The sequence below is a fragment of the Drosophila sechellia genome, chromosome 3L (assembly GCF_004382195.2).
Source record: "Drosophila sechellia strain sech25 chromosome 3L, ASM438219v1, whole genome shotgun sequence".
In the NCBI taxonomy this organism is placed as follows: domain Eukaryota; kingdom Metazoa; phylum Arthropoda; class Insecta; order Diptera; family Drosophilidae; genus Drosophila; species Drosophila sechellia.
In genome coordinates this window covers 20,149,521-20,417,814 of record NC_045951.1, presented here as the reverse complement: position 1 = coordinate 20,417,814, position 268,294 = coordinate 20,149,521, and the positions used below count along the sequence as shown (strand labels likewise).

The 268,294-nt window shown below is 42.6% G+C and overlaps 33 protein-coding genes, 2 long non-coding RNA genes and 1 other non-coding gene across 52 annotated transcripts; 19 read left to right on the top strand and 17 right to left on the bottom strand.

The window, feature by feature from the left end:
• Window positions 1–17,969: 17,969 nt before the first annotated feature.
• Window positions 17,970–18,479, bottom strand: LOC6616373 (protein FAM98B). Its single transcript, XM_002040697.2, has one exon. It carries the CDS (start codon window positions 18,438–18,440, stop codon window positions 18,165–18,167), a length of 276 nt encoding a protein of 91 aa, XP_002040733.1. The 5' UTR covers window positions 18,441–18,479; the 3' UTR covers window positions 17,970–18,164.
• Window positions 18,480–26,450: 7,971 nt separating this feature from the next.
• LOC116801090 lies at window positions 26,451–26,850 on the bottom strand. The gene has a single exon (XM_032718680.1). The coding sequence runs from the start codon at window positions 26,797–26,799 to the stop codon at window positions 26,503–26,505; it is 297 nt and encodes a 98-aa protein (XP_032574571.1). The 5' UTR covers window positions 26,800–26,850; the 3' UTR covers window positions 26,451–26,502.
• Window positions 26,851–27,000: 150 nt separating this feature from the next.
• LOC116801091 lies at window positions 27,001–27,462 on the top strand. Its single transcript, XM_032718681.1, has 2 exons — window positions 27,001–27,187; window positions 27,241–27,462. Exons 1-2 carry the CDS (start codon window positions 27,106–27,108, stop codon window positions 27,408–27,410), a joined length of 252 nt encoding a protein of 83 aa, XP_032574572.1. The 5' UTR covers window positions 27,001–27,105; the 3' UTR covers window positions 27,411–27,462.
• An 11,446-nt stretch (window positions 27,463–38,908) lies between these two features.
• Window positions 38,909–80,787, top strand: LOC6616371. Of its 3 annotated transcripts, XM_002040695.2 has the most exons (20): window positions 38,909–39,108; window positions 42,432–42,620; window positions 64,457–65,182; window positions 68,440–68,576; window positions 69,746–69,933; window positions 69,997–70,100; window positions 70,169–70,399; window positions 70,842–70,972; window positions 72,402–72,584; window positions 73,735–73,764; window positions 76,619–76,810; window positions 76,888–77,297; window positions 77,355–77,570; window positions 77,624–77,957; window positions 78,014–78,280; window positions 78,335–78,518; window positions 78,575–78,781; window positions 78,839–79,040; window positions 79,108–79,201; window positions 80,570–80,787. In XM_002040695.2, the coding sequence occupies exons 2-20, from the start codon at window positions 42,617–42,619 to the stop codon at window positions 80,597–80,599; spliced, it is 3,870 nt and encodes a 1,289-aa protein (XP_002040731.1). In that variant the 5' UTR covers window positions 38,909–39,108; window positions 42,432–42,616; the 3' UTR covers window positions 80,600–80,787. The 3 variants fall into 3 exon arrangements, with proteins under 3 accessions (XP_002040731.1, XP_032575246.1, XP_032575247.1); XM_032719355.1 differs by lacking the exons at window positions 38,909–39,108; window positions 42,432–42,620 and adding an exon at window positions 63,466–63,532; XM_032719356.1 differs by lacking the exons at window positions 38,909–39,108; window positions 42,432–42,620; window positions 73,735–73,764 and adding an exon at window positions 63,466–63,532.
• On the bottom strand, window positions 64,087–64,151 carry LOC116801321. The gene has a single exon (XR_004361957.1). It is a non-coding gene; the product is annotated as a U7 small nuclear RNA (small nuclear RNA).
• On the bottom strand, window positions 80,767–83,131 carry LOC6616370 (zinc finger protein 337). The gene is made up of 4 exons (XM_002040694.2): window positions 82,771–83,131; window positions 82,192–82,717; window positions 81,757–82,134; window positions 80,767–81,694 (listed from the first exon to the last, which is right to left on the bottom strand). The coding sequence occupies exons 1-4, from the start codon at window positions 83,073–83,075 to the stop codon at window positions 81,560–81,562; spliced, it is 1,344 nt and encodes a 447-aa protein (XP_002040730.1). The 5' UTR covers window positions 83,076–83,131; the 3' UTR covers window positions 80,767–81,559.
• A 357-nt stretch (window positions 83,132–83,488) lies between these two features.
• LOC6616369 (COP9 signalosome complex subunit 3) lies at window positions 83,489–85,972 on the top strand. Its single transcript, XM_002040693.2, has 9 exons — window positions 83,489–83,650; window positions 83,764–84,012; window positions 84,072–84,334; window positions 84,393–84,587; window positions 84,661–84,837; window positions 85,151–85,282; window positions 85,342–85,524; window positions 85,583–85,650; window positions 85,708–85,972. Exons 1-9 carry the CDS (start codon window positions 83,596–83,598, stop codon window positions 85,721–85,723), a joined length of 1,338 nt encoding a protein of 445 aa, XP_002040729.1. The 5' UTR covers window positions 83,489–83,595; the 3' UTR covers window positions 85,724–85,972.
• Window positions 85,973–86,132: 160 nt separating this feature from the next.
• Window positions 86,133–86,985, bottom strand: LOC6616368. The gene has a single exon (XM_032719364.1). It carries the CDS (start codon window positions 86,669–86,671, stop codon window positions 86,468–86,470), a length of 204 nt encoding a protein of 67 aa, XP_032575255.1. The 5' UTR covers window positions 86,672–86,985; the 3' UTR covers window positions 86,133–86,467.
• Window positions 86,986–87,342: 357 nt separating this feature from the next.
• On the bottom strand, window positions 87,343–89,507 carry LOC6616367. Its single transcript, XM_002040691.2, has 2 exons — window positions 88,371–89,507; window positions 87,343–88,306 (listed from the first exon to the last, which is right to left on the bottom strand). Exons 1-2 carry the CDS (start codon window positions 88,678–88,680, stop codon window positions 87,936–87,938), a joined length of 681 nt encoding a protein of 226 aa, XP_002040727.1. The 5' UTR covers window positions 88,681–89,507; the 3' UTR covers window positions 87,343–87,935.
• A 409-nt stretch (window positions 89,508–89,916) lies between these two features.
• On the bottom strand, window positions 89,917–105,537 carry LOC6616366 (cAMP-dependent protein kinase type I regulatory subunit). 6 transcript variants are annotated; one of them, XM_032719359.1, is made up of 6 exons: window positions 96,638–96,755; window positions 95,510–95,667; window positions 91,684–92,043; window positions 91,232–91,606; window positions 91,019–91,158; window positions 89,917–90,897 (listed from the first exon to the last, which is right to left on the bottom strand). In XM_032719359.1, the coding sequence occupies exons 2-6, from the start codon at window positions 95,516–95,518 to the stop codon at window positions 90,813–90,815; spliced, it is 969 nt and encodes a 322-aa protein (XP_032575250.1). In that variant the 5' UTR covers window positions 95,519–95,667; window positions 96,638–96,755; the 3' UTR covers window positions 89,917–90,812. The 6 variants fall into 6 exon arrangements, with proteins under 6 accessions (XP_032575250.1, XP_002040726.1, XP_032575249.1 ...); XM_002040690.2 differs by having other exon boundaries at window positions 91,019–91,155; XM_032719358.1 differs by lacking the exons at window positions 95,510–95,667; window positions 96,638–96,755 and adding an exon at window positions 104,826–105,537 and having other exon boundaries at window positions 91,019–91,155.
• On the top strand, window positions 97,090–98,955 carry LOC116801210. Its single transcript, XR_004361851.1, has 2 exons — window positions 97,090–98,413; window positions 98,476–98,955. It is a non-coding gene; the product is annotated as an uncharacterized LOC116801210 (long non-coding RNA).
• On the bottom strand, window positions 101,773–103,420 carry LOC6616365. The gene has a single exon (XM_032719363.1). The coding sequence runs from the start codon at window positions 102,526–102,528 to the stop codon at window positions 102,085–102,087; it is 444 nt and encodes a 147-aa protein (XP_032575254.1). The 5' UTR covers window positions 102,529–103,420; the 3' UTR covers window positions 101,773–102,084.
• LOC6616364 (histone-like protein 18C) lies at window positions 103,604–104,770 on the top strand. Its single transcript, XM_002040688.2, has 2 exons — window positions 103,604–104,046; window positions 104,111–104,770. The coding sequence occupies exons 1-2, from the start codon at window positions 103,771–103,773 to the stop codon at window positions 104,477–104,479; spliced, it is 645 nt and encodes a 214-aa protein (XP_002040724.1). The 5' UTR covers window positions 103,604–103,770; the 3' UTR covers window positions 104,480–104,770.
• A 107-nt stretch (window positions 105,538–105,644) lies between the features above and the next one.
• On the top strand, window positions 105,645–108,334 carry LOC6616362. Its single transcript, XM_002040686.2, has 2 exons — window positions 105,645–105,782; window positions 105,881–108,334. The coding sequence occupies exon 2, from the start codon at window positions 105,886–105,888 to the stop codon at window positions 108,163–108,165; it is 2,280 nt and encodes a 759-aa protein (XP_002040722.1). The 5' UTR covers window positions 105,645–105,782; window positions 105,881–105,885; the 3' UTR covers window positions 108,166–108,334.
• LOC6616361 lies at window positions 108,329–112,042 on the bottom strand. 2 transcript variants are annotated; one of them, XM_032718147.1, is made up of 6 exons: window positions 110,791–112,042; window positions 110,269–110,738; window positions 109,517–110,190; window positions 109,247–109,457; window positions 109,042–109,188; window positions 108,329–108,986 (listed from the first exon to the last, which is right to left on the bottom strand). In XM_032718147.1, the coding sequence occupies exons 1-6, from the start codon at window positions 111,914–111,916 to the stop codon at window positions 108,834–108,836; spliced, it is 2,781 nt and encodes a 926-aa protein (XP_032574038.1). In that variant the 5' UTR covers window positions 111,917–112,042; the 3' UTR covers window positions 108,329–108,833. The 2 variants fall into 2 exon arrangements, with proteins under 2 accessions (XP_032574038.1, XP_002040721.1); XM_002040685.2 differs by having other exon boundaries at window positions 109,517–110,196; window positions 110,791–112,041.
• A 413-nt stretch (window positions 112,043–112,455) lies between these two features.
• On the top strand, window positions 112,456–114,856 carry LOC6616360 (protein ST7 homolog). The gene is made up of 3 exons (XM_002040684.2): window positions 112,456–112,474; window positions 112,534–112,879; window positions 112,945–114,856. Exons 2-3 carry the CDS (start codon window positions 112,741–112,743, stop codon window positions 114,417–114,419), a joined length of 1,614 nt encoding a protein of 537 aa, XP_002040720.1. The 5' UTR covers window positions 112,456–112,474; window positions 112,534–112,740; the 3' UTR covers window positions 114,420–114,856.
• Window positions 114,857–114,930: 74 nt separating this feature from the next.
• LOC6616359 lies at window positions 114,931–121,278 on the bottom strand. Its single transcript, XM_032718121.1, has 6 exons — window positions 121,185–121,278; window positions 121,019–121,122; window positions 120,221–120,966; window positions 115,816–120,142; window positions 115,300–115,752; window positions 114,931–115,240 (listed from the first exon to the last, which is right to left on the bottom strand). The coding sequence occupies exons 1-6, from the start codon at window positions 121,209–121,211 to the stop codon at window positions 115,003–115,005; spliced, it is 5,895 nt and encodes a 1,964-aa protein (XP_032574012.1). The 5' UTR covers window positions 121,212–121,278; the 3' UTR covers window positions 114,931–115,002.
• Window positions 121,279–121,644: 366 nt separating this feature from the next.
• LOC6616358 (hydroxyacylglutathione hydrolase, mitochondrial) lies at window positions 121,645–123,085 on the bottom strand. 3 transcript variants are annotated; one of them, XM_032719008.1, is made up of 2 exons: window positions 123,000–123,085; window positions 121,645–122,575 (listed from the first exon to the last, which is right to left on the bottom strand). In XM_032719008.1, exon 2 carries the CDS (start codon window positions 122,541–122,543, stop codon window positions 121,728–121,730), a length of 816 nt encoding a protein of 271 aa, XP_032574899.1. In that variant the 5' UTR covers window positions 122,544–122,575; window positions 123,000–123,085; the 3' UTR covers window positions 121,645–121,727. The 3 variants fall into 3 exon arrangements, with proteins under 3 accessions (XP_032574899.1, XP_002040718.1, XP_032574898.1); XM_002040682.2 differs by having other exon boundaries at window positions 122,730–123,023; XM_032719007.1 differs by lacking the exon at window positions 123,000–123,085 and adding an exon at window positions 122,859–122,989.
• A 260-nt stretch (window positions 123,086–123,345) lies between these two features.
• Window positions 123,346–124,449, top strand: LOC6616357. Its single transcript, XM_002040681.2, has one exon. The coding sequence runs from the start codon at window positions 123,364–123,366 to the stop codon at window positions 124,378–124,380; it is 1,017 nt and encodes a 338-aa protein (XP_002040717.1). The 5' UTR covers window positions 123,346–123,363; the 3' UTR covers window positions 124,381–124,449.
• A 4,446-nt stretch (window positions 124,450–128,895) lies between these two features.
• LOC6616356 (homeobox protein SIX6) lies at window positions 128,896–132,783 on the top strand. The gene is made up of 4 exons (XM_032719428.1): window positions 128,896–129,526; window positions 130,533–130,927; window positions 130,993–131,510; window positions 132,486–132,783. The coding sequence occupies exons 1-4, from the start codon at window positions 129,367–129,369 to the stop codon at window positions 132,589–132,591; spliced, it is 1,179 nt and encodes a 392-aa protein (XP_032575319.1). The 5' UTR covers window positions 128,896–129,366; the 3' UTR covers window positions 132,592–132,783.
• A 787-nt stretch (window positions 132,784–133,570) lies between these two features.
• LOC6616355 (trafficking protein particle complex subunit 12) lies at window positions 133,571–135,267 on the top strand. Its single transcript, XM_002040679.2, has 4 exons — window positions 133,571–133,916; window positions 133,980–134,564; window positions 134,627–134,802; window positions 134,860–135,267. Exons 1-4 carry the CDS (start codon window positions 133,605–133,607, stop codon window positions 135,239–135,241), a joined length of 1,455 nt encoding a protein of 484 aa, XP_002040715.1. The 5' UTR covers window positions 133,571–133,604; the 3' UTR covers window positions 135,242–135,267.
• A 249-nt stretch (window positions 135,268–135,516) lies between these two features.
• On the top strand, window positions 135,517–141,269 carry LOC6616354 (mRNA (2'-O-methyladenosine-N(6)-)-methyltransferase). The gene is made up of 5 exons (XM_002040678.2): window positions 135,517–135,660; window positions 137,035–138,883; window positions 138,947–139,072; window positions 139,143–139,271; window positions 139,334–141,269. The coding sequence occupies exons 2-5, from the start codon at window positions 137,049–137,051 to the stop codon at window positions 140,004–140,006; spliced, it is 2,763 nt and encodes a 920-aa protein (XP_002040714.1). The 5' UTR covers window positions 135,517–135,660; window positions 137,035–137,048; the 3' UTR covers window positions 140,007–141,269.
• Window positions 141,257–142,788, bottom strand: LOC6616353 (peroxisomal membrane protein PEX14). The gene is made up of 3 exons (XM_002040677.2): window positions 142,564–142,788; window positions 142,202–142,504; window positions 141,257–141,930 (listed from the first exon to the last, which is right to left on the bottom strand). Exons 1-3 carry the CDS (start codon window positions 142,672–142,674, stop codon window positions 141,502–141,504), a joined length of 843 nt encoding a protein of 280 aa, XP_002040713.1. The 5' UTR covers window positions 142,675–142,788; the 3' UTR covers window positions 141,257–141,501.
• A 499-nt stretch (window positions 142,789–143,287) lies between these two features.
• LOC6616352 (peroxisomal membrane protein PEX16) lies at window positions 143,288–144,777 on the top strand. The gene is made up of 2 exons (XM_002040676.2): window positions 143,288–143,493; window positions 143,554–144,777. The coding sequence occupies exons 1-2, from the start codon at window positions 143,382–143,384 to the stop codon at window positions 144,471–144,473; spliced, it is 1,032 nt and encodes a 343-aa protein (XP_002040712.1). The 5' UTR covers window positions 143,288–143,381; the 3' UTR covers window positions 144,474–144,777.
• Window positions 144,703–150,087, bottom strand: LOC6616351 (serine/threonine-protein kinase PITSLRE). 3 transcript variants are annotated; one of them, XM_032719307.1, is made up of 4 exons: window positions 149,992–150,087; window positions 149,736–149,932; window positions 145,490–147,749; window positions 144,703–145,369 (listed from the first exon to the last, which is right to left on the bottom strand). In XM_032719307.1, the coding sequence occupies exons 2-4, from the start codon at window positions 149,798–149,800 to the stop codon at window positions 144,836–144,838; spliced, it is 2,859 nt and encodes a 952-aa protein (XP_032575198.1). In that variant the 5' UTR covers window positions 149,801–149,932; window positions 149,992–150,087; the 3' UTR covers window positions 144,703–144,835. The 3 variants fall into 3 exon arrangements, with proteins under 3 accessions (XP_032575198.1, XP_032575199.1, XP_032575200.1); XM_032719308.1 differs by adding an exon at window positions 148,578–148,948 and having other exon boundaries at window positions 149,736–150,065; XM_032719309.1 differs by having other exon boundaries at window positions 144,916–145,138; window positions 145,197–145,369; window positions 149,736–150,069.
• Window positions 150,088–150,397: 310 nt separating this feature from the next.
• Window positions 150,398–151,367, top strand: LOC6616350 (distal membrane-arm assembly complex protein 2). The gene has a single exon (XM_002040674.2). The coding sequence runs from the start codon at window positions 150,453–150,455 to the stop codon at window positions 151,299–151,301; it is 849 nt and encodes a 282-aa protein (XP_002040710.1). The 5' UTR covers window positions 150,398–150,452; the 3' UTR covers window positions 151,302–151,367.
• Window positions 151,368–151,455: 88 nt separating this feature from the next.
• LOC6616349 (coiled-coil-helix-coiled-coil-helix domain-containing protein 7) lies at window positions 151,456–151,963 on the bottom strand. Its single transcript, XM_002040673.2, has 3 exons — window positions 151,835–151,963; window positions 151,683–151,781; window positions 151,456–151,626 (listed from the first exon to the last, which is right to left on the bottom strand). Exons 1-3 carry the CDS (start codon window positions 151,877–151,879, stop codon window positions 151,513–151,515), a joined length of 258 nt encoding a protein of 85 aa, XP_002040709.1. The 5' UTR covers window positions 151,880–151,963; the 3' UTR covers window positions 151,456–151,512.
• A 32-nt stretch (window positions 151,964–151,995) lies between these two features.
• Window positions 151,996–153,323, top strand: LOC6616348 (vacuolar protein sorting-associated protein 26C). Its single transcript, XM_002040672.2, has 3 exons — window positions 151,996–152,101; window positions 152,157–152,925; window positions 152,990–153,323. Exons 1-3 carry the CDS (start codon window positions 152,042–152,044, stop codon window positions 153,109–153,111), a joined length of 951 nt encoding a protein of 316 aa, XP_002040708.2. The 5' UTR covers window positions 151,996–152,041; the 3' UTR covers window positions 153,112–153,323.
• A 7,950-nt stretch (window positions 153,324–161,273) lies between these two features.
• On the top strand, window positions 161,274–161,776 carry LOC116801152. Its single transcript, XR_004361794.1, has 2 exons — window positions 161,274–161,529; window positions 161,594–161,776. It is a non-coding gene; the product is annotated as an uncharacterized LOC116801152 (long non-coding RNA).
• Window positions 161,777–161,898: 122 nt separating this feature from the next.
• Window positions 161,899–162,245, bottom strand: LOC116801151. The gene is made up of 2 exons (XM_032719017.1): window positions 162,166–162,245; window positions 161,899–162,105 (listed from the first exon to the last, which is right to left on the bottom strand). The coding sequence occupies exons 1-2, from the start codon at window positions 162,194–162,196 to the stop codon at window positions 162,017–162,019; spliced, it is 120 nt and encodes a 39-aa protein (XP_032574908.1). The 5' UTR covers window positions 162,197–162,245; the 3' UTR covers window positions 161,899–162,016.
• A 14,402-nt stretch (window positions 162,246–176,647) lies between these two features.
• LOC6616347 lies at window positions 176,648–178,018 on the top strand. The gene is made up of 6 exons (XM_002040671.2): window positions 176,648–176,773; window positions 176,826–176,935; window positions 177,069–177,180; window positions 177,231–177,386; window positions 177,455–177,622; window positions 177,675–178,018. Exons 3-6 carry the CDS (start codon window positions 177,118–177,120, stop codon window positions 177,828–177,830), a joined length of 543 nt encoding a protein of 180 aa, XP_002040707.1. The 5' UTR covers window positions 176,648–176,773; window positions 176,826–176,935; window positions 177,069–177,117; the 3' UTR covers window positions 177,831–178,018.
• Window positions 178,019–188,571: 10,553 nt separating this feature from the next.
• LOC6616345 lies at window positions 188,572–202,155 on the bottom strand. Of its 2 annotated transcripts, none has more exons than XM_002040669.2 (3): window positions 201,886–202,155; window positions 195,620–195,944; window positions 188,572–190,485 (listed from the first exon to the last, which is right to left on the bottom strand). In XM_002040669.2, exons 2-3 carry the CDS (start codon window positions 195,702–195,704, stop codon window positions 189,416–189,418), a joined length of 1,155 nt encoding a protein of 384 aa, XP_002040705.1. In that variant the 5' UTR covers window positions 195,705–195,944; window positions 201,886–202,155; the 3' UTR covers window positions 188,572–189,415. The 2 variants fall into 2 exon arrangements, with proteins under 2 accessions (XP_002040705.1, XP_032574246.1); XM_032718355.1 differs by lacking the exon at window positions 201,886–202,155 and adding an exon at window positions 196,652–196,669.
• Window positions 193,678–195,483, top strand: LOC6616346 (putative gustatory receptor 77a). The gene is made up of 2 exons (XM_032718356.1): window positions 193,678–194,865; window positions 195,322–195,483. Exons 1-2 carry the CDS (start codon window positions 193,678–193,680, stop codon window positions 195,481–195,483), a joined length of 1,350 nt encoding a protein of 449 aa, XP_032574247.1.
• Window positions 202,156–212,876: 10,721 nt separating the features above from the next.
• On the top strand, window positions 212,877–219,010 carry LOC6616344 (cysteine-rich motor neuron 1 protein). Of its 3 annotated transcripts, none has more exons than XM_032718913.1 (6): window positions 212,877–212,988; window positions 214,585–215,095; window positions 216,178–216,308; window positions 217,967–218,163; window positions 218,226–218,353; window positions 218,520–219,010. In XM_032718913.1, the coding sequence occupies exons 2-6, from the start codon at window positions 214,749–214,751 to the stop codon at window positions 218,536–218,538; spliced, it is 822 nt and encodes a 273-aa protein (XP_032574804.1). In that variant the 5' UTR covers window positions 212,877–212,988; window positions 214,585–214,748; the 3' UTR covers window positions 218,539–219,010. The 3 variants fall into 3 exon arrangements, with proteins under 3 accessions (XP_032574804.1, XP_002040704.2, XP_032574805.1); XM_002040668.2 differs by having other exon boundaries at window positions 212,877–213,048; XM_032718914.1 differs by lacking the exon at window positions 212,877–212,988 and adding an exon at window positions 213,058–213,322.
• On the bottom strand, window positions 216,546–217,957 carry LOC116801130. The gene is made up of 3 exons (XM_032718915.1): window positions 217,685–217,957; window positions 217,312–217,632; window positions 216,546–216,885 (listed from the first exon to the last, which is right to left on the bottom strand). The coding sequence occupies exons 1-3, from the start codon at window positions 217,742–217,744 to the stop codon at window positions 216,730–216,732; spliced, it is 537 nt and encodes a 178-aa protein (XP_032574806.1). The 5' UTR covers window positions 217,745–217,957; the 3' UTR covers window positions 216,546–216,729.
• Window positions 219,011–235,890: 16,880 nt separating the features above from the next.
• LOC6616342 (zygotic gap protein knirps) lies at window positions 235,891–238,956 on the top strand. 2 transcript variants are annotated; one of them, XM_032719100.1, is made up of 3 exons: window positions 235,891–236,200; window positions 236,935–237,012; window positions 237,243–238,956. In XM_032719100.1, exons 2-3 carry the CDS (start codon window positions 236,935–236,937, stop codon window positions 238,446–238,448), a joined length of 1,284 nt encoding a protein of 427 aa, XP_032574991.1. In that variant the 5' UTR covers window positions 235,891–236,200; the 3' UTR covers window positions 238,449–238,956. The 2 variants fall into 2 exon arrangements, with proteins under 2 accessions (XP_032574991.1, XP_032574990.1); XM_032719099.1 differs by lacking the exon at window positions 235,891–236,200 and adding an exon at window positions 236,733–236,833.
• The last annotated feature ends 29,338 nt before the right edge of the window (window positions 238,957–268,294 follow it).

Genomic DNA, 268,294 nt, shown 5'->3' with positions numbered 1-268,294 from the left:
ACTGCGTGCCCAGTGTATCTGAACGATTGTTATCGATGGCAAGCCCTGTCAACCTCCGGGTTTGCATTCAATTTTGGCCTGCCAGCGAAATGCCTTAGCTTTGCAGCCACTTCGGAGCTCTGAATCGAATCTCTGCGAGCTCTTATGGAACCGGTAGCAAACCTTTTTTGGCCGCGAAGGCAAGCAAATAATTTGTCCGTCTGTCGCAGCGTCCTTCTGGACTGCCACTCTTTCAGCCTGCCTGCCTGTCAGTCACTCAGCCTAGTCCGCAAACTATAAATTAGTGCAGCAGCAGGAGCTCCCGGAGAGATTTAGATGGAGACGGAGCTCCAGCTCGCCTTCGGAACCCAAGTGTGTCAGCCCCTGAATTTATGTTGTACATGCCAGCGATCGGGGCGTGGATGCGGAATGGGGTTCGCTATTCCAGCACCATCACAAGCATCGCCAGCAGTTTGGCATCAGCAACAGGTGAAACGGGCAACGGAGTAGATCAACTGCCAGTCCGGGGTGAGTGCCAGAGCAAGCCATACCCTGTAGTCCAGGGGTATAATTGGTTTCGTTGTGATTACGTTAAAAATAAAATCGAAGATTACTTTCTTTGAAACCTCATTTTGAAGTCATAAGATAAGTAAGATAACAGTAAAAGATCCATGTAAGCATTTAAATTTGTGTTAACAATAATAGATCCCTCCTCTGCGCTTCTCACTGTTAATAGATAGGTTTCGGTTAAAAATGTCTTTCTATTCTTAAAGTAATCGCATTGTGCGTTAATGGGTATTTTCAATTCTCATATCCAAGTCAGCAAGTGAAATATGCTTCCCTGTCTATAATTGGAAATGTGAGGCAGCGAAATGAACTGCAGTTGCTGCTGCCAACCCGCTCATAATTTAAAGCTGCCGCTGCAGTTTATGGCCCCAACTTGGCTAAATTATGTACAGTCGGGCGGTTCTTTTCCAGGCGCTTTCCACCCGATGCTGGGGGAGGGGAGGCCTGCTTCTCCGATCTCAGATAGCCAACAGATAGTTGCAAGGCACAGCTGCAGGCTATTAGCGTTTGCCAAACATACTTAACGGTCAGCAGAAGTTGCAAGCAGGAAGAGCAAAAACCAAAAGCAAAATCAAATGCAACAGCAACACATGGCTGAACAACTTTATTAGGGCGCATCGGAGGAATCTTCGATCACCGAGCCCTGCGGATTCCGTCAGCGAGTTTACGCCGAATTCGCAACGGACTGCGGACAAGCGGCTCGATGTTGCCGCTTGCCAGTCGTCAAAAGTCGCCGCTGGGCGTTTTGGCTGCTGGTGGCGTTGTTGACGATGCGTTAAAACCTTTTCTTGATGCTTATCGGCCCTATCCTCCTTTCATTCGCTCTCCGTTTGCTTTGTGGGGTAATTGTTTTCGAACGTGGCCGGCGGTAAACAACAACAATGGGTTATTGTTACCATTGCTCATGTTTCACTCAAAATGCGATAAAGATAAAGGGAATTTTCTGTTGTCGGTCCTATGACCTGGAAAATGTTTTGCGCCTGCGCAACGTTTCTTCAGCGCACACATCAGCCACAAAAGCAAATGACGGCCTTATCAGTTCAAATTAATCAGGCGTTGCCTCTTGTCTCTCTGGCACGCACTTGAAACAAGCCCAACCGTAGCCGTAGGAGTGAGAGAGAGGTTTACAGAGTGCGGGGGTGAGAAGGGACTATTGGGTACACCTTTCAGCGCCAGGTTGTGTTTTGTCTCATTTCAATTGTTTGCTCTGTCGAAATTAACATCATTCTGAGTGGCTAAAAAGCAGAAGAAACTCTGAAAAAGTGAATGGAGAAGGGAAGGTGAGGTAAGATCACATTCTTCTTCTTAATTCTATAAAGTACAGTAAAAATATATATACTTAAATTTAATGCTAAAATTAAACAAGTAAAATTCATACATATTCTTATGGTAACAGTGAAAACTGATAGCTTGGACGTAATAGTGCTCTTCTATGCGCTTCTCACTGTTAACAGTTAAGTTATAGAAATTAATTTCATATTCATATTAAGAGGCGACTAACCAAAGCTGCTTAATTTTAAGCTATTAAATATGACGGTCTCGCAATGGAGACCTTACCGTACCAAGTCTCCTTTAGAAGTGTTTTTTGGGTCGTCGGGTTTTATGCTCTTTGTACCCCTTGTTCGTCTTATCAGCTGCTTTTGGCCCATCTGAAGTGGCCCTGAGTAGTTAGTCATTCCCGACCATTCGTCGTAGTTCATTTGCCGTTTTCATGTTTCACTGGAAATCACAAAAACAAAGGCCGCCAGAGTACTTAAAGTTGTTAAGTTTCAGTCGCGGGTAGAAAGGTGGACTATCTCGTCATCCATCTCGTTCTGAAGAGGTGAAGAATTCTTCGCCCCGTGGGCGTTGGCGTTGGTGTGGCCAGCGGCGATTATTGCTAACTCATTCTGGTACGTTCTCCCACAGAATCCGAAGGGGCTGTGGCACACGCCCACTTCGGAAGCCATAACTTCTGACATTCAAACACACAGGCTCACACTCCGCCGACCACTGGCACACGAACAGCGCCTATAATTATGAACCATAATGCAAACATGTGCGAAAACAACGAAAAAGAGTGCCAAATGGGAGAGTCTTGTATGGGGGTCTACTCCATACTCCAAATTCGGAGGTGAGCCAATGGACCTGGTGTCATGCACTTGGAATAAATGTTTATTTCAACTACGAAGCACCCATGTGAGTTTGAAGATAAGTAAGCATGATGACTTAGATACGGGAAGCTTCCAAAACCGATGGTCAACATTTCATGTAACACTTTAATTTAAAATTTAAGCACAGTTGCTATTTCATACAAAGTTATACATTTTTTTTAAGTACATAAGTTTTGTGTCCGGGTATCCTCGCCAAATTTAATGGGTATTAAAAACATGGTACAGCTCCTATTGCGCCTCCACTTGGTCCACGGCCATGTCCATTTCAAGTGTTTAATTACGGAATGCTGCTGAAAATAGCCTCGAGCTATATCGAGAAGCACGTTTGCTGGTCCGATCTGAAGATTGCTTCTGGACCATCTTTTCCCTGTTGCGGCTTGTTCATAATTACAATGTTTTGTTGGATCACTTTGTTAATGAGTTTCGCGTAGATCTCGTTTTGCCGCCTCTTGGATTATTATTATGCCCAAACAAACTCGAAATTGATGTCTTTTTTATGAGGCGGACACTTGAAACAACTCCAGATGTCCGACGCGCCGTTCGGGCATTGGTTTGTTTACAATGCCTGGTCGGTAGTTCATAAACTTCACACATTTTAGACAGAAGTCTGCTGAATCGCTCACATAATCAACCATTTTATAACATTTTTGGCTCGGGTCGCACCCCCTGAAGTTGGTGTCATTATTATGAGCATAAAATGAAATATATTCATTCGTTTCGTTCCGTTTTCATACCCAAACACATTTTTATTCAACGATCCAAAGGGGCTCTCATCGCTGTCTGGCCGATTTCGTCTCGTGTCTGCCACATGTGTGTCTTGCTCTTTTGTATTGTGTATTGTGTAGCTCATAAATTTTCGCAATGTCGCTGTTTTGATCTAACCGCCATTTGAAAAGTGGCTGAATGCGGGGGAGACCCTTCCTCATTCCCAATATTTTGACAGGAAGACAAAGGACTCCGTGTACTTTCATCTGCATAAAGTTCTTCTTATTCAAACTACCATAGAATACACGATGCTCAGCATGTTTTCGCCAACTATTCTGTGCAAGTATGCATGAAAACTCTTCGCCGACCAGTTCAAAATGTTTCGATTACAACCGAAAATTGTTGGCCAAAGTTTAGCGAGTCATGTGGACGAAAGTTGGGATATATTTAGTTTGCGAATCATCGAAACTAAAAGCACAGTCTCTTGTCGACCAAGTTCAGGGCGAGGCTTCATGCCTCATTGCAGAATAACAATAGTCGGTTGGCACAAGCGCACAAGTCGAGAGCATCGTTGTCCAGTTGACGTTAATTAAACGAAATTCGCTGGCAAATTTAAATGCAATTGCTGCACAATAAATTCGAGATGCTGGAGGGGGTATTTGGAATAAAACCCCACGGACAATTGTCACGAGCCATAAAATCAAGCAACTGAAAAAGCGCAAAAAGCCACAGTTAAAGTTGCCTTTTGTCCGGTGGCGTATGCTTAATGCGGTTGACTGTTGGTCAAGGGGGCTGGCCAAGGGGGTGGCAATGGGAAGGAAATGGGGGTATGTGTATGTATGACGTGTGTCAGTCGTGCTGCTGCTGATGCTTTTCAACTGCAGCTGCCCCATCGGAAACAGTTTACGTCACATTCTTCTGCTAATTGAAATAAATTAGCAAACACCAAGTTGAACGAGCAATATGATCCAAAAACGTTAACGGGCACTCACTTAGGGGTGACTGACCACAACAAGGCAGAAAATTTGCTCAAACACTCCATACACTCCACTCCGCCCGAATTTGCATCCCCCATCCTTTCGTGGACCGCACCAAAAACGCTTTTTCTACTTTGGGCTGCTCGACAACTTTTCCTGGTTTCGGTTTAGTTTCTGTTTCAGTTTACGAATAAAAGTCATCTAACCACCGCAGGCAGCAGGAGTTAAGCACCCTGGGTGTACACTGGGCGAAAATAGGGAGCTTTGCATGAAAAGAAAAAGTATTCCATACGGTAATGCATTCCATATGAAGTGTACATCTCAAAATGCTAATATAGTTGAAAATTAGAATTAGAATAAGCTTAACTACTGAACAACATACAGCTAACGACGTCTTTAGATAAGTATCTTTAAAATGATAATGATAATTATTTTAAATTATATATATTATATTTTATATAATTTATTATTATATTATATTACTATTATATATATCCTATATACACTAGGCTTACAATAGTTAAGCAAACAACTCAACTTCACAATATGATGGTATACTTTATAATTTGTTGTATCTTTCAGCTGTTATTTTTGCTCAGTGTAATTGTGCTGCTGACTATTGGGTTAGTTGCAATCCAGTGTCCATTACTGAACAGACAGCTGTTGCTAGGCCCCGAATCGGGGGTTTTCGAGGCGTGCTCGAAGCGCAGAGAATTAATGTAAATATTGACAGGAGTTCGACGCCAGGATGAAACAGGACAGGAGCTCTGTGCGTCCTATTTGATTTTGTGTGTGCTCGGGGACATTGGGGGAAAATAAAGGAGAGAATGGAGGGCAGGTCCTGGACTAATGGCATTGCGGTTAGATTGTAGTTTCCCACCTGTCTCGCCAAACGAATTCCAATTAGAAATAAAATTGACAAAGAACTGATGCGAGGGAGAAATTGGAAATTCGAGCCCAATCAGTGGAAATCGGATGGGTAATAAACCCAAATTGAGAATGCGCGAGGCCAATGTAAAATCGAAACTGAAACAGAAACTGCATTTTGGTGGAAATACGTGGAAGAATAGGCTATGAATTGAGCTCTGAGTATCTGTTGATTGATGTCGCAACATAAGAAAGCAACGGCCAATTAAGCGAAATCTATTAAAAGTGAATGAAGTGTGTGGAGGAATGCCTACCTACTGCGTGTGGCGGACCCAGAAACAGATTCATTTTTATTCGAATTGATAAACGACACTTTTATGGGCCAAATAAACGCTCCTCCCTCCATCGCTAGGGGCTTAAATGCTTGCCTCTGATTAATCAGCCGCAATCATCTGATGTTTTAAGCGGCTTAAAACGGACAGAGATCCAGTTTGGGTTCGAATTCTCGGGACTTTTGGGATGGGATTTTGGTCTTGGCCCGACAGACAGAAACACTCGAGTGCAAATGAATTTTGATGGCCAATACTCGACGTTCACTTCATGGATTTTGAGTTCATTAAATCGCCATTTAAGGTTCTTTATTTGTTCTGCGTTCTGTGTTTGCGTTCTTGTTTTCTTTTCTTGTGTTCTGGGGATTTGAGCGAGAACTCCTAATAAACAGAACATAAAACTCGTTAAAGCAGAAATTTTTATGTAAATTCCACAAATTGCTGGTATTTTGTAGGCGCCTTTGCGGGCTAATAAAGGATCAAGGACTGCTCCGTCCTTGTTTATTGTCTTTTTCGCTCTACCCGCTATTTCGTTTCACTCTTTTTTCGTTTTTAATTTAAAATCGAATAAATTTTCATGAAATTCCAGTTAAAAATGTCAAAAGCTGATTGATAGCTGGCAGACAGAAGCGAGACGCGACGAAGGAGTGTTGAGGAAACAAGATGGTATGTAGGGGATATATGTACATATACATAGGTAAGATGCGAGGTGAGGACCTCGAGAACCCGGTGCGAAGGGGTATCCTGTTTCGGTGTGGTGTCCCTAACTCGTTCCAGCGGCACCTGCACTCGTTTCTTCTCTTTTTTCCATCCTTTGCTCCCCATTTCGGTCCCCCTATAGGCAATCTCTTCAACAATATCCAAAATTAATCACTTTTTCCTTTGCGTTACAGCTACGCACTGGAAGGAAACAAAGAATGAGGAAAGAACGTAAAGGGAATGCAAGTGCATGGGGTGCAGAGGTGGTGAGGAATGGAAGGGAAGAAAGAGGATGGGCGAAAGGGAAGGGGGTCTGCAAGGTGGTTCAGCACTTACTTCGGTAGTTTCTTTGGGGCGTTGAAGGAGGCGTGGCGAAGTCTGATGTGCTACGAAATTGGATTTCTGCTGCTGACTTATCCCCTTCTCAATCTACACGTTAAACAAATCGAAATGCATCTTAAATAATTATTTATTTTAAGAATGCTGTGCTTTCGTAACAGAAATTTAATTCAATCTTTAAAAACTTTTACTGCTTGATCATTCAATCATTTTGGTTTAATGAATAATGTAGCAAAATCCGATTAAAAAATTCGTTCAATTTGAGAACTTAAGATCTATAAAATTTATTTGAGAGCATTTCAGTCTTGGCCAATTTTTTCCAGTATATCAGCAAATCCTTTCTTCCCACTTAAAGAACCCGCTTTCCCTTTTCCGTACAAGCCATCTTGTATCGCATCAAATGTGTTGATAATTAGCAAGTTTTCGGGACTTTGCCTCGAGGGCGTTAAATTGTTTACTTTCCACATCCAGGCGGATGACCTAGTGGCCGTCTCTCTGGGTCACTCCCGGATGATTAATGCCCGGCACCTAATGAGCAATTGTGGGGAATTCAGTGGTACACAGGACAGGGACATCGGGGAATCGGTAACATCAATAAATTATAAATTAAAGAAATCCATTTCTGCCGTCCTTTTTTGTTGCGTTTCGCTGGCCGAGTGGACCACAAGTCAGCTTAAGAATTCCTGGCCGGCAGTCATTAAGCTGCAACTGGGGGATCGACGAGGGGTTCGATCATGGGGATGGGTATCCGTGGAGGATAGCAGTTAACTGGGTGCCCAAAGTGGAGTCGGCGAACAAGAGCTGATGACTTTTGGAATTTTGATTAGGAGCACAGACATGTTCAAAAGGATTTTTGTTAACGCGCCTTGGACTTTGAAAAATGCTCCCGCGGAAGGGGCATCGGATTGGATTGGGCCATTGTATTGATGAGCTGCTGCTGCCCCCCAGCCCCATCAATGTTGTTTTTGGATTTGAAATATCCAAGCAATTCGATGCCAATTAAGCGAGAAACAGAACACAACTGCAGAATTGGAGGTGGACTTTCAAACAGAACTTCTAACTTGCAACTCAAATGCTGTTAGTCACAACCTCACAAAATTTTACCAGACAGCAGGATTTTATATTAAAAAGGATTATACATGCGATATAGCTACAAAAATACTCATACCAATTCAAATGATTTTGCATAAAATCAAGAAAGTAACTATATAGGACTTCCGATAATTAATAATGACTCAATTTTTAACCTTAAAGAACCATTGATTATGTTGATAAAGCTGTTTTAATATTAAATGATAGGCTTAATATGTTATTTGTAAAATGACAAGTAACCATTGCTGCCATCTTTTTTAGGCTAAATCAGTCTCGGGGCTTCTGGGAAATGCATCTGGCCGAACATGATTTGTGGCACTGGAGAGTCTTTCGCCCGCCTGGAATCGTTCGCCATCTAGCACTTTGAATATGTTGCGCATTCTTATGGCGGTTTGCAATTAGCGCAGCTGTCATGGGCGGACCCAGGGCAGATTGTCCGAGACGTCACCTTCCAGTCCGACCATTTTCAACACCTCAAATGGTGGCCACTTCGCCATCTAATTCCACTTTCAGGCAGAACCATTTCCGCTATTTTGCATTTCCCCCTAGTCCGGCAAAGAGGCGGACTGGCCATAAAACTTGCAAGTGGCCCCGCCAGTTTATTGCAGCTGCAACAGCAGCAACTCCGCATCAGGAACGGCAGCAGCAGCAGCAAAGTCGCAGCAAACGCAGCGAAACGAGTTCAAGTTTATGGCCTGGAGGCGAGCCAGTTCGGGCCATTGTCGAAGAAATCGAAGGAACTGGCCAGGAGTCAGAGGTCTTGGAGTCGTCAAACGTCTATTATCCAAAAACGTGTCCCTAGCCGGGAGTTGTGTTCCCGATTCGAGCCGCCGCCACTAATTAAAATTGCTTCAGTCATGGACCTCGTGTTTAAATGGGTTTTGACCCTAAAAGTTCCGTTGGGATTCTTGGCTGATTGATTTCCAATGAACTTGACATTCATTGTAACTGACCGTATATCTAGTACAGGCAGTGATATTATCAAAGGTCACTTATAAATAGGAAGCGATGGTACAATGTATGCTAAATTTGTATTAGAAACTTGACAAAGCTAAATAGACACTGATTTAATAAATTTAGGTTTGCCATTGTTTGCTCTCAAAAAATTTTATTGACTACTTATCCATGTTTGCAGACCATCGTACACAAACATTATTTTCCCTGTTCAGCAAGTAGCTGCATGAGTAATCTTCCCATATTTTCACCACACTTGCCTGCCTGGAAATTCTCCAGCTGGCATTAATCCTCAGGCACTTTGTTGGACACTCGGATGGAAGTCACAACTGCAGCATTTGCAAAAACATGCACATGCACATGAGGACAAATTTGCTATGGCTTAGCAAAAGCTTAGAAGATGATCGCTTGAGGCCATTTCCTGTACTTTCTGTCTTTCCGCTGACCAAAGTTTCCTTTTCCACTCGAATGCCTCCTCCTGACCCACTCGTCCTCATCCTTCGCTCATTTGTGGCCAGTTCCTATGCCTCCAGACCAATAATCACATTTGCTTATATGAGCACATGCAGAGCAGTTGCGCTTTCCAGTTGCTGTTGTGCAGTTGCAGTTGCTGCTGTGCGTGCCGGTGGTCACCGCAACAACTGAAACAGCAGCAACAACTGCCCATATCTGCGGTCGGAATCTAGTGCAGGAGCTAGGAATGCACTGAAAAATTAAATTGCCTATCTTCATAGATAGATTCGCTATGGACACGGACTTACACAATAGTTGTGTATCATAAATACTTAGATTTATGTTTATATATAAAATCTCCAATATATTCGGGTCCAATAGTTCCTTAAGTATTAATGTAAATTTCCTTAATTGCATTGTCTACAAATTGGAAATAAAACCAGATCAAATTTATTTCTGTGAGAATTAACTAGTATTTCTTCCAGTGTTGGCGAGTAGCCAGAGCTGTCCGGTGTGGCGCGCTAATTTGATTTCCTACTGGCAACACTTGCCCCGGCGAAGGCGACGTCGCGGTCGATGTGTGGCCAGTGGACTAAGCCTGGAACTGGACCTCGAGTGGCAAATGGGGATGCGGATGGGGATGGGGCTATGGCGGGATCTGGAGCTGAAGAACCCGGCTGACAGCCGTTGCCTGTCGCTGCATTCGTTGCTCCAGTCGCTCCATTTTGCAATTTGCATAATTACCGTTGTTTGACTTTAATGCAGCTCCGCATCCGCCGAATGCGACGAGTCCGACGATTCCACCGAATCCAGACCGCCGATGCCGTTGATGATGGAGCAGCGGATGACGATGTGGCAATGGTCGACGGGAGGTGGTGGTGCGACTTTTTGTTGCCCTGCGCAACTTTTCATTACTTTTAATTGCCGTGGCCAATGAGGAAGCAATTTGTAGGGCTACACTTTTACATGGGGGAGTTGATGTTGGCTGGTGTTGCAAGTGGCAAGTTGCAAGTTGCAAGTGGGACGTTGTTGGGGGAGAGAGGATTGTAGTACAACAGATGCCAGGTGCTTGGGGTTCCTCCTTCAAGCTCAGCTGTTTTTCGAAAATATGAGAAATGTATTAGGTAACCAAACATGATGCATGGGAGTTTCGTTTGTTCCACGGTTTAGTATCCATGTTGCAGCTTTTGTGGCCACAAGCAACCGCAACAGCGATGGCTGCAAGCCGCAACTACCTAACAGCAACCAGCAGCTGGCAACTAGCAAAATCCAAGCGCAGCTTCATAAAAACTGATAGCTTAAATGCGATATTTGTGTGAGTTGCTTTGGCAGATAAGATACATTCCAGTGGAATGGGCTGGGGGCTGGAAAATCAAAGACCTACTAAACCTTTCGTTGGGTTTGTTGGTTTTGTGACCCAGACCTTTTCTGGTTTGATATTATTGTTTAGAAATATTATATATTCATCATAATCGGTTATTCTCACCTTCAGCTGTTTAGTAGAAAAAGGAAACCAAAGGATAATGGGCACAAAACACAGAATAAATGATTTGAAGTAAGCATATTTTACAAACCATCCCCCTTCCCCGATGCCTCATGCCGAAGTGCACTTCGTCTGGATAAAAATTTGCTGTTGGCGAGCCCGAGAGTTCCATGGTCTGTCAGTTTCCGTTCCCCGGTCCCGGCTCATCCGATGGTCAGTGGACCCAGATGCAGAGACAAATTTATAGGAATCATTCTAAGAATTAATAAATCTCAGGTTTCCAGTCGAGCCGAACCCTTGCGAAGAGAATATTGAGAAGGGTACCGAGAGATTCGCTGATCTGGCTGGCAATTTTGCCTTATTTTTCTCGTTTGCTTATTTATTTTGCCTGGTGTTTGCTATGGTTTTTTCGGTTCTCGGCGATTTTGGCGGAGATGAGGAAACATCCCGGCGGTTGACATTAAATGCTTAGTCGCTGGCCGCCTAATGTTCATGTTGCGGTTCACGTTCGATTTGATTTTCAATTTATTTTAGTAAAAGATTGGGGCACTTGGAACTGGAACACTTTCGGGCTGACCTAATCGGATTTGTCGCTTTAATGAAGCGCACAAAATAAGTTGCAAGAAATGCGCCGAAATTCGCGCTAATGAAACATATTTCTGCGGCTCAACTTTATTTTTTTCGGGCGTGGGCCTAATGATGAGGGGGACTGGGATTTCGCAGCACACCGGTAGCTGTCATGTTCTGATTATTTTAATTTGACACTTTGTGCCGGCAAACAAAAATCCCAAGCAAAGGGAACTTCATTAAAAATATTGTCAACGTAGAAAAGAGAAAACTCATATATGTACATATGCATGCGAAAGGCGATAAAAATGCCAGCCAAAAAGCAAATGAAATGGCGGCTGACAGTGGGCCCACTGCCGATTACGATTCCAAACCAGATCGGGAATGTCAGACCCATCCCGGCCAGCCCACAACATCTGGTTGACAGCCGAAACTTAAATATTTCATGGGACCGCAAGCGCGATGAGTGCGAATTTGATCAAAAACGGCAAATGAAATATATGAAATATCCATTGATGATGAGTGTGCGGGAATATGAAATGGAATTTTAAATATGTCAAAGACCAAGGGTCAACGGGCTGTGCTGTCAACAGGCCATGTCCATGCACCAGGCTACCCAATGAAGTGTTAAATTTGGTAATCTACTTTGGGCCGACTGCCTTTTTTGGGTGCGGAGTGGGTGGGCAGAGAGCCCTGCAACATGGCTAGTTAATCTCTCTTCTGTGTAGGCGTCACTCGATGGTAAATGGACTTTGCATGCTGATCCCCGAACATGTCCTGCCGTTCCTGCCCTTGCTCCTCGGTCGTCTGTGGGCACTGGCCAAGATAATTAGCCAGCCCAGTCAGCCGTAAACCGTTCGAGCACCCAAGGCTTCGGTTTTGAAATTGATTTGATTTTCCGGCAAATCAAATTGTTGTTTCGCCTTCCTACCTCTCCTCCGGCATTTTCCCTCACAGGGACTTTCACACAACAATTCGCCCCTTTGTCTTCCTGACTTCCACATGGACTTCCGCTCTCGGTGCCAACAACATGTCAGAAATCGCCTTAAATTTAAGTTCATAAAACCCATTTTTTGCCAATCATTGAATCTACCAATTAAATAGTGTTTGGACTGCCATCGACAAATCAATCAAAGGGAAACAAATTGTAGGTCTTTTTTCGGGCTCTTAAGGGTATTATGTTTGGACGGAAGGCGACAATAGCGGCAGCCTAGCACGTATTCAATAGATTTATTTTCATTAATCATCATTGCAACATCAAAGCAGGTAAGTCGCCTGAGCTACTTTATTTATATGTCCGGGAACTGATGTGCCGTACGTGATTTGCTGAATGTATACGGGATTAGCCATTGAGCCACATACCGCAAGTAACCGGAAATAAAGCTCTCGTGGGAATTTCATTACTTTAGTCTTGATGAAGCGAGGGGGTTTCAGGTCTTGCCAACTCAGAATATTAAATAATATTAGTCAAATTTTGTATATAACAAATAAAACCCTATATATAAACAAATAATAAAAGAATGTTTGGCAATTAAATGTATTTTTGGTCTAAATCTCTTTTTGAATCTCTGCCCATTTTTTCGGATGGTATTATTATTATCAAAACATCCATTCCAACATCCGCAATATACAATAAAGCGTTATTTGCAGCAAAGTACCACTAACACTAAGCAAATTAAAATTTAAATAGTTAAACCATTAAGCCATATCCGAACCCACACACACATGGGCAGAGTGCAACTTCCGCTTCCGTGGCCCAGGAGCAATTCCCAACTGAACCGGACTGCAGTCCGTCGGGGCTTACGGATTTTCTGACATCCCAGGACCGAGTGCAATGTCCTGTGTGCGATGTCCCGGCTTAAACACGCTTTATTCAATTAGCTGCATCCGGTTATTACCTGCATGGAAGCCACCGAATTCCCCCACCCAGTCGCATTATCCCTTTGCGGGAACACAGGAATGTTCGTCCTGGAATGTTTATTTATGCGCATTTGTGCCATGCGTTCAGCTATTTCCAGATGAGCGCTCCGCTTGTGTGCAATATTACAAAATCATTTTCAAACCGCACTCGGAATCCCGAAAACCCCCGAGCCCAGAAGGGCTTGCAGTCCATAGTTTAGAGTTTAGGGAGTGCAAATTAAATTTCATGCTAAACTCAAAAGCACCAATTCCCCAATCTCCATGTTGGTTCGACTCATTAAAAGTTTGTCTGTGCGGCGTTTAGGAGTACCCATAAACAATATTTACTTGCATTTGTTGGCTTAATTTTGTGAGTTTTTGTATTTCCGTTCTACTTTTTCCATTCTGCTTTCAGAGTTTTAAATTTAGGGGCACTTAACAGCTCTGTTAAATTTGTATTCTATCAAGGCATACTTTTAGGCTGAACTGTCAAGAGCCCGACTTCATCTGATGTTCCCCAAGGAAATATACCATTCGAATGGTATATATGGGAATTCATTCCCGACGCCCAAAAATACTTATAGTTGAGGTAGACACTTGAAACTTAGCACAAAATGTTCTTATTTTTGTAGGAAAATTATATAAAAAAAACCAGCCGGATCGGACCACTATATCATATAGCTGTCATATGAACGACCAGTACGGGACTAGTACGGGACTAGTACGGGACCAGTACGGGACCAGTACGGGATCAGTATGGGACCAGTACGGGACCAGTACGGGACTAGTACGGGATCAGTACGGGACCAGTACGGGACTAGAACGGTACCGAGTACGGGAACAGAGTGTACACCAACCACACGATGTCCTGCCGAGATATTTATAACTGCTATGTTTATAGGAATTGAAATGCCAACTAAATTGATTTGATGTCTAATTTTGCATAGATTATTTGAAAGTTCAATCACATAAAAAATAATATTTTATTAGACTGAGTAACACATAAATATAGAATTATTGCTGTTCCGGTAAATTCTACAATTTTGTAGAAAAGAATCATACTGGTATTATTGAAAAGAATAAATTCCCCCAATAAATAAATTGAATAACAATTTGCTTGTGGGTCGTGTCATATAAAAACATATTTATATGCGACGGCCACCCAAAAAAACTTCATTAAATATATGCATATATCATGTAGGAAATCTCGTTGTAAGCTATTAAAGAAATATTTTGTTTTAAAGAGACGTCAGGCTGTCTGCGGTGCCATATACATATATTTATTGCATTTTTCATCTCGCCATCTCGTTTATTAAATCTGAAATAAAAAAGTGCATAATATATGCAACCTTTGTTGATTTATCTGTGACAAGCAATTTAATTCAGACCAGCTGAAATAGCTGGGTAAAAAAGCGGATCGGAAAGGGACTGCAACCATGAGGCACATGTTGCTAGCGTATCCTGTTACCACATCCTTTTCCAAACGACAATAATCACAGTAATGCGCCAGATAACAGTCAAAATATCGAGATAGAGAAAGAAAAAATGCTCCGGGGACTTCAATGACAAATCCTGAAAGGAAATGCGAAAATAAAGTTGGCAATAAAGTTTATCCAGCCACGATGACAGACCAAGGAGGCAGCTAAGGGGAAAATAAGAAAAGTTTTTGGCCAACTAAGCTGTACTAACTGCTGCTGGTCTCCCAATCGCCACCCACAATTAGCGAAAGCAGCTTACTCAATAATTTAATAGAATTGATTATTATTTAAGTGCGGACAAGCCAATTTCAGGCCAAGGCAAAAAGGGCTGCGAAGTCCCAAAAGGGTCGCAAGATAAATGCCTGGCCATCGTGGGTCATGGGATTGCGAAGCTGTAGCTACATATATATATATTTATATATTTTTTTATGGCTGGAACTGAAGCTGGCTGTCTGTTTGTGGCGGCCCTGGCACAACGGATGCGAGAAATCAATTTAAAAACCATCGGCCAAAGGGAGTTCCTGGCTCAGTAACCGCCCACCGGACAATGCCGGCAATATAATACCATAAATATTTATAACGCCCCCTCCCACCCATCGACTGCTTGTCTGCGAAGAATTCAATAAAAACATGTGCAATAAATAAAGGGCCAGCAAACTGTAAATACCCGGAACGTAGGCGTATACGCAATATGCGATCTTCTTCGATTCTTCAATTTCCAGCTGGGCATTCTGCATTTGCAATTCCGCAACACTACGCCCACCTATCAGAAATGAGTTCACACAATTAAGAAACGCATTTATCGCACACAACCCCAAACACACACAACACACAAAATGGTGTGGGCTCTGAGAGGCGGAAAAAGTAATTCCGAGTGGGCGTGGCAGCCTGTTCAAGTTGCCAGCTCCTTAAAATTCATGAGGCGTCGCCTGCAACTGTAAATTGCATTTATACGCAAGTCAAACAGCACTCAACCCAGCTGATGTTGCAGGAGGGAAGAATGCAAGGCGACACATCCGGTGCTCTGTTATTTTTCACCGTGCAACATTTGGCCCAAACCCATTTTCCCTCCAAATCCTCCAGCCCTATTGAAGCTGCTGTAGCTAACGAGGCGACCGACCGACCAAAAACATTAGAACTGGAGTCATCAGTGCACTGGAATAAAACATTAGACAAGTTTTTCCTCAAGACATGTCACTTCTATATAAGTTCTATATATGTCTTTAAAGATCATCCTTAGTAACTATGTGATATTGCAACAATAAATATCAAGAGTGGGAGTTTGGAAAAAGAGTTTTTAATTTTTGCAGTATACTATTACATACATATGTACCTTGGAAGAGCACAATGAAGAATTGATAAGTTATCCATTCTTTAAAATTCATATACTTATTTTATTTTGCAGTGCTGCCCTGGTCAGCAGTTGAAAAATGCAATTGGCGTGGCCACACAGAAAAACTGGAGGCGGTAGCCGCAGGACGACGTCGGGTACATGTGTAAAGCCGATCCAGTCAGACAGCCAGCTAGCCAGCTGGGCAGTCGAATGGCAGAAGGAGTCTGCTCCGGATGCAGCAACATTTGTTTTGTCTCGGGCAAATGGCCAAAAGCCCAAGAAATGGTCAACAAGCGTGGCCAGGATGTGAATGAGCTGACCAAGCATCCTATCATTTATTTCCAAGAGCAGGGCAAAGTCAACAGCAAAACTCTGTGGCATAATTAGCAAAAGGACTTTGGGGTTCTTACTCCCATGCAGACACACAAAAATAATCATTCAAGCCATGGCACAAAAAATATCACAACTGGACTTTCGCTTCCAATTCTTTTGCCCTAGGAAATGGTAGTGCAATTTAGGGTAGCCCGGACGAAATTTAATTATAGTTAAATCAAATTATTTATAAAAGAAGTAAAGCATTTGATATGATTAATGTTTTTCAACAAGTTGCATAAAATATTTAAACGTTTTCTGAAACAAATACAACATACAAATCGCATCTATTCATCAAATCCAATACAGGCCAACTTTCATCTGCTGCTGACGGCTTACAGCACCAATCGATGGGTCTTATACACACAGCTTATTTCAACCATTGGTCACGATAATTGACGTATCCTTCGAGGTATACAATTCTTTGGACCACAACGCCCACCCTGCGTATACGTGTTTTTATATGCTCCCTCCGCAAACCGAAATCGGACACGAGTCGCGCCCGAAATTCCTTGAGGATTGCGATAGGGCGAGATAGCGAGTAGACGGCGTGGCAAAGTCGATTATTTTCGTCTCGAGTGACAGCAAACAAGTCTCAAATTACGGAGTAGTTAACTGCCAAGGACGATGGGCAGCGGGGATCTGGGTGGTTGGCCCTGAATGAATGAATAAAATGAATGGCTTATCTCTTGTTGACATTCGTCTGTGACAACATTGACCAGATGACGACTAGCACACGCAAAGGCCACCACACATATCCCTGCCATTGTGGATTCGCAATCTTCTTCCGTTCTTACACAGAAACTGATTTTACACACTGTCGTTCAATAACTTTATGTAAATGTGCACTCTAGCAAAGTTCATTAAGAACCTTAAAAAAATTAAAAAATAAAATAAAAAACCCTTAGAGTAACTTATATCCCAGTTTATTATTATTACGAATATCTCATCCTTGATATATGAATATGTTTTCAAACTAAAGCATTTTGGTAATTTTTTGTCAGTGCCGAAAAAAGAAAAAACTTCTCGTAGCTGACTCAGCATCCGAACACCAAAGGGACTTTTCTTCGCCTGGCCAGCCTCATAATTTGTGTGCATCTGTGGTTTGGGGTTGGTTTTTGGCTTGGGGTTGGGTTCGTGTTTATTGTGCAATAAGCTGCTCTCACTTCCCGTCTCGTTCCTGCGTCCTGCGTCCTGTGTCTTTCTCCACCTTTTCCCCACTTTGTGTGTGTGCGTAAATCCGCTTTTAATGAAAAGAAAACCCATCCGAGTTTTATGTGCTGGCTCCTTCGGAACACACACATGAATACAAAGTCGTTATAGAAGAGTTCCCGTCGGTTAAGGAAGGGGCATCTTGGCCATAACAAAGGGCAACAGTTAATGCCGAAACAACTAAATAAATCTTGTTTTATTTTCCGAGGCATGTGAAGCTGGAAACAGCTGTGAGCTGCCCAGACAATCCTCTTTCAGTGCTTTTACCCTATTTTTTCCCTGAGCCTTTCCCCTGGCAATCTTTAGAAATCCCTCGAAATCACTAAATAATCGAATTGCTCGAGTTTCTCCACGAAATTATCGCATAAACAAGTCAATTTGTGCAGCTTTATGCAGGTTCTCTTGAGTGGCACGCCAAAGTCCCGAAAATGGATTTTATTTGCAGCAGGAAGCTAAGGTTGCGAGTACTTGTGAGCTTCAGTGTGGAACACCCCCAGTAAAATATGTTGGCTTTTTGTATTGCAGGAAAATAGGTTTATTTTTAAATTAAACAAGGAAGTAATGAAAACACATTGTTAAATCAATTGAGTATAGAAAAGAGGCGATACAGGTTTTGTTTTTAGTAGGACAACGTTGCCAAAAAAATCACTTTGTATCGGGTGGTTGCAGGATTATTCTCTGTGGTTCGCTTGGGGATCTTTGGTATTTACCAGCCGCCGCCTCCATGCTTTCCACCACCTCCACCGCCACCACCGCCGCCGCCGTGCTTGCCACCACCGCCGTTTCCACCGCCATGCTTGCCACCTCCTCCTCCACCGCCACCCTTTTGCCAGCCTCCTTGGGCACCACCACCTCCTCCTCCGCCATTCTTCTGCCAACTTCCTTGGCCACCTCCGCCACCTCCGCCACCACCGCCTCCGCCGGCGGAGACAAAGGCAAAGATCACTCCTATGAGGAGAACGGCAAGTAGAGCGAAGCGCATGATGAACTGGATATCCGTAGCTGGTAGTGACTTCCAAGTAACTGATGCCTTAAACCCAACCGAAGCCCAGCTTATATAGTAGCTAGATTGGGTTTAGCCAAGTCATGTTGCAGCCATGGCAGAGGAACAGATGATCTTGATCTTGAGCTTGCAACCCACAAGCGAAATAGATAGACTAAAATACCATTAATCATGTCATATGCAGCGGGTGTGAACAGTCTCATTTAATCTGCATTTGTTGGCACAGAACTTGTTTGCAAATTTCAAAGTATTTTCCAAAAGGTAAAAATGAACTTGCTCATATTGAGGAAGACAGAAAATTAAGCTTTACAACCACTAAAACAATTAGAACGTTAATGCTTGCTACGTTAAATTGACCTTAAAATCTGAAGTTTAAACGTATAAGTTAGTAATAATCGTTAATCAACTTGAAAAAATGGATTTAATTATAACAGTGACTCATTTAGTAAAAGGGTATACTAGATTCGTTGAGAAATGTGTAACATGAGGAAGAAAGCGTTTCCGAAACAATAGAGAAAATTCTTGATCAGGATACGGATGAACTTGTCCGTCTGTCCGTATGAACGAAGTGATCTCGGGAACTAAAAAATAGCGTTGAGATTAAGCGAGATTGATATTTTTCACATTTTGATTAGTTTTGTAACCCGCCGACTGCCCCGCCGACGTGACCCACCTAGATATTTTTTCATAATTTTATTAGTCGTGTAAATTTCTGTCGATTTCCAGGTCACGCCCACACTTTTGAAAAATTCTAAAATTTGTTCTCATTTTATTTCCTAACATATATCGATATCCCAGAAAAATTCTCCAATTTCGCGTTCGCATTCGCACTATCTGAGTAACGAATATCTGATCGTTGGGGAACTCGACTATAGCATTCTCTCTGTTTTTATTGTTAAATTTTGAAAATCTTGAAATGTGCAACCCGGCTTAAACATATCTTTAAATTTATACCTTAGCCCCATAATTTAATTAATTTAACCTTTTATTTGCAATCTTCATATTTTTACTTTCTCCGTTGGAGTAAAGCAATTTTCACTTTTAATTTTCGGCAACTTTCGCTGTGATTTATGCGTCCTTTCATCGTGGGCTCCTCCACGTCTGGTCCATTTGCCTTTGACCCAAAAAGTGAAAACCAAAAAAGCGAGCAGCGCATCCTGCTGCTTTGGAGCGCTTGTTTTGGCCAGAAGTCAGCGAGCCTTTCAATTGAGCAGCTGGCCCACAGTGGAGTTTTACTTCCGCCCAGTTCCCAATTTTATTCGCACGACTTTCAGCATTATCAGCTGCAGTGCAGAATCTGATTTATGGGCGGCAACTGCGGCCAGTATGCCGGCCATTCAAATGAGTTTTGACGTGGTTGTAATAAATTGTCGGTCAACCGCGTGCCTCGGTCCCTTCCACTTCTACTGACCACTAACTCCAGCTCTCAAATTTATATTTTTCACAACTTTCCATAAAAGGCAGCTTGTATAAGCGGGGCAAACTTCACCTACGAAATGCAAATAAAGTAGCAAAAATAAGAATGAGATTTGTATGTTAAGCCAACGACTTTCTTTTAGCACTTTCTTGGGAAAATTATACACTCAAATAAAATTAAAAATGTTTCCCTTGGAAACAGTGTTATTAAAGAAGGCCATTTAAGTATTGTTTAATTAGCTTAGCGGTTGATCTGGCCCGCATTAATTACACGCCACGTTTCAGTATGTGTGCACAAATTAAAAATCCTCTGGTCATTAGCCCAGGTCCTGGACAAAGTTCTAAGGCCTAAGCAAACAGGTTGATTAGCAACTTGTACAAAAAAGTTGAGACCGCAGCAGAAAGCATGTTTGCCTTTCTAGCAGCAAATGTGACTAAAAGGAAAGGGAAGAGCCCTTTAGGAACGGAAGCAGGAACTGGATAAATGTGGAAATAGTAATTTGCATAAAAAGGTTAGAGCATTAAACGTATCCCAATTTTCAGGGACAGCAACTCCTGGATGCTGACTAGCAGTTGGTCGTTAAGTGCGCTCGCAAATGACAAACTAGTCAACAGGACGACACCGTCAAGTATCCTTTGTCTGCTGAGTCAGCTGAAAAAGAATTTCACTTAAATTTTTGGCACACTCTCTCTCTCTTTTTGCTTTCCCCAGAAATCCTCTTTCCCTTCTTGGCAGTTATTCAAAAGTTAAATCACAAAGTTTTGCTGGCCAAAAAACAATTCGCGCGCATTTAACCTGAACGAAACAAAAAGTTGTTTCAGCCAGAACGGGGAAAAATGGAAAATGAAAAAATGAAGAATGGCGATGGCGAACGGAGAAAGAAGCGGAAAGGGAGTGGATTCGACTTCAAAATATTTTGCAACATTTCTATTTCGCAAAGTTTTCCCATTGTGGTTGCAGTTTTGCAGTCTGCCACTGACATGGATCCCCTTTAACGAAGAACCACCCCTAAATGAGATGCTGCTCCAACCCCAGGACATGGCTCTAATTAGTAGGAGGGCCAGAGACAATCCATGCTCATAAAAGTCAACGGAGCTTGTCAAATGCAATTTATGTGTGTGGCTGCCACAGCATATATGACTTGAACTGCAGAACTCCGAGTGCTCAGTACAAATGCTCAAAAGGCATAAATAACTGGTTTAACTGTGGGTGAATTGGGGGGTAGTGGCCCAAGTTTGTCACTTTGACAGTTGCAAATCCTGGCGAGACATCCTGTGGGTGCAGCCCCGACAATTAAATTGTAATTCGATGTATTGACGGTTGTTGGTTGGGAAAACCACAATTGGCACGACAGCTGCTCCCTGTCAGTTAATCAGCTTTAATCGACACCTGGGGCCGGTTAAACCTCGCCCGCAAAACGGAGTCTAAAAATAATAAGCATAATAATCATGGCAACAGCTCAGAGTATGCTAATGCCACCCCAAACTGAAATTAAATTTCCATTAGCCTTTACAACGCCGAGGAGGCCAATGCTCACCAAAATAAAAGCACCTCCACTTACTATATATATTTATTTGCATATATATCTGTAATATATAAGCCAAACTGCTTACACGTGACGCACACACATACACTGAGCCACGCGCTCTCCAGCTTTACAGGGAATGCAAAAGCCTCCTCAAGGTCACTGCTGTGTCAGTCTGTATTGAGCATGTGTATGTATGTGTGTGTGTAAATTTGTGCCCATAACACAGATGTTTGGTGGAACGCCCCAGTGCTTGGGGGTCACAGCCCCTCGACGACGTGCGACCAACGCCTAAAAAAGCCCCCTGAATGCCATTCCCAAGCTGAGTTCTCAAGCTCCGAGTTTTTGGCCCCTTATGCATTGCGGAGGCTGGCAAATATTTATTTTTGTTTATCAATCATACGCACCGTGAGCCAAATACTGGGAACAGCTGCGAGCGCAGAGAGTGCGGACAGTGCACTGCACTGCGCAGAATCGCCAACTTGCAGGAAAGCACGTGGTTAATAACAGCGTTCTGTTAGCCATGGCTTATTCGGGGGGCCAAGGCTAAGGCTGGTCCTGCAGGGTCCTTGTTTGGCCGAATGCGGCCAGAATGCGCACAATGGGTCGAAAAGTTCGTTGGTGACAAGGAAATGCTTTTCGGAAACTTCAAGCCGAGAGTTTGCTCGATTTCAATGCACTTCTGTTGTTGCTGGTGTGCAAACTTAATCGGATGGCCAATGTCCAAAAGAGGGCTTAGGGCCAATGTTCCACATCGTATGCAAACACCCACTTACATACACGAACATGCTGCACTGGCTTGGCCATCAATGGAGTCAAGTCGAGTTCAAAATTCTTGTCTCTGACCCAAAAGATGTCTGCAAGTTGTAAAGTTTCTATTGCTTTTGATGGGTTTTGCTCGGGGCCATAAAAGAAGGCGATTGGTCAGCAGACAGCTGAAATAAGATGATATATCGCTTATTTTGGTATTAGTAATAATATTAGCCAGGGATATTCGCCTGGTTGATTGCCCTGCAGTCAAGCCCACGCCAATTACATGGCCAGCTGTTTTTGTTGTCCCATCGTCTAGCCGAAGATTGCCTTAAATTCGCCTGTGTAGACCCGGCCTTGACCTCCAGCCACCTTTGACCTGCGAACTAGGCGTTGTCTGGGCGGAATATTTGCCAGTTGACTGACTGTTTGCCCACCTGTCTGGCTGTAGATGACATTTTTCACAGTGCAGACTGCTTAACGGCCCATTACGAAGGGCTCAACAAATTGGTGCACATTTAGTTTGGCAGCTTAGATGCTTTGTTTAAATCTACTTTTTTGGCAGTATTAACTATGGCTTACTTATTTATTTATTAAAAACTTGGAACAATTTCTAACTATACATTGATTAACATTACCACATTGTGATAAATTGTATTTTGAAATTTTATTATAAAGTTAAAGTATTCCTGCGTTGATCCTATTCACTAGTAAATATTTTGGTAAGACCTTTTATATGCAAGATAATAATTTAAGCTTTCAAAAGTTGCTACCAATGAAATGCAAAGTGTGGAACGCGAATACTCAAGCCATACTTAAGATTGTTCTTAAGTTTCTGGCACAAGTCGTTTTCCCAAGGTAAACACATTTTGAAATTGCCACAGAGCGCGGCTTCAAATTAAAAGTTAAATAACACAGCTGGCAAAAGGCGGAGTGGAAAATGCGAGGGGGGAGGGGGAATACGAGCTGCGTTTAATGAAAAGCAATTAATCGCTTTATGTTAAACACACACTGAATCTGTAGGCGAAGCGGGCGGGCGGGTGAGTGGGAGCCCGGCTGCTATGCAAACAGATAAAAGCGCAAAACTGTTGACATTGCCAAGAGCTCGAATAATAACAAAAATAATAACAAAATGTCGCTTTGTTGTCGTGTGCTTGTCAAACAGAATTTCCAACAGATCGTTCGCCAGCATATAAGTATTTTTTTCAATCAGCATACCCAGGAGAGTGCAATTATTCACTGAAATTAATCGCTTTTCATAATCAGATCTGCCATTCGAAAAGTGACAAAAGCACTGACTTATATCTCCATTTAAAACTCTTTCCCGCCGCTCGTCTGATTCGGTGACATTTACGCAAAAAGTTGATGAATGTCACGAACGAGAACCAAAAAGTTGGCATCAAGTCAAAGCCAAAAGTCGCAAGGACAAAGTTTCGCAAGCCATAAATAATACATATAACAAGGACAACATCGGCGCGTACAAACAACATTGCAGACAGCGCGTAATTTTAATTATTATGAACTCCAAAATGCGCCAAATTAGAGATTCATTGGGCCCGACAGGGGGGGCGGGGTCACAGCCAATTAGGAGGGAGGGGCCGAGAATCACAAATGCCAAAACTTTTCCCCTCGCAATGAACTTTTGCAACAGTTCATTTGTGTCAGTACGTTGTCTCATTTTCATACTTTTCTACATGTGTAGCACAGCTGAGGTCAACGATATTGGATCCACATAATGCCAAATGAAATAACTTGAATATCTTTTTCGGTTTCCTAGCTACATATATCAATTAAACAATAACCAAAACTAACGATATGCAATGCTTTTTATTTATTTATTATTTTATTTATTATTATTATTATAGTATTTATTACATTATACATTATATTATTCTATTAGAAGAATACATTTGGCAAGATAGATTATATTTTGGTGCGGTTTTTTTGAACATTGGTAAATTAAGACAAATATCCAAATGAATGGTAGCTTTCTGCAACGTACAACATTTAAAATTTAATTATAGTTGCCTGTAAGTCCTCACATGCTTAGTGCGAGGTTTGTTTTATCATTTATCTGTTAATTGCGCTGTTATGTTCCTATTACTGCATTGTATGGATTCATCACTTCTAAATAAATAAATAAATAAAAAAAAAAAAAAAATTATAGTTGCCTGTAAATTTTAAGCCTGTCAGTGCTATTAACCTGACCCGAACTGTAACAGAGCTGCGCCTTCAGATGCTAGAGTTCTATTCCAAGCGCTCGAAAGCAGGCAACAGAAATTCAAGCTTCCTGCTTTCTGCGCCGGCAAGTAGGCAATGTTAATTGCAGGCCGCGCAATTCACCCACGCCACTATGGTGTGTGTGAGCTGTGTGCTCAATATCAAATTCATGTAAATTTAATTACGCATGCCTGCGTCTTGTTTAGATATGTATGCAGATATTGGGCGTGTGCTTTTGGGATTCGGAGGCAGAGGCGCCACAATCTTGTAGCTGATGTTTACGCATATTTGATTTCACTCGCAGACACACATGGCCAAAACAATGCCGCCTAATTAAATTGTTTATTTCCCTCAGCAGAGCTACTTAACAGCTGAAGGATTATGCAAAGGGGGGCGTGGCCCGGGGGCGGAACGAATTGAAGTTGCAGCAGCATCAAAGTTGCATGTTAATTTCCAACAGTGTTCCGTCATTAGCGAACTTTCAATAGCGAAACTACTATTAAATTGCAAATTTCGGAGTTCGCTGCATTTAAGCCGAGAATTTTCCGGTTTCAGACTTGGCCTTAACTTTTAATGCATCGCAAATTGCTTGCAATTAACGGCACACTGCAATTTTTGCCCTTGTGTGTGTCTTGCATTTTGTTCGGAAATCGTAAAAGTAATTTGAAAACTTTTCTCCAGGATTTTTCCAAAACGAAAAGGGGGCGAAAAAAATAAGGCCAAACGCAAACTTTATGCAAAGTTTCCGGCAAAGTGTTGCCAGCTAAACAAACTGCAGACGAGAGCCACGCCTCCCACGCCCCTTTGCAAATCCTCCAAGATTTTACCTTTGTTTATGTCAGCAGCGAAAAAAGTTGGAACTCCACTCCAGTTGCAACTTTCGCGAAAGGCAAATGAAATGGAATTCGGGAAAATATGGATTTGCTGCATGGTATTTCAATACAATGCATATATACATATATCTGTGGGTAGAAGTTGGCCTTTAAGATGTTGGCATAAATTGCTGCAGACGTTTTAATTTCGTCTTGTTTTCCTTTCCAAAGCAACTCATACATATAAATATATATATATTCGGATTCTCCTTTTGTCTACCCCAAAGTCGCGAAAGTTAACGCATAAACCAAACCAGGAGCCGTGGTGGCTCTTTGGTTCTCCAGTGCTCCTGTTCCTTGCTCTTGGCTCTTGGCTCTTCTGGAGTTGGCAGCCGGCAACCCTTCTCTTGCTTTTAGTTTCAAAATGAAGCGATGGAAGCCAAAACTCGTTATCGTTTAATTCAGGCGAACGGCGAGCAGAAGAATCAGTGGAAATGAATCCCGTTGAGTCGAACTATTGGCAGCTGACTTGAATTTTTTCTTTTCCCGTACCTTTCCGAACTTCCTTTATATTTTCTATACTTGAAAAATGTTAACATTTCCGCAAATCTTCAAAAATGCTAGTGAAATGAATTAAGTTCAAGTAAACTGAATTCTTTCTATTTTATTTAATGATTAAGATTAGATATATGTACATATGTGTTTCCATGGACGAAGAGTTGGAAAAAAAAATAATGGTAAGTGTTACTACATAAACATATGTAAATAATAGAAATAAGGCTTTAACAACTACACGTTTTCCAAAACATGAGCCTTTTAAGAGACTATAGGCGTTCTTTTTTCTCAGTGTAACTGATGAACCTTCGTCTTGTTGTCTCAGTAATGCAACTGACAGCAGCGATGGATGATGGGATATGGGAGGCGGTGAAACGGATAGCAACTGCTTTTTGACGTCTGACAGGCTGCTCTCCAATCTCGAGCACCCGAAAAACCCAAACCCGAACCGAAACCCAAACCCAAACCCATTTCCGATTTCCCATTTGTCGTCTTTCACTTCTCCCCAGCTCGATGCGCTTTTGTTGCAACTTTCGAGCGAATATTTGCATAATGCAGCTTGATTGATGTTTGCAATTGGGAACAGGGGAGGGGCAGCAGGGGATTTCCAGCTATTGGTAATGAAAAGCGGGCTGAGACTGAGCACCCAAGTGCTGGCCAAGATCGGGGGGAGCCGCAGAGTCAGTTGAAGCCCGACCAGATGACGACAATGACAACAATTCACAAACTTGTAAACACATCACCAGGCGCCTCCATATTTGCTCAGCACGGCGAGGAATACTTTGGCTTGGAATCCTGGCGAGGATGCTGAGTGTTGGGGCAAAAACACCGACATCGGCTTCGACATCCACATCGCCATAAAATGGCAGCCGTAAGTAGCACAAGGCAACACCGCAGCAACATTTGTTGCCGCCGTTGAGTGCAAATAGTTTTGGGTTTTTGCTGCTGCTCCAGATGCTCCGTCGCCGTTGCCTTCGTCACTTCCTCGTGGTTCCGGTGCTGGTCTGGACCTGGTTTATTGTGAATTCCAACCCATCCAAACGAGCAGCTGGCATCCATCCAGAGCAGTTGGAAGAGCTAAAAGGGCCGGGCTTAGCAGTTGGCAGTGGGTTTCCTTTGTTTACCAGCACTGGCAAACAGCATTTTTCTTTGTATTCCATTCGCACTTGCTCAGAAAGTAAACTGTGCAGGAATCCAATAAATTGCACAACAAATCGAAGGGCATATAAATTATGAAGCTCTGGAAAATGCCTTGCATAAGCTGGCACATTCAACCAGAACGAAGTCTATTTCATTTGCACCGCTTCGGTAATTAAGATATTCAGTAGTTCCGAGAGTATACTATCATCATTTTGTCCCCTCACTATGATGACAAAGGTCGTGTTGATTTGCTTACTAGCGACACTTAGCATCGGATTTGTACAGGGTCACATATACAAGCCACTTCGTAAGCATGTCATCTTAATTCTTGACAATTCATAAATATATAATACTTTTCAGTTTGTGAGGAAACAAATGCTAACATAACCAGATCTTCGCTTCTTGCACAATGTGTGAACCAGGACGATTGTTTCATAAACAGACCAGTAGGTCTGTGCCCCAAATTTGAAGTTTGCTGCGTAAAAAAACAAGATTTTAACATTGACGAAGTTGAATATATGGAAGATTAAATTAGCTGGAAGGTATTAAACCTGGAATAAAGCTGACTTGGAAATGCTATTACTTTTTGGGATGAAGTACGTCTGCATCAAAAATAGTTTTTTGAGAAGCACTTGACTAACTACTGTTAGTGTATATTACCATCTGCAGGCCAGAAATCCGTGATCGCAGAATTCCCTAAGGCTTCCTCATTGACTTGGAATCAAAGGACCCCGCCACTCCCTCCTCCCCTTTGGCGTTCCGGCAGCTTATTAAATGCAACCGAGCGAGACATCAAAAGCTCCTCCGACCACAGCCAAAATGAGTGGAGAAACTGCGGGCTGCCAGAAGGAGGAGATGGAGGATGTGGCGGAGGAGGATGAAGAATGGAGCCTCCATTCCCTGCTGATGTTTATTAAATAGTTGCACGACGTCGTGTGTTGGACATGCCCATTTTGCACTTGCAGCTGGAAAGTTGGAAGTGGGTGGCTGGTGGTTACTTCATGGCTTAGTGCATTCCTGCAATTCATGCCATATTTCAATTTTGCATTCACCATTTGCGACGACAGCAAAGTGTTATGGTCCACCCAGAACACTTCATCGGCCGTAGGGTTTGGTTTGGGGAATTGCAAAGCGGGAGTCTGGCAGCCATGGCAACCTTTGAACCGAAATTAAAACCAAACAAATGTCACACCAGCAGCGCTTCTCCCGGGTTTTCCCACTCAGCTTTCCCTCAGGCAATCCCGCCCCATGGAAAACACTCATTCGCCCTGTTGACTTAATGCAGAAATTGCAAATTTCGCGCTACAGGACCTGCTGCGTAGGCAGCCAATTCGAAGCCAGTAAACTTATTTTTACCCAGCATTTATATGCAAGTCAAGGGTGTTGGCATTAAATTGTAAGCCGACAGCCTTCGCCGGAAATGGATGTTGTTTTCGCTCGAGCAATTTATTGGCATAAATTAAATATAGCTGTAAGAAAAGAGGCAAATTTATTCCAGGCGTATATATGTAGACTTTGTAGCACAATGGTATTTGATGAATTTGGATTAAAGTCGACTTATTAATATTTCTTAAATAAAAGTAAGTAACCAAGGAGTTTTATTGGCAAGAAAATAATAAAATAAAAAGATCTAAATATTTTTAAAATGTGTGGACGCTAATGTTTTGGGCGTTCATAGGGACAAGCGGACACTATATCGACCAGCCTAATTATACGGATCTAGAATATATAACCTTTATAGTGTTTTATTTTGAATTTCAACGACAGTCAAACGTTTATAACTTGACTCGAGCATTATGAGTGAATATTGCATTAAATATATAACTCAGATACCAAAGGTATCATTAACCTTAAAGGGGCTTGTGTGATCCTTTTAAAGGACAGTAAGATTCCGCTTGTAGAACCACGGTAACACCTTAGTAATATTTTCACTAACTGAAAGAAAATTCGAATCGTATTCTTTTTACCAGTAAGTTTAAGTATATATACCTATTTTATCTAACTCAAAGAAAATTCGAATCGTATTCTTTTTACCAGTAAGTTTAAATATAATTAGAGCTCGATTTTTATTCCCAATGGCAATACATAAAAAAAGGTTTTTTGGACAGACCTTGACCTAGGTATAGATGTTTATGAGAACGAGAACAAGAGGTTTGGTAGATTTTATAAAATATGTCAATAATATGTACATTAATGCACAAATGCTTATGTCTTTACCTATTCTAGATCTAAGCTGCATCTCTTTATATATTTGTGAGCAACTTTTTAAATTCAGTTCGTACATAGTAAATAAATCTGTTTTATATTTTTGCATGCCCAATGCATATTTGTAAATTCGTTTTCAGCTTGTATTTAAGTTAAGTTTTAAAATCCCCAACCAAAAAAAAAACTTGTCTATAAACACGTTTAATTCTGGGCCCTTAATAAAATGCCTTGTTATTCTCTCTCTCATCGTAGTGTTTACTGTTTGCCTTGTGCATAATTTTGTATGTCTGCCGGGGCTTTTCTTGAGTTTTCCGCATTTTCTCCGGCGCCTTCGCTGAAAACACATTAACGGAACTCACTTTCGCATAATGAAATTTTGCCCGTAGAGCGGGTCGTAAATTTATGATGCCTTGCCACGTGAAACAGGCCACAAAGGCCAAAAATCATTTTTCATTCGGGAGCAAACATTAAAATTGTTTACTTGATGGCTGTTAATTATGGTGTAGGCTATTAACTAAACGCACCCCAAGGACACAGGACGTTGGCTAATATGTGCTCCCATAGCCGAGTGTCCTTCGAATGTGCGCCTGACTTGGGGCCCAATTGCATTTGACACTTTTGGCGCAACAATTCCTGCCACAAATTGCTGCAGTTTCGAGTCAACATTTGCAGAGCGTTTTCATCGGTCTGGGGTACTGGGGAACTACTAACCGCTCACATTCCGTTGCCCATCTGGCGCCATTTACAAGTCGCATTAATCAATTTCCCCGGCGCATGTCAGCAGCAGCAGCCTCGAAATACGGCCCTTCCCCTCCCATGCTCGGAATAGATTCCGCCAGGCCAAGCGAAACCGAAAGTTGAAAGCGGCCTTATGGGCGAGATTTCGGTTTCCATTGTGTACAGGCTTATACACTAAAAATAAAATGAATTACCAGGATCAACAAAGAAAGCTAGCATCTCAAAAATAAAGCTGTACACTTGTGGTTATAACAAGTGATGTATACGCTATAGGAATACGATGCAAGACAACGATATTATTAGCAATTAACTTTCGAACTGTTTCCGTGCCACCTACATATGATACAATATGAATTATATATTGGCAAAATTAAATTTTCTTGCATTCATATTCAATTACTCCTACGGCAGCTATATATTATAGGTGTCCAAACTGGTCCGTTCCGACGTAGATACCACCTTTAGGAGGAAAAAGACTTTAAAAAAAGTGTATATAGTACACACAACTTTAAAACTTCTGAATTAAATGAAATATATTGTGAGCATGAGATAAAATTTAGTAAAATATACTATCATTATAAAATTATACATTAAAAGAATATTTTCGAGAACAATATATATCCGCGAACATGATAGAACATTTACATATATATTTATATATATATTTACATTTATAGAAATATGATATATATATACATATATAGAGTTTAAAATACGTATAATATATAATAAAATATGTAATAAATTGAGAAAGTTTTAACTATTATTTTTTATTTTGCGAAAAGACAGTCTAATAATTTATAATCATAAAAAAGAAATGTTTCTCTATGTGCTGTTGGTAAATTATAACAACTCCCAAAGCTTGAGCTCAGAACTGGTGTGGTGCATTTTTGGTCTGGAGCCAGTTAAAACTTAATTAAAACCATAACAAAACAAGATCCATATATAAAAAAGGAAATAGAGGCTGCAAAGAGGAAAGCATTTTACTAGGAACCCCCGGAATAAAGTTTATGGGCAGAAACTTGGCGTTGGTCCGACTAAATCTTTGCCGCTGAACTTGCCACACATCCCCTTGTTGTTGCAACTCGGGATTCTTAAATGCAAAAATACCAAAACAGAGGGACTAGATGGAAATATGAGGAAAAGCACACAGCAAACATTTTCATTTACACACATGGATGCAATAAAAGCGAGAATGGGTTTGGCATTATTCGACCGCCATTCATTCCCCTTCCCTTCCGAAGAGCTCCTCTCATCGTGTCGTTAGTTCTTTTGTGCATTTGAAATTTAATTAACACGCACACACAAAAAAACACCCATACACATGCAGGGGAAGAACGAAGAGAAAGATAGGAAACAACAAGTGACAGCAAAAAATGGGAGCAACAAAAACTAATAAAAACTCATTTCAAACAGTTTTTGATGAGCCAGGGGCAACAAAGGGGGAGGAGGAGGAGGAGTTCCAGGATCGGACAGGACACTCCCTACTCCTCATACTACGACCCACTGCTAATTCAGCGCCTGTTGCCATTGTCCCTCGATGAAATGGCGGAAATGGAAGAAGAAAATGGCGAGCCAAGCAGCTTCCGCTTTTGTCTCCCTCTCTCCCTTTTTGCCGGCCATAATGAATGTCAACTTTGCTGTCAGCTATGTACCATCGAGCAGCTAAGAAAACTGGCACTAAGTTGCTCTTAGCTTTAAACTTGAAAACGAACCACTTACCTTTTTACGACCAAGTTTTATTACCAATTAAGGCGGCCCTAAATACGGCATTAAATCATATTTTTTACCAGTTCAGATGAATCCTGTGATTCAATCAACTAGTACAGTATAATTATAACAAAATACAAAAGATGATATTAAAAGATGATTCTGTAGAGCAGCTGCTTTCAACATAAAATGACAAACAGTTTTATATAAAAGTGAGGCTTTAATTAAAAAAAAATTTGATTTATTAATAATTTTCATTCATCTCTCTTCAATTAAAATTTAAGAAAAAAAAAGTATTGGTTTTTATATACTGAGCATTTGTTTTTACAAAAATAGTTACATTCATTGAAAAGAAAAAAGAAAGTTAGTAAGCTTATGTATCGCATAATCGTCAAACGAATAAAAAGCTCGCCGCTTATAATAATATTTTGTAACAACAATATCTATTTAAAATACTTATAGGAGTGCAGTAAAGAGAGCCGAGAATTATGTGGTAATCCTAAAATGATCTTGAATAATGCTGTCTTAATAATATCTTAATTTACCTAATGATAATGGAGTTATATATTGTTACTTTAAGCTTCATAAACGAATATATCCTCATACAAATGTTCACTATACCAAAAAATCAATGAAGCCCCACACCTTTGATCTTCCGACCACAAACCGCAACCACCTGTGCATATCCATAATTGATGGCCCAAATTTCATCAGCGAAACCCCTACAAATCCCTTCAAATCCCAGCTATGGTTGCAAGTCGTGCCCAAATGAAGTGTGAAATTTGAGCATTTAAGTCGTTCCACTATGGTTAGTTCCTATACAGGAGGATGGGAGCGATGATCAGCATGCGACAACAGGAGGAAAATCAAGTCGGGTCCAGCACGCGATGCCCATCCACACTCTCTATTCCCCAACACACAAACTGCAGCTGTTAAAAATTAAATCGCTTTTCATTATTTATACGCTGTGATTTTCAGCAAGCTGAAGTTAGAATGAAAGAGGGAGCTGCTGGTCAAAGTTGCCATGGTCATGCACATCCGCAGGACGCAGTCGAAAAATCCTGAATCCTGAATCCCGAATCGTGAAACGAGCTCGGGGATGTGCAGGATGTGGAGTCATGTCTGCTCACAGAGCCAAATATTTGCTGCGCTGAACGGTTTCCATTCGACTTTTATGAACATTTTGACGATTTCGATTTTCAAAAGTCAATATTTACACAACGTCATCGTCTCTCCTCCGCTTTTCCCCCGATTAACCCCATACATGTTCCGTTTTTCTGTAGTTTATTGGATGTGCAGTTAACCAAAATAAATCGTATATCGGATTTTACATTGAACCCCAGTCGCTCGTCCTGAAAATACTACAGAGTGGACCGTGCACTGTAAACCGCTTAGAGAAAATTACTCATACGCCGAGTGGTCCGCTGAAAATTGAGATTTACCAATATACATTTTCGTTTGTTTATTTTTCGTATTTTTTTGCACACTCCCCTCTTATGCGCCCTTATTGGCAGTAACTCGGTAAACAGTTGACCCACATCCTGGTGGATTCCTCCCCCAGACCTCCACTGCATCCCAGACCTCCACTGCATCATCTTCAGCAGAATAAGCTGCTCCCTGGCCCAGTTTCTGGAGCTTCTTGTTCGCCTCCAGCTTGTCATTTTCAATTTGGCTAATCGACACACTCGCCCCACATTGTTGCCGTGGTTTTGGACAGTGTTTTCCCCCTGCAATTGCTCCAAATAGTCCCGTGGCTTGGCAGCCTCTCTGAGCGCCAGCCAAATTCCGCACTGACCCACAAAAAAAAGGCAGAGCCAAAAAAAGGCGGGGCAGAAGAGTTGTTTTGGGACCAGGAAAGTGCTGAACAGGTAACATCCCGGGAAGATGGCACGGAATCATATATACGAACTTGCAATAAATACGATAAATAGTTTTTTAAGGAATCTTATTCAATATTCTATTTACTGCAAATATCTATGTATTATAAAAATTGGCTTGCACTCAATAGTTTCTTATTTTGTAAAACTTTATTTAAATGAATCGATATTAATTGCATTTAAATTTGCAAAATTAAATTAGGTTCCCATTGGATTGTCCAATGGAATATCCTAAAATACTAACCAATTTCCACACATTCCGGTCAAACTCACCAACCCGTTTGCTCAACCACAGAGCATGGAAATGCTAACCAGGGAGCGCTTATATAAAATACCACAACTCGGCCGCCACAAGAATTAATTGAAAAGTGAAAGCCGAACGCCGAGAGTCCAATTCAGATGGTTTGAGTTCTGTTGAGGCAGGCCGCCAAATTGAAAAGCGCTTTTCACTGGGGCGAGCAACGGAGCTACAGTTTCACTTTTTCCCTGACGCCGCCTTTCAATCCTGCTCGTCAGGATAAAGGACTACGCTGAAATGAACAGCCAGGCAAAAGGAGGAGCAGCTGCACAGGCATCTGCATAATTCATCCGGCAAACTAAAGGAGAGGTGTACGTATGTATGTATGTAGAGTGCACGGGTATAGGGAAAACGTAATTATATCTGTGGGAGCAGATCCCTGGCAGTTGCTCCTGCAGCTATTCGCATTCAATTATGAACCACTTGCTGCTGAAATCTAGCGCAAGGCTGAGTCCTGATTTGAACCCTCCCCCATTTCAGACTTCGCCCCTAATTCAACAAGCCAATTTGTAGCCAATTGCGAGTGCAACATCAACGGCAATGGCGAAAAGCTGGTTCAAAAAAAAAATCAAACTTTCAACAACTCGACAACTCTGTAAGTGACTGGCCAACAGCAGCCGGCAACAACACCGAAAATTGCTTCACATTGCCATTGAATTATTCGTCGGTGGCGACTGAAATTGCATGCACGACCTTACGTGTACCAGAAAAAATTTATCTGCTAGTTGCAATATAAAATATTTGAACGATTAGATAATTTTAGAAACGAACATCGAAACCAGTCCCTTGGTTTTACTTTGAATAAACATTATTCGATTCCAAGAATTAGTAAAACAACTCTACTAAGTAAAGCCATTTTTAACTGAAAACGAGTCCTTAAGTATAAAATGTATTTAATTTATTTGGACACTACAAATTGTTTAAACTTATAACAGTTTTTATAATTGAAAAAAGAGCTTTGTGCTAATCGCATAAAATGTTTGTCAAGAAGTTTCTCAGAATGTATAGGCTTGAAGTATTTGTTTCAGTGTAGGTCATGGGTGATGGAAATACAGCTGCACCAGCAAAGAGCACTTCAAAAGCTTTTGTTAGGCTCCATGCGTGTGAGTGGGTGGGAGTGGGTGGCTATTGGGTGGCTGTGAGGGTGAGGGTCGTGCATATTTCAAAACTAACAATTGCTACTGTTGTTGTTACTTTTGCAAACTACCGCCTTTGTTGGACCGCTACTAGAAGGCTAAAAACTATTTTTTCCGTCGATGGTCCACTGAAATTGATTACCGATAACGCCGAAAAGGATAATGGACTTTTGTTGCCGCTGCAGCTGGCGGAAAACAGAAAGGGTGAAAAAAAATGGGAGAAGCGAAAAACTGAAACCCAACTAAATGTGTGAAAAGCAAAAAGGGAAATTCGGCAGAGAGCGCCTGCAAAGGGCAAACGGATTGGTGAATCGGTATCCAGTTTGCTGGTCCTGCGACCAAACCAGACAGCCAGGATATCCAGCTAACGATGGGCATATGCCGGCCACTGGCAAGAAAAGGCGATTATGGTCAGAATTGGGGAAGGAATGGGTGGGTTGGCAGTGTGGGAAAGAGTGTGGAAAAGGAAATCCACTACCACATGCCTGTTAATCTCCATAGATATTGCAGCGGAAGATGAAACGCCGGGCGAAGGCTTCCACTCCCCCTTTTCCTGACCAAACACAATTCACTTGAAAAACATTTGCGGAACAAAGCGAATAATTTGCTCGTGTTGTTTGTGCATAAATTAAACGTAGGTAAGACTGTGGCCCGGCCATTCCATGCATAGCTCATAATTATCCTGCGGGAAAGAGGAGTTGAGCCCACACATTTGGGTGGTCAGTGACCAGAGTGAACAAGATTTTCCCGTGCATTATCTGCACAACCAAACAGGGTAACAAAAAACCGCTGGGAACAAAGAAAAGCCCGGGATATGAAGGGAGCTAACGCTAAAGCGGACTTTTGGCAATTTATAACATTTTCCTCATTTGCTCATTGCTCATTTTGCCACACATTCTATAGCTGTGTGTGTGTCTTTCTCTGTGCGTGTGGCAACTTCCGGAGACATGAAAACGGCGCCAGCTAGCGAAAAAATGTAATAAAACATGTTTAAAAAACGAGCAAACACAAGTGAAGTGGCATTAAGCAGGAGGACAAAAACGAATGCTCGGAGATGGGATACCATCCCATTGCTGAATTTAAACTAATACACTAGTAAAAACGGGTAAAAAAAACTTATACACATAATAATAATCGTAATAACAATGCGTGGTATTACGATTTAATTATTTATAAATTAGTTGGGAAATGGACTGTTATACATAAAGCAAAAAGTAAAATTACTGTGTTCATTTAGAGTTCTATACTACCTTTTCACAGAACTAACTCATCCAAATATGAAACTTGTTAACTATATAAGCTAAGCTAAAAGTAAAATAACCAAGCAAATAAAATTGGATTTCTATATCCCAAAAATGTTTATGTAAAACATTTCTGCGACAGTTTATAAGTGAGAAAATAGCTTTGTTCGCGTGGAAAAGACATTAAAACAAAATTGCAGAAAAATGTCCCAAATATATTAAAAATGTTTTCCGAGTGCATTTAGAGAGGAGGGTAAAGAGCAACAAAAACACAGCGTGTTTAACGAGCCATTTGCCGCTTTGGCGCTGAACTTGCTAATTGAATTAGAGCCGCTCGCTTCCTCGTTCAGTGGCTCGTTCTTCCATGGTTCACAGGCTGACTATGCCGATGAGGACGAGGATGAAGATGAGGATGAGGATGTGCATGTGAATGTCGATGGGAACGGTATGATGGAGATGGAGATGAGGATGCGCCGGCGGCAGGATGTGAGCTCTAGCAACAACAAAGACTTGGACAAGTCCGAGGGGCAGGGGGAAAATCGGGAGCAAAGCGTATTTGGTTGCTAAACGCTTTGGCATGCCGCATGCCTCAAGGGCTCACCACCACTCACCCGACCACCCAACCACCATTCCGCCCATCGACTGGAATCCTTACACTACGCCCGCAGGATTCAATTAAGTGTAAGTGCGCCGGGCACACTCACACAAACACACACACACAACCCCGCCATAAAGAGCAAGTTCGCCAGGACCAAAAGTCTTGCAACAGTATCGCCCTAATGAGCAGCAAACGCTCGTCACCCGCCAAAAAATCGAAGAAAAAAACTTGCTAACTGCCGGATAGATAGTTGAATGCACGAAAATCCGCCTCTCGGCCATTATCGGTTATGATTAGCCGGGTGCTCGCTGCTGATGTCGTAAAAGTTCGAACATTGCCAGTCTCTTCTGGCTATTGGATTGGCCCCGAAATGAGGACGATATGACCGGCAACTGAGTGGCAGGCAGGCAGACCGGCCTCCCCTGAAAAGAGGACGAATTTTTAAGCCACAGATGGCTCACTGAATGAAATTCCATCCTCGATTTCGAGTCAAAGTCTTTGAAACCCTTAAGTAAGCCCCAATTGATGTAGGACTTGCGAAGCAACTGTCCGGAAAACGGGCTTTCTTGTTATGGTCACTTTCCGCACTCTTCAATGCAATATTTTTTAATGACATTTAACAAAGAAGCTATGTCTATATGTACAATAGTTTGTAAATATATATTTGAACCTTTAAATATATTATATTTTCTATATAACTACAACTTCACCATAGCCATTAAAAATAGTGGGGCTTAATGTAGGGATTAAGTAATGTAATCTTTCAAAGTATAAACTGCTTTGGTTAAATTTGTTACAAGAAATATGTGGTTACAAGAAAACCAGTGTACAGAAGTGCCTCAATAACATGTTCTAAGAGTATTCAATCTTTCTCGACTCTCAACTTTGGGAACGGCAACCAATATCCTTAGCCAAATGACACGCATCACATCGAAAGTAGCAACAATCTTCCCACGCAAGGACGAAAAGGACAGGCCGCCCACTGATTTCGCATAATATCTCGGTGCCATCGTTCATTGATAAAAATCCTAATCGGACCCCATATTCTTAGCCTGCTTGTCTCAAACATTTCTTTACTTGTAGCCTTAGAAAAAAAAGTTAGCAATGAAATGAAATTATCCGCAGTGGGTAAACTTTTAATTAGTTATTGCTAATGATTATTCGATGCAGTAATTGCAACTGCGTAGGATACGTGGTATAAATAAAGTTTGACCTCTTTTGATTTCGATGGGAAATTTATCAAACGCATTTTCGCCCGAAGGCCAAAAGCCGAAAGTGGAAAATTGGAAATTGAAAATTGTTCGCAGGTCAAGGACGGGGCTATTTCATTAATAAATTCCGAAGGACCAACAAGGGATAAAGGGGCGAAAGTTCGACGAAGGGTGGTTGACATTTGGCTTGGCTCTTTTACTTTTTCTGCTTGGCCCAAGAACTAAATAAATGAAGGGCGAAGGCAACAACGAAAAATGACTGGAAACCAATCAGCGTGAAAATTGCTTACCCAAAAAAACACACACACACACTTACTAACAATAGAAAACGTGTTCGAGTTATTCTTTGGGGCGTTTGTGGCCTTCAAATTGAGTTGTAGAAAGTAATTTGTTCGACACGTGGTCAACTAATAATTTGGCGTTCTCCTTTTGGGAAATAAAAATAATAATAATAAATATATGGAGCTTCTGGCCAAAAACTACAAAAAGAAGAGAATTCCTTCACTACCAAGGATAATGCATATCCTGTTTTATGTACATTTTTATCGATATGTCAATTGCGTTTTACGCGACAATGTAAACAGAACTAGAGCTCTGCAAATAATGGATGATTTGGATAAAGTTCAAGTTAACACCTAAAATAGATATCCACCATCAATCACGCTATTAATGGCTTCTCACCTCGCTGGGGCCCACGTGGCGTATGCGTAACTTTATTTATAGATGCCAGCACGAAAATGGGAAAATACCCCAACACTCAAACAATGTAAACAAAGCTGCCAAGAGAGTGAAAAACAGGACGCAACAGTGTGATGCGAACAGTGACGTAAAAAGGGGGGAAAATCGGCAGGGAAAACTGAAGGCAGGTAACGCGCCTGCGCCGCCAACTGCCATACTGTTACCAGTATTTCGCAGCCAGTTTTCAGCAGCGAAGTCGCTGAAGTGCTGCTGCTTCCACTTCGGTCATGGCAACGCTTTTGGCAGAAGCACGGTTTCAGTTCAGTTTTGGCAGCGAGCGCAGTTCGACGTTGAAAATTGCGGGCTGCCTGTTCAGCGGACCGATGATGCCACGCGACCGAGAGAAATCCAGAGAAAGTGTTCAGTAAAAAATAAATTTATCCATAAGTTAAAATAAATATTTCCCGCGAAAAGTTGGCCAATAAATCTCGCGAGGTGCAAGGGTGCAAATTGTGTCTTAATCGGTGGAATATCCAGTGAGTTGTGTTTTAGTGTGGTGACCAGCATTTGCTGCGATGCTTGAAAATCAATGAAAGTGAAAGTGAACACAGCACGCACACACATACACACACACACACAACCCGAGCTGCTGCTAGCACGCACACACAAATGCTGACCGAGGAGCGAGAGCGAAAGAGAGCGAGAGTTGTATTTTTGACGTCATTAATTTGCAAGTGTGTGTGCTCGCCGAGGTGTCAAATTTAGCAAATTAGCCTGACAAATTGCCAGCAATTAAAGCCAGAGTTTGGAACAACTCAAAGGCAGTAGCGCACACACACACACGCGCGTAGTGAAAGGCGAAATAGCAAACACAAAAGTGTTGCATAACCTGCAGGCGCCACTTTGAAAGGCTCGCACCAACACACACGTCGCTGCAGCGGTGTCCTTGAACGTTTGCATAAGCTGCGCTATCTGCTTGTGGTTATGTCGTTGTCAGTCGTCAGTCGGCAGCCCACGTTATCCTTTGGCATTGGCACATATTACGCGGTCCATGTGTGTGTTTCATAGCGAGAGTGTGCGGGTGTGTGCGAGTGTGTTTATCTTCTGCCCGCAAGCATAAACAAAAATTCATGGCACGCTAGCTTTGTGCAGAAAGGATACCCCTATGCTGATGTGAGAGCGGGCAAACACACATTTCTAGGTCGGGTCGCATTTTTAGGGTTAAAGGTTGCCAGGGCAGGTTGGATGCCATTTATTTTACCGTACGAACGTACACAGGGGAAAACCCATTGGTATTAGCCCATGTGGCCTCATCCCAACCAATTAAGAAATATATAAATTTGAAAGTAATCGATATACTGTTAAGTATTAAAAAAATTTTAACTTTCATAAAACAGTTTTCATTAAAATGAGTACAATTAAAAATGTACTTAATTTAAATCTTCTTGTAAATATGAAACTGAAACTAAAGAAGCCCTGCATTTTCTCTGTGTACCGGTGATTCGTTCGGTAGTGAGCTTTTGTACTTTTTTGCGTAATTGGGTTGGAGCGAATTGGACAAGTCCTTGAACTAGTGCGCCACATAAACGAGCGTTGCAAGGACTTACGTCACATGTTCTTAAAGCTGCTGGACCTTTAAAGTAGATTTTAGGTTTTTCTTGGCCTTTTTATCCCCTATTGCCGGATTTCTCAGATAGCGCACATTAGGCAGCTGATACATCCCAATCGTTATCGTTTGCTTGCCGTTATTTACGAGCTCGTTTGGGGACTTGAGACTTCGAACCCTTTGGCCGGCACAGGCCATTAACCAAATTGCCCCAAAATGCTCGAATGTTTTAAATTATTTAACTGCCACAACCCGAGGATGAGAACAAATGCTCTGAGGGGGTTGGGGCTGCCCGAAAAGAGCAAGGCCAGTTGAAAACTTTTCGGAGGCCGCAAAAGATGGCAAACAAACGGAAAGACCTTGGCAAATACAAAATGCCAAAAAAGAAATACAGTAAATAACCAGTGCAAAGGCTACGGCCATGCCAATGGCACGTCCCCTCAAGCGGCTCATAAATCTTGCTTAGCAACGCTCAAGTGCTCCAAAATTTTGGGAATGAGTAGGACCCCCTGAAAATCAGTTAGGGATGAGGGGCACATTATAATATTTGCGGTTCAGAAAAGGTTCGGCAGCTCGAAAAGGATTAAGGCAAATGCTTATATGCGGCATTTTAATTATTTTAAATTAAACAAAACTGAAACTGGACATTCGTCCGGTGAAACGTGAAACTAACTGAAAAAACCGCAACTCGACCTTAATATAATTACGCCAGCTGCCAATTTGGTTAAAAAATAAGGGGTTATCGAAGCGGTCGTTTTTATTTTAATTAAATAACATTGCAACTTATCAGGGTAAAATAGAACAAAGGGTATATTAGTTCCACGAAGGTGATAACAAACTTTAGTCTTATTTTATCGCTTAATGTAAAGTTATTCAAATTATATAGTATTTAATTATTTAATTAATATAGTTTAATTAATTATTAAATTACAAAATTGCCCAGTAATGAACTTGGAATTCATATTTCCTATGAAATATTATTATTATTGTTTGATTTTTTTGTCTTTGCTTGAAAATACGAGTAGAAATATTTGTTAGTAAGAGCTACATAATTACTTGTGATTTGCAAGGACTAAAAAAAATATTAAGAACAGAACCTGACAAAACAAAATGTTTCCTGTTTGTAAAACTATTTCCGAAGTTTGACGAAGGAAAGAGGATAATTAAAAGTTGTTAAAAGTCGTGTCATGCTAACTTGCACTTTAATTGGCAATTTGCCTTCACAAGTTCTGTTAACTAACTAGTGGTGAACTATATTGTTACAACAGTGAATAAATAAGCTGCACTCATAAAAATTTAATCAACCGTTCTGTTTAATCTCTCTGTTGGCAGCAAAACGGCAATTACACGCTCAAGCGTTAATATTAATTTTGTGCGTTGCATAAAATCCGCAAGAAGCGAGCCAACAATTTATTAATTGCACGCAAATTCCATTCACAAAATTAAAAGGGACGGGGAAATCCTTTGGCTCAAAGGCAGATTAAGGGAATGCAAGAATTATGATGCAGAAAACTGGCGGATATCTGCTAAGTCAGGCGATAATTTAAATGTTCAAGGGAATATAAGTTCAGTGGAAGCGTTGTTGTGATTTCGAGCTTAAATAGTATGTGAGATTAATTAAAAGCACTTGTTGTTTGTTGATGCTAATTTTAATTATTATTTCCAATCCATAAATCCACTTAAATACTTCAATCGATGTAACTTTTAGGCAACACGAATTATCATCGAAATTTAAATCAATTTCTGTCGATTCATCTGAGTTCAGTCAAAGTTTATCCATTCGACACAACTTCTACCAATCAATAATGAATTATTGAAGCGGCAGCCATATGGAAAAGTCGACTGAGAAATGCCCCACTGAGCTGGCTTGGAGAATTCGAAAATAATTAGCATAAATTATCGCACAAAAGCCCAAATGCCGTCCAAATAAAATGGCGTTCTTGCGTTCTTGCAAATATTTTTGCAAGAATTTAAATAAATGGCCATAAATAAATTAAAATGAAAGCCTAAATTGCATTTCAGCTGCGTGCTTTTCTCCTCTTAAGGCCTCGCTCCGATAAATAAACAAATTAAATATGCACATTTAAATGGCAATCAAAAGCAGTGACAAATTTGTAGGACTAGCGTGGGAATACAAAAACACATCGACATCTAAAACAGCAGCTGGCATTTATCTTAATGTGTGCGTGCTCGTCTGTTATAACGAATTCGTATTTTATTTTGTTCATTTTGTCTGTTTTGTGTGTAATTCAGCATTGGAATCGCGAATCGAAGCGCAAACTTCAAATTTAACTGTGAATTATATTGCTATTAAGTTCATCCACTCTACATTGGTGCTACCCAACTATGCGCACCTAGGCGTATACGTGATAAAATCTAACCAAAGCCATTACGTAAAGGCTACCAGTTCGAAAGCCGGAATTGTTGCGTCTGACGATATGAGTAAGTAATTTGTACCATTGCATTTAAAATTAAAGTATTTATGAACTTATGGGCTATGTAGGATTTCAATATTTCAAGAGTTCAACATAAATCTTCTAGTTAACATTTAAGAAACCTTAATTGCAGCCCTTTGTTTACCAAAGTGTTCATCTGCGTCAATTGCCATCGATCACAATGAGAAGAGTGAGCTATGGAACTTAGATATCTCATTATTGAGTCAATTTCCAGCTAAATCAGCATTTTGAACGACTTAAGATAGCCATTTAATTATGCCCGAATGGGATTGTACTACCATTCACATTGCGCACATTTCAAGCGTCAGGGGTTCGACCACACAGACTCAATTAGGAGGCAACAATTTTTGCTAAATTTACCAAAATACATTGTAATTCAATTTTCCTAAATGTTACACAATGCCCAACACTGCTGCTCGCATTCGGTGAAACAAAGTAAGACAGAGCGGATCCAGGCCAGGAACAGAAACAGAAACGCAGATGGAGTCAGAACAACTAAGCGCATTAAACTTGAATGCCTGACAGGCAGGGCAAGGCGGTGAAGAGGGAAACGGGGGAAGAAGACAGAGCGGAAACGGAAATGGGAGCGTCGGAAAGGAAACAAAATAGAAGCTGAGACAGACAGAGTCCTGCCCGGATTTACTTGTCGGAGTTGTGCCAGCTTTTGTCTGTCAGTCAAGCATCCAGCTCCTCCATCGATCCGACTGCCTGCTATTTCGCCTGCCGTTCGGTGGCCAATGTTTATTGCATATCAATTAAGAGCCTGCCCAGGAGCAGCAGTCTGCTCTGCCACTTGCTCGTTAGACACTTATTGCTACACAGAGAAAAAACTGTGGTTTCCTTTAACCATTATTATTGTGATTTAAAGACAGTGCCTTCATTTTACTTTTACATCTTACGAGTCTTAAATAGTTGATTGGTAACTAAGATGAAATTTACTCGAATTTTCTACTCTCCATCGCTTTAAACGACTAAAAAAACTAGATAAGTAAGAACTAATTTCTTTAAATGCCTCACTGAATTACTTCACTGTTCTAAGTAAAAAGCAAAATCAAGTCCAATAAACAGTTTACAAGCCCTCAATTTGTACACAGAATTTCATTCCGTGATTGGTTGAATTTGGTTTTAAATAAATATTATTATCATACTTACCATTAAATAGTTTATTTAAAAGTCAAACAAATTCTGCAAAAACCTTAAAGGGGATTTTCAAAATTGTCCCTGTGTCGAACCTTTTCGCAAAAGTTTTCTAGGATTCAAGGATGCATACCACAGTGTGCGTGTGAGTGTGCGTTTGAGTTCTGTGCTGGGAATCCTTGCGCCTGCTGCCTGTCAAAATAAACTTGAGCGTGCCATAATTTCCACGCCGAATGAGTTCAAGTAGAGCTGCCACATCCTCCGGGCGGCTTTTCCAGCTGCTCCTCCTAGACCCCCAACATCCCAGCCTACCATCCCTGCTCAGTTTTCCCGAGGCTGCTGCTTCGCACGTGTGCGCAATTAAAAATGCAGCTTGCGGTTGTCGGGCAAATACCCCGCCCGCTTCTGGGGGTTCCCGAAACCCCCGTTTAGCCAGCTGCCAACTGACTGCTCCAGTGACACACAAAGCATAAAGAGACTTGAATATGTGACGCACTCATTTGGCCGGCTTTTCAGTTCAATTTGTTGTTTGTCGTCTGTTGGCTGTAATTAAATTAATGCTTGCATCGGGACCACCGCGGCGTATACGTAATTTCCATATTACTTTTTTGCCAGGACGACTTAAAAAATCCAAATAAAAAGTATTCGGCGAAAGCCAAAAGAAAGCGAAACAAAGCAACACTAAAAATGGAAGGAAAAGTGCAGAGAGAAGCATTCTGAAACCAAATCCCTGACCTGATTTCGTTTTTGCAGCATTGGCTTATGCTTTCCGTTTAGTTACCTTCACCGCCACTTCCCCTCGAACAGTCTGCTGTTTACTTTTTATGCCAACTTTCGATTTTTATTTCGCCCCGAAAAAACTGTCGCCCGTCTGTCTGCCAGCTGAAAAGCCAGAGCATCCAGCCTGTGAAAATGCCCCCACTCTCACAGTTTTCCCATCCGCTCCACTTGCAAATGGCATTAGGAGCATTTCATTGCTCGGCAGCGCAAGGGAAACGTGCCCAAGTCCAGGTCCTGCCTTCCTTCATCCTGTAAAATGCCAAGCAAAATCTATTTTTAACAGTTTGCAGCATCTCGTGAAAATCGCTGCGACGTCATGTGCGAACGATTAGGGTCAGCGGCCGAACTACCCCAATGTCAAAGGGTATTACCTTTTTATCTTTCGTTTCGAAAGGATTATGCAGCTAATTGCTGTAAGAAATCCTCTGATCTGAAATATAAGCATATCTACTATCTTCTATCTTCTAGGTTTTTATGATATATTTTTTGGAAATAAAAAGGCTTAGGTTTGGCACATTAGCGAATTAATGAATATTTTTATGCATAAAGGGTATTAATTGAATTCCTTTATTAAGAGAAAACATTCTCAATCTAAGGGTAAAACAGCTATCGCTCTAAAAAAAAAAAAAAACGAATAGCCTTTGGCCCATTTATTGTTTTTCGCCCAGCTTTGTGCTTTGTGTGCTTTCCGCTTAGTCGAGTGCAAGATCAGCTAACTTCAATGGCCACAGTCAGGGGCTGCTCCAGCTGGGAGCCCTTCGGAGCAGGGCCATAAACATAAACTTGCATTATGGCCAAGCAAATAAAACTGCAGCCAAATGACACGTACAACTGCCACAGATTCGAGGGAAATGTAGGAAAGTGCGGAGGGTGGCGAATTCTGTGCGATTTACTGCGACTTTGCTTTCGCTTTTTATTTTGTTTTATTCTCGCCCCGACTTTTTCAGGCCATCGATTTTGCTATTCTACGTTTTCCGTTGTTTTTCCGCCGGAGACGAAATGCGGAAAAGTGTGTCAATGAAATTGTTGTTGCACCGCTGCTGTCTCAGCACTTTCAACAGTTTTCTTTAAAGTTCCGCAAGCTAATCATAATTTATGGCTTCCAAAATGGAAAACATTTCGATCCAAAACCCAAATGAAATCCCGCTGGAAACTGACATATGTGATATATATATCATATACATAATTGAACAACCTGATCAGGCGAGTGCAGGCTTTGTCTTAGCAACAATATTTGGTCAATTTCTCGAACTGATTGCATTGATTTGCCATTTGCCACGTTGCGTATACGCAACGTGCCATAAGGGCGCACATTACGTATGCCGAACGCACACATATGCAAATATTATGACTCACAGGACGGGCCAATAAAATGCAATAGCAAATTTATACAAATGTCTTCGAATTATTATTGTGGCATAAACGAGTTCTGGAAACGATTCCATGTCGTTCGTCTCATTGTCGTTTTCTAAGCGTGTGCCATGTCTGCCTACCAATTTCCATTTAATTGTTCTATCAAAGTCTGCATGATTTTCGTGTTGGGGTGCACTGGGAAAATTTGGAAATTATTTAGTAGTATTAGTATTATTATTATTTAGTATTTATTTAGCAGCATTTTCCAGTGTACCCGTGTGTGTTTTTCTATTTGTTTTGGACTGTTGGGTATGAATTATGGCTGGCATAAACAAATGCCGTCGTTGCCAGCTTCATCGGCTTCCTTTGTCCTTTGTCCTCTGTTTATGTGCTGTGTTTATTTTTATTCTCCGGAGGATTTGCCTCTAAAGACGTTGTGTTAATGGCGAGCGTATCCTTATTACATATATCCTGTCGGATTCCGCCAGCACGTTCCGCAGCAAGTTGGCTCTAATAAAGCTCCGGGACCTGCTCCATCCACAAATCCCCAGCACCAGCTGCCCCATTACGCACCACAAAGAGGCGAAAAACAACAAACTGGCAATGGGAGAAATTTTCTTTTAAACACAAAACAAACTCACACACACATACACAGAGGTCCTGCAAATAAACAAGTTTTTCGCCGGCAGAGATCTGCCAGAGTTTTTACGGCCACAAAACAATTTGCCTTTTATTTATGATTACACGAAACCCACCCAACAGAAACAGAAATATGTATTTATTCTGTTATAAAATAAGCTCTACTGAATTTACAATTGAATACCGGACATTTTTGCGAAATAAAATTCAATAAAAAAGCACAACAGCATTTAAATCGAAATCAGCAAGCGGAAATATGTGTTATGCAAAGTAATGCTCGAGGTATGCACAAGTCTGTGAGTTCGATGCATTTGCCTGCGTTTTCCACTTGTTTATTTGTGTGTGTTTATTTGTGTATCTGTGTGTTTATATTTTTCCTCGGCCAGAGTACCTTTGTGCAAACATCATTGCCTCAACATGATCCTCTTTCCTCCTGTTGAACCTGTTTCGAAGTCATAAAGTTGGTCACATTCAACTTCGCACGCCTCGAGTGGCAGCAGATGCACTGCAGCCGGTTGGGGGGAAAAAGCGGAAATAAAGGACTAGGTGGGTGGCTAATGTGCTAATGAAGCAGCTGCACTGCCGGGAACTGGACAGTGGATGCTGGGTGTGACTACCGTGCTGATTTCCTTACCGTGCTGGCTATAATACTTAACTTAGAGTTGGAACCTGGGGTATTCTTAATGTCTTAATTAACCGGCTTTTTGTGAAATGTATGGTATGGGATTCCACACTATTGAATTCCCTTAGCATGTTTAATCGACCTATTTATTTAACCCCAAAAGCATTTACTATAATTTCGATTCTATCGTGCTTAAACGCTGTAATAATGCTGCACCATTATCACCCAAGCCGGCAGAAGCACTTAACCACCTATAAGTCGCATCGGCTTGGGTGGCCCCCTTTCGATGCACCCCATCCATGGACGCCTACCCAAATAAGCGCCCTCGAGTGTGGCCTATGCAATATGCGCCGTAATAGCCTATCCAAAATCGATTTGGGGCAGCACTCGGATCGTCTAAAAGGCGCCTCTTGAAATGAATCTAAAGGCGCACCCCCTCGCAGCCGCCCCTGAGCCAGCCTGCCACGCCCACAATTTCATTTAATGCATGCTTAAAAGTGTGCAACGCTTATTTATGGCCACATTTTTGCATATGCGTGCGAATGGGAACATGTGTGTGTGTCTTTGCGAGCTTAAATCTGTGTCAACGGCAGCTGCAAACTACTGCACTAGTGCCATGTACTAGCGCAAGTACCAGAGGGCCACGCCCACAACTGCCGCCCACCTGCCTTTCCTTCTACCAGTTGCATATTTCGCCCCATTGTTGCCGCACTCAGTTCAGTTGTTGCGGTCCATGTTGTTGCATGTCGCGTTGACATTTTTGCGCGCCTGACATTTTCCTCTTTTTTCCAGTAATTTATATCCACACCCACCTCACCGTCATCCGGCTATATCAAATGCAGTCACCCGTCACGACAACAATAAAAAATACAAATTATGCGCAATTAAATTAAATACAACTTGCGTAGCTGCCACTAAGGATGGGTGAAATGAAACACGACTGCCAATGCATTATAATAATTTTTTCCATTTTCCACAATTTTTCATTCGCATTACTGAAGCTACAGGAGCGGAAAAACGAATGATCTCGCAAGTATTTTCCATACCTATGAGCTTTAAACAACAATTCAGACAAGTTCAAAAAGGGCAATCATATGTCGTTGACTTTTAAAGTGCTTGTCATTTGAAGCAAATCGATAAATGACATGAATATTTCTCATTTGTCAGTGTTCGTTAAGCCTAATTGAATAGTTTTCCTTTTGCTGGTTGGAAATATTTAATTTTGATTATATTATATAAATGATATTTCCATATTCTAGAATAAACAATTTCTGTTTGATGCACACTTCTGATATCCATAATAACTAATTCACTTTAAAGTGGGATTAAAGTGGAGTTTGAATTGGTGGCATGCGAGCGAACTAACTTTATTTGGCCTTTGAAGAGCACTTCCAAAAGTTTCCATTCCATTTGTGGGAAATATTAGCAGAGCCAGCCCAAATCGATGGCATAATTCGCAGTGCGGGAGTGCGGCTAAAAAGAGCCGAACCAAACGTGAATGGAGCAAAATAGCAATCAGCATATGCAGAATGAATGGAACATAAATCCACCGCCTCCACATTCCTGGCCAGACGCTCGGTCGCTACCTTTTGAATTTATCCTGCTCCTGGCATGCCTCGGCACCTTCCCAATCTTGCGAGGAGAAAACAAAAGGACCTGAAAAGAACTCAAGGATACGCTCTCATCAGATCGCAGAAAAAAAGGAAGTAGTAAAGTGGCGAAGTACTTGAGCAGAAGCCTCACATCGAAATGCAGTGTATGAGCTTTTACAGCAGCGGACGCAAAAGTGGCACCGCATGTCGAAAAATATTTTAATATTTTCATATATTTAATTTTTAATGTTTTAAAAATGAATATTTAATGGATGTAATGAATGACATAAATCAGGCTTGTGAAATTCAAAGGCATTTTGTGCCTACTAGCTTAGCCAAAGGTGTAGGAGGATGTGAAGATAGGATGCGAAGGATGCAGGACCACAAAGCAAACATATTTTCATTTTAAGCGCTTCGGCATAAGGGAAAACTCATTAGAGCGCTGCAAAAATACCAAAGAACCCAAGACGCCGACTAAAAGACTGAAAGGCAGCAAGTCAAGAGCAAGGATATGAAATTGAAAATTTATAATATCCGCTCACTGGCGAGCGGAAAGGGGAAAGCTTCAATTGCTGTTGATGTTTTCATGCGGCAAGTTATCTATGGCTAGATGAAGTGCAGCCACTCGAAGCTTCGCCAAGGAAAAGGGAATGGGGAAATGAGGAATCTCTTATTTTATTAAAAACTTAACAAGCAAAAAAGTTGCCAAGTGCCAAGAGGCAAGGAGTCAGCCATTAGCCCGTTCGTTAAGTGTATGTGCGATTTGTCTCGTCGGCAGTTTCCGTTTCCCCCGCCATTGCAGTGCGGCATTAGCAGCACTCAAGGACACTTTTGCCAAGCGGAAGCAGACAAGCAAACTTACCAGGATGCGTCCCGTTCCCGCCACCTCTCGCACCCGAAGGAAATCCAGCATTAAGTTAATTTGCAACGTGCGCAGCTGAGGGCCCAGAAAAGTATGCTATAGTCATCTTGTCGTCCGATTCGCCCTTCTTTCTTTCCCATCGATGAGGATATTCCGCGCTGATTTGCTGCAATTGGCAGTGCAGTCACGGTACACCCGACGGCAGATGGCTCCTCCAGCGAGCTGTCCTTGATTAGGCCATCACACACATTGAGCATCCTGCGAGGCGCCTTCATTGTGACATTATGTTGCAAATTGCATTGCCACTTTGTCACCCGAAGGTCGTGCATAGACTCTCAGCTTTAGTTTCTCGAAGATACCCTAAACTACATAATCATGGAATAAGAAAACTTAAAGCTATTCTAAAGGATAAGATTTAGCTCACTGTTTCTACTGTCACAACTTCTCTCGAAACAAAAATGTAATTTCGTGTCATAATGCTGTATGCAGCTTTCTCGTTTTGGTTGCATTTCTTTTACCTTAACTAAGCCATTAATAATTCACAACACAAAACAAAATCCCTTTCTGAAAGACAAAGAAGCACATACCATTTGCAGATTGATGGCAATAAATAAGAGCTGCACTGCAAGGACCTCTTTTCTCTGCTCAAGATTCGTTCCGCTGACTTTCGGTAATGCTCGTTGACAGTAATGAGTGGCAGTTGCATTTGCCGTTGCACAATTATAACTTCCGCTGGTTATTATCCATTAGGTTGATTACAGCGATTACCGGGCGTCATCATGTTTCGCTGGCTGAGCCAATTGGGAAACGGGGCTGGTGGCCAAATTGGGACAAGACGGTCCTGGTCAGGACTCGCTGGAATAGGAGCCACAACAACGGCGCTCGTGATGCGGAAGTGGCAACGCAAACGAACTAACCAAGAGCCACTTACTTACGGCCATAAGCCACAGGAGTGGGTGGAAGTGGGTGGAGTGGGACGTCCTCGGCAGCGGATCCTTACGCGCCTTTTGCTATTTACTCAGTGGGAAAAAAGGGGGTTAAAGGAACTCGTGGAGAGACAAATGGCAGCCCGCGGGGCAAAATGCAACTTCGCTGCTGCTCCCAAAACAGCAGCCAGCACCAACACACACACACACACAGCCAGACTTGGAGGCTGCTCCATTTTGTTATGCACGCCGCTTCACACTTCCTGCTCGACAGGATGACTCCTCCGTGCCGCGTCTTGCGTCCTGCGCCCTGCTGCCACACCCCCGGGCACCTTATCAAGTGCCATTTTTCATGCAATGCTGACGCTAACGCCAACGCCGTCGTCGTCGCTTTGTCAAACCACGAAGTTATCCATGGAGCCCTGAGCATATTGTCTTGGCTTTGGCAGCGGATGGCGTCCTGGTGTTGGGGTGTTGGGGTGATTGTGGAGTTTTCGGGGGCGCTGGAGTGGGCGTGCTAAAGTTCCCTCTTATCCTTTTTTATCACACATGCAGTGCTGGGATCCTGGACCGCACAAAAGCCAGTCGGAACAGCGGGCGGCTCCCAGCTGGATGGGGGATTCGGAATCTCCCGCTGCGTTGGCTTTGTCTTTGTCTTGGGCGCACGCAAAAGTGGTTTTGTCCCGTCCTTGCACAGTAAAAATTAAAATATTACTTCTACCTAGGATAGAATTATACCAAAAATTATAAATATTTAAACAAACTTATAAAAAAAGGTTAGAAGATTAAATTTAGTCAAAGATATTTATTATTACTTTAATTTTTGATTTTTGAATTTTCTTAAATAGAGATTTAAACATCTGTACAACATTTTGTACCTATTATCCAATAGTTTTATTGACAATAAAGTTCTTTAATTTTTCCCCGTGCCTTACAGTTTGCATCCTTTGCGCTCCCTGACAATTCCGTTTGCCAACGGGAGTTAGCAAAAATCGATGAAATAATCTCTGGCTAATTGGTTGAATGGGAAACTTTTGCTGGTGACTCTCGTTCCGTCGCTTCCTGGCCAGAAACCGAATGCCCAGTTGGGTCCGTTTCGAGCATTGTTCAGCCCGTTCAGCAGGCTGACCTCTTTAAACCTGTCGGACCAGAGCAATAGCCATTCCGTTCGCTCCCCGGAGAACCATTGCATCCACTCGGATGTGCTTTGCATGCTCCAGTTACTCCAGTGGCTCCTCCAGCTCCAGCTCCACTACTCCTGCTCCTGCTCCTCATGGAACTCAATGGAACTTTTTCTGCAACTCGAATGAGTCCTATCAGCACCTGCTGGCCTGGCCCACTTGGCAGTTCAACTGGCAGCATTAAATATGTGGCCAGGACTCCCAACTCCTCGGTTTATGGAAAAATATTACACGGAGATTTAAGTTTTTGAGTTCCTGGTGCTTAGCCACCATTTACCTGGCCACCAGGGGTTGAAGTGGGTTGCGAGTTGAGGGGGCGTGACACGGGGCATGCCCCTCTTCAAACCATTGTTGTTGCCGTTCCCGCTGTTGTTGTTTTGTTGTGGCTGACACAGATATTATTGTCTGAAATAAAATCGTGTGGTTGTGCCTTCCAGACGGGGACTTCCTCTGAATTATTTTTCCGCCATTTTCGCTTCTAATTTAAGTGAAATGTTGTTTTGCCATTGTGGTTTTGTTTGTTTATACATGTTTATGTGTGCTTTGCGGTCGGCGCATCTACATATATTTTCATATTGTAATGCTCTCTTTTTGGTTTTTTGCGCTTCGTTTCGGATGGCTTCCCATATTGTAATATGTGCTGCCCTCCTGTGCATTGTAATTATTTGAAGTGGTTTTATCTTACTCTCACGTTAAAGCGCCAAAAGGTATTTACATAAAATCGTACGAACAATTCTGAAGTATGTTCGCCAACTTTTAATTAAAATATGAAATTACCGATGGGCATACAAATTAAATCAGATACATAAGTAGTCAAACTGAACCATTATCGATTGTGTTGTTATCCCCTTGCAAAGAGTATATTAAATTCAGAAATATTAGTATATTATATATGTATATTTGATAGAATCCATATAGCCATGTCCAGCTGTTCTTTTGTCCATCCGCATGATTCTACACAAACTAGACCCTCAGTTTAAAAGCTATCTGCATAATTCATTTACAGGTAGATGGATAGAATCCTTAAATAATATTGCTCAATTGATCAAAAGTGTTCTTATAGGAAGGTTTTTTAAAAGTATAATTACTGCAAGGGTATATAAGATTCGGCTTGACGAAGCTATCTTCCTTTCTTCGTTTCAAATTGAATTTCCATATCTGAGAAGCAATATTATATTTTTCCCAGCTATATTGTGAAAATATATTTATTCTATACGATATTTCAGGGTTTATTGGGCTTAGAACATTTGTGTTGAAATTCCTGACGGAAAATTCGCAAGATGCAGTTTACCTGAAATCCCAAGAGACATCCTGCGTGGGAAGTCTCACAGGTGATGTCGAAGAAAAACTCTTTGGGATTTATTTAGCTCACACGTCTCGTTTATTTGGCAGAACGAGTTCCGGAAATTGTTTGCTACTCCGGGGCAAATTGAATTTACTTGACATCTTATTTGACACATTTCTGTCTTACGGATGGGAAGTGAGACAGTGACATTATATTTAATATCTAAAAAGAGTTTTTTTTTTACTTTTAGCATCTTTGAGCAAGTAGGACATAGAATACATTTTGTAAGTTTTCAAATCGAATCTTATACATTTTATTTTGACACACTACATTTTCATAATTGTCTTCTGCTCTTTTAAACTAAATTGTATTTTTTTGGGAGCGATTTATAAGCAAGAATTAAGATTTATATGCCATTTAATAAGAAATATATTCACACACAGTACTTTTTGCTCAGATGTTTTAGCTGATACGAATCGATTTATTGCTTGTCATTAAAGCAATTGTGAATGTGACTTGACTTTTATAATGGCATCTTGATCTTAAAACTAATTTTAAACTTTCAATTCGACACTTCACTTCCATTCAAGTTGCACACACCATTAATCTAAAGAGAGTGAAATTTAGTGATAGTTTCAATATCAATGGCACGACCATTTTATTGTTGAGAAACTGCAATTTTCTGCCAAAAAATTTCCATTCAGTTGCTCCAAAGAAATTCATGGTTTGGCATTTCCGCAATTTTGAATGCCATTTTATGGCCATAACTCAAGCGGCAGAAACTGCAGTTTTGGCTTTGCTGTTGACCACAAACTGCCAGAGAGCGTCAAGCTGAGTTATGGTCAACGATCGCATCTGGAAAGCCCCAGGAAAGCGCCGGAAACCCCCACTCCCTCTCTTTAAATCACAATGATTGCATGCGTGCGAGCGTGCGTGAGTGAGTGTGTTTTCCTGATTGATGGCTCTACTTGGCGCTAACTAAACGGATTTGAGCCACCCTTCCTCCTCCTTTCGCAAACGTCCTGTAATTCCCATTACCCATTTTACCACTTGGCCCAAAGAAGATGCCGCACTGCCATTGGTAAATTGCTTTAGCCATTCTGCTCATGCTTTTCCGGATGCCTCTTTTTACTCGTCCATTTCGGTGCTTAAATTTAATTTCCCCTGCGTTTCTTGGGGCCAGGGCTTTTGAATTTCGGTATTTGCATTTTCCGGTGCGAGACGAGGCCCAGTTTCCTTTTCTGGCTCAGTTAATGAGCTGAGTGAGTACTTACACAAAATTAAGTGTTGTCCCACTTCAGTCTTCGGCCGACTTGACGGGGGAAACTCACACACACTCGGCATAAAGGAAATGAAAATGGAAAAGCTGCGCACAACACAAACAAGAAGTCGCAGCGACAACTTGAAGAAGGAAAACTTGCTCCCGTCCCGAATCTCATTCTCGTTCTCATTCTCATTCTCTTTCTCAATCTCAAGCTCCAACTTGAAGTCTTTTTTCCTGCCCTCCTCCTCGGTTGTCTCTTTGTGCAAATCATCATAAAGTTGGAGATAAGTTTTCTCTTTCTATTAAAAAAAAGGAAAACATAATGCAAGCTTTTCCTCAGAAGGATACCCTCTACTTCATGCAGCAATATACATATGTAAATACTTTAGTTCAATTTCTTATAACCTTATATTTAATTTGTTGAAATTTGATAGATTACCAAAATGTTGATAATACAATCAAAAACATTTAATCACGTATATTGATAAACGTAAGTTTTTAAGCACATTAAAGAGGTCTATATATTTTTATAAAATGATCAATGATTAATTTATATATTTTTGGATGTGAGAAAAACATAGCTTTTGGTATGACGAACGAGGAAATATTAGTTAATATATGACACAAGCTTCCCCCACAACCAATATACCTTCGGTACTAAAAAAAAGTCACAGGGTATGCAAGGAAAATACGGGGAAAATGGGCAGTGGTTGGTCACAGGAGAGGAGCACGGGAGTGGGGGATGGGGTCGTAACGCGACAGGAAACAGGCTTCAGCGACAGGCGACATCGGCAACAACAAATGAGAATGTTTGTTGTCCTGCATGCGTGTGTGGGTGGGTGTTGCTTGGGTGGGCAAATGGTAAATGGTAGGTGGGTGGGTGGCAAGGAGGCGCCTTTCTGAGTAGGGCACAAACAACTTTTCGTTGTTTGCCTGACAGTTGGGCCCGTGTTCTCTACTTATTTCTACCTCCGCCTCCCGCAGTGGCACCATCACCCGAGTTTCCCGGTGTCGGAACAAGCTGATGCCCGAAAAATTTACAACATTTTAGGGCAGTTTACAACGGTGGCTGGCAGGCGGCTCACCGACACACAGACTAATTCAATAAATGCACGTGGCCAGGATGCAGGACACGTAGCCCGAAAAAGTTGACATAAATCTGCATAAAATATTCGCATATGCGAAAACTTCCATCACCATCGGCAAAGGAGAAGCTTAACTGGCATGTTTGCCAACTCGTGAAAGGGGGGAGGGGGTGGTGGCTTAGGTGGCTAACCAAGGATCTCTGGCTCCAGGACCTGTGCTATCATTGCAACTGCTGCTGTGGCAGGTCCTTTGCCGAGCATTATGCATGACAGCCAGTGAGAAATCTGTAAAAATTATGCAAATACATTTCACCAATCACTTAACTGCGGAATGCGGGGGACGCAGAAAGAAGCAATGAGTTGAAGGATCCTGGATGACGAAGTGGCAACCTGTGTGTGGGTCTGCTCTCTAAGGACATGCAGTGAACATTTCACCAGGACGAAAAACGCGTGTACTCACCTGAGGATGCAGACATCGCCAAAATAGACGAAAAGCATCGTGACCCTGATTATGTTGTTGAACTGTAACGTCGCTCACTCGTTAGCCTGAGTAATGTTTGCACTCCCTTTGGCCATTAGTTGTGTATCGGAAAAGGGAGTTGGTTGGAATCTTCTTTCATATAGCTTACTCTAAGAAAATTTGAAAGAAACGTCGTCAATGAATAGCAGTAAATAGAGGAAGATTTCTTTAAAACCAAAAGCGCTGGGGATGCAGTTTATTCACAAGGGGTAAGTTAGTGAGTTTTATTGACTTATACAGTATACAGAAATGAAGATTCTTCAGAAATGCATTTGATTTAGCTATGTAGCTTACGGTGATTGTTTTCCTTTATAATATAAAAGGGGTTATAGTTAGGGTTAAATCTTAATTAAAACGAAAAATACTTATATTCCAGTTGAATTTCCTTCGAAAATACCTTTTCCTTTCCCATCTGATAACATCCTAATTAGAGGTAGAAAAGCATATTTCCCTCCCTGTGCCACAAAACGGTTCTTCCTCAAATTACGGCAAATATCCACCTCATCTCTGCTCATTTTCCTGGTTTTCCTCGATTTCCCAGCACTCGGCAGGAATGACAGTCACCAGGCCAAGCGGGTAAACAAATTCAAGGCGAAATTGATGACATGGCATGCCAAGCAAACAGCACACACACATACTCACCCACATACATCTAGCTTCACACACACACGTCAGCTGGTTGACATTGCCGTCCTTATCGCCGGGAAAGTCAACGTCGTTGAAGGAAAAGCAGCTCCCCATTTCCCAGCGCTGACAATTTTTACAGAATTTGGATTAAGTGGACTTTGCTGTCGACATGCTAGCGCAGTTTTGACGAGCAGGCGGCTGCCAGTTTTCCGGGGGAAAGTTCTTCGGAGTTTTCCCACTGCTTTGCATGCCGACGTGTTTGCCAGCTGGAAAGGTGGTAAGGCCGAGAAGAGGTGGGTGTGGAAACTCGGTCGATAGGAACAAGTTGACATTTCCTTGGTGGCTGCAAATATTTGCTTACGTGTCAATAACCCGTCCAGTGATTTATTTCATATTTGGCCTGGGTGCTGGTCGTCCTGCGGAATAGTTTCCACGCTGCGGCTGTCATTGACATTTCATATTCATTGTCAGTTGTGTGTGTAGTTTTCCAAAGGGTTTTCCTTTATGCACGCTTTTTTATGCACGCCGCCATACATTTTTCATGGCATACTTATGAGGGCAAAGGCCCATCGGCAGACGCTTTTGTCCTTAAAGCCACATAAATTTTCCTCGATGAGGGCGGGGAAACAAGGTTTCGGGGATACGGAAAGGTACTTTGCAGCTGCTCTGGGTGAAAAATGCTCAATCAAGCGTTAGGGACCTTATCGCATACACAGTGAAAATTACCCTAATTTAACAGTTATTGTTTATAAGGCATAACTCAAAATATTTAAGGTCCTTTCGAACACATTACTTTGCCATGCTTTGGTAAAGATATTCAGTAAAACGTTTTCATATTTTTTTTTAACTTTTAAAATGAATTCCTTCATACAAATCCCAAGGTCCTTTTCTCTCCGTCTGAGCTTAAGGATAAATATGTGGGCATCATCATAACCTCTGCTGTCTGCAGCTTTCAGTGGGATAAAAAACATTCCTTGCCTGATTTGATTTAAGCGTTTTACTTCCACAGACAGTGGAAATGAAAAGGGGCAAGCCGGAAAACGGGGGAAAAGTGGGAAGGCGGGGGCCGGAGTGGAAACTCCGCGAATTGGGAGAGCCTGGTTCGACATGGTTTATTCATGCAGCAGTCGCATTATGCAAATAGCTCTCGACTAGCACTTGAAATTTGATTTTTTATTCTTCTCTCAATTTCTACTTCGATTTCTCTTTGCCATTTGTTGCAAAATTCAGAACGCAAGCCACTTTGCGTCGAAAAAAAAAAAACGGCTCTGTGGGTGGGCCATTCATCTGCCTTTTGGCCAAAAGTGGCTAACGCTCAGCGGCTTCTTTTCGGCATTGATTTTCGCCACTTAAACCGAATTACAGAAAACCCGAGCCCCTTAAATCCCACCTTCATCCTCTCAAGACAGCAAATTTGAGGCATTTTTCTGATGTAAATTTAAATGGAAAACAAATTACTGTGCGGAAAAACAATTTTCCCTTTAAATAACACGAGGCGTAACATTATTTCGCACCACGCACTCAAGCTCGTGAGGAATTATGCCCCATTGCCAAGTGGTTGGGAAAATCTTTTCCTTCCCATTTCCCAACAACGGCAGATGTGAGCAGACATTGTGAAGGATGTTTAGCAGCTACAAAATACAAAATACGACAACGCCTCGGTCTCCATCCTGATTTGAATATTTAGCATTGGGAGAATTCTTTCAGCCACCATCGCCATTTGCTAGGCCTTGTCTTTAATGTTTTGCGAATGCACAGGAAGAAAATATGCCCTCGAGCTGACATAGGTTGTACTTTTCCCTACGTTAATAGCAATGCAATTAAATCTATAAAAATTTTGTCATAAATCCTTGGATGCATAGTAATTATGTGCTGGTCAATCCATTCAAAATATAACATTTTTAGGAAAAAACATTGTTAAAAATGTATTATTTTTAATAAATATTAAATAATAACTTAGTTCCTTATTTAGTTTACTTAACATTTCTTTCATTCATTAAGCAAATAATGCTGTCGTTTGGAATTCTTAGAAATATATCCTTCACAATCATGTTTATAAATATTTTGGAAGTATCCGAAATATTAACTGGTAGTTTGTATCCGACTCTCCATTTTTTATTCTCCGTGCGCATTTCATACATGTGGGTCGCGCATCCTTGAATGTTTCACAGCTTACAAATCCTTGGCACGCACACCAGCAGGAGCGTAGGGCTCCCGTCATCAGCTTAGGCATTGTGTTTGCTCCAACAAAGGCAAAAGTAATTCATGCAATGCGCCCGAAGAAGAATCAACGCACACATTCTGAATATTTGCTAAGCGAAATAATAATAACAAAAACTTTGGTGGCATGAAGCGGAATCAGGCGGAGATGTGACGACGATGAATGGTTGATGGTTCACGAAGGAGGACGAAAGGACGAAAGAGGACGAAGGACGCGCCGATGACAGGCCTGACAGTTATGTCGAGGGCTGTCCTTTGTCCGTGTGCATGCATAGCTGGGCATTAAAATTAATGACATATGCACAAGATTCAGTGCCAAACTCCAATCGATTTAAACGCATATCAATCAAAGGCTTTCCAAATTTGCCGAGGGCTGTACCAATATTTACTCGTCATGCTTGGAATACACATATATGGGAAATCATTCAAAAGTAATCAATGCATTCGAGTGGAACAGCACGGCGTATGCTTGATATTTCACATATAAACTAGCCCACATCACGCTCTCTAAATTTTTAATTAAAAGGCCAGCGGGCTAGTGGTCGTATTTTTCGTTTATTAAGATTTTATTTGAACGCGTATGGGCTGTGAATTTTTTGTACACAGATTTACAAACTGTTGGACATATTGGTCATGCATTATTGAATTGAATGCGGTGATTTTGTGGGTTCAAATGAAATATGAATTGGATCTTTTTTGGCTTCTCTTTTTCGTTCGTAAATACCGACCGAACCTCGAGTGCCTTTAATTATTCATTCCCTGTGTGACCCATTAGCTAGGTTCTGTCCCAAAATCTCATTGAAGCTCTCCATTGAAAATCAAATTTCCCGCTTTCTGTCCTGCGTCTGTCACATTAATTAGCCATTCCACATCGAATGGCAGTCCGCCCCTAAACTAAAAACTAATTAAAAAGCCGTGTCATTGGAAAGGACCGACGTCGGGGGCATCAAGCTATCCAAAAAATCGGTGCTAATCGAATTGTTGAAACGCAATGAAACGAATGTCATTGAAGACCGAAAGAGTCCAAAACGGCCACCCAAAACCCACTTCCATCGCAGCCAATTCAATTCATATTCATTCCGGCCATCAAATGACGGCAAATGACAGCGAACAATGAAATCAAATTAAAATACACTTTAACGCCGCGCCGAGTGAATGACAATCAAAGGCTAAACAATGGAATGCCAGCGAATCGATTCGAAAACATTCGACCCGGATGACTGAAACGATTTTGAATGCTCGCAGTTTTTATTGCCGAGTGACAGCCGTAAGGAAAATGCCATCAATTTTCACCGAAAATCCCACCATGAAGGCTTCAAGTGTTGCGTGCTGTTCGAGTAATTAAATTCTGACATCTCGAATGGCCATTTAAGTAAGCTTAATTTGCTCATGTGCCAGCTTTATGACTTCCTGGAGTAGCGAAATATGATGGGGAAATGAAAGGGATAAATCCGGTTAAGTCCAGTGTAATGTTCAGCATATTTCTGGAAAAAATGTGGGAATGAAAAAAGTAGATTTTGCTGACAATTATGTATTAACATTTATATTGATTTTTATTGAGTTCAAAGTGCGTGTGTAAATGAGTGCATCATCTTTACTCAGTGCACTAAAAACAAACATATCCTGCTCCCCTTTACCAATCGAATTTTTTCAACTTAAAACGAACAGCTCTGCCAAAAGAAATCAAGTCTTCCAGCTCTCTCCAGTTTCATAAGCCATGTTAAGTAAACAAGCACGCCCGCAAACACAGGCTCTCAGATAGGATTCGGAATCCTGGATTCGGGATCTCCAGCATTCGTGCCACTAAGCGGCTTAGTGAAAGTCCTTTGGAAATGGAAAAAAGCAACGCCAAGGAGTATCTGCATGTGAGAGCCTTTTTGCGAGGGAACTTGAGATGATGAAAGTCACTTTGGTGTTTAAATAACTTTGACGCGCTTTCTGTATGCACACACATACACACACACATAGAAACAAACTCCTGAGTGGCATTTCCGGTCGTAATGGCGAACACATTGCCAGCGAAAACTTTGATGACGTGAGCTTGAGTTTAACGTGCCGAAAAGAAATTTGACTTCATGGAAAAGGGGCAACTTGGGATTTCTGGGCATATGTCTGTGTGCGCTTAGCTCGTTACAATTTAGCCCCATTGCCAACTTTCGCGTAACCCAAAAAGCGAGTCTCCAATTTACGTCGACCAACTTTTCAAGTTGTGCGATACAATTGGTCTCGCCTTATATTTCGGGGCCAAATTGCTGCAATTATCATTTGGCATTTTGGCTTGCGAATCGCAGCGCTAATGAGGCGTCTGGGCCGCCATTGAATGCATTGAACCACAGCAGCCAAAACGCCCTCGCATATGCAACAGAATTTAAAGCCACACGAACACAAATGCAATTTGTGTGCGTGTGCAGCTGCACTTCCCTTTCCGCTGCGCCATCGCAATGCCATTTGGAAAACGCCGTGAAGGGGGAAAATCAAAAGGAACGTATAGAACAAAAAATGAGTGACATGCACAGGGATTAAAATTGTAATCATATATCTCGGGAAATATTCAAAAAGGCTTTTTTACTCAAACGATTTCAAGTTTTTAAATCTTCCTTAGTCACAAAGGCAATTATATTAGATATGGGTATTAGAAATAGGACAAGGATCCCGCTGATTTTTCACTGTGTACCATAAGTCAAGCTCCATTCCGGCTTGCCACAGAAAGTTTCTGCGGATGAGCGAAGGAGCCAGTGGCGGAGCAATGATGATAGACACGATGATGACTACCGACAGTGCCAACACACAGCAGCAACAGTAACGAAAACTGACACCAGCCGTTGGTTGCAAGAATTCTCAAGTCCTGCCACACTTTTTATGTGCAACTATTTTGCATATGTGAAGGTGGAGGGCCCAAAACGTGAGGTTACGAGAGTCACGGTGGGCGGTTAGGCCAAAAGGGGAAGGCAGATTCACACACACATCCCTGTGCCTGACGAAAGTTGATATCGACGCCATCCCTTTGAGATCCATTAAAGCGGCAGCAGGCTCCATATCCATCTTCTGGCTCGTAAACAGATATGGGGATGGCTATATCTGCGTGGTGTGGCTCCCGCCTGATAAGCCACTGCAGTGATGTGATGGATAAAAATGAGGAAAAAACAGCTCCTGTTTACGCTCTCTGCTCGTGCAGAATCGCAGCAAATAGCTTTGACATTGAGTTAAGGCGAAGCCATTTAAACGAAAATGTTTTGCTTTAAGACAGCGCATTTGGCCGGATTGAGCTGCCCACATTAAAACTTATTAGCAATTTAATGCACGACTAGACAACGTCCAGATTTCCCACCCCCGCCAGGGGAATTACTTTAGCACTGCACGATTTTGTGGCGAGTTTCACTGACGCCAGACATTGTAATGGCCAAAATGCAGAGAGAGATTGGCAGGAGTGGCGCAGTGGCCCTCGGCCATAAAATTGTTAAAAACATCCTGCTGACCTCGCTACAATCGCCACAGGCATATTGGTTTCAGCGTAATGTGCTTGAACTTATAGTTACTATAGTAAAAAACTAATAACCTTTGTTAAGACTAAGCTATAAATATTCATGGTTAGTGATATGAGAGATTAAGAATTTATTAAATATTAGAAAAATGAGAAAACAAAAAATAAACATTTTCTTTAGTCCATTTTTTAAGTAACTAGCTTGAAATGTTATGAAAATTTGTAAGAACAGGAGTTGACTGTCAGCTGTAGTCGACATCCTCAACTATCAGATACCCATTACTAGCGGGAAATCTTAAACACTTTTTTTTTGACATATCAATAGAAAATGTAAAGAAAACTTGTATACGCAATAAAAAATATTCCAAAAACATTTAAACATGATTGAAAGAATAATAAATCAGTAATTCGCTTAGGACCACATAAGCCAGCTCATTTATCTTGATATAAAAACACATCCAAAGCCAATTTGTGAAAAAAAGTTTTATTAAAACTGACTTAACTGCACTTGTACGTTGGGGGATTACCAAAAATTGTCCCCTTAACTCCCCGGAAGTAACCATAACCCTCGATTCCAAATAAACCTCTGGTGTTTTCGTGTTCAATGGTGCAACAAGCTGGCTGGAAAAAACATGGGCATCAGTTTCCGTCTGGTTGCCGGCGTCATCTGCTGTCTGCTGACGCCACTGAATCTCTGAACTGAATCTGTCCCCGAGAATTCGTTTCCCCCAGGGAAAGCTCCATTGCACCCCAACCATTGTCACCCCGTCTGCAGCATGTCTGAGCATCTAATTTAAAATTATGCAACTACTTTTATTTTTCCATTTTTTTTTTTTACTGGTTTTTTGCAATTTTTGCTCTCGCTGGCCGAACGTGGCACTCATTTACTAGCTGTTTGGTGGGCAGTGTTTTGGGGTCATGCGTTGCAAGGCCCCCGAACAACATTCATAAATCATTGGCAGGGGTGGGGAAAGAGAGGAGAGCAGTTGTTGTTTTTCTACTCATCATTATCACTGGCAAGCTGCTATCGAAAGCCCCCAGGAAAACCCCTTTTTCGCAGAAAACGCCAGAGCAGCGTTGCACTGAAAACACATTAATCAATTCCGACCGACTTGCGGACCAGCCAGACCGCCATGCATATACATATATTCATTGTGTAGAGTGGATCGTGGAAAGTCGGGAAAACAAGGACAAAATGAAACCGTTACACGCTCAGCGAGCGCAACAACACGGAAAAAAGGAAATCATAAAAACTACTCGTAACTTTCCATAATGTGCAACGCGCGTGAAAATTCGTCCTTAGCCCTGCGCGAAAAAAACGCGAGTAAGTCGCAGTGAAAACCGAAAAACATAACCAAAAAAAAAAGGTTGGCTGTGTAAAAAGGCCAAAAACATGAGGATAAATTGTTTACGCTGCAAATATTTATGATTTCCACTGGTCGAAGGATAGTCCGCATCGCGAGAATTTATTCCAATGTTCGAATACGACGGCTATATAGTATATATATAGTATATACTCGTATACGCAGCGATAAATATTTGCCCATAAATTTGGCGTGTAATCGGGCAGCGAGGCGTGTGGAAATTCGTTTGCCGCAGGCATTTGAATATTTTAAATTATTTCACTGATGCACCTTGATTGTTAATCTCTATGCGGAGAATTAATTAAATATTAAATTGTTCCAAGGCGACTAGATCATGGCAAATAATTTTCAATTTGTGTGCAAATAAGGTGTTAAATAGTGGACACAAGAAAATTAATATGTTGAAGTGTATTCATTTGCTTATATCTAATGACCACTGTACTCCAGTACGGTTATAAAGAATAGCAGTCAAAACATTGTAACACTTGGTTGCAATACGCATATTTTTTATTAAACAGGAACACTCAATGCCTAGACAAAGGGTCCCACCAAGACAAATTTCAAAGAGAATAAAAATAAACGCAGGACTTCAGTTCAAGTGGTATATGATCCTCTATTTATAAAGATGTATTTAATACAGATTCATTCAATATAAAACCAGAGCAAAAAGTAAAGAATCAAAACTTGCAAAAGATCTTTGGATTACAACGATGATTGACTGCATAATACAAAGTAATATGTAATAATTATTACAGAAATAGTATATCCCAAATGTATGTCCCAAAACTGAAAATATTTTTATCGCACTTAACATTTAACTAAAATATAAGGCAATATATATGTACAATACTAAGAAACTCTTGCATTTCTTGAATTTTTTGCAGACACAACAGTAATGACATTGAAATGGCGCCAGAAATACAAAAGCAGAAAAAGGCCAAAGAAACTAAGACAACGAATAATTGCAACAAACACTGCCCCAGCAAAAGCAACAACAACACCAAACCATAAAGCAACAACAAAAGCAACCAGCAGACTGAGAGAAACAAGATGCAAACTGAGGAGGCACAAGAAATGTCTGCCAAGTGAACGACACAGAAATGTAGCTAAAATGCTGCTGAAAGTGTCGACACAATGTCGCGCAATTAAAGCAACCGAAACACCAGCAACATCCACAATGACTTCCAGCTGCAGCGCCCATTGTCAGTCGCAACAGCAGCAGCAGCATCAGCAGTCGCAACATCAACAGCGGCGACATCCACTTCCGGCGACGCTGACGCTGCTCCTCTGCCTGGGAATCAGTTTGGGCATGGCTGCCACAGCAGCAGCCGCCGGCGGAGGCGGGAGTGGTGGCGGAGGAGGTGGCGGAGGCGGAGCTGCACCCGGTTCCGGATCCGGAGCAGCTGTCTTCCCATCCAGCTCTAGCTCCATCTCGAGCTCCTTGGGGCCGGGCAAACCTGCCAATTTGCAACTGGCACCCGGCTCCTCCTCGACGGGCTGTTCCCTCGCCGAATTCAGCTGCTCCAACGGAAGATGCGTGCCACTCAGCAAGTACTGCAACAATCTAAACGACTGCGGCGACGGGAGTGACGAGCCGCGATTTTGTACACGTAAGTAGCGCCAAATCTTTAAACCAAAATTTAAAGGCATAATCGAGGAAATGAACTCCATATAGAAAAAGTATTCTTTTCTTTCAGTGAACTTTTTATTGCAACATATAAAGATTTCATATCATATATTCCTACAAGAAATGTTGAACAAATATTTTCAATATACTTAAGCATATTTTTTTGACAGTGTAGCAGGGGTGAAAGGTTGAGTAATGAAGCGAAGGCACCATAACAATGTGTCGAAGGTAATTATGTAAAGCGGAGCATAATGAGAGGCAACCCGAAACGGCCTGCGAAAGTATTGTTTGTTCAATTTACCAGGCAATCGATGGTTGAAGAGTGAGTAATTGAAAGAGTCGGGTACATCGACTATGGAATGAGGCTTACATACTTTCTTGCTCGATTTAAATTTAAGTTAAATCACAGACATTAAAGTCTTCTACAGTGCTGTCTAGATCTTTTACTTTTAGCAAAGCTATATCTACTTAATTTGGCTTTCGTTTTAATACGTATACGCCATGTCGACCATTTCGTTTTTTATACTCCCGCCTGGCATTTTATTGCGTATACGCACCATTGTCAATTGTTTCCATGCTTCTTTGGAGCCCAAGGCTGAAAGTATCATGAGAATACCCTCATACCGTGCAGTATTAAGCGAATAAGGTCTGAGATCCCCCGCCAAATCGATTGGCGTAGCCCTCAATGGCTTCCGCCCGCTATTCTCGTGGAGGAGAGGCAGGTACGAGCCTGGAAGCATTCAAGCTTGTCAAACCCCATGACCGTCCGGCAATCATCTCCCTCCACTGCATTCATTCACTGGCCGCTCTTGTAAACACGGCCTTCATGTGTAAATGTAATTAAGCACTCCCCACTCGCACATGGAGCACCACACTGATTGGCAACCATCCCGATGAGCCACCCACTCTACTCCCCATTGGCCCTCATAATGGCGGCGAAGTGAACTTCTCACTTTTGCCAATTGGCTGCCAGCAAGCCCCATCATTTTCATCCCACTGCTTCTTCCGGGAAGTCCTGCTCCTACTCCTGCCTGCTGCTGTTCCAGCTGCTGCAGGGCGCGCCATGTCAAGCCTTGATGAATTTAATTAAGTATTTTTCAATGACATTCAATGAGACGGGTGCCCAAAGTGGGCGGCAATCGCTGTGTTGAACAGGGACAGCGACAACTCGTGGCGTTTTTAATTGAACAACGAGCTTATCGACTGGGTCACATATATTTGCACTTGTTTGTTGAAGCCAAATGGGAAAAAGGGAAGTCTCATCTTATATGTGCATATACCCAAATACTCGTGAGACAAGCGTATACTTTGGTTGAAAATTGGTTGAAAAATGTTTCCGATTCTTCAAAAAATTTATATATTCTTTATCACAATCATTAGCGAAATTGACCTGGTCGTGTCCGTTTGTGTGAACTATAAAAACTAGAGTGCATAGACTCTAGTGATGCTTAGAGTGAGACTAAGCATCCATATTTTAGTGACGCAGACCACCATACCCCCTCCTAAAACTGTCACCTGTTTGTCGAGGAACTCCCTTGTTTTATTTAGAAACTGTTCTAAAACTCTCACTAGATCCTTGACTCAAAGTTGCTAAAAACCACTTTCATAAGAAATAAATATTTGTTCAAACCCACAAAGTGCAAGTTAGGTGTCCTTGTAGATCTTTAAATAAATGATTTCTTAGCGAGATTGCTGATTAAATTCGTAATATTTCTTCATTATTGAGAAATTGAATATATAGAATTTATTACCTGATTTATTAAATAATAAATTCTGCTTTCATTTAATTAAGCCAAAATAGTTTTTCCGCAAAGCAAACAAAAACTCCGCGGCTGATTACCAAAAAGCTGAATTAATTGGTGCTGACTCTTATCTGCCACGTAAAAACTATAAATTAATGACTGTTGTCAGTGATTAGTTATCATTGCACCAACAATTATAGACACACCCCCGCCAAATGGAAAATGGCTTTCATGCATGTCAGACAGATTGACAGCATGATAGACTGACAAACTGGCAATCAGGCAGGCAATCAAACTAGAAGCACGCCTACAGCGAGCGAAATTGATTTCCCCAGCAATCCCATAATTATCTAATTGACTATTGATGGCTGAGCGCATAATAAATTTGATTGAATGCCCAGAGAGCAATTAGAGCACAACAACTACAACACTTGAGCAATTTATTCCGAATCGAATTATTTTATCCCGGGGGCTGTCTCTCCGTCCGATTCATATGCATTTTTAATAAAACTAATTGAAACGCCAGAGGAGAAGAGAATCGTACTGAAAGGAACCAAAAGAAATTGCCAATTTCTATGCAAACTACTTTTGCTATGACTCTCAGTTTATTTTCGGAGACAACTACAAAGGGCAGGACTTAATGCCATATATGCAAATCGCACAAGCATAAATCATTCCGGTTTGTGGTTATTCAATTATGAAAAGGATTTCCGAATTCGAATACGTAATCGAGTGAAAGCTGGAAAAAAGTTGCTGTATTTGCCATTCGCAAGGCGTAAACAATTCAATTGAAAAATTCTCTGAAACTTGCACTTGATAACAATTCCAATTCAAATGAAATTTAAGATTGCTTGTTTTGCCAGTCTTTAAGCTCAATCAACTTCATTTGTGCATAGAGTTTTATTATAAACAATATACTGAAGAACAACATTCCAATGGGAAATGGAAGAAAACTTAAGTAAAAAACTAAGTAGATTTATTTAAAAATATTTGAATGTAACATATATGCAATGAAGGAATCCGAAGTTAATGTTCAGTAAACTAAGTACTCAGACAAGAGCAATCTGAAACCAAATCAATGTAGTAAATCACATGTAGTCCTTAAGATAAAGTTGAATAAATTTACCACAAATTGTGAGGCAAACATTTTCAACCCTCCTCCGAAATGTGAATACATTAAAGGCTGAGTACCTTAAATTATTCACGTAAATGGATTAGTTTACTTTGCGTTTCAATCAGTTTGCATATAAAGTTAATGCTATGTTAATTTGATACTTTGTGTTAGCATCTGCCTTGGTCTGCCGATAATTTATGGCGTGACAAATGCCATTCCCCACGGCCAAGTCCTGGGTGATAATCGGGGCATCCCCTGCTCCCCTTTTTGGGGTTTTTGGGGAGGAATGTCAGTTGCGGTTGCCTGGCAGCGCGTGGAGCAAACAAACTAATTGCCGAACCATCGCTAATTGCATTTAATATATATATATATATACACTTGCAGGCTGCAATCGCACCTACTACGGAGACATTGGACAGACCTACTCCCTGGAGCTGCACCGCCCCAAACAGGATCGCGTGCCCTTCGTGTGCGTGCTCACCTTCACGGCGGCAGGTGGACAACACGGCGACGTGGTGCAGGTGAGTCAGATGCCACTATGACTTCAAAGTGACCCATAAATACTTTTAGTCAATAGGTCATATGGAACAATTCTTAAAGCTTTCCTTCACTTAGTACTTAGTTTATACTCTTAGTACTTTAAAATGTATGTAGATTCATGCTTATAGATAAATGCTTATAAATGGAAATACTGAAAATATTTTAATTGTTCGATCAAAAAAGAATCCACACTTTGTCGTAACACATAAACAAAATCGTGATAAATTTTATGGTTTTTGAATTTCTCTCAGTGCACCGAGGGTTGCTGAGGTGAAGGGGGAGGCCCTTCTGCATTCGCCATTGCCTTTCACATTTCATTTTGTAACGGGATAAACTACGCCATTAAAAGATAAGCACTAACAAAGGCGCTTGTAGGAGTGGTGATGGGGGGGGGGGGCTACGATTGGATGGTGGGCAGTGGGTTGCAGAGGCAATATTGATTTCAAAGCCACTCGCCGGAGCGTAGCAAATCCGGCAAAACACCCCTATTTTGGGGCAGGGGGCGGCGATGGAGAGCAAGTGCCGGCGCCTGTTAGTTATTACGCCACTTCACACCTCCAATTGGAATGAAGGATGCTGCAGGAGCCGATGGAGTGGGAGGAGCAGCGGAGGCAGCAAGGAGAAGCACCCGGCATCCAGCCAAAGCCTTCGGCATGCTCGAGTGCGTCCCAAGAGCATTCGGCACTGATATCGACTGAGCTACGAGCACTGACCGAAACTTTATTACTGACACCCTCCCTTCGGCACATCCGGCGAATATTTTATGCCCAGCAGAGCGACTAGACTAGATTCGGACGGCTGTATGCAATAGGGAGTCCTGCGAACGGTTCTCCTTCCAAATCGTTCATATAATAATTTAAAAAGGAACAGAAATTGCACACTAAGTTTTGTTCCTTCACCAGAAAACTTACAAATCCAAATCAATAGTTTGATATTTTATATAAAACCATTCCAAAAAGTATTAATCATATTACATACATAATCATATGTTCCTCATTTGGTGTTGACATTTGACACTTGACATTTACTGTAATTCAATATTATTTTAATTAAGCAAGTCAGGAAGTACCTTTAATCAAATGGTCATTTGGGCACCACAGAGACCCACCCCACAACACGGCTCTTACGTTTATTGTGCGAATCGCCCTAGGTAACCCTGGACAGCTTCACGATTGGCAGGTTCACCTCATACGTACATGAGGGTTGTCCAGATGGATACATGCAGATAGCGGAGTCGGCACGGACGCCCATCGGCGGCATGTGGTGTGGCAGCTCCTGGGGACCAGTGCTCTTCTACAGCGAGACCCGCTCCCTGATATTCACCATCCGGCTGAACAGGTGCGTCCCGAGTCCGGTACATAATTAACTGACCCGATTCATGTCTATAAATACCATCCACAGACTGGCGAGGGATCAGAGTGGCTACAACTTCGACTTTCGCATCAGATACAAGGTTTTGTCCAGGGACAGTTCGGTGACCCGCTACGGGGGCATTAAGCTGGCAGGTGCGTGCGACCGCAGGGATTGGAGTCGATTCCAAGTCCAACCCTAATCCTCCTGTTTCTCTTCCCAGAGCTGGCCCAGTGGCACAACCGCAGTAGCTTTCTCAATCAGCAGCAGCAACAACAAGGCGCTCCCGGAATCCTCGAGGATTTTACCAACTCCAGTGGAGCCCGTTCGGACCGCTATGGCCAGGACTTTAGCCTTTTCAGCGCCTATGCCAACAACAAGACCTTCATGGCCTCACTGGAGAAATCCTTGGCCAAGGACGAGCAGAACTACACGGAGCCCAAGTACTATCTGGGTGAGTTAGGGAGAAAGGCTTAAATGACCTTTGGATTTTTTATTTTAAGACTGATTAAAACGAATGACATTTAGTCAGTGGATGAACCAGTACATACATACGTAGTTGTAAATCTTAACTAAATTTAAAGAAGTTCGCTTTGGAAAGGATATCTCTCCAAGAAACCTGCATCATAAAGTACTACTAATAAATGTTTCGTTTTAAAATCGTTATTAAGTTTCTTTAGAGATGAACAGCTACTTATAATTATTATAATAATAATTTTTATATATTTTTTAATATTATTAAAATAATATATTACACATTTAAGGAGACCAATAGTTAAATTTTAAAATTATTTTCCTCCACATGAGTATGCACTGGACATGTCCCCACAGCCGAATGTCCTTAATGGCTAATTGAATATTATTTCTGGCTGTGACATCTGCCTTCCGCTTTCCAGGTGACCTCATTCCCGGAACGTACTGCTCCAGGATCTTCAGCGACTGCGACAAGAAGCCGTGTCGCCTGCAGTCGCCCAACTTTCCGGGCATCTATCCGCGCAACCTCACCTGCTACTACGCAGTGCGACAGGTGAGCAGAGAATAATTAAAACGAAATTAAACTCCTGCCAGGCAGTCCAATGTTCAGGGGCTACAACCCGTGCCCAGCCATAAAGGTTAGGCACCTCCTACCAACACAGGACTTTACGGACTGGATTCTTCCTCCTGGGTCATAAAAATACACCCTGCCTTATTTTTATTCATGCCACAACAAAGTTCAAAAATCAAGGGGGCAAGGCAAAAAAAAAATTAAATGGCAATTTACATTCCAAAATAGAATGGGCTTTTATTATAATTAACTGGAGGAGCAGAGACTGCCGTCTGAAGCGTTCCCAGCCTCCTTGGCATTTTTAATATGTCTGCTCCTGTTCGTCGGCAATCCTCCTGGCAGGACGACTCGTTGCCATTGGCAATCAACTGTTAAAGGTCTCACATACTGTGGATGTCCTTTTAAAATTACAAATTGTTTACTGGCTCCCCTGCCTTTGTGTCATTGAACTTAATGCGGCTATATTTGGGAGTCACGTAGATCAACGTCATGGGCGAAATTGCGTATACAAAAGTAACTGCTTTTCAGGTTTTATTAAAGTAGCTTATAAATGAGAGTTTATAAACGAAGTATTACAAACAGGTTGCAATATAGTAAAAACAAAATGTTGTTATGCTTTACTGAAAGATTAAATATAAATGTCCGAATTTAAGCAGCTGTAATAAAAATAACTGATTTTTTTGTTATAAAAAATTTGCATAAAATGGATTAAAAAGGTTTCCTACAGTACATGCTAAGCATTTTAGTATTCTGTATTCAGCATTTTAGTATTTTAAATTTCAAACAATAGAAAATTAAAACAGTACCCGTAACTCAGCTAGTGGGATTGCGAACAAGAAATTACACAATATTTGTGAACAATCCATAAAAATGGCGAAAATCCATAAAGGCGAAAAATAGCAAAATTAAGATAAATCACAAACATTTTCAAAAATGCATAGCAGTTTAGGGCGCTAGCGTGGGCGTGTCTCTGGAATCTGCATGCTTAATCTCAAAACTTTAGTTCATACGAACAAACATACGGATGTGCCCAGATGGACTCTTGATTAAAAGTATATTTTGTTATATAATTGATATGGTCGGGAAAGCTGCCTTCTTATCTATCACATACCTTTCCACGAATATAGGATTCCCTTTTACTAACTTTTAACGCGCATAAATACTTTTTTACAATCGTTTTTCGTTCTCCATGCGTCCCATAAATTAGCCATTTGAGTTCAAATCCAATGTAAGGCTCAAGGATCAATCACCATTTACAACACCGACCAGAAAATTGCGCAATTTAAATGCTCCAATTAATCCTCCCATTCCGACTCCTATTCCGATCCCCACAAAAGGAATGGCGCTGTCAAACAAAACATTCTGTGCGCTGCGGCTCATTAATTTGCATTTAATTCTCCTGTCCACACAGCACGACGTGCCCCATGGCAAACACGCCCTGATTCTAGTCAAACAGCCCAAGGGCAATCTGGTCTGGATTTCCACCCAGGAAACGGCCGCGGCGAACAAAATGGCACCGCCACCGAGTGCCAGCGACAAGGATAAGAAATTCGAGCCGAGGCTGAAAACATGGAATGACTGCGACTACATTCAGGTAATTAAATCTGCCTTTAAATGCACTTTGCTCCTCCTTTTCTCTATCTATCTGTATCTGTATCTGGAGCTAAGTATATCTCGCCTTTATCCCGTATCTGTATCTGTATCTGCAAATGTCCCTGCGATGAACTCCTCTGTGTTTGCGTTTGCCAACTTTAACGAGGGAGTCCAGCATAAAAATTACTTCCTCTGTTGGCCAGTGGCCGGCAAACAGGGCCAATGGAAATATTCGGACGGAGTGGATGGGTGGGAAAACTGGTGGAAAAACTGCGCAAAAAACGACAAATTGAAAAAGAAATTAGCAAAAAGCTGAAATCAGTTGTTTGCACTCCCCTTTCCATTGCAACCGCACCCCTGCGGACTTTTCCCCTGATTTTCCACTGTCATAGCCCCGGCATTGTGTCTTCCGATGGCCATGTCCTCATCCGAGTACCAGGACGAAGTCCTCCGTCCGACATTGCCTTGAGCACTCGATAGGCTCCTCTGGCCAGTCGCGGAAGTGTTAATTTCGTGGCGTTTCTTTTTGTTTGTCTTCTAGCAGGCAGAGCGGGATGGAACTCATCCTGGACTTCTGTCCATGGAGCCTACAACTTAAAAGGGGCAACTTTTGCATGAGCTCTTAATGAGCGTTGTGTATGCAAAATGAAGCATTAATGGGGGATAAGCCGGCAAAATGTGAAATATGAAGGATACGAAGTGTGGAGATAAGCTGGCGAAAGGGATATGCTTGAAAAGAACGGCTCCAAGAGTAGATTTTAATAATGGCGCCATAATAATGTTAAAAATAAAGAGGCTTTGAAAAGGAAATACGTTTAACTGTGCCAAGAAACTTCTATGATTGCTATTCCCTTGACCGTTTTCATTTAGCTTAATTATTTTCTTAATACTCAAAGGAAAGCAAATAAAGTTATACTTGAAACTGGAAAAAGTTTTGAAAAATAAAGGAAATTTTAAAATACTACTGAGAGCAGAATTACTTGAATTCTTTCAACATTTTCTTAGGAGGTAGTATCTACTTAAGAAAATCCTTACAAACTTTCCCTTTTTAAAAATCACTTAGTTTCTCAAACTGCACCAAACTAGAAATTGCTATAAAATTCGCTAAATCTGAAGTACCTATAAATGTATGTATGTATTTTCTCCAATAGGAAAATGTAAAGCCCAAATGGAAATCCACGGTAATGCAAAACTAAAGAACATTTCTCGCTCAGTTCAGTTCAATGCGACTCAATTCAAAACTCATGTTGCCACCAATAAATTTTAGTCGTATATGTACATAGTTAGTGAGCACTTGACCTCTGGCACCCTACCACCCACCCACACTCCCTATTTCACTCTCTTTCTCTCTCTATTGATCCATCCCACTTATTAGCAACAATTATTTGCCATCTTTCGCTGTTCAAGAACAATTAATCAAGATAAATGTATGCACTGCCCCCTGGAAGCCCTCAAACCAACAACAAATCAAAATGATCTGGGTAAATCGACATCTATGGAATATCTATAGACTAGATAATATATTCATTAGCACACACGCGAGGGGAGGAATCTGTCATTGGATTTATATTAATGAACACTTGGCACGCACATCATAAATCGCACACAAAGGAGGTTTGCGTTCTGAGGTCTGGGGTCTGAGGACACCGAGACCGAGGACATCAAGGACATTAGTGGACGAACGTGCCTGGGTCCCATGTAAATAATTGCCCCGGGCATTCATCATACAGAAAAGCAGAAGAGCCAAGGATGCCACTCCTGATGGATTTCCCACTTCCGGGCTCCATTCAGAGCGCTTTAAGTTGATCCGCCGCAGCGGTCAAAGACATTCCATCCCCCTACACACCATCTGCCATCCAAAAGTGGCGGATGGGGATGGGGGAATCCCCAGTAAAACGTTTTGACGATTTCCGTGTCGAGGAATTTTGCTTTTAGTTGCCCATTTAGTCATCAGCAACTATTCAATTTAGCTTCGCAACAAAATCCCAGCAGGATAAGGAAGGGGAGGATGACCCCTGTGCTCCAGATCCCCACAGTAATTCCCCCATTAAATGCTCGTTCTGGCAGCAAGCCGTGCCAATGCCTGCCTCCTAACCCGTAGACCAAGAGGGCTAACCCCTTTACTTTTTGCTTATTCAGTTGGAAAGCAATCCGCTCGGACGTTAGCGCCATTTGCAAGGATTGCAGGATCCTGGGCCGGCCTGCACTCTGCCTACACATTGTCCTGCTTCTGCCATTCCCACCTAGTTTTTTTCCAACTTTTTGTCTCGCGCTCTTAAGCCAAAATGTCCAAAAGTGCTGGCCATTTTGGTGCGGCATGTGTGAATAATCGCCGGATGCGAAAGCCTCGCTGCCTGTGATTCACGAAAGGAATGGGACACTGGGCAATAGAACGAAAGTACACACATGAAAAAAATTCCATTCGAATGGAATTAAAAATGTTAAAAATGTTCTGCATTATAGAATTGCATATAAATAATTCAGTCAAATGGTGTCAGTCAAACGGTGCTTGCAGTGTTATTTCAAAATGCATTGGATGCACATAAAATCCCTAATTAAATGAAATCACCCAAAAATGTGTACATCATATTAAAACCGACGATTTTTCTCTGGCCTATATATATAGACCAAAAAGTAAGGAGCACCATAAGGGAAAATACGAGTATGTATCCCCCATATGTGTCTCCACTAATTTGTACAAATGCCGCGCTTTCAATAAATTTGCGGTCACAAATTACCTGGACCACATTCACGGGTGTGCGGACTGTGGTTCTGACCCGGAATCTGGTCTGCGGTCTCGGGCATAGTTTAAATTTTCGGCCAGCTGCACAAACAAGGACGACCCGGAAACAGAAACCTCAGCTAAATTAATGCAAAAAGTCGCCGGCCACAAAACTAATTTGTCATGCGTTGGCCAAAGGTAGGAAACGCCCCGTGGACGAGGACACGGCCCGAATGCCATTATACACCCACTCAGAATCCCCATTGGCAAGGCCAACTCAATTAAAATTCGCACAATTATGCGCCAAATGCCAAAGCGAGCACAAACCGCAAAATGAACAGTTCATGGGAGATGTGAAATCGGATATTACGCTGCTACCTACAGATTCAAAACCTTAATGAAGTAACTACTATATAGTTTCCTGAAGAAAGCGCAGTTCCAAGAACTGACTACTCCATATAACAATTCCTTTCCACAGACTATCTTTAGTAATCCTAAGCCCAAATAACTTTTTAATAATCAAAATTCAGCCCAACAATCTGTCAATTTTAGTAAAAGGGTAAAAAGAGCTCTCCGAACTTGAACCCTCCTCCGGTTAACCGCATAAACATGTTACTTCCATTTAAAGCCAACTTTAAATGGTCTCAAAATGCTCGACATTTAGTGCGCATCAAGTGTCGGACACATCAAAGCCATTGTGCTCAACTACTTAGGCCAGCTCCAAGTCCTTCTTACATTTCCCAGAATTTCCCCAGACTAACATACCGCACCATTACTTGCCATCGTTCCTGGCAAGCGGAATGTAACCAAAAATCACGTATACGTACAGTAGCCATTAAGTAATACGAGAGATGCTGCACTTTGGGTCCACTTCTTTACAGCAATTACCGTCCCTTTGCACTCAGTTCGACCCGATCCCACCCCACCATATCGCCCGCTTTTTGGCCACACTCGGCCTTTAACTTCCATCACTACACTTAGAAAAACAAGTATCACCTTTATGCGTCACACTGATCACCTTTGCAATGTTAAAACAGCTCTTTCTTAGATAAGATTTGCTATTAAGCAAACTTCAACTTAAATAGGATCTGCTGTTCTTAAACAAAACCTTGCAGTTTAATACAATTTAGATAGTGTTCTTCCCTGTGTAGTTAGTTAGTGCCACCCACATGGTGAAATCAACAAGCACCACCCACATTTGTCACCGACTCACTCATTTCGCTCTCTCCTCACCCACTCTGTTCTCCTTCTTTTTCGCCCTGCTCTCTTTCTCGTTCTCCTCTTGTCTCTCGATGTCCTTTCGCTACCCGCAGGACTACGTGACCGTGTACGACGGCTACACCACACGTGACCCCATCATATTGAAGTTCTGCGGCGGTGGTCAGGCGGTGCCGGCGGCCGTTTCCAGCGGCCCGGAGCTTTTGGTCGAGTTCAGCACGTCGCCGTTTGGCACCTTCACCGGCACCTCGTCGCAGGTACTGCCGCTCTACGGATTCCAGCTGGAGGTGAGTGGGTCACCGGTCGCCAAATGGCAAGGCACTCATCTGGGGAAAATGCTTGACTTTGTTTTTCCCCTTGGCAGGTCGAAGTTCAATTCGTGGACCTCCAGAGTCCCACGTACTCGAAAAACAAGAAACCCTGCGAGTTTTGGATTCGCGGTGCAGGTCGTGGCATCCTCGAGAGTCCCAAGCATTCGCTGGCTCCGAATTCCACGTGCCTGTATCACCTCCAAGGACTGGGCGTCTTCAAGACCTTTGACCACCTGAGTTTGTCGCGCAGGACGAGCAGTCAGTCGGGGATGCATCAGCCGCTCTCCCGGTTCAAGGTGTGGATTTCTGTTCTGAAGTTCAACTTGGATCCGGAGTTTGGCCAGATAGATGAGACATCTGTGGGCGCCATTGGTGTGCTGCAGACGCAGGAGGATTGCAGCGGAATGCTGCGCATCTGGGATGGAACTCTAAGGGATGCACCCGTTTGCAAGGACTTTAACTGGTAGGTGGTGATTCATTTTAGACACAAAGGAAACACACTAATTTCAAATTTGTATAGTGCCACCGAGACGAGTAGTTATAACACCTTGGGTCACTACACCCATAACTCCACAAGTGTGATTGCCAGATTTTGTCGGGGCACAATCCCACGCACCTGTGATCGATCCAACATAAACGAGACCTACGCAAGACCCTGCACCATCTCGGAGAGCTATGTGTCCAGCAGCGATGCCATTACGCTCGAGCTACGCAACACGGAATCCACAGTATTAAGGTAGGGTTTCTTTTGAAGTAAATGTCCAAATCAATGGTAACCCTCTTTTTTAGACCACTGGATTTCAAGCTGAAGTACGAGTTCATTGACTTGCACCAGGATGGTTTGCCTTGGGGTGGTGGGGAGCACGATTGCAACCGGAAGTTCCTTAGCAGCATGATGGATCGCAAGGATCCTGCCATCTTCCGCAGTGTGCGCAACATATTCCTATTTGGAAGAGGAGGAACTAGGAACCTGAAGTGCATCTACAAATTCGAGGCACAGCGAGGCGAAAGGGTCAGAATCAAGATGAGAAAAGTAACAACCACCAACAGACCTTGCTATTCACGTGTGGATGAGGACATTAATCGATCTTTTTGCTATGGCGATACCAATGTCCGAATTGAGGTAGGTACAACCCACGTTGTGCTTTCCATCCTAGTTATTAATAACTTTTACTTTAGATCTTTGAGCGACCCTACCACGATTCCATTTTACTTCATCGAGGCTGCATGTGCAACTCCTCTAACCAATCCCACCTGCCGTTGGAGTACACTTCCACAAGTCGCGATGTGGAGGTGCACTTCATCGCCCAAAACATGACCACCTTGGACGATCCAGATACGGTTAACTTCGAGGGAATGTTTGAGTTCGTCAAGGCTCCAACAAGCTGCAAGGATGGACGCAGGAAATTCGGACCAAGTGGCACTATAGATATGACCTTCGGAGACGTATGTAGATCCGTAAGCTTTAGAAGACACAAATAACATTCTTATATATATCAGGTGGAGTGCCGCTCGAGACCCTGGCTCATTGAGCCTTCTAATGGCAATAAGTTTCTGTACGTCCGACTGAAGGCCATATTCTTGAGCAAACACAATCCCACGCAGACACTGAACGCGACCTATGTGCAGACAGATACTTGGAGATGTGAGACCAAGTCCAGAGCTGTGCTAACCACGTCGGAGGGTAGGCTATAAGATGTTCCATTATTCGTCCAGGTCTACAATCCGTACTTCCCTTAGGTCTAACAATTGTGGCTTGTCCACTGAGTCCTGACTCGAATGCCTACGAATTTGTGGAGATCTTTAGTTCCGGTTGGAACGAAAGGCCCAATTTTGCGCTTGTCAATCGATCCCGAGCCATCAGCGTCGAGTTCCTGCGTCCTGGCAACGGGGAGTACTCCTTCAACTGGATGGAACTGATTCCCAGGCCCACACTTAGCATGGCGGGTAAGCTTAATAGATGATCTCGAGTCAAATGGTCTTCTAATGGATCCAATCTCGCAGAGGACTGCCAGTTTAAGTGTGCCGAATTGGGTGCCTGTGTAAATGCCAGTGTTTGGTGTGATGGCGTAGTCCACTGTCCTTCCGGGGACGATGAGACCTTCCTGCAGTGTTCAGCCTTGATGAAACTGCCCGCCGAGATCCTGGCCACGCTCTGCCTGATCTTTGTGCTCTCGTGTTGTGCTTTCGCTGCCTTTGCCTACAAGTATGTGATCTAATACAGTGCATGTCAACTAATTGACAAATTTATTATATTACCACATCCGAAATAGGAAAATCAAACGCAAGCTGCGCGGCTCCTCGGTGCTGCAGACGCGACTCAAATCGCTGAGCTCGATGGACACGGCCGTTCTGGATGAAAAGGAGGTGATTTGCTGACAAAGCGACAATTCTGTACGTTACGTGGAGATCGATCGTGTGACCACGGTCTGATGCTCGACGACCAGTAACGTGCAGAATTGTGCCCCGGAACAGACACCAGTATCGCCACCACAAGTCAACCAAGAAACAGAAACTACAATTTCAACTGACGCGAATGCGAAACGCAACAATGAATCGATGAGAAAGAAAAAGGCAACTCTTTTTCGAAATCAAAACCGAACAACCAGAATCAAAATCGTTCGCCTGTTTTTTAAACTGCATTTATATGAGAGCGTATCCGCTACAGATCGCAGGATTTTGTTGATTCTATTTGTATTAATCTCTATTTTATAGATCGAAAGACTCAGATGACAAAGTGTTCCCCTGGTTTTTAGTGTCGCGCCATTTTATAAGCAATTTTCTAGGCCTAGGGTTTTTCGTATGTATTTTCGATATGATTTCCCAAACTCGACCCACAAAAATCAACACACTGTACATACTAACGATTGCGTAGCACAGGACGACGAGGACCAGAAATCGGACAGATCTGACCAGTTATAACTTCCACTATGTTCGTGTCCTTGGTTCTTACAGAGTACTCATAAACCTATGTAGATACAACTGTTTCCTAATAGCCTTTAAGTGTATCGTACTATGCTAATCGAAACCGACAGACAAGTGATGATCATCATCACGAGTTTAGATGGGGAAGAGTTAGTTTTTTTGGGGATCGTCTGAGAAACTCACACAGCATTTATTATGCGGCGCACAAAACAAAAAAGTAATGAAATCAAAAACAAAACAAAAATAGTAAAAATCCAAAGGAGTAAGCTGACGGAAGGGAGATGATTAATCGACCATTCCCAGAGTAGATCGTAAGTGGAACATGTTTTACATTTTAAGATTGATGGATGCATCGTAAACGTAATTTAGTCGCCAGAGGGACGCAGTGGTTAGTCGAATATGTCAATATACATAGAAGCTAGATGAATTCGTTAGTTGTTTAATAGACGTTGTAGTGATCATGGATAATATCAGCATAATCAAAGCTAAATCAAGCCAACAATTTATAGGTATCTCGTCGTATTCAAAGTACTCAAAAAACTCAGTCGAATCGAAGTCATTCAGAACTCACGCCCATTGTTGTTAATGTTGTTGTCTCCAAAGTGCACAGTTCGCTTCATGCCACATCATCTAGCGCCTGCTCCCTCACCACCAAACCAAACCAAATCAGATCAAAATCAAATCAAATCAAAACCAAACCAATCTTTGCATGGTTATCCTCGTATGTTGGCTCTGGGCTCAATGGCAGCGACTTAATCGAATCCTTTTCTATTTTGTATTCTCTCTTTGAACATCCCTTTTGTGTCGAAGATAAAACCCGTCGTTGAAACCAAGATCTAAGGCTCGGGGATCGAAAGCAAAGCAAAAAGCCCGGCCTGGCCAAAAAGGAGGGAGCAGGGATCAGGGACTCGGAAAATACAACACAGCAGAGTGTGAATGAGTCGAAATGATATTTTTGTTTAAACTCTTCTTCCTTTTTAAGAACTGTAAATAAAACAAATAGAAGCTGTATGATATTAACAATTTTATATTGAGTGTTTTATTTTCCATTTTGCTGTACTACTCAGTTGCACTCTCAAATAGTGAATATGTTTTGATATTCGAATCAAACTCAGACAATAAACGTTAAAATCTATTTTGTAACTCGGTGGTAACTTATTTTCATTACTATAGCGAACAAGAGGACAGGAGGTGCATAACTTTTGGACTCTCCAGATCACTTGGTCTGCGAAGTCCTGCAGCTGATTAAATGCGAGCGTAAATAAATATATTAAACCAAAGTAAAGCTCAACTACTGAACTAATTAAATCAAATTAAATATTAACAACTTACACAAGTTATTAGCGAACTGCCCAAATGAAAACATTTCTGTCGTAAACTAGATTTAAAAGCGCTGATCTTGAAACCGAACTGAAACCGGATGATTATCGCTGGCAGAGTAGATTTTTAAATTTTAACTTAGTTTAAAGTAAAGCGTAACTGATAATTAAACGGAACACGGTAAACCAGCATGACTAAATAATTCGAATGTTGAACAAAAAATCATATCAGATTCTAAAATGATATTAAATTTAAATGGAAAACTGAACAACTTAATAAACAAGCATTTAATTCCCCAAAACAAACTGCATGAGAACATTATTTTATACAAAACTCTTTACAGCGCATTGGACACGCCATATTCAACAAATTGAATTGTACATAAAAACATAGGACATAAAAACAAAGTAATCAATAAAAAATGGGAAGTGAATCAACTCAACGCTTACCCTTAATCTACCAACTTAAAATGTTATAATTTTAGTCCTTTAAATACGTGGGAAATTGAGTATCTTCAGATGGAGGAGCTGGTATGGTTACACCACCCGTATCCAGAGCTGGTTCATGGGGCAATGAATCCACGCTCTCCAACGGCATAAAACAGTCAGCTGAAATCTGCAAAATAAACTGTAGCTTATCCAAATGATAAAAGATGATGAGAAGATGAGGAGCCATACCTCCCCGTTCTTGTCGCCCACTTTTTGAGGATACTTGAAGCCAGCGGCACGCGCATCCATAGAATCCTCACAATTTGTGATCAAGCCCTGTCGATGATCCTGTTTGTGGGCTTGTAGTCGTTCTGCATTAATGGAGGTGAAGCTGCAGATATCACAGCACAAGTCCCGATAGGCTTCGGCGTGATTGAGTCGCATGTGGCGCTTAAGGGCATTGGCTTGGATGCAGAAGTACTCGCACTGACTACATTTCAGGCTGCTCCTTGTGTCTTGGTTATCATGACGCTGCCGATGCTTGTGCAGGACACTGGGATCACGAGTGGAGAACTTGCATTCGCCACATTGCAGCGGCTTCTCGCCCGTGTGCTGACGCATGTGAATCTGGAAAGAGTATTAGGTAGCATGAAGATCGTAAATTGCTATCTAAGCTGAACTCACTATTAAGCTAGCCTTGCGAGCCGTCTTTTTGCCACACACATTGCAGATAAATGGCTTGATTTTGTTGTGAACAGTCTTCACGTGTTTAGAGAGCGTTTTGCCGTTGACGAACTTGCGATTGCAAATCTCGCAGGTCTTCTCGGCATAGTATTTGTTCCTCTTTGACGATGGTGGCAGAGCAGCAGGTTGCGCGGCCATCTCTGCGGACTGTTCCTTGAGCTTCTTTCTCCGCTGAACGGCAGCCAGTGAGCGGAGCACCCTGGGTCGCCACTTTTTGTGAACCTGCATGTGGCGCCACACGAGAGCGGATATGGGCGACTTGTAGTTGCATTCGTTGACGGGACACTCCAGTAGGTCCACATCCAACTGGTGGGCTTTCCACAGGTGGGCGGAGCACCGCCGCCAGTTGGGCAGTTCCATGCCACATTCGCAGCAGGAAAAGCTGCCACCCTTATGGCAACTGGAGTGAAGCTCCATTCTGGTAGCATCTTGGAACTTGAAGGGACATTCCTTTTCAAAGGAGCACCTTTAACAAACGAGTTTGTCAGAAGCATATCCTGATAATATGGACATACTTACGGCTCCAACATGTTGGCCCTTAGCACCAGCCGAAAGTCCTTGAAAGGCATGGGCTGCAGTTGGGGGGGGTTGGCCGGGGGTTCCGAGTCCTCCGATCGCTCTACAACGGTTTCTTTATCCTGGTTCTTCCTACCAGCTGCAGTTTGTTCCTTAGTTGAAGTCTTCGCAGTTTTGTTTTTGACACTGGGCGTTGAGATGGGCTCATAGCCGTGAAAGTAGACGAGATGTCCTCGAAGATCCTCCTGGAGATCATATTGACGAAGGCACAGAATGCACACATATACGATTCGCGCAGAATTTTCCATTTTATATTAGTTACATTTCGTATTAGGATATTAACAGCAATTCAATAACATAGCAACAAAGTATTATCGAAAATAGGGAGCACTATCGCGGCTGTACTATCGAAATTTAAATACGTTGTTTTAGAAAAATTTTCTTAAAATTTCATAAACTAATTTATAAACATGGCAGAACGCTGATTCTTATTGCGAGTGTGCGAATGCAAATATATATATATAAATATAGAGTACAAAGAAAAGCAACAAGTGTCTTAATACTATAATTTGTGTGCCTGTTCTAAATTTTCCAGCTGAGTAGTAGTTCTAAAAGTTATAGATGGCGTGTTTTTACAGAGCCAGTGTAGAACAACGCTGTCTTTAGACCACTAATCGATAGTGCTAAGCTGTACGAAATCGACAGCACCCAATATTCATCGTTTTAGTCCCAGCTCTAATCCGTCGGCAGTCATTTGTTATTTCGCGAAATTATTTTTCGCACTTTTGCAAGTTAATAGGCCAAAAAGTTGTCTCGGAGTTACCTAATATGGGCAGCGCGCTGGAAAACTATGTGAATCAAGTGCGCACACTGAGTGCGTCCGGTAAGTTGACCGACCGGCGGAGCACGATACTCAAGAAACCGGGCTCGTTGCCGCCTTTGTTTTGATATTAAAGCGATTCACAACTGACTTTGCTGGCCGGCTTTTCATCACAGGAAGCTATCGGGAGCTGGCCGAGGAGCTGCCGGAGTCGCTGTCGCTGCTGGCCCGCAACTGGAGCATCCTGGACAACGTGCTGGAGACGCTAGACATGCAGCAGCACTCGCTGGGCGTGCTCTATGTGCTCCTGGCCAAGCTGCACAGTGCGTCCACCGCGAATCCGGAGCCGGTGCAACTTATCCAGCTGATGCGGGACTTTGTGCAGCGCAACAATAACGAGCAGCTCCGCTATGCGGTGTGCGCCTGTGAGACACGACTCTTCTGTTCCAAAAGTACGCTAAGACTAATCACATATCCCATATAGTCTACGAAACATGCCATCTGTTCACCGAGTTTGTGGTGCAAAAGAACCTCAGCATCCTTGGCATACGCATCATTTCGCGCGCCATCGACCAGATTCGACAGTTGGACACCCAGCTAACTCCCATACATGCCGATCTCTGCCTGCTCAGCCTGAAAGCGAAAAACTTCAGTGTGGTGCTGCCGTATCTGGACGCGGACATTACGGACATCTCCACCGTGGCAGCCGAGTGCAAGACGCAGCAGCAGCAGCAGTCCCAGCACGCGGTACTCACGGTTGAAAATGAACTTCTGGACTATTAGAATTCATAGTTTCCTTCTTTAGGATGCCAACAACGATGCCAAGTATTTCTTGCTGTACTTCTACTACGGCGGCATGATCTACACGGCGATTAAGAACTACGAGCGTGCTTTGTACTTCTTCGAGGTCTGCATCACCACTCCGGCAATGGCCATGTCGCACATCATGCTGGAGGCCTACAAGAAGTTTCTCATGGTTTCACTCATCGTCGAGGGCAAGGTGAGCTGGACAACAAATTAGTTCGTTTCATATATATCAGTCTCTCAATCTGGAAATCTTGTGTCACTTACAGATAGCGTATATACCAAAAAACACACAGGTCATTGGCCGTTTTATGAAGCCGATGGCCAATCACTACCACGACCTGGTCAATGTGTACGCGAATTCGTCTAGCGAAGAGCTGCGCATCATCATACTCAAGTACAGTGAAGCATTTACGCGTGATAACAATATGGGACTGGCCAAACAGGCAAGTAGTTCAAAAAGTAGTGTTTATCTTATAGAATTTTTCTTTTCTGATCTCTTGCTTCCGTATGTGAAAAGTAAGCTGTTATTCGAAAAAATTTAAAACACCTAATTCTTTTCAAGGTGTAACAGTGCTACAAATTAAACTTTTAATTACTCACTGTTTCCAATTAAATAAAATAAATAAATTTATGCGGAAATTTATCGAAAGCAAACATAAAATTATTTCCGGTGGCACTGAAATTTATTCTAAGCAAAAGAGTTTTTAAAAAGATAATTGGGTAATAAACTATGACATTTTAATATGTATCCCTTAGGTAGCCACCTCCTTGTATAAGAGAAACATCCAGCGGCTCACTAAAACCTTCTTGACCCTTTCCCTGAGCGATGTGGCCAGCCGTGTCCAACTTGCCAGCGCAGTCGAAGCGGAGCGTTACATTCTCAACATGGTAAAGAAGTGTCTTTGTTTGTATTATTTTGTTTATACCAATTTAATAACTAATTGCAGATCAAATCGGGTGAAATTTATGCCAGCATCAATCAAAAGGACGGTATGGTTTTGTTCAAAGACGACCCAGAGAAATACAACTCACCGGAGATGTTCCTTAACGTGCAAAATAATATAACACATGTTCTGGATCAAGTTAGGCAGATCAACAAAATGGAGGAGGAGATCATTTTAAATCCAATGGTACGTTCGATTGTAAGGTTATTGGTTATATGTTATTGGTTTAAATTCCATTTTGCAGTATGTGAAAAAGGCTCTTGGCAGCCAGGATGATGACCTAACGTCGCAGCACCCAAAGACTTTCTCGGGGTGAGATTTAGAATATAAGCGTACCGAGAATTGTTAGTAATATATTCATTGTTACAGTGATCCCACAGATTGATGATGCCACTGCCACAGAACCACCAGCAGCAGCCTGCTGTTATCATTTCAACGCTCATCCAATCCCCAACACCGTTTACCAGATCTTGTCGAAGCCGCGAGGCCCTGGGCCCGAAAGCTGACGACTCTTGCAGTCCGTACTCATTTAGCTACCACAACAACAAACTGCGCTCTTATTGCTAATTTAAAGATGAACATGCTATTTTAAATAAACTATGTATAAATCTATGACTAAGTCAGTGGATCCTTATCACGCTTTTGATTGACTCACAAATTATACGTCTCGATACTGCAACGATAAGGCTGTTGTGCCTTTTTACGCATCGTTCGATCAGGCGACGTTTTACTGTCGGGACGGATCGGTTAAGTGCTTTGTACTTGCCCCCAATCTACCTTAATTGCAGTTCAGCTATCGTTCACGTTATTTTATTTACAATATCAATGTACATGTAACCTAACCTTAGGGCAAAAACGAACAATTAAGTGACTAGAGGACCAGCGCGTTTAATGTAGTTAATTTCTACTCGTAAGCCTAGTTTCGTGTATTTATTTACGTCTAGACTAATTGCATAGCTTAATATATCAACAGGCGTCTAGGTTGTGTGGTTCGTGCGTGTGGGGGTGGTCAGCAGCTGTCGTTCCTCGTACATCGCTCCAATCGCCCGAATTAAAACCGGAGCTCTGACATCGGAGACTGAGACTTGAGATTCTCGCGCCTCTCATAGCCAGCTGCGCTGCACCCATCCTAACCGGTTTTCATGGCGTCTAGCTCCATGATGGAGGTCTTCAGCTGCTGTGCCGGGGAAACCAGACCCGCTGATACCTCGCCGTTGAGACTGCGATACAGCTTGTGGACCACATTGACCAGTATGAAGCACAGAATGAGCACCAGCAGCGACATAAAGGCGTAGGCCAAGACCAGCGGTGCGTCCGAAATGGGGTCCAGCATGGCGATCGTTGTTTGGATACAGAAATATATATATGTACCGAGAATATATGTCTTGAAAATTTGTTGTGACTTTGTACACTAGCTTCCCGTAAGGAAATGTGAAAGAGTGTAGTCCAGACAGCTCAGGTTCAGGTAAAGAGACGGGACGCAACGCGTATGTAAATTAGCCACTTGAGCATACAAATATATAGCATGTATATGATATTCTGGAATTGTGACCGCGTCGGCGTTTCGTGTGTACGTCGCTTGACACCTGCCCGAGAACTGAAACGAGCCGAGAGCGTTAAATGAATGGAACTTTGCTTGGCATTACGTATACGCTTCGTTGCCAGACCGTTGCCGCTGTAGATCTTGCTATATGTTGTGCGTCCAGTTTTGAGTTTTTGTTTTTGGCTCGGTTTTGATAAGCGCCTTTTGATAAGCGGTTTTGATAAGCAATAGAGTCTGCAACTTGGGCTAAGATTAAAAAATCTGGTTGGGGGTAGTGATTTCGGCAATTAGGCATGATAGCCAGGCTATCGACGCGGCCTGGAAAGCTTTTTATCTACTGATAACGAATTCCACAGTCCAATTATAAGCCCCAAAGAACGCGGACCCCACAAGTTAAGGTTGCGAGCGGTGCCATGGGAGTAGGGAAATCCAATTGTTAGAAATAAAACTTGCAGCTTATATCACCTTATATTATAGTCTTGTAAATATATTTTTGGTTTCGAAGTGAAGACTCTCGACTCAACCTTTTTTTTATATTAAACACCAAACATTTTAATGTAACGTGACAAACTTGTGTATGTGGAAAATTACCTAACGAGCGGTAAACTTTTGATTTGTTCAGCGTTGAAAGAATTCTAAGTATGTTTCTGTTTTCTTGAAGAGGTCATTAAATGCGGAATTCAGTTCATGCAGAGCGAATGGAAAATCAAAATAGTTATTGAATTTATTAATGGAAAAATAGGACTGAGAATTTAAATTTCCTAGAGCGAGTAGCTGGTTAATATATTCACCTAAAAAAAGGAAGTTTAATTAAAACCCCTACTAGAACACACATGTGTACGCCCCTGTTCCGCTGGCTTTCACCTTCGTTGTCACGCGATTATCATAAACTAGCGTGAGCGCAGTGCCCGACCCACTGAACCAGCCGTCGACCCTGGAGCCTCGAGCTCATTGATCTTTGTATACAATTTAATAAAACAAGTTATACAGCAACCAAGCAGCCCAGAACAGACAAAATATACCCCCTATCCAATGGCCACACCCTTTAGTCCCTTTAATCCGGTATCCGGGAGTTCCGTCTTGAGGAACCAGGTCGGCAGGCGGCGGCGTTATCCGTGCACCTGGCATCCTGGTTATCTCTGGCCTCCTGGATCACGTCGTTGAGGGTCAACTGGATACGACTGTCCGGCCTTGGTTCCGGCCGCCTTTGGTTGCACTTGAGCATGACTTTGAGGCGCGGGATCTTGGAGAGGTGGTCATAGAACCGCACTATGTGCAAGGACCCAGAAGGCCTCGGTTCAGAGGCAGCACAGACGGGCTGATCCCGGCAGTTGCACAAGAAACTGATGGCCTTCCGGCTGGAACTCACATCGAACTCGGCGCTGACCAGATAGCAGGGCTCCAGGGAGAGCACTATACGCAGAACTAGAGGAAGAGAGTCCGGGAGGAAGAGTAGGCCGAGCAACTGTCTCACTGGCACTGAGCTTACCCGAAGAGGTCTCCAGGATCTGTGACCGGTTCTGAATCCAAACTGAGCGTAAGCTCGGCTGATTGGACCGTGGACTGCGGAGCGAGCTGTCCAGGTATTCCCGTATGGTCATCGCATGATTGGAGTGACGCAGTCCCAGGAACTGTTGTCGGGAGTTGCCGGGCAAGGCGGCCAGAGGCAGGTTGTCGTAGACGGAGACATAGATCTTGTGGCTGATATAGACCACCACGAAGCACAGGATGACGATGAGCAGTCCGATAAGCAGGTAAGTGAACAGTGTCGGTATAAAGAAGATGGCGTCCAGAAACATGGGGTCGCTGATCCGGAAGTGCTAGCTCACTGACAGGATACGCAAATCTACAGAGAGGGTTACGGGAATCCATGGGAGGAGCTTCGAATCTCTTGGTTTTTGCAACATCTATGTAAATGTATTTATTTCGTAGTTTCTGTATTTTTTTTTGTTTATTTTTTGTTGTTTGTTTGTTGTCAATTTTTTTATGGATTTCTGCCTTGTTTTTTACATACGATTTTACATTGATAATATTATGCTTGTAATTTAATTGTATTCCACTCGGTCTCCTTGCCTCCACTGCCTGCACGTCGGCTTAAAGTTGATTTTTGCGTGACCTCCCAATTTTGCCATTTATTTTCGTTTCTAACCCGCCGGCGGGTTCCATCTACGCCCACATAGGCGTGGCCTGCACACGGCGCAGACCCCTTACAAATGTTCTACATAGGCTCAACCTTTAGCATTTTGCATTTTGCTCATTTTCTAACAGTGTCTCATAGCTGAAATATCAGCACAGATATTTTCGACTTAAGCTTCTGGCTTTTCTGTAAAACTGTCAAAATTTTAGCTTTATCTCAGCATGTGTGCATTTCAAAATCGCATTTTTGAGTTATGACTTCATGTTTGAGAGTGGGTGGATGAGTGTGTGCGCGTGTGATGTAGCAACAGCTGTAGATAATGTTTCATGATCTATCGAGCAGATATAAGCTTTATAAATATATACACACAAATGTTTTTGTTGGCTGCGTTTTTTTCAGAGTGTTGTAAATGCAACTTCTCGTTTGGGTAATATTCAATTGTTCACACAGATACACACGCACACTCACCCAACACACACGCAAAACCCATAGTCTGCGATTTAAATTGTTGTAAAGTTATCTTCTCGTTAGCTGGCAGTTTTGGGAAATGCCTAGTACATTAGTTTTGAAACTTTAGAGGTATTCCAAGAAATATGTATAATCAATCAGTTTTAATTTTAAATTTTCAACTATCATAACTTGATCAAAAAGTATTTTATGGGGTTTTTTAAAGCCCAAAACTCCAAAAATTACAGTCTTACAATATAAGAAAATAAAACAATTTTCTAAACTTGACATATGTACATTTTTTGAAGAACGGAAATACCTCTTTGATAACAGTTTAAACTAGGCATTCGCTGTGCTCAAGCTTAAATTAGTTAATAAAAAATCATAAAACTATGTTAAGATTACGAAACACCTTTCGATGAAGAAACAAGAAACATGTGGGAAAAACATGAAGTTTTCACTGATTTTAATGTTTAATTAAAAAGCTTACGCTCGCTGACTTCATGTGCTACGCGTTTACTTGTAAGAATAATTTACTAAAATTATAATTAAAATGGTTAATTAATTGCTGCCGTTGTGCTTTTGTTCTAGACAAAAAACAACGAATCATACAAGCAAAATACAATTGTTTCATTCATGTCCTCTTAATTCCATGACTTCATGCCTCGTATGAGAGTGTGTGAGTTGGTGTGTTTGTGTTTTGTGCCTGTGTGTTGCCTTTAAGATTTAAGTTATTACACATATATTCATCTTGTTTATTTCTTTTTTAAAAAACATTCAGATGTCTGTTGGATATTTAATGAAACGTTTTCGAGGAGGCAGCATGTCCCATAGATTATACAAATGGGCTCTCTTTTTCGAAAGACCCGGAGAATTTGAAAGAAGTTGATAGAAGTATATATAGATGAATCCGGGGAAAGCTATCTCCGATATCGGGGGTTGCGGGGTATGGAACATGCCGCCGCAACCTTTGCACAGAGACACACACATACACAATTATATAACTTCAGCACAACATACAGAATCGGATAATTAATATTTTTTTAGCCCTCAGCCCCCGTGCACTCTGAATCTGAATCTGAATCTGAATCTCCGACAGAATCGAGAATCAAATGGCTGTGACAATTAATTTTACACACTTATATAATTTACGACTTCATGTTTATGCTGCTGAGCGTTTGTTTTTCTTTTCTATGTATCTATCCAACTAGTTCCCATCATCTTCCTGTTGGTTTCTCACGTTCGCTGCGTTGTTGTTTCTGTTTGTTTTGTCGGTTGTTGTTGCTTTCTTTGCTGCTGCTGCTTTGTTGTTGATCTGCTGTAGTGGTTGTTGTCGTTGTTGCGGCCTTAAACGGACAACGATACGAAACTGTTGTACTGCGTGATGTTGCGTTTGAGTATATCGGCGCAGGGTCCCAAAACGCGTTCAAATCTGCAACAAAGGCCAAAAAATTGGAAGGTTAGCTACTGGAGAAGTTACTGGAGACAATTGATTTTGTAACTTATAACATACACCTGTCTATTTGTCATTGCACTCAAGCCACTGCACTTACCTCGCCCTGTCCAGTTTGACGCACTTTAGCGGCCCACGAGCCACAACAGTCGCCGCACGTGGTCGATCCAAAAGCAGAGCAATCTCGCCAAAGTAATCGCTGCTACCCAGACGGCCCACCTCGGCGGGATCCTCGCCCTGCTGATTAGATAAACCAGTTGATTAGAGTGCCTTTTTTTCAGGTGTCCCATGTTTTTTGATCACGGTCACTCACCTCAGAACGCTGCTGCAGCACAACCGCACAGCCCTCGAGGATGATGTAGAAGTCATCGCCAGCGGCTCCCTGCTTGACAATCGTCTCACCGTCATCGAAGGAGCACGTCTCCAGGGAATCGGCCACTGTTAGGCGCTCCCATTTGTCCAGACTCTCCAGGATGGACACGCGCGACAAAAACTCCTCGTACATCTTGCGCTTGCGGATGGTTGAGCCCATCAGGATGCGGCGGTAGGAGTCGCGGTCGATGCCCCACAGCTTCACATCCGTTTTGGCGCGCACGGTGGCGGCGCGAGGAGTGCCATAGATGAGGGCCAGTTCACCAAAGCTGCCGCCCTCGCTGATGGTGGTCACCAGTTCGGAGTTGACGAAAACCTGGCGGAGATGTGAACATGTTCACAATGATGCAAACCCAATTCAAAGCTCATAACAAGCAAAATAAATATACTTACATCGACCTCTCCCACATCAATCACGTAGAAGTTGTCGCCTTCATCGCCCTGCTGGATGATATTTTCGCCGGCAATGTGATTCACAGGGAACATGGCATCAAATATATCGGATCGCTCGCTCTCGTCCAAGTGGGCGAACAGGACGTTCTTGGCAATCGCCTTGGACAGGGCATTCATCGTCTTGTAGTCCTTGGGCACCACCTTCTTTACATAGTTGGTGGCATCCTCTTCGGTTACGGGTTCGGCGGAGATTCCGCCTCGCCTGCGAACCGGTGGAGCAGCTGTTTGTGGCATCGGGCTGAGATCTTCGCAGTCGTCGGGGCTGATTACCTGTCTACTGGCATCCAGTTTGACTTGTTCCTGCCAAAGATAAAAATAACAATATCGTGAGTATTTTGGGTTTGCTTTATTGCACACAAATCTCGATTCATTATCATATTGGTTGAACATTGATATCAGAGTTTGAATAAAGATAATGGCCAGGCAGGAAATGTTGCACGATTTTGCATATTATCTGGCCAGATTTAAGTTTTATATAAGTATAAGAACGGACTTTGTGATATGTACTATATATGAATATCAAAGCGCAGGTCTAACAATTGCAGATTGAAAAAGTTCGATAGATTCCCTCAAACTCTCTCACTCTATGGAACCTCGGTGGTGCAAACTTAATTATCTGCTGCAGGATTCAACTGCCCCAGTGCGTTAGCGACCAAATGCCAGATTAATGTGCGTCACTCTCGATGGATGTATGGTAACTGCAACCAGTGGTTGTTCTCTGCAGCATTGTGCATATTGTCCGGAGACGCGCCCGGAAAAGCCCCACCCGCCCACATCCGTAACTCATAAGCTCCATCACTGCGTCGGCAGTCAAAAGAGCCAACCGGGGGAGCTGAAGAGCTTTGCATCCTGACTCTTGCTTGCTGCGCATTCCGGTGTCTCGAATCCCTGTCCCTAAACAAATTTTCCAAAGTGCGCCCCAAAGCTGCACGGTCCAATTGCTGTCCGTTTCCCATAGTGACGTCAAACCAGTCAAGCGAAATGGCCAGCTGGCCAAAGATGCTGATTAAGTTGCATTAAATTGTCACTCACTTGTGACTGCAAGTGGCCGCCCCTGGCAGTTATGGCTGCATTTGAAATGCGTTAGGATCGGTTTCCTATAAATAGGCTGGTCCATTACAATATATGCCATGAACAGATGGTATTTTTGTTAGCCAAAGCAGGCATTATATGGATTAAATGTGACATCAAAGATCAGAACTCAAAGCAACGAGGATTGGTAAATGGGCTTAGTTTATAAAATGATTCGCTAACCAACTCATTTTTACAAGCAATACATTTCTTATTTATATTATTCTAGAGATTTAATAAATAAATCTCTGTTCCGGCTAATCCTAAAAATCAACATGTTTTCCTAGCCATATCGAAGTATTTACATCTAACATCCAAGCAATTGCACTTGATTTGATTTCCCCATCCGACCGCAAACTCTTGAACGAAATGGTTTTACGCCGTCCATAAACCCGCGAAAAACTTCAAATGAACGACGCTGCTCATTAATTTTTATTGTCTAAACAAACCAAGCCAAAAATCGCATGAAGTACGCATGAGAAGTGTAAACAAATATTGAAAATAAAAGCAGGGAACCGCAATTAATTGGTGAGCTAAGCAATTTGCAGCCGATCATGGATTGTAGGTGACGATAACGAACTACTCAATGAATCGCCATCCGAATCGAATGTCGCCTCCATAAATTGACGAATGTCTTGGGTGGCTGCCAGTCAGCTGAAGGAACCTGAAGTCAGGTGTCAAAACAGAAGATAAACGAGTGCTGCCGCCCAGAATCATCAACGTTAGGCATACAAATGCCTATTTAATTAGGCGGAGCAACGCTAAAACCAATGCATTAAACCACAAGGAAGTTCGATCAGCTTAGTTTTTATACCTTAACAGTTTAATAAAGATACTCATAATGATTATTATTTTTTATTAATAGCTTTCTCTTTTCTAAACTCATTATATGTAGTATACTATAACATAGTCCATTGACTGAATAGTTGAATGAATTATTCGCGACGCGCTAAAGTTCAGTATGCAAATGGCTCACTCTACTTTATTATGCAGTCAGCTTACTGGGTGGCAGTATCAAAACATTCCCCTCCTTTTTAGCATTCGCCATGGTGCAACTTTGTTTATGGCCATTTGGCCAGGGACAGCGCCCAGAACAGAGAACCCAGAGACCAGAACCCGGCAACTGGAAGACGCGTGTGCCAGCGATATGACCGTGACCTTTGTGCAGACGCGGAGTCGGCGCCCAGCCGACTTGTAGCCCTGGCCCTGGCCATGGCCATGGGGACGTGGCCATGAAGAGCAGAGAACCCAACAAACAGCCCCCACAAGTCAACCCACTGTTCCACCCTTTGACCCTCCGATATTGCTCGCGATTTTCCCGGGGCGGAGCTGCGCTGCTTCAGCTTTCAGCTTTTGGCGTCGTTCCCTGTGACATATTAAACGGAAATCGATTTCGCAAATTGCAAATTGAATCCAATCCCCGCCCGGATGGGTTGACTTTGCGGTCTGGCCCCGCCTGATTGGATGGTGTTCGCTGATTTTCACGTACATAGGCTCTGACTTTAAAGTGGAGTCTTGTCACCAGTCAGCCTTATCAACCAGCTCGCTAATAAAACAGCAAACAACATTTATAAGAATCATGACAAATGCTGCTTTTGATTAGATGACGACAATTGTCGGCGAAAGGGTGGGGCCATGTGTGAAGGGTGGGCCAAGATGCGGTGAAGGTTGGGTAATGCTGACTAATTACCACACATTTTCACCTATTACCAAATCAATTATGTTTAACAATCTTGTACGGCTGCCAGCAGAGCTACAAGAAACATGAGAGAAATGCTTTAGTCAATTTCCTCGACTATCGCATACCCGTTACTTAAATAGTAGAAGTATAAGGGAGAAATTTAAATTTTTTAAAAATATCAACAGGAAAGGGTTGTAGTTTTGAGCGGTCTAAAGGACGTTGGAACTTTAGTTCCCGAGATCACAGTGTTCATACTGACGGACATAGGCAGATGCAAAACGACCCTTTTACCTGTAGAATACTTTTTATAAACCTAATATACACATTTACGCTGCGAGTAACGGGTTTACAACTGATTAACTTAAATAGCTCCTATAATCATAAAGTTACATAATTCCAGATTTTGTAAATTACAAAGAAAAATAGTTGAATTGTGCCGCTTAAGGGGTTGATAAGGGGTACTTTATTTTCCACTTTAATCCCATACTCAATAAAGTACATAAAGCGTAGAAAAATACAGCTTTCTGCTTTAACAAACAGCTCTTAGCCGAAGAAGATACCTTCGAGTGGGAAAAAAGAAGTCGGATTACAACGGCGACAATGAAACACTGATGAGGCGGCAAATGGGTCCACATGCTGTGAGGTAGGACCCAGAACACACAGCCATCGTGCATCATCTACCTACATATATAGTACAATGGTCGCCGCTTGCAATTGTGGACATGGTGGTATTGTTGCAACCTGTGTGTGCATAAATAAAAAACGACGGAGGCGCCGACTTCGGAAGGGGACAGTCCACAGAAAAAACGGGAAAAGCAAAAGTGTAATATGCATACAATTGTGCAACCGAATTCTAAATGTTTTCCTCTATGAGGGTGTATTTTTTGTAATCTTTTTGTTTTGTTACTTTCTGCTTGCGTGAATGAATGAGCGCTTATTGAATACAAGTACAAACTAGACTTATGGTCTACAAACTATGACAGCCACTAACAGACTCATTTATTTATGGCAAACCTTAGGCATTTTTCTGTGCTTGTATACTCCTGTGTGTCGGTGTTGGTGTCGGTGTCGGTGTGATAGTGTGTGCGTGTGTGTGAGTTTTGGTTCTTTAGTTATCCCTGTGTTGGTGCTTGTGCTACTTATGTGCAACAAATTGTGAAAACGCTTCGCTTCTAATATGGACACAGAAAAACAAACAACAAACAGTAGAAGTAGATGTAGTATTCGGAAGACGCACGTCGCGACGTGGGATTTCTGTGGAAAATCTCGGAGATTTTCACTCTCGGATTTGTAAAAACGCTGCTCTGCTGACAAGAAAGTCAAAAGCGCGAAGAGCGGACAGAATTATACAGATATTACGTATACGCGGCGTGGACAGGCGAGCAAAAACAGCCGCCAGCAGCAATGACAAATCCAATGTCAAAGTTTTATAAAAATAAATATTCAAAAATGCCCCGAACAGCTCAGAAACAATTTTCTTTAAATTAAAAATACTTTTGGGTAGCCAAGAAGCGGACTTTCGAATAAGTAAGCAAATTAACGGAATGTAAGAGTTAAGAACACATAATCGGTCCTCGTTGCGTGTGCCTAAACTGTTGGAACTCAAAATATTGTAAAACAATAAAACATAAAGTCATTAAATTGCTCCAGATATTAAGTAAACCCTTAAAAATGCGTGATACAAAGTTGCACAGTAAAGAATCGTTGTCCCCATTGCGTATGATTAATACTGGAATTTATAAAAAAAAAACAAAGATAGCCCTTGAATATCAAAGAATCAATTAATGTTAAGATTGCTCTCCACTGCGTATGATTAATATCATTGGGGCTATTAAAAGAAATCGCCGCGAATTTAATTGGCATAAATGTGCGGGCACGGCAATAAAATATAAAATTATATAAAAAAGAAATCCTAAAAATATATTTATGAGATCGTGCGTCACTAGGCCCCGCGTTCCACACATAAATATTTAATTTAATTTTCCCGCTAGTAGAGCTAGTATCCAATTTAATTTTTCCACTTTGCTGTACTCCTTGCTGTGCTGACTGCGTTTTTTGCTGCTTTCGCTGTTTTTCCTGCCATTTGTAATTGCCTAATTAATTCAATTCTAGTTCATATGGTTCTCGTTTTTGTTTGTCTACCCGCTGTTTCCGTTTTAATTATTTAGTTGCTGTGAGCTCTTCTTGCTATTATTGCTGTTCGACTTGGCGAATGTCTTTTTTTCGCGTATTTACAAAACGGAGGCGCGACACAAACTGAAAACTCAATGCGAAATTCGCGTTCAACTTGCGACAATCGACGTTGGCTGCGCAGTCGACGTCAGCAGAGGCAGCGGCTTCATCTTTCCACACTAGTTGCCTTCACATGTGTGTGTGTGTGAGAGTGTGTTTATCTGTATCTATGTGCGCTGGGTGGGTGGGCGATACCGTTATGCGGCGTAGGGCGGTTGAACTGCCGACCATTTTGCGGTTTGTGGTAGGTTTCAAAGCAGTCGAAAGATCCACGATGTAATGGCCAGTGGATTTGGTGACCAAATACACAGAGAAAAATCATTACATAATTTTGAACACATTTTATAGGTTTTAGTTTTCCAAGAAAACAATCCTAAGACTTTATAGAGTTATATTCCAATAGCTTTAAAATACTCAAAAATATTTTTACTAACTGCAATTTAATATTTCCGAACATTTCTTAATATTTTTTTCTGCATGTATAAAAGGAGGTAAGCCCAAAAAAACAAAGCTAAACCAAGCAAAAATGGAAAGAGGTAGGTGTAATGAGCAACAATAGGAGGATTAATTAAGACCGAAAATGACATTGCACAATTTCAATGCCAATAAAACTTTGAACAGAAAAAAATTAACTTTAAAATTTCGAATTAAAATGTGCACTGAAATTTATGCGTGTGTTTTTATGGACATACCACTAAGTCACCTGAAAATTCCTGTGAGCAAGCTAGTCATGTTATTATAAAAACATTAATTTTTTTACTACATTCTACTTTTTCTTCAATATATCTTTAAAATGTACGACATTTCTCCCAGTGCAGCCACAAAGCTACCAATCACAAGCGACGTAGAGGAAAGTAAAAGTCGCCACAAAACCCACAGAAATAATGAAAAGAACAAACCGCCAAATTGAAATCATACTCGGCAAAAACAAACTACAAGAGAGCAGCTAATGATGGCCACAAGCAAAGTGGCCAAGAGAGATATTGGCCAAAATATTGAGTTAAAAACGGGAGAACTGGAGGGATTTCTCACCCTTCTCTCAGTGTACAAAACAAATCAATTTGAACGCCAGTGCCAAGAAGACAAGCAAAAAACCGAGAAGTGGAAAACAAAGAGAAATCCAAAAGATTGTAGGCGGTTTTATATATTAATGTTATGTGCTCAAGGTAGCAGCCGCAAACAAATTTGATTTGATACGCCAGCGATTTATAGTTTCGCGAGCCCATAAACATGCAAATTCCCTCGCACTCACTTTGATAAATTGTCAATAATAATTACACTAGCAATTATGATGTGGATGAGAGCCTGTTCATTTCTGTAGTCACACATGGCGTATACGCAACGGCCAAAGGGAGGGCACAGATTTAGTCACTTGAAGCCATGGATGCAATGCTCTCGTTAGTGAGAACTCAAGGTGTCCAAAGTGTCCAAGGTGTCCGCGAGAACCCTCGAAGTCGCCTAGTTGGGATTCTCACTGTGGCAGTTGCATTGCGAGTGGGTGGTTCTGGGCGGTGGTCGGAACCTTGAGGCAACGCTGGTGGCACGGAACAGTTTAAGTATGCCAATTTGTGCATCGCCTGGAGGCGAAAAGCCTCTCAAGAGAGTCTAATGCCGACGACAATTGGCTGCATCTGGGAAAGCCGATTCCTACTCTCAGTTCGTGTCATTTCAAATTGCATCTCTCGGGTGAGTCAGAATATATGTATATTCTCCTACTTAGCTGTCTTACAAATTAAAATGTCTTTTAGGAACAACGCTACGTGGCACTTGATTTCCCACTGAGTGCTCTGTGAAGGAATTTCACATTTGTCATTAGCAAACTCATAGATTTCGCATTGAATATACAACTTGTATCTGTCATTAGAAATATTTAGTTAATTAGCACATAAGGATATACCCCACTTCCAGCGCAAAAGAGGTCCTTTCCAAGTTTTTTGTAAATATCACTACAAACTTACTCTTACTTTTTAGTTATTTTAACTACTTTTTCAGTCCTTTTAATTTTAGAATGTGCATGTTCATAAATAAGAGTCACTGTACTTTGCGTAAATATTCGCTCTGAAGAAATTAATTATGTATAATGTGTACATTTAAAATTCTCTCGTTTTCCCTTTCCTTTTGTAGTTGTGGCTCCTTGGCACTTTAAATTCCTTGAAGAGCCCCAAGCACCCAAGAACTCATTAAATGCGGGCCAAACAAAACATTGGCCATAACTTTCTATCGCTTCACACTTGGATTCACTTTGTCAACGTGCAAAGTTTTCATGGACCTGGACCTGGGGCTCCTCCACCATTCTACATGTGAGCAGCAGGATGCGGGTGACTGGGTGCACTAAAATGCGGAAAAGCTTTTTGTCTGCTCGCTTCCTGGCCTCTTTTTTTCCGCAGGTTTTCGTGTTTGTATATGTGACTGCGTTTTATAATCGAATTAATTAAAATTTTGCGCCCTACTTGACGCAGGAGTAATCCTACTCGCTCGCACTCGCGTGTGCTTTTCGCGCTTCAAATTTTCCCACATAGCTGCATCCTGCTTTTTCCCTCAACCTCCGTCGCCACGAAAGTTGCTTCAGTGAAATTTCCAATTCAGTGAACTTTTTGTTTTGGCACGCCCCCTGCAAAATGTTCCCTCTGGTCCTTTACTCTTTCCGAATCCACCAGTTGTGCTGGGAAAACCTTCGTCGGCGTTGGCCTGCATAAACATTATTTTTGGGGACACACAAAAGGCGTATTTATACCCCCATCGATTCTGGGTTATCCAGCTGCCCACTTGATGGCCAGCCAATGTCCTGCGGAAAAGGACACGCCACACTCGTCGTCGTCACAGCTGCCAAGGGAAAGCGAAACGAGCAGCCATCCAGCAAATTGACAGCTGAATCCCCTTCAATATAACCCAGTGACGTCAGGTTTGCAGGTTTGTTTTTGGCTAGGACGAATGAGAAAAGGTGACCGAGAAATTTATAATTTGCAAACTGTTGCGCTTGAGAAGCGTTTTCCTTCTTTATTGGCCAAATTATTCATGGACACTCGGATGGAGCTGCGCTCATAAGCCGCCTAATGGATCGGCACACATACCGACACAAAAAGGTCGCCACATCGGGCAGATACGGATGCGCGTTTGGCCAACCACTTTTCCCCAATCCAAAAGGTATTCTTTATACGTGTAGCATGCCTTGCTTTGTTCGTATTATTTACATACAACTTTTGGATACCCGATAAATGCCGCCCCCAACTCAAGCGTTAAATATACGATAATTTATTTATGCGAAACCAGAGCAGCAGAGGAGTGGGGAGGGGGAGAAAGGTTCCTGGTGGTTATATTACCTTTCCGCTACTCAATTATTCACAAACTTCGATGGCAGTGCCAAAATAAGCAAGGCTTTTGTGCCAAATTTCGATATCCAGAGTATCCACCATAATCCCCTCGGTATCCTAATCATAAATCACTTTCATCGGACCCACTTAAAAATATCACAGCAATCGTTTTTGTGCGATGCGAGTGCATAAAAAGGAAATAAACCCTAGTAAAATAACAATTTAATCAAGTAAACAGAGCATAATTCGAGGACATATTTCGGGGACATTTTTCATTGGAATTGTATACCAGTCAACAACCACTTAAAATCATAATGGTAAATGCTTTTGCGTTCTGGAAGGAAACAAACAGATTGAATAAAAGCTGGGATTCGTTTTACTTATTTGAATTTTACGAGGGTTTTCCTTGATTTTCATTTAAAAAATATTGCAATATTGCAAATTTGTATTTCCTAAAGGAGACATTTATATGATTTTATAATAATAATTATACCTTGACAATAACTTAATAACTTTTAGTTCTAATAAATATCTAAGAATATGAATTGTATACCTTTCAATGGGATATCACAGAAAAATGAAGGAACGGAAGAAGAATGTATACTTGAATGTTAAAGATTAAGGATTCTTAAGCCCTATATCATAAATTTCCAGAACTATAAAAACCCAATTGAAACTAATCCTTCTAGAAATATTTACCAAGTTAACCGCATTTAACACTTTGAATTTTACCCACCATTTCGCTGGTTGAGTTCCTTTCACTTCCGGTTTGGCACTTTTCCAACCTCGTTTGGCCAACACAATTGATTGTTGTTTGTCTTTACTTTATGGCCCAATTCGGCGGACACTGGGGACAAAGTGTCCGGCGTAGTTTTTGGTTTTTGGCACGATTCCGCTGTTAATCAGAAGCCGGCGTAAACAGCGCCGGACGGAGCGATGACAGCCGTAAAAGCGGCATTAACACGGCCGTTAAACCGGACAATTCGATGATCGGAGCAGCGGAATTCGCGTGGCCATCAATCAGGCAAGAAAGTCGAAAAATAACGACCGCAGAAGGTGAATGGTAACTAGCAAATTGAGCAGTTAAATTGGCGAAAGAAACGAAAATTGGGAACGACGATGGGCAACTGACGGTGGCCAAAAAGTGACTGAGACAAGCGAAAGGACGAAAGCAAACTCTAGCTGCCACAGACACAAACACAATCTCGACGACGACAGCATGACCTTCACCAACACGCACAGCGAAGGCAACCGTTCTATATATACACAAATATATACATACAAATACGACTGGCCAAAAAGTAAAGTTTTTCGCACACCCGCCCACCCACTCGCACACATACACTCGCACTTGTGACGCAAGTCCTGGCGAAGGGAAAAGCTTTCACGGGAGAAAAGGGCCAGAAGTGCTGAGGGAAAAGCGAAGGGAGCGCTTTGATTTCGTTAGAATTCGAGTTTCAAGTGCAAACACGACATTTGCTGGCAAAAAGCTGCTCGTGAGGCAGGTAAGCAGGCACTTATGCTTATGAACTGCACTTTCTCTAAATTAAAATAACGTTTAAGTTACTATATTCTACTGTATCCCAAAAACTAACCCTTTTCATTAGCCTTGTTGCAAAAGATAAGAATGTAAAAAAAAAAATGTAAACATTCTCGTTTGTTCTATTTCTTTAGATACAAAAGATATTTTGAAAGGTAAGGACGAAACTTTACAGACATTCGAAAAAAGTTGGCAATAGCATAACAAAGATTGCTCTAAACATAGCATACTTCCTGTGATTTTATTAGATTTCTATATTCAAAGTAGGGTATTAGGTGCTCCCGGAATACGGTAAAAATTTGTGCATGTTTTTATTTGTGTTAGAACTAACGACATCGTGATTTGCAGTCACAAATCGAATCAACAAGACACCAATTCCAAACGATTCAAAGCTTTCTAGTATGCGCACACTCCCACACTTTAAATCTTGTTCCGCCAAAAGCTTTTCAGCACAAATTCCCAGTAATTTCCTACCGTTTTCCGCAATTGGAAACTTTTTCGACTTTTCAACTTACTTCGCGTTCCCGCTGGCGCTCAAGCTCAAGTTCCTGCTCACGTTCGCGGGCCAGAGTGGAGAGATGAATCTGCAGGCTGCGATCGCTGACAGCATCCTCCTCGGGAATTGTGGTGCAGGAGGTGCGAACATGCCGCATGCGATGCACTGCATCCAAGCTCAGCCGGTGTTCGTGACCATCGCGAAGCAGAGCATCGAACATGGCCACCCCGCCATCGATGCTACTTTCGCGCAGGATGCGTCCGCCGCGTCCACTGCAATGGGGACTCTGCTGCTGATTCTGCTGATGCTGATGATGATGGTGGGTGGTGGCCACCACGCCCTCCGAGAACGAACGGATGCGCATGGCGCCGTTGGCATCGGTGGTTAAAGCCACCGAGCGGAAGCGATCGATGACCGCATCCTGGATGCTGTTCACACTCAACTGGTTGCCCATGGCGCGCGGAGGCAAACAAAAAAAACCAAACGAGCGGAGTGAACTAGGTGGAAGCAGGATGCTTCTGCACGGCGTCAGGATGCGAATCCAACTGACAGCGGGTCCGGCATTCAACAGGCAACTTGCCCCAGAGAGTCCGGCGCACACACACAGGCGTACTCAAAATCAAAGTTGGGAGAAAAAGGGGTAAGGAAAGTCGCTTGGCAAGTGAGAGGTGGAACAGGACGATGTGGAAAGGACCTCCACAGGTGCGCTGCTCTATTTACATTGCAGCATTGCAAGCTTTTGCTGCAGCCTGCCTCACAAAATAAACTTTAAAGCTTCACAATGAACGGAGAGAATGCAGTTCTCCGAAACAGGAAGCCGAAAATAAAGCATCCGTGCTGGGAAATCCGCCTATGAACTGTTTTTTTTAACACTGTGTTCGAAAATAGACCGCAAGTTGTATTGATTTTCGTTTAAGGGGCAGCCAAATGGCCAGCAAATTGCCGCCTGTTGCTTACCAAGGGGTTGAAACCCCGGAAAGGAACCTAGTCGCACAGGATAATTTAACACCTTCCCTAAAGTAATTTCTGGATTTCTTACATATTTTGTAAACATTATAATACGATATTTTGCTTTTGTAAATATAGTTGTTCATTTAATGCTATCAAAGCTTTTTAGGCTAATTTTTGTTTTGAAAGTAATCGTTTGAAAACAAGGAATTACGCTACAGTCAAGTTTCTTGACTATCACATATGCGTTACTCAGCTAGTCGGATTGCAAACAGAATATTAAAACATTTTTCAAAAGTGTGGGCGTAAGAGTTTCGCGCGATTTGTGGGACAGATGGACGAATATGGCCAGCTCGAATGATACTGATCAAGAATGTATATACCTTAAAGGAAGAAAACTCTTTTTCCTACAACGAATCTAGTATACAAAAATAACCATGGAAATATGGCGCCGATCTGTGAAATGTACTGCGAAAACAGCCCACTCGGTTTAAAAAAAGTATTTCATTTTTTTGGGAACTTTTTCATGATCATAGTTAGCATTGAGCCTTCATTCAAATCCAATTTCCATGTCCACCCGTTGAAGCTAGCATACAATCAGTTAGTACGATCCCTTTAAACGAGAAACAACTCAAATATTCATATAAAATTGAGTACAGTTTTTTATAGAAATTTTTTTTTTTTTTTGTATAAGTCTGAGTAACAAATTTGTTTGTAAAAATTTTTCTCGATCAAGAATTTACCCAAAATGAGCAATCTGGATAGCGAGCCGGACGTGGCAGTTTCAAAATCAGTAAAAACCTCTAGAAAACCAATTGAATATGATTATTCCGACGCCTCCATCGACATTGAAGAAGATATCAACAAGGCAGGGGGTGATTACGCCTCATCGTCAGGCTTTGTTAACTTTTTTAGGGACTTTAAGAAGCGCTATGGAGAATATTACTCGATTAACCAGATAAGACGGGCAGCTGAAGCCCGATGGAACGAAATGTCATTCCGTCATCGATGCCAGTACTCTGCGGTAAGTTAAAGGTGTCAAATACAGACGAAATGCACGTGTATGCAATCGTAATGCACTTCCGCAGGAACCGTTGGACACTTTTCATCTGGAACCCGATTTGGTAGAGCCGAACAGTGTGAGCAGTTTACATCGCTCTAGTGATGACGAGCACAGAATGCACGCTGAAATAAGTGGCTGCGCAGACACTTTCTTCGGTGCCGGTGGCTCCAATAGCTGCACTATTAGAAAGGAGAGCAAGTGTTCCAAGCCCAGGATGCGAAAGAGTTGCCCCAAACCGCGGGCATCGAGGCAACGTCGCGGTTGCGCCAAACCGAAGCCCAAGTGCGCCCGACCCCGGAAGGCATGTGCCCGCCCCAAGAGGGCGTGCGCCAAGCCGAAGGCAAAGCCAAGGTGTCTTAAGCCCAAGAGGACCAAGCCCAAGTGCTCGATGTAATCCCACACCCTTACCCCCACTACTTTTCGGCCATTTTTATTGATCAGGAACCAGTCAAAATTTCCCAACTGATGTGATTGGGCGTTGCTAGAATCTATGAACTTGAGGAACCTCCAGTGAACCAGGAAATTGAGAAATCGGGAAAGAATGCTAACTGAATTGGCGGTAAAGGGAGCTCTAACAGATCTGATAAACAAAGTACCTAAGACGGGAAGGCACAAGCATTGATCCTCAAGGCAACGACAAGCGATTGTACTATTTAGAAATAAAGGTTTTATGTGTCTGATCAAATTTCTACCTATACTTGTATTTAATCTACCAATAATTATTTGGGTTTTGGACTCACCCTCTCGAGTTTCTGAAAGTACTGTCGCAGGAACTGCACGGGATTCTCGGGCCTGCAGACGCACAGCTGGACGATGCAGTCCTTGAGGACTCGCTGAATCCCATGCGTCTGGATGTAGTGTTCGCACTCCCGCAGGCTCTGCTCCTCCAGCGTTTTGGCCATCATGTAGGACATGTGGTACGGTGGAGATGGGATGGGTTCCAGAGTGGGTTTGCAATGAATGGCGGTGATGATATGGTGATGGGAAACAGCTTTCAAGCGCCGCACTACGCAAAATATACGTATGTACGTATGAATGTATATATTATGTACACAATATGTTTGTGTGGGTGGTTACTGGTTGTTGGTTATTGTTTAGCTGGCAAATCGGTTAAAAGCACCGATAAAATGGCTATATCTTGGGATGCCGCGTTTGTCTAAGCCTGCTGCTTTATCAACCCGTTTGCTGTGCACCGCTTTCGCAGCTTTTCCTTGCGTTTTTGGCACCGTTTTGTTCCTTTTTCCACACACACAGCACAACCCCGTTTTCACTTGGCAAAATTCACGTTAACGGACCTTTTTGCAATGTCCTGATGATTAATGCTCTTAGCCCCGCACTCCCCCGCAGCATATGGATTGCTCGATGGCTGTCAAAAAGTCAGTTAACTAAGTTTTTTTCATAAAAACTTAACCAATTTTCACGCACGTCAAACGTTGTTGTTTTTTTTGGGCTGCATGTAGTGGTGAGCGTCTGATTTAGTCACGCACATATCGATAGGTTTCACTTTTGCGCAACACGGGTTATCGATAACAGCTTTTGTGCATAACAATCGGCCGAATTTAAATTGCGGAAAGAAGAGCTTTTTCGAAGGGTGTTTTCGTTCGTTGGAATTAATGTTTCGCCTAATCCAATAAAGATCAAAAGCAGTAGCTATGTGGATGTTAGATGTCAAAGCGTGTTTGAGCCAATCAACGGAGGTGGGTTTACTTGGGTTTTCCTTCTATTTTGGACTATTTGCCATTGGTTTTGACCGGCTGGTATTGATTTTTCCGGATTTGTTCTCTGTTTTTGACAGCCAAAATGCTGCACTCCGAATTACTGCCCCCCGCTGGCCACCAGGGCATCTATGCTCCACTAAGTCAGGCAATGAGCGATTCTGAATCCGACGAGGAAATTGAGATCCACAACGCCGCCAATCATCGACAGAAATTGCAACAGAAACTTAAGCAAGCTCATCAGCCCAGTCCGCCGGATCAGCTCCAAGCCCAAAGAATACGCATCCCGCCGAACACTCTAGCCCTGAAATCACCACATACGAGAGCATCTCCCACGGCCACTAGGATTGTGACTCGAAATCCTGCCGGGAGTACCCAGAAGTTCCAACTCGAGGGCAGTAGCTACGCTACTAATATGCAGAATACTTTCCGTTCCGTTATGTTGAGCGATAATGGTGGAGTGGGCTCGGAGTTGTCCCACTTCAACAGTGATTTCGATGCGAATGCAGACAATGTAGCCATCTTAGGGGACCATGATCAGACCGGCGAGGATTTGTCCAAACGGACCCCCATGTCACCGGCAAGGAAATGCTGTTTCATAGGCAGCCTACTCCTGTGCTTCCTTGCCGTCGTATCCTTTGTGTGGCTGGTGCCCTGCGGTAATCCCGATGGCACTGGATCCTGTCCAGCCGTCGGAGACAGGATAAAGACCCACAACTGGTTCAATAATTACACAAAAGCGGAACTTAAGGGAGGAGTTAATGTGGTCGGTGGTCTAAGAGCCTGGGAGAACAACCTGATATTCATGTACCGCGGTGATGCCTTTTTCCCGGAATTCCGCCCAGGTAACGAGCGGCGTAATGGCATCATCTGTTTGATTGGCTCCTCGGGAGCTGTGGCTTGGTTTGTGGAGATGGTTGATGAGCCTGTGGCCCTGGACTGCACCCTCATAGATATAGATGGCAATGGGAAACCAGCTTGCTTGGTACTGGATGAGTATGGCGAACTTGGAGCTATTCATCCCGTCTCTGGTGAATGGCTTTGGTGGTTTAAGGAGCGATCAGCCCGAAAGGTGGATGCCTATGACTTCCCAGTCATCCTGCCTGATCTGGATGCAGATGGAGTAGTGGACCTGCTGCTCGTGACCAGTTTGACACTGGTACAGCGCACTAAATCGCTTGCCCAGCTCAAACATGAATCTCCAGAAAAACTAGAGGCTCGCAATGTGCTGCGCATGCTGTCGGGCAGAAGAGGAGCACCTATTGGTGATGGCTTCACCATCCACGACTGCGACACTCTGAGCAACGTGAAGCTTGAGGCGGGCAACGTGAGCTTCACCTGTCAGCGGGCCAATGGCACAGAGCAGCAGCGTTCCAAGAGTCTGGCCGAGCTGTATGCCCTGATCACCAACAAATCCATTGTAAGCCAACGACTAGGCACTTCAAAGATCTCTCAGCATAGAAACCATGGCCAGCGGCGGGAGCTGGATGCCCAGAGGAACATATATTCTCTAAGTGGACGGGAACTCGTGGTGGAGAACCGAGGACGCTGTCCGGAGGATTGCAACGTTACCTTTGTTCTTAGTGAAGTCCGCGATGGCAAACCCCATGTGGTGGAAAACTTCATCACGAGCGGAATGTACGGCATGAAGCCCGCCGAATGGCACTTCAAAAATACCAAGTCGCAAATGTCCGGCTTCGTGATGAAGTTCTGGAAGTGGCATGGGGTGGCTAAGCCTTCCAAACAGACTTCCGCCAGCAGTAACAGCAACAATGTGCAGAAGACTGGCAGCAACAATCACACGAAGAACATAAATGCTATCAAGGATAAAGAAAAGTCTCAGGCTCAGGCAAAGAAACAACAGCAGCACCAACGTCTAAGAAGGAGCACGGAGGCGAAAGATCAAGAGTTTCAACCGCCTCACCAGGAGTTCGATGTCTTCGAGCATGTGAAGCAGAAGAGGGAATCATTTGGACTGCCATCTCCAAATAAGAACCTGACCAAATCGAGTGGAATCTCTCCAGGCGGAAGCTACAAAATGAACATGATTACAGAAACCATGCTACTAGTGGTTTTCGTGGGGGCTGATACCCACATCGAGAACACCTCGCGAAGTAACATCATCCAGTTTTGCCGCCACAACCGCAAGGAGGTGGTGTGCCAACCGGATCTGAACAACCAGGACCACTCGATGCTTGTCGCAGATCTCGACCAGGACGGATCTCAGGAGCTAGTCACATACATGTCCACCTTCGTGCACCCCGAGGATCAGCCGCTGAGCGAATGGAAACTGCTGACCTACGTGCGTTTGTTGCGCCTCCAAGCTGAGCTACCCGCCTACTTCGAGGTCCACAAGGACAACTAGGTGGGGATTCAGTTGGCTATCAGGAACTGAGTTGAGTTATAGTGCATTTAGCCAGCAGAAGCGTGCTGTCGATCATAAATAATGTTTAAACTAGTTGCATGCATTACATTGTACATTATAAAACCTTTACTAGCCTCCCATAATAAATCAGTCGACAAATAGATTTCAATTGATTAGTTCCGTTTATGGGAGCTGTTCATCTTATTTTATTTCATTTTGAGGCTTAACATTTTTTCATATAACACAAGATATATTGCATGGGATCTTAAACTTCATTGTTTTATTGAAAAGTTAACTATTTGGGGATTTCGGATGACGGAAAATAAAATTTCGAATTGAAAACATGTAAGCGATCATTTGATTCGCGAACTTTCCAACCCAAACTTTCCAACTAAACGAGTTACCTTTCAAACCATAATAGAACATAATAGAATAACTCCTGCCTCCGAATTTCTTACAATTTACACAGCGTTCGTACTTTACAATAGGATCAAACATTTTACACGTGTGTTTATGGGAAGGAGTACAAAAAATCTTAGGGCGATAGTCTCATGGTCCAGAATAAAACTCCTAAAAGGACTCAACTAAAAATATCAATTAATCTTTAAATGGTTTGTATGCATGAATGTGAATTCCCAAATGGTATACAGTAACTATAAATCTATGCTCTAGAAATCAACGTCGTTAAGATAGCGTTTAAAATTGGCCAAGCAATTGGCAGTAACCCATTGCTCGCCTATAACTTTTAGTTCCTCATCCAGACGCGGGAATTTCGTGGCATTGATGGCGGAGTGGTTGAGTTTCTTCAGCGTACGATACATCTACGGGATTTTCGAAATTAGTTAACTAATAATACCACTCGATTTTACTTTTTACCTCCGCAGAGCTAGTGGATATCTGTTTGGCTATGGCCAGAGACTCTTCGTTGACATTACGGGCCTTGCAGATCTTGTCAACGAAACTATTCGATTCCAAAAGTTCCGTTGCGAACAGTCTTTCACCCAGAAGAAACAAACGAGAGTGCTGAAGGATACATGGAATGAGCTGTAGATAGGCTTAATAGAGGACTATGAATATTTACCACTTCACTGGAAACTCTTTGGTGACCATGCCACAGAGCAAAGCCCTCGGGCAGCTGACCCAATTTGGCATAGTTAGTCTCGAAACTACAATCATCAGAGGCCACCACGTAGTCAGCAAAGGGAAGCTGCATAACGCCCAAATTAATTTGGCTGCCAACAATGCCCGCCACCAAGGGTTTAGGAAATGTGGCCAGAGTGCGTAGATAGCCTCTAAAATGTAATGGTTTCGTTAATAAGCCTTTTCTCAAAGATCCATTCGAAATACTTACTTTAGGGCCGCAGCCAGTTGACTGGCACTATCCTTTCGCTTCTCCAGGGAACCCTGAATCAGTTCTTGGCAATCGATGCCCTGACAAAACTGTGGACCCTCGACGGTAAGCAACACCGTGTTGAACTCGCCTTTGCGGGCAACACTGGACAGTGTGTCGTTCAACTGCTCCAGCAGCTGCGTGCTGTACGTATGACCAAAGTTTCCTCGTTGCGTGTGGATGACCAGGTGAGCAACTTTGTTAACCTTGTGCAGGCACACCAGTTCGCTACCGTTGTTCGCCTTCATATCGTTAGCCAACGTATGCGAGGAGGTATCTTCTCCGCCCCTTTGGCTCGACTTGCTTACGGGCTTTACAAACTTAAATGACGGGTCTGAGCCCTCGCCTGCATCATCAGACAGATTGGCTGCTCCGGGCCTATTGTCCAGCGAATTTCGACTGACGGAGGCGTTGCTGGAGTACGAGCTGTTGGAGCGCCGACGCATGATCATCGATTCCTCGCTGGCGCGCTGTTTGTAAACATAGTCCCATGAGTCGGAGGCGCGAGGCTTACGGGCAGATGTGTTCGCGGTGGCCTTAGTAAAAACGGAATCAGCTGCTGCAGGCGTTCGTTTGGCGGCCGAATGGGCTGACTCTTTTTTGGGCGGTGTTGGTTCCACTGCAACTCGTGCTGTCTGGTTCTTGTATTGGAAATCATAAATATTCGATAATCGATAATAGGTATAGCGGATTTCTATAGCAGAAGTACTTACCCTTCCGGTTATGGTCATGGCTCGTTTGCGCATCAGCGGCTTATTGGACACCTCACCACCACTCAATTCCCGCTGCTCATGCTCAACTGCATGAATCATATTGGCAGCTCCCTCGTCGCCCATCAGGCGATCGATCTCAGAGACTTTTTTCTTTTTTTGAGTTCCGCCATTGGCTAGACCTGTGTTCGGAGTTTGCGCCCGTCGTTTGACGGGCGAGGGACCCCGCTCTGTTCCCCCGACCGGCGTGCCAGCTTTAGTAGACCGAGCAGTAGGTGTAGCTGACCGTTTTTTGGGCGCCACCTCCTTCTTAGTCGTCGTAGTGGGCGAAATGCTTTTGACATTTGTTTTTGGTGTGGGGGGTGCTGGAGATACTGCCTTTGGGTTGGCATACTGCGCAAACGATTTTTTCGTCTCGGGTACATCGGGGTCCCAGATTATCTTCCTTTTAATTACACGCATGCGCTTGAACCCTGAAAGTTTAGTTTGTTAACAACGATTTAATGAATTCCACCTTTACTGTACCCGTAGTATGCTCTTCGGTGTTCTTGGGAGGTGACACAACGACAGTCGGCTTGGGTTTTTCCGCTGCTGCCCCTGTTGAGGCTGCAAGTTGCTTTTGGCTCACGGTCTTTAACATTACTTTTACTCCGCTGATCTTGTTGTTTAGCAAAATTGCAGAGTTCGGGCTGTGCTTAACTGGGGATGACAACTTTTTCACAGCCAGAGGTGGCTTCTTAGTGACTACGTGTGCTGGAGGCATAGTTATCACTTCTTTCACCAACGCGGAAGCCGGCTTGTCTTCCTCAGAGTCGTAGTCGTCCCAGTCATCGTTCAGCGAGCTGACAATATCTATTGGCTTGACCACAGAAGGCGGAGCAGGCGGCTCCTTACGACGCGACTTTGGCTTTAGACCGGCCATCTGCTCCAGAGCAACAGCTCTGGCTTGTTCCGGGGAAAGCTTATGCTTGGAAATAGAAGGCAAGGAGTTAGTTTTGATGGGCTTGGACGCAGGTACCTTGGGGCTGGCTTTTCGACTCGATGACTCTCCCTCGTCGTCGTCAATTTCCATGATTTCGAACTGTCCTTCGCCCTCGATGGTAACACCTACATCCCCATCTTCTCCAACGCCGTCAAGCTCGGAAAGAGCCTTCTCCAAGGTGCACTTTTCCTGTCCCGTTGGCTGGTCATGGCTGGTATCCGTCCCCTTGAGCAGGGCAATGAGATCTACCTCTTCCAAGGGGGATTCGCTGGACTGGCCGTTGCCTGAGGCAGTGTTGCCTTCTTCGATTATTGGGGATCGACATTTAGGTTCATCTGGGGCCAGGCGGGGCTCTAAGCCACCATTTTCTGATCCGCCACTTGGTGTGACGGAATCCTCAGCTTCGGACGCCGCATCCGGCGGTCGAATGTTATGCAGCTTAGCTATCTCCCGCTCCAGCGTGCTCAGCTCATCCAAGCAGGGACCCTCTTCAGATCCGTTGAGATTGGCCAGCTTATTCTCCAAACCAGTGGGACCCGCACTTTCTGAGAGTGTTTCCAACGCCGTCGTTTTTGGTTCTAGGTTCTCAGATTTTTCGACTCCTAGTGGTGGTTCCTCCGCTTGGGTTGACTCCAGAGTTGTCATTGCAGTATCCGACACCTCCTCCATGATTCCACTGCCCCACTGATGGCTTTCCGTTCAACAGGAGTTCCAAATTAAGGGCTTCGCGTGCTGGTTTCGATCGGATTGGTCTATTATAAAAAAAAGTGCACTTGCAGCACAGCGGCCATTTTTTGTAGTGGTGCGCAGGTGGGTCTATCGATAGGCGTGAAACTATCGGAAAGAGTGGATGGTTCGAGAGTTATATTTTTTATTAAATTTGAACCACAATAAGCATTAAATAGATTCCAGGTAGTTCGCTTAAATATTTTAAAATATATTACCGCTTTTGCTATTATTTGCTATTAGAGTAAGGCCCTAGAATGATCGTAAGAAATAACTGTCGAAATATGATAAGCGAAATAAGTACCAAGCTATTAAAACAAATATAAGAAATAATAGATAACAGTGGGAAATGAGGATATATTCTGGCAATGCAATAGATTTTAGTTACATGCGTGGAATATTTCTGAATGTAGTTGAAAGGTTTTCTCGCAAGAACTTTTCAGAGTGACCATTACATTCAGTGGCATTTCGAAGGCGACGAAGAACGGTAACGTTGCGCTGGTATTTACCCCCCGCTCATCCCCTTTCGAATACTTGATGGAAAAAAGTCTCATCTGCAGCAAGGATTCGCGAAAGGATAGCGCCAAGAAAGGCAACCGTTAATTGATCCAACCCCTCCGCGGTGGTCAGTGCCAGAGCACAGAGTATCCGCGAACCCCCAGACGCAGGCTAATCCCGGCGAGCGGCAGAATCCGGACGGAGCTGGGGTCAAAGCTAAGCGAGCGTCGAATACAGAACTTCGCAGGCAGGGGGCAGCAGGCAGCAGGATGTGGGATTCGTCCATGTTTCTAAGCACTCTGACGCCCAAGTTCTACGTGGCGCTTACAGGGACCTCCAGCCTGATCTCGGGCCTGATCCTGATCTTTGAGTGGTGGTATTTCCGAAAGTATGGCACTTCGTTTATAGGTGAGTAGTGGGGTTCCCCTTCCTCCGCTTACTTCGGCTTCTGTTTCACTGTCCCTGTTCCGCAGAGCAAGTCTCAATCAACCACATTAGCCCCTGGATAAATGGCAGTGATGGCCAATCAGAGTCCAGCAATGGCAGTGGCAGCAGCAGCAGCAGTGGCTCCAGCAGCAGCAGCAATGGCGGAGCAGGCGGTGGAGGATCTGGAGGAGCAGGGGCATCAGGCAGTGGCAGCGCCACCACAAGTACGGGCACCCAAATGCCCGAGTGTAAGGTCTGGCGGAATCCACTTAATCTCTTTCGCGGCGCCGAGTACCAGAGATTTTTTTGGGCTACCAGCAAGGAGCCATTGACCTACTACGACATGAACTTAAGTGCCCAGGATCATCAAACATTTTTCACCTGCGAAGGCGACGCCCGCAAGGAGGAGTATGAGATCATGCAGACGGCCTGGCGCGAACGCAATCCCATGCAGCGCATCAAGTCCGCTCACAGTGCTCTGGAAATCAATGCGGAATGTGCGCCTGCCTATATACTGCTGGCCGAGGAGGAAGCCATGACCATTATGGAGGCGGAGAAGATCCTGAAGACGGCCCTAAAGGTCGCCGAGATCAACTACCGCAAGTCGCAGGCCACCCAACATCAGGGCGCCATTGCGGATGGCATGCATCGGCGCGACACCAATGTGCTGATCTACATCAAGCGAAGGCTTGCCATGTGCGCCCGCAAGCTGGGCAAGCTGAAGGAGGCGGCTAAGATGTTTCGCGATCTCACCAAGGAGATACCCTCGATCATGAGCGTACTGAACATCCACGAGAATCTAATCGAAACGCTTCTGGAGATGCAGGCCTACGCCGATTGCCATGCCATTCTGGCCAAGTACGATGACATCTCGCTGCCGAAATCGGCGACTATCTGCTATACAGCTGCTCTGCTGAAGGCGCGCGCCGTGGCCGATAAGTTTTCGCCAGACATAGCATCCAAGCGAGGTCTAAGTCCAGCAGAAATGAGCGCCGTTGAGGCCATTCATCGGGCGGTGGAGTTCAATCCGCATGTGCCCAAGTATCTGCTGGAGACAAAGCGACTTATTCTACCGCCAGAGCACATTTTGAAGCGCGGCGATTCGGAGGCACTGGCCTACGCGTTCTTCCATCTGAAGCACTGGAAGCAGGTGGAGGGCGCCCTGAATCTGCTGCACTGCACCTGGGAGGGCACGTTTCGCATGCTGCCGTATCCGCTGGAGCGCGGCCACCTCTTCTATCCATATCCAACGTGCACAGAGTGCGCGGATCGCGAACTGCTGCCGGCGTTCCACGAGGTGTCTGTTTATCCCAAGAAGGAGCTGCCCTTCTTCATCCTGTTCACGGCGGGACTGTGCTCCATTACCGCCCTGCTGGCCTTGGCCACCCACCAGTATCCGGAGCCCATGGGTCATTTGGCACAGACCGTACTTACCTGGATTTCGTATCCGTTTCAGCTGCTCAAGGAGCGCATCGAGGCGTTCTGGCCGTGCAATCTGCTGCAGCAGTTGTCTCGCGTCTAAGCCGGAGGTCACACACTCCTCCACTTTCCACCCTCGAATGACGTCACACACACTCACACAAAACAAGGAACACCACACATACTCACACGCATCCATCTCCATGTGGCTGGGAGGCCAGCGGGCAGAAGGCCACGGAACCACTCAAAACACAAACCCTACATACATAACATACATATATATATAAATATATATATATATATAAAACATATATATATTTTGGATCTTAATATGTCTGTGTTGTCTTCGTGAAATAAACATAAACAAAGCAAATGCAAGCAAACACGCACTCAACTAGTTCCAGCTTCCAAGTGATCCGGATGAACGAAACGAATTTTCAGCAGCCACGCAAGAGGAAACTAAATTACTTTTAAGTTTTATTATTATTTTAATTATTGTAAACGAGTACGAGAAGCGAGTAAACTTAAATTCAAACAAAATCCTTCCTTGCTCTTTATTTGTTTTATTTCATTCAATGGAAATCCACTTTTCCCATTTACACTGTCAATGTTGATTCGTTAAAAAACGCAGACGAATGCATTTATTTTAATTTAAAACAATTTAAAAGGTAGTCTAACATACACATTTATTTTCTAAGGTACTGCTCGGGATCGGTGAGAAAGGTTTCCAGGAAAGGAATTCCCTTGGGCAGATACTGAATGTTTTCATTGAAGAGATGCAGTTCGGGGCGTAGGATATCCGTGAAGGAAACGTCCTCAATATTGCCAATTTCAATTAGGAAACTTATCTTCTCGAGACGCACGATGGGTTCCTGATCGATGCACTTTCGCACTATCTTTCTGACAATCGTTCGATTTGCTTCTCTAAAAAGGAAACACTTAAATTAGTAATGTATTGAAATACAACTTGGAGAAGGCCTTACCTTGTTAGCCTCGCTCTCTTTTGCGCTAGAAGAGCTAAAACTTTGTGTAACTTTTGCTTGACCTCTGCAATTCGGCGATCAATGCTGTTGAGAAATTTCAAGAAAGCCGTCTCATCACTGCCCTCGATCTCGTCGCCAGGATTCAGCGGCAGGCGGAGACTTAGGTGGAAGTTTAAAAAGTGTTCACGCGATGACCATTGGTCCTTGGGAGTGGGCACCTCATTGTCTAGTTCAATGGAACACACGCTAATGGTGGACTCGTCCACCAAGTCTTCGATTTGGTAGTTCACCACAATTCGGATCGTGGTCAGCTGTCGGTTGTAAAATATCATTTGCTGGGACACTTTACGCTGGTAGTCGAAGATCCAGTTGGGCTGCTGTTCGGCCAGCAAACGTTTGAGTCTCGAAAAGAAGGATTCCGGGGGCTTGGTTATGGCATTGTCTTCTGTTCGTCTGTTGGGGAAATAGTAAATGTTGAAGAAATGATTCAAAATTCCAAGTATATTCGGTACTCACAGCCTGCACATTTCAAGAAGCGCCGCTTTGTTCCACTTGGTGGCCTCCTCATCCACCTTGGTCTGCTCCATTGAATCGTCGGAGTCCTGGTTCCTGGACAGCCTAGCCTCCTCCTCGATCTCCCAGTAAGTGTTCACTTCCTTCCACGACGGGTTCTGCCTTATCTTGCGCAACCGTTGCTGTAGCCTTAAAAAATCCCACAATTTCCGAGGTGGTAGGACAAAGGAATCGCTACTTAGCCTCGTTTCGCTCAAAGTATGATTGCAATTCCTGCACTTTTTGCAGGAGCCTTCGCTGCCAGCTTTTATCATTGAATTCAGCTGAGCCTCGCAGATTTCAGGTTGTAAGAGATGCTGCTCTTGCTCCTGCTCCTGCTCTTCCTCCTCCTCGTCGCCGTCATCGTCTGTTTCCTCCGCCAGCGTGGAAACCAGACTTAGGTGCTCGTTGTCTATCTGGTGGGGCTGGTCATTCGCCTCACCACCCAAATCTTCTGCGCCTGCAAAGATGGTTGTGTTCCCGGTCAGATTGATGAATTTTGAGTTAGTTGCTGCGTAGCTCTTGAAGGTTCTATCGTTGGAGCTACCGCTCTGTCTTTCGCTAGACTGGCGCTCCTCCTCCTTTTGCCCCTGGAAGTAATTGTTTACATCGGAGATACTGATGGGTTTCTCCTCTAGATCCATGTTATAGGCCGATTTTCGTGGCAGCTCCAGCACATTAAGACCGCCCTGTTTGTTCAGCTCAGTCACTACAGGATTGTAGTCCCTTACTGGCTGCACCGACGCGTCCAACTGCTCTACCGTGTAGGTCCTGCGTGATTTACTTGTCCCTGTGTGCATTTGAATACTTTTCGTCCCCCAAGCACCTTCCTGATCCTCCTCCATTTCGATGTCCATGTTGCTATTCGTAAACAGATGCGTGTGTCGTTTCTTGGACTCCGGAAGGTTGGGCGTGAGGTGCGTGGGTAGACGCTTTAGCTGGACGTGATTTTTTGGAGTTCCAACGCCGGAGGCATCCGCCTCAAGGTCTATCGGCACTGGTTGGTACATGGACAATTTTTTCCGATGGGAAGTCAGGAGAACTTTTTTGTGAATCGGGGTCTTGCACATCTCTTCCTGGTCCACAAATTCAGTCAGGGACATTCCCGGCGTGATTGCATTAAAGTCCGGACCCCTCGGCCTGAACTGCGGGCTTTGGAAGTCCATTGATTCGGACATTGCCATGGATTGCTGGGCCATGGCACTGGGAGAAGTGCCTACCTCTTCGTTGTCCACAGAATTGTTGGGCGAATGAATGTGTCCTTCTGGTTTTTCTAATTTTTCGGAAATTTGTGTGTCTCTTGTGGGGTAGATATGTTCGAAAATACCCACATCATCCTCTTCCATGGGTTCCGATAAAAGTAGTGTATGTCTTCTGGATGACGGAACATCAGGAAACTGGCTCCTTTGGGGTAAAGACGCTTCCGCGGATTGTGAAATCTCTGGTCTTTTGGAATCCAAATCCTCGATGATGGGCTCCGCCGAAACCTTCGAGCCCATTGATTTATTTTTAGAAATTCGAGTATGTTGCGCGGGTACATCATCTTCTATGGACTCAGTCGAAAGCAGTGTAGTTATGCCATTCACCGCCGCTTTGAATTCTCTATGCTGTTGGCCCGGAATAAGATCCTCCTCAATGGGTACCGGTATATGCACGGATTGTCTTGTTTTGGCAGCCATATATCCACCGGACTGTGGACCATTTAAAGAGTCACAGATCCTATTTTGTTTGGTCATATTGTGGCTATTAACATCTTCTTCGATGGGCTCTGCCATGATTAGGGTCTTTCTGCACCTAGATCTCATAGGCTTAACTGATGAGTTTTCCTTTTCGACTTCTAAATCCTCCTGAATAGTTTCATGCGAGGTGAGGGTATTCCGAGGCTTCTGGTGGAGATGGTTTAGGGGTTCCTTGGGAAGAGTTTGAACCGATTCGGAAAATTGCTGTTTAGCTATTTGATCAGTAATTGAAAATAGGGCACTTTCAATGGGCTCGGCGAATGACTGAATAATTCTGGCGGTGAAAGATGACTCCTTTGAATTTTCCAGCGGTTTACGAACATCCAAATCCTCTTCAATGGGTTCGGCTTTAATAAGCGTGTGGCGTCTTGAGGTCTTCCTAGTGATGTTATCCTTAGATACAGAGTGTGGCTTTGGCTGACCATTTGACTGATTGAAGACATCTTCCTCTATAGGCTCGGCTATCAGCAGAGTTTGACGAGGTTTGGAGGTTTGAAATACCACTTCTTCAAAAGATTCTTTAGTAAATTGACCTATTTTTTTAGCGATAAACATATTGCCCTCTTCCTCTATCGGTTCCGCCATCAGAATGGTTCGCCTCGATCTTAAGGTCCTATTGGTGCTGGCATTCGTGCTTTTATCTTCGTTAGTTAGTTCTTCTTCAATTGGTTCAGACATCAGAAGAGTGTGCCTTGGTCTGGAAGTTGACGAACCTGTGATGTTAGTTTGCGTCCTATTCGCATGTGATTTACGTTCCGTCTCTCCAACATCTTCTTCAATGGGTTCTGCCATGATGAGCGTTTGCCTTGGCTTGAATCTTTGCTGTCTAGCCAAATTATACTCCTTTCCAGCTGGCAAATCCTGCTGAATATGTTCCTCTTCAATAGGTTCGGATAATAATAGCGTGTGCCTCGATTTTGATCGCTGCTGCTCGGTTGATTTATCTATTGTTTTATGCGTCACTATTGACTTATTCTTTGGCGGTGGAAGACACATATCCTCCTCTAAAGGTTCTGACATAAGGAGAGTTTGTCTGGGTTTGGCTACCTTGTTTATGTGGTCCTCTCCAGGTTTGGCAGTATTATCTTTATTGTTACAATCCGTGTCCTCCTCCATGGGTTCTTCGACCAGGATGGTTTGTCTAGCTTTGGATCTGCTTTGCGAAGTGAAACTCTTCCCCTGGTTTAATTGACTGTATTCCAGAGGTCCAGTCTTGTTTCTTTTCAAATCACATTCCTGTGGATCTTTCGTATTGTAAAATATTTCCTCCTCCATGGGCTCTGCTAACAGAAGAGTTTGCCTACCCTTGAATTTGTTTTCTTGATGCGCGACTCCTTTCATTGGTATGTGCTTCTCCGAAATGACATCCTCCCCCTCCTCCACCAGAGGTTCCGCTAAGTGGAGAGTCTTTCTTTTGGAATTGTAACCAATGTTACTGCACATTTCCTCTTCCATGGGTTCCTCTAATAGCAGCGTTTTCCTTGATTTAAGTTGTTCTCTAGGGGCAATATTTTTAGTAGGTATCATATTACTTTGGTTTATGTCCACTTCCTCCAGTGGTTCTGCTAGATACAGCGTATGGTTCACTTTGGAATGCCCTGTATTCGCAGGAGCCGCGTTGGGCTTTAATTGTAAGTCCTTGAGGGGACTAATGATGTCCTCCTCCATGCTTTCCTGCATCAAAAGCGTCTCCCTGCGCTTGGTTTTAGTGCAGCCCCATGTGGTGCGATTTTGGTTGCTGTTCTGCTCGTTGGTTGTGGATTTTTCGTATATAGTCTCCTGCGTGGTTACCGAAATCTCCTTCCTAACGTACGTGGACTTTGTTGCTTCATGATCCATGGATTCATTGAGATGCAAGGTAAGTCGCGTGGGAGCAGTTTGCAATGCAGGAATATCAGGGTAATCTGTCTGGCACAGTTGCATTTCCTCAGCTATAAAATCAGTTTTACGAGGCTTGGAACTCGGAATGGGTTGAAAGTCCTGACTTATCGTAGGATATTCCAAATTCAGTTCCGAGGTTTCGCAAGTTGTCTCCCTTCTCGTCGAGTTCTTCGACGTATTTCTCGACTGCGTTTCGTCGCCTAGTCTGGCATGGGCCAAGAAGTTTGTATTGTCCAGCATCATCTCATCCGCCTGGGATAGTCGATACTTTTGCTTCTCATCCGCCGCCTTCAGTTTCTCTTTGCGAACTGGACTTGTTTTCGTAGGCGTCAAGGTCATATTCTCGCTGAAATTTAACGTTCCTCGTGGTACTATGCTTCTTATATCCTTCTTTGGACTACTGTCATCCGTGCCCTCCTCTTCCAGGCCAGACCAAAATCGATTTTTCTTGGCCTTACGATCCGTGGTCGGAGTTTTTGGCCCATTCGGAAATATCTGGATCTTACCCGCCTCCAGGTCTTCGTTGAGTTGACGGAAATTGAGTTTCTTGCTTATGTTTTTCCCCGAAATCATGTCGAATGGTATCAGCATGGACTCATCTCTCGTAAAGTTCATGGTGCTATTAAGGCTCTCAAAGGAGTTCGATGACGAACGATCTCGGTCATTAGAAACTGCAAAATAAAGTGACATAACCGAAAGATTGGTGATTAGGAACTTTTAGGAAGGGATTTAACTAAGATAATACTAACCATTCAATGGGAAGGATACACCTCCAGCTTCCTGTTGGGTTTTATTCTTGGTCTCCTCCATGTCCATGAAAAGCGATTTCTGCGCCGGAGTTTTGGTCTGGTTTTTGGTAGATTCACGCATCTCCCTTACAATGCTGTCCTCTTCCAGCTCCATTAAACTTTGTTGAGTTGGAGGATATACAGTTTCAACTGGAGCTGGAGCAGGAGCAGCAGGAGTGGGATCAGTAAACCCCAATGGCGTGATGTCCATGAAGGAGTCACTCACAGCCTTGACAGCTGGCGTGAATACCACCTTCTCCCGTTCGTTGCTTGCCACTTTGATGGAGGATTCCTCACAAACGCTCGACGCGATTTGGTGGCGGTTGACGAGAGATCCGGACATCAGATCCATGGTCTTGTCTACCAACTGGCGGTCACTGAGACTGCTTTGCAACAGTTTGCGCTCCTCAGAGGATACGCAAAAGGACACAGCGGAGGTTGCGGATGTTTTCCTTGATTTGTCTATCATTTCGCAGGGCAGGAGTGTGAAATCCACGCTGGCGTGCAGATTCACGGTTAGATCGACATGCCCACGCTCGCAGTGGCTGGGCAGGGGAATGTTCTCCTTGTCGGCATGTTCGACAACCCTCGCCACTGATGCTGAACCAGAGCTGCAGCACTTCGATGCCGAGCTGTCCTCAGCATGGTGTTCCGACACCTCGTACGAGTCGTCCCAGTTGTTGGTCTCCTTGGTGTTCACAAATTCCCTGTGTGGAGGGCGGGTGAGTGTTGTACATCGCATATATCTACTGTACGTACCTCACGGACTTCTTGCCACTGAAGCTGATGCGTCGCTTGATTTGTTGTTTGATCGCGGACGCTGTTGCGTTCGTCTCATCTTCCTTGGTCGGGGCCTTGCGCAGCTGCAAGAAGTAGTAGATCTACCATGAGCGCTTCTCAATCAATTAGTTTTCGAAGAACTCACCGAACTTCTGCGTTTGTTTGCGTTCATCGCGCCGTGCTGTTCACTTGTTTTTATTTCAAAATCCCATTGGACAGACGCCGCGATTTTTGTGTTAATGGCAGACGGCGTTGCCAGATCGTTGGCGGTAAGTCGCTAGAAATACCAAAGGTATTTTTGATATGCCCAAAAAGCACTAACGCCTAACCAAAACCGTTGGGATTCAAATTTTACGAAATTTAATAAAATCTTTGGATTTACAAAATGTTCAATTCATTGCTTCTATGAATAAAGTTGGAATCAACGATATAAATCCGAGTACTTTCTTCACTAGAGTATTGCTAGACCAGAATAACAAAAATAAATTCTTTTAAATAAAACTAAATAATTAATTTATAATTTTTCAAAAAAACGAAAAATATTTTAATCTAAAATTCGTCACGACAATTTCCGATAAATTGCGAATTATTAAAAAGCCATTGTCTGCACTTCACACACAGCGTTAATTTTATTAACCATTAAAATCCAATATTAAATCACAAGTTTCGAAAATTTCCAGCAAATAGATCAGGCCTTAAAGGTGTCCTTTTCCTTGCGCAGCTTGCCCATGGTGACGACGGGATCGGTGGCTCCGCCGGCGTGCTTCTGCACGGCGGCCTCGTGGACGCGCATAAAGGGGTTCCAGGACTTCTCCTCGCCAATGGTCGAGGGCACAGTGGGATCCTGGGATGCGCGCCGGTGCTTGGCCCACTCGATCCTCTGCTGGATGACCTCGTTGTCGGGCTCGACGTGACGGGCGAAGCTCATGTTCTGCAGCGTGTACTCGTGGCCACAGAACACCTTTGTGGCGTCTGGCAAGGCGGAGAGCTTTGTGCACAGCGCCTCGTACATTTCCTCGGGAGTGCCCTCGAAGAAGCGGCCGCATCCGCCCTGGAAGAGGGTGTCGCCGGTGAAGACGGCACCCTCGCCGCTGCCATCCTGCGCGGTGACGTGGTAGCAGATGTGGCCGGTGGTGTGGCACGGCGTGGACAAGCACTTGACATGCAGGCCGCCAATGGTGAAGGTGTCGTCCTGCTGAACCTTTTTGTTCAAGGCCCCGATGCGGTCATCGCCGCCATACACGTCCAGCTCCTTCTGCCACAGCTTGAGCAGCTTCTCGTTGCCGCCGGCATGGTCCCAGTGATGGTGCGTGGTCAGCACCTTGCTAAGGGTCAGCTGCTGCTCCTGCACCGTCTTGATGACCAGCTCCGGCTCCACGGGATCCACCACTGCCGCCTCGCGCGTCTTCGTGTCCACAATCAAATACATGTAGTTGTCCTGCAGGGCCGGCAGGATCTTGATCTCCATGCCCTCCAGCTGCACGTCCTCCAATGTGCTGTGCATGCCTCTGAAGCCGACTTTGCGTAGTTTTTGCACTGAAACGAAGCGATGGTTTCACATTTAGCTACATAGATGGCCAACAGATAAACAGACTGACTAGCTACGGACGAACAAAAAGCGTAGATACTGGGAAATGGAAGTGCAGCGCAGGCAGAGATTAGATTAAACACGTATGTACGGATAGATTACGCTTGACGAGACTTGGACAGATGACGGGCACAGCCAGAAAACGCCGCCGAATCGCTCCGAAACCAGGGGCATCCGCTCGAGGAATCGTCCGCCAGGAACGCAGTAGCAGTTTCGGATTGCTGGACGAACCTCGGAAGTAGGTGGCCGTCAACTGGGTCTCCACGGAGGTGGCCACGCTGCGCCAGGCGGAGGCGAACATTCTGTACTTTCGGCTAGCTAAACTGAAAAGCGTGTGCGATTCGAAATGAATTAATTATGGCTCCTAATTACAGTTGTTTTTTTCTCCAAATCTGCTTAGTGTGGACGAGTGAGACCGTTTGCGGGCCGGTAAGGGAAACTACTAATGGGTACACCATCTACCGGGAATATACCGAAACATACCAACAAACGTAGTGGTGGCGCAAACCGGAAATGAAATGTATTACAGCTCGGACAAAAACAAATAATAATAATAGATGTTTAAATTAAATTATATATTCTTGTCTCTAGGCCAATAAGTACATGTCCTTTTCTGTGGTAAAAAGCTAATAAGTTGACTTTTCGGTACGCTAAACTTGAATTTAGATCATATGATCGGAAAAGACGTCAGTTGGCTTTGAAGTAGCACGTAATTAGTTTAGAACATAAAGTCACTATGTCAGAGTCAACCGATCCCCACTGCGCCACCTCCAAGTCCAACCTGATCAAGGTGAACCACGTGGGGGTGACGGCCAAGCTGCAGTCTCCCCTGAAGAGGATCTTCCCACGGCTGAACTCCTCCACCGATTCCGACTCATATCAGCACAGTCAGGCCCAGTACAACATGTTCAAGGATGTGGCGCAAGGGGAGATGACCGCGTCCACGGATGTGGAGAGCTCACCACACACTCTGTACGAGATGCACGCCGAGCCGGAGAAGAGTCTGCTTAGCCTGAGCAAGAACAAGCCACAAAGGATCGAGTTCCAGCGTTACTCCAAGCGGCGTCCCCGAGTGCGCGTCCCAACGAGAACTGCGCCCAAGGTGAAGGGTCGTGCCACAAAGTCCCACAAATCATCGCAGGCGCCGAAGCAGAACGGTGGCTTTCTGACCCGTTTGGTGGAGTCGCTGGACAAGATGTGCAAGTGCCAGCCGCAGAGCCAGAACTCCATCATCGACGATCTGCCGGAGCCGCAGTGGAATCGCAAGGAGGCCAACCGGCACACCTGCATCGGCATCTATCCCTTCGAGCACGGCTGCGCCGACTATCTGAGCACGACGGACTCGCATCCGAAGATCAATGCGATTGTCCTGGCCGACCGCGCCACTACCTATGCCACCCACTTCTGGGCGGAGCTCTTCGGACTGCTGCACATCGCCGTGGCCTTCGTGGTGGCCTTCATCCTGCAGAGCTACCGATTTGTCCTCTACTCCCTGGTGAACACCCTCATCGTTGGACTGCTCCACATGACCTCCGACTACTTGGTCAAGCCCCTCCTGACCATGCTCTTCAACGGCTACCTGCAGCCGCCGCTGATTTTCCTATACAATGTACTGTGCTCCGCCAGGGACATCCTCGATCCGGTGGCCACCACCCTGAACAACTTGATGAAGCCGCTGGCCACGGTGGGCGGCAGTATCCGATTGGTGGACGTCAACTATCGCCAGGTCCATAAGCTGGCCAAGGAGGTTTGAGTTTCGTTTCGTTTTCGCTGTTAAATTGTTATTGTTCGTTTTCGAAGTGTTTTTCTTGTTATATTAAAAAAGTACCAACTTTATATAATGTCTACTTATTTTAAATTAAAGACAGAAAATTACAACTTCTTGTATAAATGTAATATAATATAATATAAAATATATAATATAAATAATATAATATATAATAGTATATAGTACTATAAGTATCAGGTATTAATATTATTAAATAAATTTATATACGTATATAATCAATATTCGTATAAAGTATAAATTTAAAAGGATTCCCGTATTGAGTCAGTTTCATTTCCATTTTATTCCGTCGCCCGTTTCGTTTCGTTTCCACTTGTTCCCGGGGGCGGAGCCATTACAACCCCTAAAACTGAAGAAGTTCTTCCACCCAATTCCCCTTCTCCTCGCAACCCGCACACAATATTACGCACATTCCTAAAAACCTTCTCGGATTACATTGTTTTTCTTGTTTCACAGAAGTGTAGGCATGGTGACCCACCCCTGCCCCTCGGAGAAGGAGAACTTAGGGGTAAGTTCGGGCTCAATTACGTTGAATGAAACATTTATGATTTATTTGCTCATTTTGCGGCCGGGGAAAGCATATGTCCGAAATAAAAAATAAAAAACACGCACTAATTGTGTCCCGCGGGAATTTAATTTCGCAGCGCATAATTAGTTTAAAATTTTCGCTTAATAAAGTCGTTAGAAAACAACGATACACAAGAGAAATTAAAATTCCGTTTAAAGCTGGGCATAAATAATATAGAACTTGAATATAAATAATATAGGGAATATATATACACATTTTTCACTTTGTAATGGTGAGAAACAGACGTCTGGTACTTGGAAAACCAAATTATGAATGGTGCTCTGATTTTATCAAGTTTCTTCCTTCCAATTCATTCATTTTTGGCCAAAATTTCCCAAGAACTCTGCATACCAAATTTAGAAAGAGCAAATCGAAAAAACTGATCTAGATCAGATAGAATGATGGAAATCAGTTGCCAATCTGCTCGGGTTTCCGACTTTCAACAGAATTCCTATCGAGAAGGTAAACTCCAATCAATTATCATATTCAAATCCGGGCAGGTATACAAATAGCTGAAGAGTATTAGGTGGAAAAGTTGTAGTTTTGTTGTTTAGCGGTCGAGTTGAGAAAGGAAACACCAGCGAGCTTTCCTTGATGAGAACAATGAGCTGGTTGCCAACTAAGGATCGTCTTACACCCCCTTCCGAGTTCCCAATGGGAAAGTGCACTGGACCCATGGAACTCGCCTACCCAATTAGGCGTGGAAATTGTTTGGGTGCTCGGGAATCGAGAATCCCAGCATATGTTCGAAATTACCGAAGGAAAGTCGCAGCTGATTGATTTGCGTTACTAAGTGGCGGGGAAAATGGGAACTGTTTTCCTGCTTGTTCTGATTAATTTGAGTGTCTCGTGTTGTCTGTCCCCAAAAATATAAAATCAAAGTATTTTCGGCCTAAAAAGGCATGACTTCTTAAGGTTAAAGATATCACGAATGAGTATCAACAAGTTTTTGTATTATTTTAATTATTTTGTTTCTTATATTTTATTTTATTAATTACACTGGGTTTGCTTAGTTTCCAAATCGTATTAATTGGATTGCCCTGCGATGTGTCTATAAACACCTTTTGTGTGCAGCGCGTAATGCCCAAAATATTTTCCAGCTAAAGGTGCGAAAATCATTTGGCATCGCCAGACGAAACTCCCACACAATGCCCATTATTGGGTGATCGACAGGATAAAGAGATCCTGCGAGTGAATGGGAGCAGACAGGATAGCGGCAAGGTGACACCTTGCAGAACGCATTGTCGGCCGTTTCGGGATTACAGATGGTAAGCTGTTTCTGCTCTATTTTCTGGTCTGAATCTGGAATTTTGGGATTAACCGGGCAGTCTTTCCCTTCTCCTGCCGCAGGACGATGACGTTTGCTAAATATCCTGGAGCGTCCTGTCTCTTTTTGCGAGAAGTTAAGCAATTTGTTGAGCGTCGATGGGGCAAACAATGCCCTACAATGGAAGGCCATTGAGAAACAATTGCAAACGATGGGCTGGCCAGCCACAAATGGTTATGCAAGAAGTTACTGGTGAACACAACGATTTGAGATGAGCTATGGAAAATTGAGTAATAGTCGCAGATTATCGCAAAGTGCCTGGAAATTCCGGGTATCTAGGGGTATTATAATCCTACATGATGCAAAAGTGGGAACTCAGATGAAATGTGAGGAGCTACTCAAAAAGTATTAGCCAGGAAAGCCAGGAAGTAGTTGTGGTTGAAGGAAATGTGGATTACCAAGATTTCAGATGGGTAATATACAATTTATACAAATATTCGCCAGTTTTGCAAATGTTATTAAAGTTTTGAAGATGATAGATATATACCTTCACCTTTACTCATCCATTAATATATGATTTTTAATTGAAAATTTCTTTACTCTTATTTTTTATCCAAGCCCTACTTTATACCAATTTTTATACTTCTAGTCCCAAGTTTTCTATTATTTTTCGCCCAAACTTGTAATACTTTTGAACGGCTTTTGTGCGCTTGCAATATTTTTGAAACAGACACCAGGCGAGCGAGTGAAAAATTCAGCTTGGCTCAGCTAAACCCGATAGTGTGGGAACCAAAAGGGCTTTGAAAACATAAAGTATATAAAATAAAGCTTATTTTGTTTTGCCTAAGTCCTGACACGTGATTTGATAATGGAATTAGCGCGGATGGGGTTACAATCCTTTCACTGCGGTCAATTAAAGGGCACACCTTCGCTAAGGGGAGTTGCTTAGCAACATTTTATATAGCTGATTTTTAACAAGGGAGAGTTTAAACAACAAGATGTAGATACATATATGTGCATAAATAAATCAATTTTAAACATGCCTCACATTAGTTGTTTATTTCAAATGCACCATTGTAATCAGCTGAATATTTTTTCAAATGTCAATAAAGCATTTTGAGGATCTAACAACATATTAAACAAACTGTTTCGAATCTGACGACGGCAAGGACACATGAAATTAAGTAATCCCCGAGTAAGTGCACCTAATCCGCCATCACGCTCGACACCTGTGTGATCCTGCGATGAAAACAGAAGGGATAGGAAGCTGGAGTATTGTTCGAGGGGAGTGCTGATGATGTGCGGTGTGACAAATCTGGGTTTTTGGGACTGCGAGTGTGACGAAACCGTCAACCCTCACGGTTTTTGGTGCTAATGAATTCCCATCCGACAACAATCGGAATCCGAGGAGTGCTCCTGTTTCTATTCCTGCTCCTGCTGCTATTGCAGCTCCTGTTCCCGGGGGCAACGCAATTGTTTGGCCTTTTTGTGGATTGTCACCTTTGTCATGTCACTTTATTTCATTTTATTCCATCACACCATTTTGCGCCGAATGCAGTCGAGAGCAGCGCTTTGTAATTGAAATTTGATCGCCTTGGATGCGCAGCACAAGGAATTTTTCCCAAACTCAGCCTCAGTCGAGCATCAAATTGCATCGCGTCTGACTTTATACCTATGTAAGTACATACATATATGCATACATAGACAAATTCAAGTCTAGAGCTCGACATTTTTATCAATTATTTATGTCTTTATTTGCTAATTAAGAATAATAACCAATGCTTAGCTTATATTTCATTGTAAATAAATATACAAATTATTCATGAACATATCAAAACAATATTACAAACATAAATATACTTTTTGCAAGTTTTATTGGCTTGGTCCCTAACAAATTATGTTTGTTGTTTATTTCTTTAAGTGCTAATAAAATAATGTAACCAAAAGAGCTTGACTTATATTTCATTATAAGTAAATGAAGAAATTATTCATAAACATATCAAACTTCTAAAGTTGAAAAAAGGCTTGATTTAATTTATATTACTGCTTTAATTTAAGATTATTAGAATGTATACCTTCATATTTGGTTGTCTAACAAGTCTGTTGTAAATAGTATTTCAGCACACAGATTATTATATTTTAAGATTTAATCCACATTAAAAGTAAGAATTGATGGAATCTTTAAACATCTTTACATATTTCTGTTTCAGCCGAATCTTAGTAATTTAAGGCATCTAAAGTTCCAATTCGAGAAGGTCATCTGTGCGAGGAGAACGCGTTGCTGCTCGCAAGTGAAGCAATATCACAGAAACCCGATGTAAATTCCGAGAAACAGCACACGGCAATCATCAGACACCCTCGAAATCGCTAATGAGGTCATGATGTTTGCCAATCCAAGACCCATTCTGCCCCTAGATGGCAAAAAAAGAAGATACTCCTCAGTTTCGAGGCAGCGAGACAAAATGGCTGCCGAGTGCCACGCCCACCGCCCGCGGACGGGAAGCGGAAACGGAAACACCCCTAAACTAGCGGTACAGCAGCCAGTGAGCGGCTGCCGTTCCACTTGACCACTCGTTCCGCAGGCCGAGGTGAACGAAGGGAATGGCACGGCACGAAACACACCCTCGGAATGCAGTTTTCGCTGGCTTGCAGTCGAGTTTGAAGAGCGGTCGCGTCCAGTCGCTGGGAAGAATCGGTCCCGGAAAATAACTGAATAAATTCAAAGTTCCTGGCATATTATTAAATAACAAACAAACAGTATATCGAGTCAGCAACAAGTTTAAAATAAGATAAGTTCACAAAATATAGCTAATTAATATTAAGACAAGTGCAGTTCAGTGATTCAACTGATCAAGTCAAAGCAACACAAATTGGGATTAACCGAGTGATTTAAGTCAAGTCAATTTAAGGATAGCTCAATTGGCCGAAAGTTTCAAAGCAATTAAAACAGTTACCAAAGTGAAAAGTAAAATAGTATAAAAAACATTAAAGTTCTATAAAATGTACAATGTGGAACGAAACTAAAATGATAAACTGAAATAAGAATATAAAAACAAAGAAAGAAAAATATAAAAACTAATCCAATTAAAGTTAACAACCAATCTGAACTTTGTTCAGTATGTTTGACAAGAACTTGGACGGCAACAATCTGTCGGTCTCCATCGGTGGAGATTTGGACTCGACGAGTTCCGGCGGCACATCCTCGGATCACTCGGCTGTCCAGCAGGACAATCTCAGCTCGCCGATGGCCTACGGATCTCTCTTCCTGCCAAATGCTGGTGAGTCCGCTATTAGATATATGCATCCATCGGATCCAACTAGGTCTAGTCTTATCGGTGCAAATAGTCAAGAGACCGAAGACCCAGGGTATCAAGTTTCGGGACAGAGGCGTCAATGAGGCGCTGCATAAACAATTAAAGCCTGGGACTTTTATTCTGCTGAGGAGCACACATTTTTGAGGACTGCATGAGTGGCGTGCATGATGTGGGTAATGCAGTTATGGCAGGCAGCTTATTAAGTTTAATATACGAAGTTAAATATTGTATCGTGTGAATTATTCTCTATAATTATTAAAGTCCAGGCGGCTCACCGATTACCGTTTTGTTAACAATTTTTTGATTGCTTCAAACATATTTCAATTCGAATAAATTTAATTAGAATTTCTCTTCTTCATTAATCCTTTACATAGCATTTCTTCAAATCATCCTATTATTTCCAAACTAAAGGGTATTCCACACTATTGAAGGGCAACCGCAGTTCGCCCATCAATTAAATTGTATTAAATTGTATTACGATTTACATATTCACAACTGCATATCCACACACATTTAGCTGTGTAAAGCATATCGCATTTATTTATTTGCCGATGTCTCTTTCGGGCTCAATATGATCCACAGTGGCTGTCCACTTCGTCCGAGGTGTCGAAAGACGGCGATCGTTTTGGTCAAGTCGGGTATTCGATTAGTCACTTCTGAGCTTGGGGCAACCGGGGTAGGTGGGGCTTTCATTGACCATAACTGAAGTGGCACGTGGGAAAGAACGAACCAATAGCTAATCCAAGATGTCAAATATATGTGATCATTACAACTTGATTCTTTGGCCAATCTTCTGGTGCTCATCTGGATGTCCCAGAAACTGAATTACTTGGCAACATAGCAGATTATACGAATCTCTGAATTGGACAGCTTAAAGCTGAGTATTTAAATTATTTTATCATTGAATAACATTTGGTAATACAAATTTAAGATATTTGCTTGACATAAGTTTCCCATTTTCAATCTTCAGGTTATCGTGGCAACCTGTCATGCAAAACGGTCCTGCAGCTGGATAAGTTCGCACCCTACGAGGGCGTGGAGAAGGATCACCTGCTGGAGCGGCGGTTCCAGGACATCACCAACGACTACGACAAGTCGCCGCCACCCACCGCCTCGACCACGCCCACGCACTATCCCAGCCTGAACAGCATAATCTTCGAGAATGGGAGCAGTGGCAACCTGGGCGATCTGAACGGGAACACGAAGACGGATCTATGCGGCGGCCTGCAGAGAAGTGGCGGCGGATTGGGGGGCAATGCCGGGAGTGGTGGTCACCTCATATCCAATCTCACAGCCGCCCACAACATGTCCGCAGTGAGCAGCTTTCCCATCGACGCCAAAATGCTGCAGTTCTCCACGGATCAGGTAGGATACTTCTCACATATCTCCCAGACTTTTCAGACATATAGTGCTATGAACTTCTTCTTCAGATCCAGTGCATGTGCGAGGCACTGCAGCAGAAGGGCGACATCGAGAAGCTGACCACATTCCTCTGCAGCCTGCCGCCCAGCGAGTTCTTCAAGACCAACGAGAGTGTCCTGCGAGCCCGCGCCATGGTGGCCTACAATCTGGGCCAGTTCCACGAGCTGTACAACCTGCTGGAGACGCACTGCTTCTCGATCAAGTACCACGTGGACCTGCAGAACCTCTGGTTCAAGGCCCACTACAAGGAGGCCGAGAAGGTGCGTGGTCGTCCACTGGGCGCCGTGGACAAGTACCGTCTGCGCAAGAAGTATCCCCTGCCCAAGACGATCTGGGATGGCGAGGAGACGGTTTACTGCTTCAAGGAGAAGTCGCGCAACGCCCTCAAGGACTGCTACCTGACCAACCGCTATCCCACGCCCGACGAGAAGAAGACGCTGGCCAAGAAGACCGGCCTCACGCTCACCCAGGTCTCCAACTGGTTCAAGAATCGTCGCCAGCGGGATCGCACGCCTCAGCAGAGACCGTAAGTCGAAGTCATAGAATATCATTTAATGGCATCCAAAAATCCACTATATAACTTAGCCTTCTTACTATGACCCAAATCCTTTCTTGAACACACAAAATAGGATTTTTCCTTATTTCAAGAACTCAAAATTGTCAATCCATTAAAAGAGCAAATAATACTATCGATTTGTTGTAATTAGAGATTCTTAAAATTTCCCTAAACATCAACTTGGAAAAGAGCTAATACCATTTGAAGTGTAGTTACATTTTCTTTTCACATTTCCCCTGAACTTGGGCCAACCAAGTTCGTTAGGAGAGGAATCTAGTGCGGCATGGTAATTTCCACTTCCTCATAACTCGTAAAACAATTCATTCAACACTTGAGCTTGTTGCGCCCCAGAACCGAACTCCGAAATCCGAAATGCGAACGAATATAATCAATTGTTCTGGAATTGGCATTAAAAATCGTTTGTAAGTGACCGTTCCGTGCGGCACTTGTGCCTCCAGGCCGCCCACTTGAGCGTGTTTTATGTCCAATTTCGGCCGGCTCCTTGCACGGTCCTCTGCATATTTATAGAGCCCAGGGACTCGGGACGTGCCCGACTCCTAACGCAGCGCATGCGTGTAGCATGTGCCCCTCATCCTCCTCACCATTCCCATCCTCCTCCTCCGTCCGCATCCCGCTGTTTGATCGCATCGCCTCTCCAGGGCGTCAAATTGCAGCACATACCACACCCGAGCTCACAAGTGGAGTAAATGTGTTCTTTTTAGCTGCTCGAAAACTCACAGTCGCACTTCCATGACTAGAACCATTTGGAAAACGCACAGCGATCTTAAAAAATGGAGTCATGCTTCCCTTACTTTGATAATTGTTAAGGGAATTTTAAGGGACTCATAGTAATGAAGATGCCATAGTTAGTCCCACTTCCTAAAACTAAAATATATTTTAATATATTTATAGATTTTATTTAAAAAACTAATTGTTTGATTTTAGGGACATCATGTCGGTGCTGCCCGTGGGCCAACTGGATGGCAATGGATTCCCGCGCATGTTCAATGCTCCAAGCTATTATCCTGAAACGATTTTCAATGGGCAATAAACTGCGATGGGAGGAGGCTGTTTTCGTGTAAATAAAGTGTAATGCGTTTTTATGTTAGGACACAGGCAACTGGAAAGTGGCCATCAAATGGCCATCTTTGTTAGCTCTAGAATTAACCAATTTTTGCTTTATGTATTGTATAACTCGAATAATAAACAAATGACAGTAGATCAATAAACTCGAACAAATGAATTTGTGCGCATTTTATTTGGGAATTCTGGTTATGTAAAAGGAAAATAATATATATCCACTGACCGTAAAAATCATTGCTCACAATATGAATAATTTCCTTCTTTCTTTCTATAAGCTATAATTTTTATGGGCTAATCAAATGGAAAATGCTGGCTTACGAACAAAAGGGATACAATATAGATATACCAGAGACAATATGTTTATGCGATTATATAATCTTTAGTTAAACGCTGCTTTCTTTCCCTTGGCAAAAAATCCACCCTTTGCTTATAAAATAATTATTTTTGTAAAAACTAATACAAACAAGTGGCCAAACTAGGCATTTGCGCTAACCCAATCCAAAAACTTTTGACTAAAATCATATTTAAAAGTTATTTAGCACGTATTCCAACGCTAAACATATTAATATCCGTTACGCAATGAAATATAGACATTTTTAAAAAGAGGAAATTAAAGAAAATTAAAAATCGTAAGACTTTAAATTATTAGCTTGTCGAACAGCACAAGTTCCAAATATGGTCCAGAAAAAATATATAATATTAGAATGTGAAAACCATGCTTTACGAATACATGATTATTATTGTGGTTAGACTTTTTGTTTATTATTAGAATTTAGGTGTAAAACATAGCAAATGCAAAAATGGTAACGATGGAATAAAAACTTTTAGCAAGCAGAACCTTTTAAAAATCTGGTAAACGTATAAAAATTTGATGTTTTCAAACCACTGAAGTATTGGCGCCATTCGCAGCCGATAGCTTTTCCTGTGGCAGCAGCGATAGTGACATCACTGAAAACCTATCGCAAACCATTAAAGAAAGACATGTCACACAAAATAAGCGAATATTTCGCAAACGATCCGCCCAGTTTCTTTGATGAGCTGGCCACTAAACCCAAGGGCAACAACTTGCCACCAGAAGGGAGTTCCAACAGCGCAGGTAGCACCAGTTCAGCCCCAAACATGATGTCCAACACCTTCGCCGGGTTCTTCCAGCCACCTGAATATGTTGAGACACCTGAGGCAGGAGAGGATTCCGTAAAAGTCGGTGACGACGTAAGAAATCTATGGGAGTTGCCGCGGGAAAACGAGCCTGGCAAACTTATTATGCCGGGCATACACCTGCAAACTGACTTGGTGTGTAGCATTCTATACTAATTTTAAAAGGTAATGACACTTATACTTTGTTGACTGTTTTAGGCAGATCCCATCAGCGTGGCGGTGACTCAACACCTCGGAGAGGCCGAGTTGACCTACCGAAAGATCCTCCGCGTCGATGATGTCACCCAGGACGAGCGCGGCTTGAGAACACTAATCCACGCCGGTTGCTATCGCACTGCCGTGAATCTCACGGGCCGTCTCCTGACCATTTATGGACAGGGTTACGGGCGATCTGGTCAGCCAGCCAAGCACTCGCCTCACTCCCTGCAACTGTGGTTCACGCGCCTCGCGCTGCTTGCCAAGTTGGGCGAGTTTGAGCTGCTGAATGCCGAGGCAGAACCTTTTGGCCAACTTACCAGCCCCGATGTCTTCTACGACTTCTATCCGGAGATGTACAACGGCAAGAGTGGATCAATAGCCTGCTTTTCTTTCCGGCTCTTGCTTGCAGAGCTGCCCATTTATCTGGGCAAACCGCACGTCGCCCTGGACAGACTTTCAGAACTTCATGTGACCACGCGGGAAATCAAGGAGCACTATATAAGTCTGCACAACAAGGCGGCAGAGGAGTTTTGGCAAAGGAGATGCGAACGGGTTTTGCATTCAATCATCAACTGTGGATTGATGGTATGTTAATCAAAAATCTATTTTTTTAATTGGGTGTAACATTACCCATTTAATTTTTGCAGATGAAGAAATTCAGTATGATAGACGACATAATGGAGGGAACGCTTTTAAAACGCTCCAACCTGAGCAAGGAGGATCGGCGATCTTTGTACTCTGCTTGGGGCCGCATTTATCTGCAAATTGGTGACATATTCGGAGCAGAGCAGAAGATTGCTGTCTCGAGGAGATTAAGAGAGATGTAAGGCCCGATTCTAACCAACTCCATTTTCAGTTCAATGATATGCTTTTGTTGTAGAAATTCCGCGCCTGATCTCAGAGACTTGGTCGATAAGGGATTAATAGCTGTGGCCAAGAACGACTTTCCCGAAGCCTATGTGATATTCCAGAAGGCTCTGCACCTGGACACCGGCAACACAATGATCCTGAACAACATGGGAGTGTGCCTTCTGTACGCCGGAAAGCTAAAGGATGCTATAAATCTGTACGAACGCGCTATCAACCTGAATCCCCAGAAGTCCCTCAACGAGAGTTTGCTGGTCAATCTCTCGACGCTGTATGAGCTGGAATCAAACAACTCCAAGGCGAAAAAGTACAACTTACTGCGGCTAATTAACAGATACAAACCGGATCTCAATATAAGCATAGAAATTTGTCTAAAATTGCAGACGATAAATTAAAGTAGAGATATTGTTAGACATTCCAAGCAAGCGGATTTTGGGTCAAATTAGGTGAGCCTCCTTTGAGTCCACTAAAAAAGTATTAGAGAAATAAACTAATGTTATATTTAGTTTTATATCTCTTTAATTTATTTAATTCAAATTTAATAGATTAAAAACAAATACTACAGAACTATCGTACACGAAAAGTTGCGAAAGGCAAACGATAGTACGGATAGAGCAGGCAATCGATATCGTGCTGCCTATCGCAGCAATGCCATCTCGATTCGACTGCTCCGAGTTTCGTCGCTGAAAAAGAATTTGAGAAGAACTTATTTTTCATTTCCAAAGAAAATCGCGGGAATATTTACGCCAATCGCACGCCTAAATGTTTGCAAACACGTAGCGCGTGCTTATCAGACTAGGATAGTTAAAAATAGGTGAGTTTTGTGGCGTTTCAGGGCGTTTCAACGCAGTGCGGCCACACGAAGCCCAGGCAGTACATAAAATGGAAAATATTGATGTGCCTGTGCCTTGGTGGGTGCAAAAAAGAAAGTGTAGAGAAATTTTCGTTGCATCCAGAATGTTGTTTGTTTACACCGTTGAGCAGCGAGTTGCTCGAGTTCGCCTGAAATTGAGCGTTGCAAAGTTCCCCTGATTGATATTTGCATTTTACTTTAATTATAAGCGACTTTTTGTGGGTGCACTGAAAAAGCGCGCCATTATTTTAGTGCTATGACGTAGCCGTCGAGGGCCACGAAACCAAGTGTAATTTTTTTTTGCAATTGTTTATATGGCGTGCATAATGCCTGCAGTTGGTGCGGGTGTGTGTGCCAGCGGAGGTGTGCTGGTGTGTGTGCGTGCGAGTGCAGCAAATTATTTTGTATATTTTTTATTCCGCTTGTGGAGGTGCGCATACGCTTGGTACACGCTCGTCAAAACATATACACATAACCCAGGCAGAAAATCTCTATTCTTTTGCAATTTGTTTTGATTTCTCATTCGTGCGAGAGCAGAGCTGTGTTCGCTCTCTCTGGCTCTCTCGCTCATGCGCGCCTTCTTCGCCTTGTTTGAGTGGGCGTCGTATTAACTGTTTTCTGGTCAAGGGCTCCCTTCTGCATTTATTGGATTTATCATGCCAACATTTAGTGTTAATTTCTACTACTCCCCACGATCCCCACGCATAATTCCGTCCGACTCAAGCGTGCCCCCGATCTCGCTCCGCTGAGTGGCTGTTGTCGACTGGCTGACTAACAGCAGTTATAGCTCTCTGGTGGTGGTTCTGGTTTCTTCGATTCGATTCCGGTGCGCGCTCACTTCATTATCTGCCGTCGTGACAGTGTCGCGTTGGCTATTTTCTAGCCAAAGCGGGACTTGGTGATTTTAATCCTTCATTTGTTCTAAGCAAGAGGTTCAATTAGGCCACTTTGGTCATAGAAGTCTATGTGTTAGACACATAGTTTTTTTTTCCTAAATTAAGGGGTTTTAGATTGATGGTATTAAATAAAAAAAAAACATAAAACTGAACTAAAGAGAAATATAGATGATCAAGACGTGTTGAAAAACTATTATTAGTATTTAGCACTACAACTATAACTATTGTTATATATATATATATTGATTGTTTAATATATAACATCGATTAAGATGTAATATCGATTTGTCATTATAATATATATTAAACAAGAGAATAGCTTTTTTCCGAAAACCCAATTTGTCATCACTGGCCATTGATTATCTTTTCTTTTCACTGCCTTGCTCTCACTCTCATCTCCGATTGAAAACACTTGTTTTTGTTTACCTCGCTCTTGCAGAAATATTTCGCAGCATGGCAGCTAACAACAACAATAGCAACATACACAACCTGGGCGCGGGCACGGAGGGCTTGCTGTCCTCCGTGATTGCGTCGACGGGGACTCCTGGTATGGGATCCTTGCCCGTGCCCTCCAGAGCATCCTCATCGTCCGCCTCCTCCGCTGCACAGAGTGCTTGGGATCAACTGACGGCGAGTGCCTCCAACAACATGTCACCTTCACCCACGGCAGGAGCGCCTACGGTCACGGGACCCCTTCTACCGGACAATCTGGGCGGAGGAGCGGGCAGTTCACCGGTGGCCAGTTGCTCCTCTCCCTCGACGCCCACGAAAACAAATGCGCCCTCACCGCTGGAGAGCATGGCTCATACACCGCAAGGTCCGCCAACCTTGGGACCCGGTGGTTATGGCGAGGAGCTAACCGCTGAGCTGGTAAACCAGGGATGGCGGAAATTCTGGTCCAAGAGGGAAAACCGCCCATACTATTGGAACAAAGTCACCGGAGAATCGCTGTGGGAGATGCCCGGCACCAGACCCTTTGATCCGCTCACCGACCCTTTGGGCATCTGCCATGCGGGCGGTCCGACGCCGATGACCCCCAATATGCACCAACAGCAACAGCACCAGCATCATCACCTAAAGCGGCGGCCGTCGGATGACATGCACATCCATCCTAACCAGCATCACATGGGCGGTGGACCTCCAATGAAGAAGTTTGTTCTGGCCGGTCCCTGGGACCTGGAGGTGTGCACCAATGCCGTGATTGTAGAGCGACCGCCGACTCTTCTGCCGCAACCGCATCCTGAGGTGGAGGCTTTGCGGGCAGCCTTCACCATGAAGCTGCTGAAAACCTACGAAGATTTGTGCATGCGGAGAGAAAATATAAAGGCACCCAGAGATTCCTTCAACCGCTGGCTGATGGAACGCAAGGTGATAGACACCGGCTGCGACCCACTGTTGCCCAGCAGCTGCCTGCCGGAGATCTCCAGCTCCATGTACCGCGAGATCATGTCGGATATACCTATCAAGATAGTGAAGCCCAAGTTCACAGGGGATGCGAGGAAGCAGCTTTCCCGTTACGCAGAGGCCGCTAAGCAAATAATAGAATCCCGATCCGCGCCGGCGGAATCCAAGAAGGTCGTCAAGTGGAATGTGGAGGACACATTCCAATGGCTGAGGCGTACCGTGGGCGCGAGCTACGAGGATTTTCAGGACCGTTTGGCACATCTTAAACGGCAATGTGAGCCACATTTGGTTGAGACCGTCAAGAGTTCCGTGGAAACCTTGTGCGTGAAAATTTATCACCTGTCGGCTGATCATGCCCGCAAGATCCGTGAGCGCCATTCGCAGCTGCTCAAGGAGCACGGAATACCGGAACCCACGCCTCCGCCGCCGCCGCCACATCTAAAGAAAGTGTGGTGCTATCCCATACAGTTTGCCGTCCCATCGCCACGGATGCCGACGATCGAGTACTTACAGGATCGCGACCACATGATCATTAAGTACACGCCTGCCACGATCAACCAGCCGGATGCTCAGTACATCAACCTCACCTATCTGCAGAAGCTGGAACAGCTGTACCGCCACAACTGTTTCGACGACAAGAAGTTCGATCTGTTCATTGGCCGGGTATGGTGTTTGCTCAAGAGGTACCAGACCTTCCTGGGCAATGCCCTGAATTCCTCCCAGGAGGCGGAGCTTACCCAGGCTGCCTTGCCAGTGCCAGTGTTCGAGTGCCTACATAGGCACTTTGGTGTAAGCTTTGAGTGCTTCGCCTCGCCATTCAATTCCTATTTCCGACAGTACTGCTCTGCGTTTGCCGACACGGATGCCTACTTCGGTTCCAGGGGGTATGTAGCCAAATAAGTGCATTTTAATAAGCTGAATCTAAGTGAAATGTGTGACCCTTACAGCCCCTTCCTCGACTTCAAGCCCGTTTCCGGTTCCTTCCAAGTAAACCCTCCTCATTGCGAGGAGCTGATTGAGGCTTCTTTGCTGCACATCGACAAACTGCTCACCGACACCATGGAGCCTCTGAGGTGAGATTAAACTTCAGTTTGATGTTGCTTATGAGTATAATACAATTTATTCTTTTTTTACTCAATCCAGCTTTATAGTGTTTCTGCCGGAGTGGAAGAGCATATCCAAGCTGGACGACAGCATGTACAAGCGCCGTTCAATGGTCGTATTGGGCATGGCCCACGAGTACAGACACGGCTATCAGCACATGTTGCAAAAGTGGGTTAAACTCGACTTTCCCTCTCATTCATACTTATTTAACTCTGCTAATTTCCCCCCAGGTCTGATGTGCTGATCAAGTGCATGCAGGGCACACAGGTGGTGTGGTTGCAAAATAGCGCCGGATACGCGCGATGGGGACCCAATGAAATTCGCGTGGAGGCACTGCGCGAGGCCTTCAGGCCACAACGAGATCGGGAGCGTGAGCGCGCTGCAGTTGCGGCGGCAGCAGCTGGGGTAACCTCCAGCCAGCATTCGCCATCGACTCCCCCATCCGCCGCATCCACGGCTCCAACAACCAACTCCAGTACGATCAGTGGAGTCAATAGCAACAGCTCATCCACAGCCACTACAACGAGCACAAGCAGCAGTCCCTCGCTTACAACAACATCGTCCTCAATGTCGCCACTGTCCCCGCATACGCCAACCGGGAATCCGCCGCCGCAGTTTCCGATGACCATCAGCAACACCAGCAGCAGCAGCAATTTGGTGGCCGCCTCGCCCACAATGAGTGTGCAAAGCGATTGCTCTTCGCCATCCTCGTCGACGATGTCCCTTTCACCGGCACCTGCTTCGGGCGGCTATCCGGATGGAGTGACATCGGCCACAGCGGCAGCGGTGAGCATTACGGCAACGACTAGCACATCGGCTGCTGGAGCGGGATCTGCATTTGGCCAGGCCAATAGCATCAGTAGTTCCGCATCCACGCAAGCGGTCATCAACTCAGCCGTCTAGATTTGATTCTTTTTGGGATCTTGCTATCCACACATGGTTCTATTTTGTCCATACTATCTGTGCACTTTCTGTTAGCATAAATTAGGGTTACATTTGAGGAAGAAACCAATTGGGCCTGAAGCCACACTAGCGGCCATGCTCCCAGTTCCGAGGTTTAGTTTTGTGTAATCGGATGATAATCGCTTTAATTTAATCAAACACGGAAGCCGAAGGAATGGCAACTTCTATTTTTCCGAAAGAGTACAACTATCCAATTCCGTTTTCAAAATGTATCATTGGAACCAGGAAAACGCATATGCATATTACGCAATATTTTGTAGTTTCTTATTTTAAAACTTAATTTTAAACGTTACCCATCGCTCGGTGTTAATCAAATGATGCCTGTCCGAATTGTAAATTACGTTTGGGTCAAACAACAGGCTTTAAAACACTAAATATTTTGTTACACATTTTTGAACTTCTTGTCAAAGCTTTAATTTTCAAATGTACACAGTGCTCGGCCTTCGGCAGCTGGTATTGCCCCCATCGCAAGGTATAATTACTTGTAAATATGTTATATTTAATTTGAAATAGCTGATAAAAATGCCGGCCTGGCCGCTGTTTATCTTATACGATTGTACCCAACAAACAAGGGCCAAGCTACCCAACAAAAGACTCTAATAATGCATACTTAGTATGGGTAGGGGTACTGTTCTCTATCCTTGTTTCAGGGTATTTCGCAATGGCTTGCCCATTCACAAAACGAAATGAGAAATAAAGAACACATTCAAGTGAACTGTGAAGCCCTTAACAATCTTTTGTGAGACTATTAACTTACTAGAATACATTAACTTTAACGAAAATGGCAAACAATTATTTGAATACTAATTTATCGTATGTACAAATCGATAACTAACGTAAGTAGTGAAGGAAATTTAACGAAAGGAATGCGCAGAGAACCAAATTTGTAATTGGAAATAAATCATAACTATGCACCGCACAATAAATAAATAATTTAAATCCGTTTAGGATATGGGGTGAGTCTTCTAGAAAAAACCTCGAGGCGCTCCGCCCGGCATAATCTTAAATCAAACCTAAGGGAATTTAGCCAATTTATAGAAAGTAGCACTCGGCAAAATTTTTAGAAACCAATTATCGTCTAAGTCGAAATTTATTGTCTAAACCGATATGCTATCCCCACCCTGTATGTACCGATAAGCAAAAAAAACAACACAAAGCATTTTTGCGCTTAATTAAACAGTTTCTTTCAATTCAAACCTGTTATTATGTAAACTTTTTATTATTACATTGTATAGACATCGTATCGCATAAGTGTGTATATGTGAGTGTGTGTATGTACTTTTGGATATGGATTAGCTGTTGACTATAAAGAAAACTTAAATGCTATAAACGCAAAGAAAAAAACCAAAAAGTCTTGAAGGCATTTAAGGGGAAAATCAATTTACAGCTTAACTATATACTACGTCTATATAGCCAGCCTCGTATTCTGATTGCATTACATGATCTCCAAGCTGGAGTCACTATTCTTGGTGACCACCTCGGTCTCCGACGAGCCGGACCCGGATCCAGCATCATCGCCCTTCTCGTTGTCGTCCGAACCGCTGTGCCGGTGATGGTGATGCGGGGAGCCGGCCAACTGCCAGGCGGGAATGGATGGCACTGCGATCGTGGCCACAGGGCCGGCGAACTGTTTTCGGTTCAAAAGCAGGCCCTTGATGGCATCCAGATCGCTGCGGAAGTTACTAAATTCGCGGTTCAGCTGCTGAGCGTGTTCCCTTTGCTGTGTGGTGATCAAATCCCTGACCGCCAAAATCTCCTTGTTGAGGTCGTTGGTGCGCGTATCCACCTTCTTGTCTATGTCGTCCAGGACTTCATCGACCGCCTTCTTCTTGGGCTTGCCGAACAGGTAAGGCGCAATGTATTTCTGAAGTTATACAGGTTTTAGAAGTTATTAGCAATCATGAACTTTGAACTGACTTGTGGACCACTTAAAACTTATTTATGGGTCCTAACACTTTTACAAAATGTGTTAAATAATAAGTAAATCCAACGTCGTCTCGTAAAAGTGTCATCAAATATATATGTATCTTAGCTTTAGACAAGATGGTGATCTTTAAATTCGCACTCGGCTTGGTGGAGTAAATATAATAAATCTTTTAAAAAGACCCCGAAATAGAGATCCCATTGCATCTCACCTTCCAGAAGAGGTAGACTGCGTAGACGACTCCGCTGAACAGGGCTGCCGAATGGATGATTTCCCTGATCCGGCCCAAGGCAGTCGGCTGCGGCTGCAGCGCGTGCAACTGGGATCCAATGCTAATGACGGTGTTCGGACTGGAATTGGGATTGTTGGGGTCTTGGGTGAAAACGCCGGCCCGTTCACAGGCCAGCTGGATTTCGTGAGCGGTGAGACCTTTGGACCGTAGGAACTGCTGCTTCTGGATAAGTGTCGTGTGGCGCACCTTGGTGTTTTGTAGAAAACTGACTGCAGTGGTTATCTGCGGCGAATAGTCGGATTATAGATTAGGCAAACTTGAAGGGGTTGAACAAATATTACTAGCGACTCTCGGGGCAATTGCTCATATACGTCGGCCTCGACATCGTGCTGCACCGAGGTAGCCGTTGCCATGACGGTGGTGTCCCCAGTGTCCGTGTTGTTGCTGGACATCTGTATATCGACCCTTAATTCAATCTTGCCTAGCTAATCCACACGAAAATGGAGTGAATCCGAATTCACGAGCAATTCGATTGCAAAGTGCACAAAAACAAAAGTGTGACCAAACACTTTGCTGCTCTCGAAATCACTAATGCATTAGCGTTTCTGCGTTTATTGTGGGAGCATATAAAATTCAGGTAATTTGTGACGTAATAATAATGGGAACTTGAAAAAACCTTTTTTTCAGAAAAATTTGGTTAAATATGTTTCTATTGTTAATACGTCCCAATTAAAATATACTGCAGTACAAAGAATCAGGAAACTTGAATTAAGATGCCGAGACTAAACAAGCATATATTAAAGAATATATTAAAGAATATTAAAAGAAGCTATGAAAGGCATATGTGCCAAACATGATTCTTAATATTTAAAATTGTTAAGGCGATAAGCTCGGGACCCTGGTGAATTGCAGTTAAGCACTGCATTTGGTATTTGTTTTTGTAACAATGTTATTAGTCCAAATCGTTTAATCACGCTCTCTGTGTTTGCATTCATATATGTATTCATATTGCGCCACCTTCTATCTTGTGTTGCATGAAAGCACTAACGCCTTATCCAAAACGCCAAAACACCACAGCTGCACCGATTTGATTACCTGTAGACGGAAACACCTCATTATTTTTATTATTTGAAGGAACAGGCAATATTTTCCGGATATAATGGACAAACTGAAGGACATGCTGAAGGCGTACGAGGCGTGGGTGGGCAAAAACCCCGACGTGGTGGGAGATTTCGAGACCACAGCCAAGTGGGTATCCTACTTTATAGCAGGTAAAGTGAACTCCATGTTTACATAGAGCCTACAGACTCATCTCTTTGGCCGGCTTCCAGGTCGCATTTCCTCATCAAATGTGGTCAGTGAGCTGGTGTACACGCTGTCCAACATGCTGGTGTTCTACAACGATCGGATCATCGAAAAGGCTCGCAATGCCGAGAAAAATTCGGTGATCCAACTGCAATCGAAACTTTGCTACCGTCTAAAGGTCACGTTGACGACACTCGAATATAGCGAGGTTTTCATCGAGATATCAGCCCGCCGGCTTTTCGGTCAATCCGGCAAGTGGCTGGTGATAGCGCTAATACAGGCCTTCAAGGCAGCGGGCCGTTTCTTTATCTTGAAACACTCCACCTCGGATATAATCACCTCACCGCCCATCGCCGCACTGAATCGAAGAGCCATTGGCAAGCAGAGGAAGAATTCGGGGGATGGTGCGGCTTCTTCCACAAACGATTTGCTGCAGTCCCAACACTCCATCACCTTCCAATTGAAGCGATCTGGCCGTGTGATTCGTAAAGTGGAGGGTGCTCCTCCCCTGCAATACCGCGACTTCAAGCTTCATATAGACAACAATGAAGCGGCGAAGACGCAAATTCCTAGGAAACTCCTGCAAGCAGAATACCTGTATATATCGAAGCCACTAATCCACCTGCTCGCCATGGGGCTGTTCGGCCGTAGAAGTTGGAAGCAATATATGGTGGCATTATCCATTGATTTGTATAGCATTCACCTCTACCGTCAGCATCGCGACCTCATGTCCAAGCAACAAAAACTGGAGCTGAGCAGGCGATGCATAAACATCATGTACTTCCTGGTCCGATCGCCGTTCTATGATAGCTTCACCAAATCCAGACTGGAGCGGATCCTCGACTTTGTGGCCACAAGTGTGCCCATTGCTAAGGTGGTGGCCAAACCCCTCAAAGATTACATTCCCACGTGGCAAAGCACTTACTTCTATCTGTGGTCCACTTAGGCATTTCAGGTAGAGCGTTAGTATTCCTCTAGGCTAAGTTTTAAAGTTACAGGTGTGGACGCATTCGAAGTGTTGAGGGTGGGTTGACTTTTGGTCCTGGGAAAGTGGTTTACACAATAAAACGATGGGGCAATCTTCGATATGTTTATAGTCAACTTTCATGTTCCTTGAATTGACCCACCCACATGGGATTGCAGCTCTTGAAGTGAAAAATGATTATACATCGCAATTGTTTTATATGGCTTTTTAAATTATATATGGAACAATATTTATACACATACAATTAAACGAAATTTTTCACTTACATCGCTAACTATACATAACAATTAATCGTAATCGTAATGGGCTAAAAACACACAGAATCAGAACTTCAGACTGAATCCCGGTCCCATGGCCAACTGGCGTTGCGTTAGTCCAGCGTTCAGGACAAATCCCGTGCTAGCCGACGATCCACCAGCTCCGTGGCTCTTCTTGTTGCCAGTGATAATCCCAGATGAGAGCTTGTTTCCCGGTCCCACAATGATGGGCTCGTCGCGGCCTAGCTGCTTGAACTGCGAGCCACCGGACGGCGGTTTGGGGGACGAGGCTTGCGCCTTACGGGCTCCCAACTCGCTCTTGGCCGGCCAAGTGGGAAACATGGAGGGATCGATGGGCAATGGCAGCTCCTGGAAGAAGCCGTGCTTTAGTGCCGCGTCGGCGCTCAGTCTTTGTTTCGGATCGTACATGAGCAGACCCTGCAGCAGCGACAAACCCATTTCAGAGGTCTTCTCCTGGAAGTGCTTGCGCAGTTGCGAGACGGGATACTCGGTGAACTGAGAGTTCTGCGACAACATGTTCTTCACGGCGGGGAGCTCGGTGTATCCGGGCCAGATCTTCTCGTTCGGAGTGCCCAATTCCTAAAACAATAAATCAAAAGTCAATGAGCATTCTCGGAAAATAAATTTCAAAGTTAATACTAACAATTAATCAACAAGCTGCTTTTAATACCTAAACATTAATGGTCAACCATATCTTACCTTAAAGATCCTGTTAAGCTCATCGATTTCAGATTTTCCCGGAAAGAGCGGCAACATCTGCAAGAATTCGGCGAAAATGCAGCCCACCGACCAGACGTCTATGGGCGTGGAGTAAACCGGCGAGCAGAGAAGCAGCTCGGGTGCACGATACCAGAGAGTGACAACAAGTGAGGTATACTTCTTGATCGGCGATCCATACTCCCTGGCCAATCCGAAATCACCCACCTTGAGAATTCCTTTGTGGGACAAGAGGAGATTGGAGGTTTTCAGGTCACGATGCAATATCCAATTGTCATGGAGGTGGGCCACCGCCCGCAGAAGCTGCTGCGTCAGGCATTTCACTTCTCCGGGGAAAAAGCTCTGCTTACGATTCTTCATCGTTTCCATCAGGGATTTCAGGTCGTGTTCTACATAGTCCATCACAATAAATATCTTATCCATGTTGGATCCGACCACGATCTCGCGAACGGTCACGATATTCGGGTGCTGACCCTTGAGAAGAGTGTTGATCTCCCTGAGTGATGTTATGGGAAATCCCTCCTTTTCCTTCTCCATTTTCAGACGTTTAAGAGCCACAATCTCATTGGTTCTTTTGTCCTTGGCTCGGTATACCACTCCATAGGTTCCCTCTTCAATGCGGTTTAGACACTGGAATTCCTCCACAGACCGGCAGCCCTGCACACCGGGGTAATAGTTGGGCAGGGGAACGCCCTTGTCATCGCACGGAATTTGCTCCTCCAAAGACTTTTGTTTCTCTTTGAGTTTCTCCTCGGACTTCTCTTCCGTCTGCTCTTGGGTCATTCCGCGTTCCTCGCTACGCGTGCAGCTGCTGGGTGAGGCAGCTGCCCCCGCGTCTTGCCGATCTACTTCATCCTCCAGGCTGCTTTGACTTCTAGAACGGGATCTGGACCGAGTGCTTCGGCTGGACTGGGAGCTGCTCTTGGAGCTCACAGAGCGAGATCGCTGACGTTGCTTGGGCGACTTGTATAGCTCACCCACGCTAAGTGGACTGTCGGGCAAGGGTAAATCCTCGTCGTCGTCTTCCAATTGAGACTTGGATTTAATCTTGCTCTTCTTTTTGCTAGCATAGCTGTCTTCACTTCCAGATTCTGTTGCGCTTCCTGCGCTGTCCTGCTCAGGAACCTCCTCGTTTGAGTCGCTCTCCTCGCTTTCCTCATCGTCATCATCTCGGATAACCTCGATATCCTCCTCCCGCCGTTTTTTGAGTTTGATTTCCTTCTCATAGTCATCCGGCTTGGACTTCCTCTTCACATGAATGTTCAGACCTGCGGTTACACTTGCAGCCACTGTTGTTGGACTAAGTGCATCACTGTGCTCGTTTCGCTCGCGGAGCAACTCCCGCCGAGCCTCCAGTTCCTCACGAGCCGTCTGTTTTCGCTGGCGGCTTTCCCGTTCAGCGGCAAGAAGTTTTTCCCTGCGAGCCAACAGCTCCAAGTCCTCGGGCACCTTTCGTCTGCTGACCTCAACCTCCTCGCGCCACTTGCTGCGATGCGATTTGTGCTGGTGCTGATGGTGGTGCTCCTGCTCAGGACTGTCCAGCAGCTCAATGACTCGGTCGTGACGGTTTTGCTTGTGGGTACTTCGCCCAGTCCGCTCCCGCTCTTTGCGTCCTCCCTCCCGGCGATCACTTCTCTCGACCCGATGCTCATAGTTCTCCTCCGTTTCATAATCCTTAACGTAGTTATGCCGCTTTTTTAGCAACCTCGATCGCAGATCCTGTTCCAGGCTCTCAGCATCCTTGCTCTCCTCGTATTTACTGCTGCGTCGCGTTGGCTCCTCCATTGGGTACTCGCCGTGTCGACTGCCCGAATGATAGCCCGATGGATGGGAATGGTAATCGCGGGGAGAAGGTCGAGCTCCACTTAAATGTTGGTGATGATGATAATGGTGGGCAGCATAGCTGGGCGCCGGCGGTAGAGGCTGTTGCTGCTGTTGAGGCGGCTGAGGGTAATGGTAGGCATGGCCTAGGTGGTGTTTCGCATAAGCTGCAGCCGCGTTGCTGCTCCGTTCGCGATGGTGGTGGTGGTAGTGCTCCTCCCGGCTCCGATAGTCATATCGATGATCCCGTTCTAGTCCTAGTGCAGCACCGCCCACGTCTTCACGCTCCTTGTGGCGTCGACGCTCGCGGGAATGTTTCTTCTTCTCACGCCTGGAACCGGATCCTGATTCTCGGCTGGCCTGCGGTGGTTGTATGTACAAAGCATCAGCGTCGACCTCGTGCTCATCCTCCTCGCCTCGGCTAAAAGTAAGAGAGAAAGTCCAAAATTATGGTGTCATGCTTTAAGTGGTGTCCGTCCCATCTGCTGATGATTCTGGACCGATGCCTGCCGAAGACCCAGTAGAACAGTCGCTGCTCTGACCGTGTTGCATGTTGCTCGTTGCAGGTTGCGTGTTTTGCTGCAGTCGGTGTTTGGATTACATTTTACTCTAGCCCTTGGAGACCTTAAAAGCTCGAGTCCACGCTAGCTCTGGAATTCTTTCGAGATTAGATACATAAACTTTGGTGCAGTACATAAGCGAATCATTAGTAATTTATTTGAGGCAATCGAATCGGTGTTGCTCAGATAAATGGCGATTTTGTTCCATATTTGAGCAGCAACGGGTGAAATTTGGTGGGTCGATTGAGGGCAAGTAAACAAGGTTGGAAGCTATGGAGACAAGTAATCACGGAGTCGTTTAAGAACAAACGTTCGCATAAGTCTGTGAATCTAGTAATATTATTCTAAGCTTAGTCTTTTATAAATTGTTTTAATAGCAATATATACAAACACAAAACTAAAAATCGACCCACCATTGAGTGCTATCAAATGGAGTACTTACCTGATCCCGGATCCCGTAACTATTCCATGGAGCTCGGAGCTCCAAAGCTTCCAAGGGCTGTAAAATGCAAACACTTACACGACTGACTGCGCAACCTGCTGGGAATGGGAGTAGTTATCTTTTGAGAGACAGAGAGACACGAAAGACATTGAGACAGGACTTGGAAAGAGGCATTAGCAAAGTAGTATAAGTACAATATTGTGTGTGTTTCATTCAATTGAGATTATTACAGAGTATTACAATTTACCGCCAGCAGCACATGAGAGGGATCGAATTGATCGATCCATCGGTTCGGAGCTTATCGGATCTCTATTGCGAATCTCGGGTTTTCTGTATTCGGTTCTCGGAACACAATTAACTTGACAGCGGCGGGTCAAGCGAGATTAATGTAGGTTGGCTTGAGAAGATTGGGTCCCGTCTGCCGTTGACACTGCAGGTGCACAGTTTTAAACTCGAATTTTGCATCTAGCTTGCACTTTTTCGTTCGTTTTTATTTAGCATTTTTGTTTTTTTTTTTTTTTTTGGTTGGTTTTTATTTTTACTTTTATTACGATTATTATTAGGTTTGTTGTTGGCCATCGCGCGCCTCGGTCTTGGGACAAGTACACACTTTTTGGCCTATTTGCAACGAAAAAATTCAAGTCAATTAAACGGTTCAATAAAATCAATAGGTTTTAAATCGTCATAAATTGGTTTTGTTTTCTTTTGATTTTGGTATTTTGGTTATCATTTTCAAGGAGAGCAAACAAGCGCGAAAGGGATGTTGGGGTGATATACATGTATATATTGGGGGCGAATGTTCTTTGTACATACGCAAATTTCGTATCGAGATTAAAGAATTAGCATGTACTATTCATTATAGTCAACTTATAAAGATGGTTGGTGGAAAATTGTCCACTCTCTGCATACACACATGCAACAGTTATTCGTACACGTGTGTTCAAAATAATAGTTGGATTCGCCAATGAAGTCAATGCATTAACATGACTAGTAATTTTCTAAATTAATATCCTAACCATTAATGGTAGATGTAAAGTAAGGAAAATTCAATTTTATAAGTTTCAAACATAAACTTTTTACACAATCGACCTTCGTAGACCTCCAATTATTGATTAAAAAAATGTTTAGGGTATTCTTTTAAAATACCCGTAACCAATTTTAAGCCCCTATTTTAAACACCACTATTATCATGAACACAGCTGTATGAATGGGCGAGATAAGTCAACGGAGGGATGCCACAGGAAATCTGGCTAGAGTTCTAGCGGAATTTTCGCCGCGCCACCAGCACCCGTGTGTATATGTGTACGCCTCTTTATGTATGTATGCAGCAACAATTTTCCATGAATCGCATTTTGAGAACACCGAATATCTGAGTTTTCCCAGGACCCCCGGGGATAATACACACCTGTGATAGTGCACATCGTTGGGGCTCCGCAGCTGGCCATCCTCGCTGCCAGACGAATTGACCATTTTCGGCGCGCCGTTCGCAGCTAAAGTCGCCAATTAAAATGCCAATTGCACGGGTGCCCTTGCGTTGGTTCACGTAATTGTCGGCAGGTTTATGCGGCGTTCGCCTGGCTGCCGTTGCTTTCAATCGTTTGGCTGGCGGTTAATCAGCATTTAAGTGATTTAGCTCGTTTTTTCGGTGGTATCTCACGCACTTCAGCAAAGGTCGTCTGCGTTTCTTTTGTCTCTTCTTTTTTCTTGTGGTGGAAATGTGAAATTCAGCGTGCTAAAGCAAGATGGCGTCGCATCGGGTTCGTGCTGCCAACTCGGCGAGAAATTCAGTGCTACCAGCTGATGCGTCAGCTGCTGAGATTCCATGCGCGCACCTCGTGAGTCAGGCACAATTTAAATATATCAAGCAATTTGTGAAAATATTTACAGATCTGACTGTTAAATCGTAATTTTTGTGATTAAATATTGGCTTAAATATTTTATTTTTATGTATTCGCTTCTTAATTTTACATATAAATCTAACGCAGTTAGAGTAATCAGGTAATTTATTAAGCCACTATCCTAGAGCTTAGATCGCGTCGTGAGTCACGACGCAGTTCACATAACATGCGCATCTCTAATACACTTACCCACTAAATTTATATATTGAAATCACACTCGAAGGATGTTGCACCGCGTGTCGCGTGGACTTCCCTCCTTAAGGCGATGCAGCCTGCGATCGGCATCCACTGTGCCCACAAATCAGGCGCAGCCTGGCGAGGAGGAGGTCAGTGCGACGGTGAAGAGGATCCGCTCGGAATTGGCAGCGGATAAACAGAGACTTAAGTGGCGCACTCCGATTGGCGACCGGCCGGAGGATTGGAACAGCAAGCTGAAACTGTTCTCCAATGCGGAGCAAACCTCAGACTTCATCGTGATGATGCAGAAGCCCATCGATCTAAGTCCGCGGAGCATACGACAGTGGTGGGAAAACCGGGAGGAGCGTATTGAGCGGCACATGCAGCAGTTTGTCCCGGAAAGGCACAAGATTCTAGGCGCCGAACTGGCTGCGGCGCATTTCATACTGTACCGCGGCGGGGCCGTCAAGTTCGTCAACGATACCCACTGGCGCCGGGCCTCAAAGGATGGCGAGTTCAACCTGCCCAATAAGTTCGATCCTCGCTATAAAGTGGAGGCCTTGAGGTGTGATAACATGGAACTCTACTACGAGGGGCTGGAGAACCTGCGCTGCCTGGACTCCCTTAAGTTCCTGTCCTTTCACAACGTGGAAAGCTTTGATGACTGGTGTCTGGATAGGATTTCGGGAGGTGGCTTCCCTAACCTGGAAGTGCTCGACCTCTCGGGCACCCAAATCACCACCAATGGCTTGGCCTGTCTGTATCGTTTTCCTAAGCTTAAATTACTGATCCTGAATGATCCGAAGGAGACTCTAGAATTGGAATTGGCCACGGTCATGTTGGAAGAGTCCATGCCCGCTTTAAAAATTGTTGGCGCCGGTGCTATTCACAGCTAAGGCTAAATATGTGAACTTTGCGATTTTTAAGTTTAGTTAAATACAAATGTTATTCATAACAAAATACCTAGATCTTCATGTAAAAGGGTTGTTGTAAATATAAGATTTGATAGAGCCTTTTAGACAACAAGGAGGTCTAATATGAAAGCATTGGTGCCTGATGTATAGGTAATTTATATACACAAAAGTATTAAAAAGGAAGATGCACATATCAGCTTTGTTGTGGTTTTCCTTTCATGTATTCTGCTTTAATCCCATCGCGTTCTTCCAAGGGCGGCAAATAAGGAGCTATTCCCTTGGCTCTCCTTTCGATTTTTACTTTGTTCTGTAGGAATATTAAAATATAGTCCATAAAACAATCACTTTAATTGAAGAACCCACCCAGAACTCCTTGCAATTGTTATAATTGGCAAAATATATTTCGCACTTGTCGCGATCAAAATTGTTTTGGTTGAGGCATTTGAATGAAAGCTCCTGTTCCTATTTGTAAAGATATAATTAATTATTTAATAACTTTATTATAGCAAACGAACCTTCAGGCAGGGATTATCCCGCTCTGCGTTTTGATTGCGAGGCATTTGTTATTAAATGAAAATGTTTAAATTAAACTTATATAAAAACGAGATTGTTTTCGTTTCCTCGATTTTGGGACTGCCCACTTGCCGGATAGCTTGTGCCAGGGATGCCAGATCGACGTAGGATACAACAGCTGTTATATTTGTTTTCATTTGCTGATTAAAATGAGTTCACTGCTCTTCGATATAAAATTAAAGAGAGAGAATAAGGTTTACCATGAAAATGTAAGTAATTAACGATTACTTAAGGTCTTTGTTTACCGAAACATATATTCCCTAGGAGATGCTATTGGGCTGCGTGCAGTTTCAGTGCGCCCAGGAGACAAAACACGAAGGAATTATATTGTATCTGGAGGGAATCGTTAATCTGCAACTAAGTGCTAAGACCGTTGGGCTTTTCGATGCTTTCTATAACTCGGTGAAACCCATTAATTTGCTGCAGAATAGCCTGGAGTTATCTGCGCCCGGAAAACTGAGCGCCGGCCGTTCGGAGTTCCATTTTGAACTGCCTTTGTTGTGCAAAAAGGAACCGCGAATTCTTTATGAAACATACCACGGAGTTTTCATCAACGTGAATTACCAACTCACTTGCACTGTGAAAAGGAATTTCCTGGGCAAAGCGCTGACCAAAATCCAGCAGTTCTGCGTGCAATACAAACCGGTGCCTCTAAGCGAGGATTCAAAGAAGGTGGTTCCTTTCAGTTTGAGTCCGGACTCGCTGCAGAAGAATGCCAGCGCCAAGGAGAGACTGTCCATGCCGAGATTCCTCATCACAGGGCGTCTAGATCGGAGTGAATTCTGCGTAACAACTCCGATTACCGGCAGCATTACGGTGCAACACACGGAGGCGGCCATTAAGTCCATTGAGATGCAATTGGTTCGTGTGGAAACCTGCGGTTGCGACGAGGGCTACTCCAAGGATGCCACCGAAATCCAGACCATTCAAATTGCCGATGGCAATGTGCTGCCGAAGCTAGAACTACCCATCCATATGGTCCTGCCCAGATTGTTCACCTGCCCCACGTTGCTCACCAAGAACTTCAAAATTGGTGAGGATTGTATTTGTTATTTATTATCACGCGTGGAAATATTTATTATATTTCTTCCTTTCAGAGTTTGAACTTAATCTGATTGTGGTATTTAAAGAGGACTACACGGTTAGCGAGAACTTCAAAATAGCCCTGAAACGTTCGGCGGGTCCTCTGCCCAGCAAAGTAACTACCGCAGGACGCTGAACAAATAAACAAATAAACAAATTCCCATATGGCAGCTATTTTATGAACATAAAGTTCAACAAACTCAAAAGTGTAATAAGAAAAACATACATTTATCTCAAAAATGTAATAATTATAAATTGATTTGGCATAAGAATCTTCCTGAAAATAACTTATGTATTTGATTTGTTTAGTAAAGGAAAGAATACATTTACAACAATATAATAAATGAATATACTTATGGACTCCTCACTCAAATATCCCGCCCTCAGAATCAGCTGATAGTTGGCCAGCTGCCAGGATGCTTTTGCGATTCCAGGTGAATTGCAGTTTAGACTAGTTTATTTCGCATGCGATTTATTTTGCACTCTGAACGAGAATTATTTAGTGTCCGGCTGCTTTATGTTGCGTGAAGCGTTTGATAAGTGTGAAAGTAGTGAAATTGCTTTTTTGATTTGAGGTACTCGTTCAAAAAATAAACTTTGGAAGGCAACTGCAACATCAACTGGTTTAACTGCATTTGGAAATAAATAAAATACGATAGCAGAGACTATATTGATTTCATTCACATTCCCTATAGTATATGTTTATATTATTAACCAATATCAACAGTGGTGTCCATATAGTTATGTCCGTCTGTCCATTCGAATGTTTTTACGCAAACAAGTAACTTAATTTTAAGTCTGTCTGCATCACAATTTTCGAAAAGTCTTCTTTTTATTGAGGGCAGTATATAAGTGAGAACGGTTCAAATCGGGCCAATAACTAATATATCTGACATAGGAATAACTGGAAATGAACTCTCGCTGTAAACCATTTTTTTGACAATGTAAAATTTCGAATTTAAATCGAAGGTCGAAAAATGAAGTGAAAATATTCCATATGAAACCATAGTTTCGTTGTTTTATGATCAAAAAATTTTCCTATTCAGTGTACACAAGTTACCAAAGATATTTCCTTTCTTGTTTATATGTTATGTAATTAAAAACGTCAGAGAGCTCAAGTGAAATATATTAAATGTCGAACGTTAATTTTGTTGTCTTTGAAATTGATTGATTCGGCCGGCACTGGGTAACTCGACAAATTTTAATCGAATGCTCGAAGGAGTAGCGAACAAGGATATCGATTACGCTCTCCCCATCATCATTATATCCATTGTTTACCTGCGATTTGCTTTCAATCAGACTCCATGTGTGATTGATGCGAGGAGGGGGAATTGATTTCCTTTGGCATTCTGGTACATCTTTCTGCTGCGCTTCATTTTTGCCGCTCCGCTCACCTGGTTTCCGTACCCTGTTCCGCCTTCGTTATTATCTTTCAATTTACACGCAGCTGGCTAAACAAAAAAGCAATGGAAAAGATAAAATGAGGAACGGAACTATATTTCCGGTCGGTCCATATAGTCTTCACATTCTACTCGATCCTTCTTTTTTACACCTTCTTACAATTGCATTAAATATTCAATTGGGGCTTAAGACCTTACATTAATTGACCATTTTATTAATTATATGATTTATTTCTTTATATACCACTCGACACTTTTCAAAAAGATGTGGTGGTTTAATTTTATTATAATTATATTTCAAATAATAACATTTCTAATAATATTAATAATATCACTATAATTATTTTCATATTACATGTTCTTGCAGTATTACTAACTAGTTTAGTTGAACTCTTTCTTCCAGTATGATTCTTAGCATACTTTACAGCTGCCCAGCTGCTTTCTCCCCAGAATCGCATTTCTTCCAGCTTCATTCCCATATCCTGCTATCCTTTTACTTTTTACTCTGACTTTCGTGTTGCCGGTAAGTGCATATCAATTTCCTGCTCCCCGATGCGTTTCATGGAATATTTTTTAAATCTTTAATAAGCCGATTCTGCCTTTCTTGGCCATGCTGCGTCATACACACATAATGCATTTTATTTTACGTGTGTTCTTGCCTCATGAACACACGACCACTGTGGCATTTCATAAGATTTTTTATTAATTCAAGCGAAAATATTGTACAATAAACTTGCTTTGTCTCTTTAAAAGTTGCTGTAAAAGCAAAGGGCTTTATATTTTAATACTGTTATAGGCAAAATACATTTTTATTAAAAGAAAGAAAGATTAAGGCATTTTGCAGCTTGAATATTTTGCCATAATTGTGATTTTCCTTCCGGAAAACATAAAATTAAAATCTTATTAAGTGCATAACTTTTTGAACGTCTTCGTGTGCGGGCACTTGCTTAATTTATGAGTAATAGTTGCGGACCTAATTGATTGGAGAGAATTTCATTTAGTGCAAGGACGAAGCAATTAATTTTAATTAAATAAACTAAATGGAGCAAGAATCCCTCGGCCTTCAGATTTTCGGCAACCACTGTACGCGCCGATATAAATTACTTAGCATGAAACATCCCTCAGCTGCCCACTTTACTTCCCTCCTCCATCTGCTTTTATTGAAGGGGCCAGCTCCTTGACATCCGATATACAAATATAAGAGCGTATATGTATGCCGCAGGACGAACAGGAGGCAGGACGAACAGGAGGCAGGACTCCACTCGACTTTTCTTTGACGGCCCGAACTTTTTACCATAAAGAACGTGGCACTGACACCCTCCGCTATATCCACTTGAATGTATTTATTTAAGTCGAATAAAAAGAAAAGGAATGGAAAGTGTCCGGGAAAATGTGGGCCTGTTGAATCGCATATACCTATATGTATATATGCTGTGTATGCTGTGAAAGCGGATGTGAAAACACTCCGAAGAAAATCAATGGAGCAAAAATAGTTTACGAAAGGGTGTATAATTTTATGTTTGACATTATAATAATGCTCTTCCAGCTGATTTCGTTGCTTTTGGAGCATGAGAAAATGCCCATTTGATTTTGTCAATGCGCTGGTCTTTTTCCTTACAACGTTTAGATATATGGACTTCACATTTTTTACGCTGTCTACTTAAATTTCAAGACTTTTTGAGTAGTTCCTGTCTGAAATTTAACCCAATTACCATTGTACTTAATTTTACAATAACATAGATGGATCGGTTTTCTTGAAAAACTATCCCCTTCCCTTCCTTATTTTAGTTTATTTTTTCAGTGCACGAAAAACTGTTGCTCTCCACCAGTCTCAATTTTCCTCAGCCTTCGGGGAAACGTACATACGTGTGCCTGAACTCGTGGAGGCAAGAAGACATGACACTAAGTCCACCTCAACTTGGTGGGAAACCAGCCAGGAGCCACCCGAAACCATCTGAAGCCACTAAACCCACCCAACCACAGGCAGATGGCTTCAATTCGGCAGTTTGCTGTGTCGCCAAATGAAGCACTAGGAAAAGTTTTTCCCCCAGCCTATATATTTACACCCGTTACTCGTAGAATAAATGGGTATGATGCACTTGCTGAAAAGAACGTAACAGGTACTGGGAGGCTCGTAAAGTACCGGGTATCTTTGAGTCGCGTATCTTGAAGCGAAACTTTCTTTCTTGTTCAAGCGTTTTCTTTACCGAAATACATGGATTGCAGAGAGAAAAATAATGTGTAAATAGTTCCTTATATTCCTGTATTAAATATCAATTCAGTGCTGCGAAATAATTTTCCTCGGTGTGTGGAAATTGGTTGCCAATAGAAAATATGCCGTTGCCTGGGGGCTTTGATGTTTTCCCATTCGCATTGGTATTGGTATTGGCTGCAACTTTCTGTCGTAAGTAAATTCACTTTCGACAGGCACAAACTTTTCACACCAACTGTTGCCAAACACTGCTGACTTGTACGCATTTCCAATTGCTATTTGCTCGCCTATTGTTTGTAATTTCACTGCCAGCACTTGAGGATTCTGGCGGGGGGATTTTTGGGCCTTGTTCTTGTAATTTTTGGTGAAAGTGTCGTCGTCACGTTGGGTAATTGATTTTAAGTTAGCACATTGCTTTGAAAATTTAAACTGTTTACTTGTGCCTGGGGACATCTGCTCTGGAAATGCTTTAGTTTCTAAGAGTCCTGCCTACGAGCTCTGTCATTCCCTACACTTTAACTAATTTGTTGTTCTGAGTATATAATCTTAAAAAACAGGTAATTTATAAAAGTTTTTATTGGCAATAAAAGATTACTACAACTAAAAACTGATGCCACAGTATTGATATTAAGTTTCATCTTACTTAACACTCTTATTTTGAAACTTTTCCCTCTGGTCAACCCTAATTAAATAGGGTTTAAATACACTCCTCAGTCATTTTTCCAAGCGTACAGCTTTTCGCTATCTCTATCCCCCAACCATTTCCGTCTCACTTTCTCCGAGTCCGTGTCACTGTGCTTGTGCTTGTGTGAGTGGGTGTGCGCTAGTGTGAGTTTATGCATGTTTAATGAACATGAATCCACGAGCCACCAGGGCACCCCTGTAATCGCATTTCAATATGCTGCACCGCCTGTGCAAAAGGGGAAAAAAACAGGAAAACAAGAAGTGGGTTCAGCGCAGTACTGCCCTAAAAGAAAAAATGTTAAAAATATAAAAAAAAACGAGGAGAAAGAAAGGAAAACTCAAAGCCGGGTACTGCGTCTTCCCTCCGCCGCTTGCAAACGGCAATTTAGTTTGCAGGGCAAACTTTTCATAGCTGCTCTGACCAGTAAACGAGGTCAGCGGAAAAAACATTTTGAAAAATTCATATGCAAACGTATTTTCAGTTGCACCGGCAACTGGCAACTGGCAACACACAGGTGCCAATGGCAGCACCACCAGGATTTGAAACGGAATCGGGAGCAGTATCCAACTATCCACCCAGTAAGTAACAGAAGCAGCTGGAGAGCGGAAAAGCGGGAAAGCGGGGGAATGGTGGTCGAGGTAAAGGACAACTTTTTAATGGCCAGCGCACAAACACACACACCATGCTCACTTAATAGCACTCTTGCTGGCCAGTGTAATTCTTAGTCGCCATGGGGCTCAAAGTCTTCCCCAGTTTCGGCGTAAAGTGAAACGTTTTGCTTTTTATTAGTTGGTAAACATGAATAATAATGCAAAAGAAGTTGCTTTTTACACTAAATTAAATGTGAATCAACATGTCTTTGGGGCAAACCAAATGAACTTTTTTGCCTCTTGCGAGAAAAGGGGTGAAATTTATTACTTTTTGCCACAGTTCTAGGTAAATTAATGTGTCGCCGAGAGAGATATCGCAATTGAATAAGGGTAATTTAGTTAAATAACTAGAAAAGGGAATTTAATATACCACATGCATGCCATTGAAATCTATTCCAGGATTTATCAAAGGATTTTTATATTAAGAACCTAATTACTTACTCTATTTAAGTTACTTACTTACTTACAATTAGTGTAAGTAATCTCATACTCAGGCACTTTTAATCATTTTCCATACTCAGTAAATACAACACACATTTGTAGATTGCAATCGTCATGTAATCAACTTGACTTAAGCATTTCCACTTTTTAATCACTATGCCCGGGCTAATTGCTTGCCCAAAAAACCGAAAAGCGGAAACTCTTCAGTTTAACATAAAGTGAAACATTTTCCGCCTTTCCTTTCCGGCGGATAGGACTTTGCACGGATGTAATTGCTGTACAAGGCTTGTAACCCACGGGCTCTATGAGTAATTAGGGTCGGGGATTAGTTCAGTCGCCTTTTCTTCAATAAATTTTGGCCGTTGGCCGCCCAAAGGCCAAGTGAACCCGGTTCCCGGCACCCGGCACCCAGCTCCCGGCGATGGATATTTAAGGCTCATCCCGGGTCACAAGGTGTTCCGCCTTAAAATGGCCCAAAAACGAGAAAATGTTAGGGGAAAACACTGAGCAAAACTTTAAAGCTGCAATGTAATAATATATACTCATACTATATATAATATATAAATAAGAATAAGAATGAAAATAATATAGAGTGGGCAGGAAATAAAGGTGTTTGTAACAAACTTAAATATATTTTTTAATACTTCTTTAAATTCCTAAAAATAGCGCAATAATAGCGCATATTAATCACCATTTCTAGATACATACAGTTCCTTTCTTTTTAGTTGCATCCAAATATGATTAATATTAACTGGCAACGGATGTCTTAGTGGCTTTTAATATCCCAGCTATTGGTCTTGTTAGAAGCATAGTCCTGGTTTTTGGGAAGTGCACGATCGGAGGAAGTGCCCTCTCACATTATGCCATCTCGCGTCCGCCGACGGTGATGTATGTACGTGTTTCGGCTTTGCTTCCGTGATAATTTTCCAACTTTTTGCACCAATTATGTGCACGGCAGCGCGATATTCTCTTAGCCAACTTGGTGTTAGTGGGCCCTGTTGTGAGTGTGTGGGTGTTGGCCTTTTTGTGCCTTTAGTTTATGCTCATTACGTGAGTGCTGAGCGCAGCAGACTCACAAATTGTTGTACAAGAAATTGCCGCCGTTGGCATTACACGAAAATACAGGGAAAAACACATAGGCGCATATATATACATACATACGCATATACTATATGTACATTAGTACATAGCTATATATAGATTTCTTGCCTGGATGCCAAACCGTCGAAATGAATTTTCAGGTTAATTCGCGGCAATCGAAAAGGAAACTTGTCCACGGGGCGTATGCGCGTTATATTGTTGAACAATTTACAAAGGGGCCTCACTTCACCCACCCACTTGAACTATGAGCTATTGAAGGCTGTTATTTAAATAAATACCGCAAGTGGCATACGGAAGTCATTAAATGCTGGGCCATTTTTAATTAAATTCAGGTTAAGAGGAAATCGTGCTCACGTTTCGTATGCGCGATATTTAATTGACCGATTTGTTGCTCTCAAGCTTGGAGTAATTTTAATCTTAATTAAGAAATAAGTAATTGCATATTGAATATATAATATCGTTAACATTTCAAATAAGTAAACACTCAGGGCGTATGCGTGATATCTTATTGACAATTTTGCTGCTCTAAATGTATGAGAAAAACTAGGCACTTATGAAGCCAGAAAAAGCAATTAAATTGTAAGCAGTTAATTAAATTCAAATAAACTTGGCACACAAATCCAGGCGTCAACCCAGGGCGTGTAAGCGTTTTTCGAATGTCCCAATTGTGAGCAATTTAAATGGCAATTTTAAGTGCCCGATAGCAAAGAATTAATAATTTTAACTATTAGCTAAATCCAGCAATATTTACTCGACGTTCAGTATTCACAAATTCCCTCTTCACAACTCATAAATCAAGGCTAAAATGTGATTTTGAGGACTTAAGAACTTAAGCCTTAAAAACCAATTCCAACTAAAATATGGGATGTCGGCTCTGGCACGCCCACTGAATAAGTATTTCGCACGCAAAGCTTTAGTTTGCCACACAGTTTTCCTATTGTTTGGGCCAATTCAGGAGCAGAATATTAAAGGATAGCAACTGCTGCTTTAAAGCCAAATAAACTTTCGCCAACGCCTCCCACCAGCTGGCTGTTTATTTGGGGAAAGGCGAAAAGTGTAAGAAGAATGGGGCTTTTTATTTCACTCGAGTACCGTGTCGTTGCTTTCACCTGCACTGAGAAAAATGGTATGGTAGGTTAGAGTTACATACAAGCATGCTTGTTTGAATCGTTCACAGACTTCAACCAACCAACTAGTTTAACGTAATCAATAAAAGTGAATTATATTTAATATTTCGGCATATATTTATGAAATAGTTACCTTAATTAGATAAACTCCATTTAGCTATGACTATGATGCATTTCATTCAGGCCAAAGAGACTGGTAGAAAATGCAATTATTTCAACAAAAGTTTTCTTAGCTTTGAGAACTTTGAAAAGAAACACTTGAATTTGCGTAAAATGTACCTTGTTTGCCAAAATAATTGGGCAATACTCACTGTTGATGTTCCCAGTATTTCCCAGTTTTTGTTTTCGAGAACATTTGAAGTATTTTGGTTCGAGTGTGTGAAAAGTAGGCAGGGAAAACTGCATAAACTACCAAGTGAGTCGGCTGGCTGTTGGCAGTCAAGTTTCCGCTGCACTTTCATTGGAAATACCAACGAAAATTCAAACTCAAACCGGGGCTAAATGTCTCGACGAGCTGATGCCGAGCTTCGGATGCCGAGCAGCTCGAGCTGCAGATACATTTTGTTTGTTTACTTTGAAATTGTAAATGGATTAGCCGCACTCCGAGGCGCGCCAGGCCTGACAAATTGAATTTGTTAGACTCGAGAGAAGTTTTTGGCAAACTTTTGCGTGCATGGTTGGATATTGGACGTGGCCGGAGTGTCGGAGTGCCGGAGTCCTGGAAGCCATTGCCCATAAACCGAGAAACAAAACTTTGCCCTGCCGTCGAAGCGGGAGTGTTGAGGAATAAATTGCCATGCCGTAGGTGACGGGCCAAACTAAAGGGTTTTCGCAACAGCTCTCCTCCCGGAAAACTGGGTCATCAATAAGGTGATACTTTCAAGGCGAATATCCCGAAACAAATGCCGGATTAATCTTAAGCTCGAATGGTATCGAAAGTGAGTAAATGATTGGCAACGAAGGCGAGATGGGAATGTTGAAAACTTGTTCGAGGAATTTCAGTCGGAGGGATTTCCTCGATGCCCAGCTATTCCCGACTGATGGTCATCAATAAGGAACTACTTGAAGAATCATCGGAAAAATCAATTTGACATTGTAACAAGCTACAGCTACTTGGTTTCCATTTTGTCGACCGAAAAGCAATGTGCACAAGAAAATGTCATAAAGAGATGAAGAGCAATAAGATTTGATTTCTGTAAATTATTACGGTTGGTAGTCAGACTAGAGATTTCGATTGGATAGAAGAGACAGACGTAATAAGAAAAACTCATTGCCTATCAATATTACCAATAATAATAGCGTAAATTATTCATCTGTTTCCACAGGTATGAATAATGATTTTAAATCCAATATATATTTTATTGCAGTATCCAACATTCATTTAATGCTCCGTTATAGTTTATAGCTTTAAAGATCGCACACAACTTATATCTCAATGACTTCGTAGTCGCCAGCTGATGTATGACACGTTAAAATACATTTTACGGAATTGCACACATCTAGAGCTAAAATTGCTATTGAAAAATAAAATTAATGTATATAACTAGATTATTTATATGAAAGAAGCTAATTACCCAACAGAAGAATAGTTCCGAAGACTCTCATACCGGTGCTAACTTTTTGAATTCTCCAAGTAAACTAAACATTTTTATGACCTGCGTAGTCTTTTAAGTTTGCAACAGCAATTCGTTTTCTTATTTATATCTCATTTCCATGCAAATAGAGGTGATTTCATCACCATAATCTGAATAATTCATTTGAACAACAATTGATTATTCAAAACTAGAGTGGAATTCAACAATATTCACAATATTTAGCTTATAATTTTTCATTTAATTAATTAAAGATATAATTTAGTCTTATTTCAAGTGTTATTACAGTGCAACTTAGTAAACGCTTAACATAACAATAGATATACATATTAGAGTTAGTTGGGCTATTGAAACAAAATTTTCACGTAAATCAGCGAGATTGCACTTTCTAAAAATAAAATAAATTAAGTTTACTTAAGAGGGAGAAAGTGCCATCAATACCAGATATTTTAAATCCACTTTTAAAATGTTCCACTTAAAACTCAGCTGCTGTAATCGATTTATTTTTGCCAATTCTCTTAATGACCACAAGACGTCTGTTTTTGAGAGCTTGACTTTCCTACACAATGAAAAATGTTTCAAATCGGATTGAAAGCAAACAAACAAGACATTTATTTCAAAAACATCACTTCCATTCAATACCATGAAGCGAGTAGAACATTTCTATGTACTTTACTATGAGGCAATCAAAATTCCATTAAGTTCTGCCTGTGGCACATGAGCCAAATACATTTAGTTTTATCCAGGATTACCCGACTTTAATTGTGCAACTTCAACTGTTGCTGCCGGGGCCAAATTCCAATTGAAGTCCAAAGTGGTTAGGATAATTGAATCGCTTCGTCTCCGTTTAGCCAAAGTGAATGGGCCTCATTGCGATATGTAATGTATGTAATCCCGCCTTAAATAGAAAACCCTTTTGGCCAAACTTGTGCTGCGGCCAGGCCAAAATGTTGCTTACCCCATACATTTTCCTCTGTTGGCCCTCTTCGTCATTTACATTATTATGATGAGATGCAAATCTCGTTAAAGGACACTTCAGGCTCCGCCCCTCGCATCCCATATAGACTACACTTCAATATGTGTGCCATATGCCCCTCTATATCTTGGCAGCCACATTCACATGGTTTTCGCCCCGATTCGCCTCCTGTTTTCCCCAATTTCCCCAATTTCCCTACCCCATGCCTGTGTGTTATTCTTATGCAAATTACATTTCCTGTGTTTGAGCTACAGCTTGTAGCTACATGTGTATGCGTGTGCCAAACACGTGCACAGAAAAACGGCAGTACTTCTTCGTATCCTAGATTTTCATAATAATCGTTTTCATAGCAAAAGTATATGTCCTTGAAGATCAAACATATAATATTTAGCTGTTTTAAAGTTATGTATTAAGTGAAAGTTTGCAAACTTTCGGTTAGTTGAATTGCACATAAATAGTCATTAAAATTGTTAACAACGTCTTTTTTTGTTTGGAGAATTAATTTTTTTTTCGGTGCATTTGAATGCCGTGGAATATTTTGCATACCCACATATAGCTAAAAAATATTCTACAATTCTTTTGTAAAAGTCAACAACAGACGGACGAAGCGCTCATAAATGTTTTCGTTTGTCAGCTCGTGCTCTCCCTTTCACTAGCCGTCTATCCGTCTCTTTCCTTTCATTTGCATCTGTCTATCTGCTTCCGCTTCCATCTCAGTCTGTCGCATGTGGCTGTCTCTTTCCCTGGCCTTATGACATATTTGTAGCTGCTGACTTTGCTTAGTATCTTATTTGCATTTGTAAACTTTAGTGTGCCATTTTGTTCATTTGTTTTTGGATTTTTTGGTCTATCCTGTCCTACTGATTTTGCATTTTATATCCTTGCACACGTGCATACATTTATTATATTTATTTGAAACTCATTAGCTTTTAAGGGCATTTTTCCATTTCTGATTTTCCCTCCTTTTCAAGTGGCACAAATCAAGTGCAGCGTCAGCACATTATTTACTGACATGTGAAGCATTTTGAAGGTATAACGAATATTTTACCGGTTTTGATTTGTTAATTTTGCGAATCTCAACACTTTTGTAACTCCCATTCAATCGCATTGAATTTACATATTCGAATTTGGCTTAGAGAGGATTTTGCTATTGATAGATGTGCTGGAATGAAATCAGATATTGATATATATATTGATATTTGGATAATTAAAGCAGTGCTCGTTTAACTACGGTTAAATGGTATTTAAATAGTTAACTGATGCAGAACAATTGGTGGAAATTGTGTTGCATATGTTTGGGGCTAATCCAAATCGAAATGAAATTGAGTAGTTTTGGTTTGCATAATGACTTTTAATGATCGGTGTTAACTATTAAGTAAATATTTATGTTGTGGGAAATCTATTAAGATTCCCCCGGTTACAACCCTAAAGTTGCTATTTTTATTCGTTGAATTAATTTGAGTTCAATTGAATTGAACCGGTATGTAAATACACAAGTATAAAGGTAATTTGAAAAGTCAGTTCTTTAACATTAAAGAAGAATCGGTTTGGAAGATTAATATTTAATGGTTAACTGTATAATCAAGACATAAGAACAAGAAGGAACCGACTATTAGATGCCCTTTACTCAGGGAAAAACACAAAATTTTTATGCCATATCGATTAGAATTGGCCTTAAAAAATTAAATGAAAAATCTCGTCGTGATACTTTCGGCTTGTTTGTGGTCGTTGGAAGTGGGTGTGGTAGCGTTCTGAAACAAACTGAATTTTTTCTCTCGAATGTCTTTGCTTAATATCAAATTTAAAGCTTTTGTAGTTCCCGAGATCTACCTTCATACGGACGGACAAACGGACAAACGTTGCCCGATACTATCGACTAGTAATCCTGATCAAGAATATGCATGCTCTATAGAGCATAGACCTATTGTCTTTGTTTTGTGGTGATTTTTTAATATAATAACCTGTTTATTAAGTTTATCAATTGTGATCGGATGTTTTATATACATATATAAATATATTGTCGAGCCGCCGACAATACCCAGGAAATGCCTTAAACGCTCATTGGCTTACACAAATGAAGATCGTTTTATTCTATAGGGAAATTATACAGTTTAAAGGCATTACAAATTTCAACTTATATCTATTCTGAATCTTACGTACCGCAGTTTCTCTTCCCTCACTATTGGTATCGTCAGACGAACTGATCTGGCGCGCAAAGTAGCTTAATTTTAAGTAAATCGATGTGACCAATTACAATAACTATAAAAATGCATACATTTAGTATTTAATGTGACCGAGTGCCCTTAACCGTTGACAAATAACTGAACTACTTATCGATAGCCAATTATCCGTTCCGCGACATCCCCTCCCCCGTGAAGCAACAGCATTCACCACATCCAGAACGGCTTCGAAGCGGGACGCAGCACTAATTTGGCTCGGTCGCTAGTCCTCACCGAAGCCCGCCGTGGCACTCCATCTTTCCCGGTGAACACCTCTTCAACGACGCCTCTTTTCCACTCCCTGCGTGGTATGGCCGGATCGCAGATGTATACCAGGTCTCCTCGACGCATGGGCTCAACACGCTGGCACCATTTCTCTGTGCGAACAAGTGTGGGCAAGTACTCGTGCACCCATCGTTTCCAGAACCGATCTCTCATCATCCGAGCGATACGCCACTGCTTCCTTGTTGTGCATCTCTCAGATGCCAATTCATCATCTCCAGGAAGATTTGGCACGTCGGACATTCCTTCCAACAGGTCGTTCGGTGTCAGTGGAGCCTCCTGCTCCACTGTGATCGGCAAGTGCGTGAGCGGGCGGGAATTCACTATGTTCTCCGCCTCGATCAGCAAGTTCTCCAGCACGTGCTCCTTGGGTGCAAGTTCCTTCATCGTATGCGCCAAAACCTTCTTCACGCACTGGACCATCCTTTCCCAGACACCTCCCTCAGCTGGGTTTGATGGGCAGTTGAAGATCCATTCGATTCCTTTAGATGACAACTCGCCCTGTATCTTCACTGGGTCAAATACATCGGTGAATCGTCTGGCCTCTTTATCGGCTCCCACGAAGTTCTTGCCATTATCGCTCCTTATCCTAAACACAGGTCCACGGCGGCACATGAAGTTTCTCATAGCGATGATGCATGAATCTGTTGACAAATCATGAGCCATCTCCAAGTGGACGGCTCTCGTAGTTAAGCAGGTGAATAGCGCCACCCACCTCTTCTCTGTTCGGCGCCCAATCGACACAAGCAATGGTCCGAAATAGTCCAGGCCAGTGAACTTAAATGGCCATCCATTTGCCTCAAGCCGATCCTCTGGCAATGGGCCCATTTTCGGTTGTGTCGGTCGTGCCTTCCGCAACTTGCATACGTTACAGTTAGCCACCACCTTCCGTAGAAGCCTCCTCACGTTAGTTATCCAAAACTTTTGGCGAATCTCGCCGATGGTGGCCTCCACGTTTTGGTGGCACATCGTCTCATGGTTGTGACGAACGATCATTTCCGCCAGTGCACTTTTATGGGACAGTATGATCGGACGGCGAGCCCCATATGGTACGCATGCCGCTGCGTCAATCCTTCCATTGGCACGCATGATACCCTCTCTATCCAAATACGGCGAAAGTCCTGATAATTGGCTGCTCTTGCTGACCGTTCCTGTTTGAGCTTCCTCGCCGAACGCTTCTCTCTGCGCCAGCCGGACCAATGCGTGCTCCGCGTCAGCAAGTTCGACAGAGGTAAGCCCGTGCTCTTCTCGCTCGTAGCGTTGCCCGCGACAGCGTCGAATAAATCTTAGGATCCATGCTGTCGTTCTTACCAGTCGGTTGAATCTCGAGAACCTCTGCCAAGATAGAAGGGGCGCGTTTACCATGGCCAATACAAACTCACCTGACATCTCTTCTTCCTCAGCGGCCTGTGGAGCGCGTCCATCGGTTACAGAAAATTTGGGCCAACTTTCTTCAGGTCCCGTTAGGAATGGTGGTCCGCTTAACCACCGCGAACCTTGGCTGAAGTCCACGCGGCGTTGCGACCTGGTCGCGTCGTCTGCCACGTTTTCGGCAGATGGTAGCCATCTCCATTGGGAAACCTCTGTGGATTCTAAGATTTCTGCCACCCGACTTCCAACAAATTGCTTTATCTCCGGTGAGTGCTGGTGATCCAGTACAGCACGGTCTTAGAGTCGGTCCATAGTGTGCAGCTGCTGATCGCTACACCGTGTTCCTGTTTAACGGTTTCCATCAGTCTAGTTCCTAATACAGCTGCTTGAAGTTCCAGTCGTGGGATCGACATCGTCCTCATGGGAGCACATTTCGTTTTGGAACACACAAAATGTGCCTGCACATCGTCGTTTGCGTATGTGGCCCGCCAATAAGCCGCCGCGGCGAACGCAGATTGGCTGGAGTCCACGAAGACGTGCAGCTGCAGTGTCCGTACACATCCAGCGCCGAAGTAGTAGCGTGGACATCGGAATTCTTCAATGTATTTCATTTCTTGCCGCCAGCGCTCAAATGCTGCGGCCAATTCGTCTGGGAGTGGCTCATCCCACTTGACTCTCCTCCGCCAAATCTCTCGCATCAACAGTTTAGCGGTTATCATGTAGCAGCTCAAGAACCCGATCGGATCGAATGTGGACATAACAAGGCTTAGAAACTCCCTCTTGGTAGGGACGCGTTTCCCGTCCATCACACTGCTGGGTACCCGATGGTATTTGATGCTGAACTTGAAGTTATCCGTAGCCGGCTGCCAATACATTCCCAATATTTTCTCCTCAGATTCGCTCCATTTAACATTCGTGTTGGATCCTTGTGGGTTCAGAGCTTTGACCACATCTGCCGAACTGGAGGAAAACCGACACAAATCAAATCCTGCGTTTGCGTGTATTTCTCTCACCCGTGACGAAACGGCGACAGCATCGTCCTTGCTCACGAAACTGTCCACATAGTCGTCCACATAGTGGTACTCCTTTATCGCCAGAACCGCTCGCGGATCCGTACTACTATATTGCGAAGCGTTGACGAGCTTCACATAGTCCGCTGCACAAGGAGAGCAAGCTGCTCCGAATGTCATGACCTGCATCTCGTAGGTGTCCGGGTTCCGACGATCCTCTCCATTTCTCCACAAGAATCGCTGGGCACATCTGTCCTGTGGCTGTACTGATACTTGGTGAAACATCTCCTTAATGTCCGCACATACTCCAACTGCTCCTTCCCGGAAGTGGAAGAGCACTGCTGGTAAGGATTTGTAGCGCTGAGGGCCTTTCATTAGCGCCGAGTTCAGTGATATATCGTTCACTTTGGCTGCGGCATCGAAGACTAGACGGATTTTTCCCGGCTTGTTTGGGTTCTCGACCGCGAAATGCGGAAGGTACCATACCTTGCCGTTGGTGTGGGTTATCCCCTGCGGCTCTAGTCGTCGTGCATATCCCTTCTTGATGTAATCATCCATAATTCCCTTGTATGCCCGCGCGAAGACCTCGTCGCGCTTCATTTTCCGTTCAATGCTGACGAGTCTCTTGAGTGCCATGTTGTAGCTGTCTGGCAGTCTCACCTCGTCGTCTTTCCATAGCAGACCAGTCTGGTATCGTCGGCCTACACGTTTCGTCGTGTCCTCCAAAATGCTTAAGGCTCGCACATCGTCACCAGCTGCGACCGGCGGTGCGGGCTTTACTCCAAAATTCTCAGTTTCGAAGTAATCGCTGACCATCTTCTCTAGATGACTTCTCGATACCGGTGGACTTGCACTCCCTTTTACCGGTCCGTACACCACCCACCCAAGTTTAGTGGCGGCTGCAAATGGTCCTCCTGCTCCAAAGCTTCTGGTCCTCAGTGGAATACCCAAATGAGCGTGATCTAAGCCGATCAAGATCCTTGGCGTTGCATCGAAGTATGTTTTAACGGGTAGGCGTGCATTTTCCTTTCTTGCCTTAACATCCTCCCGACGCAAGCTTTGCATCGGAAGATTTAGATTCGATACAGCGAACACATTTCGTAGGTCATGGCGCATGGATTTGCCCGTGCCACTTATCTGCAGGCTAACTACCGTAGTTTGCTCTCTGACGGATTTGCCACCAAACCACTGCACGTTGAGCTGTCGACTCTCTCCCTTTAGGTTCAGGCTCTGGATAATTTCGTCGTCAATAAGCGTTACGGACGATCCCTCATCGAGCAGCGCGTATGTGTCCACTTGCTTATTCCTCCCATACAACGTCACGGGCAAAATCCGGAATAGCAGGTGATCTCCATGCGGGTCAACGCAGCTAAGGTTTCGGTGTGGCGATTCCTGGCCATCCTCGGCTTGTCCTGCTTTTAGCGTTGCAGTCGTTGACGTAAAGGGATTACGTCGGCGATGGCTGGTGTCCCGTTGCAGCTCCTGATCTCGAGTGCTCGTATGCTCCTTCAAGCGGCCGCCGTTCGACTGGGGTAGCCTGGAATTCCCGATTCTATCGTGGAGCAGGTAGTGATGCCTTCTTTGGCACCCGTTGACACTGCATTTGGTGCCCTTCTTGCAGAACCGGGCCATGTGTCCACTCTCCAAGCACGCGAAGCAGATCCTATGCTTCCTTGCTAACTCGATTCTCGCTGTCGGAAGTGCATGATGAAATTCCTCGCAGTCCTTGATCCCATGCTGCTCCTCACATATTGGACAACATTTGTGAGAGTTAGTATCCTTTCCATCCAGACGACTTGTGCTTGCGTGCAATAGCCTTCGCTTCGGATCTTTACTTGCAGCATCCGTGACAATGCATATCAATCTAGCGAGCTCGTGTAGCCATTCGCTAAAATGCACCACTGTTGGATATGGTTCTATCGTAGCTGCATGCTTCGCCCAGTCCAACCTCTTGCTTATAGGCAACTTAGCTATCAGCTCCTCCATTAGGGTAGGATTTCCTAAATGCTGAATGCCGTTCTTTGTTGACTTCAAAAACGCAGCGAGGTTGCTCACCTTTGTGGCAAACGGCACAATTCTGGCTATGTTCGGTTCTGATATTGGCAGCACATCTCGCACGCTCTCCAGTTGACTTCGAATCAGTTGCTCCGGGCGTCCATATCGAAATCGAAGCTGCTCCATAACTTCTTGCACATTGTTGGGGTGGATGAGCAGCGCCTTTACTGCCGCTCGTGCCTCACCCTTCAAAGCCTTCACTAGCCTTTGATTGTTCTCCAAGGCTGTACATTGATATGCCTCCGTCGTCTCCGTAAACGCGCACTGGAATATTGGCCATTCCTCGGGCTGGCCTTCGAACTCTGGAAGATCCGGTAATCTGCGTGGCGTCCATACATTTGGTATACTTACCGGTGCTGTCCCGTAGGACCCAGGCGCAGTAACCACTAAGTTGCGTTGTGGCTCCCGTAGTGCATCAACATACCCTAGTTCTGGCTGCACCGTGGCCGTAACGTAGCAAGGCGGAGATAGGCTCACTGTTGTACAGTTATTATTCCGTGTGACTTGTTGCCCACTAGTTCCACTCAATTGTGGCTGCAAATTTTCACTCAATTGTGCGAGCAACGGTTCATTCAAAGATGGCGTCACAAATTGTTCCCGTTGCAAATTTTTACTTAACATCTGCGTCGTCGCTTCACTCATAGCTGACGACGTTTCACTCATACTTAGCTGTGTATTCGCCGCACCGTTACCGTTACCGTTACCGCTCAACCCGATTCCAACGGGATTTCTTGCGGTCTCTGCTTGCCCTTCCTTTGCCTTGGCCTTGGATAGTTCCCTTTCTAAGGTTGCGATTCTTTCCAATAGGTTCGCCAAATTGTGGAATTTGTAGTCTGCCCTGCTATGGCAGGCTGCGGAGTACCACTCGGATTCTGACCGAGTAATCCACTTTCCTTGGAACTTTGAGGCTGCTGTATATCACTAGCCACACTCGTCGTGGGCTCTTTGGACTGATCTAGTCTGGGGCTTCGCCTCAGCGCCGGCATGTTGCAAATCACAGGGTGCGAATAAAGAGTGCGAATAAAAGAAATGTCGAGCCGCCGACAATACCCAGGAAATGCCTTAAACGCTCATTGGCTTACACAAATGAAGATCGTTTTATTCTATAGGGAAATTATACAGTTTACAGGCATTACCAATTTCAACTTATATCTATTCTGAATCTTACGTACCGCAGTTTCTCTTCCCTCACTATTGGTATCGTCAGACGAACTGATCTGGCGCGCTTAATTTTAAGTAAATCGATGTGACCAATTACAATAACTATAAAAATGCATACATTTAGTATTTAATGTGACCGAGTGCCCTTAACCTTAGCCGTTTAAGGCAACTCCAAGTGACGCACGACGACAATCTTTTATTCGCAGTCCTAGGGCAACTGCAGGGGCAACTTGCGCTGGAATGACGGTTTAGACGGCCAGCTAGAGAGTTGCCGGAGCTGGAGTGACGGTTTAGACGGCCAGCCAGGATTTGTGTGAGCGCAGCCAAGCATCCGTGGCCGCAGCCAGCGGCACGAGGCGTCAGAGACGCCATTTTGGACGCGCAGAGGCGACGCCATTTTGGACGCGCAGAGGCGACGCCATTTTGGACGCGCAGAGGCGACGCTATTTTGGAACTGGGGAAGATGCAGCATTCCCCCAGGAGGAGTGCCCGGCTGAACGGAGGGGAAGCCACCCCTATAACAACAGTGAGTCAGCAGCCAGCCAGTAATGGAGCAGGAACTCAGACGCGGGTGAACATCACGGCGGCGTCGATTCCTTGCCCAGCCACTACGGTGAGTACTACAGTAGCTTCCCAACCTAGAAGTACTGCTGTCACAGCTGCGAGTTCAGTACCGGAAGTGAATCAGCCCCTCGTGTTGGAACTCATGGAGAGGATCGCAGCGTTGGAGAGGGAGCTGGAGAGGGCTAGATCCCTGGAAAGTGTGAGCACCGCCAATTGCGCGCCGATCGCAGTTGGCCCAAGCGCAGTTGACGCTAACAGTGGAGCGTCGGGGCGGCCGCCATTTTGGAGCGGCCAGACCCACATCTAACGGAGAGGCCTTACATAACGGGGTCGGGTCGGTGCCATACAACGGTGACGGTGCGAGCGGTGCGGCCTGCACGCTGCCGCCATCTTCGAGTGGACCGCCATTGCTAACGACTAGCAACTATTTTGTGGAGCCACTGTGTGCAACAGGCACTGCGCAGCCAGCGCATGGACTCGTGCTACCGGGCGTGAGCATCCACAATGCGGCAACAGCATCGCCACTTGTCGGATCCTACGCCGCGACGACGCCGAGTGGAATCCAGGGAGCATATGGGCCAAGGAAGCTTCCGGACTTGCCTATATTTGGAGGGCAGCCCGAGGAGTGGCCGATCTTCAGCTGTGCGTTCGTGGAGACGACCCGAGCGTACAACTGCACGGACCTGGAGAACAACCAGAGGTTGTTGAAGGCGCTGAAGGATGAAGCGCGCGAGGCAGTGAAGGCGCTATTGATTCACCCAGGGGATGTCAGCGCCGTGATGGAGCAGCTGCGCTTTAGGTTCGGCCGACCGGAGCAGCTTATACGCAGCCAGCTCAACAACGTGCGAGAGGTGCAGCCAATTTCGGAGCACAATTTGGCGAAGATCATTCCCTTCGCAACCCGAGTGAGTAACCTCGCGGCCTTCTTGCAGTCAGCGAAGGCGGAGCAACACCTGGGGAACCCAACCCTCATGGAGGAGCTTGTGGCTAAGCTGCCAACGAGCAAGCGAGTGGACTGGGCCAGGCATGCTGCAACGATTGCGCCCTTTCCCACTGTAGTCCACTTCAGCGCGTGGCTACAGGAGTACGCAAACGTGGTGTGCACGGTTTTGGACGTCGAGGGAAAGGAGCCGAGGCGTCGACTTCTACATGCAAGCGTCGACCATAATGAATGCGATCAACAGGATGATCGGCATGGAGGTTGTCCCATCTGTGGAGGACAGCATGCAATATTGAACTGCAGAAAATTTATTGGAGCTTCGCCACAGGAAAGGTGGAGCAATGTGAAGAGGCATCGGCTCTGCTTCAATTGCCTGCGAAGCGGGCACACGGCTAGATCCTGCTATACGCGAGGTGAGTGCCAGACTAATGGATGCCGAAGGGAGCATCACCGTCTGCTACATGGTGCGGCCGAGGAGCGAAGGCCGCTGCACCGAGGTGGCTTCAGACGCCACGAAGGGAACCAGCAGCCAGCAGTTTCCAGACGCAGCCCGGCCAGGAGGCCTTCGCTACGAGATGGTCACAGGGACCAGGAGAGGAACCGGCAGCCAGCCGTTCCCAGCGACAGCCTGGAGAGAGGAGCTCCGCGTGAAGCGGGAGCGCCCATGCAGAGGAATTTGAGCTGCGTTGACGCCGAAGGAGGCCATCTACTGTTCCGTATACTGCCGGTTACGCTGTACGGAGCGGGGCGAAAGGTGGATACGTATGCGCTCCTAGATGACGGATCCTCCGTCACGATGATCGATGACGAACTACGGAGGGATCTTGGAGTGCAAGGAGAGCGTCGGCAGCTAAATATCCAATGGTTTGGAGGTAAGGCAACCAGAGAGCCTACCAACGTGGTGAGTCTGAAGATAAGTGGAGTTGGAAAGCCCACTCGCCATGTATTGAGAAACGTTTATGCCGTTTCGAGTTTGAGTTTGCCGATGCAGACATTGAGCCGACGAGATGTCCAGGGCGTACACAGGGATGCGCGTCTGCCGATGAAGCCTTACAGCAACGCGGTGCCGAAGCTGCTCATCGGCCTGGATCACGGACATCTGGGGTTGCCACTTAGGACGAGGCGGTTCGCTCGAGAGGGACCGTATGCCGCAACCGAGCTGGGCTGGGTTGTGTTTGGGCCTGTAAGTGGGCAACCGACCACGCCGTCACCGAGGTCCTGCCTACTTGCCGTGTCAGTGGATGACGCGATGGAGAAGATGGTGGAGGACTATTTCGATATGGAAAACTTTGGAGTGAAGACCGCGCCGCCGGTCGCAGCCAACGACGATGTTCGGGCCCAAAGGATACTCGAAGACACCACGGTGAAAGTGGGGCGTCGCTACCAGACGGGATTACTCTGGAAGGACGACCACGTTGTGCTGCCACCGAGCTATGAGATACACAAGGATGCTGGATTCGAATTATGCAAGTTTTCATCCAGCTCACCCACCGTGGAGACGGCTTTAGGACCTGGTCGAGTCAAGAGCGTCGGATGGGGTGAGGCTGAAGAGAAGATCCTCGGAATGCGTTGGCAAGTAGCAACAGATGACTTCAGATTTAACGTGGAGTATCATCGAGTGCCAAGCAGCGTCCTGAGTGGAGATCGAGTTCCTACGAAGAGGGAATATTTGAGCCTGGTGATGTCAACGTTCGATCCCCTGGGATTCCTGTGTTGCCTCATGGTTACAGCGAAGCTGCTGCTGCGAGAGATTTGGAGGCAGAAGATCCAGTGGGACGAACCACTACCGGAAGAGTTAAGCAAAGCCTTTGCGACTTGGCGCAAAGAGATGGACACCGTGGGACAGTTCCGATGTCCGCGCCATTATTTTGGGCGTGGAGCAGTCCGGGCCGTAGAGTTGCACGTCTTCGTGGATGCTAGTCAGGCAGCATTCGCGGCGGTGGCCTATTGGAGGGTCACATATGAGGACGACGACGTGCAGGTGAGCTTCGTGAGCGCGAAGACGAAGTGTGCCCCAATGAGAACGATGACGATCCCACGGCTGGAGCTACAGGCAGCAGTTCTTGGAACCAGGCTGATGAACACTGTCAAGGAGGAGCACAGTGTGGTCATCACGGACCTGGTGTTATGGACGGACTCTAAGACGGTGCTGAGATGGATCGGCAGCACCCACCGCCGGTATAAGCAGTTTGTTGGCAACCGAGTGGCGGAGATTTTGGAGTCGTCGAAGGTTTCCCAATGGAGATGGGTGCCTACAGCCGACAATGTGGCTGATGATGCGACGCGGTCGCAGAAAGGAGTCGACCTTAGCCAGGAATCAAGGTGGCTAAGAGGACCTGCATTTTTGAGGCAGCCAGCAACCAGCTGGCCGGGGCCTGAGGAAAAAACTGAGCGTGTTCCAGATGCCCACAGCCTGGGTCCTACGGTTTGCGCGCTGGTGCCGCAAACAGCGAAACGAGCTCGAGGAATACGGCCTTACTGCAGCAGAATGTAAGGCCGCGGAGAACCTGTTGGTCAGACAGGCACAATTGGAGTCGTTCCCCGACGTCGGTAGATCGAGCGATATTCGAGGGTTGGTGCCCTACCTAGACAAGGACGGGATTCTGCGAGCTTACGGCAGAATTGATGCCGCACTGTGCACGCCGTACAGTGCGAGGAGGCCCGTATTACTGTCACACAGACACAGTCTGACAGAGCTGATTGTGAGAGACTTCCACGCCAGGATGAAGCATCAAAATGTGGATGCTACGATCGCGGAGATCCGGACAAAGTTCTGGGTCACAAAGATGAGGCGTGTGATGCGGAGAGTCATCTCATCGTGCAACGAGTGCAAGTTGCAGCGAGCGCGGCCGATGCCGCCGATAATGGGACCCCATCCGGAAGACAGACTGGATGCGAGTGGATGGCCATTCAAATACACAGGACTGGACTACTTTGGGCCACTGCTGGTGACTGTGTCCCGTCACAAGGAGAAGCGTTGGGTCGCCTTGTTTACGTGTTTGACGACAAGGGCGATTCACCTGGAGCTGGCGCATGACCTGTCGACGGATTCCTGCATAATTGCGATCAGGAACTTCGTCTGCCGTAGAGGGCCAGTATATAGACTGCGCAGCGATAACGGCAAGAACTTCGTGGGAGCTGACAGGGAAGCCAGGCGCTTTGGTGACGTGTTCGAGATGGAGAAGCTCCAGAGTGAGTTGTCAAGCAGAAGCATTGAATGGGTCTTTAATTGTCCAGCGAACCCGTCTGAGGGCGGAGTTTGGGAGCGCATGGTGCAGTGCGTCAAGAGAGTACTGCGTCATACCCTGAAGGAAGTTGCGCCGAGGGACCATGTATTGGAGAGTTTACTGATTGAGGCGGAGAATATTGTAAACTCGCGCCCGCTCACTCACTTGCCTGTGGATGCGGACCAGGAGGCGCCGTTGACGCCAAACGATTTACTCAAGGGAGTAGCCAATCTGCCGGATACGCCTGGATTGGATGCGGAGCTGCCCAAGGAGGGTTCTACGAGGAAGCAGTGGAGGATTGCTCGCATGCTACGAGACCGTTTCTGGAGAAGGTGGGTCATGGAGTACCTGCCTACGCTTGTGCGCCGCGAGAAGTGGTGCCGCCGAACGGAGCCCATACACCAGGGTGATATGGTCTTCGTCTGCGATCCTGCCTTGGCCCGACGAGAGTGGCGCAAGGGCATCGTGGAGGAGGTCTACAGCGGAGCTGATGGAGTCGTCAGACGCGCTAAGGTGCGCGTGAACGACAACGGCCTATCTAGGACAATGATGCGACCCGTCTCTAAACTTGCAGTTTTGGATTTGAGTGAAGCGGTTCTTCACGGGGTCGGGGATGTCGCGGATCGAATATTGTTATCGATAGGCTAGTAAGTATTTTTAAGAAGTCCGAATGTGGAAGGATTTATAAGCCCATATGTGTCTGGGCACATTGTTTTTCGCCATTGTAAAAAGAGCCGGGAAAATTGAGCTTGCATTGTCGTGTAAGAGTTGGAGGACACACTGCGGTGAGCTAATAAGTTAAGTTAGTTTTAATTGTGAAACATCGAATTCTTCCAGAATAAAACGTGTTCTACTACCACGGATTAGTCTGCCCTTTCTTTCGGGAACCAATGTGTGGGGTAGCCGTTTAAGGCAACTCCAAGTGACGCACGACGACAGAATAATAGGTAATTCCCTTGATAAGTCTTATCTTTTTTAATTGATGGGTTCAAACTGCTCATGTAAACGTTTTAATGGATTCATCAATATTTTAAAATCATCAGCGAGCTGTATAATTATAATTGCTTTATATGTTTGTAGATAAAGTGTTGTACAAGTTTATTAGCCAGTTTAATATACACACCAAAAAATGGCAATAAAGCTGAATTGTTTTATTACCATTCTGATGTTCTCTACATATTATTTCACAGAGGTAACAAATTGTTAATACTAAAAAAAACATTTTTAAAAAACTACTTTTAGGTTTATTCCCTAGTGGAATTTACAAACGTTCAGTGCGAGTCTCTGGATAAGAACTTTGCTTTAATTGAATATTGTTATCTGAAATCTGTAAACCGATCTTACAAATATGTTTCGATTAAAGTTAACCTCCTAAAGCTACCCATATACAAAGTCAAGGTATACTGCTTAAAATATGTCTAATTATATTTAAAGCGAATATAATAAGTTATTAATCTTTAACTCAGATTCGGTTTGGTCTCTATAAACGATTGACAGGATATAAGCCTTTTCTCTACAATGCGACTTTGGATGCGTGTAAATTCCTTAAATCGCCGAATTCCAATCCGGTCGCTCTTTTTTTTTATAATTGTTTCAAAGAGTATTCCAACATGAACCACACATGTCCTTTTAAAGTAGGTATACGCAAAGTGTATTAAGTAAATATTCACATTATATTCATTTCAGCATGATATTGTGCTGGATAAGATGCCATATCATAGCATAAATAATAAGTTCACCAAGATACTGCCCTTCCCAGAGGGAAATTATATGATTGAAATACACTGGATAGCCTACGAGATTAATAGAGCTATAACAAAATTGTATTGGACTCTTACTTGATAAGACAAGGAGATCAAAACAGCAATGACCAGACACTGTAAATACTTTAAAAAACTTTCTAAAAGTTTCATATTGCAAAGAAGCCAAAAAAACCAAGAACATGCTATTATCTGTTACATAATTTTCAACGTATCTAGGATAACCTTTTTACTAAACAAGCAACCGGAATAAAGATTTTTATGATTCATAATATTATTATTTTACCTACTTACTCTAAAACTTTGCTCTTCGCATGATCTAACAATTCGCTCTCTATTCGAAAGCACTTTCCACTTTCCTGTGGTTCCTATTTTTGCCCCTTTTGGTCCTGGTTAATGGCCACCAGACTGCATGCCTGACAATTGGAAAATTGGAAGTTAAAACCATTAAATAAATGAGTGTCACACAGCAAGGCTGGTGCCAACAATCGAAGAACGAAGGGGGAACGCGACACAATCACATTTCGGTTGATGCTGGTGCCGAATGCTATTTGGGTATTTTTATCTCTTTCGATTTACCCAGTCATTCAAGGGGCTTCCAAGGGGGGTTAACCACTTTGATTCGCCCTCGATGGAAAGGCAAAACATCAGCAGATCGAGCACACAGAGGGCCCTGTTTGAAAGTCAACAGTTTTAACCTAATCACAGTGGATTTTATTGCCGCCTCACAAATCGATGCGAGCGAATTCGAATGCGGATGCGGACATGGCTGTGTATGCGGATGCGGATGCGAAAGGAAGGGAAACGGAAACGCAACGGAGCCGAAGGTCCTGGGCAACCATTTTGTGGGCGGACCGCAGAAAATGTGGGGGAATCATTAGGTTGCTGCGTAAGAATTTTCCGGGTGCGTTAAGTGCCCCCCAAAAGGACCTTTTGGGCTTTTCGTGTACACTTAAAGAAATATTTGTATGTAATTTCTTACTAATAATGTTCGAACTCATATATATTATTATTGAACTACAAAGGTTGAGTAAAAAATGTATTTAATTATTTAATCGGTAATATTTTTAAAGGCTCTTTAGAAAAAGTTCACGTTTATAAGCCACTATTTAAATATATAAATATTTATGTTTTCATCTCTGGCTTTTGCAAAAATTTACATAATTTTTTCAGAATAAAAATTACTAAAATAATAGAAGCCTTACTGAAATCAACTTTAATGTATTTCCAAAATCTTATGTATATATAAACTTTCTAAGTGCTGATATAGGGTCTCACATTCAGCACGCACTGGCTGTTGAGCCCGGACCTAAATGTTATTTATCTCCAGATTAAATGGATTTGTGTGCAAAATTGTCTATTTAACTGGGGCCAGGCAGAAGCTTTAGCATTCGCATCGTCATCAGCATCAGCGTTGGCCTTAGTATCAGAATCAGCAGCACTTTCGTTTCTCGAAAGTGGCAGGAACTTCATTGTTTGAACTTTTCAACGGATACGTGGGCGTTTGATTGAGTTTCAACAAGGGTCGACTTGTCCTCGTGCCCCGGGCGGAGATTTCTGAAAGGCCCCACCCACTTGGTCACTTTCCCGCTTTCGCCCACTTTCCCTCTATTTCCCTCCATTTCCCTGGCGACCTGTTTCAGTTTCTATTGTCAATTAGAACTGACAAGTGGCTCTCTATATGGGCAAAAGTGTTCGTGTTAATTTCCTTTAACGGCCTTGGTTGACAAACGCATTCAATGGGTTAACCGGATTCCATGTCCCCTCTTCTTTATAGTGTTGGGCAATTGTTTTGTATACCTAAACAATACAGAATGTGTATATCTATTAGGTACATTAATTACAAGCTTATGTTGACCAGCTCAAACATATATATTGAAATATGTAACAAATTAGTAATATATTATTCTATAGGTATTAAGGTAGGGTATCCCACTGAAGCCTCATCTCTGGTATAGAACCACTTGATTTTTATTGGCCCAGAAATTGGAATTCGTTGAACGCTTTCTATTGAATCTATATATTTTCTTTTGAATTGATAGCTTCTTGTTATGCAATTCTTTACCAATGTTCGTTAGTTGAAGAGGGAGACCTAAACAATGCTATACCTTCTTTCAAAAAAAAAATCCAAAACCATTTCCGGCCAAACATGTGTTCACAATTGTGTGAGATTGCAAAGTATTTTGGGTCATTTTTTATATTTCTCAGGTTCAATGGTCTTTTTGGTAATTGGCGCCCAGATTTTCTGTTTTTCAGTTTGTCTGGATTCTTGTGGATTGTCCCACAAAGAGGTCACAAATGTAATAAATTTTTCAGCGTACCCGACATATCCGCCATACGCGGATTTTTTATGGTTCGTGTTCTTCAGAATTTTTTGCTTGGTTTGTCAACACTGGTAATTTTGTGCAGGGAAATTCGTCATTTATGTCTTTATCTTTAGTACATTTGTAAGAAAATTTTAAATTTGATATCATAGCAAGTTATGTTTTGCTACTAATGTTGGTATGTTTTAAAGGTGTTCTTGGTTATTGTATTAGTTGACAAATTAATTAAATTAAATACTAATGTTTTATTTTATTTTTTTTAAATTTAAATAAAGCTTAGCTTAATTATTTAAAAATTATGGTGTTCTATATAATATTGTCTCACCAAACCGAGTTTTTATATTAATTTATTTACCACCAATGGTGCTCAAGTAGATATTTTTCAAATGATGGCTTTTATTGAAGATTTATATCTTTTGCTCTAATTTCGCCGAGCCTTAGTTTCTCCAAAGTGCAATTTTCCCGTTCACTGCTGCAGCCGAACAATGGTGGCCTTAGAATGAAGCTCAGCTTACAGCCAGATGCAGTGAACCAGCAAACAGACAATGGCCCAAAAAATGCGAGAAGAAACCCAATTCAAAATAATAGTCTAATAAACTTACTTAGCGTGCGCACAGCTGATTAGCCCGACCGGCTTTCCACTCTCTTATGGCAACTGCGTTGGAGATTTTCCCACCTCCTCCCCTTTGCCCACCACTCCGCTTCGGTTGTTGGTGCTGGCGTCCGCTTTCCACCGCTCATCTTAAAGCCAATTTCCCGCCCTCGCACTCCAGCTGCGGCAAAATTTTATTATTGCGCTTCTGCAGCTGGCCGACAACAAAAACGCTCGCCGCGGTCGTTTGCTTAATGCGCCGCGTGCCTTTCGCCCCGTTCCGATCCGCCAGATAGCCACGGCTATAGCTATCTAGCCATGGCTATAGCCAAAGCTAAGGACGTGGCGATGGAGATGAGGATGGCCGTGACGATGGCCTTTCGGCGCTTATGGCTGAGAAATGCTTTCTTTATGTATTAATAGTACTTTCACTCCCTTTACCACTCGAAAGTCGGGCTAAGGATGGCAGCGTGATTGGAGCTTAATGTCCAACGCCCCCTGAAGTTTGAGTTAATGCCTGATGGCAACGACTTCAGAAAGTATTAATTTAGTTTGTACATTTTGCAAATTGTCTCTTTATTGGGTCGGAAAAAGTTTAAGTTTTATTTTGGTAGCTTACATGTTTCCGCAAAAAGTTAAATCAGCTTATATGGATGTGTTAATAATTATTAATTAACTATTATTTAAATTGGATTTCAATGAAAGTTCCTATTGGAGCACAAGGCATAGAAAGATGACACTGTCATAATTAAAATGAAATACCTTGTTGCTTTAGTCTCATTTATATAATTTCTAAATGTTTTGTCAACATCAATATGTGTTAAATAAATTTGGAATTTAATTTGGATCTTATTTACGAAGGCAGAGATTTGTGAATAACATCAATCAGCCAAAGCCAAGGAGCTTTTCATTTAGTTGACAGTTAATTTAAAATCGATTTTGGTCTAATTTATAGAATCTCTAAAAGGAGAAATACGATTTAAAGTGCGTTTTCATAAAATTCACACCATACCGGCAAAAAAACGAAATAAAATACGAGTGATTTACCTAATCAAAGTGTCGTTAAAAATATTTGCATAACCAAGAGAGAGTAGTTTTTGGCTCATAAACAATTTATTGCGGCTTGACGTGTTTTATGTGCTTTTATTTTGGTCAGGCAAAAAGCATGTTTTTTGATCGAAGTAGAAAACTATGCAAACCATGTTTAGCTAGAAAAAACAATTAAAATATTTAAGTTTTATTGAAATAAAAATGACACGCAAATTGGGGTTTGAAAATCTTCCCCCTTTCAGTCGGTATCTTTTATCAGTGTCAGTTTCTACGCAATGTAGACTTCCAGTTTTGAAGCTATCTGTATGAAACTTTATTTCAAGTAGTATCTAAGTCAATACTTGAAGAAAAAATATAAAAAAAATTTTAAAATAAAATATATTTTTGTTTTTATTAATTATAAAGAGCAGTAGGAACTGTATTAAAATAAATAGCTAATTAATAATTGCAAGGGTATATAAGCATCACCTAGAAGAGCTATCTACCTTTTTAGTATTTTTGAAATTAAATAATATGCATATTTTGAATAATATAAAATTAAATGCATGTATTTAGCAACATTCCCACTAGCTAATAAGTAACCCAGCTAATGAGTGCAAAATTACATAATTTTGTAATTTCAAAGTGTCCGTAGCTGAGTTGCGTGAATAAATGATGAAAATCCAATCCCCATACCCACACATCATATGCGGCCATCACGCTACCATCACTGGGCTCGATGGGAACCATCGCCGAGAAACCAGTGGCGGGAAACTGAGCACCAGAGCACATTTATCCGGGAATGACTTCAGTGTTGTATCACGTAGTAAATAATTCCTTTGTGGCATTGTCTTGGTTGGCTTTGCAGCATTTGGCGCTCGTCCTTTTGTCCCCCAATCTCTTCGTGAAATCCCAGAACTCCCTGGACTACCATCCCACGGTTGTCTAGTGGGTGTTTTCGTGCTTTGAAGGATGGAATAGAGAAGGGGATGGGGCTTGGACTGCGTGGAAATTGGTCTACGGGAGATTGGGGGTTGAGTCTTTTATTGTTACTTGGCAAATACAACATAAAACGAACGTGTAAATGTTATTTCTTGATTTATTTCCGCGGTGCATGCAGATGCTTACGCCAACCGATTTTAAGGTTTCCACACCCAAGCCGTTCCACCGCCTGAATCCGAATTCCCCATCCAGCAAAGCATCCTCGATAGGTTACGTATACGTACGTATACGTAATGTGGCGGATTTTCATTTCGTTCCCGACTTGGTACGTTGCGAAGCGTCGGCAAATATAAAATATTCCGCTTACCTTGCACAAATATTTATATATGGTTGGTACATAATATAAAATTACTGCATCTCTCTCTTTCTATATATCTATACATGTATGAATATATGTGGATTTGTCAGTGTGTTGGTCTACGTGAAACTGTTAGCGCGTGTGTGAGTGTTTATGTTTGAGATGGCAAATTTTTTGTATCTGTGTCATTTATTTTGTTTTCACTCATGCACCCTGTAAAATGAGACCAGGAATCATTGGGCTCGGGGGAATACTAGAGTTGCATATTGTTGCAACAGAAACATTTTTTAATTATTCGTTTTTAAGTGCAATACTTAATTAAATTTATACGTCGGGGAATGGCAAATTGGTTATTTTCTAGTAAATATTTGATAGGCTTTAAGTATAATGGCTTAGATAATATGTTAATAGTATTATAATATAATCCATTTATTTATGTTTCACGTAGTGACGAAACGCTCCAGGGTAGTGTTGTAAAGTAAAATGGGGATTTTTGCATCTTGTGCATCTACTTTAATAATTGTATTATATAGGGTATTGTATTGTATCTATAGGGTATTTTAGCCACTCACCTGTTATTTCGCGAGGCAGCCCATTCTGTGTTTGTTTCAGTATTTTGTAATTTTTCTCTCCCTTTTGTTCTTCTCGGATTTTCGTTTTATTTTTTCCGCCCTTGTGTGCCGCCTGTTCGGCACAAAAACAAACATTTTCTTGGGTAGGCGACTTTACATAGTCCCCTTTTTCGCCCCCCTTTTGCCCTTTCCCCTTTCCCCATCATAGCCCCTTTATCTGGCCCGTCTAGGCAAAAGCCCCCATGGCTTATATTTACCTCTCGACTGAAGCCAAGGCGAGACGTTTGTCTCTTGGCCGCGAGATCTGTTTTCGGGTTTCGGGGCTTGCTGGAGCACGGAAAAAAATATCAACACCAAAATCTGAAGAGAATCTCCAAAAAGTAATAATAAAAGGCATTTTCAGAAGTAATCTTAAGGTGGCGCAATAGGACAACCCATTGTATTGTACTCCTTTTTGTTATAATTCCAGTTATATTTGTAATTCATTCATATTATTACTTGGGATGGGCAAATACAACTTTATGACCGACAACAATATATATTCATCCAATAAAGCGCGAAACAATTATTGTACTTTTTTCCACTGCATAGGTTGAGCTCGTATTTGGTGTTGTTGGGTGAGGTTTTGGTTCCGTGTTTCGCCTGTTGACGCAAATTGCCAAAATTGCCTGCGGTTGTGTTTACACGGCGAATGTAACAGACAACAGACAAGTGACAGTCGCACGCACTGAATTCAAATAAAAGCCAATGCCAATGCTGTGTCTACAAGTGGGTGGTGGCGGAAGGCCATGGAAAATGCAGGACGAGTCAGCAAACGTGCGGTACATTATTTAATTTTGACATGTGCTTGGGGTTTTGTCATCTGTATGTACAGCTCGCCAAGTAAATACCAATTGCCAATTCAAATTCGTGCTAATGTGCTTTTGATATATGGATTGAGGTTTTCGAACATCCGTCAGCAAACAAGTATACATACACTTAATCTGTATATATATACATATGCATTCAAATAGATCCCTGGCCAGACTCAATTGTGACTATCAACGGCAAGGCGTCTGTGATGATTTTATTAGCTTTCGGTTGCCTTTTTGGATAAATCATTTGCATTTATGGCATGTGACAAGTCCTGCTGCCATCTCTTTCTCTATTCGACTGTGCGTCTCTTTTTAATGACGGCCGGGTTTGATCTGAATTGATGGCACTTCCATTAAACATGGATTCAAATCGACTGCTTCCGTTTCCTGTTCGAATGCAGAACGGATCACTTTAATGCACTAACTATTGGGTTGGATTTGAATTGCCGGATATTTTATTTTGAAGTGGTGCCTGTTTTTGGTTCAGTAGACTAAAACGTTGAGAGATGTCAGTTTCAATGCGATTTAGCCCCGATATGAATTGTTTTATGTCTGGTTAAATCAAATCATGTATTTTACTACGCGAGTACTTAAGTTTTATCAAAATAAAAATTATATTTAATTAATATGTACCAACAATTAATTGTTATGTAATAAATTATGGATAGTTTGGCTTTATTTCAAAGTTAAGCACCAATTAAAGCGTTCCAGGAAACAATAGTACTTTACTGTTTGCTCGATACCGGTTGTGTCGTTGATAGTTTTTGCCATTGCCCTTTGACTGCTGAAAATATTTTCCCATTTCCTTTCAACTTTTCCTCCTGTTGGCTGGCTTTGTTGTCTGCACTTTCCAATCTCCTCTCGGTTTTCCTCTCCCTTCCGCCTTGTTTGTGTGTATTTTTTTGTGCAATGTTTGCCAATGGCTGTTCTCGAGACATGGATTTGATGGCTCCAATGCTTTTCAGTGTCTCTCCAGTTTTAACCGATTTTTTGCACTATGGTCCAGAATTCGTTTTTTTTGGCATAAAGTCTAAATTTTTATGGCAATATATCGTCTTTTAGCAATTATTTTCTAATAGAAAATTGATCATATATATAAAAACCAAAAACAAAATTGCCCGAAAGCTTCACTAAATCTTTTTATGAGCTTTGAAAGGTGCAGTGTTAAACAGCTGATTGAGAGAATGCAATTCCAGCCAAATTATTTGCCTACTTTTGCACGTAGTACGATCGTTAATACGCATCCAAAAATTATAGTAAAATATGGAAAATAAATGCCAAGGTATGAAGTTTTTAACGTATGTAGGTAATATACTTTATGTATAGTTGTACTGTTTTTATGTTGTGTGACATCCAATTTATGTGTATCTTAACAGAAAATTCTAACGTGTCCCCTGTGTTTCGTGGAGTATAACTAATTTTCTGACAATTTCTGACAAAAGTTAAAAACGTCAGTTTGTACCTTTAACTATTGTCTTTGACGGTAAAGTAATATCTTTTGCCCATTTTTGCTCGTTTTCTTAAAAATTTGATTTTATATAGGCAAGTTCGAGTTCAGACATAGCGACCTCCTGGACATTTGGAGGCCTAACAATAGGCAAATAAATTATGTTTCGGATTACGTTTATTCCGCAATCAACAACAATAATCAGGAATCGAAAAAGACAGAGGAGATTGACAAAAAAATAGTACATTTTGAATTATTTATTAAAAGAAAACTGCCCGAGTGTAACAGACAACTAGACCGATTTATTTCCAAACATACCAAGTGGATGGCGTCTAAGATAAGAATTAGAATAGTGATTTTGAAAACACCAAACCACCCCAGCAAATGGGACGCCGAAACTTATCCTACCAAAATGCAGGAGAAAGATTAAAAAGGAAACTGAAAATGCGAGTGAAGCCTGGAATAAACTTTACAAAAGGGACCGACTATCACATGCAAGGAAAAATAGTCGGATCAATAGGATGAGTGATATTTTCCACAGAGCGATTGATTCCTCGGACCCACTATTATCAACAATTTGTTTAAAAGAAAGAGAGAAAAAATAGGAAAAACCACTTCTGAAGGCAGTATATGTCTTTTGGAAATACAGTCTAATTTTAAACCTGATCCATGAGACAAAATATTGGATTCACATTCTGATTCTGATTCGAGTTCAGATTCGGAAATTTATAATGTAGAAATAGAAGAAGAAGAGGGCGATTATTTCTTAAACAACAATATACACACTTTTATTTAAAAAAAAAAACAATGAAATTTCGTTGACTCCTGAGTCATACCAGTAGTTGATATGGGAGGCAAGAGAGGCCGTGGTCGCACAGACTCCAAATTTGGTGTGCAAACTATTTGTGATTGAACAACAAATTGAACAAAGTTTCAAGTCTGTAGCTCAATTTTTAGACTTTATGCCAAAAAAATCGAATTCTGGACCACAGTGCAGTGGGCGAGAATCGACCAGTCAGTGTTCAATTGCATATAAGACAGATGAAAGTGAATCGAGTTTGGTATTTAGTTTTAGTTGCTTATAACAAAAGCTGCAAAACAAATTTCACAACTTTTATAAAGTAAGTGTTGTAAATGACATTAGTAGGAACAGTTTGTTTTCACAAGATCCAACATACGATTTATAATTTAAGAATGATTTACTAGAACTTAAGCCTTAATATTTGAGAGTATCGATGGGTTAAACCAGTTCTCCTCTGGTCTAGATTATTGCTCTGTTGAATGCTGGTGCCGAGATATAAATTTCAACAGTATACTTTTTCACCCACTTTATGCTTTCTATATTTCTTTTTTTTTGCTCTGCGGCTCTAAAGCAAATCTGTGTCGTGGGCGCTTGTCTTTTCGCTTTCGAAGCCTCCTCAGATCCCAGATGCTTTTTACCGCCGTTCCGGCCGAGCTCCAATAAATCTACCCTCCCATATCTTTGGGGCTTGCTTTCGTGCTTTTACAGCATCAACAACATAATAACTCAAAGTGTCATCCAAACTCTTGAAGTCTATTGTGTTGGTCCTTTGTTGTATGTATATTCCCTCCTCCCGCTTCCCCACCGGTTGTCCTTTGCCCGCTGCGTTATCTTTACAAAACGTTTGACGGCTGCAGTTGTTTGGGTTTTACACGTGTTTCCACGGCGGCTCAAGTGGGGGCGTTATTATTTAGCTTTGCTTTTAGATGAATCGAACCAATATGCAATGCGCCACTATCCCTCTTCGAGTGGCATTTTTATTAGGTGTATGCCTCCGTAAATCACTATGCCACCCACTCAACTACATACTTACTCCAATAAATGCCCAAACAAATACATGCTTCACTGTTAACTGAGTTTTTTATTAAGCCCATATATGTCTGGATTATTTGTTTGATCTAAGATAACCGATATTGTGAAATATGCACCCAAAGCTGGTAGCCTTCAGAATCACTTGCCAAAGAGAATACAAATTGTGTCTTTATAAAATAATTTGATTAGCAAAAAGACTAAGGTTTACATATTTTGATTTTTATTTTAATAGAACTGTTTCTTCGAGTGTACGGTTGGGTATGTACCTTGTTCATGGTGTTTTAGTATTTGATAAAAATCTAAACAAAATGTATGACATTGTGGGGCTCCCATTTGCGTGAAGTGGTTCGCCCACGTAACAAAGGCAAAACGGGAAGGCTCAACAAGGCGCCGCCAAAGACCCAATTTCCCATGCATATTCGAATTTTTTTTCCAAGGGTCTATCCGGACTTCCTCCCCAGTCGCGCAACCCCACCTTTGCGTATTTTATGTTACCCACTTCAAGTGGGAACTTATTACATATTATAAATCATATCATGGCCTGACATTATGCTTAGCATACAATTTGCCAAGGAGCGACCTTTTGCCACTCTGTCTTCGTTCGGCTCTGAAGGTCGAATTTAAAATGAGTACAAAACTTTTGCGGCAAGTTGTTGTATACCGTATACAAATAAAGTACTTTTGCGGGCTATATGTTGAAATGATTGGCTTTTACTTTATGACAGCTGAAAAGATTTCGAGAGCTTTTCCCTATATTCAGCATAAAATACCAACCTTTCAATTAATAATTGTGTAGTTAAAGGTTTCTCAGCACACCAGTCATGTAATGAACCCATAAATTACGATCCCTTTTATAATGAACAACATTCAATTTAATTGGTTTCATCGCTTTGCATACCAATTTTGGTTTATTTTTAAACATAAATTTAAATAATGAATTTATAGTATACATTTAAGTGGCAACGTTATGACATTAGCTAAAGTAGAACCTCCTTCAGCGATTGCGATGCGTTACATTTCGTTTAGGGGCTTTCGGGTCTTGTGTTGCAAATACTGTTTTCCATGTTTTTAAACAGCTGCACGCCTTGGTTGACAAATTACATAGGCTAATTAGCATATATATCACATACTTCCTAAATTAGAAGCTAACACTAAAATCTAAGACGTGTCTCGATTAGTTTCAAGTTTTGCTTACTCGCTTTTAAGTGTGATTTGGTATTATATTTCTCTTAAATCAAACTTTAAGCTTAAAAATTCGACTTCCCATGGAAAGAGGAAGGCTCCAGTATGTACATACATCATTTGCGTTTGTTTAGAAATAGTAACTTTTGTTTCGTTTGTAATTAAATATTTTTGCGTAATTTCATAAGAATACTTTGATTTTGTTGCTGCTTAAGTTCGTTGCTTATATTTTCGTGTAGTTTTCATTCGATTAATTTTTGTTTTCGTTGCAAGTAAAAAGTGAAAAGTTTAAATGAGATCAATACCAAACAAATAAAGGCAAAGGCATTAGAAGGCTTGGGTATTTGGTATTCCTATCTACCATATGCGGTTAAACTGATTAATTTAAAGTGACCAGTAAAGCACAGTTACGTTTCCAGCTCACCTGGTCACACTCAAAAAGCTAGCAACGTACAATTGGAAAAGACGGAATACTTAGGACTAAATTAGTTTCAATTTTAGTAGTATTGTTAGCATTTCGAAAGGTCTCTTGCTTAGATGCTGTGGTCCAGAATGGAGACCGGATCGTAGGAACGTTTCTTGGCACGCTGCTGGTAAATATAGAAGCTCATTACCACAATCGCAATTGAGGCTATAACAGAATAGGGCACAAGCCAGTAGAAATAATAGTTGGTTTGGTTTACCACCTCTACGACTTTCGGTTGGTCAAAGCCGTTGTTGCAACTTATGGTGGCGGCCAGTGGAGCAACTGTGGTTGAGGTGGTGCCACCGCTGCTTGTGGTGGTGCTCGTGGCTATTAGCTCGGCACTTTGCTGCGTGGTGAGTGGATCAGGCAGCAGTGGCGGCAAGGATTCCTCCTCCGGCGTCTCGTACTCATCGACATAATCCGCATAGGACCCATCGTCCTGCTTCTCGTGCGGCATGGGCGCACACTTGGGCCAGCAAACCGGACAACAGGTGTCCTTGAGCATCACCTGCTGCTCACTGGGACAGTTGAGGTTGCCGCAGAAGGACATCGTGCACTTCGGCTCCCCCTTCTCGCATTCGCACGTCTTGCAGTTCTCCGTCCAGTTCTCCCCATCCTTGTAGAACATGCCCGAAATCTTCGACTGGCACACACCTTCGGCCCTCTCATCGCAAGTCTTGTGGCATATCTTCAGTCCGGACTCGCACTTGCATCGCCCGCATTGCTTCAGCCAGTGGAAGTCAGTGTCCCGCACCACGGTGCAATTTGGCTCCGCCTGGCACTCGTAGGTGCCGCAACATTCTCCGGGCGTTTGATTATTCTCCGGCACCAGTTCAACCACCACCGCGTCCTCGTCCGCATCCAGGGGACAGTCCGGAATGTAACAGGTCTTGCACACGCACTTCCGGTTCAAGCAGCACTGGACGTAATCCTCATCGGAGATCAGACCTCTATTGTAGGATACCCCGTCGGCGGCTGACGCCATCTCACTCGCGTTGGGCAACTCCACCGCATTCGATTTAATCAGGTCCACCGCAAGTAGGTTATGGCGTATGGAACTGTCCGCCGGGCACTGCATTTCGGCATCCGGAGGGCATTTAACCGACTCACACAAATCCGGCAAGGGCTCCTGGTCAACTGTAACGAAATTATGGGTGGAGAAATTGCAGCCGTTAGTGGTGGTCAATAAAACATGAAGGTCTCAGTTGCAGCTTAGGTGTACTTAAGTAGGAGTGGGCGCAATGCGTGGGTGGGTAATGGAGGTCACCTCAAGCGGTGCTGTCTTATTTATAGCAGAGTGCCGTGCTTAAATTTACCAACTAGAAAATAACAAAGATGTTCGGCTTGTAAGCTGATTTTAAAAGTACAAAAAAGGTAAGCCTGGCCCCAAGGTGTACCTTTTGTAAGTAGCTCAACTTTAAATGAATTATATTTAATTTATTTAGTTTAGTTTAAAGAGAAAACCCAAAGGAGAAAAATCACAAATTGAAAGAACCCCATCCGTATATATTATTCTTCTTTTTTGAAACATTAGCTAAAGGTCTTTGCAACTGAACACTACAAACAACTTATTATCCTCCCAACTTGCAGCATATTTTTCAGAGTTCACCACCCACTTCTGTGTTTTAATTATACACCCTCTTTTTTAAAGGGTCAACAAAAAAAAAAAAAAAAATGAAAATGAAAAGCGTAATGCATTAAGGTCAACTTATCGGATCGAATGTCCAGTGCTTATCTAGCCAGGTGATTCATTGGCCCCGAACTGCCGACTGGCGAAGTAATGTAGTAAACTTATACCAATTAAAGTTTTTCCACTTGCCATTGATTGTTGAGTCCTGCCTGTTTGAGTTCCATTAATTTTGTATTCTATACCTGAGACTAAATCCCAATTTTATTCATTTTGTTCCTTCCTTTGGAGTTTTCTCCTTTCTGCGAAATGTGTTCGCTCATTGTTCAAGTTAATTTGTCATTTTCACTCGGCCATATAATGGGAATTTTCTCTCTGTTCCGTGCCCTTTGACTTTTCGGTCCTCGGCTTTTTCCTTTTCCGGGTAAACAATCAGGATCTGGTCGGGACAAAAGTAAATATCTGGCTGGAAAAATCTACTTGATTTTAAGCACAAGAACCTCCGCAGCCTGTCGAATATTAAAAACTAAACTTTTTCGGTTTTTGTTTGGGACCTGCACTTTGATGTCGGGGAGCAGAATGCTTTTTGGACTGGGGATTGTTTGGTGGGTCGCTGGATTTTCGGTGGGTCGACGGCGGCTGCTTTGAAGGAGCTCAACAAACTTCTTACACTTTATTTAATTAAAGTTTACTTGTTCGTTGTTTTTCGCATTTGTTCGCTGACGCTGTCGTGTTATCAGTGGGACAGCTGGGACAGTTGTCAGCCGCCCTCGTATCCGCAGTTCGACTTTGAAGTTTGGCGGCGGGAGGTTAGATTTAAACGAGGCATGTCCAAAAAATGGAATTAATTTAAATGCGCTGCTCATCTTGATGTCGTTACAAAAATGTGCAAATACTCGGGATTAGGAGGAGGTCTTATGCTCTTTTATGGATGTGATCTTAATTGTTTCCGTATTTATTATGGTCACAATGTCCAAGTTTATCATGTTTAACTTTTGTAACCTAATTCTTTCTTTTTTCAACAAACTACTTAAAACTGTATACCATTTTCCAGAAGCAAAAAGGATTTTATCTCGACTAACTAGAACAACTTCAAATCTGTTGTTTCCTATTAAAGTATAATTTTTCATAAATACTCTATTCTATATGACAGCCAAAATTAATGAAAACAATAAGCTTATGTTATTATTAACTCAAAATACGAAATTGAAACTAGTATAGGAAATATATAATTTCATTAGTATATAATGTTTCGAATTGCTGGTATACCTCTGCGCTGTTGTAGAGAACTCAAAAAAATGTGAATGAATTAGCCGTCAGACGAGGACATTGCACAGCAATTTGCAGCGAGCTGCGGAGCAAACTGTCAGACTAGCCGGTCACCTAACCCAGATAAAACCAAACCGCACACTTGGCTGCCTATTCAGATAAAGTCGGAGCAGGCGACGGAGCCAAAACCAGAAGCTATAGAATCTGCAACCAGGGTTACAGCCATGTACAAGATCCGAGCAGGAGGACAAAAGCGCACACAGACTTTACATACATACATGGTTGGCTATTTTTCTATATATTTTCCCCCACCCCCCGCTCTACTGCTGCCACTTTGGCTCTTCGGTGAGAAACTTATAAACAGCCGTGGAAAGTTTTCATAAAGGATGGAAGTACAAAAACACACTCTCACACTCACACTCTCTCACATATAGACACTCGAGTGTTTTGCATTTTATGTAGCATGAATGCAAAAAAAAAAAATGGGGAAAAAACAGTCAAGAGGGGGAAAAACTCTTTAAAAGCGAAAAACTTTTTTAATAATCCAGCGACAACGTCCTGACTTTGTGGCCTGCAGATACAGATACAAATACGAAGATACGAGATCTTCAGTCGACAGCGAGAAAAAGAGAGAGAGACTGGGGCAACTGTTTCAGGAATTTAAATTGTTAGCTTTATCTGCGTCCGGCACTGATTGCAAATCCAGTTTAACCCCATTTACAGGTGCGAACCGGCAGATGGAAGGTGCAAGCACATGAAGCCACTTGAAAATTGAGTGATTCCGAAGGCTGGCTTCTGTGAGATACATTCTGCATCCATCCAACGGTGGAAAGTGAGCCACAGACCATAAACTCTCAGCTTTTGCCTAATTTCCATCCGAGTATTCCAATGTGATTTTCCCCTGTCTTGTTGGCCAATCAGCCATCCAGCCATCCAGCTTTCCGTCCATGCATCCATGTTCCGGCGAAACCCTTTTGTTGTGGCACTATTGGGCTGCTCACTGAGTGTGTTATCTGGACAGATTATCTGGCTGAGTGAACGCCTTGGCTAAACGAAATTCAATCAGGCTAATAGCTGGCGTAACCACACTCGGAAACAGGTCGTTCATAAATGGAAGTTTGCCCTTACCATACGACTTCACAGTTTTGCGAGAATTTGAAAGAAACAACTGCGATACATTTTCAGATGTAATGTCAGAGCTAAGCTTAAGACAAGTAAACACTGTAGCAATTTAACATTTTTGTTCTTGCTACTTCCTTATTAAATAGTTATTTGTTTATATTTTGGTGCTTTTGGTATTCGTAAATATAATATTTAGCGGAAAAAGCTTCAATCCAAACTATAGACATATTTTTTTATTTACTTAAACTAAAATGGCACACATTTTTTCCAAGTGTATTGCCTTGAGTGCTGCCTCCGGCTGTGATTCGATTATGCCATTGCCTTTGGGTGACCCACTAGCACTAGCAGTTTCGCCTCAGCTCGGATACATTCGAATCACAGCGATGCCGCGTTGGCTTCTACTCCTGGGCATGTCGGCCCTGGGTATACTGTACAGTCTGACCAGAGCGTTTGGCCTAATGGCCACCGCCAATTGGAGTCCTCGAGGCATTAAGAGGGTCAGACAGAGCCTCTATCTTCGCATCCACGGCTGGGCGATGCTGATCTTTGTGGGCTGTTTTTCGCCCTTCGCCTTCTGGTGCATTTTCCAAAGGATGGCCTTTCTGCGCCAAAGCCGAATTCTGCTAATGATTGGCTTTAATCGATATGTCCTGCTGCTGGTCTGTGCTTTTATGACTCTGTGGATACACTGCTCCAAGCAGGCGGAGATTATTGGGTGTCTCAATCGTTTGCTAAAGTGTCGAAGGCGGTTAAGGAGACTCATGCACACTCGGAAGCTAAGGGATTCCATGGATTGTCTGGCCACCAAGGGACACCTGCTAGAAGTGGTGGTGCTACTCGGTTCCTATCTGCTCTCCATGTCACAGCCCATTCAGATACTCAAGGATGATCCGGAAGTGCGAAGGAACTTTATGTACGCCTGCTCTTTGGTTTTCATAACCGTATGCCAGACCATCCTACAGCTCTCCCTGGGGATGTACACACTGGCCCTACTATTTCTGGGTCACCTCGTTCGGCACTCCAATCTGCTGCTGGCCAGAATTCTGGCGGATGCCGAGCACAATTTTGAAAGTTCCCAGAAGGCCGGATTTTGGCCCAACCGCCAGGAGCTGTACAAAGGCCAACAAAAGTGGTTGGCCCTCGAATTGTGGAGATTACTTCATGTACATCAGCAATTGCTGAAGCTCCATCGCTCCATATGCTCGTTGTACGCAGTTCAGGCCGTCTGCTTTTTGGGATATGTGCCCTTGGAGTGCATGATTCACCTGTTCTTCACATACTTCATGAAGTACAGCAAGTTTATTTTGCGAAAATATGGAAGATCGTTTCCGTTGAACTACTTAGCCATCGCCTTTTTGGTGGGTCTCTTCACCAATCTCTTGCTGGTCATTTTACCCACCTACTACTCAGAAAGAAGATTCAACTGTACCAGGCAAATCATCAAAGGCGGAGGATTGGCCTTTCCGTCCAGGATCACTGTTAAGCAACTCAGGCACACTGTAAGTTCCATTCTATAAGTTACTTCAATCTAAATGGTGCTCTGTCAAAAATATCTAAATATCTATTTTTGTTGCTGCAAATTGTCTTTATTATATGCTAATAGATCAATGTATAGGACAAATAGGTTTAATTTAATTAGTGCCATTTATATTCAGCAGGTGTTGATTGTAAATCGCACTTCATAAAATAGTTATCGAAAGTGATTGGAATACCTAAATAACTCCGACTGTGATCGAAACAAAAAGTAATCATCAAAGAGAAATACCGACGTCGTTACGTATTACTCATTCAAGTTTATGAATATAATAAGCTGGATTTCTATAATTTTTTCACCACTCATTGTCAGTGGAAAAGTAGAAATTATATGCTAATTATGATAGCATATGATAAATAGCTTGTGTGCAAGTCATTTTTTATCTTTAGCCAGACTTTCCATAATGTATCTTTTTCCCCAGATGCACTACTACGGCCTGTTTCTGAAGAATGTGGAGCATGTATTTGCCGTCAGCGCCTGTGGACTGTTTAAGCTGAACAATGGGTTACTCTTTTGCATCGTGGGTGCAATACTGGAATACCTCATGATACTGATACAGTTTGATAAAGTCCTAAACCAATAGCTGACAAACTCCCCAGACAATGGCCATAAATAAATATAAATTAATTTGTTCCCTTGTTAAGGTTGGGTAAATATATGTATATATCCATATGTAGTGATAGCATACAGAATCCCATGAAAGGGGTGACTTTACTTACGTGTCGTTGCACTGGAAACAAATATTAGCACATATATTATTAGCATCTGGTGCAAGCACCTCCTTGGCGTATGCGAGTATGGCATATTTGCTCTGTTTGCTCTTCAGTGGATTGTTGGGTGGTGTCTGTCGGTGGGCGGTGGGTCGTTGATGGCGAGTGATGGGCGGTGGGTGGTGTGGCGGCGACAGCAGCTGATGACAATCGATATGACCTTGCCTGGTCGCCGGGAATTGTTTGCGAATTTCTGGCCAGCTATCAAATCATATAAATGTCTCGTTATAATTTGCGAAAATCAAAATCAATTGGCATCTTCTCGGCAAATCGACTGAAATGAGAAAACAAGAGTACATTGTAGTATTCAGAAATATTTGTTGGTAAAATATGTGTCTTAAGTTAAGTTTGATGCGTATTGTTACTTATCTTACACATATTAATCCGTTACTAACTTTGGCAAACACAAATAACTATTTGAAGTGGTCTGTTTAATCCCTAAAGGGAGTATTTCCCTTTAGTTGTTACCTCAAAAGAATAGTACGTATTAAGTCAGAGACTAAGCACTCGCCTTTTTTTTGGCTCTGCGAGTAGTTTTAATGACCAAGTGCCAGTCTCTCATTTTTGGGACGTATGGGTATGGGTATGTGCGGGGTATCAGCGAGGGTCGGGGTCACCATTTCCCCGGCAACTGAAAATGTTTGTGCATGTTTTCTGGCTTTGCTGAATGGGCCCGCCACTGAAAAGGCACTGATAAAGGCACACAGCTCCACATTGTCGGGAGGGGGGAATTGGGAAATGGGGGCCAGTCACTGCTGGCTTGTCCCAGGTACCATAAAAGACCTGTCCAGGTCCGCCTACGTGTCCAAATCGAACAAATTTTGCATGTGCTCACTGAGCAAAACAATAACACATTTATTGCACATCTCACATACAGAAGGGCTTTAATAATAAATCGAAGGGTTAGGAATTTAAAAATAGTTAGGCAAAATACCAATATGATTAAAATATAATTTTAAAAAACAGCACCGGAATACATACTTATAACTTCATCCCCTTTTCTCCCAGGGCTTTATTGGCATTGAATGCCGGGCGATGATTTGCTTTTCATATCCATTCAATCAAATTCTAAACGTATCCATCCAGTCTCCTTTAAACGAGGCCGAAGATTTATAAGATACGAGTTGTGTGCCCGTTCACAGAAGCTCCGTTTAATTTCTGGGGAAACTGAACTTCCTTTCATCGAATTTCCGATGGCTGGATACAGCAGCTTGTCCTCAGAGCAAATGTGCAAATGAGAGCCTTTCGGCTTTATCTTATCAGTTGCACAATTTGCATTGCTCACAGCAGGTAGACAAAATTCGAGGAAAACGCATTAATTGTGCAGTGTTGTTTTTCACTTGGCCGATAAAACCGAGATGCCAGTTTCCTGTTGCACGTATGTATGTATATACATCCATATATATGTGAATATCTACCGAGTAAGTTCGTCTAGAAGTCCACGCTGATTACACATCCAACTGCGATATTGTAGATGTGAAAACAGAGTGCTGGCGACCATAGAAATTTCTGGGAATTTGTTTGCTTTGGACGAGCTTCATATGAACGAGAGTACGAGTATTGCAGGTTCAGTAACCTGCGAAGTGTGCTGACGCTCCAAAGAGAGTACCCCATAAACATCATCTATTTGTCTAAGCGTAGCCATAAACATTTCCAGATTAATGAACTCACGAAAAATGATATACAATATAAGAAAAATCGAGCGAACAAGTAGTCCGAAAATTGGATTTAAATGGCAAACTGGCGGCGAACTGAATGGGATATTCCGAGAAGTTGGCCCGACAACAATCAGCACTCAGATATTGTTTGTATCTGGAGGAATTTTAATTATCGCCTCGTTGGCTTTACCAAACAGATCTTATCTTATATGGGTCGCATTTTATCGGATCTTTTAATCTCAGCTTCCTGTTGTCACTTGTTTTCTTTTCTACACTCTCACCTCCAGACTTTCATTTTGGGTAGAACTTTCCCTGCATCAATACCAGCAAATATGACACTTTGATTTCCTCTCGAAATTTGTTGAAAGCACTCCATGGTTTATTTTTCTGACAGATTGAGTATACAAATCGCTCTCAGAATGTTTGGAAATCAAAGACTGTTCAAAGTAATATTTACTTTATAGAAAAGAGCTTACATGTATACTCTTTTAACTGTACGATCACCTTCGGGCATTCTTCTGAGCTTCTACATATCTTGTATAGCTTATATAGCGGTATTTGACTCTATGTATCTGTATCTTGCGCTTTGTGCGGTAATCGCATATTTGTGTAGATGACTAAACTGTGATAGCGGCTAAGTATCTTTTTCCCGCGTAAAGTCAAGGGGTCTGAAAAGTGGGAGGTTGTTGGCTGGTTGGCTGAATGGTTGATTGTGAGTTGGCAACGGCAAATGAAGTATGAAACGCTGACGAATGGCAACTTCCAGTTCCTTTTGTGCTCGGTTCTGCATAGTTCATCATCTTTTTACCTCGAACGCGAGTTAAGCTTTATTATTGCCATAAATTTCACTTGAATGCGAAATCTGATGCATCTATGCGATGCTTCCAGTTCGGCTTTAGCTTTGGCTTTAGCATCGGCGCTAGCTAGCTATATCTTTTTCTTTTTTCAGCTGTTTATCTTGGAGCGGCAAGGCAACACATGCAAAACCCGACGGGCTCTGTGTGCATAAATACTTGCGAACACACAAGTATGCGCCTTGGTATTTGCTCGTGTTCGCGTACAATAATTTCACGTTCAACAACTTTTGGCTTTTTGATGAGCCAGCAGCAACAACAGCAGCAGCAACATCATCGCAGCAGCTACATCGGCAGCCCGCACTTGAAAGGTACGTTTTGTATGGGGAGGGAACTGCAGGGCAGGGCGGGGCGATTACAATGGGCACCATGGGGCCGAAAGAGGGGGTTTTTGGGGGCTCAAGGGGGGGCTAAGAGCGAACCTCATGTGCGGGCAGTTTGGCTCTTTCTGTTGCCATAGCCACCGCTACTGCTACTGCCATAAAGCTCCTCTTCTCACCTCTTTTTAGCGCACTTCAACTCGTAGCTGGCTGGCGAAACTTAAAGCGAAAAGTACACGGTTCGAAAAGTTATCAAAACCCAGACCAATTTGTCTACATCTTATCTGGTAGATAAGAATTGATAGCATTTCACGGCGAAAATGTGCCGGCATACTAACCATTTCAGGCTTCCAAGCCCACTTAATTATTTGGGAACAAATTCAGTTCTATAAATCTAACTAGTTTAACCTTTGTGAATTAAAATGCACTTCGTTAAGTGAAACTAGTGAAAGCAGAGGGTCGATTCTAGTTTTAACGTATTATGATCGAAACAACTTTCATTCGATGTATTAAAACATCCCCTACCTAAAATCAGTACGACACTTAAACTACATGCTGGTGAAACTAAAGCCCCAATATACGATTTAATCAATGTACAGTGCAAATAAAAATTGTATCTACTGAAAATCTATGATTACAAATATTAGCTTGCAAATGTTGATAGCGATGACGTCAAGTGATTATGCGAAATGCTAAATAAATCTGCTTTCTGCTGTGGAATTTAGTGGGAAATTTATAGTTTTTACGTCACAGTCTCATCTTGAGTCAAATACGTCGTTACGGACCATACGAAAAATATTAAATGAATTTAATTACATGTAGGAATTTCGCTCGAATCATAAAAGTTAGGACGGGTTTTTTCCATTTTTCCCGGTGCAATAAAATTAAAAATACGTATTATGGGATTAATATGCTTATTTGTACGTATTTAATGCTTCATTGGAGGTTCGTTTGTTTATGTTAAATTCCGTCGCTGTATTATAAATAGGGCAAGAGACAAGACGAAAATATTTAAGATCATCTTGTTATGGTGATTTATTAGCACACATTTTGTGTCAAATCTCGAGTAGCTAATACATAGTAATATTTTTGCTTTGGCATTAACAAATTATATGATTTTCTGAAGTTCATGGACAGGATTCCTTTCGACAGAACGAATACAAATTGTATGCAAAGCATATTTAAAATTTGCATTCAACTTGGCAGCGGTGACAGAAACATACCATTTTTTCTGATGTATCGAATTGGCTTCCAATTGACGCCACATAGTATCGGATTTCATCGCAGTGTAGACCGCCTGGTTGAAGTCGACGTCTCGTCTCGTTTCTCAACGGCTTTGTTATGCTTTTGGTCGCTTTTGCTTTTGCTTTTGCTTTTGCCTCGCTTTGACCTCTGAATTTGCTCGATGGCGATGCCGATCGCTTTTTGCCCAGAATACGCTTTCGAGGTGGAGTCTGTAAAGTTTTCCACGGCAATTGGCATTGCCCATCAATTGGCGAACTTCCATTTGCATTTCGCTGGGCTGCTAATGGGAATAGCTTTGAACCCTGACCGGAGCGCCATTGGGCTTTTATCGGGCCTTTCACGGGTTTAAAGCATGAAAAGATGGTCTGGTGGGAGTTCAAAGGGATTGAAGTTCATTGCATGGAAAGAATCGTAAAACTGTTGTTCGAGATTGAAACTGAATTAGTTTTACATAGATTCTTAGTAAAATAATCATTGGGTTATTTTCTTGTACATTTATTTTTAATTTTTGTCTAATAAATATCGAATGTAATGCCATAATTTTATATTCTTCAACATTTTGTATGTATGCTGGCATGTTTGTAGAGTATCTTAGCTTCGGCTACATCTGAAAAGTTGTTTCCCATATTCCGACTTCTCTTTATTTACTCTAGTTTCTTATTTTGCGGCGTTGCTTATTTGTCTACTTAGGTTTTTTATTTCAGGGAACCGCAGGATTGTTAAAGAGTTATTTTTGCCGTTGTTGTTAACATAAATAAGTTGCATAATCACTGCTTGATTGTTTAATTAATGAAGTGTTACTCTCTGATTTCTTGAATTACTTCTTAAACCATGGAATCTGACCAAATTTAAACACCCTTTATTATTCATACACCCTTTAATTTATATATTTGATTGATTTATTGCGAAGAGATAAGTTTGCACATTTTTGGATGATAACCCTAGAGCATGTATTGAAAATCTGAAATATGGGGTAATAACTCTTGTCGAGCAGATCTTAAACCATTTTCCCTAGGGCATTGAAGCTTCGACTCCGTCACGTAAGCACTTCCCCTGCGGCTTTTATTTATTTGCTCTGGTTTTCATACATTCGGATTCGGCGTTGCTTTTTCGCTTTCGGCTCTTTAAAGCTTGGCCGGCTTCTTTCTTTCTTTTTTTATTGGTGTTTTTTGCTGTGAGTAGTTGGCTGCCAAGCTTAAATAAGTCTTTAATGGACTGTGCGTGTCGCAGGGGAGGGGGAGTTGTATAGTATAGGTACTGGCTGGGCATGGGCATGGCATGATATGGCTAATGAAATCAAATTGTTTGATCATTGCGATAAATTCAATAGCAACTCTGCCTAATTTCTATCCATTTACGCACGCCGCTTTGCGCTTTTAACCTTGATTTCTCAGTGTAAACAAAAAGTGAAAAAATCGGAAAAAATACAACAAAATTAAATACAAATAAAAACGCTGCCCAGGCCGAGTGACAGCCAGCGAGTGGGAGTGAGACACATGATAAACGATGCCGAGATACAAAGATACATCCATCGAGCATAGAGTAGTACGAAAAGCTTTCAGCATTTGACGATCTGTCAGTCGCGCCGACTATTTGTGCCTGTGTATTCAACTCATCTGGTGTTTGCCGTTTTCATCTGTTCTCGCTATCGGGCTTTTTATTAAGTTACCTATTTATAATTTGTTTATTATTTAGCAAATGCCTGCGAATAATGTTTAAATATACCCTAGGGCAGCAGCATCTGGAAATTGCTTAGGAGCCAAAATCCGAAGCACAAATTGAAAAAAACGTACGCCAAATCGATAAATATTTTATAAATGACGTTATTGTACAGTTTTCCCCCTGGTTATATTATTAGCTATGCTATCTTATCTATGTACGCTCAGCGTGTCCCAATGTGCGTGTCGGTGTTTGTTTGTATAGCCACATTGGGTGTTTGTATGGGCCAACAACGCTACCGTCATTACCCTTCTACTTTTATGCTGGCTTATATAATCGTCGGCGGCGGTAGGAAAAAAATTATAAAGAAGGTAATGCGAGCAGAGTGAGGGGAGCGAAAAAATCAACTTGGTCGCAGATTCCACCAGTGCCTATATTATATAGATTATGTACAATCTGTGGAATGCGCTTCTACACACCTGCCACGTAAAATTCGTGTTTTTTCTCTTGTCACTCGAGCATAAATTCAGCTTGCTCACATAGTTTGCTGTTAGTTATTCGCACTACACTTGTTTTGTATTTATTTTGTATTTTTCTGCGGTTTATTGGGCTTGGTTAGCTGTAGTTTTTTCTTTTTTATAGCACGGTTTCTGTTCACTTCACAAAACGAAAATTAATTGTGGGTGCATGAATTTTGTGTTTTTTTTTTTGCTTATGAGGCTTCTGCGATCACTGCTCAAATTCAACTGAGTTTCCAAGCTCGATCCACAAAAACTTTATAGCTTGTGGGAATCGCTTGGGCACGCTCTCTTAAGGGGGAGCGTTCGCGGTTTTGGGGGAGAGAATGGAGCGTTATCTCACGATCGGGAGAAAAAGCTCGCTCTCTTTTGGCCCGCATTCTTCGCAGCCATGCATTAAATCTTTTTTTGGTGATCTTTGGCCGGCAGCCGGCTTCTTTTCTACCAGTCTTCTCTTGTGATCTTCGCTCTTCAAGCCTTCTTACGCTCACCGCAAGAAGCTTTCTCTCTCTCTCAAAGCTGTTTGATTGGAGGCAAAAAGCATAGATCAACGTCAAAAACAACAGGTCGTAAATTTTCAGAGCAAGTGAGCAGATGGAATTTCGGCGAGTGCATCACGTGCACAAATTCCCGTATACGCAAACTCGCAAAAACTGCAGCGGCGATCGATCACACGCATATTAATTGTATCTGGGAAACCGAAGAATCTGGCGAAAAGCGTAAAGATCGTTGCCTTCATTCCGCTTTTTCAGGCCAAGGCGTGTGCGCCATGCAAAATGTTAAATGTGAAGTGCTAAATGCGAAATGGAATATCATGACAACACCCGCTCACGCCCATCGAATCCGAAGAGCTGCGGATTAATGTAAAATGCAAAATATGCCAGCAATTTATTTACATACTCATGCACTTCAAAATATGCTTTCACTCGTTTTAATAATAATATTTTAACCATTTACAAAGCCTTGATGTGCTAAGATTATTCTGAGATATAGAAATATATGAGTATGACAAACGAAAAAGAATATTCGATTATTTGATATTAACCAAAAAATTTATAAAATTTAAAACAGATCAAAATATATACAATTTATTTTACATTATTTTAGCCTTCAAATTTAACTTAAAAATTGTCTTGGTACTTAAAATCGTATATACTATTTATTGTGATATAAAGTTAAATATATGAAGAAGCGTTTTTTTTTCAGTGTACTGCTGCAGAGATCTTCGCATGCGTTTATTCGGCAGTCGGTATAATCCGCTTGTACTTGCAGATTGTTCAGGTGACTAATTGCTAAGTGAGCGGGGCGCGTTGGCGAATGAGTAATTTTCCGATTCGGATTCGTAGGTTGGTATCTGCTGCAAGTGTCTGGAGTCAGATACAACAATGATTGGATTTGCATATTAACAGATCTGGCATAAATGTATTGAATCGATCTGGCTGGGAGTCATTCGAATTGGGGGGAATGCGGAATTTGGATATTATTAACGGACTTATTGAAGTCGGAATGCTTACGTCTGAAATTGTTTGCCTTTTATATGCAATTCAAGATAATTGCTTCTTTCATTTTATCATGATGTCAGTATCAGTATGATATTGAGGTGCGTTAAATGTTGTCATTATCATTAACAGGTTAAAATACTTCATGATGACCCCAAAACATTTAATATATACTTAATTACCCTGCCATTAATTCGATGACACTATATCACAACTTAAATTGGTCTGAAATTAACGATCAAATATCATCATACTAGAAATGTCATTTCTATATTTAAACAAAATGTTTCTAACTCACCATTTGTGCAAATATACAAAAATATGCATATTACATTTTATATGTGAAATATTTATGAAAAGTAAATGGCTATTGTCATTTTCTTTTCGTTAAATGAGCTTACAATAGTTTAAAATTCTGAAAAAATTGAATGTATTTGCGTTTTTGCTTATGTGTGCATTATGTATTTAGCAAAAATATTTATTATTCTTTAATTACGTTGTATCTCCCCTTTTTATGTGTTTATTGTGATTGTTGTTATTTGCTTTAATTTTTACCGACTTAATGCAGTTAAACCTTTACCACATGCAGTTTCAAGTACTAACTCGCATTAACTATACTATTTTCTCATTTGTCATTTGTCATTTGTCTCTCGCTAAAAGAACATTAACGAAGCCAGAGAAGAAATCGGATATTTTTCTCTATCTCGACGCCATTAGATTTTCTCTGACATTGCAGCGAGTGGCGGGAATATTTTACTTAAGTTTGTCGCTTTTCCTGCTGCTTTTCCGCATTTCCACTCCTCGTGGCCGTTTTCATGGTCAGTTAGCCAGAGTGTTGTTGTCGCATAAACTGCAAGCAGATAACAGCAGAAAGGCAGGCAAAATCCGTATAATGAAATAAAAATACATAGCTAAATAAATAGAACGGACAGACGGACGGAATCAAAATGAACAGCTACGGCAATAGCAGCAAAAACCCGGAGACAACCACATTGATTTCACTTTAACGAGCTTGTAATGTCTTTGAGCCGGCTCAGCGGCAAAAGTATATAAAAAGCGTTATGTATACGACATGTGGGCCACACAGAAGGCACGCAGTTGGCATGGTACTGCTGCTGGTGGCGTTGTGTATTCCACTGGATGAAAACTTTTGCCGTCACATCCTAATAGGATAATAACGAGCCAAGGCTGGGCGAAAGTTGTTGCGCCTTGCTGCTCGAAAACTCCCAAAAATAAAACACGAGCCAACAATAAACGATGATAAGGGGCTAAGGAACGTGTCGGCTTCTGTCGCCAGCGCCTCAGAATCATTCTAAAGCGCAGTTCCTAGCCGCAGTTCTTGGTCCTGTTTCAAACTTCGGCGTTTTCGAAATGACACTGCAAGAAAATGTTAAAACAAACTAGATTTGAATTAAACATACACTATATGCCTGTTTTTCTGTTTCAACACTTTGGATTCCATATGAATGCTTATGACAAAAGATATTTCAAATGACCAATTTACTTTTATCAATATATATAAACTCAATATATATAAACTTAAAGAGTTCAAAGTAAAAATAAAGTGCCACTCTCTCTATTGGTATTTCCTGTATATATGTACATATGTATACTGTAGCTCTAAAAATATTTTGCAGATTAAAATGAACTATTACATACAATGTATATTTTTATAAATTATATATTTTCGATGAGCAATATTTTGTAATCAGCTAGCTATGCTAGGCTGTATGGATACTGTACCGTCTATCCAAAACATTACTTGAATAAATATTTTTTCTAAGTGCCAAGTCCAAGTTAACTGGGATCCATTTAGACGACTGTTTTTGCTAAATCGGCCATCAGGAAGCGCTGATAAGAGCCAACGACGTGCGGTAGTGAGAGGCATATAATGTTGTGCATCCCCTACAATCCAACCCCATTGACTTGGCCTTTCCCAGCCCAAAAAAGTTATCATTTTGGGATCCTACAGGAGGATGTTTAAGGAGGAGGCGTGTCAGTTTCGATGTTCTATGGAGCTGGTGTAGCTGCCAAATGATAATTTATGGGCGGAACTATATGAAACTGCGAGGTGTCAAGAAATCTGTTAGCTAAAGTCCCAGTTTTTTCATCAGTGGGAGCTAACGTAAAAGAAAAGGAAGGGAAAATGTGGCCTGGAATGGATGGATGTACGAGTCATGGACTTAAGTGGGCCAAGATGAATTTGACTACGTAAAGGTGGGCACAAATAAAAAGCAGCAAATCAACGTGTTCTACTTAACTTGGTTGAGTGAAAGTGGGTAAAGAAATGAAGAGGGAATGTAAAATGGAAAAGATGTGGAACCTTACTTGAGTGAGTTATAAAGTCAAAAGGGGAAAGTTGAACGAAACGCTTTGCGGGGTGAAGCGCCTAAAAAGGTTAAAAACCCAACGCAAAATGGGAAAGGGGAATTGTTAATGTGAAAAAACGGTTAAAGGACGAAAAAGTTCAGTCAAGAAAAAAGGAACAAAGTTCTTTAATTTGGGATTCACACAATTTTGAAATAAAAGGCCTGATTTCGATATTAATAAAGTTGTTTCGGTTTCAGTAAAGTAGAAGAAGAATTAAGAATTTAAAAGTAAAATCTCATAAATATACATATTATGTTTCCAGCTTATAAAGAGCGTACATTATTAAACCAATTTTCTTAAGGTACAGGCATATACAATATCATATTAATTAAATACAATCTCATCAAATTCTTTGCCACCCTTATGCAATGAATTATTAAGAAAACCATTATTATCAATTATTTGGTGGCACACTCTATTCCCATGTGGGCTGACACCAAGGTCACAAGCCGAAGCGCACAGCCACCCCCCCACCTTTTTACCGCCCGTTTTCAACTTGGCGGGAAAGAAAGTCTCGGCGGATAAAAGAGACACTTGACAGTGACAGTGTGTAAGAAGACGATGATGGAGACGAGGTGCAAGTCGAAAAAACGCTGGGGAAAATTCCAACATCATTTTGTGTGTGCATTTGAGCGATTACCCAAGTGATTACGGCTAGATGCACAAGGTAAGCACCTGACACCTACTAGACAAACAATTCATAATTTCGAGGGAGCCCGTCTTCATCGCGGTCCCTTTTTCGGCCATCACTTGCCTGCCCCCTTGGCTGCTCTTCTGTTGGCCATCATTTACGGCTAACGAGTTATATTCTGCGGTCCAGCACGGATTTTCCCCCTGCTTTTTCTCGGTCCTCCATCAGCGGTACGAAAAAAGCGTCGCTCATTTATTTTGATTACCTTTTCGCAGAAAGCCAAACCAATGCCAACACCAGATTTAGCCCCATCCTCTGCGTTCTTTTCGCTGTCTGCTTTGTTTTCACTTATTTTCCAGCACTTCTTGCCATCTTTCAGAATAAATTTTGAACACGCTGGGGAAAAGTCGGAAAAGTGAAAACTACGGCGCTGGGAATAGAGCACTTTCTAGTATTTACAGTGGATTTATAATTGTGTACTTTATTACTAAATTTACGTAACAAAAATATTGTTTGTTTTGATTGTATAATTTTACCTAGTCAGTTGTTTTATTACTGTAATATTTTATAAAGTGCTGATAGAGCATCCGTAATTATCTTAAATATATATCAATCCCAAGACCCAAAGGCGTACTTCTGACAACGAAGTGTCGGATTTCCGACTGCCCGCTGTGGTCTTATCGCTCGCTTTTTCGCAATTGGATGAGTTTTGGCTGCGGACTTTGAATCCTGGTGGCACATCAAGCCTTGATGAGCCTAATTCCCAGGCGACACTTTTGTCCGAACAAATTTAGTGTTTGGAAAACCCCCTTCTTTCCATCTCCGCAAATCCAGCCGCACACAGACTGCAGTGCCATAATAAAGTTAACAGAAGGATCTACATCTTCCGTCGCTTGTCTAACCGTTTCCGGAACCTGTTTCCGTTCCGCCTTGACTCCGTTCCGTCTTTTTTGACAAAGACGACTGCCGCCGAGGTAGTCCGGATGGAGAAGTCGACCCCGAAGGCCCGTTACCACCAAATTCCATTATGGGACTCCTGGCTCATTGTTTTCGCAGTCCGGAGGGGCGGAAAACCCGGAAAAGCAGGAAAACTCGGGGCAAAGGGTCGGCCTGCCGCATTGGCCCTTCGCCTCTTGTTCGGTTGTACACAAAATTAATATTGCAATTTTTGCTTTCAACCCGCCTGTCATATAAGAGCGGAATAATTTCAGAAAGCATATTTCAAAATGAAATTTTCTTGCAGCTGCCTGGTATGGCATGCGGTGAAGGGCGGCCAGTGGAATGGGCGGGGCATTTAGGCTAAAACAAATGTTTGTGCGGTCTGGTTTGGTTTGGTCTGGTCTGGTCTGGTCTACTTCTTCGCTCTTTGGTCCACGGCTCCTGAAAAGTAGCCTGTTTTATAATGAAATAAATTTCATTTGCTCATTGACTCGATGACGATGTTGACTAACCATAAGGATCCTACAAGAATACGAGAGTACGCACTGAGGAAAATGAAGTTTTCTAACAATTTCGATCATGCATTCCATGAATTCTGCACAAAAATATTTAAATATTTAGTAGGATAAAACATCAGTGAACTATGTCCTCTTCAAGGCTAATGTAAAATAAATAAGAATCATATTGGCTTATATACCTAGAGAGCTATAGGTCTAACAAAGAGGTAATAGCTGGCTGCCCGTTGCAAGAAGTCCCACAATCTTCAAACTGTTTTTCCCAGTGTAGTGGGTGGCGTGGGGGAGGAGGCGGAGTCTGGCCGACATGTGTGGCCAGGCATGAAGGAGCTGGCCCGGAATTTGCATGCTCAAAACTGGAGCAAGCGTACAAATGCCGGAGATGCGGACGGATACAGGGTGCGGGAACGTGGATGTTGGATGTGGGCTTTTGGCTGCATGTGCTCGCAAAATCAACGGAACGGGCTCGACATTAAGTGCTCCGGCCTGGCCGCCGCTCCAATGTGGCTCCTCCGTGTGTGTTTGCATATCTAAGGTATTAAGACTTGTGCGAAATGAAATATGACATAGTTGACAAAGGAGCGGAAGGTATGGGATCGGATGGGATGGGAGATGGCATCTATATTACACGTTACATATTACGGGGAGTGCCGCAGGCAACGGAAACATCAGCAGCAGGCGGAAAAGCGGAATCAGGAGCCAAACCCTTTGGCAAATATTGATGCCACCTGGGCGTGAGCGTTTCCTCCTCGGGTAGAATGGTTCACCTGGCCAGAACACCTGCGTTTGATGGTCGGCACAAAGGGATTTTCGTGCAGGCGAGCGTGTTATTTGCCCTTAAAACGTCACAAAATCTTGATTTAAAATGGCCTCGATGGTTGGGTTTTATGCGATAGAAAATAATATACTCAGCAATTCCATACAGCGAGCATAAGCGGATTTTTGGATTAGTTTTTGCAGTTAGGCAGAGTTTATGGCAAGTTGTCTTTTTGTCATTTGCTCACATCTCAACAAGCCTGTGTGTGATTCCCCTTTTTATATTCTTAATGAAAGTATAACAAATTTTGGAAACAGTGGACCAGTTCCCAGTCTTCCAGATGCTTACAAATGATTCATTGTTGAGATATTAAAACCTAAACGATTTCTTTATTTTTTAATAGTTCCTAATAACCTTTCAACCTATGTCTGAAATCACTGAGTTTGAAAGAAGTTGAACTCCTCAGCTTATTAAAAAGTAGAGCTCTTCTTAATCCAGAGATCAAATTTTTATGGGGTAAGGCGGATATCCTGCCCGGACATTTCCCCGTCTAAAGTTGCCATTCGAGGCCACGTGCAGAAGCCAAATTCCGCGTGTGCTGCCATTTCTGCGGTTGAAGGTATCTCCGGCTGTCCCGACTTTTTGTCCTAGCTGTGCATTAAATGCCACTCAGTCAGCCAGCCAGCTTTAGTTCACTCATTTTCCAGGGCTTGGTTATGCGACAAGGGGGCGTGGCTGTTGGGGCTGCTAAAGGGGCGTGGCTTTCGAGAGGGGTGGTGTGTGTGGCGGAGGGCAGAATGCAGTTGCATACTTTTGCAGCAGTGCGCTCCACTTGGCGTGCGGCATGCCACAACGCTCCGGATCCGTATGACATTGCAACGGAGCGGCGACGATGATGATGATGACGATGATGATAGCGATGCCACAGTGTTGCGTCATGTAAAAGATAAACAAGTCGACATTTTGACAATCTAAAAAGTAAAGAATAAATCCCGTGCGGAATGAAAGAAGCCAACAACAGACGACGACGGGTAAAAAACAAGATGGAACAATGGATGATGATGGCGAGCTCGCGTTGCGATGAACTCCATGAAAGTCGCCCATCAAATAATCGAAATCAACCTTCAACTTCCAACTTTGGGTCCTGCAATTTATATGCAAATTTCATTAAGAAAAATGCGGTTGTCTGGGGGTAAAAATATCCGCTAGTGAGGCCATCCGCTGCCATCAGTGTTTCTCCCTCCGCCAAAGTAATTGAAACGCAAAATATGCATTTGGCCAGAACTCTGCCCCTCCAAAGCTCCCAACTTCTTGCCCGCGACTCAGCTAATGTAATTTAAAATGGTCGAGTGGCAAATTACTTTTAAAATATGTAGCATTGGGTAAACAATTTATTTAAAATACAAAAACACTAGATATCTTACCACATCCAATTATTTTATTATTTTCTCCATTTCAAGTGTGTGTAATACATTTGAAAAATATTTTATGTCTTTTGAAGTAGGTATCATTAAATCAATACGAAAATAAAGCCTAAAAGTGCGGACGGATTTTTCTTGTACTTCTGCAGAATATCTCAATTTATTTCTCCTATTGAAATCTTTTACTTTGTCTTGATTTTATCTCTGCCTCTTGAAGTTAACATTTAGTTATTTCTGAAGCGTACTCAGGCTGTGCAACTTTATTTGAATCACATTTTTGTGTTTGTGCATCAAAGTTTATCCAACTTTTCTCAGAGGGTGTTGCTTCTATCAGAGTCTGAATACCTCAATATAATGCAGATTACAAGCCAACCAGCGCGCCGTTGATGACAACATGAAAACCTTCTTTCCATCGCCATTTTCCGCCCGGCTTTGATGGTTTCATTTTCCAGCCGCAGCCTCTCCAATCGTAGAGAACTTTTTGTGTGCGTTTTTCTCGTGTTTAATGTTTTATGACGTACTCAGAAAACAAAAACCTAACAAAGAGAACAAAAATTGTGACAAATATGTATGGCTGAGCAGAACACTTCAATTTTTGTTTAAATGCCAATAAAACTGTCATCAAAAAGTTGTTAAGTAATGAAACATTGAAAATAAATGTGTGCACCGACTGCGGGAAGTCTCTTTTCCTCTGCCAGTCTTCCTTTTTTTTTTCTTTTACTTGTTTCCCCGACCAGTAAAGCAAACTTTTGCCTCTGGCAATTGTTCAAGAATTAATAGCCGAAATGCTGCATTCTTTGGGGTGGGGCACTTACAATTTAAGCTGCTGCTGCCACCCATCACACCACCCACCACCCACCCACCATTGTTGCACATTTACTTTTTGCAGCATATCAAGTTGAGCGCATAAGTTTTCCATATTTTTTGCCTGGCCATCGAACCGCACGGGAAAAAAATCGTTATAAATTAAATGGCGTGCTGTTCCATTTCAATTTATTGTCAAATTGATACACTACTAAACACGCACATTTAAATCTCAAGAAAGTAAATTAATATCATATTTGTGTAATAAAGATAAATTGAGGAATAAAAGTACCTTCCTGGTGAAGGTAACAATGTTTAATTTTAACTGAAAGTATTTATGCAAATAATGCCTAGCAAAAATATTATTTAATAATACATACTTGCTTCCTGCTATTTGGATTTTCATTTGTATAAACTCTATTGCATTTAAATATTACGAAGAGGAACTTTTTATGCGCAGTCAACATGTTGTTTTAAAATATATATATCTTTTTTATCTTAACCGGATGTTTTGATTCCCACTGGAATGCCGCATTGATTACCAATTTTTTCCACACTGCACCGATTTTTTCATATTTTCGGTTCAGTTGTTTTTTTGCCCATTTTTTGAATTTTTACATTTTGTGGGTTGAGCGTTTTCTTTACGTTCCATTATTGCTGTTGAAAAAGTTTTCCCGCTCATAATTCCCGATTGCTCTTTTGCTCAATTGTAAATCTGAGGGGTGAGGAGTGTTGGGTGGATACTCAGTGGGGTCTTCGGCGGGGATGGGTATATTCGGCAGCCCCGGTCCGCAGTTGTTTTACGCAACATTTGCTGTGGCATCGGACTCATCTTCGGTGGAAATTTTTGGTGGGGTGGCGGTGGGCGTACGTGGGCACCCACATCTCTGGAGCTCGGACTTGAACTCTCTCGTCTACTTTTGGACTCAAACGTCTGTTTTACGCTAATTGGAAAAGTTGCAAGTTTTTTGCCCCGCTTTTTACCAGTTAGGGGGGTCTAAATGGCAGGGGGCGGACTTTACTCGATAGGCCCGTGCGGTGTGTGGCTTTTATTGGAGGCAAATTGCTTAGAGCGATGCTTATTAGCAGCTGACACGGCTACGGCTGTCTCATCATCAAAGTTGCGGCCTAAACTGCGAGCAGCTTAAAAAATACGTATACAAAATAATCACAAGACAAACGACCTGACTTTCATACTTTTAAATTGGCCATTAGCCCGCTTTCGCGATAGGCCCTGTCAGAGAATCTCGGCTACGCCCTTCCCAAAATCAGCTTAGTCTTAAGCCCCTGCATCCTGCTCTTTATTTGTAATTATAATAAACAAAAATGACTTTATATTTTGAAGGATGTTTCTGCATCCGCTGTTTGCTCTCGTCGCGCCATTATCATCAAGAGCTCTTCGCTAACGCGGTGTTTATGCAGCGCCGAAAGTCGTGATTTTAAAAATAGTGATTCTTAAAATGTTGGGGATATTTTTGAAATTCACTTCAAATCAATCCTTGTCATAGGACTGCCTAACAAATTATATCTAGCCCGATATAAGATTTTTACTTCCCTAAAACAGCTAAAAAAAATAATATAAAATAATGATAAGCCTGCGAATTATATTTTTACGAGAACTTAATATTCGGTTACAACTATAAACATATATAATTAAAATATGTTTGGATTTTGATGTTGAACTGGCACTAAGACTTAAGATTTCCGTTTAAAATAAAAATGGGAAATTTTTCGCATACCCTCCTCACTGGCATTATTCGGAAATCTGCCACCGTGTAAACCCGAATTTCAGTAGTACTACGAAGGTCCTTCGCGTGTTGCGTCTGATGACTCTGCCTTCCAGGCTCACCGGCGAGAGCGCCTGCGTGGTGAGAGGAAATAGTGGGATATTCCTCTGTGGGACACCAGAAACAAGAACAAAAACACTGGAAAATCCCGAAATCGGAGCGATATATGTCCGTTCTGACTGGCAAATGGTCTGTGCAGCGACGGCGGCAGCAGGTTAGTTCAGTCTCTTGCCTCAAATGGCCGCGTGCGGCAGACAAAAGCGCATGAAAAATTCATTTGGAACCGTCGGAACCGAAAGTTTAGCGTCAGGATAGCGACAACAACAAGGACCACGGCACTAGTATAGCGAATATAGTATATCGAGTGCTAGTCCTAAACGTCTATCGTTAGGTGTAACGAGGTGTGCTCCTGTGTGTGTGTGTGGAGGATTTGTGACTGTGTCAGTGACGTTGTTAAAAAACACAACAACAATTGAATGCCAAATTGAAAGTGGTTGACAGGCAACTGGAAAAACAACAAGAGCCAAGGCAATAGCTTCGAGTGTCCTTTCGGCCAAGGCAAAGTGAAAGCAATACTCATCCGAAAAATAGAGAAAATACACAAAACCGCGATCGAAAAGCAAGTTGCAATTGCCGAAAGCCTATTACTTTTCCATTGATTTCCCAGCAAATAGAGTGAGCAACAATTCCGAAAATATGTTGTAAGCCTGGACTCCTTCGTTTGATTGTGAGAGTGGGAGTAGTCACAGAACATCAAACGTTTAAATACAAATTAGTATGGCATGTGTTCCAACAAATTCGATTTTCCCCTCATGCTGTCCCTTTCGCACACGCGTCGTTCCGTCTCTTTCTGCGTTGAATTTTCAACAACTTTTTGGCATGTGGCATACTTTTTCGGGTTTCTTTAAAATTAATTTCCGAAGTTCTGTTTTCTGTTTCGATGTATTTTTCCTTTTTTTGTTTTTTTGTGGTGTATGGGCAGCGAGTTCATTTTCCAGGCTCTGATTTTGGCCCTGACCACGTTTTGGTTAATTAAGCCAGCGGAGTCGCCGAAGTGCGATTTGAAGCCAGCTTGAGCAGACATTGATTAAAAAATGTCGATGGTGTCATCAAGTTGAATGGGAAAACTTTAATTGGGAGCAACGGTTGCGGAAACTTTTTCAAACTGATGGACAACTACGTCTAGCTTGCTTTCAAAAATTACTTTTTAATTTGAATCTGATTAGGTTTCTGTGAAAGTTTTCACAGTCAATTAAAAAACATTTTCTGTGGAAATAGCAGGAAGCAGCACATTGACCTTTACATATTTTTTGATTAACAAAGTTTTTTCCGGCATCACAAGGGCTTTAATTCGCTAAGAGATTGTTAATATGTTGTTTTTTCTATGTAAAAGGCAATTAATTTGCTTCTGCGAATGCGTTTTAATTTAAATTAGTTCAATGCGATAAAAATGCAATTAGGATTAGCTCGCTCCCACTAAGGCGCAATTCATTTAAGTCCGTAAGCAAAAAGTTAATGTTTTTTGTTTAATTCAATGCCTCGAAAAGTTTAGTTTTAGATATAGTTTTTTATAAATGTACATTGTGTCTGTCAAAACTCCACATTCATAATATAAAAAAAAAGAAATGGAATAAATTGTGTTCTAAATGAAATGTTGCTTAAATGTTATTAATGAATAATTTGATTAGCTCATAAAGTGTCACCATTTTAGGATATTTCAATTTGGCGAAACACATTGCGGAACCATTTTACAAATTTATGACCATCGAAAGTAGGCAGGCGTCAATGAAATTTTAATGAAATTAGACCGGCAAGCGATTTCCGCAAATTTTCAATTGTAAAACGCCAATTCTGGAGATATTTGGGGATGGGGCACCGAGCTACTGTCCGCAGTTTATGGCATTTTAATCATCTAGAAATGCTCTTGCTCTTTGCAGTCAACATGCAAATTGCCTGCGCCGGACCCGCAGTCGAATCCAGGGCCAGAATCCTTGCCAGGCATCCTCATCGTCAGCAGCAGCAGCATCATCATCATTGGAGGCAGTGGAACTCAAACGCACCGTAGAGCCAGCCAACAGGGCGCAATAAAAATTGCCTATAAATGGGCGGAAGTGCCAGAGGCGTGGGGCGGAGGGGCGTGGTCCTGGAGCAGGATGTACGCACAAGGTCGTCGCAGGGGGAGCGGAAGAGGGGGCTCGCTGGCAAACAGCAGCACAACAATGCCAAGCTTCCGCTTAGGATGCGCTCGAACGGAAGTTATTTTGGCCGCCTGAACGTGAGCGCGCTGCTCATCTACTTGTGGTGCTATCTGCTCCTGGTTATGGCAGCATCTGGCGGCAGCAACCACGTGGTAAATGGCCTCAAATGCTATTGCAATCCGAAGGAGTGCGACGTGATCCGCTCACCCGACTGCCCCGGAAAAGGACTTATGCTGTGGGATCCCTGCAAGTAAGTCCCGGTCCCAGAGCTCCAATTAAAACGATATATTCCGGCCTGCACATGCCATCCATTTTGCATGTGAGCCAAACCAAAGAAATTGATATTAGGATTTATTCCAGCGGTCGAGCTCTGTTTAAAATTTTCATTTTGTTCTGGTAAACTTCTGACTTTTGGTATAATGGAATACAATTTTCCGTACGCCAGTAATCATAAAATCATTCTATGATTTAACTATTTATACAGTGTCCCCATTTCGTATCGCGCCATAGTGTTGTTATCAAACCAATTAAATTAATTTTAAATTTCGGTTTGTACCTTTACCAAAATGTTAGTTTCCAAAATAAATAGGCAGACTTGATTGCCTAACACACGGACGAGCCTTATTTTCATTATATTAACGTTGGTTGAACAATGGTGGTCAAAACAATAGAAAACAATTTAATAGTGCGTAATTCTGATGCTTTGATGATTACCCGCAGGTTTATCAACGTTTTTGTTTTATGTATACACATATACCAAATTATACAAGTGTTAAGCTCCCATGATTTTATGATTGAATAAATACATTAATTATTTACAAGTTATTTGAATAATACAAATACGCATACTTTCATATAACAATGCCTATTAGATCATTATTCGACATGGATATTGTTTTGAATCGTACTTAAATTCTCCTTTATCTATAATAAATGGGTTAGTTTAAATGATTCGCAGAGAGCTGTGACGTTTTTACTAACTACGAGTATTACCTAACTAAGCATGAAATGGTCACAAATTCATAAGCTCACCACGATCTTAATAATTGGCATTGATATAATTAAGAGCGTCAGACATCAGAGTGTCTCCTTCGTATTCCAACCCAATTCGCATCGTGAGTCACGTAATGGACTGATTGGAATTCGCATCAGGCATCCTTCTGCTCATCTCACTCCGAGTAGAGAGTGTTAACTAATTGTTAACGCTTATCGAATCGAAGACGAAATCTAATCAATTACTACTGGGATTCATTCCATCCATAGTCCATTGCGAGGATTATGGTCACATCCATTTATTCTATATGTCATATACATACCTCCAACTATTCGCAGATGTTGCCGCATATGCGCCAAAACTTTAGGCGAATCCTGCGGCGGTCCGGGCGGATTTTCCGGTCAATGTGAGCCGCCCCTGCAGTGTGTGACCAAGCTGCCCATTAGCAGCGGATTGGGCGTGTGCATGGGTGAGTCCTTAGTTTTATGTACACACTACAAATGTGCACTCAGAAAAAAAGGGTATCCCAATGATCTATATTTTATGTATACATACATAAGAAAGGGGATATGCAAGTGGAATGATCAAATAAAATACTTTTTATTTTTGTACAAATTTCTAGCTTAACTTGTGGATTTTGATATGATAATAATAATAATAAGGATTTTATTATTGATATTGTGTTTATTTGGTACATTTAAAGCTATTAATACATTACAATTTTCTTTATTGCTAGGTTATAGGTTTTCGAAACATAAGTTTTTTTCCAGCGTGCATTTATCACTCGTAAAAATAAAAAAAAGGGCGGGCGTGGGGGCGGGGCACCGGCGAGCTAGTTATGGTTGGGTTATGGAGCATTCGTATTTAGTCGCATCCATTATGCATTAACATCACGTATTATAGACCACCGCGCCCTCAATTGATATGTCCGCAACCAGTTCGGATCGCTTCAGCAATTTCAGTCGCACTTGCCATTTGGCCTGCGGAGCTCCTGGCGGGAATTCGTCCGAATTGAATGTATAGTTGCGGATCTCGTACAGTTTTCCCTGCATAATTTGATGGCATCAATTCGGGTTTTGTGTATAATCGTGTTTGGGGAATTAATCCGTCCCGCTTGTGCAGCAATTTGCAATAAAAATGGAAAATGGTAAATGAAATAACTGCAGAATGTTGTTCAATTTTAACTAGTTTCGTTCGACGAGAGTGCCTCAACACGAAATGTTGACAAATATTTGCTTTTATTTATTGAAAGTTGTATCTCAAGGGAAAATATTTGTCTTCATTCTGCTCCAAAAAAACAAGCGGAAGTCCTATTTCATTAAATTGCTCTCCTGGCTTGTTGTCATCGAAAAATTTGATAAGAGCTGAAGTTCTCAAATTGTAACAATGACTGGAAAGCTAATGTTTCATCGACATATTCCGCATCTATAGCAAATAAAGTATGAAATTTTAGGTATGCCTTCTTCACTAACCTTCGATACAGGACATCTGGATGGTAAATTGCTGACCGACTTGAGCCTTTTGAGCAATTTGCCAACGATGTTGTTTTGGTACATCGAGCCCAAGTATTTGCATCCGTCCATCTTGATATTGGCTATATTCATGCGGCTTTTATCCTTTTTCATCAAATCAAATGTTGCAAGTACGTCGAAGTGCTCGATGGTTTGATTTAAACTGAATTTGACCGATACCACTGCAATCCTTGGTCGCACAAGTAGACATTCCAAGCTATTGACATATTTCTTGGCTACAATTTGGCAGCTCAGTGTTTTGATCGCGATGTCATAGTTGTTCTGGCGTGTAGAGTTTCTTTTTAAAATATTAGGCGGGGCAAACACAACAAACCTTTGCCAGTCCAAATTGCAGAGGTAGAAAAATCACGAAAAACGAAAATCGGGCCAGCATTATGCCAAACTAAAGCGAAAAATTAGATTTGGGTCGGCTTATATAGGCCTCGCATAATTTAAAATAAACGCCATCATAATCTCTTTTAATGCGTTAAGAATCAAAGTTCATTGTGGGGCTTAATTACCATTTAATGTGTGATTAATACGACCCAGAAATGCTCCCCATTTCACCGACATGGTGTTAATAACCGCATTTGTTTTGCTTGTATGTTTGAAATAGATTTGCAGCACCTGACCGCCCTGACCTACAGTCAGCATGATAATTGTTCCGACAGCGATTCGATTGTTTTGGAGCCGGGCTGCGAGATCACCAACAAACGCTGCCAGTGCTGGCCAACTATGCGCACCTGTCTCAGCGAACTGACCAGCGATGGGGGATCCCCCGACGACTCTCGCTGGCACTTCAAGAACCTAGAGGTTGGTACATCCATCCACTCACACGCAAATTTCCCTTCTAATACGCCTTGATTTCCCGCCAGGACTGCCAGTTGAATCTACAAAATCTAATAAAACTCGAACAGGAATTCGATGAAGACTACAAAATCTCACCGAGCAAATTCACATACAAAAAACTGCGCAGAAAGCGAAAATCTTTAAAGAAACGAATGTAAGTGTAACCAAGGGCTTGAAATCATGTAAAAAGGTGTCCAAAAGCATGCATCTTTTTAGTCTGTGCTCAATTGCTTATTGTGAACATAACCCTTTATTATGGTTTTCAAAGCCGAAGTGATTTCTCTAATTTGTATTTTATAGCGAAATTCCATTTTTTTTAGCATCATCTTGAAGGATTGAGGCCTGAATGTGCCACTGCGACTTTCCGCGTTCTCAGCTCTTAACTCAATAAAACAAAATGAGGAATCTCTGTACAGATAGTATGCTTACTTCTAACTAATTATATGGCTATTATTAATAACGTACATATATAACAACATATACATGAGGAAAAAGTACATATGAGACATAGACAAAAATGTATGTATCCTAAGACATTTGTTACTTTATTGTTTTTAGAAAGCGCGTACGTATGTATAAATTTGCAATTTTTATTCCTACTGCCCCCGAAAAGAAAATATACAAAACAATAAATGGAAAACATTTACAAAATGTTATTGCTTTAAACAAATAACAAATACGAAATGTGCAAAGTGTTGGAATTTTCCATAGGCCTAAGTCCAGCCATTCAATAAACAATAAAGCCGAATGACAAATTTTGCTAACTGAAACAGCATCGAAAATATATAAGTGGTCAGAAAAAAAAGCGAAACTTGATTGTCTTTATTATGGGACTTAATAGTTTATAATAAGAACTTTTCTGTCTTTAGAAGTATGCTTAATTTCAACCCTGAAGATATTAAAGGTCATGAGATCTCGACGGTAATACGGGCAGGGCCAGATCGACCCGGCTTTTTATTCCTTATCAAGAATATATATAGTTTATTTGGTCGGAAACGCTTCCTTCTACCTATTACATACGTTTCAACGAATCAAGTAAACGAGTAACGGGTATACAAAATAATTAACCCATTTATTGGGTGGTTTGCGCACCAACGGATACGTCCAAATCGATTTAAATGCGGATTAAGAATATACATATGTATATACTTTATAAAAAGAAAAGCTTACTTCTACTTTTTATCTATTCGTCAACTTTTTTGATATTAAAATAAAAAAATTATGCTGTTTGTATGTTCATATGTATTTATTAATTAATGCAAATAAATTGCCAGACATACTCAATTAAATTCGAACAAATCCAAACAAATTTAATTCGTCGCATATGAAACAAACAAATCTTATAATTTTTACGATGAACTCTTATACATACATTTATTTTACTCGGAGGGTATAGTTACATAATGGGTAATGGCTAACTATTGCTTTATTCGTAAGGTATGCTCCTGTTAAGAGGGTGTAGAAAACGTGTAAGTTATGAATGTAGAATTCAGTAGGTTCAACTGCCAGGCGCTAGGTGTCGCACCAATTCCTTCGTGGAAATCGTTTAGATTTCTCCTATTCTTGTAGATATCGTTAATGCAAAAAATGCTTTTATAAATTGACTTGTTTAGGTTACTCGTCTGCTTATAAAAATTAAGTTTTTAATGGTTATGTCAGTTATCAGAATACAAAATGATCCATATAATATAAATGGATCATTTTGTATTCTGATAATACCTTTTCACATGCCAGCCGATGCTTTCTAAACAATTTCATGGTAGTATTTTGATTTGCTGCATAAACAAATGCAAATTCATATATTTATTTAGTATAGTGACTTACCTTTGGAATAGGCAAATTATAATTAAGCAAGTACACGGAAACCACCGACTCACCTGTCCTGCTTCCAAGCCTTAGTAACTACCTGGCGAATAAAGCAGCGTTCTAAGACCCCAACTCCAATTCCAATTCCAAGCCCCTTTGGCCCAAAAATCGACCATCAACAGCATTCGAGTGGGGTCAGTTCTTCATCTTGAAAAGATCAAAGATACACTTTGGCGCTTAAGTGTTTTCCCGGCACTCCGTAGCCTCATCGCCAGCTATCAAGTGAAGGAGTTCGAGATATTTGTTTCGCTTTTCGAATTGAGTTGTTATATTTTCTGTGGCTCCGTGCACTCGAGTTCGTTAGGCACCTTAGTGGAGCAAACAAAAGCAATTAGACGGCGTCATCTGACAGCCTCAATGGAATAGTTTTCGGAGCGAATACCGGCGGAATGCCGCAGCGTTTATCGATCGATCGCCCTCTGATGGGATGTCCAACTGCCAATGAGACCGGGCCGAATAAAAAATAAGTGAAATACAAATGGGACGAGGGGGGGCCACTGTATCCAGGGCGCAGAACAAAAGAGCTCCACTGCGGAGGAGTGAGGTGTTAAAAATTCTACTCTTTATGCTCCTATTATGATTTGACTCGCTGCTTGTGGACTTTGATGAACGTTTACGATATGAAAAGTATCTGATGATGCACTTAAAAAAATATATTACTCCTGGCTTGTTTTGGGTTGAAACTTGAAGTTCAATAAATTAATTATAATAATTAATAAGTTATTTCTGAAACAGCAAAAAAAACCTTACCTTCAATGTTGCTTAAGTATTTTTGTAGAGAGATCGAATGAAATGCAAAAAATCCTAGATTGAAGTCGCATTTCTTCGAGTATATATGTGCGTGGAGTTTTTTAAATCTTTTCAGCTTTTGTCTCACTTGTTTGACAACCGATGCGTACAAATCAAAGCAGGAATCCAGAGTCAGAGGCCCCAAGCCCCCGGCTCGTCTGTTGTTTGATTAATAGCCGCACAATTGATATGTTAAGTGGTAAATTACGCCATTGGCACGCAAATGTATCTTTACGATACATACATGCGTTTGTGTGTAGACAAAATAAAAAAACACAAAAACGGGCAAATTGTTGTTTGTTTAAGGCGCCGCTTTGAATGGAGATAAAAATCTCGGAGCTGCGCTATCGAGGCTCTGGAAAGGCGGAGCCTAAAGTGCGTAAAGTGATTTAATTTTGAATGAACGGCGGAGAAAGTTCATCAAACACTCATTCGTTGGCCGGCATACAATTATTCAATTATTTGGTTGACTTTTCCGTTGTTGTATTCAGCGGATGAAAAGTTTGGTATTTTACAAGGTTCGTTGGCTTAAATTAAAACCCATTAGTCTACTTTTAACACGCTTTCAGGGAGTCGATGTTTGTTGTTTTTATGGTAACGTTTATATGCTTAAATAAATGGAAATACAAAGCGAATCGAGGCGAAACAGAAAATCAATTAAAGCCTTTTTGTATATTAGAAAAGCGAAACAATGGGGAGGGAGTTCGATTGATGTCATTAAATTTTTGCCACGCCATAAAATTCATCGATTTTTTTTGTTTTATTGAAAAGCTGCCATGTAGAAGTGTTATAAAAATCAGTTAAAAGCCGAGATGGCCGTAGATTTGATGATTTTTTGTGGTCTCTGTTTTGTTTTTACTGCACGAAGCCTTTGCTTATGCTCAACTAAAATGATTTAATTTCGAAACGTGCCTTGCAAACTTTATGATCAATTTTCGCTTTAAATATAGATTGAATGCCTCGTCGAATTATTTAAATGTGGCTCTGGCTTATTTATTTATTCTGTTCTTTGTTTTTCGAATATCATGTGACGAAGGTGCTTTATCGGAATGCAAAAGTGAAGGAGGGAGCAGCCTTTTGATGATCCCCAATGGATTGTAAATTTTGTAAGTTTTATGGATTTGATTTACGATGTTTTAATAGAACAGTGATTTACGACGCTAAAATTTTTCGATGAAATTCATTTGATTTAATGCGAACATTCGCCTTGCCATTAAGTATTTGTGGCTAATCCTTAAATATTTTGAAATTTATTGTTCGACTACATTCGTGGACATTTGATTGAATTGTGGAAATTTGTAGTTCCATTTACCTTTCTTTTTATGTTGCTACCAGTCCGGCTTTTGTATCTTTTCCCCTAATGAAATTATGGAAACGATCAATATTATTGGCCATTAAAAGTCCATCTTCTGCTCCTGTGAATATCAATCCTCTTTCGATTGTTTTGCACATCAAAGCTGATGGAGTTGACTTCATTTCCATTTCTATTGAGGCATTGATCTCTCGCGCGGTTGTCTGCCTCATAAATAAACTGTGGCAAATTCTCTAAGCCAACTCGCTGAAGGCCCATAAATTATAAGGCCCAGAGCCACAACAACTGAGTTGGCCAGTGTGGTTGTTGTGTCATTTTCCCGGCGCGCTTAATAAACTACACACACTTTATGCGATCTGCGCTTCATGTTGTTGTGGCCTGCCGATTGCTGTTATATGATTTCATATATCATCGGAGCCACGTAGGACCCTCCTCCTCCCACTTTACTCATTTTGTACTTTTTTTTTGCAGAGTTCACTGTGTTCAGAATGCGCAGGCGTGCGGCATTTAGTTCAGCCTGTCGACTCTCGATTGTCCCTCCTTTTGGCCCCGATTGCGAAGATTCCTCTGTGGCTTGCTTGTATATATACTTTTTGTTTGATAACATTTTATTGTCCGCTTTATAAATTATTGGCGTTTGCCGGGACTCGAGTTGGCATCGGAATCGGGGCAAAAAATATCCTTTTACGTTGTGTGTTTTTAGCATGCAACATGTGTCCAAATTTGTGCAGCATACAAATAAAAACTAAGGGAAAATAACTATGTTGAGTTAGAGGAGATACCCTCACAAAGCAAATTAATATAAAGATATATAATATAAAGATAAATAGAATAATCAAACCTTTGATTAGTGAAATCCGTAGCATAGCAATTGAGCACCTAATAAATTAACTTTACAGGGTATCCAACTGCTTAAATAGTACCCTCCTGAGATGCGACTTGATTTCATAAGTTGTCTTACTTTTTGCCCAGCTTTGCTGAGTTTGCGCTTGTTTTGGCCTTTTAGGGCGCTTTGGCCCTAAAACAGACAATTGAGTGTAGTGTGAAAGTTGCTTTAAATACTCTCGGTATCGGTATCGAGGCGTTCCGATGGCCGAAGGCGCTGGTGGCGACGACTTGTGATGGAATGGGAGGATCTCGAGATGGGGCTGCTGCCACCAAATCAAACCATTTATGTCTGGCTCATGCGACACATTTATCATCGTCAAGTAACGAAACCCACCTGCACCTGTCTGCTGCTAAGAGAACCAGATTGGGGTCCATTGGGTGGGGAATCTTTTGGTTTGGGTGGGGGGGAGGTGGAGAGATCTTTAATTACACATTGTAGCAGGCACACCCGCTGGGCTGAATGGGGTTCCACTTCTCAAAGTCATCTAACTGGAGCCCAGCCATAATAATGAGCTGCAGGGATCCTACACTGCCAGCAACTAAATAACTCTCATATCGAGAACAATGAGAAATCCGTCCGGAATCCGTGGCATCCCATTATGGCTCCGATATGTAGTGTACATATAGGGCTGGCTGAGGAGCGATGCGCATCGATCAATCGAAATGATATAATTATGGCCAGGTCTGAAGGGCGGCTCTGTGTAAATTGATATCAACAAATTACGCGAAAATATTTCAAAAATATTAACGAATGTGAATGATATAATGATGAGGCGATGGATGTCAAAAGGCACTAAAAAAAATAAAATTACAATATATTTGCAACAATTAGCCGTTTTAGGAAAACTGCAAGTGTAACTCAATGAATTTTTAAGTAACAAGAATAGCCTGTTCTTATCATAATTTCTTTGTATATTTGTATAATTATCCTATACTTAAGCAGTTCTGCAATTAATAATGCCAGTTTCATTTACTCAAGATGGCATAAATGTGCAACAAACTATTTTTTTCAGTGCACCTGCTCCACCCTAATTATGCCCAATTTAAAAAGGGTTAATTAAGGCACAAAACGCATTTCGTGTCCTGTGTCCGCCAATGGAGAGCGTTATTAATATGCGACATTTTTGATATCTTTTTGCGTCTGCCCGGGAAGAGGAAGACCGATGCTGTAGAATATACAGAGCGACCAATAATTACATACAGCATTTGTCATAACACCAGATATGGACATCCGATGCTGTTGCGCCGGGCGCGAAACCTTCGAGCCCCGCCAAAAGGCAAAGGCCAGCAGACCAAGGATGCTTTCGAGCCTGGCCAAGATCCGAACTATGCGACAAATGTAAGAGGGGGAAAGAATACAAATCAAAATTGGTAAAAAATGATATAAAGAGGCAGCAGAAGGAAAATTGTAAATATCATCATTGGTCGCAGCCAGCGATCGCTGGGCATTTTATAAGTATAAATAAAACAAAATCATAAATGCTGCACTCAACGATCGTGGAATGGATGGATCCGATCCTGGGTGCTATATAATAATTACAGTTCGCATTCGCATTCGCAAACCCTCTTCAGACGCTTCGCGTTGGAATTCGGAGCATTGTGTCATATTTAATACAGAAATTTTAATTAAACATAATTTGTAAGGAGTGCACGTTGATGCATTCTGCCCGGACACACTGGCCAACTGAGATGGCTCGCAACGATAGCCCGACTTGGGATCGGAATAGAGTAATTCATGGCATCTTATGGTTAGGCCACAACTTGTCTATCATCCGCAGGAATTTCACTTTGATCTTATCGGAACGTGCGAGCAGTGGGTTCCGTGGGTCCAGATAGGTGACAAATGGACGGGTTGATTGCTCTATTTCGAATTAACATTATCTGTCATATTATTTTAATATAAATTTATTCTAAGAATTTAATGGCTGAGTTAGCAAAAGATAGCATAATAATAATAGGTGATTTTATTTGACCACCTTGACTAAATACGTTTAGTAAGGGATTCCAATAGAGTATATTTTCAAATCATATTTAAATATGAATCAGCCTGAGATTAAGGAGTTTTTAGGCCTAGAATACTTCATTCTACGACTTTACTTCCACAACATACCTGAACTTTGGTCCATTATTGGGCTCACCTTCTGTTGGGCTACCACAGCCATGAAGATGCTAGACAATGCCGTTGCAACCCAAATTCAATTCCAAATCGATGCTCGGTGATTATTCAAATGATTTAACTAGTTCACCGCATTTGACCCTCAGAGTGGGCAGCTCTCAAGTTCGCTGGGGCCCAACCCCGAAAATCCGAAATGCGAACTCTAGCTTCCTAAGGTTGCAGAGCCTCCAAATGTGCTCCCCGAAATCGGAGGAGTCGAGCTGATGGCCCCGGGCCATTTGACTGACTGACTTCGACTGCATTACATTTGCAAGACAACAATGGTCATTTTTATACGTTTTTTCGGCGGCGTTGGGCGTTTTTATTTTTACAGATATTGTTTACAATTTCACAAGTCCAGTCCACAAAGGCTGTGCCCTCTCATTGTTGGAGCTGTGGCAAAAATGCTGATATTGATGCCGTAGCTGAAGCTGGAGCTGCTCCAATCATCATTTCGTAGATATTCGCTTGGTGATATATTTTGGGTGAGCGCTTCCGGCAAATCGGAGCCAGTGAAAGGTCAAGATGTGGCCAAGAAAAGCAGCCGGAGCAAGCGGAAAACTGCTGCCCAGGGAGCTGTATCCCATTGGAGTGGGATTGCGAGCGAGAAGGTACAGTCTTTACCATTTAAGACAAATTCGAGAACAGAAATCTAATAGATTCAACATTCTAGTTGGATTCTAATGGGAAGGTTTGTTTTACATTAACTATATAGTACATCTGAATTGGGTTTCAAAAATGTTCATGGAAGGTGCAAGTTTTTGAATGTATTTAAAAACGTTTGTTTAAACTACTCTATTATTAACGCGTTTGATTTTATGTGAATTTTATGTGATTTTTATATTTACTTTCCTAGTAAATCTATTTGCTCTCTAAGTATTCAAAGTAAGCCAACGGCGGGAACGTTGTGAGGAGTCTCCACTGTACATCGAAATAAACAAATCAAAGTGAGCCAATGTTGGCCAATGGAAGAGCCTTCTTCTTCCTCGCGTTCGATTTGCGGTATGTGCTCAATTTTCCATAACATATTTGATCGCAGCGATCTTTGCAATCGCCTCTGACTTTCCACTTTTCCCTTTGTTCGCTGCTTTTGTTCGTGTGTGAGAAAAACTTATCGAATCGTGGCTATCGTTTCGGGATTCGGATTCGGGCTTTCTGCTTGGCATTCGGCTTTGGTTTGGGATTGAGCTTGGGCTTGGGTTCAAATTAAAGCCAGGTGACCACGAGGCCAACGAGCTGACAAACCTTTCGGTTCGGAATGCCTTCACACACGAAGATGATCTCGCTGCTGGCTGGCGGATATTATATGTTAGTATATAGTATTTGACAGCCTCCAGATAAACCACATTCGAGATCATTAATTGCCGATCTTTTCGCTCCAAAAACTGCCCGAAAGTAGGATTCGAACTGGGCTCGCGTCGGGAACTTGGGGTTTGGGGCATGGGAAAGCGCTCGGGAGCAGATCATTCAACTCCCACAGACACCCACACCCACACGGCGTGGCACAAATGGCAAAATCCAGCAGACATCAAACAATGATCACGAGTGGTGCTCTGCCGTTTTTGCTTTTGTTTTTTATTTTATTTTTATCTTTGCCCTGGTGGTGCGGGTGCGGTTTGCTTTGCCTTTGAGTTTTCGGAATGGGTTTGAGTTTGACTTTGCTTTTGGGCCAGATCGATGCTGGCCGGCTGGCTGATGATAACCAGTGACTATGACTCGCCTTGGCCTGGCTTTGAATTGTTACACTAAGAAGAAGTGTAAGAAAATCAATGGATAAATAAATAATTTAAGGATTTTACAATTTAAACAAAAACAGGGACCGTTTACAGCTAAGTTCTAAGCTTTTAATTAAATAAAATGTTTTGGCTCTAAAAAGGCCTAATTAATACATTGTTCGATTTGCTTGATTAAATGTGTGGCATGTGTTGATAAGAAAACTTGTAATCCATTCACTTTTAGGGAATCTGAAAGAAAGGACTTCTATTTAAAGAGAATACATTTTTTTTAAGTGTGTCTACCTTATTTTACCTAAGGCCCTTGCGATTGAACTTGTTCCACATTTCGATTGTAATGCTAACGGAGAAAGAGAGGCAGAAAGTGCTGGCCAAGACAAATATGATTTTCAATTTGCGGCGATCGCTTTCACAAGATTTGCATTCCACTTTGCATCTGAAACTGGGCAACTCCCTCGAGCCGTTCGAAAGCCATCAAACACTTGAACAAACGCCAAGTCAAAGTTCAACTGGGTTCGACTTCTTAGCTTTTCCCTGGCTCTTAGCCGTTGTGGCTCATTAAAACGTCACTCCAGTTGCGGCCATTGCATGTGCACTTCGTGCTGCATTTGATGCAGCGGAAAACTGCGTTTGCCACAAATCAAAATATTTATGGCCAGCGCGGCTAATGAGTGGCGGTCCGAAATGCTCGATATACCACCCAAGTCGGTTATAGATGCACCGCATAAATAGCCACAAAGTGTGCCGTAAAAGTCCAACGCGATCATCAAAATGTTCCTCTTTAGTGGCAGCTCCTCGGGAGGATCGGGGACACCGGCCACTTGGGACCTGGGCCACCTGCCTGGAGCAGCCCTGTTTATCAGGCACAGTCCCGTGTACAAAATGCTATGCAAATTTGGTTTTTATTTGCCCACTGCTGCCAGAACAAGTGCAAAAGTCCGACGCGTTCCCATTCCCAGGTGGCCAAACACTGAGGAATATTACGTGAAATGGGAGAAATGTTGCTGTAAAATATATCAAATATTATATCTAACAAATTTATTCATTTATTGTGACTATAGTTAACATAAAAGTGAAATTATTAAAATTAGTTTACTCAGTTATTGTAAATACATGATTTATAAATGAATATATAATGCTAGCAATATAATGAAATATCTTACCATAAATTATCTTTAAATTTTACAAATAGTTAAAACTATTTTGTTTTTGTTCTTGCTCTTTTTCCACAGATATATAGTGAAGATCTTAAATGCTTCATTAAAACTCAAAGTCTGTTTTGATCTGCTTTAAAAGTAGAACCGAACTAATTTGCATTTCCGTGCAGCTTAGGCCCCAGCTCGATTCGCGGATTCCATCGACGATGGCCAGTATGTATGTCCATGGTGCAGTGGACCATTTACAGAAAGTCAACTCTGGATTTTATGTGTGTTTGGCATTTGCGAAATGCGTTCGCATGCACATTTGAATCAATCGCTGAGTCAGATTGGTTTCCTCCTTTTTCTCAGTTTTTACGACTGCAGAGAGATTGGGATACCGGTTGGTGGACTGGCGAACTGCGATGCTTTTGAACTGCACTGATATCGTTTCGATTTGACATTTAGCATCGCTAATTCATGCGAAATCACCCGAAGATTATGTTCATAAGCACACATTACGATTGCACGTTTATTATAATTTAGGAGTTTACTCCTTGATCGCATCGAATGCGACCAGTTGAGGCCTTGGGAAAGTCGGTGACAAAGGCATTTTGCAGTGGACGAGGATGGGGATGCGGCCGAGGTGAAACCACTTAGTGCTGAATAATTTAGATAGGACTGTTTAGTTTGTGTAATTCCTTTTTACGAGCAGGTGACCTGGAAAGGTACTGAGCGAAAAGAGATCGCCAAATGGTCAAAATGGACAAATGGAGCTGCAGAGATAAGGGACTTCGAGTGGGTATAGAGAAAGTGAGATGTGGGACATGGTCAACTTTCCCTTGACAGGCGGGTCATTTTTCATAAGCCTAATATGAAAATTATATATTTAATAAAACGTGTAGTTTAAGCCTCTTAATTTTATAGTCAAAAGACTGGTCTTAACTCGTAAGGATGGATCTTAGTTCGTTCTTTACTTATACGTATGTTTAGGGCTTCGTGGAACTACCGCAACCGTCTTCATTCTATCCCTATTTAGCAAAGATCTATGCGGTCAGCGAAACCACATTGGTGGGTGGATAACGATGCTGAGCCGCCAAAGGAACCACATCTCCAAGCGTTTGAAGTTCGATGCGCTCGTTTGTGACATGCACGGTTCCAGCAATCAAGGAGGGGAAAATCTGCGGTGGGGTGGTGCAGAATCGGGAAAAGAAGCACCTAGCGGGGAGCTTCACTGTGGCCCGAAAGACAGGCGATGCGGTACTGTCTTCGCACTAATTGAGCATTTAAATGCAGCGTAATTACTTCTCTAACACCTTCATCAGAGGCAACCGTCAACGGCTCGCCTTTGATGCGGATGCGCACTGCAAATTAGCATATAAATTGTCCCGTGTGAACATAAAATCAAATGACATGTGAGTTTGTCAAAAAAGCCGGCTCAAAGTGCCGCTGCAAAGCCGAGTCGTCTTGGCCACAAAAGCTGGCGGAAGGACATGATAAGGTGGAAAAATGCAGTCATTAGCATAGCGAACGTGCAGCTAATTGGAAATGGAACAGATCAGCATGAATGAAGTGGAAATGGGCATGGGAGTCCAGTACTCACTCGGCCAACTTGGAAAATCGAAGGTTAATCGCATGTAGACCCCTAAATTCTGGCCACCGGCGCCAGCCAGACGTCTTTATTGCCGATCACGGGTCGATGTGGTGCATTTTAAATCGGCCAAAGGGCACACAATTAATTAATAGTATAACAGTTAGACGAAACAACTGAATGCAGTTACACAGGAAAAAAAAGGATTGAGATTAATGGATGGTATACAAGTTTAAGGAAGCACAGATCAAGTTATCTGGAAATCACAATTACAAAGCTAAATTAGCAAAGAGACTTTATATATTGAACCATAACTGAACTATACAACGTTAGCAGTTTTCTGTGAATACAGAGAATAATGTGATATTTTTAATGGTTCCTTAAAAGATAGAAGAAGTTATCTTGACAACACATTTACTAAACCAAATTTGCAATAGATTTTTTACACTTAACCATAACTTAATTGAAGGATTTTATCAGTTTTTTGTGGTTTCAAGAAACATTTTATTTATTCATTTATTATTTTTTCCCAGTGCACTACTCAATTTCATTCAACAGTCTTTAGCCAGGTCTATGAAGTGTGGGCGAGTTTTTTGACCCGTTGGCGGGCAGGAAATGCAGCGCGTTCTGAATGCCAAGGCGTATTCCAAATGATCGTTCGATGGTCAATGGTCGACGTTCGTTGGCAACCCTTTCCCCAATCAACCCCTCCCCCCACCCACTATTGGTTGAATATCGTTGCATAAATGCGCTTTGCATAACTGAGTACTTTTGTACTCAACCTCAAAGCAAACGATGACGTTGACGACTGGCGCTGCCGCCGCTTTTGGGGCGTTTGCTGCACTTGTTGGCATGAAACGGCAGATGACTCCCAACACTGGAAAAAACTACTTATATAACAATGTCACGGATACTTGAAAGAGTTAATAAAGCAGTATCTGTTTATTAAGAATTAAATTAATTTTTTGTTTAACTCAAAATATTGTCTGCAAATCAATGCTCATCAGGGGAAATCCTATGTTTTCAGTGATTGAAGTTAATTCTAAAAAAAAAGATAGGGGGGGGTGGATCCGGGGGTATCCGGTCAGATTTTTTATGGGCGATCATTAAAATCGATAAGAGAAATCATATTTATACCCAATGAAATATGTTTCCAGGAAACTTATGTGTGGGCCACGGACTGTTTGCAATTGCCTGGGAATCAAAGTTGGGCTTGTGATCGAACTGATCGTGCCAGAAATAGAAAATAGGTGCCGGAAAAGAGTTTGTAACCTTAAGAAAATTGTATATTTTTATTGTTAAGCTAATTTTGCATTAGAACTTAGCGGATATATAAAGACATCATAAGTATGAGTATTTATCGGATAATAAACCAAATGTAATTACTGTTTTCGGAAGTTATGTAATCGCGTTTGGTATTACAATTCTCTTCGCAGAAAGATCATGATTCTATTTTGCTCCCATGTTGCTTACTTTCGCCGCGATAATTATGATCCTATAGACCAACCTGGGTATAACCAAAGTCATGTTGGCTAATCTGGCTTCGTAGTAAGGGCGATTTCGTAGGACGGATCGCTCGAGATCACGATGCTCAGTGAAACGAGGAATTCCCGGCAGGCTGTCCATTGACGGCGTTTTTTCCCAGTTAGCTTAACTTGCTTGCGGCTTAGATAGATTATCGAGCATTAGACCAGGATTACGGGTCGGTGTTGTGCCAGGCAGTCAGCCGGCGAAGTCCTTCGGGGTCGCTATCTCATCGACTTGTGCAATCTGTGTAAATTCCAAAGCCAGGATCCGATCAAACAAGTCCCGAGTCGCCGGCCAGGCGGATTTAATTGAGATCAGCCACCCAGCCAGCCAGCGACGGAAACTGTGTGAAAAACCGCGAAACGCTTTGGAAAATTTGCCGCATTTCCCGCCTGGCTGGAAATTTGATTGCCAAACCGCAGCTCCGACTTCCGCTCGTTGGTTTTGCCCAGTCCCGGAGCAGAGTTTAATCTCAAACATGTGGGTACTTCGGTTTACATTAACATATAGTTAGCGATCTTAGATCTCCGGACTGTGATCCGTGGGAAGTTTGGTCCAAGCCAGACTCGCACTGAAACTGAAACTAAACCTGAGGGAAACTCCTCCAACGGAAAACTCGCAGATTTGGCGAAAGGCTTAGATCGGAACTATTTCCATTCCATCCGCTCACCGGATCGGATAAACCCTACTGTCATAATTGTAGCGTAATTATTATTTATGCTGTCACACTCGATTATAAATCTCATATTTGCCAAATGTCTTAGGAGCGTTTTCAACCCCTTTGCGCCAGCATTGTTCGCCTTTTGTGCTGCCATCAATAATCATATTTCGGAATTTGCATAATTTCATAATTCCAATACAATATCAATTGTCCGATCTAGTGATAAGCCGAAGAATTCCCGCCGAGAGAATCAATAAACGCTGGCCATATATCAAATACAAAGCCCGCTAAACCATCGAAACGAGTTTTAGGTGAGAGGAACATCGAAAGCGTAATGAAGACATTACTGAAACACAATTAAACACAAGACATTTGTCAGGCGAAACCGAACCAACCACATATCAAAGACATTGAGAACTTCCAGATGCCTTGAGAAATTAGCCAAACAAGTTTTATTGACTTTTCCTAGTCCCCAAGCTGAATTTCTAATTTTTCGAGAATGTGCGCAAAAAGTAAATCTAATATATATAAAACTAATCACGGAGTAGGGTTAGTTCGGCTGAAAAATAATTTTGATACCCTGCAAAAACCAATAATAATAAAGAAATAATAGTTACTTTAGAATATCGATGCTCTTTAGAAATGTTTAACAATTTTTAAACTTTAAAAGAAAGCAAGAAATGATATATACTACCCAAAATAACTTTTAATACATTATAAAAAAAATAATACATGCCAGATCAATTACTTAACTACATGAAGCTTCAGTACATTCTAAACTACACCGGATAATAATAGTGCTTAAACCGAAAAATTCTTAATTTACACCGATGTGAGATAGAAAAGCCGTTGTGTGTGATAAATATTTTCCGCCTCCAATTTTATATAACGAAATGCCGAGGTTCTCCTGCAGCCGCCCGTCGCCGGCCATCACAGCTATTTTTACTATATAATGAAACCTGAACAGTCATCGGAGATAATGAACGCATCTCAGTCCATCAGCTCGATGCCTTTGTTATCCAACGTGATGTGATTCATTGGATTATCTGAGGCATTATGCCCAAATCTGTGGCCTGTAAGCCATTAATTTACTAATTGTAATGTTGCCCATCGAATATTTAGCAGAATCCAGCTGAATCTTATCTTTGTGGACCAGGCCAGCCGGACAGATGAGCAGCCCGTTGTGTAGGATATCGAAAATGCAAATTCCTCGCACATAATTACAATAACAAAGATGGCAAAACAAAATGCTAAGTCCGAGCTGTTAAATCAAAAATATGCAAATTACCTTTGTGAGCGAATACGAGTCTGAAAATCGAATCCGAACAAGTTCGGACGGACCTGGGTTCGATTTGATTGATATGTGCTGGTTATACAGTCATTTGGCCAAAATGATGCAATCAAAACTATGTAAATGCGAACGGGGGCCTCTCGGCTTCTCTGACATTTCGAGTATTTAAGGCTGATATGGCAATATAGCCAGAAATCCGGAACCGTGCGGATCGGAAGGGGTTATATTCATACCTAGGCACAATTTAGTAGCTGCCATTTCCGACAGCTTCTGCCTTTTTACGACATTGGGCAATTAAGCCAAAGTTGAAAAGTCAAAAAGTCAGCGCAGATTTGTGCGTTACTTTTTTATTGTGTTTTTTACCAATCGACCGTTTTTTAGCCTTCTAGTAATATGCTTGCCTTCAGGCTATTTCCCGGGAAAATTTGTCATTTTTTACGCAACTCCGCGGCGGCAATTGACTTTTTTATATGAGGTCCTGGTTCTGGTTCAGACCCGCTGTCTTTCAAGGTGAAGACATATGCCGAGATGCAGCCGTTTTATCCCTTTTCCGCTTAAAAAATTGCGGATGGGTGGATGGATGGGTGGAATTCGGGTGCTCTTGTTTGGCTCGGGTTATAACCATCGGCTGCTCGACAATTTTTATGGTTACGACCGACCGGCCTGACTTTATGACTCGCACGGCCCACAGCGAGCAAACGTGGCCCGAACGCAGGCTGAGTTTTTTAGTCCAATTCTTGTGGGTACCTAAGCCAACGATTTCGTTACCTAATCGCGGGATCAGCTTACCTAAGCTGCAGATTATCCTAGGATCATAATTATGACGGCGGACGCGACACTCGGCTCGGTTTTTTTTTTAATATTTTTGAAAGATGCGAACGCATTGCTGGGCGGCAAAAAACTTAAGCCGGGGATTAAACCGGATTAAAGTCACATTGTTCTCATTTTTTCCTCTCCTTTCGGGCTAACTAATTACCCCGGAAAAATTACCCATTTGGCTTGCGCGGAAATTCGCGAAAACGCCTCAACTGCGTTTTTTGCAACGAATTTTCGACAACGAGTCTTTTTTATGGTGTGAGAAAATAGAAAAAAAACGGTGGGCAATAAAAATGAATCGATTAGAAAAAAATGTGGGTGGCTGAGCGAAAAACGAGATGCCGGAATCGAAGCGAAGGATGGTTCTAGTTGCTTTTTGACTTTTTTACAAGCCTTTTGTGCGTTTTTTCCCGTTTTTACGCGGAATTCCTCTGCCTGATGCAACAATTGAAAGTCAAATGGGAAAACTTCTGGGAAGTCAGCTAACGAGTTTTTGTTAAGAGTATACCTTAGACATGGTTTAGTACATCGGTTGTAGTTTTATATTTTATAATACTAGCCACACTTCGGAGTGAAAAAGTCAAGGTTCCTGTCTTTTGGTTTGAACAACCCTTTCGGTACAATGCACGTCCATAAAAGGGTTAAGCACATCGGTTAGCGGCATAAAAGGGTTAAACAGGTAGCTCCTTTTTCCCTTTTGGCTCCGAGCAAACAACTATAAATATTCGTAAAAAGAGTTAAGTGCCGCCATAAGGCTCTTTGTTTACACAAAGGAGAAATTATGTTGGAAGTTGACTTTTAAAAGGGTTACAATTAAATTCGATTGATATTTGTATTTTATTGAGTAGAATGATGAAGAAGGTGAGGAAATTTTTATAATATATAAAGAAAATTTTGTGATACCTTTGCGAAATATTACTTTACTAAAATGTAATAATTATAAAATTATTAAAATAATTATATTCTATTCATATTCAATTTGTATGATTTAAACCTATTTTTGTATGCTATTTTATATGCGGCTTGCAAATTAACTACTTTTATATGACTCATTCTGAATCCGGGTAATAGCCCGTCTAAATAGTATTTTTTATAACTTTTCGGACGCAATTACATACTCATTACTACTCAACTATCATTTTATAGGTATGAATCAATGCTGATATCTTATTGATTAACTTCTAATTTAAGCGTTTCAATTTATTGCTAAGTCGCGGCTATGCAAATTTTAACATATTTACTGAAATCTTGAGAATCATTTTGTGAATCACACAGTATGAGGGAAAATTTCCGGCGAAAAAAGGGTTTTGAAAATCAAACTAGGCGCTAGGCATACAGGCAACTCTAAATGTATCCAAAAACCGGCGGACTTTGAAAAGAGAACCCCAAGCGAATTGGCCTCCAACCATTTCGATTTCGAGCGGCCAAAACGGCTCCGCCCATGCCAAAAAAAATGAGCAGCTGTTAAAAATGAAGTCAATAGCTTAGTGGAGGTGGTGTGTGTGTGTGTGGTGTTCGAGTGAGTGAGAAATCCAGCCGCCCTTAGCACGCGAGTATCTTTAATAAATAAACGAATAATATCAGGGCCATGCAAATAGCCAGATTACAGGGGACTCAAAATCTCGAGAGAGAGAGAGTGAGCGTGAGATCTGAATGAGTGAGTGTTTTCTATTCATTCAATAACAGAGCGCTAACATTCTGCTAACATTTCGCTCGAGTGGGGTTCGAACTCAATGCGCATGTGTGCGTGCTCGATCGCTCTCTCACTCGATCCGAGTCTTAAAGGTGGTGGTTTCAGCCGTGATTTATCAGAGAGCTGGGGCTGAAAACTGGTAAGTCTGCGTTGGTGTGAGTGCGAGTACATAAGCCAAAGAGTTCGGCCAGTAGGCGAAACACAGAAACGCTTCTTGCCAGTCGAACCTCTCAGCCAGAAATCAGTCGTCAGCTAGTAGCCGAAGTGTCAGTTACACACATCGAGGGTTCCCAAACCGCGTTGCTCCGGCGATCAAAAACCACACATCCCATCAAATCGTATCCAAAACTATAATCAAAGTGTTGAAAACCTGAATCACTCAGACTGATTGAAAAGTGCTTGCAAACCCAAAAAAAAAAAAACAAAAACAACAGACACAAACTGCCAAAGTGAGAAAACGTGCAGCAACGATCGCGAATCGCTGCAATTAAAAAGTCGTCATAAACCTAGTGCCCATCCAGCAACAACAAAAAAAGCAAAAAGGTAAGTTCTGAGCGAGGGAGACAACATGAGATCAAAGTCAATTCACGGTTCTTGTTTTTGGGTCGCGGCCGTCGGCAGATTTTACGATCCCTTGTGCACTACTTATATTTTTTACTGTTTCACGCGAAAAACTAACGGCCAAATTTCCATCTTTTCCCTATTTTTTTGCGGCCCGAGGCCGCGTGAAAAAAATCACAATTTTCATAAGCCGAATTTTCAATTTTTTGTTTGACTCGGGAAAAATCGGCGTGAGTTTTTATGGCCGAACGTCAAGGTCTGGACTGCTGCTGCATTTTTTTAGGGAACACTATTTTCGCAGCACTCGTAATGACTTCGAATAAAAAAGAAAATCTACCTGAGTTTTATGACTGGACAGCGCGAAAAAAATGAAAATGAACGCATAGGGTTGCATAATCCGGCAGCTTAAGTTTTTTGGCCTGTTGTGATCATAAAAAACGCCCATCCTGTCTAGTATTTCCCAGTTTCCTATATATATCCTGGCCCGCCTAGAGCTCAGCATCAGTTGCTCAGCAGCATTCCAAGCGAACAGATCATACAGCAGATCCTCACAGCGATCGTGAGAAAAGCATTCAAAATTCCAACAAATATCATTCCAAAATGGTGTTCAACTTGGTTAGTGTCCAGAGCCGTTCGCCTCCTTGTGGATTACACATATACCTCTCGACCAGTGGATTAAACCCTTACTAACGCGGGATTTCTTTACTATCTTCCAGATGAACCAGACATGCAAAGTGTGCGGTGAGCCGGCGGCGGGCTTCCATTTTGGCGCCTTCACCTGCGAGGGCTGCAAGGTAAGTTGTGTCTCAAGAAATACATTGACAAATGAATAGCCAGAGAATGAATAGAACTAGAGACCCCAAGGGGTTAGGTTTCAGATACATGTTCGAGGAACAGGCCATCGGCGATTCAAATCGTTGTCTAAAACATTGGCCTTAAGTTCTTGAATGAATTTCTGCTCTGCCCCTAATCAGTTTCATACCACTTAACTAACCCACATTCTTCCTTCCCTTTGCCATTGCAGTCCTTCTTTGGCCGCTCTTACAACAACATCAGCACCATCAGCGAGTGCAAGAACGAGGGCAAGTGCATCATCGACAAGAAGAACCGCACCACCTGCAAGGCGTGCCGCTTGAGGAAGTGCTACAACGTGGGCATGTCGAAGGGGGGATCCCGCTACGGACGTCGCTCCAACTGGTTCAAGATCCACTGTCTGCTGCAGGAGCACGAACAGGCCGCCGCAGCGGCGGGCAAGGCGCCTCCATCAGCGGGTGGCGTATCGGTGGGTGGTGCCCCGTCGGCCTCCTCCCCGGTGGGCTCGCCACACACACCCGGATTCGGGGACATGGCCGCCCATCTGCACCACCATCATCAGCAGCAGCAACAGCAGGTGCCGCGTCATCCACATATGCCTCTGCTGGGCTATCCCAGCTATCTGCCCGACCCATCCGCCGCCCTGCCCTTCTTCAGCATGATGGGCAGTGTACCGCACCAGTCGCCCTTCCAGCTGCCCCCGCACCTCCTCTTCCCAGGCTACCATGCCAGTGCTGCCGCTGCAGCGGCTTCTGCTGCGGATGCCGCTTACCGCCAGGAGATGTACAAGCACCGCCAGAGCGTGGATTCCGTTGAGTCGCAGAATCGCTTTAGTCCTGCCAGCCAGACACCAGTGGTGCAGCCCACCTCATCGGCCCGCCAGTCGCCCATCGATGTCTGCCTGGAGGAGGATGTTCACTCCGTGCACAGCCATCAGTCGTCCGGAAGCCTCCTGCATCCCATTGCCATCCGAGCCACTCCCACCACTCCGACTAGCAGCAGCCCGCTGACTTTTGCGGCCAAGATGCAGAGCTTGTCTCCCGTTTCGGTTTGCTCCATTGGCGGTGAAACTACCAGCGTTGCGCCAGTGCATCCCCCCACCGTTTCCGCCCAAGATGGACCCATGGATCTGAGCATGAAGACCTCGAGGAGCTCCGTGCACAGCTTCAACGACAGCGGCTCCGAGGATCAAGAAGTTGAGGTGGCTCCGCGCCGGAAGTTCTACCAACTGGAGGCCGAGTGCCTGACCAGCAGCAGCAGTTCCTCCCACTCCGCCGCCCACTCACCGAACACCACCACCACCCATGCAGAAGTCAAGCGGCAGAAGCTAGGTGGTGCAGAGGCCACCCACTTCGGTGGCTTTGCGGTGGCCCACAATGCGGCTAGTGCCATGCGGGGAATATTCGTGTGTGTCTAAGTACACGGCGAAAAAACCAAGTGGGAGGAGTCGCCCCAAAAACCCTCGTTGTTTATTTTTTGTTACTTAAAGAAAATGTAAATTTATTCGTGTGCTCGCTCGCACTTAGGGAAGTGGAAAGAGATAGGGACAGACAGGTTTTGCTGGAAAGAGACATCCTGACCAGGTAGTTGCATTGCACTCGCACACATACACCTATAAACCATCACACACACACTCACACTAACCTATTGAGCTCGGATCCAAAAATTATTTTTATGAAAACGTTAAAATTGTAAATATATCTTTGAGCTTGTTTGCAATTGTATTTTAAAGTTAGCCGGCGGAAGAGCCGTAGAAGTAGTAATCATTCCCACCCTCAAATGCTATTGTACATAAAAATTGTTAAGTCTAAGAATGATCTTTATTGTCTCTAAGTATTTTATTATAATTTAGTCCTAGTTATGGTATGTCTAATGATTGGCATTTAGTTTTATACAAAGAAAAATAAAAACTATTAAAAATTAAACTTTTGTCGTTTCAAATGCTTTTGGGTGTATTTTCGAACTATCTATTTAAAATTACAGAATACACAAATACATTTCTACAGTTTTTGCTTACGGATAATTGAACTAAATTATTTACAATGTCGTCTTGAAACTCATTAATTCCAGGGCACGTTTACTTCGGTGTTGCTTTCATTGATTTAATTTTAGTTGTGACTTCATTGAAAAATGTGTTTAAATTACAAAACATGCAGTTTAAGCCACTTGGGAAGATTACTTTAAAAAATACTAAAAAAAAACATTTTCGTAGTACCTTAAAGTTAACGAACCCTTCGGATTTGTTTACCCCACTTAAGCACATTATTATGGACCATATGCCAGGTGCAAACTATCTTTCGGATGTATCTGCTACCGCACATTCCATAGGATCAAAGCCAATAAATTATTTACGTATTCAGCTACCGCTCTTGTTTCAAAATCAGTTCTGTTCGAGCATGCGAGCATATATCTATATACATATATCTGATCGGCGGTGTCTTTGGCTCGATGTTCGTTAACCACGGGCCAAATGGGCGTGGCCTGTCAATGGCAACACCAAACAGAGACGGAAAACAAATGCTTTGGCATAAATTCAATCAACATTCGGTTGCAAGTCGATCGGCGATGGCCGATAATAAAACCGATATAGCAGCCGTTAAGTGCCTTGCTGTGCCTGCCTATTGCACTCGCGATTGCTGTAAGGTAGTTGTGTAGTAAATTAAAAATGCCACAAATGTTACGCACAGAAATTCGATGCTAGCCCCCCTAAGCTCCATGTTTTATATGCTGCGGTCATGAGCATTAGGCCTATGCCAGTGCCTCCGATATGGGCCGACTCGATATCTCCGGCAGTGCCGATTCTGCCTGGCAGTGCGACCACGTGCTGCTTCAAATAATAAACTTTATATTAACACATACAAAAGTCATACGCCCCGTTGATGGCCAGAATTTTAATCACTTAATTAGGCGGCTGACTGGTCGATCGGGCCGAACTTTGTTTATGGCCCGACGGCCTGACTGGCTGACTGACTGCCTTATCCACCCGATGATGAATGGGACAGTCGGCCGCGGCACGAGAACTATGCAGGATCCCCGGCTTTCTTGGATGCAAAATATCGTAATGCTCGACATTGGCTGTGTCAAAAGTAATACCCGTGAGGCGTCAGTGACAATAAACCATCCAAGTGGGATTTGGAAGTATCGGTCCGTGGTGGAGAGATGGGCAGGCGAACAGCATATCATCAATATGCATGATGGGGCCTATATATGGGTTAAACGGGGAGGAGGGGCGGTTGGATGAGCAGCGCACGCCATTGTATCGCTGACGATCGCATTCCGACGTGTGTTTTGTCGTCATTGTTTCTAAATTTATTTTTATAGTTTATTAAAGAGTCATAGTAAAATAAAATAAATACAATACACTCGAGCCATAGAAGTCAATATACGCTTAAGTAGGTTTCACATAAAACAAAAACAGCAAATGCAAATATATTAGCCTAGTATGAAAATAATATGCCCGCCCATCTCTACGCTTTGGCAAGAAATAAAAAAAAAAAGTGTTGAAGCAAATTAATATTTCTTATTTTGGATACCAAAATTTTCCCTAATAAATAGTACTAAATTAAGATCAATTGACAGAATATTTACTTGAGAGTAGCTAGTTAGAGTAGTTAGGTATATCCCATTTAACTCAGTTCTAGTCCAGATTTAACGTCTAGATATGGCGCCAAATCAAGTTCGCTTCCTAAGTCTTTTGTTTAGCATTCGATAAAATTAATGGAACGAGTTCAGCTTTCTTTATGACCGATAAGAAGCACACGCCTCAATAATAACAAAGCTTGCGTCTAATTTCAGTATTCTTTAACCCGATGTCTGGGTATATCGATATCATTCGTCAAGTTTGTTGCCCAAGACTTTCGTTTTTTGGGTTCACCTTGCTGTCAAACTGAAAAATTGGTTCATTTGCCTCATCGCCCAAATCTCTCCAATCAAAAACCCATTTAGACAAGAAAGACGAGAAGAATGAGACAGGCGGAGGGAAATAAAATCGATTCAGCATTAAAATGGGCTGAAAGTATAACATTTCAAAATTTTATTGACTGTCAAAATGCAGGCGCCGAACGAAAATGTCCGTAGACAACCGGGCTAGATCAAGTTACCTGGCGCCAAAGGGGTCTTTCAAGATGCTTTATTGACCCCGTGTAGGGTATCCATGTGTGTGAGTGTGCTTGTCTGGTGATCTATGATAGATGCAATACTAAGAGAGTTCCCCGAGTTATGGACAAAGACTCGGACTTGAACTGCGACTCGGGCTGAGCACATCTTTAAAAATAGTTCAAGACAAGCACCTGCAAATGCCTTTTTCTACGGGTATTCGCATTTAATTATTTATGACCGTTCGCAATGCTAATGCTCCATCGGTTAAAGCTTTCAAATTAATTCATGCAAGACATATATAATACGCGCGCAGTAAGAACATGTTTATTAAATTAAATAATTGCAGCCGTAGTGGAGTGGCATCGCGCTGAAAAAATAAATTCCCAATTTGCATTCGATCGCTGACAATGGAATTGAAGAAACAATATAGAAAAAATCGCAAATATTATTGACACATTATATGGTGGAAACATGTCTTTAATGAGAAATTATGCAAAGATTTGCATAAAATTTTGTTAAAAGCAAGTCAGCAATCTGAACAGAGTCAATGCCTCAACCGCTTTTGCGTCCGGTAGCGGCCTTAATTACCGCCGAGATTCTCTAGAGGGTAAGGGGCGTGTTCGTAGACTCACAACTCTCTGACAAATAGTCAAAACAAACTATGACATACCGCATCATATTTATATCTTCAGGTGCCAGTTGGACTGAAGAGCCGAGATCATTAACTTTCAAGGAGTCGTGGATTGAGGAAGCAAAAATGAAACTTATATTAATAGTGGTTCTGGTACTGAAAGATTGTTTTAGTACAGCTAAACCGTGTATTATAGCTTTTTCCTTCGCTAATTTCATTTAGCTATAATCCGTATATTAAGAGTTGCATTTAATGAACTGCGATGTGTGGCACTTCCCACTTGACCCCAGAGCTGAACTCTTTCTCTGCCTCTTTTCCTTAACCATATTCCGACTGCATTTCAGTGCTATCCCAAGATCCGATCGGATGACGGACAGTTCCATTGTTCTTCCACCCAGCAAGACATTAACCCACTTAATGTGGCCGGGAGAACGCAGAGTCCGAGTTGGGCAAATCACATGGCACATGGCCAATCGGAGGCTCATCTTTATTGATTTCGAATCCGCCGCCACCACCTTTAACCCCCTTTTCGGTTGGACGGATCGAATGGAAAAACAAACTCAGAGCTTTGGGGGCGCTTGGCTCACACGAGATCGGATTTGGCCAAAAGGGATTCCTGGCCCGGAGTTGGCTTAAAACTGGCGCTGGTAATTAGTGATCTGGTGCACTTGATATGCACCTTAATTTAAACATTTCGTACACACCCAGTCGGGGCACGCATTCTGATTTTTCTCCTTTTTTTCATTGTATATATTTCTTTCATCCGACTGGAGGCCCTTCTCCTGATTCCTTTGGGTTTCATCTTGGTCCTCGGACAAGTTTTGCGTGTAGCGCATGCCGTTCGCTTGTTTCTGACCCATTCCCAGTCTCATTCTCATTCTCATTCTGGTGCCTTTGGTTTGGTTGTGTTTCCCCATTGCCATTCCCTTCGCGCGCCGTGTTCTCGTTTAAACGTTTATTTAACTTAAACGAACTTTGCGTGTCGATTAAAGTGCTGCGATTAAGGTACGAGCTGATCCGGTCTTCTGGTATCTGTTTCATTCCTTTTTTTCTGATTTTTGGTGACCACTTGACTTTGGGTATATTGCCTCATGGGAGTTAAAAGATCAAGTTAGGGCATAAAACTTGCCTTTATTAGTGTCGTAGTGAGCTTAACGATTTTACTGCGACCTTCAATATATCATTTAAATAAAGATGATTCGAAATAGGTATATTAAAGTCGAATATATTTATATGCAATTATAATACAACCTTAGCTGAATCGTAGATCCTAAAGAAGTTTATTTAATATATTCTGAGAGGAAAGTATATCAATGTAGGGTAACTATCTCGACCATCAATTGCATTTCGAGCATTCCCTTGCAGGTCTTTCAAATGATTCCTTTGCTTTTCGAGGCGCATGCGTGTCCAGTGAACTTACAGGTCAAGCATACGCATGCCAACGATAAAGTTGAGGTTGCACTGCCAGTGAAATGATCATGATGGGAACGGGTAAGAGCATCAGCAGCAGCATCATCATCACCAGTTTGACCTAACCCAGACACGGTTACAGCTGCATAAATCCTTTCGTGGACTTTCTCTCTGGGGCCTGCTTCTTTACGACAAATTTGCCCATTGTTCTGCTTTGACCGCCTGATGATGTCCTTTTGTCTTCGCGTTCGGTGTGTTTGGCCCCCGACAGCGTGCCTCTCTCCACCAGCAAGGTCCCATGTCCACCGAGCACGGAGGACAGACCTCCGAACTCCGAGGACCGCACACCACAATCCACAATATTAATTTGTGCAGCCAGCACCTCGAACATTTACGAGGACAAAACGCCTAACGAACTCGAGCTCAAATCAACTCAGGGGCCTGATCCTTATCGCGGGAAGAGCACTCAAAAAAATTCTATCCTCAGTTTGAGATAAAAAGAAAAATATTATTAGAGCACTAAGTGGTGCTAAAATGATAGTAACCATAAAACAGGAGATGCTAATTCTTAAGCTTTAAAAAGAATTAATATCTAATGATATGGGAAACCCTTAAGTTTAAGTTACGAATGTAGAATATTCAGGATTTTTATAATATCATATATTTTATCCGTCCTAGGTTGATTTTCGACAGAATGGCCTTAGTAATTTTTCGAGTGTATATGACCTATCTGGTTGCCTGATTATTGGTTGTTGTTTTTTAGTGCCTCGTCTTATCTTGTTACCCTTATTTATTTTTGAAAAACGAAATTAGATTTAAAGGTCTGCGTGAGGCTGGGCCACAAGTGATTTTGATAGCTCGTAAAGAAGTCAAAAAGTCAAAATTTTTAGTGGGAAAACCCACGATGCACGCTGTATCGTTGAGTATCGACCACCGCAGCAGGAGCTCTAGCTGTAACCGATCGAGTGGAGACAGGGAATTTATGTTACAGCTCGTTAAATTAGTCTAATGGGGCAGAGCCAGCTGTCCAGTAGTTGGTGGTTCTAAGCCAGGCCAGGCTGTGGAAAGGGTTGACATCATTAGGACGGATCTCGATCTAGCTTTGGGCCACCAAAACAACGACGAAACCAGTGCTGCGATTGCAACGTGTGCGACCTTCTTGGGTGCCATTCCTCAGCGAATTTCCACCGATGCCTCCTTTTTCGAACGGCAGAATCGCTGCACTTCAAGCCAGCAATCACCTGAGCTGACACTTAAGGCTTCTTCAGCAGCTAGCAACACTTATGCGAACGGTCGCCGGGTTATTGTGTGGTTAACTGATACGCTTAGTGCACGTATTAACCCAGAACCACTCTGCACTCCGCACTCGATCGCTCCGGCTTCTGCAGTTGCTGGAGCAGTGTCACTGTCAATGTCATTTTACCCCGGCAGAGCTCTACCCATAGCCAGACCCATACCATAGCCATGGCCATAGCCTGGCTATTGCCATACCCTCGTGGAGACCCAGTCGCAGTCCCAGGTCCCAGTCGAAGAGCCAGACTCATAGGCAGGCCGTGCACTTGGCTCAAACTCAAGCTCAAGCTCAAGTCTTTTGCCTGCTAAAAGATCGTGTGATCCATTACCAAACGTGCGCGATCGTTTGCGCCTGTGTTTAGTGATATTTATTTATTTTTTTCGGTGGGCCACATACTCTTGCGAAATGAGGCAGGTCGATTATCGCAGAACGGTGGGAAAATGATTGGAAGTGCATCAAGGGGGTAGCCATTTGCATAGATATGCACATAAGGTGGCACAGTCCCCTCTTCTGCTCGTAAGAACGCAGCTTTAAATTAAAGGGAAATATGCTAAAATCTATATACAAAAGCCAAATGATTGAAATTGTAGGCAGGGTAATTCGTTTTCCAAACAACCCTTTCCTGCAGAGCATTCATAGTTCGTGTCAGCTATTTCCTGCGCCCTTTTCCTCGGTTTATTTTTCCGATTTCTTCACAACTCTTCTGCATTGCACCTTCTACTTTTTGCATTGACATTTGGTAAATATTGCCAAGGTCTGCACACCATTGAGCAGCAGTTGCCGTTGAAGACGTGACTCCATAACTGGTGGCTTGGCTTCAACTGCTCGGGTGTTGAGCCTGGTGACTATGACTTGATTTGATTTTCATACGGACTATTTTTTGCTTTTTCGTGGCTTTCGCAACCTTCTCCTCCAGGGGCAGAGCCACTCAATCAAGCCGCCTTTTGGTTCCAGCTTGTTTGTCTAGCGCACTTCGCCGCTCACACCACCGCCATCGCAGGATGATGGTATGGAGTGGGTTAAGATGCCATGGTTTGCCATGAGACCTTTATGGTACCTGTTCCCGGTCCAGCATGCAGCATCCATCTCGCGCTCCTCCACATTCTAATTAACTGCTCTAGCTGGGCAGCACAGAATGCAGAGCAGCGTTTTGTTTGCTGGCTTTTAAGTTTTTAGCCCTCCGACCGACCGTTTTTATGACACTCAAAGTGACCGACGGACGACGCACAATGCACTCCTTTCATGGCCTTGTTAGCCGGTATTCGTTCATCCCTTTGGGCCCTCTTTCAAGCGTGCTGACCGCCGCCTGTTTGCCCGTGATCGCTCCGCGAGTTCGGCTTATTAGAACAGCCCTTTGGGGAGGGAGGTGATTTCAGCTGGGTGTTGCATTGTTTGCCGACCATTTGAAAAGGACCCTGTGCTAGTGACGAGTTCACACCACTCACGACGAAGGTAAGCTAGTGCTAAAGGGATTTAGCACCGAGAAAAAAGAGCACATAGTTTTCTGAACCTAACTCTTAAAAATCGCTTCTAAATTTATACAATAGTGAAACTCTTACGGGACAAGAATGGATTGCTTTACTTTTATGACTTTATAATCGAACAATATATATTTCATGATAACATTTTTTTTCCTGTGTAATTTCACGCTGGCCTCACGCCCCCAACCCCTTTATGACGGTCAGTTGAAAAAGCCGAAGGAAAACCCTTTTGGGCCGCGATCTATTTGACAAATGCAAACAATATCGTTCTGACCGCTTTCCAGTTAAAACAGTTTTTGTTTTCCCCTCTATTTTTTGGCTTGTTATTAGAACACTTTTCCCAAAAGGCCACTTAGGCACGAAACGAATCATTCCCCAACTCCTACTCCAACTCAAACCCAACTCCGTGTCCATTTCCATTTCCCACTGCATCAGCATCAGCAACAGCATCTGCATCAGCATCTCATCTCTCACATCTCCTTCGGCTGCGTTATGATGTAATATGGCTTTTTGACTTTTGTAGACATGATAAAATACAAAACGTTGCGTGGCTGTTATATTGGCTAATGGCCGCGGCCTTTTAGACCATTTCAGAGTGGACTTGGGCAGAGGCAGAGGCAGAGGCAGAGGCGGAGGATGAGGTGTCAGGGAATCGACTTCAATGAATGGCCCGCTTTGAGGCGGTCGCAGATCAAAGAGCTCTTGTTCTGGTTCTCGGTCCTCGGCCTTTGGTCTTCGTCTTTATTGACCGTGGTCCAAGTGCCCGATGTGTCCGTGCATTTGTTGCTGCAGTTAGTGCTGCTCAAGACACATTGGGATTGGGCAAGTGGCTGTGGACCCATCATCATCACGGCGGCCACGAAGATGATGATGTTTGGCTTTGGCTTTGGTCGTCTCCGTCTGCGCTGCTAAACCTCTTGCAATTGCAATTGCCATTGAGCGTAATTCAACTGGCCAGGGCCGAACTCATTTGCATAATTCACGCAAAAGTCGCGCAGAAACAAAAGGCGAATTCTAGGGTACTCTTAAATGGGGATTGGCTTTGAGAAGGTGTTAATTTAAACAATATGTGGATGAAAAATTCTAATATTCAAGTGTTAGAATTGTTAGTACTCAGAGAAATATTACATTTTACATGTTAAATTTTAAAATATTAGACCTCAAATAGATTTACGAGGTAAAAGTAAATCGGATTAGGGAAAATCTTATAGTCATACTATGACAATTTAAAACCTAAGCTAGTGAAATTTTAGAACTGCCTTATGTGTCACTCCATCGCAGCTCGAACCCAAAACTTGGCTTCATGGAATATTTATACTACCCTTTGTCAGATCGGACGCACTATCGAGCCGCGCCCTTAGCCATTCTGTTTATGTACTTTTCGCCGTTTGTGCCCTGGGCATGTCTAGAAGTTGGCCACTTCATCATTTGGCCGTCATTTGTATGCGGGGATGTGCTCGGTGACATGTGCTTTATATATAATTTAGAGTTGCTGCTACTGTTGCAGGTCCGATCCGATCCGACCCGATGCGATGGGTCGTGCCTTTATCCGTGCCTTGGTAGCGTGCCAATAAACGCGTCTCTTTCGCTGGAATCGCCGTTGTTCAGCCGACTCATTTCCGCAATCAAGTCGCGCTGGCTGGCCAATGGCATCCTAGTTTTATGTCCAGCCATTATCAATGGGATCACAAATATCGAAAGCATTTAAACAGGTGCAAAATCAGTAGCCGCCGTCGATACCCGATATCGCTTACGTCGACGTCCGAGATGCCAAAAACGTAGCAAGTTGTTGCAGTTCGCAGTTGATGTTGCTGCTGTTGTGAAGATATTGCTGCTGCGTCTGCTGCGGCTGATGTTGCTACCGATGTTGCGGCTGTTGTTTGGAACTGGCCTGTGAAATGCGTGCAACGCGAATCGAGAAGACATCGAAACAATGAGAAGCTGCTACCGGTGCTCCTCACTTACAAGGCAATTAAATGCCAGGCATAACAATCTTTTGGGGTAACCCTTGAGAATCGAGCGCTTTCCAATGATCCAGGGTTAGAGGTGACCACGTGACACGACGCCGTGAATCCAAAACCAAATCATTATGCTGCGATAAATAAACTAGAATAGTTTCTTATGTTAATGCGTTATCTTGGCTACTGAGTCGTAAAACGATTATATAAAGGTGCACATTGCATCTCCTACTTTTAAACCTATATTATGTAAGTCGAGTCGTGAGTCGTGCCTGTAGTCCCATCTCGAACTCCCAGTTTCACCTCGAGAATCAACCCCTCGGCGGCTCCTTCACCTTGGGGCCTTATCAAATGCGGTCTATCGGTTTCACATTGCCATTTGACAAACACAATTAAAAACGATTTAAGAAAGTAAAATGTTTAGCGAGTGTGAATGGGAACACAGCCAGCATTTTTCGTCGGACCTAAAAGCCAAATCGCCCCCCGCATACCCCATATCCCCCGTAGCCACCGACAATGTTAATTAGCCCACGGTAGGCGCCAGTCTACAGCCGACAGTAGCGAAACACTTTGTTGTCGTCGCTTTTGTACAATTAAAACGTGATCAGGCTCTGGACAGGCAGCTACAAATTTGTCGAACACGCAAAATGGTCTTCCAGGCCGTGTAAATGCGTGCCATCCTCCCGTAGACCAAATAGTATTGCATTTAATTTTGGTTTCAGTTTCGGTTTGGGATTGGGGATTTGTATTGGGTTTGGTTTTGGTTTTGTTTTGGGTCTGGCTCGCTTTCGATTCCGATTCCGAATCGATTCCCAGACATGGCCCTAAAAAAGAAACTAGTTTTGCATACATAAACATGGCCCTGTCTGCACTACTTCCCTTCGGGATAGCCTCTTGTCTGGGGATAGATGGACTTGGACTTGGACTTGTACTTGGACCCCCTCCCCATTCCACTTCAGACCAACTGAGCTCTGAAAAGTGAACCAAAAACCAGACGGGAGACGACGACAAATCCGAGACGAGTGGCGTCAGTGCAGGCCATGTTTATGAATTGTTAAACGCCGCTGCATTACCCGAGAAGCAAACAAAAGGAAAGCAAGTGACATGCACAATAGCGCCAGGGATGTGGAAATCCATTATTGGCTATGGGAACCGAAATATTTCAGAAGATATGGGCTTCCACGAAGTTTGTGATATGGAAGTAGTCTATAAAGCCAGCCCAAAATACATGTATTTTTAATTTAGGCATAGTTTATCCAACTCTTGTATAGTTATTTCCTACCTTTTGTAGAGATTCATTGGTTTAGTTAATTATATTATTTATTAGTTGTTTCTTTTTTACAATATTATCTATTTTAATAATAAATTCCTATCATTAGGTGTACAAAATATAGTATGGTTATCACCTAAATTCGGATCCTCATTTATGCCATATTCTTATATGCTTGATAACTAGGCAAACTCTTCCCCTACTCTCGGCCAAATGTTAAATGGCTCTTTACGAGGAAAAACTATTTTCCATCCCTGGCCTCCATGCACTTGTCAGCCAGGCATTTGTCTTTCCATGTTCTTTATTAGCTTTTTATTGCAACCAATATTTGTTAGGGCCAAGAGAGAAAAAGGGCGGGAGCGGCTAGGGCTAGAGCTAGAGCTGATGGCCAGGCTAGCCCGACCAAATGTCACCACATCCGGCCCGAGCAGCAAACTGAATTAGTATTCTAAGTCAACAGCAGGCTGCCGAGTTGCTGATGACTTGACCATGGCTGTCTATGATGGGTAAAAACGAAATGAGCGGACAAAAAGTGCCAACAGTTGGTCGACAAATGCTGCACTTGCCCCGGGGAAAAAGTCTCAGTCCTCCTGCATTTGCCTTGATTTCGTATGCATGTGTGCGTTATCATTAATATTTCTTCTGCCTCTGCAAGGGCCATTCATTTGTATACCTCAATAAATTTATGGCCATTGACAATCAGTTAAGACAATCGGATATCTAGGGTAATAATTTCTAATAGTGGGGAGAGTCTCCAGTCTCTACAGCTGTTGAATGCCGACCGAACAAAGCGATATCGAAGAACCCTTTTGCTTCCCCGGTGAGGATGCATCTCGGCGTTTTTATTCGGTTTCCCGATCTGGAAGGAAGTCGACCTGTGTGCTTCCGCTCCGGAGACAAATTGTAGCACATGTTATCGAAGTCTGGCCTCGGGTGAAGACTAATGGGAACCAGCAAGGGATTTCTCAGAAATCTTGGAGCATAAGCACGGCGAGCTGTATGGAATCGATCAATGCCACAGATCGTTGTAAAACGATTCCGAACATTTCTGATATTGATTTTAGTGTGACGTTTCTAAAATATAAATTTTCTTGCATTCTGTGCTTTTCTTTAACCCATTAGTTAGTAGCTGGACTCTAGAATGCAACATATCTTCAGTTATTGTCTGCATTGTGGACAATTCTCTTCAAGGCCATCCGACTAATTTGTTCTTTGTTTTTATTATGCGTGTGCTTGATTAATTTGCCGCCCGCCAAGACATGGAAAATTATTCCAGCCTTGACAGCAAATCTGCTGAAAATTGTATTGAAAAACATGAAAATTAACCCAGAAAAGTTTCGCCGCTGCTCAACAATAAGACAAAAGAATACGTCGCCGGTCTGTGGGCAGTATTCTTCTAGCAATCTGCCGAAGCTATAGCTGCAGCTACATATATCTCAAGCTATAGTGTGCTGTGCGGAGCTTGTCACTGTTGCAGTCGTCGTCCACCAGAGTCATGCTCATGTGCTTAAGTTCAATGAGTCGAACGGTATAAGAAGTAATAAGAGACAATGCCAGAAGTGTGCCAGCGGGGGGAGATAGGTACAGGTACATGTAATGAATGTAAGCAGAAGTAAGGGTATAAGTATTTTATGATGCAACGTGTATCTGCAAGGTTTTTCCTATGCATTTATTAAACGCGAGGAAGGTCGCCGGCATTAAGTCAGGCAACCAATTTCACCCACTAAACTCAGGCACACGACCAAGAGGCCAAAAACTTGACAATCTTTGACAATTGCCAGGGACACCAGCACCGTATATATGTACATATCGCCGATCTTGAGCCTCCCCCGTCTAGGGGCCGCCAATTACAAGCTGGCTATAGTTGGCTGAGTTGGACTGAGTTGTGTGATTTTCAGTGACACAGAAAACTGAAATTGTTCATTGTTCGAGAGCTGTTCGAGAGCTCGTTAATGACTTGCTCCCCATATATACCCGTGCACGTAAATAGGTATATATATAGATTTCAGGGTTAAGTTGGGGAAGTTATTATTATTGTCGACGCTTCAGTAACTTTTGCCAAAGCTCCACATTGAACAATTATTATCGAAATTAATTGCCTTAAGCCGGTGTCCCCCTTTGGCATATTGTCAAAGTTATTTTTCAAAAACTGGCCGAGCGTTTTATTTTAATCATCGCCGATCTGCCGGCCAGGCAATTGTGTTAAGGTAAAGGCCCCGCATTATTTCATCTACATATTTATAGCGCATCTTAAGCCCCAAAAATTTCACCATTAATCATCGGAAAAAAACCCATAAGTGATTTCAAAACTCTCATTCTAAGAGCAAAAGACCCTAGTCTGATTCGGTTTGTTTTCTTTTCCGCTTTTTTTTGCGGTCACCGATTTGTTTATCCAAGTATTTGGCGAGTTTCGATGAAGAGACGGCCTTTTGGGGCATTGTGTGTAAACGCGGTGTCTTTGGGGCAGGCTTAAGCAACACTTGGGCTAAATATTGCCGTCGCCCAAAAGAATAATATTGTTCTTTCATCTCGCTTGGCTTCTGCATAACTTTGAGCTAATTTTTGCCCAGTTTTGTTTGCCCCAGAGAGGCTTCAATTAGAGTCTTGAGACGGGCGCCTGAAACTGAGACAGGGACAGTGGCTCGAGTGCCCATCGAGTGTGGGCTTGTGGACAATGAACCGCAATCACAATGACAATGCCAATGATGGAGATCACGGTGATGAATCATGGTTATACGGAATCGGTAACAGAATGGGGTTGGGCTCAACCTGCATGTGATCTGAATTGGTTTCCAACATTTCCAGTCAAATTGAATTTCTGTCTTAGCTGTAATACAAAATGTAGTAAGTTGATTTAATTTATTAGGATTTTTTGGATTGTATTTGATGTGGTAGACAAAAGACTCAGGAAACGAACTTTAGTTGGTACGCATCTGTCAAGGAATTGGAATATAAGCTGCTGTCGCAGCTAATAATCAACAATAAATACATTAAAGATCTCTTTGTAACAAAAATATTTCATTTAAGTTTGACCATTAATCATAAAAACTTATTTTCGTAAATGTTAATACATCTCCTATTCGATCTTTTGAAGACTCAATCTTTCCTTAATATTAATCGAATTCACATCTCAACTTTTGCATAAGAAACGTGGATTTTTCCCACAGAGGCAATCTCATCTGGTCGAACGTGAAATGATTTCCCGGAAAATGGCCATAGATCGGCCTTAGAGAACCCAACCTGCACAATTGGTAAACCACAGAAAGAGTGACAAACTGGCGCCAGTCTCGGGACAAGGACCACACACTTGCTCGAAGGTGCGAGCCGGACAAGTGATCTATTTAGGTTATTATGTCTTTATGTTGGGACAAACAACCAACTCGACCAGGGGCAGCTGCAGGGATCGATCTCATTGTTATTGGGAAACAGTAGGTGGTGGCAGGGACTGGGAAAAAAGGAGAGGGAGGAAGGGAAAAAAGTCCTGTGCAAGTAACTGGGACATAAATCAAACATAAGCTGGATCCAAGAGCCTTATAAATCAGAGGGCGCGATGCGAGTCTGGCGATTTCTTTACATTTCGTACCTTGCTGCCTGCAAATCATATTTAGCCAACCGGAAACCGATCGTAACTCAAAAAAGGAAATGCTCATATCCTTTCGTTATGACATTTCTCCTTAACATAATCAATGCCTCGATTAATCTAACTTAAAGTTTGCTCACGCTCCGTACGTGATTGGCCTGCGAATTGCCTAAAAGAGTCCACGATTGAGTTGCTGTCGCAGCTCACATTCAATTCCAAAATGAGGAAGAGCTACATACAGATCCTTTTCCTGCCCTGCCCTGCAGTGCCCAGCCTTTATGTTTATCTTTATCTTTATTAAGAATTTCAGTAGCCCTCCGTTTTGATATCTTGATTTTATGCCCTGTGCAGGGCATTAATCATATAACAACATATTATATGCATGCATTTTGATTTGTTTTGTGTGGCTTTGATTTCTGTCAGTTATTCGAGTTGCATGCCAATTATCCGACATTTGCCAGGGGTGCCACTGAAAAGGAGCTTTTAGCACCGTATAATTGCAGCTTAGTTGATTTTGATTCTAAGTATTTCCCTGGGAAATCTTAAAAGATATTAAGTCGTCTGCGTGCTACTTCTATTTCATCTCCCACAAACACCAGCCAAATTACCAGTTTAGAACGCACCATTATCTTTGTTTAATTTGACACACTTTGATTGCACAGGTCCAGACCTCAAAAGACCACACACATTACCATTAGATCCCACATAACGAACTTCATACTAAAATCTGAGCCGAACACCCCCTCATTACATATTCGTTTGTCTTTAGCATATGCCTCACAAAAGTATGATTTAGACGTTTATTAAACTCTAAACAATAGCGACCGAACTATTGGTACTGTGTGAGCTTTATTTGGCAGGCATTGTGGGATTTCGAATGGGGAGAACTTTGACATGTTTGTTTGCACTTCGAATTGTCGGTTGCTCAGCCTGTGGTTAGCACCTTTCTTTTGAGGTGGAAAAATTTGTTATAGAACTTCTGGCTTTAAAGTTATGAAATCCTCTGATAGGATAGTTTAAAATGTAAATAAAACAAAAGAAAGTTTGAGAGTTCATAGTAAATTAAAATGCAAATAAAATGCCTTAGTAAAGCAGGACTTTGGGCATATTAACCCCGATTGCTAGTTTACTGAGCAGTAATAAGAAACTGTCTGCAACCCGTTAGCCAGATCATAAATATTTAGTGGCTTGTATTACAGAGCCCCCTGATGATCTTCTCGCCCCCGAGCCTCCGTCCACGCACCGAAAGGTGATATAAATTACAATACAACCTACATCTACATAGTGCGCGGCTTCAGGTCGCCCTGCTGTTGTTGTGGCACCCAAAAGCCAAATTGTTTTTTAAAAGCACCATTTTTATTGCCGTCCGATAAGTGATCTCGCGACATTTTCAATTTTAATAGGGTCTCTGCTCAGGTCTCCTTACAAAGCCTTTGCTGCGGGTCCCGGTCTCAGCCTCAGTTTCTCTCAGTTGCCAGCAGCGCTTGACTTCAACATGGAGCGATCATTTGTCGTTGCGTTAATAAAATTGCATTGGGCCAGCATTTGAAACCGCTTTGGCGGTGGTCAAAACGCTCTGCCTGGCCCAGCTCAGCTCAGGCATTATTAATAATGCGGTGGGTAGAGCCACACAGGCGGATCGGGCGGCCCGAGGAGCTTCAAGAGGTCGCCTCAAAACGTTGCAAAAATACTACGGCAACCATTTTTAATATGATTGTATGTCATTTTAAGCCCACACTCAGGAAAACTAATAGCGCACAAATTGGCAAGGCAATAACTTAAGGTTAGAATTCTATTAGATGGTATCTTCTTCAATTCAAAAAGAAATTAATAAGGATCAATAAGTAAGGATTGTTTGATAAAACTATAACTAATCACTTGATTTACATACGACATATGAAAAATGAATTTATTTAGCTGGCAGCAAGGATTGGTTTTTTTTTCCAGAATTTTCTTCAAGTGCATTAAAGCCAGCGCCTTGGGCAGTGCCTCATCCTCAGTTATAGTTGCCATATAGCCATGTGTTGGCTCGTCTATTCGCATACTCAAATTATCAGCATGCCGGCTTGGCGAGAGTTGGGATCCGGTCTCCCATTGTGTGCTGTGGAGCTGGCCCAGGTCTCTGGGTGTCGAAGACAATTTTTCATGAGATGAGCATTCGCTCGTATCAGGTGTGTCTGTGTCCACCATCGCCATCGCGATCGCCTGGTAATGGGTTCGCCTAAATAGTTGGACAAGCTAACTTGTTGGTCGAGTGAAAATGGGTGATAATCCGTTTTGACAAATTTGCCTACACACTTAGTGCGCCTGGTCAGAGTTCAAGATGGGGAGAAATTTCCTAAGCGACGTCGATGTCTTTTTATAGAATGCTTTGCTGGCCTTAAGGTTGGGGTGGGGATAGATGAGTGGAGATTTCGAAGCTGTTGTGCTTATTTACACAACCAAAATCGATATATCCGACGACATGCGTAACGATTACTTCTTTTAAATAAGCTGCTTAAATTATTAAGCTCATACCCAACCTAGCTCAAGTGAAACCAGTCTAGGCTAGCCCATTTAGACACACCGCCCATTGATAAATTCCGTGGGTTCCCATCGCGATGACCCCCTCTCAGATGCATTGAGGGGATCATCTTTGCACGATTCAGATTACAATTAAAGTATCAAGTTCCTCTCCGCACATAGCTGGCATTTCATTTGAATAACTCAATAAATGATTCGTCGCCGGCAATTTGCAAGTGCATTTAATTAGCTGCGGACAGTTGCCAGGGAAGAGATCCGGCTCAAATGCAAGTGCAACTCGGCGGCAAAGTTCAATTTTAATATCATATTAGGTACTCGAGCGCACTGCTGCCTGCCATTGTTTTTGTGTGGCGCAATGTTTTGGAATTACCCAATGGGAATTCGCTCTGTGTGCGCGGCTAAACTAGTTTAGCAAATCACTTGGGCATGACTAAGTGCCATAAATGCATACAAAATTCCAGCAGCCACTACCCAGCAAAAGCCAGCTCCATATGGTACATATATGCACTCGCGGTCGTAATCGTAATTCGTAATTTAGCGAAGATGTCTTCCAGCAGCCCCACCATATAATTACGCCATTCGTCTAACGTCCGAAGGCTGGCATGTTCAGGTGTGAAATGTGGCTGCAAGCTGTTTTGCCAAATCATGCAAATCATTTTACTTTTTATAGTTCCAATAAACATATTAGCCGAGCGTTGAGCTGCAGCTCGCCCTAACCGTATTTCTAACTTATTAATATTTTTCCCGCAGCCGCACGTAATTTCTAAACTTACAATCGTCGTCGTAGCTCGATTTCCGGCCCCTCTCTCGGCCGCACCTCCTGAACTCCCCCCATGTCACAGACTGCACACATTGTTTAACGTCATTCAGTGGCTGAAATATCAAGCGTGAGAAAATCTATTATTATCTATCGCAAGCATAAGCCGTAGCTGACGCTCCTAATGCCCCCACGGCAGCTGAAAGCGGAACTAGCCGGTAGCACCTAGGAAGATATATATGTATGCATGAGTATATATTATATATAGTCGGACAGATGGACCGATCGTGTGGAGGGGTGCGGAGCCATGTAATCTCTGTCCAGTTGTGGGCTCGACTTCGTGTAGTTCACGCGATATGAGGTAAGCTGCCTCTAATTAAGGGAATCTTTAATATTGATCAAGGTCAAGAATCGGCTTCGTGTCTTAAGTCTTTTGAATTGGCTGCAATTCTGCTAACAACAAAAACAAAACCAGGGGCAAGCACATTTGGTTAGTATTCAAAAATATTTATTTAAATAAAAATCACGTTAGTGTATTGAACCATCTTAGAAATACAAGAGACTGCAATATGGCAACAGAATCGAGTTCGTGTCCTAAGTTTTTTGATTTGTTTACATAAGCGGCCATTCAAAATCGCTTCTTGTTTTGCTCATAATTTATTTAGCTTGATTATTAATATTCACTATCATCCTAAACAATACTAATTGTATTTGCAAATGGCCAGTCAGTATGCTAACCACTTCTCACAAGTCAACGCTGCACTCACAAAACGATAAAACTTACACCCTTTATTTATTGGGTAAGGTTATGGGTTCATGGCATAATATTTTATAAATAGACATGTGAGTAAATTTATTAAATGGCAATGATCTCATTACAATTTAATGCCTGTCTGCCTGCAAAGGCTCCACACGTTTTCCTCTTTTGCAAAGGCAAAAATTTAAATTAATTTCATTTAAAAACCACTTAGGCCCACCCCCAACACAAAGTGCCCACGAGCTCTTGACGCCGAAGCTCAAACTCTGAGTGAACCTAAACTCGAAGCTGCGGCCCAGGCTGAAGTTTCTGGCTCTTGGAAGTGACAAAGTGCGGCATGGCCAACTTGTTAGCATATGTTAATTAAAGCGGGCGAGCGAACACACTCGCAGGTCGCAACTGAGTCGGAGATGGAGTCGGATATTGAGCCTCGGAATCAGAAAACCAAGACCCAATACCCAAGACCCGCTGCCTGCTGCCAGTCTGGCTGGGTCGCTTGTGACTTATAGGCTTGGGGGTCTCCAACCGGGGCTTCGACTTCATTTTAGCAGTCGTTGCGGAACTGCCAATAACTGCCAGATTAGTGCTGACAAGCTGGAGAGGTGATGATTGAAAAGCCATTACATATCATAGACTTCTTTGGTCGCAGTCACAGAAGGTCACTAAAACAGAATGCTTTAACTATTCGCGCTGAAATGATAATAGAAATAGAGTCTACAATTTTATTTAGATTTAAATATATTTTTTTATATAATTTAGATATTTTTATGTTGTTGTTAAATGTCTGACTATTATTGTTCAAAGAATTACATCATTTCAAGTGACTTCTTGAAGCGATTATTGTGACTGCGACTGGGAGTCACAGATCAATCATCACTGTCGAGCAGATACATTTCGATTTGCGCCCAATTTCAACGCCTCAACTACTTTGCGCTCAGATAAATCATCGTGGCAACAATAACTGAGTGAGTCATTGACTGCTACATGTGTATTTTGTATCTTGTATCTCGTTTGCATCGACAATCTGCATCTGGGCAGTGGCAGCGTTTTCCATAACGATATTTTCCAATATCGAATGCGTTGGTCGTCGTCGGCGGACCCGCGCATTGATTTATTTCGATTATTTGTTTGACTTGCATAATCTAATGTTTCGTGGGTTTTTCAACTTGTCAGCGGGGAGTTTCTTCTGTAGCCGAAGCCTCGATTTAATTGACTTAATTTTAGGGGGCTTGCGTGTGGCTCTAAACTTCCCAAACTGGAGCAGGAAGAGCCCCGAAAATAGCCGACGAAATTAGACGAGAAGAAATAAGTCGAGCAGCTCTCACTGTTTTTCCATGAGAAACTGGCCGCGTAATTTGGCTGGCCTTTGGCAAAAGGTTCTCAATGGCGCAGGAGTTACCAATTCAGCTACCGTGGGAGCTGCTCTTGAGCTCTTTTCTTGCAGCTCATTTTTCTTCACTTTTTTTCTGCTTCCGTTGCTTCAATTTCGTTTCGGTTTTCCGTAGCGTGACCACAAATCCAAGCCAGTCAGAAGACATAGCCAAGAGGGGAGCTGTCCGGAGGAGGGGCAGTGTCGCCGACAACACTCTCTGCCACTAAATATCCCAAAATGATGGCGATAACAATTTTGCGCCCATGGCGTTGACGTTTTGCACTTATTATTTGTGCTTTTCCTTTGCATCCAAGGTATACTCGATCGATCCAGTTGGTTTGCCTGTCTGTTAATATTCATATTTGCTACAATCAAAACCTCGTGATGAATGTATTTTAGCCTGTTTAAAAGATTCAAAAAATAAATACCTTTACATTATGTATTTGGGCCTTTTACTCTCTGGCCTAATCATGAAAAATATTGTTAACAAACCGAATAATTCCATCAGAGAGTATGCAACTTTCGATAATCTGTTCCTCGAAACACAAAACGATCCAGGACCTTGGGGCAGTTACTGGCGAGTACTCATCTGGTGTGGTTTTTCATCGTCTTGTGGCCCGGGCTCTGATTGGAATCTGTCGGCTGGGAAGGCAGTTGGCCCGGCCGGACCGTAAGCAGAATTATGGCTGTCATCAGACTTGCAGTTGACATAAACACTCATAGCTACAGGGGGTCGATCATCGTCCGTTTCTGGGGAGATCTCCTCTGGGCTGGTTCCCTTTGTCTGCGGCTGTACCTGATTCTGAATCTGAATTGGAGTCTTCTGTGCTGTCCTTCCACCCCATTTGCATGCAATGCACGCACACGATTCGAAGAAGTAGGGGAGATGCTCGGGCTGAGGGCCTTTATCAGCACCACTAAATATAAAATATGCTTTTAATCACATTTCCGCTGGACATCAAATAATTCCACACGAAACTAAAGTAAATCATTTGGAAATTAATGGGCCAGCGCGCCATGATGAGCGAGCGAAACCGAGCCAAATCGAATTGAAACGAAACGAATCGAGGCAAAGCTGGCTAATCAATATGCAAGCCGCATTTGTTTTATAAAATCCATAATTGGTTCTACTGTACTTACGCACCGAAATCGGGGTAGCCTGGCAGGCGGGGGGTCTGGCGGCGAGGGGGGCTTTGTATTATGATACACAAACAATCAGACACTTATGGTCAACACTTTAGAGCCAGATTTGGGTCGAGCAAAGTGGCCCGCGTCGCCAAGAGCCAATGACCCAACTGGAAGTCGCTTTGGGGCCTTTAATTCGCAGCCCCGTCGGCTTGGCACAATCCCGACTATTTGCTTAGGTCGCCCAAAATGGGTCTGGCATACGCATAAATATCAAAATAAGACATATGATTTCTTACTATATCTATCTGCAGCAGTGCCTCTCATTTGTGCCATCGTTTTATTTGCGATACGTGTCTGGACTCCAAATTCGACTCCTGGCTCCGTTCAACATTTTGTTGGTCCCACTTCGACTCCGAATGGGGGGATTGCAAAACCTTTTCGTCAAATTGTCGTTCGGCATTTCGGTTATTGGTACAATTATGAAGTTTAATAGACGCCGTTATTATTGTAAATCAAAGCACATGGTGACACTTATGACAACTAAAGTAGCTCACATAACCGTTTCCCCAATGAATGAATCGGGTCGGGTACGAATGCGCGTTTTGGGCTTCTGTTCGTTTATGGTAATGAAATCGATTCCGATGCACCGACGTCTTATTCAGTTCAATTAGGTAATGAATTTCGTTTCAATTCGAGTTCGATGTGGAGAGTTAAACATCCGCTTTAAGGCATACCTAGTTATTATATATATTTTGGTTGTTTTTTAGCTCAATTGTACTTTAGAATATTGAGAACACCAGCACATTACTTTTTCCCACTATGTTAGAAGTATTGCCATTTTCTAAAGCATGCCACACAGAATTTCAACCCAAATTTTGCCCGCCAATTAATCACAACCTGGCGCTTGGCTCTGATCTGCCAAAATCGACTTTCATCCATCACGGCTCATTTGTCAAAGGTCAAAAGTGAAACAAAAGGGCCACACACAGTAAGGATACCTGCCAAACACCTTGCGAAGATCGGTGTTCCTCCGATATAATTGATGTGTTACTCGCCCAACACTCTGCTACAATTTTCAATTTCAAATTGAGCGTGCGAATTCTGAACCGTAATTATGAGATGAGCTCTGGCCAACACACATCGAATTGGCAAAACCGATGAGTGTGTGTGGCTCCGTTTGGCAGTTGTTCTGTTTCCTTTTTTGTATTTCCGCCGGAATTAAGTTCTCATTTTTCGGGCCAAACCAAAAGCCGGTGCTACCATTATTCTGCACTTGCCGTCGGTTGCCAGTCACGTCACATTTAAACTGGCATAATCCTCTTAAGAGATCGGAACGTGGGCGTCGACTTCCACTTCCGCCAAAAACTATCGGAGAAGCCCATAAGAAGGCCACCCAGCTAAGAGGCTCTAATGTACTTATTACTCGAAACTAATGAAGTCATTATAAAGATAAACATATCATTTGGGTTTTTAGGGAGAGCTCTTTTGGGTAATTCAAACTAGGATTAAGGGAGAATGTAACATAAATGGATAATAATGTAATGGGATAAATAATTTTATAATATAATATAGATAATATAGATTATAAGATAATATGTATTTTAAAACTAGTTGGCTAATTTTGCAGGAAGATGCAGTTCTCCTGCCTAGTTTGAATATGTGATAAGAATTCCGCTGCAACCTAATCCGCGTACGATCTCGAGCCAAAATAGGTTAAATCTTTCGATATTCAATATACACTCACGATTAAGCAGTTGTCGGCTCAATTTACACGGCTGACTCCAAGTTAGACTTGGAATTGAATGCTGGGGACGGAGTGGATGGAATCCAGTAGCAGATTGCTGCGTGCGGGCCACATTTGCAATCGCAACTTCGGCGCAGATACAATATCTTCTATCTATAGGTGCAGCAGATACAACCACTGCCACCTGCCATTTTCCTCGAGCGGGGGATCCTGAGCATCAATTGTCTCCGCTCAGTTGGTCTGTCTGCATTTTGGTCACCACGATATTGTTGTCGTCGCATTTGGAAACGGCATATTTGCGTAAATACTCAAATTAAATTCCAATTCATTGAGGGGCACACACGGAGAAAATGAAAAAGAAAAAGTTGCTCTGGAGGCGGAAGGCGGCGCTCCGAAGTTCCAAGTCGCAGGAGCTCACAAGGAGCCATGCTCAAGATTAACATAAAACAAATTATTCCAACGTGACTTAGCCATAAATGAATGAACGTACAAAACTTTAACTTGGATTGGTCTTTTTCTTTTCGCGGTTTTATTTTTTCAGTCGCTGCTGTTATTTCGTTCTTGTGCGATTCTCGGGAATCGAAACTGAAGCGAAATGCTCTGAATGAAAGGCCCTTCGACTCAAGGAGCTCCGGTCAAGATTTAAACACTAACCGAACAAAGTGGGAAATAGTGAAAGGGGAATGGGAATGGGCTATAGTCTGTTTATTGAAGAGCCAAGTGTGTTAGTCATGCCTTCTATGGAAACACCTCCAATAGAATGTATAGGTACAATTCTGCAGTCTAAATTTCCCTACCCTATTGTGAAATACTCCGATGGGATTAAGCCAGCCCAGCTACCGATGATCAAGTTTAAATGTTTTAGCTTGTACTTTTATAACTGCAGTCATGTTATGTCACCTCTCGACATGACATCACCGATCTGCGGGGTTGGGGTTATTTCGGGGAGCCGAAACAGAAACATAAACAGAATCAGATTCAGATTCGGATTCAAAGCCGGAGACAGAGTCTGGAACTTTGCTCGGCACGTACGTCACGACGATATGAAAAGAGCAATCGAGTGGCACACAAAAAGCCAAATATGTGCATTAAATGTGCATTGGCATTAATCGTCGATGCTGAACCGTTTAGTGTACCCCAATCCCCGAGTCACTCCGGACGACCACCAAGTGGACTTGGACCGATCGTATAACTGTTAGCCGCACAATATCGGTCATGTTCCAGTTGCCCGTTGCGGTCTCCGGGTCTCCGCACCTCTGACTTGGCAGGCAGTGGAGCTGCAGCTCTGCAGCAGCTTCAACCGAAGCACCAGCCCCTGCTCTTCTGATCCCCAGCGCTGCTCCTCGCCAATGTTTAATAATTTATAAATTTATTTGTGTGCCTCGAAGTACTCTGAACTCCACGTAATGTGTGTGTGACCCTCTGCCTACACACGTTCAAAAATAATTCCATTCCTTACAGATATTTTCCCAAAGGTATTGCTAATATAATGTGGTAATAATATTTCCTCACATTTAATATTTCAAACAAAATTTTATTAAGTTAAATTTAAACAATTTAATGTTTTTTTTGAAGATTTATGAAGGCTCACAAGAAGCACGAAGAATATCTTACAAATAAACAAATATAAGAAAGTCTATTAGCTGGAAGGTCTTACATAACTTTTCTCTCAGTGTACGATCCCTCGACCACGCGCAGAGTATGATGTTGTGCGGTTGTTCCAGGTACTGCAGGACTTTGACACAATTGCATTCCATTAGCATACACAATTAGCCAACTGGCTGCTGACTGATCGTGACGCTGGCATTGGGCCATGTCAACATTTATGAGTCGAACCTGCATTTGCGCAAATAAATCAATTTTACGAGCATCCTTCGTCCGGCTACCGTTGTTGTTCTTCCATCACGCCGTGGATAAACAGATCCGGAATCGCTTTTTTCGGCAGGACTACGGTTTCCTTGTTTCGGTTATCGATCAATAGACGTGCCTTGCTTATCGGGCAGGTGCTAAATTGCCTGCTCATTACGTGACAGAACAATAACAACACTCGCCGTAATTGACAGCCACCAAAGAACAAACTTCATTGAGCTCTCCAAACAAAACAGGAGGAACAAAAAGGAAGTTTAACAGATGGGGATTAGCCGGGTGATGGACACTGAAGATGCCCATTGATGGTAACAACGGTTGGTATGGCTATCATATGGTAAATACTAGCATATCATGATAATCCAAACTAAATATTAATGAAATTTTATAAATTTATTTATATGTAATTCCGCGCTATGAATCTAAGAACAGCATATACTAAAGTAGGATAAATATAAATATTAAATTTTGACAAGCTGTTAAATCGCACTCTGAATGCTCCTCTTAGGATCTCACTATATTTGTATCTGATAGTTAATAAGTATATCATCCCCCTGAACACCAATAGACACTGAAGATGTGCCTAATCCACTTAATCCCAGTATACCCGTAGAACACCCTTTGAGGCAGCGATCACCAACGCCAGAGGATGGAAAATCAAAGTCGGCTTTGAGCTATTTAACCAGCCAGTGGCTGTCTACGGCAAACACCAGCAAAGTCCAGTGCTCGATCGACGGCTTGTTGTCCTAATAATTGTGTAAACAACAATGACGCGTTCCCGACTCCACTTTTTAGATTTTCAGTTTTCCCGCTTCGGCACAAACACCCAACTGAAGAGGCCACAAGTCGTCGGCTTTCCTTTAAACTTCAACTTGCCCGGATCTTGGCTGTGGCTGTGTGAGGAGAGTCTGGAGTCCGAGGAGGCCTAGAACAAAGTGCATTTGTCTGGCAGTTAGAGTTTGGCTAATTTTTAAGCAGCTGCCGCCTTTGGCAGCCATGCTTCTTGAGCAATTCAAATACATAGTAATAACAATAATAACAAATACTAATGGTGAGCAAATACGGACACCGTCGCCCCTAATCCCGCACACCCAGCGATCATCAAAAGTGTTAGTCATTCGGTTTTGGCCGGACAAATACGAGTGCAGAGCCCACTTCCTTCAATTGAAGATGCAGTTCTCACTCAAAAATTTAAATTATGTGGGAAATTTGAAATATCAATTTTCACCGAACTCTTTCTTTACCGATATATGCTGTTTTTATTTTTTTGCATAAATAAATTAGGAATATTGTAAAGAAGTTTAGGCAGATTTCTATATATTCTGATTACGTTTATATACAAGTTTTATATTTTGCGATAACAGATCGACTAAGCTTCACCTTCAATTACTTCGGTAGGTCCGCTAAGCATTCCCCGGCAATTTGCAGGGAAGTACACTCATTCAGATCGAACTTTGTCAGTTACGCCCCCAAAGTCACAGCTGGTTATTATATGGTAATGATTGAGTTATTACGCTCATTTTCCGCCGACTTCCGTTTTCTAGAATGTTTTTTCGTTGGAAATGCGCTAATCGCCAGCGTTATCTTGATTTAGTTGGACATGATGCGCTCAACGCGAAAAACCACAATTATTTAATTGAATTTATGCAAAAATCTATTCAGCAAAAAGTACAATTCAATTGCCACCTAATAAGACAATAAGTTCGATGCCGGATCATTCCTGGTTCGGGCTAAGTACACATTATTGATTGGAATTTGTCGATGAATGAGTGTGGTTTTCGTGCGTTTCCCCGGAAATAGTTTAATTAGATTTTCACTTTTGCGAAAATTGCTTTTCCAATGTGGCTTGGAAATAATATTGAAATGCGGGTTTCTATGAATAACTCTAGCAATGTAAAATACATGTATTCAATAGTTTCCGTACAGAAAAGATTACTAAAGAAAATTATTGATATTCATTGGACATTGACATATTATCTAAATATTTATGGATTTTTTGTACTTTCTTGACACTTGTTATAAATATAAACTACATATCCGTAACCACTAAACATGTACATAAAGGCAGAAAAAGTACTAAGGAAATGCGTTAAAAAGATGATACTGGATTCAAACTTTCTATAGCCTAAAATCGTAAGTCCAAACCCGATCACGATCTCGCATAAATCTATCACTTCCCATCGTTCAACAAAAACACAATTCAAAAGATATAAAAACTTTGATGTGGCTGGGACAAAAGAAAACCATGAAATAGAAAATAAATTAGATAAAATTTTGATTTTCAAAATTCAAGGCGCAATTTCCTGTCGTAAATACTGGAAATTGTGGGCCAAGCCCTGGCCGCTGGCTAAGTTCGAAGGCAGCACGTTACCAAGGCCTAATGGCTTCATTACCACTTCATAAAGTCACGTTATTATTACGTTCGCCTGTCAGGGCGGGCAAACAAAAGTCAGAAATGTATCGAATCGATTGACGGGCCCACAGAAAGTCCAGAACAGAAAGTCCAGAAAGTTGGACATGCAAAAGTCGGGGAATCATCTGCCACATGGAGTGACAGGCCCAACAATTGAAGACCGCGAAAGAACAAATTTCGAACTGCTATAGAAGAAACCTGCAGACATATCATTTCGTGGCCATTGTGCGTTATTATGCAAAACTTGTTAAAGGCATTTATCAAAATCAGCCAGAACATGCAAGTTATTGAACTTCACCGACCATGTCAGGTCGATTCGATGTCAAAAGGAGCCTCGTCGCGTGTAACTGTAAACGGGGCCTTTTTTGTTAATGAAAATGTCAGAATTAAGAAATGCCGTTTATGCTAATTTGGGGATTTGTCAATTAAATGCACATTTCGTATGGCCGCCATGCACCTTACACCCACCCCCCAAGAGACAGCAACTAAATAAAAACTCAAGCAATTAATATGCAGCCAAGAGCTTTCCCAAAAACTTTGGGACTCCCATCGATTGGATGCCCAGTCACAGGAAATGAAGCATAAAAAATGCATGTGGAAATATTTTTGTCATGCCATTCGTACATTTGTAATTGTAATAATATGCATGACGTATGCTCGCTCTGCTCGATAGTTTGATTTTAATAGTCAGGTGAACGGATCGGGGAAAGACTGGGAGTGGGCCAGAAGCCCGGCTTTTGGGGCATGCCCCATCGCTAGAGAGGCGAGCCCGAGAACCCGGAGTATAGCCAAGTGAAGCCCACTGCCATCGACATTTTCCCACATTAAGCGCAGCCAAAGCGATTTGCAAAAGGCAACAGATTTGTGATTCGTTTCAATAACATGGAATTAAGGGGCCAAGCTAATGATGGAGCTCTCGATGCCCTGGAAGTGAAACCGATTGGTAGTTTTGCTAAGATTTAGGTTTAATTTTCGACTTTATGGCTATTCATTTATTTGAGTGATTTAATTTTAATTTTTCCCTATTCGAGGCACCAATATATCTTACTTGATATACGTTCGAATATTATAAAATTGGCTAACTACGAATTAAAATAGATAGTACATTTTTTATATTGAAACATTTTATTATTTTATAATCACACAATTTCTTTTCCATTAGTAAGAGTGATTTATTAATTATTTATTATATAAATTGGGATACATTTTTATGGGATATATTTAACATGCAAGTATTGTAATTTCCATTAAGCATGCCCAATCATTTTAGCCGTTGCTACCCCTTTATCGAATAACAATTGCTTTGCATAGCATCTTTAATCACGTTTTTATTGTTACTGTTGATGCTGCACAAATGAAACCGAAAACTCCCCTGTTATTCGAATCGAAGCATTAACACTTGGGCCCGGGCAATTATAGCCATTGACCAAGTTTCCGCTGATTGGCCTTACATGGCCATTTGTGTTGTTGTTGTGATTGCAGATGGCCGAAAGTTATGCGGTGGGTGGTGATGTACTAACAATGATTGAATGCTCGCTTGAGGTCGATCGGATGATGGATCATGGGAATACTCGTAAATACTCCTCAAACGGACAATGTGCAGAAAGAGCCGTGTGAACGGGACCACCCAAAGATGGGGCCCTAAAAGCTAACTAACTTGGCCGCTAAATGGAACTTTAAACAGAAGACAAATCAATACGTACGCTGGCCTATTAGACGTAATTAAAATGCAACTCAAACAGGGAGAGACAAAGAAAAGCCGAGGAAAATAGAAGCTTGTTGTGCGCCTTTATCGACGAATTGTCTAAATTATCACACACAAAAGGTACAAAAACATGGCAAACAACAGACAGCACACACACGAAAATTATCAACAAACTGATTGCCAAAGCAAACAGTTGGCACCGAAATTAAGTATCCAAAGACGAGGCATACTTAACACTTTTTGGAGCCCAACCAACGAGATCCATGGGCTTTTCATAGTGGATATTTGGCATTTGTTTCAGCGACGCACGAGTGGAGTTTGCCGCTCTCGCGATTGCGCATTGATTTAAATTAACTTTTAACTTTTTGGGCAACGGGTGTTAATTGGCAGTGACAACAACAGAACGGCCTAGACAATTGAAAGGCACTCAGCCAGTGAAGCCCATTGCCTGAACTCATTTTCACATGAAAATATCTATCTTTGAGCAGACAGACGGCAAACGAATTCGTTGACATTTCATGCAGGGACGAAACCAAAACGAAAAAACAAAAGACTTAGGCAACAAACTTAGCCAGAACTCATATTTTATTTATGATAATCAGCGGCAGCTACCTAAAGCCATTAAAAACCAAACATATATATATATATATACTATAAGAACAAAACGTACGCTTAACAGCAATCAATGAACTAAATTTGGCAGACGGAAAAAAAAATATCACCCCAGGGGGTAGACAAATTTCGTTGTACATTTAATTCTGGCTGTCTCGTTAGCTTCTCTTTTAAGACGAAACAACAACTCCATTGGCCAAATAATGTTTATTTATTTACAATGATTATTCTCGATTTCGATCGATCGGCATAAGGCCTGAGCTCTGACGGCATGCGGCGTATTCAAAACTTAGGTGTGAATTAGTGGGTAATGACATCATTGAACTTTAACTTGGCAACGGGCGAGACTCAATAATAACTGTAGCTTGTAGCCAGACTTTACCTCACTTTACCACACCTTCCCAGCCAGCCAGCTAAGGCAAAGGCAATAACTATACCCATATACCATGTACCCAAAGCAAGTAGATATAGAAGCAGATATAGATATAGCAGTCAATGTGCAAATATCCCAGAATTCTATTAAGGGGAGCCGTCCGATGCAAAAGGCAAACTGAATGGGGGCAACGAATAATTGTTTTAGTCATATGTGTGTGATTTCGCAGATAAATTTCTATGAATTACGGCGATGAATCTGCATTGCAAATGTCTAGATTCTGCTCTGATT

Coding starts and splice junctions, on each gene's coding strand:
- LOC6616373 (XM_002040697.2), bottom strand. CDS start 18,440: ATGCGCTTCGCTCTACTTGCCGTTCTCCTCATAGGAGTGATCTTTGCC.
- LOC116801090 (XM_032718680.1), bottom strand. CDS start 26,799: ATGGATGCCAGCTGCTCGTTTGGATGGGTTGGAATTCACAATAAACCA.
- LOC116801091 (XM_032718681.1), top strand. CDS start 27,106: ATGATGACAAAGGTCGTGTTGATTTGCTTACTAGCGACACTTAGCATC. Junction 27,188..27,240: donor TCACATATACAAGCCACTTC/GTAAGCATGTCA, acceptor AATACTTTTCAG/TTTGTGAGGAAACAAATGCT.
- LOC6616371 (XM_032719355.1), top strand. CDS start 63,481: ATGTGCAACGCGCGTGAAAATTCGTCCTTAGCCCTGCGCGAAAAAAAC. Junction 76,811..76,887: donor TCTACGGATTCCAGCTGGAG/GTGAGTGGGTCA, acceptor TCCCCTTGGCAG/GTCGAAGTTCAATTCGTGGA. Junction 79,041..79,107: donor TTCGCTGCCTTTGCCTACAA/GTATGTGATCTA, acceptor CATCCGAAATAG/GAAAATCAAACGCAAGCTGC.
- LOC6616370 (XM_002040694.2), bottom strand. CDS start 83,075: ATGGAAAATTCTGCGCGAATCGTATATGTGTGCATTCTGTGCCTTCGT. Junction 82,718..82,770: donor AGGGCCAACATGTTGGAGCC/GTAAGTATGTCC, acceptor CGTTTGTTAAAG/GTGCTCCTTTGAAAAGGAAT. Junction 81,695..81,756: donor TGGGCGACAAGAACGGGGAG/GTATGGCTCCTC, acceptor TTTATTTTGCAG/ATTTCAGCTGACTGTTTTAT.
- LOC6616369 (XM_002040693.2), top strand. CDS start 83,596: ATGGGCAGCGCGCTGGAAAACTATGTGAATCAAGTGCGCACACTGAGT. Junction 84,013..84,071: donor CCGCTATGCGGTGTGCGCCT/GTGAGACACGAC, acceptor TATCCCATATAG/TCTACGAAACATGCCATCTG. Junction 84,838..85,150: donor ATATGGGACTGGCCAAACAG/GCAAGTAGTTCA, acceptor TGTATCCCTTAG/GTAGCCACCTCCTTGTATAA.
- LOC6616368 (XM_032719364.1), bottom strand. CDS start 86,671: ATGCTGGACCCCATTTCGGACGCACCGCTGGTCTTGGCCTACGCCTTT.
- LOC6616367 (XM_002040691.2), bottom strand. CDS start 88,680: ATGTTTCTGGACGCCATCTTCTTTATACCGACACTGTTCACTTACCTG. Junction 88,307..88,370: donor GATCCTGGAGACCTCTTCGG/GTAAGCTCAGTG, acceptor CTCTTCCTCTAG/TTCTGCGTATAGTGCTCTCC.
- LOC6616365 (XM_032719363.1), bottom strand. CDS start 102,528: ATGGGCAACCAGTTGAGTGTGAACAGCATCCAGGATGCGGTCATCGAT.
- LOC6616364 (XM_002040688.2), top strand. CDS start 103,771: ATGAGCAATCTGGATAGCGAGCCGGACGTGGCAGTTTCAAAATCAGTA. Junction 104,047..104,110: donor ATCGATGCCAGTACTCTGCG/GTAAGTTAAAGG, acceptor GCACTTCCGCAG/GAACCGTTGGACACTTTTCA.
- LOC6616366 (XM_032719357.1), bottom strand. CDS start 104,999: ATGTCCTACATGATGGCCAAAACGCTGGAGGAGCAGAGCCTGCGGGAG. Junction 92,044..104,825: donor ACTTTCAGAAACTCGAGAGG/GTGAGTCCAAAA, acceptor TATCTTTGGCAG/GAACAAGTCAAACTGGATGC. Junction 91,607..91,683: donor TTGATGTGGGAGAGGTCGAT/GTAAGTATATTT, acceptor CATCTCCGCCAG/GTTTTCGTCAACTCCGAACT.
- LOC6616362 (XM_002040686.2), top strand. CDS start 105,886: ATGCTGCACTCCGAATTACTGCCCCCCGCTGGCCACCAGGGCATCTAT.
- LOC6616361 (XM_002040685.2), bottom strand. CDS start 111,916: ATGGAGGAGGTGTCGGATACTGCAATGACAACTCTGGAGTCAACCCAA. Junction 110,197..110,268: donor CCATGACCATAACCGGAAGG/GTAAGTACTTCT, acceptor TTCCAATACAAG/AACCAGACAGCACGAGTTGC. Junction 109,189..109,246: donor AAAGAGTTTCCAGTGAAGTG/GTAAATATTCAT, acceptor TGTATCCTTCAG/CACTCTCGTTTGTTTCTTCT.
- LOC6616360 (XM_002040684.2), top strand. CDS start 112,741: ATGTGGGATTCGTCCATGTTTCTAAGCACTCTGACGCCCAAGTTCTAC. Junction 112,880..112,944: donor GTATGGCACTTCGTTTATAG/GTGAGTAGTGGG, acceptor CCTGTTCCGCAG/AGCAAGTCTCAATCAACCAC.
- LOC6616359 (XM_032718121.1), bottom strand. CDS start 121,211: ATGAACGCAAACAAACGCAGAAGTTCG. Junction 115,753..115,815: donor CTTCTTGAAATGTGCAGGCT/GTGAGTACCGAA, acceptor TTTCCCCAACAG/ACGAACAGAAGACAATGCCA. Junction 115,241..115,299: donor AAGAGAGCGAGGCTAACAAG/GTAAGGCCTTCT, acceptor TTTCCTTTTTAG/AGAAGCAAATCGAACGATTG.
- LOC6616358 (XM_002040682.2), bottom strand. CDS start 122,928: ATGTTCGCCTCCGCCTGGCGCAGCGTGGCCACCTCCGTGGAGACCCAG. Junction 122,576..122,729: donor CTGTCCAAGTCTCGTCAAGC/GTAATCTATCCG, acceptor GCTTCGTTTCAG/TGCAAAAACTACGCAAAGTC.
- LOC6616357 (XM_002040681.2), top strand. CDS start 123,364: ATGTCAGAGTCAACCGATCCCCACTGCGCCACCTCCAAGTCCAACCTG.
- LOC6616356 (XM_032719428.1), top strand. CDS start 129,367: ATGTTTGACAAGAACTTGGACGGCAACAATCTGTCGGTCTCCATCGGT. Junction 129,527..130,532: donor TCTCTTCCTGCCAAATGCTG/GTGAGTCCGCTA, acceptor TTCAATCTTCAG/GTTATCGTGGCAACCTGTCA. Junction 131,511..132,485: donor CGCACGCCTCAGCAGAGACC/GTAAGTCGAAGT, acceptor GTTTGATTTTAG/GGACATCATGTCGGTGCTGC.
- LOC6616355 (XM_002040679.2), top strand. CDS start 133,605: ATGTCACACAAAATAAGCGAATATTTCGCAAACGATCCGCCCAGTTTC. Junction 134,565..134,626: donor TCATCAACTGTGGATTGATG/GTATGTTAATCA, acceptor TAATTTTTGCAG/ATGAAGAAATTCAGTATGAT. Junction 134,803..134,859: donor TCGAGGAGATTAAGAGAGAT/GTAAGGCCCGAT, acceptor CTTTTGTTGTAG/AAATTCCGCGCCTGATCTCA.
- LOC6616354 (XM_002040678.2), top strand. CDS start 137,049: ATGGCAGCTAACAACAACAATAGCAACATACACAACCTGGGCGCGGGC. Junction 138,884..138,946: donor GCCTACTTCGGTTCCAGGGG/GTATGTAGCCAA, acceptor TGACCCTTACAG/CCCCTTCCTCGACTTCAAGC. Junction 139,073..139,142: donor GACACCATGGAGCCTCTGAG/GTGAGATTAAAC, acceptor TACTCAATCCAG/CTTTATAGTGTTTCTGCCGG.
- LOC6616353 (XM_002040677.2), bottom strand. CDS start 142,674: ATGTCCAGCAACAACACGGACACTGGGGACACCACCGTCATGGCAACG. Junction 142,505..142,563: donor AATTGCCCCGAGAGTCGCTA/GTAATATTTGTT, acceptor TATTCGCCGCAG/ATAACCACTGCAGTCAGTTT. Junction 141,931..142,201: donor CAGTCTACCTCTTCTGGAAG/GTGAGATGCAAT, acceptor GTATAACTTCAG/AAATACATTGCGCCTTACCT.
- LOC6616352 (XM_002040676.2), top strand. CDS start 143,382: ATGGACAAACTGAAGGACATGCTGAAGGCGTACGAGGCGTGGGTGGGC. Junction 143,494..143,553: donor GGTATCCTACTTTATAGCAG/GTAAAGTGAACT, acceptor GCCGGCTTCCAG/GTCGCATTTCCTCATCAAAT.
- LOC6616351 (XM_032719307.1), bottom strand. CDS start 149,800: ATGGTCAATTCGTCTGGCAGCGAGGATGGCCAGCTGCGGAGCCCCAAC. Junction 147,750..149,735: donor AACGATGTGCACTATCACAG/GTGTGTATTATC, acceptor TCTTACTTTTAG/CCGAGGCGAGGAGGATGAGC. Junction 145,370..145,489: donor AGCTTAACAGGATCTTTAAG/GTAAGATATGGT, acceptor TTATTGTTTTAG/GAATTGGGCACTCCGAACGA.
- LOC6616350 (XM_002040674.2), top strand. CDS start 150,453: ATGTTGCACCGCGTGTCGCGTGGACTTCCCTCCTTAAGGCGATGCAGC.
- LOC6616349 (XM_002040673.2), bottom strand. CDS start 151,879: ATGCCTCGCAATCAAAACGCAGAGCGGGATAATCCCTGCCTGAAG. Junction 151,782..151,834: donor GGGATAATCCCTGCCTGAAG/GTTCGTTTGCTA, acceptor CTTTACAAATAG/GAACAGGAGCTTTCATTCAA. Junction 151,627..151,682: donor ACAATTGCAAGGAGTTCTGG/GTGGGTTCTTCA, acceptor ATATTCCTACAG/AACAAAGTAAAAATCGAAAG.
- LOC6616348 (XM_002040672.2), top strand. CDS start 152,042: ATGAGTTCACTGCTCTTCGATATAAAATTAAAGAGAGAGAATAAGGTT. Junction 152,102..152,156: donor ATAAGGTTTACCATGAAAAT/GTAAGTAATTAA, acceptor TATATTCCCTAG/GAGATGCTATTGGGCTGCGT. Junction 152,926..152,989: donor CACCAAGAACTTCAAAATTG/GTGAGGATTGTA, acceptor TCTTCCTTTCAG/AGTTTGAACTTAATCTGATT.
- LOC116801151 (XM_032719017.1), bottom strand. CDS start 162,196: ATGAGAGTCTTCGGAACTATTCTTCTGTTGG. Junction 162,106..162,165: donor CGGAACTATTCTTCTGTTGG/GTAATTAGCTTC, acceptor ATTTTTCAATAG/CAATTTTAGCTCTAGATGTG.
- LOC6616347 (XM_002040671.2), top strand. CDS start 177,118: ATGGCAATAAAGCTGAATTGTTTTATTACCATTCTGATGTTCTCTACA. Junction 177,181..177,230: donor CTACATATTATTTCACAGAG/GTAACAAATTGT, acceptor AACTACTTTTAG/GTTTATTCCCTAGTGGAATT. Junction 177,387..177,454: donor TACCCATATACAAAGTCAAG/GTATACTGCTTA, acceptor TCTTTAACTCAG/ATTCGGTTTGGTCTCTATAA.
- LOC6616346 (XM_032718356.1), top strand. CDS start 193,678: ATGCCATTGCCTTTGGGTGACCCACTAGCACTAGCAGTTTCGCCTCAG. Junction 194,866..195,321: donor TTAAGCAACTCAGGCACACT/GTAAGTTCCATT, acceptor CTTTTTCCCCAG/ATGCACTACTACGGCCTGTT.
- LOC6616345 (XM_002040669.2), bottom strand. CDS start 195,704: ATGCCATACTCGCATACGCCAAGGAGGTGCTTGCACCAGATGCTAATA. Junction 190,486..195,619: donor TGTTTCCAGTGCAACGACAC/GTAAGTAAAGTC, acceptor ATTTCGTTACAG/TTGACCAGGAGCCCTTGCCG.
- LOC6616344 (XM_032718913.1), top strand. CDS start 214,749: ATGGGCGGAAGTGCCAGAGGCGTGGGGCGGAGGGGCGTGGTCCTGGAG. Junction 215,096..216,177: donor ATGCTGTGGGATCCCTGCAA/GTAAGTCCCGGT, acceptor AACTATTCGCAG/ATGTTGCCGCATATGCGCCA. Junction 218,164..218,225: donor GGCACTTCAAGAACCTAGAG/GTTGGTACATCC, acceptor ATTTCCCGCCAG/GACTGCCAGTTGAATCTACA.
- LOC116801130 (XM_032718915.1), bottom strand. CDS start 217,744: ATGCTGGCCCGATTTTCGTTTTTCGTGATTTTTCTACCTCTGCAATTT. Junction 217,633..217,684: donor TGCAATTTGGACTGGCAAAG/GTTTGTTGTGTT, acceptor TCTACACGCCAG/AACAACTATGACATCGCGAT. Junction 216,886..217,311: donor CCAGATGTCCTGTATCGAAG/GTTAGTGAAGAA, acceptor CAAATTATGCAG/GGAAAACTGTACGAGATCCG.
- LOC6616342 (XM_032719099.1), top strand. Junction 237,013..237,242: donor TCACCTGCGAGGGCTGCAAG/GTAAGTTGTGTC, acceptor TTGCCATTGCAG/TCCTTCTTTGGCCGCTCTTA.